We start from the raw sequence: 288358 nt of genomic DNA on the forward strand, positions 1-288358 counted from the left end.
GCTCCCGCTGCTTATCAATTGGATTTCCCATTGAAGCCTCTCCATGCTGACGGGAAACATGCAGACAGGGGTACGCTGCCAGTGTAAACAGAGACTCCCAACAGCCGGAGAACTCCAGCCAAAGTCTGCTTAGGCTGAAAATTTAGGCCATTTAATCTTGCATTCCCGGTCACTTTTTCCAGACTCTTCACCACTGGGAGCAATTTGCTTCTACCTATTCTGTTCCATACCTACTAACCTTAAACACCTCCATCATATTAAGAGGACGCCGGAAACAACTCAGCAGGTCTGTGAGCATCTGTTAGGAGAGAAACAGAGTTAATGTTTCAAGTCCGCAGACTCTTCATCAGAACTGAAAGGAGAGGGAATGTAGAAACTGCAACAAAAACTGGTAACTTTAAGAACAAAAGACAGATGGCCTGGTTGGGGTGGGGTTGAGTGGGTGGGGGGTGGGGGTGGGGGTGGTTGGTGTGAGAGTTGCATTGAGGCAATACATTTATGGGATATTAAAATAAAGGGGTTTAAGATGGGGGAGGAAGGTCACAATCTAAAGTTGCCAAACTCAACATTAAGTCCCAAGGGCTGCAATCTGCCCAGCTGGAAGATGAGCTTTACTGGAACATTGCAGCGGCCAAGGATGAACATGTGGGCATGACAGCAGGATGCGGAGATAAAAGGGAAAGCAATGGGGAGGTTGGGGGTCATGTTTGCAGACTGAGCGAAGGTGTTCTACAAAACGGTCATCTAGTCTGCATTTAGTCTCCCCAATGTAGAGGAGACCAAATCCTTCAATTTGAGGAGCGGTGGCAAATCGTGCTGGGTGCCATATTTGTGCAATTGTTAGCAGATACATGGTGGCTGTGAAGGTGATTAACTCTTATGCTTCTAGCTCCAGTGTGTCAGGAATGGGAGGGTCTATCTTGCTGAGAGGGGACAACAGGTTTTTCGCTCCGTAGGGCCATTGTCACCTTCTCCAGCTGATACCTCAGGAACCTTGGTAATTTGTTGGAAGATAAACTGCAGAGAAGCAGGCTGACCATGATGGCCGCATAGAGTCAGAGAGGTCTACAGCACAGAAAAGGCCCTTCGGCCCATCGCGTCTGCACCGCTCAAAAACAGCCATCCAACTGTCCTAATCACATTTTCCAGAACTTGGTCCATAGCCCTGTATCCCTTGGCAGCACAAGTGCACATTTAAATACGTCTTAAATGTTATGAGGGTCCCTGCCTCCACCACTCTTTCAGACAGAGAGTTCCAGACTCCCATCACCCTCTGGATGAAAAGGTTTTTCTCACACCCTTCTAAACCTCCTGCCCCTTACCTTAAATCTATATCCCTGGCCATTGATCCCTCCACCAAGGGGAAATGTTTCTTCCTGTCTACCCTAACTATGCCCCTCATCATTATATATCATGTCCCTCCTCAGTCTCGTCTAAATGATCATCCACAACAGCACTCAAACCTTAGGCGGCTGCTGCTGGTGCTGAAGTGGAAGCTGTGATACCAACCATCAGATGTTGCATCATACTTGAATCCACAAGTGTTCATTTGGAGTTAGCTATTACTTCCATGCTGAAAAAGGATGGGCTCCAATCTCTGTGGAGAGCTTTGTGCCAAGTTGATGCTGGACTCCTCCACACTCCTCTTCATTGACCATAACCCTTATGGCATGCTCCCCAACGTACCAAGGATTGTGGATATAATCAGTATTCTTCTGTAAGTTGCCACATCGTCTGAGTGCTGTTCAGTGGAACTCATATGTAGCCTTGTCCTCTGGCGAGCTGGCACCTATGCTGGTCTTGTCCCCTGCCTTGGCTCCAGGCCACTTGTACCCATCACATTCAGCTCAAATCTATCGTCTGAGATTGTGAAATCAAGTGACAATGCTGGATGTTCATCATTACTCCCATTTTGATGTTCCTCCAATGCTTGATCGGGTTGCTAGTTTTGGGTATCTGAAAGGGAAAGTGCACAAGGGTAAGATTGTGGTGTGGGTAGGTTGGGGGTGGGGTGGAAGGGTGAGAAAGAGGTGTGTTTGAACGATTTGGAGTTTGTAAACCAAAAGAGTGTAGGATGGAGGGGAAAGTGGGATGTGAAAAGCATGGTTAGGTATAAGAACATCGGGCAGCACGGTGGCACAGTGGTTAGCATTGCTGCCTACGGCGCTGAGGACCCGGGTTCGAATCCCGGCCTTGGGTCACTGTCCGTATGGAGTTTGCACATTCTCCCCGTGTCTGTGTGGGTTTTACCCCCACAACCCAAAGATGTGCAGGTTAGGCGGATGGGCCACGTTAATTTGCCCCTTAAGTGGAAAAAATAATTGGGTACTCTTAGGTATGAGAATATCATCACCTTCAATGATTGCAGCCACTCCACTAGGCCTGACTAGATAAGGGCGGCTCACCATTAAAACATTGTTAAAAACCAACTTCGCGATCAAAATCAAATATTTTAAATCTGGAAATCAATTTAATCACTTAACATAGATAGTCATTCATGCCTTTTGGAGAAAACAAATAATCAGAAACATTCTTCTCACATGAACTTTACTGTGCTTCCTCTTGACGTAGAGAGTGAGAAAGCTGTAACAAACAGCTAACAAGCAGGGTGACACGGTGGCAAAGTGGTTCGCACTGCCGCCTTACAGCGTCAAGGACCCAGGTTAAATTCTGGCCTTGGGTGACTGTGGATTTTGCACGTTCACCCGTGTCTGCGTGGGTTTCCTCCGGGTGCTCCGGTTTCCTCCCACAGTCTATAGATGTCCAGGTTAGGTGGACTGGCCATGCTAAATTGCCCATTAGTCTCCAAAGGTTAGATGGGGTTACGGGGATAGGACGATGAAGTGGGCCAAGGTTAGGGTACTCTTTTAAAGGATCGGTGCAGTCCCGATCGGCCAAATAGCCTCCTTCTGCACTGTAGGGATTCAATGATTCTGTGAAACATGTGGTGCATATAATTCGGCACTTGCGTATGGCTGGGAATGTAGTAAACTGCTGTTTGGAATATCACATTTCTTAACACACTGAATGGATTATGTTTAAGCTAAACTCAATCAAGGCAGCTATAATAAGTCTATGGTTGAATACCTGCTTCCTACAAATGCCATCTCTATGGTTTTGAAGGTGTAACCAGCCAATGTTTGTGTTGGATACCTGGAGACGACGGTAACCTTTGAGTTCCTGACAAATGTATCAACCTTGCTTCCACTTCAGAAAGAAATTAAAAACTCCATGATCAAAAGCCATACGCTGCTCTACCCCCTGGAATTACTCTGCAGAAAATGTGGAAAACTTTGTCTGTCTTCTTTTTATTCAAATCATTATCAGGTTCGCATTTATAACTAACTAAGGTTAAATATTACACCCATTTTTAAAAATGAAGACATTTAACACAGCGTATAGCAATAGTCACTTTAAAATGATTAATTCCTATGAAGATTTTAAAGTATCTTTGCTGATAATATTTGTGTACGTCATTATATTTCAAACCAACAGGAATAGACAGTCGTATCACATAATTTATAAATGCTTAATAACAAGCTGATTCTCTTTTTTTAATTTTGGCTGTTGCATGCAATCATTTTAACAATTTCAATTCTTCTCCTGTTGAATGCTGCTAATTGTTTACTGTAATAATATGCTTATGAAATGATTCAAAATATATTATTAGGAAATTAGTAATGTTTGTTTAAAAAAGGAAACCGGTCTTCATGAGCAATGGTTTGACAAAGTCTTTTTCTAATTTGTCAAAAATCTAATAATTGTGAAAATTACTGAATACTGAGAGGCCTGGATAGAGTGTACGTGGAGACGATGTTTCCACTGGGAGGAGAAACTAGAACCTCATGAAGCAGCCTCAGACTGAAGGAACGATCCTTTAAAACAGAGAGGAGGAATTTCTTCAGCTGGAGGGTGGTGAATCTGTGGAACGCATTGCCACAGAGGGCTGTGGAGTCCATGTCACTGAGTGTCTTTAAGACAGAGATAGATAAGTTCTTGATTAATAAGGGAATCAGGGATTAAGGGCAGAAGACAGGAGAATGGGGATGGGAAATATGAGAATGGCGGAGCGGACTTGATGGGCCGAATTCTGCTCCTATGTCTTATGGTCTTAAAATGTCATATCGCTTGAGTATGACGAATACGAGGCACAGTTCTAGTTGTTTTCTCTTTGCAGCAAGCAAGACAGTGCCTTTTAAATGATGTGTCAACTGTAAAGATTTAACATTTAATTGCGCCACAGTTATGAATTAGTTAATGGCTACTTCTATTGTTGTGATGACAGCAAGGATTAACAATGTTATTTTTATAAATGTGTATGGGGAAACAACACAATAAATTGTCCATACAGGTTGAGGTTGTGAGACACATGGGCCAGCCTTAATCCAGACTGAGTGTGGAGTTGAGGGATGTGACCGATGAGGGAAATGCAAAAAGATATTGTGCATAGGGACTTTCAGTGGGCCTGTGTACATTGCATACAGGAGACTACTGAATAAGAAGGGAAGGGATTGGATTAAAAACAGACTTGAAGGAACGTAAATGAAAATAGATGTTAAGAGCAATTTCTCAGTGGTTAACATTGCCCCACAGGCACTGTTTATGTTCACTATTTACATCAATGATATGAATATAGGACCAGTGGGTGTGGTGCCCAAGTTTGCAGATGTTGCAGGGAATAATTCTGAAAATCAAGGGTATATTGAAGAGATTGTGGAATGAGTAAAATAGTGTCCAACAGAATTCCAATATCTGCAGGTGAGAGGTGGTACAATTGGTTAACAATAAGTGTATATGTGTATGTTTTGTAACTTCACCCATTTCATCCAACCTTTATCTTAAACTCACCTTTTTCTATAACCTACATGAGATCTTGCAATTTATATATTTTGAACCTAACACCCAGATCTCTCTGTTGTTTCTCCTCATCCAACCTTCCCTATTTAAAATAGATATACTTATTGTTGCCCAAATATACCGCCTGACACCTGCTGATGGAGCATGTGATTATAATTTTCCCTTTAAGGGTGGTGTTTGGGGGCTGGCGAGTGACAATATGGAAAGAGATGGTTCAACCCAAATCTGTCCATGTGAGTGTTTATTCACCACACGAACAATAATCCTAATTCCACGATCATGAAATCTGTGAAAAGAAGAAAAAGGTGTTTTTTTCTTTAATGGGACTGCTTAAATACTGTACCCAGTTAGAAACCTGTCTTATCCACTGTTTCCTCCATCCAGGTATTCACAGTGCACCAACTATCTCTGGTGTGAACCCATTAAATATTGACCTTCCAGAAGATGCAGGAATCCATCATCTACTCACTACAATTACAGCTGCTGTGCCTGCAGGCGATACCTTAGTTGGTGGTCCAGTAATCATTAATGCTGATCCTGCTAAATATCCATTTGATATAATTCCAAATGTAACAAATACATGGGATGTAAGTTTTAGAACACAGTTTGCAGACTTGCTGTGTTGGTTGTCTTATAAGAATGCAGAATCAATTGTGTAGCCTTCAACAAGCAAAATTTTAAATACATAAAATCGGTTCAGTATCTTTTCAGTAACTGGTCAAGACTATGAATACCTACAGATCTGCATTTTGAAGAAACTAAGTTATGTTTTGAATTTTTTTTAGTTCAGTAGAGATACCTTGCACAGAGACTAAAAGACCGATAATGTTTCTAATTTTCATAGTCTTTTCACTCTCAGTTTGGTTCTCAGTCACATTCTCAGTTTGATTCTCACTCTGTTCACTCAGTCTGGAACACTATTCACTCTCGGTCTGGTTCTCAGTCTGATTCTTACTCTATTCACTCGTTCTGGTTCTCACTCTGATCACACTCAGTCTGGCTCGCATTCTGATCACACTCAGTCTGGTTCTCACTCTGATCACACTCAGTCTGGTTCTCACTCTGATCACACTCAGTCTGGTTCTCACTCTGATCACACTCAGTGTGGTTCTCACTCTGATCACAATCACTCTGGTTCTCACTCTGGTCACTCTCAGTCTGGTTCTCACTCTGGTCACTCTCAGTCTGGTTCTCAATCTGATCACACTCACTCTGGTTCTCACTCTGATCACACTCAGTCTGGTTCTCACTCTGATCACACTCAGTGTGGTTCTCACTCTGATCACACTCAGTCTGGTTCTCATTCTGGTCACTGTCAGTCTGGTTCTCAATCTGATTTCTCTCAGTCTGGTTCTCACTCTAATCACTCAGTCTGGTTCTCAATCTGATTTCTCTCAGTCTGGTTCTCAATCTGATCACTGTAGCCATCTGGGATGGCCCCGTCCCGATTACAAAATGGACATCCGCAAAGAATGCAGGGAAAATTGGACAATGCTAAGAAACAAGCAGGTGCAAGCTCTGTCTGTTGATTAGAACCTTAAACGTTCAGACAGGACAGAAACTAACAAACGATTTACATATTATTGAGCCATCTCCGGGGACAAAAGGGAAACATTTAGATACACAATGTTAGGACAGACTCCCCGGCGCCAGAAGAAGCTAAGACAAAGCAGACTGACAGTCACCAGGACACGCCCAGCAATCAGGGAACCACCCCTCTATTGGAGGAAAATTGTTACAGCTGATTGGGAAAGACCCAATTAGTTGAGGCCAAGTTCAAGGCCCGCCCAAAAGAGCGCGAAGCCCTTTGCAGTATAAGAGGTATCACCCAAGGCAGAATCTTCCTCCTTTGGCTTTGGCTCTCACTGAAGAGAGAGACTTGCCTAGCAGCTACATCAGACCAAGTAAGTCCCAAGTCAACGCACGCTATGAGATAGACGCTCCTAGTTGCTACCCTGTAAACAGCTCAACTCAGCAGCCTCAGAACCGAGCAACGGCCATTGTTCCTCTGACTGAGTGGGCGCCCAAAGCTAAGTATAGGCTTTAGTAATAGTGGTTGTTTAGTTTGTAGAGTTTATGCATGAGTAGATTTGACTGTGTGTAAATAAATGAGTATTGCTTTTGAACTTACTAACTGGTGTATCGAGTCATTGATCAGTATTCGGTTCTGATCCTTGTGGCGGTGTCGAAAGATACCTGGCGACTCTTGAGCAAACGTGATTAAACAGAGCCAAATTAAGAACCAACCAAAAGTTAGCAACATTTACTGGCGACATCTGACGGAACCCGACTTAGAAGTGGCCTAACCACTCTGAGAGAACCCAAAATTTGAATTGAGAATCCAATTGGGAACAGAAAACCACAAGCTTCAAAACAGTACTGATCAAGCCTCTGAGATTTGGAAGTGTGTTAATGCATGCGTACTAACAGGGATGTAAGGTAAACCTGAGAGATTTTGTTGCGAAAAACTGTTGGGAGTTTTGTAGGCCGGAAATTAGCGTAAGCCGTACCCGTGTTTACGTCACTGCTTTATCATGCCCTGTTCCAAATTCGGTAGAGATCCTAGTAGAGAAAATGGCAATGAAGGCAATGGAACACCTTATGAACCCCCAGGAATTTGAGGTCGCAGCGACCAGCAGTAGAGTAGGACAGTGTCCCGTTTGGGAAGAAGAGATCAGAAAATATCTCAAAGGGAAAGGATGACCCCTTTGGAGTGAATTCTGTGATAATGAGGAAACAGGGCCCGGGAGTATAGGACATACTTTGTGGGAGACCTGTCAGAGATCCACAAGAAGAGCTTGGGAAAAGCTCGCAAGCCGATGGCAATCATCTCCTGTTTGGCACAATTGCGAGACACAGAGGAGGTCGTTAGGACGCTCCGTAGAGAGATAGAGGAAAGAGACAGAACCAGTGAGGTAGACGTGAGTGAGGTAGGGAAAGAGAATTGAGATCTGAAAGAGCAGTTAGCAGCAAGGGACAGAGAGGTGGATGATGCCAAGTGGTCACATCAGTCTTGTCTCACGCATTTGAACAGTTTTCAGACACAATACGATAAGGCCTACCAGGACACGCAACGTGCGGTCTTGGTAAGACAAGAAACAGAACAGCAAGTTGAGAAATTGCAGAAACAGTGCAATGATTTAAAAGCAGCTCTACAAGCACTCCATACTTCCACAACGGAACAAAGGCAGAGCTCAGTAGACCATGCAAAGTGCCGGAAGCAAATTGCAGAATTGCAATCTCTGCTGTCCGTGCAAAATGGATTTCAGAGTACATTCGGACTCCAATTATATCAAAAAGACGGCCCCGATTGGCAGGAATTGAACGAGACTGCCCATAGATATGTACATGGGACATGTACGCAGGAAAAAAACCAGAAAAGGAAAGCGCCCCAACCCCCAACCGAACAGGCAGAACACACCCCCATGAATCCTGTGACCACACACCTTGTGGAAGCAGACTTCCTTTACAGAACCCCGTTAACCGTGACCCAATTACGGGACGCGTGTGGGAAAATTACACCGTTCCTTCCCACTTCAGACCCCCACCAATTTTTCACGAAGCTCAGACAACAGGCAACCATGTACGGCCTGGACGAAAAGGAGCAAGTGTAGCTTACAGTTTTAAGCCTCGACCCTTCAGTCGTAGCAGCCCTTCCCGACCCACAGAATGTAGGTGGAGGCACACTACAAGAGATGCACACAGCGATCCTTGATGCGATCAGCTATAATAGAGGAGACCCCATAGAAGGCCTAAATAAGTGTAGGCAAAAGAAGACAGAGCACCCCACAGTGTTTGCTGGACGTTTGTGGATTCACTTTACTGCAGTTTTTGGAGACTTAGCCCGTGCCCATTTGCCCCAGATAATATGGCCAAATGGACCCGAATTCTAGTCTCCCACGCCACAGAAGCAGGACGAAAGGCTTGCGCAAATTATGACCCCTCAGATGAGGCCCACAATGAAAAATGGGTTTTGAAGAGATTGTCCCGCGCTTGGGAGCAATCAATTGCAGGCAAAACCACATTTATAACACCCGATGAAGAGCAGGCAGAAATGAACCCAGTTAAGGCACACCAGAACCCCAGTTAAGGCACACCAGAACCCCGCATGGGTAAATGAGGGCAGGAACAGCCAACCCCAGCCAAAAGCTCAGGAATGTTATAATTGTGGACAGCTAGGACACTTTGCACGAGAGTGCAACGCGCCCCAAAAGCAGCAGAGAAACCAACCGACAGGCACCCTAAACAGGAATAGGGCAAAGCCGATCCATAGCGTTAGCGCCCGTTCAGAGAATGCAGACATGAACGGCACCGACTGACGGTGTTCGGGCTCCCCAACTTGGGTCTGTGACACCTTTTGGGACAAGTCCGGTAGACCGGTAGTAGCAGGCAAAGTTCAGGGACAACTCGTGGAATTTCTTTGGGACACAGGAGGGTCCCGCACCACACTCAATTCCTCCACGATGTTCCAGCGAGACACGTGGCCCACAACAGACACCATTACACTCAGCGGCTTTGCAGGCCATTTACAGCAGGGCACATCACAGTAGCAATACAGATAGGGAACATCGCAACCAAGCACCCCGTAGTTTTAGTTGATCTGCCCCAGACAGCAGAACATATCCTTGGGATCGATTTCATGAGCTCCCATAACCGTTCTTTTGATCCAGTTAACAAGTGTGTATGGAGAATGGCAAAGGTAGCACGAGCCCCCGCCACGCTCACAGTAGGAGAATACGTAAATAGGATTAGCTCAGTAGGAGACTTCTGGTTCGACCCTCGAGCCATTAGTGCAGACAAACAGGTTAGGGCAGTCCTGCAGGAACATAAAGCAGCATTTGCACAGCACAAGCATGACTGTGGCAGTTTGGCTGGCTTTATGAACATTACAGATCCCGACCCTAAACCCCAGAAGCAGTACGGATTTCCCCAGGAATCAGAGGGAGAAATCTCCAAAGTAATAGAGAGTTTGTTGGATTAAGGCGTACTCAGATCAGTAGCCTCCACAAACAACGCACCGATTTGGCACGTCAGGAAACCGGATGCATCATGGTGCCTGACCATTGATGACCGGGAACTGAACAAAGTAACCCCAGCAGCAGCCCCCACCGTAGCCATGAGTCCCGAGACCATGCTCAAATAGGGACTCCAGTCAAAAACTTTTTCGGTTTTGGACATTAGTAATGGCTTCTGGTCCATTCCATTGGCTAAAGCATGCCAGGACAAATTCGCCTTTATATTCCAAGGGCAACAGTACATGTGGACTTGCCTTCCACAAGGCTCCCACAACTCCCCCTCCATTTTCCACCGACAGCTGGCAAATAGTTTAGCAAAATTTTCCCGCCCCGATTGTCTGGTCCAGTATGTAGACGACTTGTTACTACAGACAGACACAAAGGGAGACCACATATTGCTTCTCGCTGAACTCCTAGCACTCCTAAAAGAAATTGGTTGTAAAGTCAACCCCAAGAACGCCCAGATTCTGAAAGAAAAAGGGAACAGTGATCACTCATGGTAAACGCGAGATCGAGCACAAGAGAATTCAATCGTCAAATTGCCCCTTCCCCACAATGTCTCAGCCCTCCGGTCATTTTTAGGGCTTGTTGGTTACTGCTGAAACCATATTGACGGTTTCGCCACTAAGGCAGCGCCCCTTTCCGAACTTCTCAAGAAGCAGGCACCTTGGGAATGGCTTCCACAGCATACAGATGCCGTGGACGCTTTATAAAGAGCACTCAGCACAGCCCCCGCACTACAGGTCCCAGATCCACATTCCCCGTACGCTATAGAGGTAGCAACCGACACAGCTATTGTTCGATGGCCGACTTAAAGATGGCACAGTCAGCCAAATCCGCGCAGCCCGTTGGACCCTTCTTATACAGGGACGGGACATCACGGCAAAAAGAACCAAGACCCACACATTCCTTGCCGATAATCTGCAGTATGCAGGCACCCCTCACGAATGTGAGATCATCACCACTAAACACAACACAGGCCCATTTATTCCCAAAACACCCCCCAGGAAAACAGGTAGTACACCCCAGAGACCCCAGCCCACAGATACGGGCGCACCCCTGAAGATATATGTGGATGGCCCATCCAGAGTGTTAAACGGAAAGAGAATTACCGGTTGCGGTATATATGTAGAGGACGCGCAGGGACGCGCCCTAGATGAAATTTCCTTGAAGTTGCCAGAACACTTAGGCTCGCAGGCAGCAGAGCTGGCAGCAATTGTGTATATTGTAGACCACCCAGACTCGTTCCCAACCCCAGCAGACATCTACTCAGACAGCTTGTATGTCTGCAATAGTTTGACAGAGTTCTTACCACTCGGGAAACAAGAGGATTTGTTTCCGCCGACGGTAAACCCCTACCCCCAGCCCCATTACTCCGCCGTATCTTAGACACAGCGAAGGACAGGAAATACGGCATAATTAAGGTTCGCAGTCATCACCGTTCTTCCCCCCCTGGTAACGTTAAAGCAGACGCCCTAGTGAAGGCAGGCTCCAGGCATGGTTATTTTTGGAACCCCCCCGAAAGCACCCCAGTACACACAGTTCAGGTCTCACAGACCAACATTCAGGATTTAGCGAAGGCCCAGAAAGAGGACAGGAAACACAAGGAAGTTTTAAAGGGAACCTTCCCAGCGCCGTACGACAAGTTTAAAAACTCAATCACCACACATGATGGTGTGATTTTAAAGGATGGCATTTATATAGTTCCCAGCCAGGACAGGAACCAGATCATTTGTCAGTTCCATGACAATCATGGACACCAAGGAACTGAACCCACACTAGCCCACCTCAGACCGCTCTGCTGGTGGCCTGATTTAAAAACCGATGTCACACACTACGTAGAGAATTGTTTAATCTGTGCCCAGAACAATCCGGACAGATATGCTAAAAAGGCTCAACTTAGCCATACCTGCCCCGTTAATGGACCCTGGACAAATCTCCAGATAGATTATATCGGACCCCTACCCCCGTGCAGAAATGGTTATAAGTATGTGTTGGTGGTCACAGACACCTTCACAAAATGGGTGGAAGCATTTCCGTCAAGAACTAATACGGCCAAGACAACGGCTAAAATATTAACACACTACATGTTTACAAGATGGGGCCTCCCACGCAGTATAGAGTCCGATCAAGGCTCCCATTTCACAGGACGTGTAATGAAAAACGTCCTCACGATTTTTGGCATTAGACAAAAGTTCCATATCGCATACCGCCCCAAGTCAAGTGGTATTGTAGAACGAATGAATAGGACATTGAAAGCCACCCTCAGGAAAATGGTACAGCAGAACAGCACCTGGGATTCAGTTCTCCCATTCACTTTGATGTTTTTATGAAACACAGTATCTACATTCACAGGATACACCCCTCACACCCTCATGGCCGGACGCCCCATGAAAGACAGAGTATTTACTAGGACTGGATTTGGCCAGCCCCGCAGTTACAGCCCTCACGCATGAAAATGCAGTTACACAACTAGTACAGAACATAAAGGCAGCCCAACTCGCCGCAGCAGTGAGACTTGGAACCAGGAAGAAACAGAGCAAGGCCTGTTTCGACAAAACAGTACACGCCACTGAGTTTACAATAGGACAACAAGTTATGCTTCCCCTTTACTTTTAAAAAATGATATATATTTATTCAAATTTTTCAACAGATTTTCAACAAACCCCCCCCCCCAACAAAAAGAAAGAAACAAGAACACAACAATCAAAAATTATACAAAAATTATACATTGGATTTCCCCCATATACAATAACCCCCCATATGACATTTTAAAACACCAATAGGGACCCCCCCCCTCCCCCCCCCCCCCCCCCCCCCACACCCAAACGCCCCTCCAAAAGAGCGAAATCCTCCGCCGGGCTACCAGGGACGCAAAGGCCAGAATACCGGCCTCTTTCGCCTCCTGCACTCACGGCTCGTCCGTTACCCCAATAATCCCAATCCCCCAGCTCGGCTTGACCCGGGCTTTCAGCCCCTTGGACATAGTCCTCGCAAAACCCCTCCAAAACCTATCCAGTGTCGGGCACGACCAGAACATATGGACGTGATTTGCCGGGCTTCCCGAGCACCTCCCACATCTGTCCTCCACCCCAAAGAACCTACACAACCTCGCCCCTGTCATATACGCTCTGTGAGTAACTTTGAACTGTATTAGGCTGAGCCTGGCGCAAGAGGAGGAAGAATTAACCCTACTCAGGGCATCAGCCCACAGACCCACATCTATCTCCTCCCCCAGCTCCTCCTCCCACTTGCCCTTTAACTCCTCCACCGAGGCCTCCTCCTCTTACTTCAGCTCCTGGTAAATCGCCGAAACTTTGCCTTCTCCAACCGATACACCCGAAATCACCCTGTCCTGAATCCCCTGTGCCGGGAGCAGTGGGAATTCCCTCACCTGCCACCTCACAAACGCCCTCACTTGCATGTACCTGAAAGCGTTTCTCGGGGGTAGCCCAAACCTCTCCTCCAGCGCCCCTAGGCTCGCAAACGTCCCATTGATGAACAGGTCCCCCATTCTTCTAATCCCTGCCCGATGCCAGCTCCGAAACCCCCCATCCATCCTTCCCGGGACGAACCGATGATTCTCCCGAATCGGGGACCAAACCGAGGCTCCCACCTCACCCCTGTGTCGCCTCCACTGCCCCCAGATCTTCAGCGTCGCCGCCACCACCGGACTCGTGGTGTACCTTGTCGGCGAGAGCGGCAGCGGTGCCGTCACCAACGCCCTCAGGCTCGTGCCCACACAGGATGCCATCTCTAACCTCTTCCACACCGCCCCCTCTCCCTCCATTACCCACTTACGGATCATCGCTACATTGGCTGCCCAATAATAGCCGCACAAATTTGGCAGCACCAGCCCCCCCCTGTCCCTGCTACGCTCCAGATACACTCTCTTCACCCTCGGGGTCTTATTCGCCCACACAAAACCCATGATGCTCACACTTACCCGTTTGAAAAAGGCTTTGGGGATCATAATGGGAAGGCACTGGAACACAAAGAGAAACCTCGGGAGGACCGTCATTTTGACCGACTGCACCCTACCCGCTAGCGAGAGTGGCAGCATATCCCATCTTTTAAAACCCTCCTCCATCTGCTCCACCAACTGCGTCAAATTGAGCCTGTGCAGGGCCCCCCAACTCCTAGCTACTTGGATCCCTCGATACCGAAAGCTCCTTTCCGCTCTCTTCAGCGGTGGCTCATCTATCCCACTTCCCTGGTCTCCTGAATGCACCACAAAGAGCTCACTCTTCCCTACGTTGAGTTTATACCCCGAAAAGTCCCCAAACTCCCTTAGGATCCGCATGACCTCCACCATCCCCTCCACTGGATCTGCCACATACAGCAACAGGTTGTCAACATAGAACAACACCCGGTGTTCCTCTCCCTGCCGGACCAGTCCCCTCCATTTCCTGGACTCCCTCAGTGCCATGGCCAGAGGCTCAATTGCCAGTGCAAATAACAAGGGGGATAGGGGGCACCCCTGCCTCATCCCCCGGCACAGCCGAAAGTACTCCGACGTCCGCCGGTTCATAGCCACACTCGCCACCGGGTCTCTATGTAGCAGCCTGACCCAACTGATGAACCCCTCCCCGAACCCAAACCTCCGCAACACTTCCCAAAGATACTCCCACTCCACCCGGTAAAAGGCCTTCTCCGCGTTCATAGCTGCCACTACCTCTGCTTCCCCCTCCACCGAGGGCGTCATAATCACATTGAGGAGCCTCCGCACATTTGTATTTAATTGCCTACCCTTCAGAAATCCCGTCTGGTCCTCATGAATCACCCCCGGGACATAGTCCTCAATTCTCGTAGCCAGCACCTTCACCAGCAACTTAGCATCAACATTGAGGAGCGAGATTGGTCTATACGACCCACATTGCAGCGGATCCTTGTCCCGCTTCAGGATCAAAGAAATCAGCGCCCTAGACATTGTCGGGGGCAAGGTCCCCCCATCCCTCGCCTTATTGAAAGTCCTCACTAGCAACGGGCCCAGCAGGTTCACGTATTGCCTGTAAAATTCAACCGGGAACCCATCCGGTCCCAGGGCCTTCCCCGCCTGCATGCTCCCCAATCCTTTAACCAGCTCCTCCAGCCCAATCGGCACCCCCAAACCAGCCACCTCCTCCTCCTCCACCCTCGGGAACCTCAGGTGATCCAGGAATTGTCGCATCCCCTCCCCCCCCGCTGGGGGCTCAGACCTGTACAGATCCCCTGAGAAATCCCTAAATACCTTGTTTATTCTCACCGCACTCCGCACCGTATTCCCTCCTCTATCCTTAACTCCACCAATCTCCCTCGCTGCCTCCCTCTTACGAAGCTGATGTGCCAGCATCCGACTCGCCTTCTCCCCATACTCATACGTCGCCCCCTGCGCTTTCCTCCACTGTGCCTCTGCTTTCCCCGTGGTCAACAGGTCGAACTCCGTCTGGAGGTTCCGGCGCTCCCTGAGTATCCTCTCCTCTGCAAACCTCCTGTCCACCCTTAAAATCTCTCCCACCAACCTCTCCCTCTCCCTCCCCTCCCTCTTGTCCCTGTGGGCCCTAATGGAGATTAGCTCTCCCCTGACCACTGCCTTCAGCGCCTCCTAGACTACCCCCACCTGCACCTCCCCATTGTCGTTGGCCTCCAAATATCTTTCAATGCACACCCGCACCCACCCACACAACCCCTCATCCGCCAATAGTCCCACATCAAGGCGCCACAGCGGGCGCTGGTCCCTCTCCTCCCCCAACTCCAGCTCCACCCAATTATCAGCCGGATTGGGGGGCTACTTTCCTCCCTCCCTCCCCCCCCTGCCGACTAGCCATCTCCTTTTCTAGGCCAGCCACGTGCCCGCGCCTCCCGCACCCTCCAGTCCCCCAGGCAGTGGACCCCCGCCTCGACTACCTCTCCTACTTCCAGCACCCCTTTGGCCAATGCAGCAGCAACCCTGTTCCCCCCTCCCACCTCCCGCCGCCACATCCACATCTAGCCATTTTGCTCCCCCATGACACCCCCGTAAGTCAGCTGACTCCTGCTGACCCCGGCCTCTCCCACCATTCCATCGACCCCCCCAGTGTGAGAATCCCCCCCTCCCCATGGCAGTCAGTGTGCGCTCCTCTACAGCACCGCCCTTCCCCCCCAGCCCCACACCCATCCTTCCCTAACGCGGGAAAAAGCCCACGCTTTCCTGAGCCGGTCCCGCCCCCTCTGGCGCAGCTCCTTTTTGCGGCCTTACCCCAACTCCCCATCCCCGGGCCTCCACTCCCCCTCCTCCTCCGTGGGGGCCTGCCCCTCCAACACCAACGCCCACACTCTCCCACAGCCCCCACATCAAATCCATTCACCCATCCCCACCCAGCACTCAAACCAAAAGAACATTCCCCAAACGTAATAAACACAGTGAACACAGTAAACATCCCCCCACGACAAACCCTCAATTTGAGTCCAACTTTTCAGTCTGTATAATGTTGCATGCCTCATCGGGCGTTTCAAAATAGTGGTGCCGATCTTGGAACGTGACCCACAATCGCGCTGGCTGCAGCATACCGAACTTCACCCCCTTCCGATGGAGCACCGCCTTAGCCTGATTGAAACCAGCTCTCTTCTTAACCACCTCCGCACTCCAGTCCTGGTAAATTCGGATCTCCGTGTTCTCCCACCTGCTGCTCCGCTCTTTTTTGGCCCATCTCAGGACAAACTCTCTGTCCATAAAGCGGTGGAACCTCACCACTACAGCCCTTGGCGGCTCGTTGGCTTTGAGTCTCTTTGCCAGGACCCGATGAGCCCCATCCAGCTCTAGGGGCCTCGGGAAAGCTCCCGCACCCATCAGCGAATTGAGTATCGTGCTCATATATGCCCCGGAATCAGGCCACTCCGCTCCTTCAGGGAGACCCAGAATCCGAAGATTCTTCCTCCTCGACCTATTCTCCAGGTCCTCGAATTTTTCCGCCCACCTCTTGTGCAGCGCCTCGTGCACGTCCACCTTCACCGCCAGGCTCAAGATCTCATCCTCGTTCTCCGAGGCTTTTTGCCGCACCTCCCGGATCGCCGCCCCTTGGGCCTTCTGGGTCTTCACAAGCTTCTCAATCGCCGCCTTCATTGGTGCCAGCATTTCTGTCTTCAGCTCCTCAGAGCAGCGTTTAAGAAACTCCTGCTGCTCCTGCGACCACTGCGCCCACGCTGCTTGGTCTCCACCTGCCGCCATCTTGCTTTTCCTCCCTCGCACTTTTCGCTGCCCCAGGATCACTTTTTTAACCGCTCCACTCCTGGTCCAATCCATATAATGTCGGGGGGACCTTGCTGTCACCTTCCCACACTGGAAGCCGTCAAACAATTGCCATCGGGGCCCCGCTGGAGAGCCCAAAAGTCCGTTCCCGGCGGGAGCTGCCAAATGTGCGACCTACCTAGGCATAGCCGCAACCGGAAGTCTGCTTTCCCTTGAGAACCCCAGTTCATTCCTCTCCCCCAAATTTTCAGGACCATACTCCATTTCAGACAAAGTCAGCCCCTCAGTATACAAAATAACCTATCCAAATGGTAAGTCTGTGTGGTTTCATATAAACCAGCTCACGGCTTACGGCTCACAGAATAACCACACACACCACATCCTGCTCGCAGCAGCAGACGAGCACGCCCCGCCCACAGATGACGTATTCCTACCCTCACCCAACCACTCCAGCCTGTCCTCAGACATGACTTCAACTCTGCCCCCAGAGACACGACTCCGCCTCTCCCTTCCCTCAACTAGCAGCGACAGTGACAATGATAGCGATCACGATGACGACAGCCACATCACACCACGTAACGACTACACCCCTGCACCAGGCCCCACTCCCAGCGATTCTGAGCATGATTCTATCGACCTATTTGAGATCACTTACATCAAAGCCCCTGACCCAGAACCACCGCCCGACGATCACGGATTGAAGCATAGTAGCTCCAACCTCGACACACGATTCTGGCACCGAGACAATTCGTTCAGGCTCATCCGGAATGATGAGATGGACCCCAATTCACTCCAAGCAGCTTCAGCACGGTTACTACAGACAAGAGTTTGGCAGCCGGGAGAAGATGATGACTTAGAGTCTGACTCCCACCAAACAAATCCCTTTGCGACCCTGTTCGCTATTGAGCAATGAGGTGTCCAGATGATGGAGAAAAAAGGAACCGATGGAGAGATACGGTGTCCTTTCTGATGGAACCTGCACCATGTTTGTTGAATGTTTGTTCGTTAGTGTTATCGTTAAGTGTTGTGTGTAAACTCGGAAAGTTTTTCACGGCCCCACGTCACCACTCCTTTAACGCCCCCCGGCTGTTAATGGAAGAAGTTTGTCCCAGACAATAGTTCAGAGGAACTGGTTTGTCGACAGAACCCGACTCATAGTTGCTCTCCTAATTCGAGAGGCAACCCCCCACGACGACCAACTTCTTACCCGTTCTTGCCGGTTGCTCAGGCAGTGGAGAAACGGCATTGGTCCCCGCCCTGCCAGAGGACCCCCCCTCTGGTCAACTACGCTCGCGTAGAGCACATACGGCATTGATCACCGTCCTACCTGGGGATTCCACCCATTTCTTACCTGTCGCAGCCCATACGCACCCCATTTTGGCTCGTTATGTTCAAAATTCTTTTGTTTGGTTTTGGCAACCCTTAGGTTGCTTCCCTATGCTATTTACATCCTCAAACACTGGGATGGTAAATCACACAGGCTGCGAGATGGCTCGCAGTATGGCAGTATTTTTCTTAGATGTCTACTCCAAATTTTCGGTTTAAAAAAAAAATGAAATGTCACAGATGGTGACCAATTATAAAGGGAAATTGGCAATAAAGGACAGATAGACAGACATACGAGATCTTAAGCAAGATAATAACAGAAATTATGCTTGTGTTCACAGAACTCCAGAAACCCTGGAACCCCAGAGGAAGACAAAGAAGTCCAACAAAGATGAAGACAGCCTTCGTGTTCACATGGATCTTAGCGGGATCCCTTCAGTTGCTTGCGGACGCTACCCCCCTGACCCCTACTACACAAACCGTAAATGACTCTCAACCCTGTAATACATGGAACCCCGAGATAACTAGCCCAGCGACAGCAAGCAATACCCCGACCTGGTGTGATAAGTTTATCACCTGGTACTCACTCTCATATGTAGTCGAAGCACTCTTAGTGCTGGCGATACTTTGCGGTGTTGTGCAAACGCTTAGAGTTAGGAAATGGCAAAACAGAGTATATCGCTCTCGCACCCCAGTATATAGATTTAGGCCTCCCATTTTCGAATTTTACCAGACCCCTGAACCCATTGGGATGGATTAAAGAGTATCCATTTTGTTTAATGTATTCTATGGAATAAAGAGATGTAAACCTCTGTGTCTGACTGCCAAGATAAATTTGTGTGCTGCTATTTTGTACAGTTTAAGATGTATAGATTATTTTTGGATTGTTTGTATTTTTGGATTGTTTAAATGAGGATAGTTTATTGAGAATAGTTAGTGGTTCCTGTTTTTTATTTTTCTGTAATGCATGTATTGATGTCACAGCGCACCGTAGAATTTTATGATAATGAATGTATTTAAAATGGTTTTGGTAAAATTGTGTTGCATAGGATAGGACAGTGTAGAGCCTAAGCATGGGTGCCCCGGGGATCAGAGGATGAAGACGCCATAGTAATGTGATCCTTCACGCTTCGCGTTGAGGATCACAAGGAGCGAGTGTAGCCATCTGGGATGGCCACGTCCAAATTACGAATTGGACACCAACAAAGAATGCAGGGAAAATTGGACAATGCTAAGAAACAAGCAGGTGCAAGCTCTGTCGGTTGATTAGAACCTTAAACGATCAGACAGGACAGAAACTACCAAATGATTTACATACTCATGAGCCATCTCCTGGGACAAAAGGGAAACATTTAGAGGCACAATGTTAGGACAGACTCCCCGGCGCCAGAAGAAGCTAAGACAAAGCAGACTGACAGTCACCAGGACACGCCCAGCAATCAGGGAACCACCCCTCTATTGGAGGAAAATCGATACAGCTGATTGGGAAAGACCCAATTAGTTGAGGCCAAGTTCAAGGCCCGCCCAAAAGAATGCCAAGCCCGTTGCAGTATAAGAGGTATCACCCAAGGGAGAATTTTCCTCCTTTGGCTTTAGCTCTCACCGAAGAAAGAGACCAGCCTAGCAGCTACATCAGACCAAGTAAGTCCCAAGTCAACGCACGCTACGAGATAGACGCTCCTAGTTGCTACCCTGTAAACAGCTCAACCCAGCAGCCACAGAACCGAGCAACGACCATTGTTCCTCTGACTAAGTGGGTGCCCAAAGCTAAGTATAGGCTTTAGTAATAGTGGTAGTTTAGTTTGTAGAGTTTACGCATGAGTAGATTTGACTGTGCAAATAAATGAGCATTGCTTTTGAACTTACTAACTGGTGTATCGAGACATTGATCAGTATTCAGTTCTGAACCTTGTGGCGGTGTCGAAAGATACCTGGCGACTCTTGAGCAAACGTGATTAAATAGAGCCAAATTAAGAACCAAGCAAAAGTTAGCAACATCACTCAGTCTGGTTCTCACTCTGATCACTCTCAGTCTGGTTCTCACTCTGATCACTCTCAGTCTGGTTCTCACTCTGATCACGCTCAGTCTGGTTCTCACTCTGATCACACTCAGTCTGGTTCTCACTCTGATCATGCTCAGTCTGGTTCTCACTCTGATCACACTCAGTATGGTTCTCACTCTGATCACACTCAGTATGGTTCTCACTCTGATCACATTCAGTCTGGTTCTCAATCTGATCACACATAGTCTGGTACTCAATCTCATCACACTCAGTCTGGTTCTCACTCTGATCACTCTCAGTCTGGTTCTCACTCTGATCATGCTCAGTCTGGTTCTCACTCTGATCACACTCAGTCTGGTTCTCACTCTGACCACTCTCAGTCTGCTCCTCAATCTGATCTCTCTCAGTCTGCTCCTCAATCTGATTTCTCTCAGTCTGGTTCTCACTCTGATCGCTCTCAGTCTGGTTCTCAATCTGATCATACTCAGTCTGGTTCTCATTCTGATCACACTCAATCTGGGTCTCAATCTGATCATACTCAGTCTGGTTCTCACTCTGATCACACTCAGTCTGGTTCTCAATCTGATCACACTCAGTCTGGTTCTCACTCTGATCACACTCAGTCTGATTCTCAATCTGATCACACTCAGTCTGGTTCTCAATCTGATCACACTCAGTAGGGTTCTCAATCTGATCACACTCAGTCTGGTACTCAATCTGATCACACTCAGTCTGGTTCTCACTCTGATCACACTCAGTCTGGTTCTCGATCTGATAACACTCAGTCTGGTTCTCACTCTGATCACACTCAGTTTGGCTCTCAATCTGGCACTCAATCTCATCACACTCAGTCTGGTTCTCACTCTGATCACACTCAGTCTGGTTCTCGCTCTGTTCGCTCTCAGTCTGTTTCTCACTCTGATCACACTCAGCCTGGTTCTCACTCTGACCACACTCAGTCTGGTTCTCACTCTGATCACTCTCAGTCTGGTTCTCACTCTGATCACTCTCAGCCTGGTTCTCACTCTGTTCGCTCACAGTCTGGTTCTCACTCTGTTCGCTCTCAGTCTGGTTCTCACTCTGATCACGCTCAGTCTGGTTCTCACTCTGATCACACTCAGTCTGGTTCTCACTCTGATCACGCTCAGTCTGGTTCTCATGCTGTTGGCTCTCAGTCTGGTTCTCACTCTGATCACACTCAGTCTGGTTCTCACTCTGACCACACTCAGTCTGGTTCTCACTCTGACCACTCTCAGTCTGCTCCTCAATCTGATCTCTCTCAGTCTGCTCCTCAATCTGATTTCTCTCAGTCTGGTTCCGACTCTGATCGCTCTCAGTCTGGTTCTCAATCTGATCATACTCAGTCTGGTTCTCATTCTGATCACACTCAATCTGGGTCTCAATCTGATCATACTCAGTCTGGTTCTCACTCTGATCACACTCAGTCTGGTTCTCAATCTGATCACACTCAGTCTGGTTCTCACTCTGATCACACTCAGTCTGATTCTCAATCTGATCACACTCAGTCTGGTTCTCAATCTGATCACACTCAGTAGGGTTCTCAATCTGATCACACTCAGTCTGGTACTCAATCTGATCACACTCAGTCTGGTTCTCACCCTGATCACACTCAGTCTGGTTCTCGATCTGATAACACTCAGTCTGGTTCTCACTCTGATCACACTCAGTTTGGCTCTCAATCTGGCACTCAATCTCATCACACTCAGTCTGGTTCTCACTCTGATCAAACTCAGTCTGGTTCTCAATCTGATCACACTCAGTCTGGTTCTCGCTCTGTTCGCTCTCAGTCTGTTTCTCACTCTGATCACACTCAGTCTGGTTCTCACTCTGACCACACTCAGTCTGGTTCTCACTCTGATCACTCTCAGTCTGGTTCTCACTCTGATCACTCTCAGCCTGGTTCTCACTCTGTTCGCTCACAGTCTGGTTCTCATGCTGTTGGCTCTCAGTCTGGTTCTCACTCTGATCACACTCAGTCTGGTTCTCACTCTGACCACACTCAGTCTGGTTCTCACTCTGATCACACTCAGTCTGGTTCTCACTCTGATCACACTCAATCTGGTTCTCACTCTGATCACGCTCAGTCTGGTTCTCATGCTGTTGGCTCTCAGTCTGGTTCTCACTCTGATCACACTCAGTCTGGTTCTCACTCTGACCACACTCAGTCTGGTTCTCACTCTGATCACACTCAATCTGGTTCTCACTCTGATCACGCTCAGTCTGGTTCTCATTCTGTTGGCTCTCAGTCTGGTTCTCACTCTGATCACACTCAGTCTGGTTCTCACTCTGACCACACTCAGTCTGGTTCTCACTCTGATCACTCTCAGCCTGGTTCTCACTCTGTTCGCTCACAGTTTGGTTCTCACTCTGTTTGCTCTCAGTCTGGTTCTCACTCTGATCACGCTCAGTCTGGTTCTCACTTTGATCACACTCAGTCTGGTTCTCAATCTGATCTCTCTCTGTCTGGTTCTCACTCTGATCACATTCAGTCTGGTTCTCACTCTGATCACACTCAGTCTGGTTCTCACTCTGGTCACTCTCAGCCTGGTTCTCACTCTGTTCGCTCTCAGTCTGGTTCTCACTCTGATCGCGCTCAGTCTGGTTCTCACTCTGATCACGCTCAGTCTCGTTCTAACTCTGCTAACACTCAGTCTGGTTCTCACCCTGTTCACTTTCAGTCTGGTTCTCACTCTGATCACACTCAGCCTGGTTCTCATTCTGATCACACTCAATCTGGGTCTCAATATGATCATACTCAGTCTGGTTCTCACTCTGATCACACTCAGTCTGGTTCTCAATCTGATCACACTCAGTCTGGTTCTCACTCTGATTAAACTCAGTCTGATTCTCAATCTGATCACACTCAGTCTGGCTCTCAATCTGATCACACTCAGTAGGGTTCTCAATCTGATCACACTCAGTCTGGTACTCAATCTGATCACACTCAGTCTGGTTCTCACTCTGATCACACTCAGTCTGGTTCTCGATCTGATCACACTCAGTCTGGTTCTCACTCTGATCACACTCAGTTTGGCTCTCAATCTGGCACTCAATCTCATCACACTCCGTCTGGTTCTCACTCTGATCAAACTCAGTCTGGTTCTCACTCTGATCACACTCAGTCTGGTTCTCGCTCTGTTCGCTCTCAGTCTGTTTCTCACTCTGATCACACTCAGTCTGGTTCTTACACTGACCACACTCAGTCTGGTTCTCACTCTGATCACTCTCAGTCTGGTTCTCACTCTGATCACTCTCAGCCTGGTTCTCACTCTGTTCGCTCACAGTCTGGTTCTCACTCTGTTCGCTCTCAGTCTGGTTCTCACTCTGATCACACTCAGTCTGGTTCTCACTCTGATCACGCTCAGTCTGGTTCTCATGCTGTTGGCTCTCAGTCTAGTTCTCACTCTGATCACACTCAGTCTGGTTCTCACTCTGACCACACTCAGTCTGGTTCTCACTCTGATCACTCTCAGTCTGGTTCTCACTCTGATCACTCTCAGCCTGGTTCTCACTCTGTTCGCTCACAGTCTGGTTCTCACTCTGTTCGCTCTCAGTCTGGTTCTCACTCTGATCACGCTCAGTCTGGTTCTCACTCTGATCACACTCAGTCTGGTTCTCACTCTGATCACGCTCAGTCTGGTTCTCATGCTGTTGGCTCTCAGTCTGGTTCTCACTCTGATCACACTCAGTCTGGTTCTCACTCTGACCACACTCAGTCTGGTTCTCACTCTGACCACTCTCAGTCTGCTCCTCAATCTGATCTCTCTCAGTCTGCTCCTCAATCTGATTTCTCTCAGTCTGGTTCTGACTCTGATCGCTCTCAGTCTGGTTCTCAATCTGATCATACTCAGTCTGGTTCTCATTCTGATCACACTCAATCTGGGTCTCAATCTGATCATACTCAGTCTGGTTCTCACTCTGATCACACTCAGTCTGGTTCTCAATCTGATCACACTCAGTCTGGTTCTCACTCTGATCACACTCAGTCTGATTCTCAATCTGATCACACTCAGTCTGGTTCTCAATCTGATCACACTCAGTAGGGTTCTCAATCTGATCACACTCAGTCTGGTACTCAATCTGATCACACTCAGTCTGGTTCTCACCCTGATCACACTCAGTCTGGTTCTCGATCTGATAACACTCAGTCTGGTTCTCACTCTGATCACACTCAGTTTGGCTCTCAATCTGGCACTCAATCTCATCACACTCAGTCTGGTTCTCACTCTGATCAAACTCAGTCTGGTTCTCAATCTGATCACACTCAGTCTGGTTCTCGCTCTGTTCGCTCTCAGTCTGTTTCTCACTCTGATCACACTCAGTCTGGTTCTCACTCTGACCACACTCAGTCTGGTTCTCACTCTGATCACTCTCAGTCTGGTTCTCACTCTGATCACTCTCAGCCTGGTTCTCACTCTGTTCGCTCACAGTCTGGTTCTCATGCTGTTGGCTCTCAGTCTGGTTCTCACTCTGATCACACTCAGTCTGGTTCTCACTCTGACCACACTCAGTCTGGTTCTCACTCTGATCACACTCAGTCTGGTTCTCACTCTGATCACACTCAATCTGGTTCTCACTCTGATCACGCTCAGTCTGGTTCTCATGCTGTTGGCTCTCAGTCTGGTTCTCACTCTGATCACACTCAGTCTGGTTCTCACTCTGACCACACTCAGTCTGGTTCTCACTCTGATCACACTCAATCTGGTTCTCACTCTGATCACGCTCAGTCTGGTTCTCATTCTGTTGGCTCTCAGTCTGGTTCTCACTCTGATCACACTCAGTCTGGTTCTCACTCTGACCACACTCAGTCTGGTTCTCACTCTGATCACTCTCAGCCTGGTTCTCACTCTGTTCGCTCACAGTTTGGTTCTCACTCTGTTTGCTCTCAGTCTGGTTCTCACTCTGATCACGCTCAGTCTGGTTCTCACTTTGATCACACTCAGTCTGGTTCTCAATCTGATCTCTCTCTGTCTGGTTCTCACTCTGATCACATTCAGTCTGGTTCTCACTCTGATCACACTCAGTCTGGTTCTCACTCTGGTCACTCTCAGCCTGGTTCTCACTCTGTTCGCTCTCAGTCTGGTTCTCACTCTGATCGCGCTCAGTCTGGTTCTCACTCTGATCACGCTCAGTCTCGTTCTAACTCTGCTAACACTCAGTCTGGTTCTCACCCTGTTCACTTTCAGTCTGGTTCTCACTCTGATCACACTCAGCCTGGTTCTAATTCTGATCACACTCAATCTGGGTCTCAATATGATCATACTCAGTCTGGTTCTCACTCTGATCACACTCAGTCTGGTTCTCAATCTGATCACACTCAGTCTGGTTCTCACTCTGATTAAACTCAGTCTGATTCTCAATCTGATCACACTCAGTCTGGCTCTCAATCTGATCACACTCAGTAGGGTTCTCAATCTGATCACACTCAGTCTGGTACTCAATCTGATCACACTCAGCCTGGTTCTCATTCTGATCACACTCAATCTGGGTCTCAATATGATCATACTCAGTCTGGTTCTCACTCTGATCACACTCAGTCTGGTTCTCAATCTGATCACACTCAGTCTGGTTCTCACTCTGATTAAACTCAGTCTGATTCTCAATCTGATCACACTCAGTCTGGCTCTCAATCTGATCACACTCAGTAGGGTTCTCAATCTGATCACACTCAGTCTGGTACTCAATCTGATCACACTCAGTCTGGTTCTCACTCTGATCACACTCAGTCTGGTTCTCGATCTGATCACACTCAGTCTGGTTCTCACTCTGATCACACTCAGTTTGGCTCTCAATCTGGCACTCAATCTCATCACACTCCGTCTGGTTCTCACTCTGATCAAACTCAGTCTGGTTCTCACTCTGATCACACTCAGTCTGGTTCTCGCTCTGTTCGCTCTCAGTCTGTTTCTCACTCTGATCACACTCAGTCTGGTTCTTACACTGACCACACTCAGTCTGGTTCTCACTCTGATCACTCTCAGTCTGGTTCTCACTCTGATCACTCTCAGCCTGGTTCTCACTCTGTTCGCTCACAGTCTGGTTCTCACTCTGTTCGCTCTCAGTCTGGTTCTCACTCTGATCACACTCAGTCTGGTTCTCACTCTGATCACGCTCAGTCTGGTTCTCATGCTGTTGGCTCTCAGTCTAGTTCTCACTCTGATCACACTCAGTCTGGTTCTCACTCTGACCACACTCAGTCTGGTTCTCACTCTGATCACTCTCAGTCTGGTTCTCACTCTGTTCGCTCACAGTCTGGTTCTCACTCTGTTCGCTCTCAGTCTGGTTCTCACTCTGATCACGCTCAGTCTGGTTCTCACTTTGATCACACTCAGTCTGGTTCTCAATCTGATCTCTCTCTGTCTGGTTCTCACTCTGATCACATTCAGTCTGGTTCTCACTCTGATCACACTCAGTCTGGTTCTCAATCTGATCACACTCAGTCTGGTTCTCACTCTGATCACACTCAGTCTGATTCTCAATCTGATCACACTCAGTCTGCTTCTCAATCTGATCACACTCAGTAGGGTTCTCAATCTGATCACACTCAGTCTGGTACTCAATCTGATCACACTCAGTCTGGTTCTCACTCTGATCACACTCAGTCTGGTTCTCGATCTGATCACACTCAGTCTGGTTCTCACTCTGATCACACTCAGTTTGGCTCTCAATCTGGCACTCAATCTCATCACACTCAGTGTGGTTCTCACTCTGATCAAACTCAGTCTGGTTCACACTCTGATCACACTCAGTCTGGTTCTCGGTCTGTTCGCTCTCAGTCTGTTTCTCACTCTGATCACTCTCAGTCTGGTTCTCACTCTGATCACTCTCAGCCTGGTTCTCACTCTGTTCGCTCACAGTCTGGTTCTCACTCTGTTCGCTCTCAGTCTGGTTCTCACTCTGATCACACTCAGTCTGGTTCTCACTCTGATCACGCTCAGTCTGGTTCTCATGCTGTTGGCTCTCAGTCTGGTTCTCACTCTGATCACACTCAGTCTGGTTCTCACTCTGACCACACTCAGTCTGGTGCTCACTCTGTTCGCTCACAGTCTGGTTCTCACTCTGTTCGCTCTCAGTCTGGTTCTCACTCTGATCACGCTCAGTCTGGTTCTCACTTTGATCACACTCAGTCTGGTTCTCAATTTGATCTCTCTCTGTCTGGTTCTCACTCTGCTCACACTCAGTCTGGTTCTCACTCTGATCACTCTCAGCCTGGTTCTCACTCTGTTCGCTCTCAGTCTGGTTCTCACTCTGATCGCGTTCAGTCTGGTTCTCACTCTGATCACGCTCAGTCTGGTTCTCACTCTGATCACACGCAGTCTGGTTCACACTCTGATCACGCTCAGTCTGGTTCTCACTCTCATCACTCTCAGTCTGGTTCTCACTCTGATCACACTCAGTCTGGTTCTCACTCTGAAGACTCTCAGTCTGGTTCTCACTCTTATCATACTCAGTGTGATTCTCAAACTGTTCGCTCTCAGTCTGGTTCTCACCCTGTTCACTCTCAGTCAAGTTCTCACTCTGATCACACTCAGTCTGGTTCTCACTCTGATCACACTCAGTCTGGTTCTCACTCTGATAACACTCAGCCTGGGTCTCACTCTGATCACACTCAGTCTGGTTCTCAATCTGATCACACTCAGTCTGGTTCTCAATCTGATCACACTCAGTCTGGTACTCAATCTCATCACACACAGTCTGGTTCTCACTCTGATCACACACAGTCTGGTACTCACTCTGATCACACTCAGTCTGGTTCTCACTCTGATCACACTCAGTCTGGTTCTCGATCTGATCACACTCAGTCTGGTTCTCACTCTGATCACACTCAGTTTGGTTCTCAATCTGATCACACTCAGACTGGTTCTCACTCTGATCAAACTCAGTCTGGTTCTCACTCTGATCACACTCAGTCTGGTTCTCACTCTGATCACACTCAGTCTGGTTCTCAATCTGATCACACTCAGTCTGGTTCTCACTCTGATCACACTCAGTCTGGTTCTCAATCTGATCAAACTCAGTCTGGTTCTCACTTTGATCACACTCAGCGTGGTTATCACTCTGTTCGCTCTCAGTCTGTTTCTCACTCTGATCACACTCAGTCTGGTTCTCACTCTGACCACACTCAGTCTGGTTCTCACTCTGAACACACTCAGTCTGGTTCTCACTCTGACCACTGTCAGCCTGGTTCTCACTCTGTTCGTTCACAGTCTGGTTCTCACTCTGTTCGCTCTCAGTCTGGTTCTCACTCTGATCATGCTCAGTCTGGTTCTCACTCTGATCACACTCAGTCTGGTTCTCACTCTGATCACGCTCAGTCTGGTTCTCATGCTGTTCGCTCTCAGTCTGGTTCTCACTCTGATCACACGCAATCTGGTTCACACTCTGATCACGCTCAGTCTGGTTCTCACTCTGATCACTCTCAGTCTGGTTCTCACTCTGATCACACTCAGTCTGGTTCTCACTCTGTTTGCTCTCAGTCTGGTTCTCACTCTGTCGCTCTCAGTCTGGTTCTCACGCTGATCACACTCAGTCTGGTTCTCACTCTGTTAGCTCAAAGTCTGGTTTTCACTCTGATCACACTCAGTCTGGTACTCAATCTGATCACACTCAGTCTGGTTCTCACTCTGATCACTCTCAGTCTGTTTCTCACTCTGATCACACTCAGTCTCGTTCTCACTCTGATCACTCTCAGTCTGGTTCTCACTCTGATCACACTCAGTCTGGTTCTCACCCTATTCACTCTCAGTCTTGTTCTCACTCTGATCACACTGAGTCTGGTTCTCACTCTGATCACACTCAGTCTGGTTCTCACTCTGAAGACTCTCAGTCTGGTTCTCACTCTGATCATACTCAGTGTGGTTCTCAAACTGTTCGCTCTCAGTCTGGGTCTCAATCTGATCACACTTAGTCTGGTTCTCACTCTGATCACACTCAGTCTGGTTCTCAATCTGATCACACTCAGTCTGGCTCTCAATCTGATCACACTCAGTCTGGCACTCAATCTCATCACACTCAGTCTGGTTCTCACTCTGATCACTCTCAGTCTCGTTCTCACTCTGCTCACACTCAGTCTGGTTCTCACCCTGTTCACTCTCAGTCTGGTTCTCACTCTGATCACACTCAGTCTGGTTCTCAATCTGATCACACTCAGTCTGGTTCTCATTCTTATCACACTCAGTCTGGTTCTCACTCTGATCACACTCAGTCTTGTTCTCACTCTGATCACTCTCAGTCTCGTTCTCACTCTGCTCACACTCAGTCTGGTTCTCACTCTAATCACACTCAGTCTGGTTCTCACTCTGATCACACTCAGTCTGGTTCTCACTCTGATAACACTCAGTCTGTGTCTCACTCTGATCACACTCAATCTGGGTCTCAATCTGATCACACTCAGTCTGGTTCTCACTCTGAACACACTCAGTCTGGTTCTCAATCTGATCACACTCAGTCTGGTTCTCCATCTGATCACACTCAGTCTGGTACTCAATCTCATCACACTCAGACTGGTTCTCACTCTGATCACTCTCAGTCTCGTTCTCACTCTGCTCACACTCAGTCTGGTTCTCACCCTGTTCACTCTCAGTCTGGTTCTCACTCTGATCACACTCAGTCTGGTTCTCACTCTGATCACACTCAGTCTGGTTCTCACTCTGATCACACTCTGTCTGGTTCTCACTCTGATCACACTCTGTCTGGTTCTCACTCTGATAACACTCAGTCTGGGTCTCACTCTGATCAGACTCAATCTGGGTCCCAATCTGATCAAACTCAGTCTGGTTCTCACTCTGATCACACTCAGTCTGGTTCTCAATCTGATCACACTCTGTCTGGTTCTCAATCTGATCACACACAGTCTGGTACTCAATCTCATCACACTCAGTCTGGTTCTCACTTTGATCACACTCAGTCTGATTCTCAATCTGATCACACACAGTCTGGTACTCAATCTCATCACACTCAGTCTGGTTCTCACTCTGATCAAACTCAGTCCGGTTCTCACTCTGATCACCCTCAGTCTGGTTCTCACTCTGTTCGTTCTCAGTCTGGTTCTCATTCTTATCACACTGAGTCTGGTTCTCACTCTGATCACACTCAGTCTGGTTCTCACTCTGAAGACTCTCAGTCTGGTTCTCACTCTGATCATACTCAGTGTGGTTCTCAAACTGTTCGCTCTCAGTCTGGGTCTCAATCTGATCACACTTAGTCTGGTTCTCACTCTGATCACACTCAGTCTGGTTCTCAATCTGATCACACTCAGTCTGGCTCTCAATCTGATCACACTCAGTCTGGCACTCAATCTCATCACACTCAGTCTGGTTCTCACTCTGATCACTCTCAGTCTCGTTCTCACTCTGCTCACACTCAGTCTGGTTCTCACCCTGTTCACTCTCAGTCTGGTTCTCACTCTGATCACACTCAGTCTGGTTCTCAATCTGATCACACTCAGTCTGGTTCTCATTCTTATCACACTCAGTCTGGTTCTCACTCTGATCACACTCAGTCTTGTTCTCACTCTGATCACTCTCAGTCTCGTTCTCACTCTGCTCACACTCAGTCTGGTTCTCACTCTAATCACACTCAGTCTGGTTCTCACTCTGATCACACTCAGTCTGGTTCTCAATCTGATCACACTCAGTCTGGTTCTCACTCTGATCACACTCAGTCTGATTCTCAATCTGATCACACTCAGTCTGCTTCTCAATCTGATCACACTCAGTAGGGTTCTCAATCTGATCACACTCAGTCTGGTACTCAATCTGATCACACTCAGTCTGGTTCTCACTCTGATCACACTCAGTCTGGTTCTCGATCTGATCACACTCAGTCTGGTTCTCACTCTGATCACACTCAGTTTGGCTCTCAATCTGGCACTCAATCTCATCACACTCAGTCTGGTTCTCACTCTGATCAAACTCAGTCTGGTTCACACTCTGATCACACTCAGTCTGGTTCTCGGTCTGTTCGCTCTCAGTCTGTTTCTCACTCTGATCACTCTCAGTCTGGTTCTCACTCTGATCACTCTCAGCCTGGTTCTCACTCTGTTCGCTCACAGTCTGGTTCTCACTCTGTTCGCTCTCAGTCTGGTTCTCACTCTGATCACACTCAGTCTGGTTCTCACTCTGATCACGCTCAGTCTGGTTCTCATGCTGTTGGCTCTCAGTCTGGTTCTCACTCTGATCACACTCAGTCTGGTTCTCACTCTGACCACACTCAGTCTGGTGCTCACTCTGTTCGCTCACAGTCTGGTTCTCACTCTGTTCGCTCTCAGTCTGGTTCTCACTCTGATCACGCTCAGTCTGGTTCTCACTTTGATCACACTCAGTCTGATTCTCAATTTGATCTCTCTCTGTCTGGTTCTCACTCTGCTCACACTCAGTCTGGTTCTCACTCTGATCACTCTCAGCCTGGTTCTCACTCTGTTCGCTCTCAGTCTGGTTCTCACTCTGATCGCGTTCAGTCTGGTTCTCACTCTGATCACGCTCAGTCTGGTTCTCACTCTGATCACACGCAGTCTGGTTCACACTCTGATCACGCTCAGTCTGGTTCTCACTCTCATCACTCTCAGTCTGGTTCTCACTCTGATCACACTCAGTCTGGTTCTCACTCTGAAGACTCTCAGTCTGGTTCTCACTCTTATCATACTCAGTGTGATTCTCAAACTGTTCGCTCTCAGTCTGGTTCTCACCCTGTTCACTCTCAGTCAAGTTCTCACTCTGATCACACTCAGTCTGGTTCTCACTCTGATCACACTCAGTCTGGTTCTCACTCTGATAACACTCAGCCTGGGTCTCACTCTGATCACACTCAGTCTGGTTCTCAATCTGATCACACTCAGTCTGGTTCTCAATCTGATCACACTCAGTCTGGTACTCAATCTCATCACACACAGTCTGGTTCTCACTCTGATCACACACAGTCTGGTACTCACTCTGATCACACTCAGTCTGGTTCTCACTCTGATCACACTCAGTCTGGTTCTCGATCTGATCACACTCAGTCTGGTTCTCACTCTGATCACACTCAGTTTGGTTCTCAATCTGATCACACTCAGACTGGTTCTCACTCTGATCAAACTCAGTCTGGTTCTCACTCTGATCACACTCAGTCTGGTTCTCACTCTGATCACACTCAGTCTGGTTCTCAATCTGATCACACTCAGTCTGGTTCTCACTCTGATCACACTCAGTCTGGTTCTCAATCTGATCAAACTCAGTCTGGTTCTCACTTTGATCACACTCAGCGTGGTTATCACTCTGTTCGCTCTCAGTCTGTTTCTCACTCTGATCACACTCAGTCTGGTTCTCACTCTGACCACACTCAGTCTGGTTCTCACTCTGAACACACTCAGTCTGGTTCTCACTCTGACCACTGTCAGCCTGGTTCTCACTCTGTTCGTTCACAGTCTGGTTCTCACTCTGTTCGCTCTCAGTCTGGTTCTCACTCTGATCATGCTCAGTCTGGTTCTCACTCTGATCACACTCAGTCTGGTTCTCACTCTGATCACGCTCAGTCTGGTTCTCATGCTGTTCGCTCTCAGTCTGGTTCTCACTCTGATCACACGCAATCTGGTTCACACTCTGATCACGCTCAGTCTGGTTCTCACTCTGATCACTCTCAGTCTGGTTCTCACTCTGATCACACTCAGTCTGGTTCTCACTCTGTTTGCTCTCAGTCTGGTTCTCACTCTGTCGCTCTCAGTCTGGTTCTCACGCTGATCACACTCAGTCTGGTTCTCACTCTGTTAGCTCAAAGTCTGGTTTTCACTCTGATCACACTCAGTCTGGTACTCAATCTGATCACACTCAGTCTGGTTCTCACTCTGATCACTCTCAGTCTGTTTCTCACTCTGATCACACTCAGTCTCGTTCTCACTCTGATCACTCTCAGTCTGGTTCTCACTCTGATCACACTCAGTCTGGTTCTCACCCTATTCACTCTCAGTCTTGTTCTCACTCTGATCACACTGAGTCTGGTTCTCACTCTGATCACACTCAGTCTGGTTCTCACTCTGAAGACTCTCAGTCTGGTTCTCACTCTGATCATACTCAGTGTGGTTCTCAAACTGTTCGCTCTCAGTCTGGGTCTCAATCTGATCACACTTAGTCTGGTTCTCACTCTGATCACACTCAGTCTGGTTCTCAATCTGATCACACTCAGTCTGGCTCTCAATCTGATCACACTCAGTCTGGCACTCAATCTCATCACACTCAGTCTGGTTCTCACTCTGATCACTCTCAGTCTCGTTCTCACTCTGCTCACACTCAGTCTGGTTCTCACCCTGTTCACTCTCAGTCTGGTTCTCACTCTGATCACACTCAGTCTGGTTCTCAATCTGATCACACTCAGTCTGGTTCTCATTCTTATCACACTCAGTCTGGTTCTCACTCTGATCACACTCAGTCTTGTTCTCACTCTGATCACTCTCAGTCTCGTTCTCACTCTGCTCACACTCAGTCTGGTTCTCACTCTAATCACACTCAGTCTGGTTCTCACTCTGATCAAACTCAGTCCGGTTCTCACTCTGATCACCCTCAGTCTGGTTCTCACTCTGTTCGTTCTCAGTCTGGTTCTCATTCTTATCACACTGAGTCTGGTTCTCACTCTGATCACACTCAGTCTGGTTCTCACTCTGAAGACTCTCAGTCTGGTTCTCACTCTGATCATACTCAGTGTGGTTCTCAAACTGTTCGCTCTCAGTCTGGGTCTCAATCTGATCACACTTAGTCTGGTTCTCACTCTGATCACACTCAGTCTGGTTCTCAATCTGATCACACTCAGTCTGGCTCTCAATCTGATCACACTCAGTCTGGCACTCAATCTCATCACACTCAGTCTGGTTCTCACTCTGATCACTCTCAGTCTCGTTCTCACTCTGCTCACACTCAGTCTGGTTCTCACCCTGTTCACTCTCAGTCTGGTTCTCACTCTGATCACACTCAGTCTGGTTCTCAATCTGATCACACTCAGTCTGGTTCTCATTCTTATCACACTCAGTCTGGTTCTCACTCTGATCACACTCAGTCTTGTTCTCACTCTGATCACTCTCAGTCTCGTTCTCACTCTGCTCACACTCAGTCTGGTTCTCACTCTAATCACACTCAGTCTGGTTCTCACTCTGATCACACTCAGTCTGGTTCTCACTCTGATAACACTCAGTCTGGGTCTCACTCTGATCACACTCAATCTGGGTCTCAATCTGATCACACTCAGTCTGGTTCTCACTCTGAACACACTCAGTCTGGTTCTCAATCTGATCACACTCAGTCTGGTTCTCCATCTGATCACACTCAGTCTGGTACTCAATCTCATCACACTCAGTCTGGTTCTCACTCTGATCACTCTCAGTCTCGTTCTCACTCTGCTCACACTCAGTCTGGTTCTCACCCTGTTCACTCTCAGTCTGGTTCTCACTCTGATCACACTCAGTCTGGTTCTCACTCTGATCACACTCAGTCTGGTTCTCACTCTGATCACACTCTGTCTGGTTCTCACTCTGATCACACTCTGTCTGGTTCTCACTCTGATAACACTCAGTCTGGGTCTCACTCTGATCAGACTCAATCTGGGTCCCAATCTGATCACACTCAGTCTGGTTCTCACTCTGATCACACTCAGTCTGGTTCTCAATCTGATCACACTCTGTCTGGTTCTCAATCTGATCACACACAGTCTGGTACTCAATCTCATCACACTCAGTCTGGTTCTCACTTTGATCACACTCAGTCTGATTCTCAATCTGATCACACACAGTCTGGTACTCAATCTCATCACACTCAGTCTGGTTCTCACTCTGATCAAACTCAGTCCGGTTCTCACTCTGATCACCCTCAGTCTGGTTCTCACTCTGTTCGTTCTCAGTCTGGTTCTCATTCTTATCACACTGAGTCTGGTTCTCACTCTGATCACACTCAGTCTGGTTCTCACTCTGAAGACTCTCAGTCTGGTTCTCACTCTGATCATACTCAGTGTGGTTCTCAAACTGTTCGCTCTCAGTCTGGGTCTCAATCTGATCACACTTAGTCTGGTTCTCACTCTGATCACACTCAGTCTGGTTCTCAATCTGATCACACTCAGTCTGGCTCTCAATCTGATCACACTCAGTCTGGCACTCAATCTCATCACACTCAGTCTGGTTCTCACTCTGATCACTCTCAGTCTCGTTCTCACTCTGCTCACACTCAGTCTGGTTCTCACCCTGTTCACTCTCAGTCTGGTTCTCACTCTGATCACACTCAGTCTGGTTCTCAATCTGATCACACTCAGTCTGGTTCTCATTCTTATCACACTCAGTCTGGTTCTCACTCTGATCACACTCAGTCTTGTTCTCACTCTGATCACTCTCAGTCTCGTTCTCACTCTGCTCACACTCAGTCTGGTTCTCACTCTAATCACACTCAGTCTGGTTCTCACTCTGATCACACTCAGTCTGGTTCTCACTCTGATAACACTCAGTCTGGGTCTCACTCTGATCACACTCAATCTGGGTCTCAATCTGATCACACTCAGTCTGGTTCTCACTCTGAACACACTCAGTCTGGTTCTCAATCTGATCACACTCAGTCTGGTTCTCCATCTGATCACACTCAGTCTGGTACTCAATCTCATCACACTCAGTCTGGTTCTCACTCTGATCACTCTCAGTCTCGTTCTCACTCTGCTCACACTCAGTCTGGTTCTCACCCTGTTCACTCTCAGTCTGGTTCTCACTCTGATCACACTCAGTCTGGTTCTCACTCTGATCACACTCAGTCTGGTTCTCACTCTGATCACACTCAGTCTGCTCCTCAATCTGATCTCTCTCAGTCTGCTCCTCAATCTGATTTCTCTCAGTCTGGTTCTCATTCTTATCACACTGAGTCTGGTTCTCACTCTGATCACACTCAGTCTGGTTCTCACTCTGAAGACTCTCAGTCTGGTTCTCACTCTGATCATACTCAGTGTGGTTCTCAAACTGTTCGCTCTCAGTCTGGGTCTCAATCTGATCACACTTAGTCTTGTTCTCACTCTGATCACACTCAGTCTGGTTCTCAATCTGATCACACTCAGTCTGGCTCTCAATCTGATCACACTCAGTCTGGCACTCAATCTCATCACACTCAGTCTGGTTCTCACTCTGATCACTCTCAGTCTCGTTCTCACTCTGCTCACACTCAGTCTGGGTCTCACCCTGTTCACTCTCAGTCTGGTTCTCATTCTTATCACACTCAGTCCGGTACTCACTCTGATCACACTCAGTCTGGTTCTCACTCTGATCACACTCAGTCTGGTTCTCACTCTGGTCACTCTCAGTTTGGTTCTCACTCTGATCACTCTCAGTCTGGTTCTCACTCTGTTCGCTCTCAGTCTGTTTCTCACTCTGATCACACTCAGTCTGGTACTCAATCTCATCGCACTCAGTCCGGTTCTCACTCTGATCAAACTCAGTCTGGTTCTCACTCTGATCACCCTCAGTCTGGTTCTCACTCTGTTCGCTCTCAGTCTGATCACACTCAGTCTGGTTCTCACTCTGATCACACTCTGTCTGGTTCTCATTCTGATCACACTCAGTCTGGTTCTCACTCTGATCACACTCTGTCTGGTTCTCATTCTGATCACACTCAGTCTGGTTCTCACCCTGATTACACTCAGTCTGGTTCTCACTCTGTTCGTTCTCAGTCTGGTTCTCATTCTTATCACACTCAGTCTGGTACTCACTCTGATCACACTCAGTCTGGTTCTCACTCTGATCACACTCAGTCTGGTTCTCACTCTGGTCACTCTCTGTTTGGTTCTCACTCTGATCACTCTCAGTCTGGTTCTCACTCTGTTCGCTCTCAGTCTGTTTCTCACTCTGATCACACTCAGTCTGGTTCTCACTCTGATCACACTCAGTCTGGTTCTCACTCTGTTCGCTCTCACTCTGGTTCCCACTCTGATCACACGCAGTCTGGTTCTCACTCTGATCACACTCAGTCTGGTTCTCACTCTGTTCGCTCTCAGTCTGTTTCTCACTCTGATCACACTCAGTCTGGTTCTCACTCTGATCACACTCAGTCCGTTTCCAGCTCTGATCACACTCAGTCTGGTTCTCACTCTGTTCGCTCTCAGTCTGGTTCTCACTCTGTTCGCTCTCAGTCTGGTTCTCACTCTGATCACACTCAGTCTGGTTCTCATTCTGATCACACTCAGTCTGGTTCTCACTCTGATCACACTCAGTCTGGTTCTCACTCTGTTCGTTCTCAGTCTGGTTCTCATTCTTATCACACTCAGTCTGGTTCTCACTCTGATCACACTCAGTCTGGTTCTCACCCTGTTCACTCTCAGTCTGGTTCTCACTCTGATCACACTCAGTCTGGTTCTCACTCTGATCACTCTCAGCCTGGTTCTCACTCTGTTCGCTCTCAGCCTGGTTCTCACTCTGATCACTCTCAGCCTGGTTCTCACTCTGTTCGCTCTCAGTCTGGTTCTCACTCTGATCACGCTCAGTCTGGTTCTCACTCTGTTCACTCTCAGTCTGGTTCTCACTCTGATCACACTCAGTCTGGTTCTCACTCTGATCACTCTCAGCCTGGTTCTCACTCTGTTCGCTCTCAGTCTGGTTCTCACTCTGATCACGCTCAGTCTGGTTCTCACTCTGATCACACTCAGTCTGGTTCTCACTCTGTTCGCTCTCAGCCTGGTTCTCACTCTGATCACACTCAGTCTGGTTCTCACTCTGATCACTCTCAGTCTGGTTCTCACTCTGATCACTCTCAGTCTGGTTCTCACTCTGTTCGCTCTCAGTCTGGTTCTCACTCTGATCTCTCTCAGTCTGGTTCATACTCTATTCGCTTTCAGTCTGATTCTCAGTCTGTTCACACTCAGTCTGGCTCTCACTCTGATCACACTCAGTCTGGTTCTCACTCTGTTCGCTCTCAGCCTGGTTCTCACTCTGATCACACTCAGTCTGGTTCTCACTCTGATCACTCTCAGTCTGGTTCTCACTCTGTTCGCTCTCAGTCTGGTTCTCACTCTGATCTCTCTCAGTCTGGTTCATACTCTATTCGCTTTCAGTCTGATTCTCAGTCTGTTCACACTCAGTCTGGCTCTCACTCTGATCACACTCAGTCTGGTTCTCACTCTCAGTCTGGTTCACACTCTGTCCACTTTCAGTCTGATTCTCAGTCTGTTCACTCTCAGTCTGGTTCTCACTCTGATCTCTCTCAGTCTGGTTCATACTCTATTCGCTTTCAGTCTGATTCTCAGTCTGTTCACACTCAGTCTGGCTCTCACTCTGATCACACTCAGTCTGGTTCTCACTCTGTTCACTCTCAATCTGGTTCTCACTCTGTTCGCTCTCAGTCTGGTTCTCACTCTGATCACTCTCAGTCTGGTTCTCACTCTGTTCACTCTCAATCTGGTTCTCACTCTGTTCGCTCTCAGTCTGGTTCTCACTCTGATCACTCTCAGTCTGGTTCTCACTCTGTTCGCTCTCAGTCTGTTTCTCACTCTGTTCGTTCTCAGTCTGGTTCTCATTCTTATCACACTCAGTCTGGTTCTCACTCCGATCACACTCAGTCTGGTTCTCACTCTGTTCGCTCTCAGTCTGGTTCTCACTCTGATCACACTCAGTCTGGTTCTCACTCTGATCACACTCAGTCTGGTTCTCATTCTGATCACACTCAGTCTGGTTCTCACTCTGATTACACTCAGTCTGCTTATCTCTCTGTTCGCTCTCAGTCTGGTTCTCACTCTGATCTCTCTCAGTCTGGTTCATACTCTATTCGCTTTCAGTCTGATTCTCAGTCTGTTCACACTCAGTCTGGCTCTCACTCTGATCACACTCAGTCTGGTTCTCACTCTCAGTCTGGTTCACACTCTGTCCACTTTCAGTCTGATTCTCAGTCTGTTCACTCTCAGTCTGGTTCTCACTCTGATCTCTCTCAGTCTGGTTCATACTCTATTCGCTCTCAGTCTGGTTCTCACTCTGTTCGCTCTCAGTCTGGTTCTCACTCTGATCACACTCAGTCTGGTTCTCATTCTGATCACACTCAGTCTGGTTCTCACTCTGATCACACTCAGTCTGGTTCTCACTCTGTTCGTTCTCAGTCTGGTTCTCATTCTTATCACACTCAGTCTGGTTCTCACTCTGATCACACTCAGTCTGGTTCTCACCCTGTTCACTCTCAGTCTGGTTCTCACTCTGATCACACTCAGTCTGGTTCTCACTCTGATCACTCTCAGCCTGGTTCTCACTCTGTTCGCTCTCAGCCTGGTTCTCACTCTGATCACTCTCAGCCTGGTTCTCACTCTGTTCGCTCTCAGTCTGGTTCTCACTCTGATCACGCTCAGTCTGGTTCTCACTCTGTTCACTCTCAGTCTGGTTCTCACTCTGATCACACTCAGTCTGGTTCTCACTCTGATCACTCTCAGCCTGGTTCTCACTCTGTTCGCTCTCAGTCTGGTTCTCACTCTGATCACGCTCAGTCTGGTTCTCACTCTGATCACACTCAGTCTGGTTCTCACTCTGTTCGCTCTCAGCCTGGTTCTCACTCTGATCACACTCAGTCTGGTTCTCACTCTGATCACTCTCAGTCTGGTTCTCACTCTGATCACTCTCAGTCTGGTTCTCACTCTGTTCGCTCTCAGTCTGGTTCTCACTCTGATCTCTCTCAGTCTGGTTCATACTCTATTCGCTTTCAGTCTGATTCTCAGTCTGTTCACACTCAGTCTGGCTCTCACTCTGATCACACTCAGTCTGGTTCTCACTCTGTTCGCTCTCAGCCTGGTTCTCACTCTGATCACACTCAGTCTGGTTCTCACTCTGATCACTCTCAGTCTGGTTCTCACTCTGTTCGCTCTCAGTCTGGTTCTCACTCTGATCTCTCTCAGTCTGGTTCATACTCTATTCGCTTTCAGTCTGATTCTCAGTCTGTTCACACTCAGTCTGGCTCTCACTCTGATCACACTCAGTCTGGTTCTCACTCTCAGTCTGGTTCACACTCTGTCCACTTTCAGTCTGATTCTCAGTCTGTTCACTCTCAGTCTGGTTCTCACTCTGATCTCTCTCAGTCTGGTTCATACTCTATTCGCTTTCAGTCTGATTCTCAGTCTGTTCACACTCAGTCTGGCTCTCACTCTGATCACACTCAGTCTGGTTCTCACTCTGTTCACTCTCAATCTGGTTCTCACTCTGTTCGCTCTCAGTCTGGTTCTCACTCTGATCACTCTCAGTCTGGTTCTCACTCTGTTCACTCTCAATCTGGTTCTCACTCTGTTCGCTCTCAGTCTGGTTCTCACTCTGATCACTCTCAGTCTGGTTCTCACTCTGTTCGCTCTCAGTCTGTTTCTCACTCTGTTCGTTCTCAGTCTGGTTCTCATTCTTATCACACTCAGTCTGGTTCTCACTCCGATCACACTCAGTCTGGTTCTCACTCTGTTCGCTCTCAGTCTGGTTCTCACTCTGATCACACTCAGTCTGGTTCTCACTCTGATCACACTCAGTCTGGTTCTCATTCTGATCACACTCAGTCTGGTTCTCACTCTGATTACACTCAGTCTGCTTATCTCTCTGTTCGCTCTCAGTCTGGTTCTCACTCTGATCTCTCTCAGTCTGGTTCATACTCTATTCGCTTTCAGTCTGATTCTCAGTCTGTTCACACTCAGTCTGGCTCTCACTCTGATCACACTCAGTCTGGTTCTCACTCTCAGTCTGGTTCACACTCTGTCCACTTTCAGTCTGATTCTCAGTCTGTTCACTCTCAGTCTGGTTCTCACTCTGATCTCTCTCAGTCTGGTTCATACTCTATTCGCTTTCAGTCTGATTCTCAGTCTGTTCACACTCAGTCTGGCTCTCACTCTGATCACACTCAGTCTGGTTCTCACTCTCAGTCTGGTTCTCACTCTGTTCGCTTTCAGTCTGATTCTCAGGCTGTTCACACACAGTCTGTTTATCATTCTGTTCACTCTCACTCTGGTTCTCAGCCTGTTCACTTTGAGCCTTGTTCTCAATTTGTTCATTCTCAGTCTGGGTTTCACTCAGTTCGCTCTCATTCTGGCTCTCAATCTGTTTGCTCTCACTCCAGTTCTCAGTCTGGTTCTAACCCTGTTCGCTCTCTGTCTGTTTCTCAATCTGCTAGCTCTCAGTGTGTGTCTAACACTTCTCACTCTGCGCCTGGTTCTCAGTCTGTTTGCTCTCAGTTTAGCTCTCAATCTATGCAGTGAGTCTGTGAGGAAGAATAGACAGTTAATAGGGCAAAGTTTCAATCAGTGGAATGGGTTAAAGTGTATGTTTCAATGCAAGGAGTGTTCGGAATAAGACATGGATTTCACAGGGCCAGGAATGGTTGTTAGATGTTCCGAGGTTTAGATGTTTTTAGAAGAATTGGGAGGGAAGTAAAAGAGGAGGGGGAGTGGCACTGTTAATTAGAGAGTGCACCACAGCTGCAGAAAAGGAGGTAGTCGAGCAGGGTTTGTCTACTAAGTCAGTATGGGTGGAAGTCAGAAACAAGAAACAAGCAGTCACTTTATTGGGAGTTTCCTATAGACCCCCCATTGGCAGCAGAGAGATGGAGGAACAGATTGGGCGGCAGATCTTGGAAAGGTGCAGAAGTAACAGAGTTGTTATCATGAGTGACTTCAACTTCCCTAATATTGACTGGAACCTCCTTCGTGCAAATGGTTTGGATGGAGCAGATTTTGTAAAGTGTGTCCAGGAAGGATTCCTGACTCAATATGTAGATAGGCCGACTAGGGGGGGGGGTGGGGAGGCCATATTGGATTTGGTGCTTGACAACGAACCAGGCCAGGTGTCAGATGTCTTGGTGGGAGAACATTTCGGTGACAGTGACAACAACTCCTTGACCTTTACCATAGTAATGGAGAGGGATAGGAACAGACAGTATGGGAAGATATTTAATTGGGAGAGGTGAAATTATACTGCTATTAGATAGGAGCTGAGGAGCATAAATTGGGAACAGATATTCTCAGGGAAATGCACAACAATGAAAATGAAATGAAAATGAAAATCGCTTATTGTCACAAGTAGGCTTCAAATGAAGTTACTGTGAAAAGCCCCGAGTCGCCACATTCCGGCGCCTGTTCAGGGAGGCTGGTACGGGAATAATATGGGGGCTGTTTAAGGAGCACTTGCTGCGAGTGCTGGATAGTTTTGTCCCACTGAGACGAGGAAGGAATGGTAAGGTGAAGGAGCCTTGGATGACAAGGGAAGTGGAACTTCTAGTCACGTGGAAGAAGGAAGCTTACATAAGGTTGAGGAAGCAAGGACCTGGCACAGCTCTAGAGGGTTACAAGGTAGCCAGGAAGGAACTCAAAAATGGATTTAGGAGAGCTAAAAGGGGCATGAAAAAGCCCTGGCAGAAAGGATTAGGGAAAACTCCAAGGCGTTCGACACTTCGTGAGAAATAAAAGGATGATCAGAATGAGAGTAGGACCGATCAGGGATAGTGGAGGGAACTTGTGCCTAGTGTCTGAGGAGGTTGGTGAGGCCCTAAATGAATATTTTGCTTCAGTATTCACTAGAGAGAGGGACCTTGTTGCTCGTGAGAACAGCATGAATCAGGTTAATAGGTTCAAACAGGTTGATATTAAGAAGGAGATGTGCTGGAAATTTTGATAAGCATCAGGATAGATAAGTCGCCTGGGCCAGATGGGATATACCCAAGGTTACTACGGGAAGCGAGGGAGGAGACTGCTGCGCCGTTGGCGATGATCTTTGCGTCCTCACTCTCCACTAGAGTAGTACCAGATGATTGGAGGGAGGCGAATGTTGTTCCCCTGTTCAAGAAAGGGAATAGGGAAATCCCTGGGAATTACAGACCAGTCAGTCTTACGTCTGTGGTGAGCAAAATACTGGAAAGGATTCTGTGGGATAGGATTTATGATTATTTAGAAAAACATAGTTTCATTAAAGATAGTCAGCATAGGTTTGTGAGGGACAGGTTATGCCTCACAAGCCTCTGAGGATGTGACGAAACACATTTATGAAGGTTGGGCAGTGGATGTGGTGTAAATGGATTTCAGTAAGGCATTTGATAAGGTTCCCCATGGTAGGCTCATTCAGAAAGTCAGGGGGAATGGGATACAGGGAAATGTGGCTGCCTGGATACAGAATTAGATGGCCGAAAGCGAGTGGTAGCGGATGGAAAGTATTCCGCCTGGAGGTCGGTGACCAGTGGTGTCCCTCAGGGATCTGTTCTGGGACCTCTGTTCTTTGTGGTTTTTATAAATGACTTGGATGAGGAAGTGGAAGGGTGGGTTAGTAAGTTTGCCGATGACACAAAGGTTGGTGGAGTTGTAGATAGTGTCGAGGGCTGTTGCAGGGTGCAACAGGACATTGACAGGATGCAAAGCCGGGCTGAGAAGTGGCAGGTGGAATTCAACCTCGATGAATGTGAAGTGATTCATTTTGGAACGTCAAATTTAAATGATGAATACAGGGTAAAAGACAGGATTCTTGGAAGTGTGGAGGAACAGTGGGATCTTGTGGTCCACGTACATAGATCCCTCAAAGTTGCCACCCAGGTTGATAGGGTTGTTAAGAAGGTATATGGTGTGTTGGCTTTCATTAACAGGGGGATTGAGTTTAAGAGCCGCGAGGTTTTGCTGCAGCTTTATAAAATCCTGGTTAGACCACACTTGGAATATTGTGTTCAGTTCTGGTCGCCTCATTATCGGAAGGATGTGGATGCTTTGGAGAGAGTGCAGAGGAGATTTACTAGGATTCTGCCTGGACTGGAGGGCATATCTTATGAAGAAAGGCTAAGGGAGCTCGGCCTTTTCTCACCAGAGCGAAGAAGGCAGAGAGGTGACTTGATAGAGGTGTACAAGGTGATGAGAGGCATGGATAGAGTGGGTAGTCAGAGACCTTTCCCCAGGGTGGAAATGGCTGTCACGAGGGAACATAATTTTAAGGTGATTGGAGGAAGGTATAGGGGAGATGTCAGAGGTAGGTTCTTTACATAGAGAGTGGTGGGTGTGTGGAATGCACTGCCAGCGGAGGTGGTGGCGTCAGAGTCATTAGGAACATTTAAGCGACTCTTAGACAAGCACATGGGCAGTAGTAAATTGAAGGGGTGTAGGTTAGGTTGACCTTTGAAAAGGATAAATGGTCGGCGCAACATTGTGGGCCAAAGGGCCTGTACTGTTCTACGTTCTATATTCTAATCTGGCCTGGTTCTCAGTCCTTTCACTCAGTCTGGTTCTCACTCTGCTCAGTTTCAGTCTGGTACTCAGTCTGTTCACTCTCAGTTTGGTTCTTAGTCTGTTCACTCTCAGTCTCGTTCTCAATCTGTTTACTCTCAGCCATCCTCTGGCTTTCTTAACCTCAGTCTGATATCCAGGATTTTGTGTCTCGTGAACTCTGGTTTAATGTGTTGTAGGAAATGTAATTACATGTTATTTATTCAGTTTCCCAATGATATTGTATTTACCTTAGTTGGTATATTAGTATCACCAAAATCCTAATAAGCTGCATGACTCTTCGTTTTATCGTGAAGAAAATAACATAACTTAAAAATCAAAGAATTAACACAAAAGAATATATAAGTATTTAACCACAGATTGGTGCTTAGACCTACCTGCTCACTTTGCCTCTTCATCAGCATTACCTGGCTTACCCGATGCCAAGCCTATCTAAAAGGCTTATTTCTGGTGGTTTGGGCGGGGGGGGGGGGGGGGGGGGGTGCTGTCGGTGTTGTCAGTTGGACAATGTGGATTAAACCTACAGGGTGTGGGGGAAACCCTGACCTCTGGGTTTTCTGTGCACTACCTGGCCCTTGCCAACTTTTAAAAGTTAAAATCCTTTCCTGATGGTCAGATAATGGTGGAATTTATATCAGGCATCACAGAATATGTAGATTAACACTGAGAGTCACTAAACTGAGACTGAGAGCCCAGCTTTCCCTTCGGAGGTGAGAAATGGGAGTCAGGATTGAACCTGGTTCACATTCCTGCTGGGGGTCCCTAGACAGCTGGGCTGTGCACCTTTACAGACTGGTCAGGAGGCAGGCCTGCCACCCAATTAGGCAGATCCAAGGTGGGAGTTGAGGTAGGCCAATTCTGGAGCAGGCAGGTTAAAAGGCCCGTCTCTGTGCCCCTCCATTCCCATATACATCAGCCTGGATCTTTATGTGGATATACGGAAAGCTTTGAGCTGTGTCTGGAAGGAATGTTTTGAAATTATTTTTTTAAATTCTGAAAATATTTCAAAAGCCTGTCAAAATGTAGATCTGTTTTCCAAGCCCCTCTCATCCACTCAGATCCCCTCACCCTACCTAACCCTCAACCATCCAAACCCCCCTCATTTACCCTCCTCTCCCCATCCTTCACTCACCCTCACTCATTATCCACTTTATAAACATGTGAACTCACAAGCCACATAAAAACTCGATAACACACACCCGAGCCCATAAATACCCAAATAAACAATTTAACCTCAAAACTGCTAATCTTAGCAGATCTCTAAACTGGAAAGCATAAAAGCAATCAAAAGTGCTTAATACGTTATTTACCTTTTAAAATATTTCCCACTTCCATCCAGCTGTTGTAAAATCTGACAGCTGCTGGACCCTGCTGTCTTGCAGATAATCATAAAACCTTCAAGTGACGGACGGCCTCTTAATGAGCCCGGCGCAAAAAGTATTGAGCATGGTAACAGGAGTGGAACTGTTTTCAGCCCGTTTACAATGGCAGAGGGTGGGAACAGAGCCATGATTTCTGGTCACAACGAGCAGGAGCCAATTTGTTTGCTGTCACACCTCCATTCCCATCCGATCTGGGATGAAAATATTCTGGCCTGAGGGTCAGCGAACAAAGGAATTGGGATTGAGGGTCAGAGAGTAGGCAAACTGACAACGTGGCCTGGATTTTCGATCCTGGGTTGGGTGTGCAGAGATGGGGCAGAGTGAAAACCTGCAGCTTTATGTACTGATTTATTTTCATTGCTGTGCTTTTACTTTTATATAGCTAGTAACGACTAACAGTCCGAAGTTGGATTTTGAAAGCACTCCACGCTACTCACTTCAACTGTTTGTGAAAGATCAGAAAGGTAGCTCTGCTTCCCAGACCATCATAGTAAAGATCCTCGATGTAAATGAGCCGCCCATCTTTCTGGGAACTTTAGCTAAACAAGGTATATATTTACATCTAAGTATTTTTGCCAAATCAATCTAACCAACAAAGGTCACCAGTTTTAAAAAGGTATATGGAACAATGGTGGTGTCAGTGAGGAGCACACAGGTTAAATGGAATTGAGGAGCCCAAATTCCAATGGCGGAATTACACCACGAGTAGTTAAAATGCAGCACAGCGACCGATCGGGAATGAAATGGCTACTGTCTAATATGCATTCAAAGATATCATGGCCTGACATCGAATGGAACAGCAGGTTATTTAACAGGGATGCGTTTAGGAACTATCCTCTGATCTGATAACACGAGGATGAGTTGCAGTCTGTACGAATCAAACAGTTAGGCTGGATTAATCTGATTGATGAGTTTGTATAAATATATAAATCACATTAAGAAGGAACTCATCTGCAGAGGGTTATATTCTGAACTGTGTGCAATCCCTAGCTATATTTCCTTACCGGTTGCAATCCAGCAAGCCACATTAGCACACAAATTCAATAAATAGTACCATAAAATGATCTTAGTTGGCAGAAAACCAGATCATGCGTGGCTGTCAAAATGCTTATTTTATTGCCCTACTGAGGTTTAAGATTCCAATTAAGTTCCTAAAACAAGTTTAACCCTCAGGCAACATGCTGAGTGATTGAATTCAGGGCCAATTCTTTAATGATCTAAGTGGTATGCTGATTACAGGGATGTTATTTCAGTAAATTCAATCTTGCCATTTGATTTTAAAGGGATGGAGTTATGATAATTAGTTGTTCAACTTTTTTGGCAGGGGTCTCTGTGAAGCAATGTGCAAGCCCCAGGAAATCATGATGTTGTGTTAGTAATGACATAAATGACTCACGCCATAATTCCTTGGAATGCCTTTGTCATATTAATGACATGTACCATAGATGCAAGATTTCTTTTCTCAAATTCAGACCAGATATTTTGTTGTAAGAGCTTAATTGATATATCAACCCAAAATTATAATTGGGAACAATAAGTGTTCTACTCGCTATTGATGTACATTAATCCTTAGACTCCATGCTATTAAAAAAACCTAACATTACTGTTAAGTTTTCTTAATTTGAGTCAAAGGACCAGTGTTTCCAATCCAGCTCTGCTTAATTCACTAGCCACTTCAAATGTTCCATTCCTAAGGTTTGTGGTAATAATAGTAGTTGCCAGGAGAGTTCAATGGGCAGTTCATTGAGAGGATCCATCTCTGCTTCTTCCAGGATGATTTGTGGAAAGATTGATTGAGCAGGGCTGTCTGAGATTCTATATTTACTGTATTTGCTAATTGCAGTGAAGTCATAACTCATTCTTTACACTTTCCATTTTTAATGACCGGTAAGAATTGTTTTTTTATTTGTCCGTGGGACGTGGGCGTCGCAGGCTGTGCCAGCATTTATTGTCCATCCCTAGTTACCCTTGAGGGGGCAGTTAAGAGTCAACCACATTGCTGTGGGTCTGGAGTCCACATCGGCCAGACCAGATAAGGATGGCAGATTTCCTTCCCTAAAGGACTTTAGTAAACCAATTGGGTTTTTACAACAATTGTTTCATGGTCATCATTAGACTCTTAATCCCAGATATTTTATTGAGCTTAAATGCCATCACCTGCTGTGGTGGGATATGAAGCCGTGTCCCCTGGGTTTCTGGATTACCAGTCCAGTGACAGTACCACTGCCTCCAGAATGTTTTACTTTGACAACAATCTGAAAGATGAATGTTGGAGTTGTGTTCAAAGTAGGATTTAATACTTTTATGTGTGAGAGCAGAACTGTAGTTTACACAATGTCTGCACTCTAAATACACACACATACAACTGTTTGAAGGAAATGCTAATTCAGAATTGAAACAGATTAAAAATAATCTTCAGTCAGATCTTCACAAATGTCTCACATTTGAATGAGTTCCCACAACAGGCTTAGGTCATTTATCCCCTCAAGCTTCTTCCTCCATTTCATCACATCACGATTTTGCTCGAGATCCCTTAATACCCTTACCTAAAGGTAACACCAACTAAATCAGCTATTTATCATTTTGCCAAAACAGAGATGAAGCCAATAGAACTGCTCAAGAAGCCTCATGTAGCTAAGATGAATTTACATGCAGTGGATCCGCTGCACTATTCATTTATATTAACTAAAGAAAACAAAAATTAAATGAGCCGTGTAAAAGGTTTCACCCAAAATACTTGAACACACATGTAAGGGAGTAATTGTTGGACTTTGATCTTTGAATAGGGTATTTACTCAGTGGAAATGCAGTCTAGAGAGTGAGAGTGGGCCGTAACAGTATCTGATACCTGGAGACCAAGCTTCCACTTATCAAAGCTTTACACCATGATCATAAATTTGCAAAATATTAACCCTGTAAAATTCCTATTGGAAAAGCATGAAGATAGATATAAGTATCTCAGTCAGGTTATTAGGCAAATTATCAAGTGAAAGCCATGTAACACCCACATAGGACAGTGATTTACATCAGGTGGCTTTTGTGTGTCTCCTAGCAACATTTTACAAACTGGCGTTGACAGCAGTTCACCCACTCATCAGCTCAGCTAGAGACTAAGAGGAGGAATACCTGTTAGGGGAAATGAGGAATGGGCAAAAAAAAATAAACGATTTGATCTCAGTCTGTTATATAAATATTACATAACATCATTTATATGAAATCAGAAATACATTTTGAGACCAAAGTATTAAATTACAGGTAACACCACATTAAACAGTTGTCAATGCAGCAACAGAATCTGGATATTGATCAACTCATCCTATTCAATGCTTCAGCCTTCCATATCAAATTCCTTTGCCCATTATTTTAATGGAAGTAGTAACATGTTTAATGTAATTGGGTTAACACCTCTGAAATGGCAGACAAAAGATCAGACACTAGCATGTTAAGCATTTGCCTTTCAGTATCTCACAGGCTAATTTCCAACTACTTTTTGCAGACTAGAGAGCCATAACTGACAGTCAAAGAGACTGTCAAAGAGATTCACTCGAAGTATAAACATAATTTGTAAAGAATCTATTTATGATTTTGTTGCACCGAAGATGTCGGCCCCTTGTTATTAAAAAGAGGGGCTGTGTGTTTCTGAGCTTTGAAACTTAATCTATTTTGCAGATGCTGAAGTTTATATTGCCGAAAACACTGCTGTCAATACTCTAATATATAAAGTTGCGGCAAAGGATCCAGACAAAAATGATGTGCTAAAGGTAAGTCAGCATACTGTTCATGAAGAAATGCCTTTCTTATCAAGGAAATGGTTGCTAGCACTGAAGAACTTTCCTAAGTTAAATGTCAGTATCAAATACTTGCAGATCCATGTCATCGCGCCTTAACTTCAACCATAGAAGAGAAGTTCCTATTGCACCAGTGTTACATTTTCACCTCAGCTATTCCTGTGGTCTGAGCGAGTGGGGCTGCTAAATTATTGCCACGTTCAGAATAGTTTTGTGCTAGGAACCTATATGTCTGCCAGGAAATAGACTGATACCATCCAAATATATTTCATGTGGGACGTATTTAAAAAGAATTTGGAGTACCTAATTCTATTTTTTTCCAATTAAGGGGCAATTCAGCATGGCCAATCCACCTAACCTGCACATCTTTTGGGTTGTGGGGGTGAGACCCACGCAGGCAATGTGCAATCTCCACACGGACAGTGACCTGGGGTCGGGATCGAACCTGGGTCCTCAGTGCCCCGAGGCAGCAGTGCTAACCACTGTGCCACTGTGCCGCTCCTTGTGGGATCTTTACATTGAGCAGTGAGCAGAAAGAGAAGATTTTCTGGACAGCTGACCAGGCTTGATTCAAGCCAAAAGTCACTGAGGGCCTAATATCTCAATTTCAATCCAACCAACAAAGGCAAACAACAGCACTTTATTTTATCAATTTCTCCTCTCTTCCCGAATTAAACACAAAAGTTTAAAAGGCCATATGAGCAGCTTAGTTTAATCCTTTATATTTGTAAAATTAGGCAGCTGACCAAGTAACATGAATATGGAGACAAGATAGTTTATTTTAAAAGAGCTATGACTCGGATAATAATGCAACCTAGTACAGCACTTGCAGGCAAAATATCTAATTGCAAGAGCAAATTTACAAAGAAATGTTGAGTATTTCATCCTACATTAGATTGTGATGTTTATGGAAGTCACTTTTTAGATTTTGACCGAACTGTAATTGTTTTAAAGCAGGTTTTCCAGTAAATGGCAAAATGACAGTTGGTCTCAAGATTCTGGAGGTACTGCCTCTGTAGATGGTGCTCTAACATAACATTACCTCAGTGCTGCCAATAGGAATAAATACCAACTCACTTTTGGATTGAAGCAACAGGAAAAAATATATAAGTTATTTAAGAAACAAAAGAATTCAGACAAAAACATAATATAAGTTGGGAATGAGGTTTGCACACAAGGTAAAAGGTACTGGTTGTCAACTGCAACCATGGTTAATATGAACCATAGAAATACAGTCCTGTAAAGCGTATGTGTAAAAATAGAGCATGCAAGTGAAGGTTTGCGAAAAATAACTGATTGACAGGAATGAAAAAGTAATCGTGATCAAACTCTACTCGGAAGCAAACTTCTTCCGCACCTTTCTAGCAGGAGAAAAGTCAAATGCAGGTCCAGAAGTGAGAATGTTTTAGCCAACACTGGGAAAGAGCAGCTGGGGACATGAAAACTCAAGAAATATCAGAAAATGAAAATCAGATAGGTAACTGAAGTCAGATGCTGCCCTCATATTGAAAGAAGAATGCTGACCCCACCTCCCTCACCCCATTGCTCACCCCCAGGTTAAATGTTAATCCATCTCAACCCCCTCTGAAGCACCAAGGTCCCATGTGGAAAGGACAGCACACATTCCTCGCAACTAATGCCAAACTCCCGCCCTCCATTGAAGAATGAGACGAGCACAGACAGCCCAGCTGCTGAGACAGGAATGAAGACTCTACCCACTGCTGAAAAACAGCAACATACCATGGAAATATCTCTTCACTTAACATTTGTGCTGAACCCCTCCAAGAGAATGTTTAATTTTCCCACGTTCCCTCTTCCACCCTCATTTTCATCCCTGTGCTTCTTCTCTGGTCATCTCCTCTATACTCCTTCCCTCTCCCGTAATGTCCAGTCTCTTGTTGTCCCTCTCCTCTCTTCTTCCCCTTCCCTCCTAATCACCTCCAATTCCTAGAACCACATTTCTCCCTGATTACTCATCTCCCACTTTTCTTTCTAATTCCATATAAATTATACAAAATTCTGGATGGCATATGTCGCATTCTGAATCCTGTTTAATGTACAGCACAATGTTCCAGATAAAAGGCGGGACATTTTTGTTCCTTTGAATACTCTAATGTTTTCTTAACAAAGGAATGTTGCAGATTATTGCACTTTCAATTAAGTGTGCCAATTATTTTTGAAATATAAGTGCTCATCCGTTATCCCCTCCTCTCCTCTTTCCTCCCACTTCAATTGGTTCCTCACTTCCCCTCTTGTAAGTAGTGCTTGCCAACCGTGTGGAAGAGATGCACTAAGAAATGTATTGATGTAGTCATTATCTTGATAGTGTATTTTATTTGTAAAGGGAAACACTGCTTCCATAATGACTGAGCATCAGCTCTGTTGGTAACTGCAAATTGACATCCAGGGAAATGAAAGACTGAAGGTTAAAATGACAAAATTCCATCAATAGGCTGGCTTTTCTGGCTCCATCCACAGTGGGCCACGGGGCAGGAGGAAGCAGAAAATATTGTGAGATCGGAAAAATCAGTTTCCCGTCATTGTAAAAACAGTCCAGGCCAATGGCAGGCCGTGTTTCTCACTATACATTTGCAGCTCATTAGGAGGATTACTTGACGGAATCATCTCCTCCCCCCACGTTGGATCAAGAGGGCATGGTGGCACCCTGTTAGACCAACGTAATTCACAACGCTAAAAAACATGACATGACCCTGCCGAGCATGTGAATGAGCTTCGTGCCAACAGCACACTGAACACTAAAGCTGAGGCATCACTGATGTTGAGAATGTTCTGGAAAAGGGATACCCACTGTGGTGATATGGAAGTTCACTACACAACAAGAGGCCCGTAGTAGGGGCTGGTTTAGTGGAGTGGGCTAAACAGCTGGCTTGTACTGCAGAACAAGGCTAGCAGCGCGGGTTCAATTCCCGTACCGGCCTCCCCGAACAGGCGCCGGAATATGGCAACTAGGGGCTTTTCACAGTAACTTCATTGAAGCCTACTTGTGACAATAAGCAATTATTATTATTATTAGTAGCGATATTTACATTAAGTGGGGGGAAGGAACACGGTATCATACCTGATCAACAGCAAGACAGCTCATCATAAAAAGGAGGCATACACAAGAGGAGATGTGAAATAGATGCGATTCTACTTTATATACATTATAGAAATGCTGTGAACTCTCATGCCACCGTTGTGCTCCTAAATTTGTTTTAGTTTCCTAACCTTACCACTGCATATGGGAGCACCCACAGCAGAGGTGGAGGCAAACTGCTGGCTGTTCCACCCTGTTGTCTGTGGAGACTTTAGTGGACAACCTCTGGAGAGCCGAGACCTGGAGAGCCCCAGCCTGCTTTGGGTGTCCTGCTGTGGGTCAGGTGCACCCTCCAGGGATTGGCTGGATGTTCCTGAGTCACTTGGGTGGATGGCCCTGGGTTGCCCAACAGCAGGTTCACCTCCCTATGTGTAACTCCTTTATGAGGAGGGGCAGCAGGAGTGAGATCAAGATGCCCCACTTCCCTTTCACATGGACATTGATGGATGCCTCCAATGATAGAATGCAGATCCTGCACCAGTACAGCACCCATGTTCTGGACCAATGTCTCCGAGGTGGCCATTATTCTTCTGATGTTGACCTCAGTGCATTGGTATGCTGGTGCTATCAACTCAGACTCAAGGCGGACCTGGCTCCTCCCTTGTCTGTTATAACCGCAGCATGGTAGCACAGTGGTCAGCATAGTTTCTTCACAGCTCCAGGGTCCCAGGTTCGATTCCCGGTGTGGGTCACTGCCTGTGCGGATTCTGCATGTTCTCCCCGTGTCTGCATGGGTTTCTTCTGGGTGCTCCGGTTTCCCCCCACAGTCCAAAGATGTGCAGGTTAGGTGGATTGGCCATGCTAAATTGCCCTTAGTGCCCAAAAAGGTTAAGTGGGGTTACTGGGTTACCGGTGTGGGCTTAAGTGGGGTGCTAATTCCAAGGGCAAGGTGCAGACTTGTTGGGACGAATGGCCTCCTTCTGCAAATACTGTAAATACTATGAATTCTATGAATGATAATCTGAGGGTGCAGCTAACATCACTTCCTGATGCTCCTGTGATTGTCGCTGCAGCTCCAGCAACTGATTTGGGACCCAGTCTGGAGGCTCGTACCTGACTTGGACTCAGCAGATTCTTGGCCTCCAGCAGGCCTCTGAGGGCCGGTGACCTTGGATACCCTTCCTCCACATGCTGTGGACCACACTGTGTGCTGTGCTCACTAGAGTATGACCCGAGTCTGTTCTAGAACTGAGTCCCACCGTGGTGGTGTGTGTTTTTGCGCTTAGTGGAAGGTGTGGGTGAGCGCTGACGGTTCTTCGGCTATGCTGTGCTTCGCATCCTCCCCTGAGCTGTGTCGGGGCTAGAGCTAAGGGCTTGGCTGGTTGAGGCCATCGGGTGCTTGGCTGAGGTTCCGATGAAAGAAAGTAGATAATTTTTAATTCGTTCTTGAGATGTGGGTGTTGCTGGCTCAGCCAGCATTTGTTGCCCATCCCTAATTACCCTTGAACTGAGTGGCTTGCTCAGCCATTTCAGTGGAGGCAGTTAAGAGTCAACGGCATCTGTGTGGGGCTGGAGTCACATGTGGGCAGAATTCCTTCCCTAAAGGACATTAGTGAACCAGATGGGTTTTAAGACAATTGGCAATGGTTTCATCATCACCTTTAGGCTTTTAATTCCATAATTTCTTTGTTTAATTCAAATTTCACCATCTGCTTTGGCGGATTCGAACTGGGACCCCAGCATATCATCCTGGGTCTCTGGGTTACTAGTCCAGTGATAATACCATTACGCCACCACCTCCCCTGTGCATGGTGCATGGTAAATGACTCTAAAACTGGACAAAGCACTCACAGTCAGGTTTCCTGAGGGATGAGCTGGTGCAGGATCCTCAAGTGAGTGTTTGGTGCCAACCTCACTGTCGCCGCAGGCACAGTCCAAGTCCTCTCCGGCCAGCGCAATGGCTTGATTTTCAAACGTTGCTAGGACCCTGAGTTCCGGCACTCCACCCGTCATCTGCAACCTTCCCCTGCACTTGTGTGCGATCTTGTCCTGAACAAAGACAGATGGAGAGATTGTGAGCAAGATGCATGCCAGGGCAGATGATAAGGTGCATAGGGTAAGTAGGTGGTAAGGGGAGCCACGGAAGGGATGAGGATGTGATCCCCAGAGGAGTTGAGCCCAGATGGAGATGGGAAAATGTGAAAGAATGAATGGTAATGTCACTTGAGCCGGCAGTGAATATGATGCCGGAGAATGTGTGGTGGGCTTGTGAGTATGTGAGTTCTGAATGATGAGATGGTTGACTTACCCTGGTGGCACAAATCAGGGGCGAAATTCTCCCCCAACGGCGCGATGTCTGCCGACTGGCGCCAAAAACGGCACCAATTAGACGGGCATCGCGCCGGCCCAAAGGTGCGGAATGCTCCGTATCTTTGGGAGCCGAGCCCCAACATTGAGGGGCTAGGCCGGCGCCGGCGGGATTTCCGCCCCGCCAGCTGGCGGAAATGGTGTTTGGTGCCCCGCCAGCTGGCGCGGAAATGCGGCGCATGCGCGGGAGCGTCAGCGGCCGCCGACAGTTTCCCGCGCATGCGCAGTGGGGAGAGTCTCTTCCACCTCCGCCATGGTGGAGGCCGTGGCGGAGGCGGAAGGGAAAGAGTGCCCCCAAGGCACAGGCCCGCCCGCGGATCGGTGGGTCCCGATCGTGGGCCAGGCCACCGTGGGGGCACCCCCCGGGGTCAGATCGCCCCGCGCCCCCCCCAGGACCCCGGAGCCCGCCCACGCCGACTGGTCCCGCCGGTAAATACCAGCTTTGATTTACGCCGGCGGGACAGGCAATTTCTGGGCGGGACTTCGGCCCATCCGGGCCGGAGAATTGAGTGGGGGGTCCCGCCAACCGGCGCGGCCCGATTCCCGCCCCCGCCCAATCTCCGGTACCGGAGACTTCGGCGGGGGCGGCGGCGGGATTCACGGCGGCCAACGGCCATTCTCCGACCCGGCGGGGGGTCGGAGAATGACGCCCCAGATCATTAATTCTCTTTCTGCACTGGGTGCCTCTTCTGTGCAGTGTTGGCACTGACCATTGCTGCCAATAACTTTCAAATTAGATTGGTGAACTTGCTGACATTCCTGTAGTCAGCGTGGAGCAGAGGACATCGCAGCTGGCCTTGGATGTATCCAAAAGTTGTTCCATTGAGGCATCATTTGGGGGCTGCCGTCTTCTTGGCTTTCGGGGCAATATCTTCAATGGAGCAGTCTTGGGCTGCAGACATTGAAAACATTACGCATGGCTGCATTTTAAATATGACGCCCAGAGTGAGGAAGAGGCAAACTCATGGTTGGATGGCCAAATCAGACGTTGCCCGCCAGCAATCCGGCATGTTTCCTGTTTGTGCATATTTAATGAGGTGGGAAGCAGGGCACAACCCAGACATTGCAGCCCACCGATTTTCTTGCCTGCCACTGCACTTAATGCACTGGGGGGTAAATTCCACTCATTTATACTGGGTTAAAGGAATGTTCTGCATTAGGTTTTGTTTCAAACTGATTGGGAGATTGTAAACAAGCTGGATACGTTTAGAGTGAAATGTTCAGAGAGACATTGTAGCCTGTTACTCCAAGTAAAGAATGTAGATAAAGAATGGATGCTAAACAAACTGATGTTCAACATAGCTTTTCTTCATCAGTAAATGTGTTGTGCAGCTTAATTATTGTCATTGAGAAATAATAGGCATCACTTGTCTCATTTGAGGAGAAATAGGATGGAAATTCTTCTTGTTGCTAGTTTGAGTTAAGCCAGACTGAGTACATAATGAAACATCATAATTTGTATTTTTTCTTATTTCTCTTGATAACATTGCAAAATATCAGCACTTGAGGGTAAGCATGTACAGGTAATCATTGTAGTAACAATCCTTCAGCGCCTTGTGCACAACAAGGAAACCTTGACAGTAGCTAAATAGTATTATATCTATGTGTTAGAAACATTAAAATGCATTTAGATTTAATTTTATGAAAGACATTTAATGAATGTAATTTGAATTTCTTTCTTTCAGAAATTTTAATGGATTTTTTTTCCAACAGTACTCACTATCAGGCACCACAGACTTTCAGATAGATGCTACTGGTTCAATATCTGTCGCAAATACACTTGATTATGAAAATGCAACAAAGAGGTAAACTGTGCATGGCTTAGTACGATTTACTTTGATTTGGTCTTCGAAAGGGAAAAAAAGAAGAGATTTATATTCATAAACATCTTATCATGTCCTTGTCAGGACACCCTACAGTGCTTCAAAGCCAATTTTTTACTTTTGAAAATTAGGGTGGAATTTTCCTATATTTTTTCAGTGTCAGGCTTGGATTGAAAACCAGCGTGTAGCTCTCCAGCTGCACAGCTGAGTTTTTAGACCAGATTTTCTGGCACTTTTGAAAAAAAATGGAGTGGGCATGGTTTATGCCATCAGTCATAGAGTCATACAGAACAGAAGAGGCCTTTTGGCCTATCGAGTCTGCACCAACAAAACTATGTTAGTCTACACTAATCCCACTTTCCAGAACTTGGCCCATAGCCTCGAATGTTGTCACATTTCAAGTGCCCATCTATGTACTTTTGCTTGTGAGGTTTCCCGCCTCCACGACCCACCTAGGCAGTGTATTCCAGACTCCCACCACCATCTGGGTGAAAACATTTTTCCTCAAATACACATTAAACCTTCTGCCCCTCACCTTAAAATTATGCCACCACATTATTGACCCTTCAACTAAGGGGAACAACATCATACCCCTCATAATCTTATACACCTCATTCTGGTCCTCCCTCAGCCTTCTCTGCTCTAGAGAAACCAACCCAGGCATATCCAGCCTCTCTTCATAGCTCAAATGCCCCATCCCAGGCAACATCCTGGTGAATCTCCTCTGCATCCTCTCCAGTGCAATCACATCCTTCCTATAGTGCGGTGACCAGAACAGAACAGTACTCCAGCTGTGGTCTAACCAAAGTCCTGAACGGCTCCAACATTACCTCCCTGCTCTTATAATCTATCCCACGACTAATAAAGGCAAGTGTCCTAATGCCGCCTTAACTACCCTTTAACCTGTCCTGCCGCCTTCAGGGATCTGTGGACAAGCATGCCAAGATCCCTCTGTTCCTCTGAGCTTCCTAGTGTCCTGCATTCATTGAGTACTCCCTTGTTGTGTTACTCCTTCCAAAGTGCATTGCCTCACACTTTTCAGGGTTAAATTCCATCTGCCAATGAACTGTCCATCTAACGAGCATGTCTACATCTTCCTGCATCCTAAGACCATCTTCCTCACTACTAACCATCCTGCAACTCTTCCTGTCATCCGTATATTTACTGATCACCCCATCTACATAAAGTCTATATCGTTTATATAAATTGCTAACAATAAGGGATCTAGCACTGATCCCTGTGGTACCCGACTGGACGCCGGCCTCCAGTCACGCACACAGCCTTCTACTATCACCCTCTGTCTCCTACCTTTAAGACCGTTTTGGATCCAACTTACCAAGTTACCCAGAATTTCATGTGCTTTTGCCTTCTTTATCAGTTTCATATATGGGACCTTCTCAAAATGCCCCCAGCCACCCGCCCATTGTCACGGATGACCCCTCCCCCCCTCACAATAGAGCACTCCCCCCACACCTCCCCTTCCCACCACCACACAGTACAAGCAGCAGGCTGTACCTCCACCCTCCCACAAGCAATAGGGCTACCCCCCAACCACCGCAGCACCAACATTGCCACCCACAACCACAATGCCAACATCGCTCCACTATCCCCCTTTTGCAGGCTGTGATCAGTTCTCAGGGGCGCTCTTCCTTCCTCTGCCCCCCCCCCCCCCCACAACCACAGTCTTGGGGGCATTCTTCCCCCACTTCCCCACCCCCTCACCCCGCCATCACAATCTCATGGGCACTTACACCCCCTCACAGGCATCAGCCCTCCCTAATATACATAAGGGGAACCCCTCTCATAGGGCACCCTAGTGGGCCTACCCCTGCCACTGCTCCCTGGCACATGTTAGCAGTGCCAACTTGACAGTGTGAACCTGTACCATCGGCCTGGGCAATTCCCTCTCCACCCACGGGCTATACTGGTGTAGCACGGTAGCACAGTAGTTAGCACTGTTGCTTCACAGCACCAGAGTCACAGGTTCGATTCCCGGCTTGGGTCACTGTCTGTACGGAGTCTGCCCTTCTCCCCGTGTCTGCATGGGTTTCCTCCGGGTGCTCCGATTTCCTCCCACAAGTCCTGAAAATGTGCTGTTAAGTAATTTGGACATTCTGAATTCTCCCTTAGTGTACCCGAACAGGCGCAAGAGTGCGCCGCCTAGGGGGATTTTCACAGTAACTTTATTGCAGTGTTAATGTAACAATAATAAAGATTATTATTCCTTATCTTGGTGGCTCCTTGGTGGCTCCAGCAGGATTCCCTCCTGTCTTCACGAACACGTTGTGAATCTTGCCGCAGTGGTGTCATGCTGGCGAGGTTTCAATATTCTTGAACATATGCATTAAAGTGTAATTAAATGGGATTCACGCTTTTGCCCCTTCAGCTACATGAGGGTGCCCACCATCTTTAATTGGATGGTGAGTGCACCCTCTGATCACGTATGGGAAAATTACTGCCAGTTGACCCCCATTTGACTCCAGCATTGGGGCCCTGATCTAAAGTCCAAAGTCTTGCCTGATGTGTTCATTTTCCAACTGAACTTTAATGTAGGGTCGCACCTGAAACATGGCATCGGGAGCAGTTTGAGTGCTATAGATCACAACACAAAATTTGTAACTCATTATTGAGGTTCTGCCAGCATAATGATCAGACCCAAATTGAGTTTCTCCCCTATGTTATTGTGAGAAACATAAATGCACTCTATGGCCATTGCTATGTTGAATATATACATTATATACATTTATATATAGATTATTAACAGTGTTCCTGTTTAACTAATACAAATGATTATCATTTGAAGCTATTCGTTGTCAGTGAAGGTGGAGGATGCAAATGGTCTGTTTGTTACTGGAATTGTGAAAGTGTTTATCACCAACGTCAATGACAATAGTCCAGTATTATCTTGCACGTAAGTGTTTGTAATTCTTTTATGAACTATAGTGTGTATTGTTTTACTGGACTGTGTGGCTGGCAGCTCCCCACCCCAAAACCTCGCACGGAACACCTCCTAGTACTGCCCAGGGGCACTGACTAGGCAGTGCCAGGGGTCCAGTGCTTGTGAAGTTCCAGGGGGCAGTGCTTGGGTATGACCCTCTTTTCCCCTGAGGACTGCACTGAACTGTGCACCTCTGGTGGGTTCTGCTCACCAGCTGCACCTTGTTAGGAACCTATCATGATTCATGTTGCGTGAGGGCATGCCAATAATTTAATGGACAATTTAACATGGAAGGGCTATCAGGCATTAACGTCTGAAAATCATATTTAAATTGATGTACATTAAAAGTCAGGATTCCCGTTACGTCACTGGTGGGAGAGCGGGGATAATGGATCGGTGAAACCCTGCCAGCGTAAAACCATTTGGGACTGCCCCCTCTGCCATTCCTGCACCCCCCCTCCCCCCGTCACCCCAGAAAACAGAAGCAAAGAATACCCCCCCCCCCCACTCCTATATATTTAGTAATGGGTTTAAAAATGAACAGGGGTTTCCTCTGTTTCATTCTAACCACATTTATTTTGTATAGTTTTAAAAATAGAACTAATGGCCAAGAAACTGATGTCGGAGAAACCTCGGACTCAGGGACGACAGCAATTATAAGCCTAGATGAAGAGCTTGCAGTTGGAACGGTTATTGCAATTTGCACAGCTACTGATGCTGATCAGATGGGTGATATCATTTACCAGCTTGATCCTGCAAATAATTATTTTGCCATTGATAGAGGTGAGCTCATCATTAATTATACATTTGTAGATGTTTTGATAATTGCTCTGCTAATTGCAGGTGTATTGCCTGTAAATACTGTTAAAACTTCTCAGACATAAGTTGAGCATGACATGCAAAATGAACTGTGCGACGTGACTTTTGAAGAACACATACGTTTGTAACTTAAAATTTAATTTTGGTGGTACAACACCGCCTTGAACATGTATCAGGTTTACCTATTATGTTGTTTCTTCTTAATCCCCTTACCTCCTCCTCTCTTTGAATGTGATCAACATTAATTATGGGGATGGTCACACTTAATAGGTAGAATTGAATGCCCCCTCCCCCAAGGTACATTTTGGAGGTGGGAGGTATTTCATTAGGTCAGAAAGTGAAGGCGCAGGGCAGTCAAGATGTGGGAAGCTCAAAACGTGTCCCTGGGGTGGGGTGGAGGAAAGAGGGTGGTGGTTGGTTGGGGGGGGGGGCTGCCCTCATTGTCAGACACAGTGCCAGATCAAGAGACCCTTCATTAAGGGGAGGGGCTGCTCTTTCGTCTGATGAGCAGCCCCTGCTCTTCCTTCCGATGTTCCTCCTCGCTTTTGGGACTTCCACCCTCAACCCATATCCCGCCTGACGCCCGTCCACCCACCCGCACTCATCTGTGGGCGTGGGTCCCCTGACAACCCTTTGCCTCTCCCTAGATGCTTGCCAACAGCTACCACCATTCCGTCTGGAGCTGCCAGCAACGGACAGCTGCCGACCTCTGATTGGCTGGCAGCTCATGGGAGCTGGATCTCCGCTCTCGAGTTCCTTAATCCTGAGACTGTCATGCTGCTCACTAATTACGTGTTTGTTCAGCACTTCATTCAGCAAGCCTTCCCCAAAGGAGGCGCCATTCCCCAAGTCGGCAGGCGTACCCCTGTTGCCTCTCTCAATTCCCACCCATTATCAGCGTGACTAACCAGTTAGTGTTCTGTTTTCTGAAGAGTTCTACCAGTCATCTTCTGGATCAGTGCATCACAGTCCGCCCTCACCCTCTCTTCATTTGATGTTTACTTCTCTTCGCCATCAATGATTGACGAGAGAATACTGTGAATGTTTTATGTTATAATCACATGATTTGAGTGATATATAATTTGAAAGTTTACATTAACATGATTTGAATAGTTACAAGTGCGCAGCAGTAAACCATATTTAAAAGATAACCAACCAGCAATGTTTTAGGGCTGAAAAGATGACTTGAATAAACAACAACTTGCAATAATAAAGAACCTTAAATTACCTAAAACATCCTAAGGCATTTCACATGAGCATGGTCAGACATAATTTGACATTGAGGGAAATAAAAAGATATTAGGAACGGTGATAAAATGTTTAGTCAGAGGAAGTTGTTAAGGAGCAACTTAAAGAAGAAGAGGAATGTAGGCAGGGATGTTTAAGAAGGGAATTCGAGGCCCAGATCAAGCATTTTCAAAGTGGGGGTCGCGACCCACAGGTGGGTCACTTGCGGGTGTCGGGAGGGTCGCCGAGCCAGCCACTGCAGCGTTCCTGATCGTGGGAATTCACGCTTGAAAGCCGCAGCAGCCGTATTTAACAATGCCGGCTGCGAGCGGCATCAAAAAGGCCAACCGCGACCAGCTAAAAAAATGCAGGCACACTGCACATGCGTGTCCGCTCATCAGTGCGCATGCGGCCCGTGAGTGTTGGGACCTGAACCCGGGGTCAAAAGTGCGATTGCGGCATGGCGGGGGCTGACTGCGTGGTGATCACCGATGATGAACAAGGCTATGATCTCGATCTGTTTGCATCCCTAAACATTACTGTAATGATCTGGAGAGAGTATATAGTCCTCATGGTTTAATCATGGACAGAACTGAATGTTTGGCAAAGGAGATATTGAAATCCATGGGAAATCATCAAATCGTCGCCGTCTGTGTACTGAAGGGTGGCTATAAGTTTTTTACTGACATTTTAGACTACTTTAAAACATTGAATCAAACCAGTGACCAGTCAATCCCAATGATGGTGGACGTCACCTGCTTGAAGAATTACTGTAATGATCGGGCAACAGGGGAGCTACTCAGAGTTTACGAACTGAGGTACGAAATCCATGCTCTCCTCCTGTGAACCTAATTGGAGTGAGATCATGAGAACCAAGTAGGCTCAGCTCTCGCATTAAAGGTAAGAGATAATGGTGGGTCGCGAATGTCTGCCGATGTGGGTCATGAAGGTCGGCGGGCGTGGGTCATGAAAGTTGGCCGACGTGGGTCGTGAATGTTGACCAGCATGGGTCGCAAAGTTCGGCCGGTGTGGGTTACGAAGGTCAACCGGCGTGGGTCGCAAAGTTTAGCCAGCGTGGGTCGCGAAGTTCAGCCGGTGTGGGTCCCAAATGTTGGCCGGTTTGTAAAAATGGGTCCCCGAAACAAAAATTTGAAAAACACTATCCTAGATAGCCAAAAACATGGGCCTGGATTCTCCGAGCCTCCGCGCCGAAATCACGCTCGGTGCGGGGGCGGAGAATGGGGTCTCAGACCCACGATCGGCGTCCGATGGCGGGACGCGATTCTCCAGCGACCAGAGAATCGGCGGCAGTCGCGCGTGGTTGACCCGGCGTCGGGAGCTGTTGAAAGAGGCACCCACGGCGATTCTCCGCGGTCGACCGGCTGAGTTCCGGCTGAGTTCCGCCGGTGTGGTTCCCATATGGCTTCACCCGGCGGGAGCTCCGACTTGCGGTGGCCGTCCTGGTGAGGGGGGGTGTGGGGGGTGGGGGGGGGGGGGGTTTGGGGGTGGGGATCAGACTCCGGGGGGCGCCCTCCATGACGGCAAGGCCCATGATCGGGGGTTACCTATCGGTGGGTGCGTGCGATCCGGGGGGGGGGGGGGGGGGGTTCCTATCTTCTTCTGTGGCTGCTGTGTGGCTCCGCCATGTTGCGCGGGGCCGGCGCGAAAACGGCTGCCGTGCGCATGCGCGGACCCGCGGCCAGAAGTGCAGGGTCCCGTATCGGCAGCAGGAGCTGCGTGGCGCACGCCGGGGCCCTGCTATCCCTTTTCAAGTCGGAGAACCACTCCGGACTTTTTGAAAAAAGTCTGGAGTGATTCGCGCCCGTTTTCTGGCGGGCGTGGGGATATAGCCCCATTTTCGGAGAATCCCGGCCATGGTCACCAATGATGGAGTGAAGGAAATCAAAGTTGCGCAAGAGAGCAGAATTGCCCAGAGATCTTGGATGGCTGCATGGCTGGAACACGGTTACAGAACTCAGGAGGGGCAAGGCCATTGACAGATTTAAGTGCTGATTCGAGAACATTTAAAGTTGAAGTATTGTCAGGCTGACAGCCAATGTACAATGTACAGCAAGCACAGAGGAAAGCTGCACGAACTGCAATTTGACTTTTGAGTTAAACCTTTGAAAACGATAGCTTTATAGATTAATAATAAATTAGCTGCAGGTTAGATTGATGTTCCTACTTTCTCTGCCTGACTGAAGGGTTTTGGCCTTTCACAATAAAGGAAATCCGTAAAAACTGACACTCAATCATTACTTAATTAGACACAACAGAGAAAAAAAACCTATGGTTGCAATATATTTGTTAACTCTTGCTTCTAATTACTTATTATATCTTATTAATTGCAATCACAGAACATTTATTTCACTGTAGTATTTTCACAGTCTTGGCCAAATTAGCCTTTTGTTAGCCTTTATACATATAATAAATTTTGTGGTCATCGACGTGCTGGATGATAAGCTTAGGAGCACTAATTTGTGCATCGATCTGTTAATGAAACAGTTCTTCCTATTTTTAAAATAAATTTTAGAGTACTCAACTTTTTTTTTCCAATTAAGGGGCAATTTAGTGTGGCCAATTCACCTACTCTGCACATCTTTTTGGGTTGTGGGGGTGAGACCCGCGTAGACATGGGCAGAATGTGCAGACTCCATACGGACAGTGACTCGGAGCCGGGATCGAACCCGGGCCCTCGGCGCCGTGAGGCAGCAGTACTAACCACTTCACGACCGTGCCACCCTCAAACATTTCTTCCTAGCCTGATAACTGAAATATTTGATTTGCGTTCATGTTTTCCATTACATTTTGAACATTTTGAATCCAAGTGTAACAGTGTTTTTCATTATGCCATGAACACGACAGGTATGGAGCAATAAGGGAGGAGCAATCCCATCTGCAGAGTTAAGGCCACAGTTGAACAGTTCTGTTAGTGGCTGTGCCAGCTCTATGTTAGCAACGGGAATCTAGATGGAAGAACTCTGCAGCTGTGGATCTGGTGGTCACAGCCTGGTAAAGACACTTGCCAGCAAGCATATGGAGGTATAGTTTGGTGTGTTCGGCCATTCAAGCTTTGCAGGATGATCACCCTGAGTTACCACGTACATAGCATCTGCTGCAGATGCAGGTGAACATAAAAAAAGGCATAGGAACCTATTCTGCCATTCAATTAGATCATCGATGCTCTGTATCTTAGCACCATCAAGCTTACTTATATCTTTCCCAAACAAAAATATATCAATCCCTGTTTTGAAATTTTTGTTTGACCTCTTTTAAAAAAATAGTTTCCTGTTGCAGGTTGACTTGCCCAGAGTCCCTTCGGTAAGCCACTTCCTCAGTCAAGGACACAAATGGGGTGGGGGAAATTCCCATGAGTTAAGCCGATTGATGACAATAAGAGTACTAGGATCAACTGGGATTAAAAACTAAAGTTAGCACCATGGTTGACAATTGCCCAGGAGAGAAAATAGTGACTAAAATTCAAATGGACGAAAACCTTTCAGAAATTGTCTCAGAACTGCTGAATTACTCTTCTTTCTGGTGCTGTATAATGATGCTAATTTTATAAGACACACATTCACAGCCCAAAGGTTGAGTTGCAGTGTGACTTACATTAAAAAATTAATATATAGACTAAGTAATCAAATTAAAAAACATGCAAACATGTAAAAATAGACAAACAAATTTAGCAGTGCAGGTTATTAAAAGTAGGATAATGTTGCATTGAAATTACATTAAAATTATAACCATTACTTCATTCCTGCATTACAGGCATTGAAGTACACATTAATTTTATAATTTAAGTAAAAAGCAAGTTATTACAAATGCTGGAATCAGAAACAAGAGGAGAAAATGATGGACAATCTCAGCAACTGTAGAGAGAGAACGGAACTAATGGAGCTCACATCCAGACTCAAAATGTTCGCTCTGTTTTCTCTCCACAGATGCTGTCAGATCTGCTGGGATTGTCCAGCATTTTCTGCTTTTGCTTCATAATTTAAGTACTTCATTGAGTTCCCAAAGCATGGCTGGGATAGGGCTACATTGGTCCCTTTCCATCCTGCATCACACAGGGTTGGATTTAGCCCAACTTCTAATTACCTTGATTGCTTGGGGCGCAGTGGTAGTAACCAGTCCTAAAATTGGGTCGATTGCAAAAGTGATTTTCCGAACTTGGGATAGATCTTGTTTGTAAAGTTATTATGTTGGTTTTGATATACTGTTCACTCCTTAGCAACCCTGGATCATCATCGGTATGCCCTTCTTCTCAACATAGTGGAAGTTTGGCATGTAGCCATAATAAAACTCAAGGGAGGCATAAGAGCATTCATAGGCCATTAACATTTGATGAGGAAGCTTCTGTTTATGGAAGCTTCCTCCACACCCCCAAATTGATGTTAGGATAATTGAAGAGACTTGTTGCAGTTCCTGGTCCTTTTCAGTAGCACACTTTGCAAAAGTGAGGATGTTACAGATGGAAGATTAGTCCTCAAGGCAACACTCATCCATATATTGTTGTATTTTTCTTTTACTTACCGATTGTAATATCTAATCTAACAATTTAATAATGGTCTGGGGGAAATGTTTACCGAGCGTCACTTTCATATCGATTTTCTACGACTACAGATAACTAATGAAAGATCACAGCAGACGTGTTGCATCGCGGAGAATGCCAATTTCTATTTAGCAAGTCACAGCTTCTGGAATGTAAATAAAATCAGTGATGATAATTCCCCTTTAACTGGTTGTGTTTGATTGGACAGAAAACTGGTCTACACTTTGCCTTTGTCTTGGATGGTGGGAACCCGTGTGGCATTACTGCCTCATTGATCACATTTGGCATGCCCGACAAAAGAAACCACAGATTCAACTCTGCTTACCTTTCAGATACTGGAAATGTAGTGGTTTTCTCCCGAATGAATAGGGACCAAAATGGATTTCAACCAATTCAGACATTCTCTGTTGAAGCATGTGACGAGAATTTGAAATGTGTAGATATTCCTGTCAGGACAAATATTATCCCAATTAATGACAATGCCCCATTTTGCAATCCATCAGTTTACAGGTAAGTTGTTTATGAGTCTTTAATATTCTATTATAGCCGAGCAATAAACTTAAGACGATCTATTCGAACTGCTTAAATAAACTATACAAGATTTCACACAACATTCTTCTGTACTGCATATATGGCGGGCGCGAGCTTGTTATTTATTTTGAAGGCACCGGAGTTGAATTTCATTCCTCTTCTTTGCATTACAAAGTTTCCTTTAATCTCATCAACCTGTTTATAATATTATTTTTCTGTTATCTTCTTGTCAATATCTGAAAGACAAAAATAAGCGGGTTTTTCCTGAGAATGAGTGATCCATCTAGCTCTCTATCTTTTTGATATACTGAATATTGTTTTCCCCTGACTTTGAAATAACTCTTTCCAAATAAATACTTTACCTTACTAAAATTCATGGATCTCCATCTCCAATGCTTGTGGTGACTGTTTTTAAAAGGGGCAATAAAATATTTTTTCTGTCTCGTTAGTTTTCCTGTCCTGTGATGCAAAGTGGCTAAAAAAATCATTTTTAAAAAGCGAGACTATGGTAGGTGATGGAGTGACACAACACTCACGCTTCAGTTTGATGGCTGGTGAACTGAAAGTGCTGCAGGAGGAGTTGGCAGTGAGCAGGATCACCAGAGCATCCTCCTCATAGGGCAATATTGCAGCAAGCTGGTATAAAGAGAGGAGCTTGATTTATTGGGGGTAGTGTTAGGAACAGCTTTATCTAAGATTCTAGTGCAAAACCATTAATACAGTCAGAGTGAACATTTGTGAAACAACTGAATAAACTACACGGAAAATACCAAAAACAGCAGGCAAGACTAAGAGCCAAAGCAGCACTACAAACAATGGATCAGAATACTATTTTAGAGCCATATGAATAGATACAGGTCATAAAAGTGGGTACCTGAAGTACCCTTATTGTCAGCACTATGGCTGCCATTTTTGGTCCAGTATGGCTGCCACACACACTTCAAATTTAGCCTGATTTAGTGAGGGTGTTAGAAGCAAGGGCTGAAAGACTGCAGACTAGTTACACAAGTCGGCGTGTAATACTGATTTGGCACCAGTGGTGCCTATTTTCGATCTCAGCGCTCCACTCTCTTTTAACCTTGTGTGGCTGAACACCTGTTCAGCAGCTGGAAGGGTCCCCCAGCACAGCTAACTAAAGGGAGCATCATCTTCTTTCAGGTTAGATGCCGCTTGATTTCTATGGTTGTGATTGAGTTTGTGCAAATGAGTGTTTTTACTATTGTTTACAGTTGATGAGGTTTACAGGGAGTGCTGTTGCATGTGGTGAAGGCCATGGTCCTGACTTTAATGGCTCTGGTCACACTATTTTTTTCTAGCCATTGTTAAGTAATGGGTTAAGAGACATTCCATTTAGTTGTCTCATTTATGTTAAGTATCCAATAATTGCCACTGATATGTAAAGGGGCTTCAGGTGGCCTTTGTGTCAGGTGATGTGATGATAGAGCTTTGTGCAGAGTCTGTTAAAGTAAAATAAAGGTGTTTGTGGAAAAGGAGCAGAATCTTTGACTCTTTATACAACAGCAGCTAAATGGGAGCAGAGGATGGTTGCTGTGCAAATGTGAAGGGTTGAAAGATACAACTTTTCCAGATCAAACCAAGGAGTGAGTGAGAAGAAACAAAAAAAGATATATGGCTGAACCTAGGATAAAGATGGCCAGATATGACTACCCCCCCCCCCCCCCTTATTTTCTGAAACGGGATCGTACGACCAATGGAGAAGTGCAGCAGTTATGTGGACTAAGGTAACTGCCTTGGGAAAGAGAAAACAAGGTATGGCATTGGCTCTTTCTCTATCTTATGACAGTAAAATCTGAAGCAAAGTGTTTTCTGAGTTGGAATTGGAAGAGTTAGACTCAGAAGAAGGTCTGGAGATTCTATTACATTATATGGATAAGATTTATAAAAAGGATGACTTGTTAAGTGCGTATGAAGCATGGTCGGATTTTGATAGGTTCTGGAAAATAAGAGATTTCTCCATTGAAGACGAGATAATGGAATTTGACAGACTATATAAAAGACTGCCGAAACACAACTTGGAATTTCCACAGTCTGTGTTGGTCTTTAAATTACTTGACTGTACTAGAGTGAGCAACATGGATAGACTCCTGGTTTTGACAGGAGTTCAGTTTGCGGATAAGGATACTGTTATGGATCAGGGTTTAGAGAACCCCAAGGTGTATCATGGAGTTCACCTGACCCACAACTTTTAATAGATTGTGGTATGGGGAGCACACGGCCCATTCTGCAGGTATGGTACAGCAGAAATTTAAAAGTAATTTTTAAAGCAAAACAATGTTTATTCCATGAACTCAGTTAACCTTTTTAAAACATACAGTGAACATTTTAGCAACTATCAATTCAAATACACTCCCCAAATAATACAACATTCTAAGTAATACTTAAACTTTCCTTTTAACATCCATAAGACAAACTTTTTAAGCCACCTGAAGCCCCTTTACATATCAGTGGCAATTATTGGATACTTAACATAAATGAGACAACTAAATGGAATGTCTCTTAACCCATTACTTTTTAACAGTAGCACATCAGGTTTAAATTCTCTAGTGAAGGCAGTTATCATTCTGAATTCACCAAATGATCTAGAGATAGTCTTTAGATTGCAGAGATCAAAATTACACCTTCTTTGACTGGCTTCAGCTCCAACACTAAAACAAAACCAAAAACATACATACGCCCAAGCTTTTCTCAAAGCGAAACTAAAAGCTGACAGACAGCCCAGCTCCACCCGCAGTCTGATACCACTGCAGTAAACACCCATTTCATAAAGACCCAGTTCTTAAAGGTACTCTCACATGACACCTCCCTCCAAGAAAAAAAAACCATCAACTTCAAGATGGTTTCATTTTTCACCTTTTCACTTTCCTTTAAGAAATATGGACAGTGAATATACATTTCTTTTTTTTTAACAAAACAAACCACGCAAATATTTATAATAACATAGTCCACCTTAGCTCTTCTTCCTTCAACAGGAATCCCTCTCGATTGACAGTCTCTTTGAACAAGAAGGTCTCTGCATGATCCATCCATTTCTCTACACCTCCGCATGTCTCTTTAAAGTCAGATACTTTAGTTCAATCTGATCACAGAGTCCCTTGTAATTCTCCGACACAGGTAAATTGGTTATCACAGCTTTCGGGCAGTCAAATGCCTGTTGAACTCTGCCGCCCACTGAAATTTTTGGCGTTTCTTTAGCAAGTCCATCAGTGGAGCAACCACCTTCAAACATTTGGCACAAATGTTCGATCAAATCCACTCATGCCAAGAAATCACATTATTACCCTTTGTGTCGAGGGTATTGGAAACTCCCCAATAACTTTTTCTTTTCACATCCCGTGGGACCATTCGATCCTGTCCAATTGTATGGCCAAGGAAAGTGACTTGGGCTTTTCCAAATTCACTTTTGGCTAGGTTTATCACCAGACCCGCCTCCTGAAGTCGATTAAATAACTCCATCAGCTGTTTTAAATGTTCTTTCCATGTCTGGCTGAAAATTACCAGATCGCCAATGTATACCGCACAATTGGGTAATTCTGAAACGACTGTGTTAGTTAACCGTTGAAATGCGGCTGGGGCATTTTTCATGCTAAATGGCATAACTTTGAATTGGTATATACCATCTGGAGTCACAAAAGCTGAAATCTCCTTCGACCTGTCGGATAAAGGTACCTGCCAGTACCCTTTCAGTAAATCCAGTTTGGAAATAAAAGCTGATTGTCCCACTTTCTCAACGCAATCCTCCAAACGTGGGATAGGATAAGAGTCCGTTCTTGTAACTGCATTAACCTTTCTATAGTCCATACACAACCGTTGGGTACCATCCGGTTTTGGTACCATCATGATGGGTGAGCTCCATTGGCTGCAACCCACTTCAATTATGCAATTTCTAAGCATACTTTCAATCTCCTTGTTAACCTGTGCCAATTTTAAAGGGTTAAGTCTATATAGATGTTGTTTGATTGGAACAGCATTTCCCACATCTACATCATGTATAGCCATTTTAGTGCTTCCCAACTTATGTCCACAAACTTGTCCAAGTAATATCAATAACTCTTTCATGTCAGTTTGTTTTTCCTCTGGAAGGTAACTCAACAATTTATCCCAATGTTTAAGAACATCCTCATTTTCCAATTTAATTTGAGGTATGTCAAATTCCAAGTCATCTGGATTTGGTTCATCACTTTGAGTTAAAATTATTAAAACCTCCTCCTTTTGCTCTCCTTCCCTTTCAAAGTGCCGTTTAAGCATATTCACATGACACACTCGGTGAGTTTTCCTTCAATCTGGCGTTCCTACCACATAATTCACCTCACTTAATTTCCTTTCAATCTGATAAGGTCCACAAAACCTTGCTTTTAAAGCTTCACCTACCATTGGTAACAATACTAAAACTTTATCTCCACTGGCAAAACTATGAACTTTGGATTTCTTGTCCGCTACCCGTTTCATCACATTTTGTTCACCTTTTAAATGCTGTCTAGCCAATTCACCTGCTCTATTTAATCATTCCCTAAAGTTTAACACATAATCCAATAATGTAAGTTCTGATTTCTCACTCACCAATTAGTTAAAAAGTACTGAATTTGGTTAACTCATTAGGTGCATCCCTATTGCAAACAGTATGAACGGAATTCCTTTATCCCAATCCTCTGGATAATCTTGACAATACGCCCTCATCATTGTCTTTAATGTCTGATGCCACCTTTCTAACACTACCTGCGATTCTAGATGGTACACAGTTGATTTAAATTGTTTTATTCCTAAGCTATCCATAACTTCTTTGAATAACCTTGAGGTAAAATTTGATCCTTGATCCGATTGTATTTCTGTGGGTAGTCTATATCCAGTAAAGAATTTAAGTAACTCCTCCACAATCTTTTTAGCTGTAATATTACATACTGGAATGGCCTCTGGAAACCTAGTAGACACATCCATTAGTGTCAAAAGATATTGATTCCCACTTTTTGTTTTAGGAAGCAGTCCTACGCAATCAATTAGGACCCTTATAAGAGGTTCCTCAAATGCTGGAATGGGTATTAAGGGCGCTGGTTTTATCACTGTTTGAGGTTTCCCTATCACTTGACATGTGTGACATGATCAACAAAATTTAACTACATCTTTATGTAGTCCAGGCCAATAAAAATGTTTTCTATTTTAGCTTGCGTTTTCCTTACTCCCAAATGATCTCCCACTGGAACCTCATGTGCAACTTGCAACATCTCCTTTCTATACCCTACCAGCAATACTATTTGATGAACGTCTGCCCACTTTTCATCTGCCTGCATATGTAAAGGTCTCCATTTTCTCATCAAGAAATCTTTTTAACGGTAATAACACTCCGGTATACACTCAGATTCCTCTTCTGTGTATGATTTCTGATACTTCCGTTTTATTTTTATATCCTTCTGTTGTAACTCCGCCAATTTTCCTGAACTAAAAATATTTGCCTCATCCTCCACCTGTTCTTGTTCTTTTTCAACCATCTGATCAAAAATCGTTTTTGATAATTGAACTTCAACTTCATCTTCACTCTCTGATTTCGCCTCTTGTCTTAACCTGTGACTTTGCGACCTTGTTATTCCACAATCTGGAAAAATCCCAGGATACTCGTCCTTCAACACTTCAGTTGTCTGATTTTCCACTGGCTTATCAACCACAGTAGGCATCACTCCCACCTGCGATCCAGCAATATCATTACCCAAGATAAACTGTATTCCTGGACAAGATAGTTTCACTATTACTCCTACTACCACTTCACCACTCTTCACTGGACTTTCCAACCTTACCTTATATAATGGAACACTACTCTTCTCACCCTGAATTCCACATATTACCACCTTTTCTGGTAATATTATTCCCAAACTACACAACTCCTCATCTCTTACCATTAAAGATTGACTAGCTCCTGTATCTCTTAAAATTGTGACTTCTTTCCCTGCTCCTCCTGATACACATGAGTAAACTTTACCCACACAAGTAAATTCTTTAAAGAGATCTGGCACCTTCTTATCAATCACCTCTTGATCAGGCTGTACAATCCTTTGCACCTCCTTCGCTTCACTTGGGCTTTCCTTTACCACTTTCACAAACCCCACTGTCTTATCATGTTTTACCACATCAGCCTTCCCAGCGCTTTTCTTCAACCACCAACTCTGTGAATTTATATGGCCTAGTTTATTACCGTGAAAACATTTGAAACTTTTCATTTCTTTTCCACCCTCCTGGATTTATTTTTTAATCTGAGGTACACTCTTCTTATTATCTCCCATCAGATCACCTTTATCTTTACCACTTGAGTATTTTTCATGGTCCCAGTTTCTAAACCTCACAAGCTGAAACTGATGTCGGAAACCAAACTTTGATTTATGAACTGATTCATAATCATCTGCCATTTCTGCTGCTAACCTCGCAGTTTTAACCCTCTGCTCTTCCACATGAGTTCTCACTACATCAGGAATTGAATTTTTAAACTCCTCCAAAAGTATAATTTCTCTGAGAGCTTCATATGTTTGGTCTATTTTCAAAGCCCTTATCCACCTATCAAAATGACTCTGTTTGATCCTTTCAAACTCCATGTATGTTTGACCAGGTTCTTGCCTTAAATTTCTAAACCTTTGTCTGTAGGCTTCAGGCACTAGTTCATATGCACCTAAGATGGATGTTTTCACTTCTTCATGCATTCCAGATACGTCCTCCGGTAGTGATGCAAACACTTCACTAGCCCTACCTACCAGCTTTGTTTGAATCAGTAACACCCACATGTCCTGTGGTCATTTCATTTGTTTAGCTACCTTCTCAAATGAAATGAAAAAGGCTTCCACCTCCTTCTCATCAAACCTTGGCAATGCTTGGACTATTTAAATAGATCCCCACCAAGCCTTCGACTATGACCCTTTTTCTCTTTATCCTCATCACTATCCTCAACTTGTACGTTTCCCTTTACGTCCACCAATTTTAACTGACTGTCATGTTTCATGGCCATTTTCCAAAGTTCAAACTTTCTCTCTCTTTCTTTTTCCTCTCTCTCTCTTTATTTTTCCCTGAACTGTATCTCCCTTTCTCTTTCTTTTTGTTCTGCTAGGGCTATTCTTTCTGTTTTCCTTTCTTCTCTCTCTTTTTTTTCCCTCTCTATCTCTTTCGTATTCAAGCTGCTTTAATTCTTTCTCATGTTCCATTTGTTTAATCTTTAACTGAATTTTTGCCATTTGCAATGAGTCAGACTGTATCTCAGACAACTTTAAATGCTTAGCCACCACTATAATTAACTCATCTTTTCACATTTTGTCAGGTAATGTTAACTGCAATGTTTTTGCCAAATCTAACAGTTTGTTTTTAGTCTCTGTCCAGAAGGTACTGCGTGTGACCGTCTCCACCCCCAAAAACATCAGCGCCTCTGAAAGAACCATTGTCCACAACACATTCCCTACTTAAACTGGAATACCACACCTGAAAATCAACCACATTATGCTCACCCCTCAGTGTCTTTGAGTTCACAAAGCCAATCCAATAGATAGACTTTATCCAGGACGAGCCCCCAATTTGTTATGGACCGGGGTTTAGAGAACCTGAAAGTGTATCATGGAGTTCACCTGACCCACAACTTTTAATAGATTGTGGTATGGGGAGCACACGGCCCACTCTGCAGGTATGGTACAGCAGAAATTTGAAAGTAATTTTTAAAGAAAAACAATGTTTATTCTATGAACTCAGTTAACCTTTTTAAAACATACAGTGAACATCTTAGCAACCATCAATTCAAATACACTCCTCAAAGAATACAACATTCTAAGTAATACTTAAACTTTCCTTTTAACATCCATAAGACAAACAAAACCTTTTTAACAGTAGCACACCAGGTTTAAATTCTCTACTGAAAGCAGTTATCACTCTGAATTCGCCAAATGATCTAGAGATAGTCTTTAGGTTGCAGAGAGATCGAAATTACTTCTTCTTTGGCTGGCTTCAGCTCCAACACTAAAACAAAACCAAAAACACAGACACACCCAAGCTTTTCTCAAAGCGAAACTAAAAGCTGACAGACAGCCCAGCTCCACCCACACTCTGACACCACTGCAGTAAACACCCATTTCTTAAAGACCCATTTCTTAAAGGTACTCTCACGTGACAATACCTTATTCGATCAGTGGACAGAAGCTTTAAAAAAGTTTTCTGGGGAAACATTCGATTCCGATGGCTCTGGTGACCCAAATAGATCAGTGTGCAATAAAGCAGAATATGGAAGATACACTACGAACAGGATGGCAAAATCGTACGGCTACGAACAGGTTCCAAGACTATAGAAGGAGGTTGGGACCTGGAAATTATGAAGACAGAAACCAGTTAGAACCTACAATAGGAAGATGAACCCCAAAAATGCACGGGGCATGATAAATCGATGTTTTTGATGTGACTCTCAATACCATTATGTTTTCAACTGTCCAACACATTATAATAGTGTTTGAAGCAACATATGACACGGAAGAGTCAGAAGAGGAAAAAGATAGTGACCAGAAAGAAGGCATTGTCCTATTAACAAGCAGTTTCACGCCGGCAATGAGGGTGTTGGTTGCAGAATCCTTCAATTGTGCTGTATTGGACAGTGGCTGCACATCTACTGGGTGTGGAATTGACTGGTTAAAATGTTACCTGGACTCTTTGAATGCTGAAAATCGTAACAAGGTTAAGAAATTTGAAAGTTCCACAAGTTTCAGGTTTGGGGATGATAATACTCTGAAGTCGCTGAAAAGAGTGGTGATCCCTTGCAATATTGCTGGAGTGAATCATTTCATTAGCACGGATGTTGTATCAAGTGAGATACCTTTGCTTCTGAGCAGACCATCGATGAAGAAAGCACACATGAAACTGGATATGGAACAGGATAAGGCAACAGTTTTTGGAAAGACTTACAATTTACACAGTCGGGACACTATTGTATTCCATTACTGACAAGTAATATTTCAAGTACAGTTGTTAAGGATGTGTTAATGGCAGTTGAAAATGGGACTTTAGCTGATAAAAAGCTTGTTGTATTAAAACAGCATAGGCAATTAGCGCATCCGTCTCCTTGGAGGCTGAAAAAATGTATTAAAGGATGCAGGGGTAACGGATGAAGACTATACTAAACTGATAGAGCAGGTTAGTGATCGCTGTGAAGTTTGTAGGAAGTACAGAAGGTTATCAGCACGACCGATAGTAACTCTACCTTTGGCCAGGGATTTTAACGACATTGTGGCCATAGACCTTAAGATCAGGGATAAAGCCAACAATATATTTATTTTGCATTTTGTAGATTTAGCAACCAAATTTAGCCAATCAATGATTGTATGAAGTAAAGAAAAGAGAGTAATTCTGGATCAAATCGTGGAAAAATGGATAGGGACAGGAATCGGCCCACCGGCAAAATTCCGTACGGCCAATGGGGGAGAATTTGCTAATGATGAGTTTAGGGATAATTGTGAAAACATGAATGTACACAGTTATGAATACGGCTGCGGAAAGCCCATTTAGCCATGGTTTGTGTGAAAGAAACCATGCTGCAATTGATGACACGCTCCGGAAAATTTGGGCAGGTCGACCGAATTGCATGCTAAATTCAGCTTTAGCATGGGCAGTACATGTAAGGAATTCATTGCATGTGGTTGGGGGCTGTAGTCCCTATCAATTAGTGTTTGGTAGAAATCCTAAATTTCCATCCATTTTGGATGACCAGCCTCCAGCTTGGGAAGGGACTACAATTAGCTCTGCCTTTGCTGAGCATTTAAATGCATTACATAGCAGTAGAAAAGCTTTTTTGGAAGCAGAAGTCTCTGAAAGAATTCGCAGAGCTTTAAGCCATAATGTACGGCCATCAAATACCGTTTTTCATCAAGGAGACATAGTACACTGTAAGAAAGACAATTTTAATGAATGGAAAGGCCCAGGGAAGATCATAGCCATAGATGGCAAAACAATTATTTTGCAACATGGCAATCAAACTGTTAGGGTACATTCATCAATGATAATGGGTACAGATTACAAATTTTCAAATTTAGACAGAGTAGGCAGACATGATGAGGAACCAGGGTCATCTGGTATGCACGTGTTACAGAACTGTGAGGACCAGTTTTACTGATATAGACAGGGTTTCTGTAGAGGAACACAACACCTCTGATGAATTAGAACAGGCCATTTTTCCGAAAGGCCAACTGCCAAAAGTTGGTACAAAAGTGACATACTTGCATGAAGGGCCTAGTCAATGGAAGGATGCAACTGTTATTAGTAGAGCAGGGAAGGCCACTGGAAAGTATAAATATTGGTTGAATGTACAGCATTCAGGGGAGGGAGTCAAGACAATGGATTGGGAACACAAAGTTCAAAAATGGAGGGCACAGAAACGCAGTGCCAGTTCAGATAGTACATCGGATAGTGAACACGTCCGCAGCAAAACATCGAGGACTATTGAATGGACATCCCACAGCAGAGGGAAAGATCAAGCAGAAGCAGTACAGAACGAGATACCAGGCGGGAGAGGGGACGTAACATATCAAGGTTTCGGAATATGAGTAAGACTATGAATACTAATGGGAGTAGAAGCCCATATGCAGGTGAGATTTTGTGGCTTCCAATAAATTAGATGAAAAAGTTATCAAAGATGCCAAGCAGCAAGAACTGTATAGTTAGAGTGAATTTGGGGTATACACGGAAGTACCGGATAGGGGACAAATAGCTCTATCCCACAGATGGATTTGTACGGAAAAAGTTCTTCCGGATGAAACTTATAAGGCAAAGGCTAAGCTTGTGGCGAGGGGATTTGAAGAAAGCTTCGAAGATCAGGATTTAAGGGTAGATTCATCTATGGCAGGAAAGGTTGTTTTAAAGACCTTCTTGGCTCTATTAGCCACAAAGGCATGGGAATGCAAATCTAAAAATATAAAAGCTGCCTTTTTGCAGGGGCATCAGCTCCAGAGAGACATTTTTCTCCGTCCTCCTAAAGTGGCAGCTAACACAGAAGGGGTACTCTGGAAGTTGAACAAATGTGTATATGGATTAATTGATGCGTCTAGAGTCTGGTATTTTTCGGTAAGGTCAGTTTTGTTAAAGTTAGGCTGTTGCCAGTTGAAAGCAGATCCAGCAATATTTTACTGGCACTATAAAGGAAATCTTTCTGGCATCTTTATGATGCATGTTGATGATTTTTTGTGTGGTGGGACTAGTGATTTCAAAGCTTTTGTAATCTCTGGTTTGAGGAAAGAATTCAGGGTTGGAAGCCAGACTTCCGGTGCATTTAAATATATTGGACTGGAAATTGGACAGACTAAGTTAGGGGCAACTTTACGTCAGCAATCTTATTTGGAAAGCATCAGCCCAATAGCAATTAGCCGTCTCCGGGTTTCACAAAAAGATGCAATGTTTTGAAAGATGGAAAAGGAGCAACTGCGAAGTTTAATTGGGCAACTGAATTGGTTAGGTAGACAGACTAGACCGGACGTGAGTTTTGATGTCTTAGAGTTGAGTACAAAAATGAATTATCCCAAAGTGGAAGACGTTGGCCAAACTAAAAATGCAGGAGTGTGTTTTGAGGCTCCCGGTTTTAGGTGAGCTTAGGCACTTAAAACTCATAGTTTATAGTGATGCGTCCTATGCAAATTTATGTGATGGGGTTTCAAGCGCAGGAGGTTTTAGAATTTTCCTTTGGGGGAACAATGGTAAACGTTGCCCTCTTGTGTGGGAAACAAAGAAAATAAGGAGAGTGGTCAAAAGCACTTTGGCTGCTGAGACGTTAAGCTTTGTAGAGGCAGTGGATATGGCCTTTTATATATCTCACATATTGACAGAAATTTGGGGATTAGGGGATTTGGGTAATATACCTACTGACTGTCACATTGACAATAAATCCTGTGGGAAAATGTGCACTCTACGAAAAGTGTCAATGAAAAAAGGTTAAGGATAGACATTGCAAGTTTGAAGCAGATGTTGGACAGAGGGGAAATAGCAAAACTTAAAAGGGTCGACAGTAGCTATCAATTTGTCTTTACAAAAAGAGGGGCTATTCACACAAACTTTTGGATATTGTTAATGAAGGGCGCCTGTTTCTGTGACTTTTTTTTTCTTCCAAAAATGAAAATAAAAGAAGGGGGGAAATTGCGTGTGTGTTTTTGAGTTTCTTGAAATTTTGTTTTCACCTGATTATTATTTTTTTCTCCAAGGAAGGGGAGACTGTTAAATAATGGGTTAAGAGACATTCCAATTGGTTGTCTCATTTATGTTAAGTATCCAATAATTGACACTGATATGTAAAGGGGCTTCAGGTGGCCTTTGTGTCAGGTGATGTGACGATAGAGTTTTGTGCAGAATCTGTTGAAGTAAATTAAAGGTGTTTGTGGAAAAGGAGCAGAACCGTTGACTCTTTATACAACAGCAGCTAAATGTCTACAGCCATGAGTGCTTTGTTATCAGCCCCCATGGCCTGCAGAATAAGCAGAGACAGCACAGAGGAGAACAAGTTGCTCACAGACTGAGGAGAGGAAATAAGGCTCTTAGCTGGACATTCTATTCACCCAGGAGCATCAGATTGCACTGAGGCGAGGCAACCTCAGCAAGGAACAATGTGTGTGAGGATTTTGTGAAGAAGGTGCTCACTAAAATCTGTCGACTCTTGCAGAAAGACCTGAAACAACTGAGGACTCAATCATGGTCATGAACATTTTTACATAGGGATCCTTCCAGGCTGGAGCAGATGATGCCTCTGACATCTCCCAGTTCAAAATTCATTACTGTACAAGGGAGACCACTGATGTCTTTAAACTGGGTAGGGAGACAATGTTGCACTCACTAGAAGCAGGCAAAGTGTGCATATGGCTTTGCTATGTTAGCAGGTGTGCCGGGTGCCAACAACTCCACACATGTGGCTTTTCAGGTATCATATCCATTCCCTGAATGTACATTTGGTTTGGGCCCAGGCTAATGCTCACTAACCTGGTAACTGTCATGTTTCCTTTAATCTGCGACAGTCCGCTGTTTCATCAGTACATGATCCAACACATCAACCGTAGGGTAACTACTGGGAAACAAGAGCCATTCACTGATCATCGATAGCTCATGACTCCAATGTGCAACCCAATCACATGTGGACAGCATGCAAATAATGAGAACCATGCTGTCACACAAAATATTATCAAGCAAACCATTGGTGTGCTTTTTCAAAAATTAATTCATGGGACTTGGGCATCGCAGGCTGTCCCAGTGTTTATTGCACATCCCTAATTGCCCTTGAGGGGGCAGTGAAGAGTCAACCACACTGCTGTGGGTCTGGAGTCACATGTAGGCCAGACCAGGCAAGGAATGCAGATTTCATTCCCTTAAGGACATTAGCAAACCAGATGGATTTTTACGACAATTGACAATGATTTTCTTTTTCAGGTCCAATTCACTTCTGCAAATAGGCTCAGCAGCTGGGTCAGTCAAAATGCAGCTGGTCTGCATCTCTTTAAGAGGTGCAGCCTTGCTTCACGTAGCACAGGCTAGCCTGAACTCTCAAAGTTTTGCACTTCCTACTCCGCCCTGCATTCAGCGTGCTGGTACTTGCTGCAGGCTACAATCTTGCATTTAAGCAGGTTTGCTTGCTGCCCGTATTGGAACAAAATAGTCTTGGTTCATCCTGCCTCATGGTCCCTCTGCCAGCTTCAGGCCTTATCCAAATATTTCCTCACAATATATTGAAACAGAATGTAATCTTAGGTGTGAATTTTTGCTTCCGGTCCAGGAGTGCAGATTTCAAACAATTTCCCGCTCCATAAACCCAATCCAGGAGAAAGTGCCTGTTGAATTTTTGTTTGTGTTTGGGCGGGGATAAGGGGGAATGGGAGTCATGCTGGCCAATCCCAGAAAGAGGTGGAGGCTGCTGAGTTTGGAGGCTAGTTGGGTGGAAGGCCTTCCTTTGTGCACCAGCACTATGTCAAAATTATTAAAAAAACATAAACCTGGCCCTTCAGTCCTCACAGTCACTCAGCCTCCCCCCCCCCCAACACACACTCCCCATGTCCCATCCATGCCACCTCATGCCTCCACCCACCCTAGGGTCCCTCATACCCCCATGCCAACTTTTGACCCCACACACCCCATGACCCGTTATAGCCCCATGCCAGCTTGGTGCCAATCCTTGCTCTCCTGCTCACCACCCTTTGCCTTACACCTACCATGCCACTTCACTCAGTATTGTGAGTGTTTATGGAAGAATTGACTATTCTTCATTTCAATTAATAAAAACCTATTCACTACATTTAACTTTGTTTATTTCCTAACAAAAACTAGCATTGGAATTTATAGTCACACTTCAAAGAGTTTACAATCACTTGGAGCTGTCTATCAAACTGTAAAATGACAGGCACCCCACTGTGATATTGAAAGGTTGTTAAATTAATCATGCAGCACTAATCCTGTAATGATAACCCTCAAGCTTATCTCAACAAATGGAGTGAAATAGCAAGCAATGTGTTTCGAACACTGCAGATACATTCTCAAATCTTTAAAAAGCAGGAGTTTTAAATCTCATAACAGATTGACAGCTCCTTTTGGTAGCTCCAGTGATAGCTTCGATGACAGCTCTGTAAACATATTTGTCGACAGTTCCTTTTGACAGCTTCTTTTGACAGTTCCAATGAGTTTGACAGCTTCAATGAGCTTGAACACTACAGGTGTTCATGTCAACTTTTAACAATCCCAACGGGCACCTGACCTCCCGCAAGATGCCGCAAGGCCATATCCAATATCGTACCCTTACCTTTCAAAGCACTTTGCCAGTTTTATACCTTCTCCTACCAGTCTAAAGTGCACAATTCGTGCTTTGGACATCTCACTAGCGAAAATCAGAGCTTGAGGTATCTGTACTTTAACACGTGTAGCTGTCTCTGTGAACCATGATGTGCAATTTAGAACCTTCTCCATTCCACTCCTATTATGCAAAATATTAGTTGGGTTAAACTTCAAAATATTTTTGGATTACTGTGTTGTTTAGGCTGAACTCTGATGCAAAATTGACCTAATAACTGCTTTTTGAATACTTTTCTTTTAGAGCTACAATTCCTGAACCACTCCTTCATGACACAATAGTTGCTACTTTAATCTGTATGGACTCTGATGTCCCAAGTGATACATTAAAATATGTTCCTGAAAGTGGCCCCCTTGGGCCTGGATTGATATTTGAACAAAGCGTGGGTGCAGATAACGTTATACAGGTAGGGGTTATTTTTACAGTTCGCTATAGCTTACAATTAATTATATCTTCCTCCTGGAGTAGATTGTGTTTTTAAGTTTAGCATGAAATAATATGAAGTATATCAATTTAGGATTGCCAAACCAATGGTAATGGTTTTCATAAAATCCCCACAGTGCAGAAGGAGGCCATTCAGCTCATTGAGGCTGTGCCGACCTTCTGAAAGAGCACTTTATTCAGGCCCTCGCCCTATCGCTACCACCCCATCTAACCCGCACATCTTCGGACAGAAATGGTAATTTAGCATAGTAGTCCACCTACCCTGCACTTCTTTGGACTGTGAGAGGAAACTGGAGCACCCAAAGGAGACCCACACAGACACAGGGAGAGCGTGCAAACTCCATACAATCACCCAAAGTTGAAAATGAATCTGGGTCCATGACTCTCTGATGCAGCAGCACTATGCCATATGGAAGATTAGTTGAAAAATGCCAGGAACCCTAGGGAAAAGGTTTTTTTAATATGCCTTTCATATTCTGGGCAAGAGATCCAGATTGAGTGATGCCACAATCATCCCATTAGATTTGAATGTCGATTAGAATCTGATTGTTTCTAATATGATCTTAATGGATACTGTGATGAACGGTTACTGCCTTATCATCATGTAAGGTGATGTCCCCTTTAAGACCGGGCTTGGAACCCTGGGGACTCCGCCTCTGGCTCCGCCCATCTGGGAGCCATACATAAAGGCCTGCCTCATGGTCTGTGTAACAGTCAGCTCTCGTCTCTAGCTGTAGTATAGTTATTAGTCTAATAAAGCCTTCTTTACAGTTTAATCTCAAAGCATCATTATTGAGGGTACCTCAATTTATTAGACTAAACTAGATTCAGGATGGACGCAGGCCTAAAACCAGAGGAGCTCAATCTGGAAGCACGAACGCCGGAGGCAAAGGAAATATTAAATACTGGCTGCGGTGCTTCGAGGCCTACCTGGACTCCGCAGAGATTCCCATCCTAGGGCCACGCAAGCTGCGTCTACTCCACGCCCGGGTGAGTCACAGAATCTCCGCCACACTCGAAAAGGCGACGACTTATGAGGAAGCGATTGAGTTGCTCCGCAAGCGGTTTGTCAAACCCGTCAATGAGGTGCACGCCCGGCATCTGCTCTCTACCTGCCGGCAGCGCTCGGGGGAATCGCTCGACGAGTTTGTTGAAAAACTCACCGCGCTTGCCAGGGACTGTGACCATCAGGATGTGACAGGGGAAGTCCATATGAACCTGCACATCAGGGATGCTTTCGTGTCCGGCATCCGCTCGACCTACATCCGGCAGCGGCTGCTCGAAAACGGGGCAAAAGACCTCCAGGAGACGCTAACGCTCGCCTCCTCACTGGAAGTGGCCCGATATAACTTGGGTACGTACCCCACGGACTCTGCCAGCCCCCCCCGGACTTCCTCAGACTCAACCGTATTACAGGCCTGCGCCACGCGGCGACCCGCTCACCATGGGGGCACACCATGCTACTTCTGCGGGCAGGGCCAGCACTCACGCCCATGCTGCCCAGCCCGCTCCGCGATCTGCAGCGACTGCGGGAAGAAAGGGCACTTTGCGAGGGTCTGCCTGGCCAGACCCAGGGGCCAGAAAAACAAAGAACAGCCGGCCCGAAAATCAGGCTCTCGGGCCTGCAGGCCTCGCAATGCTGCTGCGCACCGACCCGACACGCCCTCTTCTGACGCGTCATCAGCCTCGTGCGAATCATGGGAACGGCCATCTGGTCGGTGGCCATCTTCTCGACTCGACACATGCGACCGACGGCAGCGGTCATTTTACGAGTCCGACTCGGCTGACGACTCCGACTACCCGCGACTGGGTGCGATCACCCTCGATCAAACTCGGCCAAAACACCTGCAGAACTCCATGATGCAGGTCCAGGTCAACGGGCACGACACTGCATGCCTCTTCGACTCCGGGAGCACGGAGAGCTTTATCCACCCTGAAACGGTAAGGCGCTGCTCCCTACGCACCCATCCCGCATCCCAAACCATAGCCCTCGCATCTGGGTCCCACTCGGTACAAATAACGGGGTACTGTATTGCGGATCTCTCGATCCAGGGTGCCAAATACACCCGTTTCAAATTTTATATCCTCCCTCACCTCTGTGCCCCCCTGCTGCTCGGACTGGATTTCCAGTGCAGCCACCGAAGCCTGACACTGAAGTTCGGCGGACCCTTGCCCCCCCTCACGGTGTGCTGCCTTGCGACACTGAAAGTCGCACCCCCCTCGCTATTCGCTAACCTCACTCCTGACTGTAAGCCCGTCGCCACCAGGAGCCGGCGCTTCAGTGCCCAAGATATGGCTTTTATCAAGTCAGAGGTCCAGCGTTTACTGGGAGAGGGGGTAGCAACAGCCCTTGGAGAGCGCAAGTGGTGGTAGTCCGGTCCGGGGAGAAGAAACGGATGGTCGTGGATTATAGCCAGACCATAAACCGATTCACGCAGCTTGATGCGTACCCACTTCCTCGCATCGCGGAAATGGTAAATCGGATCGCCCAATACCGAGTCTTTTCCACGGTCGACCTCAAATCTGCCTACCACCAGCTCCCCAGCCGACCAAAAGACCGCCCCTATACTGCCTTCGAAGCAGCCGGCCGGCTCTTCCACTTCCTCAGGGTCCCCTTTGGTGTCACAAATGGGGTCTCCATCTTTCAAAGGGCGATGGACCAAATGGTGGACCAGTACGGTTTGCGGGCTACATACCCGTACTTGGACAATGTCACCATCTGCGGCCATGATCAGCAGGACCATGATGTTAACCTCAAAAAGTTCCTCCAGGCCGCCTGAGCCCTTAACCTGACCTATAACGAGGGCAAATGCGTTTTCCACACCACCCGGCTGGCCATCCTCGACTATGTCGTGGAAGACGGGGTCCTAGGTCCCGACCCCGACTGCATGCGCCCCCTTAAGGAACTCCCTCTCCCCCGCAGCCTCAAGGCCCTCAAACGGTGCTTGGGGCTTTCCTCCTATTACGCCCAGTGGGTCCCCAAGTATGCGGACAAAGCCCGCCCACTCCTAAAGACCACCACTTTTCCCCTCTCGGCTGAGGCTCAATTGGCCTTCAACCGCATCAAGGCTGACATCATCAATGCCGCCATGCACGCGGTGGACGAAACCATCCCTTTCCAGGTAGAGAGCGATGCATCAGACATCGCCCTGGCTGCTACCCTCAATCAAGGAGGCAGACCAGTAGCGTTCTTCTCCCGAACCCTCACCGCCTCCGAGATTCGACACTCTGCAGTCGAAAAGGAGGCACAAGCCATTGTGGAGGCTGTGCGGTGCTGGAGACACTACCTCGCCGGTAGGAGGTTTACCCTCGTCACCGACCAACGGTCGGTCGCCTATATGTTCGATAACACGCAACGGGGCAAAATAAAAAACGATAGAATTTTGAGGTGGAGGATCGAACTCTCCACCTACTTGTACCATATCAAGTATCGTCCAGGGGAGCTCAACGAGCCCCCAGATGCCCTGTCCCGCGGCACATGCGCCAACGCGCAGGAGGACCGCCTGCAAGCCATCCACAAAGACCTCTGCCACCCGGGGGTTACCCGGCTCATCCATTTCATCAAGTCCCGCAACCTACCTTACTCAACCAAGGAGGTCAAGGCCATGGTCAGGACCTGCCAAGTCTGTGCGGAGTGCAAACCGCACTTCTATCGGCCAGACAAGGTTCGGCTCGTGAAGGCCTCGGGCCCCTTTGAGCGACTGAGCGTGGACTTCAAGGGGCCCCTCCCATCCACCAACCGTTATGCATATTTCCTCACCGTGATCGATGAGTTCTCCCGTTTCCCATTCGCCATTCCCTGCACCGACATGACCTCAGCCACGGTGATTAAGGCACTGCACAGCATCTTCACCCTGTTCGGTTTCCCTGCTTATATCCACAGCGACCGGGGTACATCGTTCATGAGCGATGAACTGCGTCAGTATCTGCTCAGCAAAGGCATCGCCTCGAGCAGAACGACCAGTTATAACCCACGGGGAAACGGGCAGGTGGAGAGGGAGAAAGCGACCGTGTGGAAGGCTGTCCTTCTGGCCCTGCAGTCGAGAAATCTCCCAACCACCCGCTGGCAGGAGGTCCTACCCGATGCCCTACACTCCATTAGGTCACTCCTCTGCACGGCCACGAATGAGACCCCTCACGACCGATTGTTTCTCTTCCCCAGGAAGTCTACCTCTGGGGACTCGCTTCCACCTTGGCTGATGGCTCCAGGACCTGTTCTTCTCCGGAGGCACGCGAGGAGCCATAAAACGGACCCCCTAGTTGAACAGGTCCGACTGCTCCACGCCAACCCCAGTTACGCCTACGTGGAGTACTCCGACGGCAGGCAAGATACGGTTTCCCTCCGAGATCTGGCACCCGCTGGATCCTCCACCACAGACACCCCTTCCCGCGCCGCTCCCCTGCAGGACCCGGCACCCCCTACAACACACACCCTTCCGGCCCTACCACCCATTGGTGAGCTCCTACCGTGCGCCCCCCCTTTACACACCCCGCCGGCGCCGGCTCCGCTACCCCTGGCCCTGCCTAGTTCCTCTGCCCCACCCGGACCGAAGCTCCGACCGCTGTGCTCCCGGATGTGCCCTCAACCGGGGCGTCCGTGCCCGCCGCACCACCGCCCAAATTGAGGAGGTCGAGGAGGACGATCCGGCCACCGAGACGGATGGACCTATGATGGCACTTCACCCCCGCCGGACTCCTTTTTAAACAGGAGGTGAATGTGATGAACGGTTACTGCCTTATCATCATGTAAGTTGATGTCCCCTTTAAGACCGGGCTTGGAACCCTGGGGACTCCGCCTCTGGCTCCGCCCATCTGGGAGCCATACATAAAGGCCTGCCTCATGGTCTGTGTAACAGTCAGCTCTCGTCTCTAGCTGTAGTATAGTTATTAGTCTAATAAAGCCTTCTTTACAGTTTAATCTCTAAGCATCATTATTGAGGGTACGTCAGATACATTGCATTGTGTTCTGCAGTCATACTGCTATTCCTTTTAACACATTGCACACCTATCTTTTTGCTCTGTCTCTCTCCTACTATTTCCTAGTTAGATACAGAAGTCATCTCAGAAAGATTAAAAATACACTAATTATTCTCAGACATGGTTTAGATTATACCATGACACACAACAAATATTATACTGTCAGATTTTTCCATCTGACTATGGGATTGTATGGTAAGGGTCAAAAGCTCAAAAAATACTAAAGAAACTTACACTTTCATTCTTTACGAAGCATATATGCATTAGTACTTGCTGTTCTCAAATAATCCCTGTTCATACACTAGAGGGCAGGAATACAGCCTCTGGAAATGAGGAAAGGCAGAATTCCTGTGTAGTTGTAGCAAATGCAGGATTCACAATTTGCATCCAGAATCTGTTGAAATAGCAGTGGGCGGGTGGATGCACTTCTGCTCATAGATCCCACCTCCCCACTTATACAGGCAGCATTTTGATTGGAGGTGCAGTGTGATGGGGAGAGTATCTACAATCATTCATGGGCTATTCTGGGATTTCTGCCTGGTTCAAAACCGTTCGACTGCTTACCTGTACTTGATGAGGGTAGATTCTCAGGATTCCATTCTATACCACCTGAAGACGTCATATAAGTATTAAAAAAAAACCTAAAAGGGCCATCCCTCTGTTCCCTTCAGGGATTAAAATTTTTTTTTTTAGAGCGTCCAATTCTTTTTTATTTTTTTAAAAGTTTAGCGTGCCCAATTCATTTTTTCCAATTAAAAGGGAATTTAGCGTGGCCAATCCACCTACCCTGCACATCTTTGGGTTGTGGGGGCGAAACCCACACAAACATGGGGAGAATGTGCAAACTCCACACGGACAGAGACCCAGAGCCGGGATCGAACCTGGGACCTCGGTGCCGTGAGGCAGCATGCTAACTCCCTTCAGGGAATTAAGATATTTTTCATTGATTTAATCTTGACTAGATAAGGACTTTTGGCTCAGCTTAGAGTGACAGAATGAACACTGGATGGTGAGGCCAGTGTCTATGCAAACAGCCTGGAGTTTTAAATAATTGCACTCTCAAGTTTTGGGATAGAATCATGCAGTGGCCTCTCCATATCTCTCTCTGGTGTCCATCAAAGTTTCAGGTTCATGTTTCATTCAGAACTTTTAAAATTGCGAAATCCCTTCCTTCCTCAATTGATGGTACAGGCCTTCCAGGAGTTTTCTTCCTTTAACATTATTTTCCGGTGTCCTTGTTTTTCGGTTTCTGTCACGTTCACACTCAGGGGATACAGGAAAAGAAATGAGAAATGCAAAATTTTAAAAAGCAGGATGTTATTGCTTTATCTCCCTTGCATATGTATTACTGCCACCTGTGATGTTACTTCTTAGGTGGGAATCAAAGATCTGGATTATGAAGATGTAGCGGTTGCTGCTGTGGGTCATACATATAAAATGACAATTGCAGTGTCTGATTCAACAACTTCTGCACACACGGGTGAGTGAACCATTTTGTTATATTCTATTGACACTGTGAATAAATAATTGGTTGCTAATTATTTAACTGAATTTGTTACTAGATGGCAAACCGTGAAATAAGCAAAGTCACATGCCTGAAGACCACAAGACCGAGGGCCTGATTTCCAGGACTGAGGTGGTTAGCTCGAGATGGGAAATCTCCCAATTCAGCAGACCCGTCTCAGTTTAAAGGATCCTGTTAGATGCAATTTTTGCTTTGGAGAGGCTGGGACAAGATTGAGTCAGCCTTGTCAATCCCAGAGCAGATCATAGACGCTTTGAGATATAGGAGGTGGGGGTGGCAGACAAATGTTGGCTTTGTTTCTCTGACTCTTCTTCCCACCTGTTTTAAATGCTGTCCAGCCCTCTAGCCCTCATTCTTCAAACTCCCTCATCCACCTCCCATGACCACTCATACCCCAATGCCACCTCCATGCAAACTGATGTTCCCCACCCACTCACCCAGTATGCACAATGTGCAGACCTCAGGAGCCATGTGGAGATGAAAAAGTAAATGTTGAATAATTTAATACAGCTCTCTCTCATACACACTTGATAGTGAATGAAATCCCCCACCTCCAAGAAACCCTTTCAAACCTTTTAAATCTTCTCAAGTGGTTAATCATTTATAAAAATTAATACATTTCTTTTTAATAGCCACATCAATGACAGCTAATCATTTAGTAGCCTCTTTAAACTGTCAAACAAATTGTGAACCCAAAACCCTATTCATCTGTAATTAACCATATTGCCCTGTAATTACGCTGCATTCATCCCATCCCCTTTATGTACACACTGTTCCTATCTCCCTGTATTTATACCCATCCTCCTTTAGTTACCCAACTCCTGTATCTACCCACACCCCTTTCCCCCATATTCATCCCATTCCCTGTTTTGTCCACTAGATCTGGGAAAAGGGGGTAAATACAGGGAGAATACAGGATGAAAGGCCAAAAAGGGGGAGGGGTAGAAGGATACACTGCCTCCAGCTGCAGGTCAATGTAGGGAGAAAAACAGGGGCTAGTCAGTGAATATGGGGGGAGGTGGTGAGAGAGGTAAATATAGGTGAAGAAGACGATAATTATAGTTTTTTGAAACTCAGCCAAGCATTCACAATGATTCCCAGTGAAACTATGGAACAGTTGACAGTGTTTTTTCTAACCTACACAAGATGGCCTGTCAATCGAAGCAGTCCAGCAAATGCTTTTTTTTAAATAAATATTTTTGGTCAACCAACACAGTACATTGTGCATCCTTTACACAATATTATAATAACACAAATAACAATGACCTATTTTATAAACAAAAAATGAATAAATAATAAAATAATAAATAACAAAAATGAAAACTAACCCTAATTGGCAACTGCCTTATCACAAGTAACACTCTCCAAAAATATAATTTAACAGTCCAATATATAATTATCTGTCGCAACGACCTATACATATTATACAGTATATATTAACAACCCTGAGAGTCCTTCTGGTTCCTCCTCCCCCCCCCCCCCCCGATCCTGGGCTGCTGCTGCTGCCTCCTTTTTTCCATTCCATCTATCTTTCTGCGAGGTATTCGACGAACGGTTGCCACCGCCTGGTGACCCCTTTAGAATAAACTTAATCCGCTCTAGCTTTATAAACCCTGCCATGTCATTTATCCAGGTCTCCACCCCCGGGGGCTTGGCTTCTTTCCACATTAACAATATCCTGCGCCGGGCTACTAGGGACGCAAAGGCCAAAACATTGGCCTCTCTCGCCTCCTGCACTCCCGGCTCTTGTGCAACCCCAAATATAGCCAACCCCCAGCTTGGTTCGACCCGGACCCCCACTACTTTTGAAAGCACCTTTGTCACCCCCATCCAAAACCCCTGTAGTGCCGGGCATGACCAAAACATATGGGTATGATTCGCTGGGCTTCTCGAGCACCTCGCACACCTATCCTCCACCCCAAAAAATTTACTGAGCCGTGCTCCAGTCATATGCGCCCTGTGTAATACCTTAAACTGAATCAGGCTTAGCCTGGCACACGAGGACGACGAGTTTACCCTGCTTAGGGCATCTGCCCACAGCCCCTCCTCGATCTCCTCCCCCAGCTCTTCTTCCCATTTCCCTTTTAGTTCATCTACCATAGTCTCCCCTTCGTCCCTCATTTCCCTATATATATCTGACACCTTACCATCCCCCACCCATGTCTTTGAGATCACTCTGTCCTGCACCTCTTGTGTCGGGAGCTGCGGGAATTCCCTCACCTGTTGCCTCGCAAAAGCCCTCAGTTGCATATACCTGAATGCATTCCCTTGGGGCAACCCATATTTCTCGGTCAGCACTCCCAGACTCGCGAACTTCCCATCCACAAACAGATCTTTCAGTTGCGTTATTCCTGCTCTTTGCCACATTCCATATCCCCCATCCATTCCCCCCGGGGCAAACCTATGGTTGTTTCTTATCGGGGACCCCCCCAAGTCTCCAGTCTTTCCCCTATGCCGTCTCCACTGTCCCCAAATCTTCAGTGTAGCCACCACCACCGGGCTTGTGGTGTAGTTCCTCGGTGAGAACGGCAATGGGGCTGTCACCATAGCCTGTAGGCTAGTCCCCCTACAGGACGCCCTCTCTAATCTCTTTCACGCCGCTCCCTCCTCCTCTCCCATCCACTTACTTACCATTGAAATATTAGCGGCCCAATAATACTCACTTAGGCTCGGTAGTGCCAGCCCCCCCCTAACCCTGCTACGCTGTAAGAATCCCTTCCTCACTCTCGGGGTCTTCCCGGCCCACACAAAACCCATGATGCTCTTTTCAATCCTTTTAAAAAAGCCTTCGTGATCACCACCGGGAGGCACTGAAACACAAAGAGGAATCTCGGAAGGACCACCATCTTAACCGCCTGCACCCTCCCTGCCAGTGACAGGGATACCATATCCCATCTCTTGAAATCCTCCTCCATTTGTTCCACCAACCGCGTTAAATTTAACCTATGCAATGTGCCCCAGTTCTTGGCTATCTGGATCCCCAGGTAACGAAAGTCCCTTGTTACCTTCCTCAACGGTAGGTCCTCTATTTCTCTACTCTGCTCCCCAGGATGCACCACAAACAACAACTCACTTTTCCCCATGTTCAATTTATACCCTGAAAAATCCCCAAACTCCCGAAGTATCCGCATTATTTCTGGCATCCCCTCCGCCGGGTCTGCCACGTATAGTAGCAAATCGTCCGCATACAAAGATACCCGGTGTTTTCTCCTCCTCTAAGTACTCCCCTCCACTTCTTGGAACCCCTCAACGCTATCGCCAGGGGCTCAATCGCCAGTGCAAACAATAATGGGGACAGAGGGCATCCCTGCCTTGTCCCTCTATGGAGCCGAAAATATGCAGATCCCCGTCCATTCGTGACCACGCTCGCCATCGGGGCCCTATACAACAGCTGCACCCATCTAACATACCCCTCTCCAAAACCAAATCTCCTCAACACCTCCCACAAATAATCTCACTCCACTCTATCAAATGCTTTCTCGGCATCCATCGCCACTACTATCTCCGTTTCCCCCTCTGGTGGGGCCATCATCATTACCCCTAACAGCCTCCGTATATTCGTGTTCAGCTGTCGCCCCTTCACAAACCCAGTTTGGTCCTCGTGGACCACCCCCGGGACACATTCCTCTATTCTCATTGCCATTACCTTGGCCAGGCATCTACATTTAAGAGGAAAATAGGTCTATAGGACCCGCATTGTAGCGGGTCCTTTTCCTTCTTTAAGAGAAGCGATATCGTTGCTTCAGACATAGTCGGGGGCAGTTGTCCCCTTTCCTTTGCCTCATTAAAGGTCCTCGTCAATACCGGGGCGAGCAAGTCCACATATTTTCTATAGAATTCGACTGGGAATCCATCCGGTCCCGGGGCCTTTCCCGCCTGCATGCTCCTAATTCCTTTCACCACTTCTTCTACCTCGATCTGTGCTCCCAGTCCCACCCTTTCCTGCTCTTCCACCTTGGGAAATTCCAGCCGATCCAAGAAGCCCATCATTCTCTCCCTCCCATCCGGGGGTTGAGCTTCATATAATTTTTTATAAAATGTCTTGAACACTCCATTTACTCTCTCCGCTCCCCGCTCCATCTCTCCTTCCTCATCCCTCACTCCCCCTATTTCCCTCGCTGCTCCCCTTTTCCTCAATTGGTGTGCCAGCAACCTGCTCGCCTTCTCCCCATATTCGTACTGTACACCCTGTGCCTTCCTCCATTGTGCCTCTGCAGTGCCCGTAGTCAGCAAGTCAAATTCTACATGTAGCCTTTGCCTTTCCCTGTACAGTCCCTCCTCCGGTGCTTCCGCATATTGTCTGTCCACCCTCAAAAGTTCTTGCAGCAACCGCTCCCGTTCCTTACTCTCCTGCTTCCCTTTATGTGCCCTTATTGATATCAGCTCCCCTCTAACCACCGCCTTCAGCGCCTCCCAGACCACTCCCACCTGGACCTCCCCATTATCATTGAGTTCCAAGTACTTTTCAATGCACCCCCTCACCCTTAGACACCCCCCCTCATCTGCCATTAGTCCCATGTCCATTCTCCAGAGTGGGCGCCCTCCTGTTTCCTCCCCTATCTCCAAGTCTACCCAGTGTGGAGCGTGATCCGAAATGGCTATAGCCGTGTATTCCGTTCCCCTCACCTTCGGGATCAACGCCCTTCCCAGCACAAAAAAGTCTATTCGCGAGTAGACTTTATGGACATAGGAGAAAAACGAGAACTCCTTACTCCTAGGTCTGCTAAATCTCCACGGGTCTACACCTCCCATCTGCTCCATAAAATCTTTAAGTACCTTGGCTGCTGCCGGCCTCCTTCCAGTCCTGGACTTCGACCTATCCAGCCCTGGTTCCAACACCGTATTAAAATCTCCCCCCATTATCAGCTTTCCCATCTCTAGGTCCGGAATGCGTCCGAGCATCCGCCTCATAAAATTGGCATCATCACAGTTCGGGGCATATACGTTTACCAAAACCACCGTCTCCCCCTGTAGTTTGCCACTCACCATCACGTACCTGCCCCCGTTATCCGCCACTATAGTCTTTGCCTCGAACATTAACCGCTTCCCCACTAATATAGCCACCCCCCTGTTTTTCGCATCTAGCCCCGAATGGAACACCTGCCCCACCCATCCTTTGCGTAGCCTAACCTGGTCAATCAGTTTCAGGTGCGTTTCCTGTAACATAACCACATCTGCCTTAAGTTTCTTAAGGTGTGCGAGTACCCGTGCCCTCTTTATCGGCCCGTTCAGCCCTCTCACGTTCCACGTGATCAGCCGGGTTGGGGGGCTTCCTACCCCCCCCCCCCCCCTTTGCCGATTAGCCATCCCCTTTTTCCAGCTCCTCACCAGGTTCCCACGCAGCTGTATCTCCCCCAGGCGGTGCCCCCCCGCCCATCCCCCCCCATACCAGTTCCCCCCTCTCCCCAGCAGCAGCAACCCAGTAATTCCCCCCTCCCACCCCCCCCGCTAGATCCCCCGCTAGCGTAATTACTCCCCCCATGTTGCTCCCAGAAGTCAGCAAACTCTGGCCGACCTCGGCTTCCCCCCGTGACCTCGGCTCGCACCGTGCGACGCCCCCTCCTTCCTGCTTCTCTATTCCCGCCATGATTATCATAGCGCGGGAACCAAGCCCGCGCTGCACCCTTGGCCCCGCCCCCAATGGCCAACGCCCCATCTCCTCCACCTCCCCTCCTCCCCCATCACCACCTGTGGAAGAGAGAAAAGTTACCACATCGCAGGATTAGTACATAAAACTCCTCTTTCCCCCCTTTTTAACCCCCCTCTTCGCCCCCCCACATTCGCCCCACCACTTTGTTCAAATGTTCTTTTTAATAACCCGCTCATTCCAGTTTTTCGTCCACAATAAAAGTCCACGCTTCATCCGCCGTCTCAAAGTAGTGGTGCCTCCCTCGATATGTGACCCACAGTCTTGCCGGTTGCAGCATTCCAAATTTTATCTTCTTTTTATGAAGCACCGCCTTGGCCCGATTAAAGCTCGCCCTCCTTCTCGCCACCTCCGCACTCCAGTCTTGATAAACGCGGATCACCGCGTTCTCCCATTTACTGCTCCGAGTTTTCTTTGCCCATCTAAGGACCATTTCTCTATCCTTAAAACGGAGGAATCTCACCACTATGGCTCTGGGAATTTCTCCTGCTCTCGGTCCTCGCGCCATCACTCGGTATGCTCCCTCCACCTCCAACGGACCCGCCGGGGCCTCCGCTCCCATTAACGAGTGCAGCATCGTGCTCACATATGCCCCGACGTCCGCTCCCTCCGCACCTTCAGGAAGACCAAGAATCCTCAGGTTGTTCCTCCTTGCATTGTTCTCCAGTGCCTCCAACCTTTCCACACATCGTTTCTGATGTGCCTCATGCGTCTCCGTCTTCACCACCAGGCCCTGTATGTCGTCCTCATTCTCGGCTGCCTTTGCCTTCACGACCCGAAGCTCCCGCTCCTGGGTCTTTTGTTCCTCCTTTAGCCCTTCGATCGCCTGTAGTATCGGGGCCAACAGCTCTTTCTTCATTTCCTTTTTGAGCTCTTCCACACAGCATTTCAAGAACTCTTGTTGTTCAGGGCCCCATGTTAAACTGCCACCTTCCGACGCCATCTTGGTTTTTGCTTGCCTTCCTTGCCGCTGTTCTAAAGGATCCACTGCAATCCGGCCACTTTCTCCTCCTTTTTTCATCCGTATCCAGGGGGGATTCCCTTCTGATTTACCGCACAGTGTTTTTAGCCGTCAAAATTGCCGTTGGGGCTCCTATCAAGAGCCCAAAAGTCCGTTTCACCGGGAGCTGCCGAAACGTGCGACTCAGCTGGTCATCGCCGCACCTGGAAGTCCAGCAAATGCTTTTTAAAGAACTCTCATTGACAGCTGGGGGTGAAGTTTACTGTCCTACCCATGCATGTTTAAAGGTGGAGAACTCATAAAATACAATGGATTTCCTGCCTCCTACCTTCCCACCCACCCTGGTGACCTGTCTCCCACATTGCATCGAGTGGCCAATGCCCACATTTGTCACTGCATTGGCTTCTGTCAGGCAGAAAGCAGGGCACATCCTTTGAGGGATCCCCTGTGTCTATTGGGGAATCCCCCCAAGATGATTCCCCTTTTATTTCTTCTTCCTGGCCTCTAAAGCCCAACCTGCCACACCTTCCCCTGCACCCCCCCCCCCCCCCCCACCCCCCTTTGGGATCTGCTAGGGAGGCCCGATCAAAATCCCTGACTTACCTGAAGTTGGGATCCACCACTTCTTCATCGTGGACTGCCTGCAGTACCAGCAGTTGCCACTTCTTGATTCTGGCACTGCTGGATCTACAGAGATGCCGGCCAGGTAGCTCTCTATGGTAGGACTTCCTTCCAGAGTAGGCCGCAAGTCCCATTTAGATTCAATTAAGGCTGTCCCCATCATATTATTGCCAGAGGCAGTTAGATATCTGGTCAGCGTGATGCCGATGGACTTCTCAGGCGGGGGAATAGATAATCTATCATCCCATAAAATCTATGCCCTTAAGCCTGTTCTTTTAATGTTTATAGAGTGGGGGATTTAAAAACTTCAGATCATGACACTTTAAAAGCATTTATACCTAGTCCATCAATTTGTTCACACTGCTGCTTAACTCTTGTAACAGTCACATTGGGGTCTGTTTGAACTCAGCACTCAGTTCAAATTGCTTGGTGAGTTTGAGTTTTCCTCCTGTGTGAACTATGCTCTTCCCCTTTCTCTTTGTCATGGAAAATTGGATCAACTGGAAATGAATCCGGAACTTCTTCATCCTGCTCCCACCCACTTTTTTGGGGGGTCTGAGGAGACTTCCTGACTTTGTGAAAATCCCGTGTATGTTGCTCATATTTGCACATCTCACAGTCTTTCTCCTTCAGCAGCTTGTGGGAGCCTCCTATTTTCAATTTTAAGTCGTCGAACATCATCATTCTCTTTTTCCCTCTTGATCTACAATTATACAGGATTGTGATATAAATGGGGCATCCATGGTTATTAATCCATTTGAAATGAGGTCCTGCAAACAAAATGTTTGAGAATCACGGCCAAATCTATGTAATCAATGAATTATTACCTCAATGCTCTTTTACTCTTTCCCCTTATTTTTAAAAGGCAAAATACTATTGGCCTTTTTATGGCTTTATCTACCTACACTCCCACTGTCAGAGAATTATGTCTTTGAACCCTATGTTTATCCACACCCGTCATCCTCTTTCCATTAATTATAAACTACCGTTCCTTGTTTTAACTCCCACACATCTGCATCCAATCTGCCCATGCCATTAACATATTGCCGGCCTCCTGAAGTTTTTTTTGTGTTGTTTGCCAAACCTCCTACAAAGCCTTCACAGTCAGCAGTTTCATACACTTTCTTATACCATACAATTATGTCTCTTATTAATAGCACACCCAGTAGGCTCTTTACTGCTAAATGTTGCAGTTGCTATTGAACAAAATGCCTACAGTTTAGTAAACAAAAATGAGAGAGCATACCATACCTGCTTCATCATGTGAATTATGAAGAATGACTTTGGTTATTGTGCAGTGGCCTCCATTTGTTTGTCTAAAAACTCAGCCTTGAACATGTTGATTGTCAAACAATTGATTATAATGTGTTGGAGACAAGTGTGTACCTTTTTGTGAAAGTAAATGATTTAGACTTTCAGCCATTCTCCTTGGAATTCTTCACAGTGTGATTCACTTCATGGAGGAGTAAAGCTGTCAAAAATAAAATCTGGAATTTCTCAAATTCAGTGTTTGGGCTGGATGTTCTTTCACTTCTTTCCTGCCATCTGTGTTTACAGTTTCATGGCTATCTACTGACCAAAATGTAATGTTCGGATAATGGACTTTCCACTGTGGCTTGAAAGAGGCTGTTCTGGTTGCTATTTAGTGCTTACAGTGGTATCGTTATCATTCAGCAATTCAAAATGTCAACCATCTATTGCTTCAAGCAGTAACAATCCTTTAGCTTGTGCACAGCATCAAATGCATAAAGAAGAAATGATGTTCACCATTGTATTGTGTGTTTTTGCAGATTACAGGTGAGACCAGAAAATGACACATGTAAAAGAATAACCTACTTTAATTGTTATTGACAGCAACTGCTACAGTGATCGTAGAAATTACACCTGTAAATGACTTTAGTCCCAAATTTGAGAAGGATCCCTACATCTTTGATGTCCTTGAAACAGAGGCAGGTGAGTCATTATATTTTATTTCATGAGAAGTAATTTTAATGATTAATATGCAATCGTGCATCTATATATTATTATAAAGTAAAGATATTACATAGTGTACAAACACTCACACAAGCACATGTAGAATGGTGAATCCAGCTGGAAAAGTAATGGCACAGTAAAATATTTGTTATCTGGTATGCTCGGGAAGCAGCTGTTGCCAGTTAATCAAAAATGTTGCTTAACAGCAGGAGGACAGTGGAATAGCAGTGATGGGAGCAGAAATGTTGTCATCCTGCTCAGCAGGCTCACCTGGCCACTGCCACACCCAGAGGGCAGTACCTCAGCAATCTTAGAAATCTATTGGAGGACAGATCAAAGACCAAAGGAAATAGGAGCAGACTTAGGCCATTTGGCCCATTGGGTCTGCTCCGCCATGATTGAGTAGTGGAGCAGATGGCTTATCCCCATTCTCCTCTCTCTCCCCATAACCCCTGGTGCCCTTATTAATCAAGATATGCCCTTCTTAATCAAGAACACCAGATTTGTGCTTGAGGTGCTGTTACCTACAGGGCTACAGACCAAGAGCTGGAAGGTGGAGTTAGACAGAATAGTTATTTCATAGAACATAAGAACATCAGAACTAGGAGCAGGAGTAGGCAATTTAGCATCTCAAGCCTGCTCCACCATTCAATACGATCATGGCTGATCTCATCATGGCCTCAACTCCACCGCCTTACCCGTTCTCTATAACCCTGCAACCCATTACTGATTAAAAATCTGCCGAACACCTCTTTAAATTTACTCACTGTCCCACCATCCATTGCACTCGGGGTAATGAATTCCACAGTGTCATGACCCTTTGGGAGAAGTATTTCTCCTCATCTCTTTTTCAAATTTTCTATCCCTTATCCTGAGACTATGATCTCGTGTTAGAATGCACCACAAGAGGAAGCGTCTGCTCCACGTTTACTTTATCCATACCTTTATCATCTTGTATACCTCAATTTGATCTCCCCTCATTCTTCTAAACTCTAGAGAATATAGGCCTAACCTGCTCAATCTCTCTTCAAAAGAGAAACCCCTTATCTCTGGAATTAATCTAGTGAACCTCCTCTGAACTCCCCCAAAGCCACAACATCTTTCCTCAAATAAGGGGACCAAAACTGTGTGCAATACTCCAAGTGTGGTCTCACCAATGCCTTGTACAATTGCAACAACTCTTGCTTTCCTTTATACTCTATTCCTTTAGTTAGAATTGCCAACACTCCATTCGCTTTCTTTATTACCTGCTGCACCTGCATGCTCGTTTCTGCATCTGATGCACGAGGACACCCAGATTCCTCTGCACCAGAGTACCTTGAAGTCTCTCCCCATTTAGACAATAAGTTGCCTTTCCATTTTTCCAACCAAAATGGATGACCTCACACTTATCCATGTTAAACTCCAACTGCCACATTTTGGCCCACTCACCTAACCTTTCTATAGGGCTGCAGTGAGAGCCTCCAGGCCACTTTGGATACTCACGTCCATGATCACAACAGCAGTCGTCTGAGCTGACATGGCAACAAGCATAGATGTCTGAGCTGCAGATGTAGAGCTGAGATATGTTCTGGTTTCTACCTGTGTTGTAATTGAAGCTGAGACATTGGTGTCTGCAAGTGATGTCATGTCCTTTGTCACCATGTCCATATCGGAAAGAATGTCCTTGAAGCTCTGCATGCAGTTTTGTGTCAAGTTGGTGCTGGATTTCTTGACAACAGGCTGTTTGACAGGCCTGCCAATCTAACACTCATTCTGGTATAGACACACATTCCCATTCTCCATGCTGCCCCATCAAGGTCCTCATCCGTGCTCCTACCAGTGAACCACTTTTGCTTTTCCTCAGCCTTGCTGCAGCCCACTCCTGCTTGCTGACTCAACACAAGAGATCCTAATTCTGTCCTACCTTTATAAACTAGACACAATCCCACTATCTGAACTAGTGACTGTGAGCATTGGATCAAGTTCTCCTTCATCCGAGGTGTGGCTCTTGTTCTTCCTCATGAGGGTGCAGTGCAGCATGGTGAGGCAGCAGGTCTTTGGTATCAGATAGCAGAAATGCATAAGGCAAAGGTCGTGATGCGGGAAGAGGGGTGGGGTGGAAAGCTAAAAGTTCATGCTCGTACTATCTGCAATTTGCTCTTCATGTCAGGGGCGAAATTCTCCTACCCGCCCCGCCACATTTCTGCCCTGACCGGCCGGCGGGAGTCTCCGTAACACCGGCCGGTCAATGGGGTTTCCCATTGTGGGGCAGCCCCACGCCGTCGGGAAACCCCCGGGCGCCGGCAAAACGGAGACTCCCGCCGGCGGAGAATGACGCCCCAGTAGTGGGTGAGGTGGATTTGAGAAGGGAATTAAGACAGAAACAAACCATCATTCTGAATGTTCTCAGCAATGCTAGATACAATGGACTTTATCACAGTTGTCCCTATAATGTGGAGAACCATTTCCTCCAAAGGGTCTAGGTAATGCAGGTGTGTCTGTCCCCCACTCTAGTCCCCCCTGCTCAGTAGTAGAGGAAGAAGAATGTCAGCAATTGTGTTGGGTGATACGAGTCCCATGGCCAAAGGGTAGCTGGCCAGGCGTCAAGGCCAGCCTCCGGAAATTGACCTCTCCGACTATCTGCACCAATTCCCTTATCATGCAGAGTCATGGGGGTCTCCTGGGCCCCTGTACAAACTTTGGGTGCATCATGCTGCTTAGTGGCAAGTTTTGTGATCGAGGCCAAAAGAGGGAAGCAGCCTCACTTTAAAAGGTGGCAGAACCCAGTGAACTATATTGCCAATGGCGATCAATTAAGAATTGTCTACTGGATTTCTTAATGACTATCTTATATTGTTGGCCTTTAATTATGCTCTTTCCCACAAGTGGAAACATTACTGTCTCTGAATCCACGCTTCAAAGGCCTCTACTGCATCAGCCCATTGAAAGGGCCATGCTCAGGCACTATCCCCTAGCGCTGGCCCAGTTCTGCCAGGATGCTGTGCCGGGGGATTCCATAAGAATCTTTGTGCACTGGGGTGGCCTTTTAAAAATGCCACCCTGCTATTTAAAAACAAAGTTTCTGCAGTCCACCCTGCCAGCATGGGACCAGCCCCCTGAAGGTTTTTTTGTTGATTGTCCCAATGCCCGTGGCAGAGAAAGCCACCGTTGCTGCCGGTGGCTTCAATGCCGCTTCATCCGTCCACTGTCACACTCTGCCCAAATACAGGTAAAATCCTGCCCAATATGCCTGCCATGCCTTCCTTCCTCTACAGCTTCATGCCAGGTGTGTGTATTTGCAAAATTATTCCACCATTTACAGCTCTATTTATTTGTTATAGATTCCAGCATACATCTCAAAAATTAGATTTGTTTAATTTCCTTGTCTAAGCAGCAAAACACAAGATTGGAAAAGTTACTGCCACAGATGATGATTTTCCACTGAATGCGGTGACCTACAAAATAATTTCTGGAGACTCACAGGTTATAAAACGATTCTGGATAGATCCAAAAGAAGGAACCATCGAGTTGATTACCCAACCGGACTATGAATCTGTCCAACAGTATAACCTCAGTGTGGAAGCTATTGACAGTGATCCTAATCAGCCTAAAACTGCAGTGACCACGGTGAGAATATGTAACTCACAGAAAAGTTAGGAGCCGGTTCAAAATTCGAAGCAGTATTTCAAGAATGTTTATGTACTACATTCGTTATATATTGCATTTATTCCTTCTACAATGTCACAGTGACTCTGACATTGCCTGTGGTATAAATGCAATGCAAAGGCAAATTTTTGGTGTTGATCACAGGGTATTAAGAATTGCTTACTAAATAATCTTACAAGACAGAAACTTCACCAGGCTATTTCAGGGATATATCAGTTGTCAGTCCTTATAGACTCTGTTGTGACTTTGGAATAATAATGTTTTCGAACAGCTTGAAAATTATGATCAACGTTGAATTTGTCTCATATTTGGAAAAGAGAACCAGCCACAATTGATGGAAGGAGAATATTGTTTTTATAATTTAACATTTTTTTTAACAGCTACTCCATTATATTAGTGGCAATAATTTTAGTTATCTATTTAGTTTTAAATGCAAAAATGTATTTCTCAACCCAAAAGGGTAACATTTCATAAGAAAACGATTTATTCTGCTTGAATGCTCTCCTCACCGCCTTTGGGCATTTTGAATATACTTGGAGCTGAAAATGCTGCACTTGCTATGATGGTGCACCAGAAGGTACATTGTGTGTGTAATTAAACATGAGACCGTGGACTAAACTTTATGCTGGCCATATTTTTAAAATCTGCTAGGTTTGGACAGAGCTAGGACATTAGCATCTATCCAGGCTGGGGAGAAAAATCAAACGTGGCTCCATGGTGTCCATTGTAAATTTTATAATGAGCTGCAGAGACAAGACCTCCACTGCTGTGGTCTGAAATGCAAGTACAATTGGTTGCTTCAGCAGGGGGGATATTGTGCTGGAATTTCTAACTTGCCTTCCTAGCGGGTGAGGAATCCTATAGGGAGGACAAACTCAGAAAAATGTTTTGTTATCAAGCAAGCTGGTGTTAAACAGAAATATATGTAACAGATCACGGGGGCTTATGGAGGTTATCTGAGCTATATAGGTCCAGGTTTAATCCATCTAAAAATACCAAAAAATATATATGTCATATTTTGTGAGTTCTTGAGAAACTCTGCAATCGTTTGGCACTCAAGCAGCAGGAAAGACTTATCGATATAAGTTTCCATTCCTTGGGTAGTTCTTTGATTGAGTGGATGAGAGCTCAAAATTTTGAAAGAGATTTGGAGAGGGTGTGGCGCAGCTGTTAAATGATTGATCTCAGACAGTGAGTAAGGAACCAACAGTAACTCAAAGTGAGAGGAAAAGGGAGAGCACTGGAGACCATTTCCCAGGAATTCTCTCTGGAATTTTCCATCTGAACCTGATTTTTAGAGGCTAGGGGAAGAAGGAGAAAAGGTAGAGATCTCAAACATTCTGCAGGTGAAATTGTGTCTATTTTTCAGGTGGCCAACAGGGACAGAGAGGCCTAATTTAAGAGGCCAACTTTCCATATCAAAACAGTGTGTAATACATGTCCAATGCCATATTGATTTGGGGCTGGTTACCCAGTCTACATGTGGCGGGACCAGTTGAGCATGATTTAATGGCCATGCTGCGCTTAAGTGAGAGCACAATGAGGCTGGAAAATGGCGGGAGAGGCCAAAAATGAGAACTGTGCCAGGTGCCGATCTGTTCCCGATCTAACCGGTCCGTTCCCCTTGGCGAAATCCGGATTTCACCTTAGCATGATGAGAAACCAATAATCACTACGTAAGTCCAATAACCTTACAAATAACAGCAGCGATACCCTATCTAACGGTCCCCCATGATCTAACAGCCTCTCCAGCAAGTGATCAACCTGGCGCTGGTTAGTACTACTTTTTAAAACTGTGAAGGTGGCGGAGGAGTTGCTGTGGGGACCCGAGGAGGTCCACTGATGTTGCTGCAAAGTGCTCGGAGCGGGTGGGGAGCCACCGGGGGTGGGGGCAGCCTCGGTCAGGGTGGGTTGCCAAGGGGGTTGGGGGTGTGAAGCAGGGGGGCGGCCGTCCATGGTCTCGGCTGGATGGGGAGGTCTAGCCGTCCGCAGGTCCACCTTGCCAACCCCTGGAACATGTGTACCAGGGGAAACCCTAGCCCCAGCCCGCCTGCCCCACTGACCACCCATAACGTCCACTGACTGCGGAGGCCTCTGCCCACGCGGCTGAAGGCTATTGCTAATAGGAATTGGCAATCATAGTTAAGTGAGCACCTCACATTTCCCAAGTGGATTCCGTGGGTAGACGTGCCATGTAGCATGTGGGAGTTATCACCACGCATCCCAACCAGACCGTGATGCCTGGACACTGCAGAAAGCAACACCGGGCAGCGGGGGGACCATCCTAGATCGGCCAACGCCATTGGCTGCAAGTCCTGCAGGAGAATGGACATGTGGTCAGTGGGAGAAGTAGGTCCATCTGCGTGCCAATAACAACTCACGTTTGACAGTTCATCTGGATGGGGGCCAGTAGAATCACACATCTGCGCCATGCGCTGACCTCCACGTTGGTGACCGATCTGTCCTCTGCCCCCCCTGTAACCTCCAGGGCCCATTCCTCGTAGGGGGCAAGGACTCTGATGTCCGGCACCCCACCGCCTGTCTGCGCCTTCTCCTGTCAGTTATGGGTCAACTTCTCCTCCGGGGACTCAGAGACGGCATCATTAGCCGCACATGTGGTTACTCGCGGGCATGTTGGCTTGGGGGATGTGGGAGGGGGCTTGGGGTATGGGATATATGTGGGGGACATGGGGAGTATGGGGGGAGGGTATGTGGGGGGGGGTTTGGGGGGTGGGGGGGGCGGTGTCGGGTGTCCGGTGCAAACTCACCCAAGTGGCCCGGTGCAGGTCGTTGACATTCTTGCGACACTGGGTGCCGGTCCTCCTGGTCACACTCCTCGAGCTGATGACCGCTGCCACTTCCTCGCAGGCAGTGGTGGCTGTTCTGTGGCTAACCCTCCTGGATCCCCGGGAGAACAGGGTATTTAATCTGGCCTCCACCGCGTCAAACAGTTGTCCCAGGTGGGCATCACCAAAGCATGGGGCTGGTCTCCGTGGCGGCAAGGCTGCGAGTGGAGTGGGGTTGGACTGATTTAAATGCTGCTGTCACTCGTTAGCGGGGGGCTGGCGAGTGCCGTCCTAGGCATGAATCCCGGGGGCCTCGTTAAGTGGGCCAACCAATGATTCATAGTGGCTATGGCCTTGCCGGACCGAGCGTTGGGAATCTAGTGGTGTTTCCCGCTCGCTACCACACTTAGAAACTTTTCCATTAAATCGTGCCCAATAACTATCCCTCAGCACGTTAAAAGAACAATAAAATTGTTGTGGTTGAAGTTTCGCAATGTAGAGTATTTAGTGAGAGTGAAACTCTTGTCTGTAGCACAAGATTGATTGGCCTGCAGTTTCAACTCATTGAGGGAAAGCTGCTTTTTTATTGTGTATGATCATGAATTTTCTTTAAGATTGTTTGTGCCATATATTTGTGTTGCCATTTATCGTTCATAATACTATGTAACAGAGGACTAAAAAGATTATTGATTTTATGATTTAAGGCCCGTAGGATTTTTGGATTTGCGATATTAGACTTGCAATATTACCTGGGTTTTTTTTACAGAAAATCTTATATTGCACAGCGTGAAGCTTTACAATACCCCTTGGAAAGAGTTTTAAATGTTGGCCAAAACGCCTCACGTGATATAGAACAGATTTCACTGTGGACTTGTTGGATAGCCTTTGGTAGCTGGCATTGCAGAGTAACAGCAAGAGGTGTAGGAACAAGTTCCCAATCAAAAGAACAAAGGCTTCTGGCATCGTGTTGTTCCTTTGCTCACTGTGGGATTCATGTGGGATTGTTAGCCAGTTATCCTGCAACATCGATCAAAGTGGGAATTCCAAACACAATGCGCTAAAATATTTATCCTTAGGCTGGGTATTAACATGAGAAAACAGCTTATAATCCTTTTACATAGTTCTTCCAAACCATTTTCTGGGATAGGATTTGTGTACATATTCACCAAAAACCGCTGTAACTACATTGCTGTGTTCCATTCAAATTGCTTATTAATCTTTGCATTTCTTTTCTATTTTGATTATGTCCTCGATTAGGTCATTATCAATGTAATAGAGGAAAATGATGAAAAACCTGTTTGTATTCCACTTACATATAAAGCAATTATTCTTGATAATATTGCTGTTGGAACCAATATCAATGGTTTCAGATTAAGCTGTCAAGACAGAGATTCCCTGAACAATGAGATGCGGTTTGAGATTGTATCAGGTAAGTTTCTTGCATCGCATATACGATGAAATATAAACTTGTATAGCAGGATGACATGCAGAATTATTTAATGTCAAACATTCAGACAATTAAGGGAAATTTGCAACAATGTTTGCTGTTGTGTTTCCAGTTTTACATATAAATAGGGCTAAAACTAGCATTTTTCTTGTTCATAGTTAGAAAATGTTACAATATTACTTTTCCTGTTTTTGTCTACAGTATTGCATCTCACACCAATTAGGGTTTCAACAGGCTTATGTTTTGTCATTCTGAAACTGGAATTCACTGCAACAACATCAACATCAACTGAGTGAAATGTCCCAAGACCCTCCCACGGACTGTTACCAAACAAGATGGGACACCAAGTCTTATAAGGGGATATTAGGGCAGGTGATCAGAAAGGTCTTAAGGATCGTGAGATTGAGAGGTGGAGAGGTTTAGGGAGGGAATTCCCGAGGTCTAAGCTGGAAATGAGTGGAATAGTTAGGTGCAGAGGAGAAGATGTCCCACATCGATGTAACTTTAGCACTTGACTTGGCAATAAGATACATGGAGCAGCATGATGAAGGGGACACAGTGCCATAGTAGTATTCTGATTGTGGTGGGCAAGCCCGGACGCAGATGTGGGGCGAAATTCTCCCCAACGGCGCGATGTCCGCCGACTGGCGCCCAAAACGGCGCCAATCAGACGGGCATCGCGCCGCCCCAAAGGTGTGGAATGCTCCGCATCTTTGGGGGCCGAGCCCCAACATTGAGGGGCTAGGCCGACGCCGGAGGGATTTCCACCCTGCCAGCTGGCGGAAATGGCGTTTGTTGCCCCGCCAGCTGGCGCGGAAATGACATCTCCGGGCGGCGCATGCGCGGGAGCGTCAGCGGCCGCTGACAGTTTCCCGCGCATGCGCGGCGGGGAGAGTCACTTCTGCCTCCGCCATGGTGGAGGCCGTTGCGGAGGCGGAAGGGAAAGAGTGCCCCCACGGCACAGGCCCGCCCGCGGATCGGTGGGCCCCGATCGCGGGCCAGGCCACCGTGGGGGCACCCCCCGGGGTCAGATCGCCCCGCGGCCCCCCCAGGACCCCGGAGCCCACCCACGCCGCCTGGTCCCGCCGGTAAATACCTACTTTAATTTACGCCGGCGGGACAGGCAATTTCTTGGCGGGACTTCGGCCCATCCGGGCCGGAGAATTGAGCGGAGGGGCCCGCCAACCGGCGCGGCCCGATTCCCGCCCCCGCCGAATATCCGGTACCGGAGACTTCGGCGGGGGCGGGATTCATGGTGGCCAACGGCCATTCTCCGACCCGGCGGGGGGCCGGAGACTTCGGCAACCGGCGGGGGCGGGATTCACGCCAGCCCCTGGCGATTCTCCGACCCGGCGGGGGGTCGGAGAATGTCGTCCCTGATCTTTCATCCTCAGATGGGTCTCCTGCAGCATCACCACATCGGCTTTTAAACTCTTAAAATGCGCAAAAACCCTTGTCCCCTTCTTGTCCCCTAACCCTCTCATGTTCCCCATCACCATTCTCACTGGGGGTCTCTCACCCCCCCGGCCCCTCCCCCCCCCCTGCCCCTCCTATCCACCATCACCATTACCTCAGGCCCTGCCCATCTGGCTGACCTCCTCACCCCCCTCTCAGAAGACCCCCAGCCACTCCCTCTTGCAAACACCTCAGCCAGTATTGATCCCCTCCCCCCACCACTCCCACCTTCCAGGTTCATCAAAACCTGTTCGACCAGGCTCCAACGACCGTGGCCCCTCCCCCCACCTGACTCCCGTTCACTAGCCAACCGACATTTGCTAGTGTGGTGACCCCTTTGGGCATCTGTCTGCGTGGAGTTTGCACATTCTCCCCCTATCCCAGTGTGTCTCTTCGAGGTGTTCCAGTTTCCTCCCACAGTCTAAATCATGTGCAGATTAGGTGGATTGGCCGTGCTAAATTATTCCTCAGTGTCTAAAGGTGAGGTGGGGTTATGGTGTTAGGGTGCAAGAGTGAGCCGATGCAGCATGCTCTTTCAGAGGGTCAGTGCAGACTCGATAGGCTGAATGGCCTCCTTCTGCACTGTAGGGAATCTGTATCTATGTTCATTTTGAGTAGGTTGCAGCTCACAAATATTTTCAGGGGGCCACACAGGGTTCAAGGCTGGCTGCTTGGTGACAGGGTATCTGATAAGTGGGTGGAGGGCCTACAGTTTCATACCTGATCAATAGCAACACAGCTCATCATAAAAAACAGCCATACACAAGAGGAGATGTGAAACGGGTGTGATTCTATACACATTTAATAATAATTATAATAATCTTTATTGTCACAAGTAGACTTACATTAACATTGCAACAAAGTTACTGTGAAAAGCCCCTAGTCAGCACATTCCGACGCCTGTTCGGGTACACAGAGAGAAATTCAGAATGTTCAAATTACCTAACAGCACGTCTTTGTGAACATTATAGACATGTTGTGAACACATGCGCCACTGTTGTACTCTTTATTGTTTTTTACCGCTATGTCCGAGTGCATCCCTGACATCCAGAGTGGAAGTGGCGACAGCCTGCTGAATGCTACACCTTGTTGACTGTGATGACTTTGGCAGATGTCCCCTGGGGTGCCAAGACCTGGGTGATCCTGGCCTGCTGCGGGTCTCCTGTTGTAGGGCATATGGGCCCTCCTCGATCTGTGGAGCTGTATGTAATGGGGTCACAGGTAGAAGGGATAAGCATTGGCCAGTCAGTCCTGGTGTCACCTGGGGTGTCATCTAGATACCTGGCCTCCTTCTCGCATAGCCACTGCTGGATGCCACAAATGATTACAGCGATGAAGTGCAGGGCAGATATCCTGGATGAAGGTCTCCTTGGTGGATGCCATCCTTCCAGTGTTCACCTCAATGCATTGGCTTGCTGGCTTATCACCTCAGGCTGAATGCAGATGGGCTCCTCCACCACATGTTGCAACCTGAGAAGTGCAGTTGACATCCCTTCCTAGTGTTCTCGTCATTGGCCCTGCGGCTCCACAGACTGATACAGGACTGACTCCGGAGGCTCGACATCTCGAGGTCTCTGCAGATTCCTGGCTTCCAACAGTCGTCCGAGGACCGGCATCCATCTGCTGCAGACCAGACTGTGTGCTATGCATCCCAGATGGTGACCCCGAGCTTACTCTAGAACTAAGTGCCACTGAGGTGTGTATTTGTGCAATGCTGGAGGGTGTGGGTGAGCGCTGTGATGGATCTCCTCTGGTTCGTCATATGAGGTGTTGTCGGAGCTGGAACTGAGGGCCTAGCTTGTGGATGCCCCTGAGCACGTTCCGAGGTGCCCATGAAAGACAGCAATGACCATTAGTGCCTGGCAGGGTGATTCTTAGACAGGACAATGCTCTCACAGTATGGCTGCCTGAGGAATGAGCTGGTGCAGGATGCTCACTTGGATGTGCGTCGCCCACTTCACCATCGCCACAGGCATGGTCCACGTCCTACCAGCCAGCTCAATGGCTCAATTCTTGTAACGATGTGGAGAATCTGGGATGGGCACAGTACGAAGTCTTACAACACCAGGTTAAAGTCCAACAGGTAAAGTCCAACAGTTCTTGTAGGGAGTGAAGGTCTTGATTTTGGCCATTCCTCTCCAGGGCTGAGATCTCTCCCTTCGATTGTATGCAAGCTTGCCTTGCATAAAGACAGATGGAGAGTGTGAGCAGGACACATGCCAGGCAGATGATAAGGAGCTGGCAGCGTGTGACATGCCAGTGAATATCTGATGGACTGGTTAGCGTGTGAGTTGAGAGTGATGAAATGATTGACTTATCCTGGCAGCACAGATGAGATCATTCATTCTCTGTCTGCACTAACTATTACTGCCACAGCCTCCCAAGCCAGAGTGGTGAGGTTGGTGGACCTCCTCTGGTCATCACGGGGATAGAGGACATCGCAGCCTCAACTGCGCCAAGCAGGCATTCTGGGAGCATCGCTGAATTTGGGTGCAGCTGTCATCTTCCCTTTTGGGGCCACCTCTCTCATCTGTGGCAGTCCTGGGCTGCAGGCGTTGAAAAAGCTGTGCATGTTTAAACAAGGCATCCAGAGTGAGGAAGAGGTGAGCCGATGGCAGGATGGGTGAATCAGAGGCTGCCCGCTTGCCATCTGGCATGTTTCCCATGCATAATTAATGCGATGGGAAGCAGACAAAACGGCACATCAACTGCCCATTGCGGCCGACATGTAGGACAATGTTTTCCCAACCCGTCCTCGTACTTAGTGCATCGGGGGAAAATGCTGCCCTATGTAAATCATTAAATGACATGAAATAGAAGCACTAAAATTAATAATATTTGCAGTTTAGCAAAAAGGCCTGAATAACACCTTTTTCTTTGGGTGTAAAAACAAAGCCAGTCAAGACAATAAGATTGATTTCCAACTTCTGCATAAATAGCATCTTAACATATCCAAGTGCTAGAACTAGTTAATGTTTATCACCAGAGTAATGGGAAATGACACAATCAAATCAGGATCATCCTAACATAGACAGCAGTTGTCAAGCACAAATGATGGCCATTGGCATTGCATGCTTTGTATGTATGATGGAATTTTCCATTCATTGTTCAAATAATGTGTCTTGCTGGCTGGATTCTCAAATGTAAGGATGTGTTTTAAAGGGTTTCATGGACACTAGGAGGGAACACTTTTGACAAGAGGCAAGCTGCAACTTCATAGGAACGTAAAAGCTCTGAAGAAGTCATCTGCAGGCTCGAAATGTTGGCTCCATTTCCTCACTCCACAGATGTTGCCAGACCTGCTGAGCTTTTCCAACATTTTCTGTTTTCTTTCATAGGGACATGAATGGGCCATTCATTCCCTTGAGGCTTTTGCCATTCTGTGAGATGGTAACTGATCTGTAACTTCATCGACTCAAAAGAGCCATATAGGAATCAAACCAAATCTTTCTCTCTTCACAGCTGCCGCCAGACCTGCTGAGGTTTTCCAGAAGTTTTGGTTTCTATTTCATCTACTCGCTTTGGTTTCATACTTTTAACTACCAAAAACCCATTGATCTCTGATTTAAATGATAAATTATTAAAAAATTTTTTTTTTAGAGTACTCAATTATTTTTTTCCAATTAAGGGGCAATTCAGCGTGCGCAATAAATCTACCCTGCACATCTTTGGGTTGTGGGGTTGAGACCCACGCAGTCACGGAGAGAATGTGCAAACTCCACACAGACAGTGACCTGGGGCCAGAATCGAACCCGAGTCCTCGGCATCGTGGGGAAGCGGTGCTAACCACTGCGTCGCCATGTCTCCCTTAAATTATAAATTCAGCTAGCAGCTATTGCTTTCTGTAGGGGAGAGTTCCACACTCTGCAACATTTTGCCGGCTTCCTTTCTTCTTTTCTGACAGGCCTGGTTTTAATTTTTAATAAGGTTCATCCTGGATTCTCTCCCTATCTAACCCATCATTCCTTTTTAAATCCTAAATTACCCTTTAACTGCTGAATTCCAGAGAATATACCTAGTGTTAATGACATCTGCCTTCATAATCTAACTCTTGGAGCCCTGGTAACAATCTGGTGAATCTGGGCTACAAAACTTCCAACACCGATATACCCTGGGCGTCATTCTCCGACCCCCCACCGGGTCGGAGAATGGCCGTTGGCCGCCGTGAATCCCGCCCCCGCCCCCGCCGAAGTCTCCGGTACCGGAGATTGGGTGGGGGCGGGAATCGGGCCGCGCCGTTTGGCGGGACCCCCCGCTCAATTCTCCGGCCCGAATGGGCCCAAGTCCCGCCCAGAAATTGCCTGTCCTGCCGGCGTAAATCAAAGCTGGTATTTGCCGGCGGGACCAGGCGGCGTGGGCGGGCTCCGGGGTCCTGGGGGAGGCGCGGGGCGATCTGACCCCGGGGGGTGCCCCCACGGTGGCCTGGCCCGCGATCGGGGCCCACCGATCCGCGGGCGGGCCTGTGCCGTGGGGGCACTCTTTCCCTTCCGCCTCCGCCACGGCCTCCACCATGGCGGAGGTGGAAGAGACTCTCCCCACTGCGCATGCGTGGGGAACTGTCGGCGGCCGCTGACGCTCCCGCGCATGCGCCGCATTTCCGCGCCAGCTGGCGGGGCACCAAACGCCGTTTCCGCCAGCTGGCGGGGCAACAAACGCCATTTCCGCCAGCTGGCCTGGCGGAAATCCCTCCGGCGCCGGCCTAGCCCCTCAATGTTGGGGCTCGGCCCCCAAAGATGCGGAGCATTCCGCACCTTTGGGCCGGCGCGATGCTCGTCTGATTGGCGCCGTTTGTGGCGCCAGTCGGCGGACATCGCGCCGTTGGAGGAGAATTTTGCCCCCTTTCTGAGATATGGTGCCCAGAACTGTACGTGATTCTCTAGATGTGGGCTAAATAGAACTTACCGCTGTAGCTAAACTACCCCCTCTTTGTATTCTAGCCCTCTGGTTATCCCGTAACAGCCTCCCCGTACAGGCGCCGGAATGTGGCGACTAGGGGCTTTTCACAGTAACTTCAGTTGAAGCCTACTTGTGACAATAAGCGATTTTCATTTCAGAAAAGCTAATGGATTTTTGATTATTTTTTTTGTAGCTGAACACAACATCTTAGCGATCTTCGTATGTGGGATGTTTACATTATTCTCAGAGGTAATGGTATTTGGCAAGAATTGGGCAATAAATCCAATTCTCTGAAGCATTCATCTACCTTATTTTTGAAAGATTTGCCAGGAAATACGATTAAAATAGCTCAGCTGAGGAGTTTAGACAATGTCAGTTAAAGAGAAGACAGCTTTACTTGTATAACGCCCATCAGAACTTATAGCGGGTTACACGCCTGAAGTTATGTTAGTTTTCTCTCTCCAGGTGTCGACTGATCCGCTGTCTATTCCCAGCATTTTCTGTTTGTATTTCGGATTCCCAGCTCCGCAGTTTGTTCTCTTTTATTTCAATTGATGAATTTGTCCATGCGATTTCATCTGAGGGCACGGCCTCCCAGTTAAGTTCTATACACTTCAGGTCATTGGATTAATTTTGCATTGGAAGTGCGTAAAAACCTGACTCATAACAGTTGAGGGCACCTTTCTAACCCAATAGTTTGGTTGGCTCACCACGAGAGAATGTGGACTGCACCAGAGTGAGCCCCTAATAATATAATAATCTTTAGTGTCACAAGTAGGCTTACATTAACACTGCAATGAAGTTACTGTGAAAAGCCCCGAGTCGTCACATTCCGGTGCCTGTTCGGGTACACGGAGGGAAAATTCAGAATGTCCAAATTACCTAACAGCACGTCTTTCGGGAATTGTGGGAGGAAACCGGAGCACCCGGAGGAAACCCATGCAGACACGGGGAGAATGTGCAGACTCCGCACAGAGAGTGACCCAAGCCGGGAATCGAACCTGGAACCCTGGCGCTGTGAAGCCATAGTGCTAACCACAATGATACCGTGCTGCCCACCATGAAAATGATGTAAGCCCTCAGCTGACACTCGGCTGTGAGATTGCTGATCCTTCAAATAAGTCCTCATTTTTCTGAATAAGGCAAGAGGGAATTTGTCCCAGCCAAACCTCAAGGATAATTGCCAAATGCTTCTAACTTGACCAAACAACCTGTGATTCTAATATGTGGACATTATTAATTGCCACAGCATTTCCATTTCTAAGCATAATGTGATAAATTATACAAGAATTTTGTTACTTACTTTGTAAGAACTGAGAGCACAGTAAATCCAAAGTTCTTTTTAATGCATTTTTCAGAATATGAATATTTTTTTCACTATTTATTCCCTCAGAGGTAGTGGGCCTTGCTTGCTGAGCCAACAGTAATTGCCCTTGAAAAGGTGGTGGTGAGCCGCCTTTTTAAACACTGCAGTTCACGTGGTGTAGGTACACCCACAGTGCTGTTAGGGAGGGAGTTCCAGGATTTTGGCCGTTGACAGTGAAAAAACGGCAATATATTTCCAAGTCAGGATGGTATTTGGGTTGGAGTGAAAATTGCAAGTGGTGGTGTTCCCATCCATCTGCTGCCCTTGTCCTTCTTGGTGATAGTGGTTGTGGGTTTGGAAGGTGCTGTCGAAGGAGTCTCGATGAGTTTCTGCAGTGCATATTGTAGATGATATGCACTGCTACCACTGTGCACCGGTAATGGAGGGAGTGAATGTTGAAGGTGGTGGATGGAGTATAATGAAACGGGGCTGCTTTGCTTTGGATGATGTTGATGCTGTTGAGTTGTTGGTGCTGCACCCATCCAGCCTGTGAAGAATATTCTATCACCCTTGTCACCCTCAGTGCTTCTTCCAATTGGTGTTCAAAATGAAGTACTGATTCATTAGTTGAGCAGGGGAGATAGGGTGCAGTAGGTTGTAATCTGCAGGAAGTTTCCATGTTTGGCTGATGCCATAAGATTTCATTGAGTGCGAAGTCAAAGTTGTGGAATGCCAAGGCAATTCCCTCTGAACTGCATACCGCTGTGCCACCACACTGGCAGGTCTCTCTTGCTGATGATGTTGGTGTCTGGGGCATCATCTGTAAAGTATGATTCCATGAGTATGACTTTGTCAGGCTGTTGCTTAACTAGTCTGTGGGATAGCTCTTGCAATTTTGACACAAGTCTGCAGGTGTTAGCAAGGAGGAGTTCGCAGGATCAACAGGGCTGAGTTTGCCGTTCTTGTTTCCAGTGCCAAGATCAATGTTGGGTGGTCTGTCCAATTTCATTCCTGTTTGCAAAACTTGTAGCAGCTTTATAGAACTGAGTGGCTTGCTAGGCCATTTCAAAGGGCATTTAACAGCCAACCACATTGCTGTGGGTCCGGAGTCACATGTAAACAAGACCAGGTAAGGACTTCCTTCCCTCAAGGACATTAGTGAACCAGATGGGTTTTACGACAATCGACAATGGTCACCATTACTAAGACTAGCTTTAAATTTCAGATTTATTTACTTTTTTAAATTTAACAGTACCCAATTCATTTTTTCCAATTAACGTGGCCAATCCACCTACCCTGCACATCTTTGGATTATGGGGGCGAAACCCACGCAAACACAGGGAGAATGTACAAGCTCCACACGGACAGTGACCCAGAGCCAGGATCTAACCTGGGAACCCAGCGCCGGAGGCAGCAGTGCTAACCACTGCACCACCATGCTGCCCAAATTTCAGATTTATTAATTGAATTTAAATTTCAGCTGTCGTGGAGGGATTTTAATACCCCCTCACCAACCACCCCCCTCCTAATTTTGAGAGCCCGTCCACCATCCTTATCTTTCCAGCAAACTTGCCCTCTGGCCAAATGTGGAAAAATCACAATTGAGTGTTTCCTGCACCACATAGGTTTCTGATGCCCATTTGAGCTCATGGTGGGGACCTGACAGGTAGGCCCTGATGGTGGGGTCCTGATGGTAGGGCCCTGATGGTGAGGCGCTGACGTTCAGGTCCAGTTGGGGGTGGGGTCTTGACGGTGGGATCCTCTCGTTGAGGCCCTGCCGATGGGGCCCTGATGCTGGGGCCCTGACAGTGGGGTCCTGACAGTGGGGATCCGAAGATGAGGCTCCAACAGAGGTGGCTCAATGGTGGGGCCCCAATGATGGGGACCTGACTTTGGGGCCCTGACGGTGGGGACCTGACAGGTTAGCCCTGACGGTAGGGTCCTGACGTGGGGCCCTGACGGTGAGGCCCTAATGGTGAAGTCCAGCTGGTGGGGTCCTGACGGCGATGCCCTGATGATGGCGCCCTGATGGTGGGATCCTGATTGTGGGGTCCTGATTGTAGGGTCCTGAAACACATGGGAAGAATCCTGCCCTTAGTTTCGTTTGCTATCGTTCCATTACGATGAAAATTAGAATAATTTGTCAATTGAATTTGCACCATGTAACTTCATTCCAATTAATTTTATTTACAGGGAATGTGAACAATCATTTTGGTTTTGACCCTATCCGTGGATCTTATTCTCCTAAACTAATAATTAAAGCTCCCTTTGATTTTGTGAGAAAAGAAGATGTTCAGCAGCAATATCATCTCATTGTCAACATCATTGATGACAATATTAAGAAGGGCAAGCCAAGGACAGGAACTGTAGTGATTGACATTACTGTGGTTCAGACAAGAACAACTGCTCCAACTACAACGTCCTTTTATGTGAGTGCTTCATGCAATGATGCAGCATATTATCAATGAATCTTCAAATTAGTATTACAAACCATTCCAGCAGACATTTAAAATGTGACTGAAAGAGATCAATTAGGAACAGTCAGACTTTTATTTAACCTTTGCTACAGCTGGTAACCGCTAATTTAAATGCGAATTAAAATGTTCCGCGTATAGCTTCCTGAACAGCAAAAATGCACAGCTCATTATACTGTGGAGTCATATGGACGAGGAATATCGGTCGATTGACGGGGTTTGTGCTGAGTTGGCTACTCTCGGTTAATGACGACTACTGCTAGCTTCATCCTCTCAGCAACGAAGGGCAAAAATCAGACAGAGATACCAGTCTCCTACCTCAATCCTTTGCTTGCATCGTGATGTTGATGAAGTGCATTGGGTGAAAGTCCTGTCTGCTGCAAGGATCCCCACTGTTAGGACCGCACTGTCAGGGCCCCAGCATCAGAGCCCCATCGGCAGGGCCTCAACGAGAGGATCCTACCGTCAAGTCTCTACCAACTGCCTAGTCTTGGAAGAGTTTCTAAGATCAGGGTTATTTGAGTAATTTCAGTGGGCTCTCCAGCCACTGCTAAGGAGTCCATTTGAAGGCAGGAGCCAGTTAGGGTGGAGTTTATATTGTGGCTGCTTGCAAGATGGAATGGGCAGAATCCCTCGTGCAACGTTTTAAAAAGGTTTGCAACATTTTAAAAAAGCCACCTCTACAATTCAAGGCCCCCACTTCCCCATCGGCCTCCACCCACCTGAAACCTGACCAGCGAGGCAGCTCTGCATGTGAGCAAGGCAATTTCCCTTCCTCCCTGACCAGCAATAGCTGTGTTGCTGTATTTGGCTCAGGTTTCATGCTGGCACAGACTGGAATGGCCCAGTCTGTGCCAATTCCATGCACAGAAACAAATTTCTGTTCATCCAAGTCAGTTTGACCTAAGTACTGGCCTACACTACTGCTTTGATGCTTCACCTAGGATCTTAATTAAAAACTGCAGAACCTTGCAATTAAAATCAACATTCATCAATTAATTTGATCTCATCCCAATATCAAGGTAATGGATTTTCTGTCTTGTTTAAACAGAAGAGAAAAGGACTAACCATTATTAACACTGCTGTGAATACTTACAATCAAGCTGACTGGTATGTCCCCTTCATTGTTACACTGCTGGCAATCCTATTGGCTCTCCTCTGTGCCTTGGGTCTGTACATTATTTTGAAATACACTAAATGTATGGAAACCTGTCATAAGGCATGCAGCAGAAAACCAAAACCACAACCACCTAAAAAGTAAGTCCTTTATAATTAAATATGATGAAGATATTTGATTTGAGATATTGTAAATTAGAAGATTTGTGTTCCTACTAATTTTAGAAAAGGTACGAGGGAAACTAATGGGGCTAAAGGGGGATGAGTCCCCTGGACCTTATGGGTTTCATCTGCGGATATTAAAGGACGTAGTTACAGAGATAGTGGATACAACAGATGTAATCTTCCAAGAATCCTTAAATGCTAGAAAAGTCCCAGAGGGTTATGGGCAGCATGGTGGCACAGTGGTTAGCACTGCTGCCTCACACGGCCAGGGACCCAGGTTCCATTCCGGCATTGGGTGACTGTGTGGAGTTTGCACATTCTCCCCATGTCTCTATGGGTTTCCTCCGAGCGCTCCAGTTTCCTCCCACAGTCCAAAGGTGTGAAGATTAGGTGCATTGATCATGATATAAATTGCCCCTTAGTGTCCAGGGATGTGCAGGTTGGGTGGGCTTACGGGGATGGGACAGGGGAGTTAGTCTAGGTGGGGTGTATTTTCAGAGGGTCGATGCAGACCCAAAAGGCCAAATTACCTCCTATTGCATTATGGGAATTCTATGTGAAGTCTGTGAATTTAACACCCTTTTTCAATAAGGAAGGGAGACAATAAAAGGTAACAATAGGCCTGTTAGCTTAACATCTGTCATTGGAAAAATGTTAAGTGTCCATTATAAAGGATGTAAGCACTTATAAAGCACTTATTTCATGGCTTCATGAAGGTGAAATCATGGCTGACAAATGTATTAGAATTCACTTTTTTTATTCTTTGGGCGTCGCAGGCTGTGCCAGCATTTATTGCCCATCCCTAATTGCTCTTGAGGGGGCAAACAAACAACAAAGAACAAAGAAAAGTACAGCACAGGAACAGGCCCTTCGGCCCTCCAAGCCCGTGCCGACCATGCTGCCCGACTAAACTACAATCTTCTACACTTCCTGGGTCCGTATCCCTCTATTCCCATCCTATTCATGTATTTGTCAAGATGCCCCTTAAATGTCACTATCATCCCTGCTTCCACCACCTCCTCCGGTAGCGAGTTCCAGGCACCCACTACCCTCTGTGTAAAAAACTTGTCTCGTACATCTACTCTAAACCTTGTCCCTCTCACCTTAAACCTATGCCCCCTAGTAATTAACCTCTCTACCCCGGGGAAAAGCCTCTGACTATCCACTCTGTCTATGCCCCTCATAATTTTGTAGACCTCTATCAGGTCGCCCCTCAACCTCCTTCGTTCCAGTGAGAACAAACCGAGTTTATTCAACCGCTCCTCATAGCTAATGCCCTCCATACCAGGCAACATTGTGGTAAATCTCTTCTGCACCCTCTCTAAAGCCTCCACATCCTTCTGGTAGTGTGCCGACCAGAATTGAACACTATACTCCAAGTGTGGCCTAACTAAGGTTCTATACAGCTGCAATATGACTTGCCAATTCTTATACTCAATGCCCCGGCCAATGAAGGCAAGCATGCCGTATGCCTTCTTGACTACCTTCTCCACCTGTGTTGCCCCTTTCAGTGACCTTGGCAGTTAAGAGTTAACCACAATGCTGTGGATCTGGAGTCACATGTAGGCCAGACCAGTTAAGGACAATAGATTTCCTTCCCTAAAGGACATTAGTGAACCAAATGGGTTTTACACGACAATAATTTCATGGTCATCATTAGACTTTTAATTTATATTGAATTCAAATTTCACCATCTGCGTGGTAGGATTTGAAACTGAGACCCCAGATCATTACTCTGGGCCTTTGGTTTATTAGCCCAGTGACAATACTACCAAGCCACCATGCCCCCCAGGTGGTAACGAGCAGGATAGATAAAGGGGAACTAGTAGATGTAATATACTTGGATTTACAATAGGCATTTGATAAGGTACCACACAAAAAGCTGCTTTGTAAGATAAGAGCCCATGTTGTTTGGGGGTGTGATATTAGCAGGGATAGAGGATTAACTGCCGAATAGAAGACAGAGAGTTACGATAAGAGGGGCATTTTCAGGATGGCACCCTGTAACTCGTGGAGTGCCACATGGATCAGCGCTGCAACCACAAGTATTTACAATATATATTAATGACTTAGATGAGGGAAATGGATGTAGAATTGCCAAGTCTGCAGATGATGCAAAAATAAGCGTGAATGCAAGTAGTGAGGATGACATATGATAATCTACAGAGGGATATAAACAGGTTAAGTGAATGGGCAGAAACTTGGCCCATTGAATATAATGCAGGAAAATGTGCAGTGCACTTTGGTAGGAAGAATAAAGGAGCTGAATGTTATTTAAATGGAGAAAGACTGCAGAAAGCTGCAGCACAGAGGGAATTGGGGGTCCTCATGCATAAACCACAATGAGCTAGCATGCAAGTTCAGCAGGTAGTAGGGAAGGCAATTGCAATGTTGGCTTTTATTTCAAAGGGAATGGAGTATAAAAATCAGGAAGTCTTGCTAAAACTATACAAGGAAGTAATTAGATCACACCTAGAATATTGTGAACAGTTTTGGTCCCCTTATCTAAGGAAAGATATACTCGCATTGGAGGCAGTTCAGAGAAGGTTCACTCGGCTGATCGCGGGTGTATAGGGATTTTCTTATGAGAAGATGTTAAGTAGGTTGAACCTGTACTCAGTGGAATTTAGAAGAAAGAAATACAACCTTATTGAGAGATATAGGGTTCTCAGGGAGCTTAACAGGGTAGATGCTGAGAGATTGTTTCCCTTTGTGGGAGAGTCTAGGACCAGAGGGCATAATCTCAGAGTAAGGGCTTGTCCATTTAAAACAGAGATGAGGAGGAATCTTATCTCAGTGGATAGTGATTCTGGGGAATCCTTTATTGCAGAGGGCTATAGAGGCTGAATCGTTAAGCAAATACAGTTTTAAGCTGAGATAGACAGATTTTTGATCAGTAAGAGAACCAAGGGTTATGGGGATAAAGCAGGAATGTGAAGCTGATGATCATATCAGGTCAATCATGATTTCACTGAGTGAGGAGCAGACTCAATGCGCCCAATGGCCTATTTCGACTCCTACATCTTATGGTCTTATTCAGCAATTTGTTTAATTTGGAATTAGCTTTGTGGGAATAGTAAAGCTATTGGGACCTAAATCCGATAATTTCTGAAAATGGGGCCAGTATCGGGAAGGGTGATTAACCAACATATTTCTGCCTGCTCGTTTGAATGATTTCTGCATCCAGCCAGCACTTACCATGCTGTTCATTGGCTGGATTCACAGCAGAGGGCCAATACAGTGGCCAGCACCACAGCAGTAAAAACATAATACTGTGGATGACTGAAATCTGAAATAACAATAGAAAATACTGGAAAATCACAGCAGGCCTGACAGCATCTGTGCAGAGTGAAGGGAGCTCACGTTTCGAGCGTGGATGACTCTTTTTCAAAGCAGTTAGGCATATGGTATACTTGCTTTATTAGCCAAGGCATAGAGATTAAGAGTAAGGAAGTTATGCTCAAACTATATAAAATGTTGATCAGGCCACAATTAGAGTATTGTGTGCAGTTCTGGAATCCACATTATATGAGGGATGTGATAGCACTGGAAAAGTTGCAGAGGAGATTTACCAGGGTGTTGCCTGGGCTGGAGAGTTTTAGTTATGAAGAGAAATTAGATAGTCTTGGATTGTTTTCCTTGGAGCAGAGGAGACTAATGAGGGGGGACAAGTTTGAGATGTATAAAATTATGAGCTGCATAGATAGAGTAGACAGAAATAAACTTTTCCCCTTGGTGGAGGGACCAAGGGGACATAGGTTTAAGGTAAGGGGCAGGAGGTGTAGAGGGGATGTCATAACATCGAAGAAGTATTTAGATGTGCACTTGCAATCTCATGATATACAAGGCTATGGGCCAAATGCTGGGAAATGGGATTAGAATAGTTAGGTGGTTGTTTTTGAATGGGGCAAACTCGATGGGCCAAAGGGCCAGTTTTGTGCCGTATGACTCTATGACTTTATAACTTAGTGAAGCACAGACATCACACACATTGTAGCTTAGCAAGCTTCAGGTAGGAGAACTGTTACATGAACAAACCAAGAGAATATACTCTCCTCTTCCTCCTCTGCTTTCTGTTTTTCTTTTGTGGGACATCGACATTGCTGGCTCAGCCAGCAATTATTTCCCATACCTAATTGCCCTTGAGTAGCTGGTGGTGAGCCACCTTCTTGAACCACTGCAGTCCATGTGGTATAGGTACACCCACAGTGCTGTAAAGGATGGAGTTCTCGGATTTGACCCAGTGCCAGTGAAGGAACGGCCATATGGTTTCAAGCCAGGATGGTGAGTGACTTGGAAGAGAACTTGGAGGCGGTGGTGTTCCCATGCATCTGCTGATATGCCCTTCTAGGTGGTAGAGTTCACAGATTTGGAAGGTCCGGTCGAAGGAACCTTGGTGAGTTGTTGCATACTATATAGTAGACACTGCTGCTGCAGTGTGTCAGTGGTAGATGGCATAAAAGTGCAAGTGTATACATGGGGTGCCAATCAAGCAAGCTACTATGTTCTGGATGGCATCAAATTTATTGAGTGCAGTTGGAGCTGCAGTACAGTATTCCATCACAGTCTTGACTTTTGTCTTGTAGATGGTGGACAGGCTTTGGGGAATCAGGAGGTGAGTTACTCACTGCAGAATTCCCAACCTCTGACCTGCTCTTGTAGTCGCAGTATTTATATGGCTAGTCCAGTTCAGCTTCTGGTCAATGATAATCCCCAGCATGTTGTTAGTGTGGAATTCAGCAATGGTAATGCCATTGAATGTCATGATGATTAGATTCTCTCTTATTGGAGATGGTCATTGCCTGGCATTTGTGCGGCACAAATGTCACTTGCCACTTATCAGCTCAGGCCTGAATATTGTCCAGGTCTTGCTGCATTTAGAGATGGACTGCTTTAGTATCTGAGGAGTCGCAAATGCTGCTGAACATTGTGCAGTCATCAGCGAACAACCTCAATTCTGATCTTATGATGGAAGCAAGGCAATTGCTGAAGCAGCTGAAGATGGTGTCATCTATAAAGGAGCTCCTGCAGCGACATCCTGGGATTAAGATGATTGACCTTCGAATAACTGCAACCATCTTCCTTTGTGTTAGGTATGACTCTGATTATGGGAGAGTTTTTGCCCGAACCCAATTAACTTCAATTTTGCCTGGGCTCCTTGATGCCACACTCGGTCAAATGCTGCCTTAATGTCAAGGGCAACCACTCTGAACTCTGGAAATGAGCTATTGTTTCCACGATTGGACCACAGCTCTAATGAGGTCAGTTGCTGAGTGACCCTGGCAGAGCTCAAACATCAGCGAGCAGGTATTATGACAGTCCTACTGCTCGATAGCACTGTCAACAATATTTTTCAGCTTATCCTGCCATTTACTCATCTTATGTCATATTGTATTCCAAAGGGAATGGCAATTAATACACCCATGTCTGACAGCAACTGATATGAAAGCCTTGAAGTTTGCAAAAGCCTTTCAGCACCTGTCACACTATTCCCTGTAGACTTGTGCAATTTGGAGCAACTTTAGAAAGTTTAGAAGCCCCAAAGCAACAGCATGAGGCTAAAAAAAAATGTCTAGTCCAGTCTAGTGTTGCACTCTATGGATGTTAGAGTCGAACTCTGAGAAAGGGGATGAGAGGAGTGGAAGTGCTTTTAAAATATGGGTATGGCAGAGGATGCTCAGAATCAGCTGGATGGACAGAAGGACAATTGAGTGGGTTAGATCGAGAGTAAAAATTCAGAAATCAAAAGGGTGGTTAAGTAAAGTTAGAGAGGGAAAGATAGCCAAGTACAGACATAGGAAACAAAGACCCAACACCCCTGCCCTGGCAACAACTGAAGGAGGAATTGAGGGTAAAAACTGAAGAGCAAGGCAAAGTATCAATGGGTGGATAACATTGAGACGTGGTCTGAGGGAGGTTTGAAGAAAACCAGAGAAGAAGCAAGCCAATGTCATTGGCCCCAGTAAGGCTATGGGAACAACAAATTCACCCCCTTACCCTCCCCATAACCTTTTATACCCTTATCGACCAAAAATCTACCCAGCCCAACATTGAATGTATTCAATGACCCAGCCTTCTCTATTCTCTGGGGAAGAGAATTCCACAGACTAAGGGCCCTCTGAGAGAAAGAAAAAATCCTTACCTCAGTCTTAAATGGGAGACCTTGGTCTGAATCCTCCCATCCCTTGCCGTGTGTCTCTCAGCAGCGCGCAATTCACTGGCGACGGGATTCTATACTTCCACCGCTCGTCAATGGGATTTCCCAATGAAGCCAACCCACGGCATCGGGAAACCCACAGGTGGGGGTGCACTGCCGGCGTGAAAAGTGACTCACAACGACCGGAGAATTCCAGCCCTTGTTTTTAAACAATGTCCCATGGTTCTAGACTCCCACACAAGGGAAACACCTTCCCAGCATTCACCCTGTCAAGTCCCCTCAGCATCTTTAGACTTCTAATTTTTCTAAACTCCAATGGGAATACTGGGGCTGTTTAGCACAGGGCTAAATCGCTGGCTTTGAAAGCAAACCGAGGCAGGCCAGCAGCATGGTTCGATTCCTGTAACAGCCTCCCCGAACAGGCGGCGGAATGTGGCAACTAGGGACTTTTCACAGTAACTTCATTTGAAGCCTACTTGTGACAATAAGCGATTTTCATTCATTCAATAGGCCCAACCTCAACCTTCTCAAACATTTCTCGTAAGATTACTCCTTCATCCCAGGAATCAGTTGAGTGAACCTTTTCTGACCTGCTTCCAATGCAATGAAATCTTTTCTTAAGTAAGAAGACCAAAACTGTACACAACGCTCCAGATGTGGGCTGGAATTTTCCCGCTCCCTGCTGCGGGTTTCCTGTGGCGAGCCATTGAAATCTCCATTCACACCGGTGGGACTGGAAAATATCACTGGTGTGAATGGCTTGCAAATTCTGGCTGTGGTCTCCCGTTATGTACAATTTAAAAAAAGAATCCTTATTAGTGTCACAAGTTGGATTACATTAACTCTGCAATGAAGTCATTGTGAAAATCCCCGAGTCATTCCGGAGCCCCTAGACATTCCGGAGCCTGTTCGGGCATACTGAGGGAAAATTCAGAATGTCCAATTCACCTAACAAGTGTGTCTTTCGGGACTTTGTGGGAGGAAACCGGAGCACCCGGAGGAAACCCACGCAGACACGGGGAGTACGTGCAGACTCCGCACACACAGTGACCCAAGTCGGGAATCGAACCTGGGACCCTGGTACAGCACAATATCCCTGCTTTTATATTCCAGTCCCCTTGCAATAAACGGCAACATGCTATTTTCCTTCCAAACCAATTGTTGCCCCTGCTTACTAACATTTGTGATTCATATACCAGGACACCCAGATCCCTCTGTACTCAGAGTTCTGCAGTGTTTCTCCATTTAAATGATACACTGCTCTTCTATTCTTTCTGCTGGAAATGTATAAAAAAACAAGAGAAAAGAACAGTATTGTTTTGTGATATTTCCCTTATAATTAACTTTTTATTGTCTTGCTACTCGTGTAGGGTGAAGATTTACTTACCAGGTAGGTTTAATTAAAGTAAACCTCAAAATCACAATATCAAACTAAACCTAATTTATAATGTATCTTTTTGATAAACTTGTTTTCTTTTTCAAAACAGAACCTAAGAAAGAAAAGTTAGAAGTTGTGACGGTAAGCATTAATATTTCCAGCTGAGGATTTTTTTTTTAACAATGGGTTGATTTTACAAAATTGTGTGGCTGGCATGATTTCTGGTCTATGGCGAATCCATTTCCAGGAATTGCAGAAATACTTCTCCCAAATTTCCCTCCATTGTACATGATGATGCCTGGTAAACCTTCACGACAGGCAAGGGACCTCGCTGGGAGTGTGAATTCAGAAACTAATTAATAGATGGCAGATATTGTAGTGAAATGTCCTGGAACATACTAAATCACACAAAAAAGGTTATATGATGCAAAGCTCAAAATGGGAATGCAGAGTTATTCCTCTCGGTCCTTTCACCTCAGGAAACTGGATTTGAGTCCAGCAAACCTCCTCTCACTACTTGTGAAATGTCTCTTCGAAACTACGAATCAGTCAGCAATCTTCCTCAGAAAGAGCACAAGGGAGGGATGGGGAGGAGTCGGGGGGTGCGTGGGGGTTGTGAAAATGTTATATTGGTGCAGTGAATAACATCCTGAGGTTGAGGCATACTATTAGCACAGATTAGAGGGAACTTTACCTGGAGTCTAATATTATTTTATAACCAATCACATCTGCTGTTAATGTTAAAGTGCAAAAATACAAAGTTTGCAGTTTAATAAATTTGTGGTGCAGGAGATTAAATATTTGGTGAAGGGTGATCTTTTCCAGTAATCAAAACACTCCCAACAGCCACCGTGGTGCGGTTGAACTGGAGTTTATTCCCGTTAGGCTGCATACTTGACACTGATGCAGCAGTTGAATCTTTCACATTGCACAATACCAAATTATTTCTCAGCAATTAGCAATGGGTGTTGACAGGAAGACTACCTGGCAGAGTTGGCTTCACAGCGCTAAAATGCGGAAATGACTTTTTAAACTACTGCCTTTGCATTCCTAATGTAGAAAAGAGATCGTTATCTTGTCAACGCTGTTCTAACATTAGAAATTTCTACAGCAGCTGGAAGCTGGTGATCACCACTCTGCATATATTTAATCAGCACATGTGGAACTCTGATTTATATTTTTATTACAAAGATTGAATGGGACTGCATAATAAAAGCTTATACAAGCAAGCAAATTTTGCCAATATTTTAATCTGACTAAATGGAATTGGACTTACATGTCATTGGCCTTTCTCCACAGGAGGTAACTAAATATGATACTGTTTTCAATGGACAAGCAGTCGATCCAGGTAATGCATGATGACATATTTTCCAATGGAGAGAGATATGTGTGCTTCTTTATTCACACAGGTAATCTTAAGTTAAAAGCTCTGGAGGCAATGGCCTGGTAGCTACAGCCTCACTGTTATATTCACAAAATCCAAATCTGAACTTTCTAACATCTCCAAGAGAGATTTCTGAGGAAAAGGAAGAAAACTGCCTTAGGATATGGTTCCTACCCACATTACCTGAAGTATGCTTTGTGGCAGTGGCAGTAACAGTATCAGTGCATATATCTGCAGATTGTCTTTCACTCTTGCACTAATGAGGAAAGAATAGATATGGGGCTGGGAAAGACAATAATTGGAGAGGAGAGACCTTCAATGGTCTGGACAACTGAGAGTTACAATTTAACATATCTCCTAAAGTGGCACCCTATTAGCATGGTTCCAAATCTATTCTGTAAACGGGATCTCCAGGAAATATTGACACATTCCCAGGTATGCCTGAAAATGTTGACATACTCTCAAGGACTCCCAGATCAACTAGAAAACATTGTCAGCTATCCAAAACAAAAGGAGGAAATAATTTCAGAAAATTACATGTTCAGAGCTGAAGTAACAAGTTAATATATCATTACGGTCAAACTATCACACACATTTTAGATCTTAATCACCACTCCCATTTTCACTTGGACCTCCTCTATTAAGGACGGAGGTTGGCATTCGGAAGTGTCAGACCAACTGAGTTGTGAGCTGACAATAAACAGCCAGATCTATGCTGGTAGTTGGCTCTATGTAAATATGACCTGACTATCAATATATCCCAAGGCTCCCAATGCTCTTGGGCACTCTCATTGCTCCATTTACTTGATGTGTACCTGTCATTGTGACTGTGCTACTGGACTAGTAATCCAGGTGCCTGGACTAATGATCCAGAGACATAAATACAGATCCCACCATTGCAGCTGGGGAATTTGAAAATTCAATTAATTAAATAAAAACAGAAGTTACAAAAAACTAATATCAACACAGGTGACAAGGAAACTACTGGATTATTGTAAAAGCCCACCTGGTCCATTGATGTCATTCAGGAATAAAATCTGCTCTCCTTATCTGTCTGACCTTTATGTGACTCCAGACCCTATGTGGTTGACTTTTAACTGCCCTTTGAAATGGACCAGCTGTATCCAAGGTTAGCACTGCTGCCTCACAGCGGCAGGGACCCGGTTCGATTTGATATTAGGAGCGTCATTCTCAGACCCCCCGCCGGGTCGGAGAATGGCCGTTGGCCGCAGTGAATCCCGCCCCCGCCCCCGCCAAAGTCTCCGGTACTGGAGATTGGGCGGGGGCGGGAATCGGGCTGCGCCGGTTGGCGGGACCCCCCGCTCAATTCTCCGGCCCAGATGGGCCAAAGTCCCGCCCAGAAATTGCCTGTCCCGCCGGCGTAAATTAAACCTGGTATTTACCGGTGGGACCAGGCGGTGTGGGCGGGCTCCGGGGTCCTGGGGGGGGGGGGGCGCGGGGCGATCTAACCCCGGGGGGTGCCCCCACGGTGGCCTGGCCCGTGATCGGGGCCCACAGATCCGCGGGCGGGCCTGTGCCGTGGGGGCACTCTTTCCCTTCCGCCTCCGCCACGGCCTCCACCATGGCGGAGGCGGAAGTGTCTCTCCCCACTGCGCATGCGCGGGAAACTGTCAGCGGCCGCTGACGCTCCCGCGCATGCGCCGCATTTCCGCGCCAGCTGGCGGGGCAACAAACGCCATTTCCGCCAGCTGGCGGGGCGGAAATCCCTCCGGCGTCGGCCTAGCCCCTCAATGTTGGGGCTCGGCCCCCAAAGATGCGGAGCATTCCGCACCTTTGGGGCGGCGCGATGCCCGTCTGATTGGCGCCGATTTGGGCGCCAGTCAGCGGACATCACGCCGTTGGGGGAGAATTTCGCCCCAGGTGACTGTCTGTGTGGAATTTGCACATTCTCCCTGTATCTACGTGGGTTTCCTCCGGGTCCTCCCACAGGCCAAAGGTATGCAGCTTTAAGTCATGTTAAAATTGCCCCTTTGTGTCCAAAGCTTAGGAGGAGTTACGGGGTTGTGGGACAGTGGGGCTAGTTAGGGTGCTCTTTCAGAGGGTTGGTGCAGGCTCGAAATGGCCTCCCTCTGCACTGTAGGGATTCTATGACTCGAAGAAGGTTGCTCACCACCACCTCCTTAAGGGCAATTAAGGACGGACAATCAGTGCTGACATTTCCAAAAATACCCACATCCTGTGAATGAATCAATAATAGACAAGCCAAAATCACAGTCGACAATTGAACAGTAATTCCTCAGGATTAAGCGCTTTGGGATGTCCGAAGGATGTTAAAAGCTGCAGTATAAATGCAAATTTATTTTACCTTGATGCAGCAACATGCCAGAGCTATGCCTGACACAGCCTGAAATTTCAAATTGAAGTATGGTGACCTGGAACGTGCTGGCATGAAAGATGCTAGGGTTTCTGCCACTTCCTACCATGTTACACAGCTGATGCTGAACCTTGTTTCGGACAAGGCGCTTATGGCTTATGCACTGTGGATGTGGGCTTAATATGACGTGTCAAACTTAGGCAGCTTTAGCTTTGTAATCATCCTAAGATATGACCATTTTGTATAAATCTGCTTCCCATCATTTTGGATATTTTACTTGATCGACGACATCCAGCCCACTGGCTGTACATTCAGCTTCAAATATGATCACCATCCTCAAGAGCACCACTTCCAGCAAAATATTCAAACTATAATCAGCAATGGGGTAGTTTGGCTCATGTTCCTTTTCCATCCTTTTAAATGTCGCTAAAAGAAGCAACTATGTTTAAATGTAGCATCCCTTTATGAATAACCACTCTCATGATTCTCCACACCCTTCCAATCATTATCGCCTATGGGGAAAATGTAGCAATCAGATTCGAATTACTGTTATAAGCTGATGCAATTTAACCCAGCTAGATCAATTGCAAGAGCACAGCAATCCTGGTTCCATTTCTCCTGTGATTACTGAATTGGGCTTCATTTTTCTTTGGTAGGCTCAAATTTTGACTTTTTCCTCATTCCCAATGCTGTTATGATCTCAGTTGTTGTAATAACTGGAAGATCCCAGAATAGAACCTGAGTTCAAAAGATGGTAACTTTTACTTCTGTTTTAATAAAACGCAGAGGAACAGAGTCACAGGGCACTAGTTATTTTTAGCAACAAGAATTTTTTTTTTTTATTAAACATTGAAACATTGGGTTATTATACAATACTCCTTTACTTCCCCCAAAGCTTAACAACTACAGACAGGTTTTAATATTAACACGGATTACAAAGTACATCTGAAGTTACAATGGTTTAATAAAGACAACATCCCTCTTAAACACACAAGATGAATGTGGTATGACACACTCCTCTCTGAACCCAAGTGAATATTTATGGATTTCTCCTCAAAATCCTCCCAGATGATTCTTGTGCCATAGCCACCTTGTCTCACTGAACACCAGCTTCAACACAAGTGACTTTAATTTCCGCTTTCAAAATCACACTTTCAGATCTTCTTATAAATTATGCAATTATAAATATTGCTGCCCTAACAAGGTTTTGCTTTCGGGTTTTACACCTCTCCCTCAGGTTTCCTTTGTCGGGAAGGCTTTTACACAAACTCAGAGGTCCAGCCATACGTTTCCACATTTATTCAAATAATAGTAATTTTTATTGTCACAAGTAGGCTTACATTGCAATAGAGTTACTGGGAAAAGCCCCTAGTCGCCACACTCCGGTGCCTGTTCAGGTACACAGAGGGAGAATACAGAATGTCCAAATTACCTAACAGCACATCTTTCAGAACTAGTGGGAGGAAATCAGAGCACCCAACGGAAACTCACGCAGACACGGGGAGAGCATGCAAACTCCGCACAGACAGTGTCCCAAAGCCGGGAATCGAACCTGGGACCCTGCTGATGTGAAGCCACAGTGCTAACCACTGTGCTACCATGCTGCCCTTGATGCCTCCTAAACTGTGTGTCTCCTAATTATGTCTCCTAAACTGTAATAATTTCTCACAAACCTCAATTCGACTGAAGATAATTTTCTGGTCTCTCATGATCCAATGCCTTTTCAACTCTCGTGAATCTGTAATCTGCTCTGGTTCCCAGTTTCCTCGATTCCGTTAACTCCAGACTTCTTGGAAACTTCTCTTTATTTCTCTAGCTTCCTTAACTAATTGAACTTTAGATTTCTAGCATTTGTTTCCTTAACCATTACTCCAGAGTATGGATTTTCTTCAAGCAAGGCTGAGAGAGATATTCCCTCTTTAGCCTTCTAAAACCAACAGTTTCTAGCAGTGCTGTGATAGCTGTCTTCTCTCTCACTAAATATCTCCAATTACAATCAAATTAGCTGAGCTAAAATGTAAAAGCTTCTCTACCTTCCAAGGCCCAGTTGCTAAGCAACCGCTGCTGGTTTATTTACCTTTCACACCATAGCCCTCTCTAAGCACAATCAAATCCCAGTTGGAATTGAAACCGACCCACACACATACAAACACCATTGTCCAGCATGACTCTAAGTAGAGGTTTTACCCTTCCAGGCACGTCAAATTAAACCCATTCAAAACTATACCTCAACTCTCATGTTTACCAATACAAATATAAATTCCTTAAAACTATCTTTGTTTTCCAAACAATGTGCAATTCACAGAACTACTGAGTATTAATTCAGGTTTTGTTTTCTATTCCTACTATTATATCTGAGTAATGATGTCCCCATTGAAAATAATAAATGTGTTTAATTCAGTTACAGGGAGGTTGTATGAATACAACAGTGCAACAGGAGCAAGGAAGTGGAAGGAAGCTAATGAGTCAAATGAGACAAGTGTGAACAATGTACCAGGGAAAGCCGAGTCCGAGAAAACGCAGGCACCAGAAAATAATGAATTATTTCAAGGAATAAGAAAGGAAAATGCTAAATAGATATATGCCCTCTTTTAATCAATAATTCGCTCATTTGTATAATCTGCACAATTCTGTTGAACAATTTACAATTTTAATTAATAAGTACATATAGCATTTTGTTCAGTGATATAGTTTTAATTATAAAACAGAAACGGATTTTGAAATGTGATTAATATTGCTGATTTGAGTGTGATTTATTTTCAGCCAGTGAATGCATAGAATGCATAAAACATTAATCTTCAGCCCACAAATATATTTTATTATTATATTCTAAGTACATTAGAACTTTGCAGGGATGTAAAAGAGCTCTTTGCAATCAATCACAACTTAATATTTAAAATGTTTTAAGGAGCAATGAATATAATGAAAGTTTAATGAATAATAAAAACAATTTCCTTGTCATTATCACAATTTAACTAACTTACTGGCCCATTTGTTAAGCCTGTGCTTTTGTTGGATCAACTGTTAACCATGTGGGTTGCTTTCCTTTTTGCAAGTGATCACAGTAGAGATTTTGTTTAAATGTGTTGATTGTATTTGTGCCTTTGGAGTTAATTATCTCAAATACCCCGAAAATCAATTCTATTAGACTGCTTTATTCCCAGATGATGTTCTTTTTAAAAAATATATATTTATTCAAATGTTTTCAACAAATTTTCAACAAACCCCCCCCCCCCCCCCCCCCCCCGCCCCCCAACATAAAGAAAGAAACAAGAACACAACAATCAGAAGTTATACATTGGATTTCCCCCATATACAATAACCCCACATATAACATTTAAAAACACCAGTAGGGAAACCCCCCCCACCTTCACCCAAACGCCACCAGATGATGTTCTGTTCTTGAGATATTCATGAATCGCTGGGAGGAAAACACAAATAAACTGGGCTAATTCTCAGCAGAGGGAAACAATCACATCTGGATCACATTTGGGGTAGAAGCCGCAATGTGTCCTGCACATTATCCAGTCTGAAGTTGGAGCCATGGGGCTGCAGTCAGTAGACCATAAGACAGAGGAGCAAAAGTAGCCTATTCAGCCTATCCAGTCTACTTTGCCATGCAATCAGATCACAACTGATCTGATATGAAAATTCTCAACTCCATTTTATGCACTGTAAAAGCATTATGCGACACCCGCCTGACCCAGATACTGGAATGGGCATGCTTTAAATATCATCGCAGCCATGAACCAAATCCTTTATGATTGACCTTCTGTGTATTTCCAGCATCTTTTATTACATTTTAGATTTCCAGTATTTGCCATTTTATTTTTATCTTACAACATGGAGGACTTGTGCTGCAGCTGATACTTCAGTTCGCACCTACATATTGTTTTAGTATAATTCAGTGGGAAAATGTACCTTTTTTGCCAGCAAAATTAGGCAAAGGGTTTCCTACTGGTTTTTCACCCAAATCAACGCCCCCCCCCCCCCCCACCCCCATTCCATTGTGCTTTTTGGCACTGCCTGTGATCCAGTTACCAAGTTTTAAGTGACCTCATTTGTAAAATTAGAACGAGGATCGTGAGCTTTGTCCTTTTGAATCTGAAAATTTCCCAGATGGGTTAGACTGTGCATTCTTAGTTACAACTGAGATGTGTGCAGGTGAGGAGTTTGGGAGCCTGTTATTAAAACACATACCTTCATGGGTGCTGGGCATCACTGGATAGGGCAGCATTTGTTGCCCATTCCCAATTGCCCTTGAGAAGGTGATGGTGGACCAAGTTCTTGAACCACTGCAGCCCATGGGGTGCAGATGCACAGTAAATGCTGAAGGGAGTTCCAGGATTTTGATTCAGTGACAGTGAAGGAACGGCGATATGGTTCCAATCAGGATGGTGATGGTGTGTGACTTGGAGGGGAACCTACAGGTGCTCTTGTGTTCCCATGTGTCTGCTGTCCTTATTCCAGGCCGTGGGAGTCACGGGTTTGTGAAATATTGTGGAGCTTTGGTGAGTTTCTGGAGTGTATCCTCTATATAGCACACACTGCTGCCATTGTGCATTGGTATTGGGGGAGTGAATGTTTAGGTTTGCAATGGCTATTTATTGAATGTCGTCGGGTAATGGTTAGACTCTCTCTTGTTGGAGATGGTCATTGATGGCACTTGTGTGGCTGAATTTCACATGCCACATTTTCCATTGATCCTTAACGACTCCAGTCTTGCCAGGGCTCCTTAATGTCAGTCGGTCAAATGCTGTCTTGTCAAGGGGATTACATTCGGTGCTTACTGAGCTGACAACCATTCTTTGCAGCAATTCACAGGTGTACAAACCATCATTCTATTCATCCATGGGTTATGGCCATTTCTGGCTAGGCCAGCATTTATAGCCCATCTCTAATTGCCCATAAGAAGGCGGTGGTGAGCTGCCTTCTTGAAGCGCTCAAGTTCATGTGTTGTAGGTGCACCCAGAGTGGTTTTAGGGAGGTAATTCCAGGATATGGACCCAGCAATAGTGAAGGGAATGGTGAAGGGCAACTAGGGATGGACAATAAATGCTGGCCTAACCAGCGACATCCACTTCCTGTAAAATGAATTAATAAAAGTATACATTTCCAGTCAGGATGGTGAGTGACTTGGAGAGGAACTTCGCAGTGGTAATGTTCCCATGTGTCTGTTACCCTCGCCCTTCTATATGGTAGTGCTTGTGGGTTTGGAAGTTGCTAATGCACCATGGGGAGATCCTGCAGTGCACCTTCTAGATGGTACACACAGCTGCCACTGTCCACCGGTGGTGGAGGGAGTAGATATTTGTGAATGGGTTGCCAATCAAGCTCGCTGCTTTGTTCTGGATGGTATTAAGCTTCTTGAAGGTTGTTGGAGCTGCACCTATCCAGGCAGATGGATAGTATTACAGTTCTCTCCTGATTTGTGTCTTATAGATGGTGGACTTTTAGACTTCAGTCGGTGATGTACTTGCTGCAGCAATCCCAGCCACTGACCTGCTCTTGTAGCCACAGTATTTATACGGCTAATTCAGTTAAATCTCTGGTCAATGGTAAACTCTAGGTTGTTGATAATGGTGGATTCAGTGATGGTAATGCCATTGAATATCAAGGGGCAATGGTTAGATTATCTTTTGCTGGAGATGGTCATTGCCTGGCGCTTGTGTGGCACAAATCAAATTGGCTGAAGACTGGCATCTGTGAAGCTGGGGACCTCCGAGGAGGCCGAAAGGGGTCACCCACTTGGCAGTTCTGGCTGAAGATTGTTGCAAATGCTTCAGCTTTATCTTTTGCACAGATGCGTTGGGCTTCTCTATAATTGAGGATGGAGATATTTATGGAGTCTCCTCCAGTGAGTTGTCCACCACCATTCCCGACAGGATGCTGCAGGACTGTAGAGCTTAGATCTGGTTTGTTAGTTGTGGAATTGCTTGGCTCTGTCTATTACTTGCTGCTTATGCTATTTGACACACAAGTAGTGCTGTGTTGTAGCTTCACCAGGTTGATACCTCATTTTTAGGTATGCCTGGTGTTGTTCCTGGCATGCTCTCCTGTGCTTATCATTGAACCAGGGTTCATCTCCTGGCTTGGTGGTAATGGTGGAGTGGGGGATATGATGGGCCATGAGGTTGCAGATTGTGATTGATTATAGTCCTGCTGCTGCTGATGGCCCACAGCGCCTCATTGATGCCCAGTCTTGAGTTGCTAGATCTGTTTGACGTCTATCCCATTTAGCACATTGGTAGTGTGTCAGGTGGATGTACGTTTAAGAAATGGGTGTTTATCAAATAGCTGCAGTGATGTCAGTGTGTGGGTGGAGCTGGTCTGTCTGTCTTTCACTTTCATTTTTGAGCTGGCAGATGCAGTGTGTTTTTGGTTTTGTTTTCAGAGGTGGAGAGTTGCATTCAAAGCAAGCAGCTGTATATTGATCTCTCTCTCTACAAGCTAAAGCATACCTCCAGATCACTGATGATTTCAAAGTAATTTCTGTAGAGCATTTAAACCTGCTGTCTTTATTTTAAAAAGGATTTAACTTATGGATGTTGTTTGGGAAGTTATTGAGGGTTACCTTTGGAATACTGTATTTGGGAAAGTATCAGTGTTTGTAGTTGATAATCTGTTCACTGTGTGTTTATAAAATGTTAACTGGATTCATATAATAAATATTGTTTTGTTTTAAACATACTTTAGCTCTCTGTTGCATCACACCTGTAAAGTGGGCCCTTGTGCTCCCCATAACCAAAATCTATTTAAAGTTGTGGGTCAGGTGAACTCCATGATATACGTTGGTGTTCTCTAAACCCTGGCCCATAAGAGGTGTCACACAACATGATGGAAAGTATCCTTAATGTGAAAATGGGACTTGGTCTCCACAAGGACTGTGCGGTGGTCTTTCCGACTGATATTGTCATGGCCAGATGCATCTGCGGCAGGCAGGTTGGTGAGTATAAGGCAAAGTATGTTTTTCCTTATTGGTTTCCTCACCGCCTCCCACAGACACAGTCTAGAACCTGGCCAGCTCGGCCTGTGGTGGTGCTACCGAGCCACCCTTGGTGATGGATATTGAAGTCTCCAGAGTACATTCTGTGCCCTTGCCACCCTCACTGCTTCCTCCAAGTGTGTTCAACATGATTAAACAGCTGAGGGGTGGGCATGCAATATTTGATACCCTTGTTTGACTTAATGCCACAAGAATTAATTGGGTTTGGAGCCGATGTTGAGGAGTTGTCCCAGGGGTAACTTCCTCCAGATTGTACACCACTGTGCCGCTGCTACCCCTGCTGGGTGTGTCATGCCAGTGGATCAGAACGTACCCAGGGTTGGTGATGGTGGTGTTTGGGACATTATCTATAATGTATGATTCTGTGAGTAGGGCTACACCAGGGTGTTGCTTGACTACTCTGTGGGACCGCACTCCCAAATTTGACACTAGCTACCAGATGTTAGTAAGGAGGACTTTGCAGGATCGACAGAGCATAGTTTGTCATTGTTGTTTCTGGTGCCTAAGTCAATGCCGGGTGGATGTCTCAGTCTTTTGAGACTTTTTCACAGTTTGATACAACTGAGTGGTTTATTAGGTTATTTTAGGGGGCATTTAAGAGTCAACCACATTGCAATAGGTCCGGCGTCACATGTAAACGGACCAGGTAAGGATTTCCTTCCCTAAATCCCAATCCCACCCTCATAGAAAACCCAGCAAACAGGTATAGAATCCAGAGAATCCCTACAGTGCCGAAGGGGGCCATTCAGCCCCTTGAGTCTGCACCGACCCTCTGATAGAGCACCCTACCTACCCCACCCCCCCGCTCGATCCATGTTACCCCACCTAACATTTGGATACAAAGGGGCAATTTAGCAAAAGGAGACCATTCAGCCCATCGGGTCTGCACCGACCCTCCGAAAGAGCACCCCACTTAGACTAACTAACCCCACCCAACCTGCACATCCCTGGACACTAAGAGATCATTTATATCATGGCCAGTCCACCTAACCTGCACATCTTTGGGCTGTGGGAGGAAACTGGAGCACCATGGGAAACCAGGAGCAGACCAGGGGAGAACGTGCAAACTCCACACAGAGGATTGCCCAAGGTTGCCGAACCACCTCTCTGCATTCCGACTGTCCCGCTCCCTGACTCATCATTTCTCCCACTCTTCATCTAACCAGCTTCCCGACTCACCACCTCTCCTGCTTCCCACTTCTCTTACTCTCTGCTCCTGCTACTCCCGACTCTCTGGCTCACCGACTCTCCCACTTCCTGAATCTCCGGCACACCGACTATCCAGCTTCCTGACTCTCTGGCTCACCGACTTTCCCGCTTCCTGACTCTCTGGCACACCGACTTTCCCGCTTCCTGACTCTCCGGCACACCATCTCTTCTGCTCTCCGATTATCCAGCTCACCACCTCTCTGACTCTTCGATTCTCTACCTCTCTTGCTCCATGACACTCCGGCTCATAAGCTCTCCCTCTCCCCAACTCAGTACCTCTCCTGCTAGTCAACTCTCTGGTTCATCAACTCTCCCATTCCCTGACCCTCCGACTCACGCCTCTCCCATTCCCTGACTCTACGCCCCTCCCATTCCCTAAATTTCCCGCTTATCACCACTCACACTCACCGAATCGCCTGCTTACCTGCCCTTCCCCCACTCTAAATCTCCGACTCACCGCCTCTCCCATTCCCTGACTCTCCGACTCACCTCCTTGCTCAGTTTCCAAACCTCCAGCCTTTTCCGCTGCCTTCCCCTCTGATGTGAGGTTGGTGAGAGGAAATGTCAGTAAGCTGGAATGTTGGTGCAAGGTTGCTGAGGAGGAGGGGGGAGGGTTGGTGAAAGGGAACGTCAGCAATGACCGCGAGGGAAGGTCAATGAGATGGAAGTTCAGTAGAATCTGTGACGGTCAGGGAGCCAGAAAGACTGCTCCAAAATGGCACCAATAGTGTCCAGAGGAGGTTTATAAGAATGATCCCCGGAATGAAGGACTTGTCATATGAGGAGCGTGTGACATTATAGAAATGTGCAGCATGTGAAAAGTTAATGTCATGTTACAATTAGCCACTAGATGGAGCTAGAGACAGTACTATAAAAGGCACTGACTCTTTGGCTTCTGGGAGTGAGTGGAGTAGAGGAGAGGAGACTGGAGAGGATAGAATATAGTTACAGTTAGTGGATGCACGGGCAGCACGGTAGCATTGTGGATAGCACAAATGCTTCACAGCTCCAGGGTCCCAGGTTCGATTCCGGCTTGGGTCACTGTCTGTGCGGAGTCTACACATCCTCCCCGTGTGTGCGTGGGTTTCCTCCGGGTGCTCCGGTTTCCTCCCACAGTCCAAAGATGTGCGGGTTAGGTGGATTGGCCATGCTAAATTGCCCATAGTGTCCAAAATTGCCCTTAGTGTTGGGTGGGGTTACTGGGTTATGGGGATAGGGTGGAGGTGTAGACCTTGGGTAGGGTGCTCTTTCCAAGAGCCGGTGCAGACTCGATGGGCCGAATGGCCTCCTTCTGCACTGTAAATTCTATGATTCTATCTATGATTCTATGAGTGTAGTTTAATATAATCTATTTGTTTACTATAGGAATAAGTGTCTAACTTTAATTTAAGTTGTGTAAATAAATTTAGCTTTGTTGATGAACCTAGCTTCAAGTGTCTTTGTGAACACTATGTTTCCCATTCTGAAAACAACCTTACAAACATCACCATAGAGCGGTTGAGGAATCTTGGTCTGTACTCGATGGAGTTTAGAAGGATGAGGGGGATCTCATTGAAACTTGCAGAATACTTAGAGGTCTATATAGAGTGGATGTAGAGAGGATGTTTCCACTAGTAGGAGAAACTAGAACCTGAGGGCAAAGCCTCAGACTGAAGGGATGATCCATTAAAACATGGATGAGGAGGAATTTCTTCAGCCAGAGGGTGGTGAATCTGTGAAACTCATTGCCGCAGAAGGCTGTGGAGGCCAAATCACTGAGTGACTTTGAGACAGGGATAGATAGGTTTTTGATTAATAAGGGGACCAGGGGTTATGAGGAGAAGGCAGGAGAATGGGGTGAGAAACATATCAGCCATGATTGAACGGCAGAGCAGACTCGATGGGCCGAATGGCCCAGTTCTGCTCCTATGTCTTATTGTCTTATACATGTCCCTACATCAGATTTAGCGCCAAATGACATTGAAACAAAACTCTCAGCATTGAGCGCAAATACAAGCCCTTTAAATGACTGTTGTTAAAGTGAAACAGCTTAAAATGGGGAATTACCTGCATGAGGATCTGTCATCTGCCTGCAGTAATTTTTTGACGTGTATGTGACACATGTTCAGTTGAAGGACAGATGGTGTATCTCTGTAATGTGCAGTATGGGAACATAACTTTCAGGAATTCGTCATCCATGGCATAACAACAAGATAACAGGCAGATAGGACCATCCCGACGTATTACAGACTCTATATATATATCGATCACTAAGGTGTAGATATAATGAAAACAATTCTGGATAAAATGTGTGAAAATCTAACAACAAATGGCATGATACATACCCTGAGGCGTAAGCGATCAGGTTTTATTGTGCAGTGCCATCTCTGGTAATAAAAATGTTTCATTTATGCCAAATCATTATCGATCTTCAGTTTTGCAAATGGGTGCTTTGGAAAGCAACACGGCATATTCTATATTTAATTTAGTATGCTTAATTCCTATCAACAATTCAAATTGTTCAGCTATCTTAAAGGAAGCTATATTGAACCATACCTTAATTAAAAATACAAAATACATACTGTAACATTGAACAGTAAATTATCATTTGTTCATACAATTGTTTTAATAAAGATTACTTGGAACAAGAATTTGTTTTAGTTGTCACACAAGAACATAATTTAAAATAATAGAATCAACAGCATGCTGGCACAGTGGTTAGCACTGCTGCCTCCCAGCACCAGGGACCCAGGTTCAATTCCCACCTTGGATGCTGTGTTGATTTGCACATTCTCTCCGTGTGGGTTTCCTCCTGGTGCTCCGGATTCCACACTCCAGTCCAAAGATATGCAGGTCAGGTTGATTGGCAACGCTAAATTTCCCCTTAATGTCCAAAAGGGTTAGTTGGGGTGACAGGGTTAGGGTGGGGAGGTGGGCCTGGGTAGAGTGCTCCTTCGGAAGGGCGGTACAGACTTGATGGGCTGAATGGCCTCCTTCTGCACTGTAAGGATTCTATGACTTCTAAGTGTTAATTTTGTCACAAATGCCATAAATTCCTTCAACTGAAACTCCCCGTTTCCCCCTGCTTGTGGTATCTTCAAGAATATTGCTCACTTGGACACTTGCGCTTGTAAAATGGGCACCAATTAATTTCTAGGCCATGCAGTCTTAAATTTAAGGCAGGAATATATGAGGGAACATTTTGTGTTTTCATTACACTCAGGTGGTGGGCATTTATTGGTGACTCACCTATGCTCTTATATATAGGTGCAGGTGTTAATTTTCCCCTTGTCATAGCTCGCATGAGGCCCACGAGGAAACCATTAATCAATATCCCCGTGGGGCTCATGGAGTACTAGCTTCCCAGATAGATGCGGAGGCCCACACAGCTGGGGCCTATTAGAACCAAGCATAAAATGTAAAGGGAAACTGACCAGCTTCTGGACAACACTGTTTGAGATGTTTCAAGATGAATCATTATGCTTCTCAATGCCAATCATCAGCAAAGTATCTCCCTCCTACACACAAGAAGAATTACAACGTGAGAGCAGTTGAAACAGATGAAAAAGTCAATTCACCACAAGATTTTCCCAAGATGATGACATTTTCTCCTTGGAAAATACCTTCTTTGTCAGAGTGATTGAAGCATCAGCGAAGACAGATCTTCACGCAAAAAGGACAGATCTTCAAGCAACAAAGAAAGTTCTTCACGCAACTAAGAAAACTCTTCAAGCACCAAAAAAATTAACAAGTCAACATCGTTAGCAATGAGTGGATGATTATAGTATGTATCAATAATTGTCCTACAACTTTCAAATTAGATACAGGCACTTCAGCAAATCTTCTCAATTCCAAAGACTTGTCTACTATCAGAGGTGACTACGACATAGTTCCTGCAGAACGCTCATTGAAAGATTACAATGGCAATCAAATTATTTTGCATGGCTCGTGTTATCTCAATGTCAGTAACGGACATTCACAAAAAGTTAAGGTTTGAAATAGTGGGTGATAACCGATCTTCAACCATTGGGTGCTCAGGCATGGAAAGATTTACAGCTCATTCAGAGAATCTTCTTGAATACTTCTGAGGCATCTTCAATACAAGATGACATCCAGCAACTATTAAAAGAATACCCTGATGTTTTGCATAGCATCAGCAACACGGTTGAAAAACTCAATACGACTCTACTCATGGTAGATCAATCCAATACCATGATGCAATGGCAGATCATTGATACATTGGATGACAGCAACCTGTCAAATAACCAAGAAGAAAATGTTGCCACACAGAGAGAACAGAACGACTCCGTTGAGAGAGCGCTGATCATCTCCACAGAGTGAACACTGCACGACTCCACAAAGAGAGGGTTGAAAGGCTCCACAGAGAGAACGATGGAAGCAATTCAAGACTCCAGAGCGACAACCATGCATGAAGAGGACTATGAAGGTCTATCCACCTTATTTGAGCAACCAGAAGCAGACTATGAAAGTCTACCCAGCTCATTTAAACAACTGCAAGAAGACAATGAAAGTCTACCCACTGTCTGTAAGAATAGTGACACAGAATTCACACCAACAGAATCAATAAATGACATTGATGCTCATCTACAATTGTTTAAAGAATTACTTCCTGCATCTGATCACAAACTTCAATAAATATGTGAGGAGACACAGAAGAATGCCACTTTGACCAGAGTAATGCATCACTTGCAAAATGAATGGCCAAAAGGTCACAGTCCACAATACCAGAGTATACAGTCTGAACTGACGATGTATTGTACTGCAACGTGACAGAATCCTCATTCCAGAGAGTATGAGGTCAGAAATGCTAACTAGACTTCACGAAGGTCATCTAGGCATAGAGAAATATAAATGCACAGCCAGGCAATCGATTTATTGGCCAGGTATTAATCAGGACATCACAGACATCATTACTTCCTGTTCCACCTGCCACAGTCCGAAGATGTGCAGGTTAGGTGGATTGGTGGATTGCTAAATTGTCCTTAGTGTCCAAAAAGATTAGGTGGGGTTACTGGGTTACGGGGATAGGGTGGCGGCATGGGCTGAAGTAGGGTGCTCTTTCCAAGAGCCGGTGCAGACTCGATGGGCCAAATTGCCTCCTTCTGCACTGTAAATTCTATGATCTATGAACAACATTCTATTTCATCACTGAGCAAGAACATTAAACTTCTTCCTCACCATTGAAATTAAGAAGATCTACACGAAGGAGAAGAATGCCAAATCGACTTACTCCATGAACTTTAACATAATTCTAGTGTTTGCTCTGCTGTGTAAACCACTGCATTTCTCATGTAAATTTTCTTATGTATACACAAGAAAATGTAAAACAAAAAAGGGATGGAGTGATCTCTGTATGTACTAATACATGCTCAGACTATGTTAAGCTAATACAGGCAACTGCACACTAAACGGCCACACTATCAAGACCTATATAAATGTTTTCTCGCTCTTTCCTCGAGGAGTGTGTGTCTGGAGGGCAGAGAGTACAATAGATATCAGTAATTATCTTTATCTTATTTAATAGTTTGATCAGTTATTTGTTTGTTACTAGTTTAGTATTAAGTAAAAAGAACTCACGAGATTACTTTATATTACTCATTAAATTACTTTATCATAACTGGAAGACTACAGCGATATTTCAACAATAAAAAGATCGTAATATAACAAAACCTTCTGTTATAATGCAACATTATTGGTTCAACATGGCTGTGCGGTCTCTCGGTGAGTTGGTATCTGACTATTCGGCCCATCAAAAGTGGTTGGTAGAGCACTACGAGAGATGTCCCTCTCAGATATGTTGAGGGATATGCTCAGTTGTGGAATATATAACAAGGCCACACAAAAGAAGCTGTTAACGGAGCCCCTGTTATACTTGAAACAGGACTTTTAGTTGTCACTATTCCAAGAAAATGCAGAGAAAGGGGTAGTCTGTCTGGCTCTGTGGAGATTACAAACTCACGGTGAACAGGACTTTGTGCCTGGACTGTTACCCGATGCCCAGTGTAGAAGATTTAGACGCAAAAGTGGCTGGTGGGTGCTTTTTTACAAACCTCGATATGAGCCATGCCTATTTTCAGGATGGAATTGGATTCCGTATCCAGGAAATATGCAATTATAAGCACCCAGAGATGGTTATTGGAGTACACCTGCCTCCCACTTGGGCTCTCGTCAGCTTTGGCAATCTTCCAGTGAGTGACGAAAGGTATTCTTCAAGGTCTGCCGAAGATGGTTGTATACTTAGATGATGTATTCATCACAGGTGCCACTGATAAGGAACACATGGACAACCTGGAGGAAGGGCTCAGTTGGCACTCCCAAGTGGATGCCCAGCTGAAGAGGAGCAAGGCCGTGTTCAGAGCAAAGATAGTAACATACCTAAGGTACAGGATTGACAGGCATGGCCTACATCCTGTGGAGGAGAAAGTTTCAGGCCATAAAAGGGATCCAATTCTGAGGACCGCCACTGAACTCCAGTCATTTTTGGGCCTGTTGAATTATTTCTCCACATACTGCTAAAGAACATAGATAGAACATTACAGCGCAGTACAGGCCCTTCGGGCCACGATGTTGCGCCGACCTGTGAAACCACTCTAAAGCCCATCTACACTATTTCCTTATCGTCCATATGTCTATCCAATGATCATTTGAATGCCCTTAGTGTTGGCGAGTCCACTACTGTTGCTGACAGGGCATTCCATGCCCTTACTACTCTCTGAGTAAAGAACCTACCTCTGACATCTGTCTTATATCTATCTCCCCTCAATTTAAAGGTATGTCCCCTCGTGCTAGACATTACCATCCGAGGAAAAAAGCTCTCACTGTCCACCCTATCCAATCCTCTGATCATCTTGTATGCCTCAATTAAGTCACCTCTTAACCTTCTCTCTAACGAAAACAGCGTCAAGTCCCTCAGCCTTTCCTCATAAGATCTTCCCTCCATACCAGGCAACATTCTGGTAAATCTCCTCTGCACCCTTTCCAATGCTTCCACATCCTTCCTATAATGCGGCGACCAGAATTGCACGCAATACTCCAAATGCGGCCGCACCAGAGTTTTGTACAGCTGCAACATGACCTCATGGCTCCGAAACTCAATCCCTCTACCAATAAAAGCTAACACACCGTATGCCTCCTTAACAACCCTCTCAACCTGGGTGGCAACTTTCAGGGATCTATGTACATGGACACCGAGATCTCTCTGCTCATCCACACTGCCAAGAATCTTGCCAAAAGCCCAGTACTCTGTCTCCCTGTTATTCCTTCCAAAATGAATCACCTCACACTTTTCTGCATTAAACTCCATTTGCCCCCTCTCAGCCCAGCTCTGCAGCTTATCTATGTCCCTCTGTAACTTGTAACATCCTTCTGCACTGTCCACAACTCTACCGACTTTAGTGTCATCTGCAAATTTACTCACCCATCCTTCTACATTCTCCTCCAGGTCATTTATAAAAATGACAAACATCAGCGGCCCGAAAACAGATTCTTGTGGTACACCACTAGTAACTGGACTCCAGTCTGAACATTTCCCATCAACCACCACCCTTTGTCTTCTTCCAGCTAGCCAATTTCTTATCCAAACTGCTAAATGACCCTGAATCCCATGCCTCCGTATTTTCTGCAGTAGCCTACCATGGGGAACCTTATCAAATGCTTTACTGAAATCCATATACGCCACATCAACTGCTTTACCCTCATCCACCTGTTTGGTCACCTTCTCAAAGAACTCAATAAGGTTTGTGAGGCACGACCTACCCTTCACAAAACCGTGTTGACTATCTCTAATCAAATTATTCCTTTCCAGATGATTATACATCCTATCTCTTATAAACCTTTCCAAGGTTTTGCCCACAACAGAAGTAAGGCTCACTGGTCTATAGTTACCGGGGTTGTCTCTACTTCCCTTCTTGAACAAGGGGACAACATTTGCTATCCTCCAGTCTTCTGGCACTATTCCTGTAGACAAAGGTGACTTAAAGATCAAAGCCAAAGGCTCAGCAATTTCCTCCCTCGCTTCCCAAAGAATACTAGGATAAATCCCATCCGGCCCAGGGGACTTATCTATTTTCACACTTTCCAGAATTGCTAACACCTCCTCCTTATGAACCTCAAGTCCTTCTAGTCTAGTAGACTGAATCTCAGTATTCTCCTCGACCACATTGTCTTTTTCCTGTGTGAAAACTGATGAAAAATATTCATTTAGCACCTCTCCTATCTCCTCGGACTCCAAGCACAACTTCCCGCTACTGTCCTTGACTGGCCCTACTCTTACCCTAGTCATTCATATATTACTGACATATCTATAGAAAGCTTTAGGGTTATCCTTGATCCTACCTGCCAAAGACTTCTCATGTCCCCCCCTGGCTCTTCTTAGCTCTCTCTTTAGGTCCTTCCCAGCTAACTTGTAACTCTCGAGCGCCCTAACTGAACCTTCATGTCTCATCTTTACATAAGGCTCCTTCTTCCTCTTGACAAGTGTTTCGACTGCTTTAGTAAACCACGGTTCCCTTGCTCGACTACTTCCTCCCTGCCAGACAGGTACATACTTATCAAGGACACACAGTAGCTGTTCCTTGAACAAGCTCCACATTTCCATTGTGCCCATCCCCTGCAGTTTTCCTCTCCATCCGATGCATCCTAAGTCTTGCCTCATCGCATCATAATTGCCTTTCCCCCAGATATAACTCTTGCCCTGCGGTATATACCTATCCCTTTCCATCACTAAAGTAAACACAATGGAATTGTGGTCACTATCACCAAAATGCTCACGTACCTCCAAATCTAACACCTGTCCTGGTTCATTACCCAGTACCAAATCCAATATGGCCTCGCCTCTCGTTGGCCTATCTGCACACACTGGACAAAAAGTACTCGAACTATAGCGTTTCCAGTCAATATTTGAGAAGTTAAAGTCCCCCATAACAACTACCCTGTTGCTTTCGTTCCTATCCAGAATCATCCTTGCAATCCTTTCCCCTACATCGCTGGAACTTTTCGCAGGCCTATAGAAAACCCCTAACAGGGTGACCTCTCCTTTCCTGTTTCTAACCTCAGCCCATACTACCTCAGTACACGAGTCCTCATCAAACGTCCTTTCTGCCACCGTAATGCTGTCCTTGACTAACAATGCCACCCCTCCCCCTCTTTTACCACCTTCCCTGAGCTTACTGAAATATCTAAACCCCGGCACCTGCAACAACCATTCCTGTCCCTGCTCTATCCATGTCTCCGAAATGGCCACAACATTGAAGTCCCAGGTACCAACCCATGCTGCATGTTCACCCATCTTATTCCGGATGCTCCTGGCATTGAAGAAGACACACTTTAAACCTTCCTGCCTGCCGGTACACGCCTGCAACTTTGAAACCTTACTCATGATCTCACTACTCTCAACCGCCTGTATACTGGAGCTACAATTCAGGTTCCTATGCCCCTGCTGAACTAGTTTAAACCCTCCCGAAGAGCATTAGCAAATTTCCCCCCCAGGATATTGGTACCCCTTTGGTCCAGGTGTAGACCATCCCGTTTGTAGAGGTCCCACCGACCCCAGAATGAGCCCCAATTATCCAGAAATCTGAAACCCTCCCTCCTGCACCATCCCTGTAGCCACATGTTCAACTCCTCTCTTTCCCTATTCCTCCTCTCGCTATCACGTGGCACGGGTAACAACCCAAAGATAATAACTCTGTTTGTCCTAGATCTAAGTTTCCACCCTAACTACCTGAATTCCTGCATTACATCCCTTTCCTTTTTCCTACCTATGTCCTTGGTACCTATGTGAACCACAACTTGGGGCTGCTCCCACTCCCCCTTAAGGATCCCGAAAACACGATCCGAGACATCACGCACCCTGGCACCTGGGAGGCAACACACCAACCACGAGTCTCTCTCGTTCCCACAGAATCTCCTATCTATCCCCCTAACTGTGGAGTCTCCAATGTCTAATGCTCTACTCCTCTCCCCCCTTCCCTTCTGAGCAACAGGGACAGACTCCTTGCCAGAGACCTGTACCCCATGGCTTACCCCTGGCAAGCCCCCCCCCCCACCCCAACAGTATCCAAAGCGGTATACTTGTTACTAAGGGGAACGATCACAGGGGATCCCTGTACTGACTGCTTCCTCCCAGCCCCTCTCACCGTCACCCATCTATCTTTATTCTTCGGAGTAACTACATCCCTGAAGCTTCTATCTATGACCACCTCTACCTCCCGAATGATCCAAAGTTCATCCAACTCCAGTTCCCTAACGTGGTTTCTGAAGAGCTGGAGATGGGTGCACTTCCCACGGATTAAATCAGCAGGGACACTGACGGCGTCCCACACCTCAAACATTCACCAGGAGGAACATTGCACTACCTTCCCTGCTAACCCCTCTAGATAAAAAAAGAAAAAGAAAGAAAGAGCTTACCTGTTATTCGCTACCCTTCTCAGCAAGCACTCACTCAGCAACCTCTGCGCCCTGCACGATAACACCAGCCAATGAACTTATTGTTTTGCTGTGATGTCACTCCTGAATGTTTTTTAATTTCAGCCTGCTGTCCAGAGGTGTCCCTCTCAGCTCCCACTCTTTTTAAATCTCCGCGACTCTCAGCACCCGCTCTTTTTAAATCTCCGCTCTGACTCTCAGCTCCGGCTCTTTTTAAATCTCCGCTCCGACTCTCAGTTCCCGCTCTTTTTAAATCTCCATTCTGACTCTCAGCTCCCGCTCTTTTTAAATCTCCGCTCCGACTCTCAGTTCCCGCTCTTTTTAAATCTCCGCGACTCTCAGCTCCCGCTCTTTTTAAATCTCCGCTGTGACTCTCAGCTCCGGCTCTTTTAAAATCTCCACTCTGATTCTCAGCTCCGGCTCTTTTTAAATCTCCGCGACTCTCAGCTCCCGCTCTTTTGAAATCTCAGCGACTCTCAGCTCCCGCTCTTTTTAAATCTCCGCTCTGACTCTCAGCTCCCACTCTTTTTAAATCTCCGCGACTCTCAGCTCCGGCTCTTTTTAAATCTCCGCTCCGACTCTCAGCTCCCGCTCTTTTTAAATCTCTGCGACTCTCAGCTCCGGCTCTTTTTAAATCTCCGCTCCGACTCTCAGCTCCCGCTCTTTTTAAATCTCCGCGACTCTCAGCTCCGGCTCTTTTTAAATCTCCGCGACTCTCAGCTCCCGCTCTTTTTAAATCCTCGCGACTCTCAGCTCCCGCTCTTTTTAAATCTCCGCTCTGATTCTCAGCTCCCACTCTTTTTAAATCTCCGCGACTCTCAGCTCCGGCTCTTTTTAAATCTCCGCTCCGACTCGCAGCTCCTGCTCTTTTTAAATCTCCGCGACTCTCAGCTCCCGCGCTTACCAAATCTCCGCTCTGACTCTCAGCTCCCGCTCTTTTAAATCTCCGCGACTCTCAGCTCCCGCTCTTTTTAAATCTCCGTGACTCTCAGCTCCCGCTCTTTTTAAATCTCCGCTCTGACTCTCAGCTCCCTCTCTTTTTAAATCTCCGTGACTCTCAGCTCCCGCTCTTTTTAAATCTCCGCTCTGACTCTCAGCTCCCACTCTTTTTAAACCTGCCTGACTCTCAGCTCCGGCTCTTTTTAAATCTCCGCTCCGACTCGCAGTTCCTGCTCTTTTTAAATCTCCGCGACTCTCAGCTCCCGCGCTTTTCAAATCTCCGCTCTGACTCTCAGCTCCCGCTCTTTTCAAATCTCCGCTTGACTCTCAGTTCCCGCTCTTTTCAAATCTCCGCGACTCTCAGCTCCCGCTCTTTTCAAATCTCCGCTCCCACTCGCAGCTCCCGCTCTTTTTTAAATCTCCGCTCCGACTCTCAGCTCCCGCTCTTTTTAAATCTCCGCAACTCTCAGCTCCCGCGCTTTTTAAATCTCTGCTCCGACTAGCAGTTCCCGCTCTTTGTAAATCTCTGTTCCGACTCTCAGCTCCTGCTCTTTTTAAATCTCCGCTCTGACTCTCAGCTCCCGCTCTTTTCAAATCTCCGCTTGACTCTCAGTTCCCGCTCTTTTCAAATCTCCGCGACTCTCAGCTCCCGCTCTTTTCAAATCTCCGCTCCCACTCGCAGCTCCCGCTCTTTTTTAAATCTCCGCTCCGACTCTCAGCTCCCGCTCTTTTTAAATCTCCGCAACTCTCAGCTCCCGCGCTTTTTAAATCTCTGCTCCGACTAGCAGTTCCCGCTCTTTGTAAATCTCTGCTCCGACTCTCAGCTCCTGCTCTTTTTAAATCTCCGCTCTGACTCTCAGCTCCTGCTCTTTTAAAATCTCCACTCTGGCTCTCAGCTCCTGCTCTTATTAAATCTCCGTGACTCTCAGCTCCCGCTCTTTTTAAATCTCCACTCTGACTCTAGCTCCCGCTCTTTTTAAATCTCTGCTCCGACTCGCAGCTCCGGCTCTTTTTAAATCTCTGCGACTCTCAGCTCCCGCTCTTTTCAAATCTCCGCTCCGACTCGCAGCTCCTGCTCTTTTTAAATCTCCGCTCTGACTCTCAGCTCCGGCTCTTTTTAAATATCCGCGACTCTCAGCTCCCGCTCTTTTTAAATCTCTACGACTCTCAGCTCCCGCTCTTTTCAAATCTCCGCTCCGACTCGCAGCTCCCGCTCTTTTTAAATCTCTGCTCCGACTCTCAGCTCCCGCTCTTTTTAAATCTCCACGACTCTCAGCTCCTGCTCTTTTTAAATCTCCGCTCTGATCTCAGCTCCCGCTCTTTTTAAATCTCCGCGACTCTCAGCACCCGCTCTTTTTAAATCTCCACTCTGACTCTCAGCTCCCGCTCTTTTTAAATCTCCGCTCTGATTCTCAGTTCCCGCTCTTTTTAAATCTCCAATCTGACTCTCAGCTCCCGCTCTTTTTAAATCTCCACTCTGACTCTAGCTCCCGCTCTTTTTAAATCTCTGCTCCGACTCGCAGCTCCGGCTCTTTTTAAATCTCTGCGACTCTCAGCTCCCGCTCTTTTCAAATCTCCGCTCTGATTCTCAGTTCCCGCTCTTTTTAAATCTCCAATCTGACTCTCAGCTCCCGCTCTTTTTAAATCTCCACTCTGACTCTAGCTCCCGCTCTTTTTAAATCTCTGCTCCGACTCGCAGCTCCGGCTCTTTTTAAATCTCTGCGACTCTCAGCTCCCGCTCTTTTCAAATCTCCGCTCCGACTCGCAGCTCCTGCTCTTTTTAAATCTCCGCTCTGACTCTCAGCTCCGGCTCTTTTTAAATATCCGCGACTCTCAGCTCCCGCTCTTTTTAAATCTCTACGACTCTCAGCTCCCGCTCTTTTCAAATCTCCGCTCCGACTCGCAGCTCCCGCTCTTTTTAAATCTCTGCTCTGACTCTCAGCTCCCGCTCTTTTTAAATCTCCACGACTCTCAGCTCCTGCTCTTTTTAAATCTCCGCTCTGATCTCAGCTCCCGCTCTTTTTAAATCTCCGCGACTCTCAGCACCCGCTCTTTTTAAATCTCCACTCTGACTCTCAGCTCCCGCTCTTTTTAAATCTCCGCTCTGATTCTCAGTTCCCGCTCTTTTTAAATCTCCAATCTGACTCTCAGCTCCCGCTCTTTTTAAATCTCCGCTCCGACTCGCAGGTCCCGCTCTTTTTAAATCTCCACTCTGACTCTCAGCTCCCGCTCTTTTGAAATCTCCGCGACTCTCAGCTCCCTCTCTTTTTAAATCTCTGCTCCAACTCTCAGCTCGCGCGCTTTTTAAATCTCCGTGACTCTCAGCTCCCGTGCTTTTTAAATCTCCGCTCTGACTCTCAGTTCCCGTGCTTTTTAAATCTCTGCCCCGACTCGCAGCTCCTGCTCTTTTTAAATCTCCGCTCTGACTCTCAGCTCCCGCGCTTTTTAAATCTCCCAGAGTGGCTTTGGGGTGGAAGAAGCTTTCGCCGGGGTGATATGCAATGCCTCCCCCAATGTCATTGGGGCGGTGCTGACCCACAGATGGGACGATGGCTTGGAGTGCCCTATTGCTTTTACTTCGAGGACCCTTGCAGATGTGGAACAACGCTATGCCCAAACAGAGAAGGAAGGTGATATTTGGAGTCAAGAAGTTCCATCAATACGTCTCCGGTGGCACTTCTCCATTGTAATGGATCACAAGCTGCTGTTGGGCCACTTTAAAGAGGACAAGGCAATTCCTCGCATTGCATCGGCCTGGATTCAGCATTGGGGCTTCTGCTTGCTGCAAATGAGTACACATTCCAACACCATCCCGACACGCTGTGTGGATCACCTCAAGTAGCGGGAGCTCACGCAACACGACATCTAATCAACGGCATTGATGCCTCTACTGTGCCAAGAACCACCCCTCAGCCAAGGAACCAACCCAACTATGCCCCATGGAGCAGACCAGCAGGAGGGAGATGACTCTGGTTCAGATATGTACATGGAGGCATTCACGGACAATGTTGTATCCGGAGCCGAACGTCTGCCAATGGCGTCTGGATGTCGGCTGGATAAAGGCGGTCCACCATCTGGTACACACCAGCCGACCCAGACCTGCCACAGGCAGAAACCCAGCCTCGTGTGAAGCGGCACAGGAGACCCCCGCTAATGATGGCAGAGGGGGAGTTTTCAGATTTTGGCGGAGAGGGTTGCCATGACCCATCTGAGGCTCATGGCGAAACGATTTTCACGTGGGGGTCCTGGAGTATGAGATTCTCAGGTAGGGGGCAGAGGCCCACCCAGCTGGGGCTAGTTAGAACTGAGCATTAAAGCCGGCCCGAGCAGGGACCTGCATGTTGGATGTCCTAATAGGGACTGTGATTGTCGATGGTTACTGCTGTGGGCAGATTGTTGTTAAAAGTAAAAAATCTTTTCCTTCCTACCACTGGTTTCCTTGGTCATTAAACGCCCTTTATTTATTCATTTGTTTTTGTTCAAAAGTGTATGTAGGATCAGACTGGAAGACTGGTAGTTGGATTGAAGGTGTGCGATATAGAAACAGAGAAGCAGGAGGAGGCCATTTGGCCCTTCAAGCCTGTTCTGCTATTCATTATGATCATGGCTGATCATCAAGTTCAATATCCTGATCCCGCTTCCCCCATATCCCGTAACAGCCTCCCCGAACAGGCGCCGGAATGTGGCGACTAGGGGCTTTTCACAGTAACTTCATTTGAAGCCTACTTGTGCCAATAAGCGATTTTCATTTCATTTTTCATTTCATATCCCTTGATCCCTTTAGCCCCAATACCTATATCTCATTGCTTCTTGAAATTACACCACACTTTGACCTCAACTACTTTCTGTGGTAGTGAATTTCACAGATTCACCACTCCCTGGGTAAAGACATTTCTCCTCATCTCAGTCCTAGTAGGTTTGAGCCCAAGTTCTGGAAACCCCCACCATCAGGAACATTCTTTCTGAATCTACCCAGTCTAATTCTGTGAGAATTTTATAAGCTTCTATGAGATCGCCTCTCACTCTTCTAATGAATATAATCCTCACCGATTTAGTCTCTCCTCATATGACAGTCCCGCCATCCCAGGAATCAGCCTGGTAAACCTCCGCTGCACTCCCTCCATAACAGGAACATCCTTCCTCAGATGAGGACACCAAAACTGCACACAATGCTGTATCCCAGGTTGCTGGATATGTATGATCTGGGTGCCCGCAGTCGGAAATAGAGGGGGGAAGAAAAAGCGCAAAGCACCCAGCACCAGGTGGTGTGTCAGTACGTTGTTTCCTGGCACCTACAATGTTAACAAGGACTGGGGGAGGACGGAACAGAGATTCCACTCTCCTCCCCATTGACACAAATTAAGATATTTTAAAACCTTGGTAACGGCTTGTTGTTGGATTGGATTGGATTGGATTTGTTTATTGTCACGTGTACCGAGGTACAGTGAAAAGTATTTTTCTGCGAGCAGCTCAACAGATCATTAAGTACATGAGAAAAAAATGGAATAAAAGAAAATACATAATAGGGCAACACAACATATACAATGTAACTACATAAGCACTGGCATCGGATGAAGCATACAGGTAGGAGAATCACTCTGGACTTTCTTCAGGAAAGTCCAGAGTAATTCGCCCGCATTTTTCCGCGGGCGTGAGGACATAGCCCCATTATTGGAGAATCCCGCCCCCCCCACTTCTGTGTTAGCTGCCTTTTTAGGAGGACGGAGAAAAATGTCTCTCTGAAGCTGATGCCCCTGAAAAAAGGCAGCTTTTATATCTATAGATTTGCATTCCCATGCCTTTGTGGCTAATGGAACCAAGAAGATCTTTAAAATAACCTTTCCTGCCATAGGTGAATCTACCCTTATATCCTGATCTTCTAAGCTTTCTTCAATTCCCCTCGCCACAAGCCTGGCGTTTGCCTGATAAGTTCCATCCGGAAGAACCTTTTTCATACAAATCCATCTGTGGGATAGAGCGCCACGTCGGACTCAGACCACGGAGACAGACTGAAAAATTAGACACCCCCGATCGGCCGCGTGCCCGAGGATCTGACCACGCAGATCTTAACCCCAGCCACCTATAAGCCCCCCCCCTCCCCCCCCCCCCCCCCCCCCCCCCCCCCGGTGTCCAGTCCCCCCACCAGGGCGGCTGCGGACACACCAGCAACCCGACCGGCAATACCAGGTTAGTTCCATGCCGTCGGGAACTCGGCTGGTTGGGAGCGGAGGATCCCTGGGCTGGCCTCTGTCAATGGGCCCCAGCTGCACAGCGTACTCCGCGATCATGCCGATTCACGTGTCCCGGAGAATCGTCGGAACGGCGTGGGGCCTGATTTCGGCGTGAAATTTGATTCTCTGCCCCCACGCCGAATGCAATTTCGGCGTGGGTCTGCGGAGAATCCAGCCCCCTGTCTGTATCAGTTAACCGGTCCTCATAGCTCTGTAACGCGTGTGTTGCAGATGACCCTGGTTCCTCCCCATGTTCGTCTGCTCTGACTAAATTTGAAAGTTTGTAATCTGTACCTATTATTCTTGCTGAATGTATCCAAATAGTCTGATTGCCATGTTGCAAAACAATTGTTTTGCCTTCTATGCCTATGACCTTCCCTGGGCCTTTCCATTCATTAGAATTGTCTCACTTAGCATACTATGTCTCCTTGATGAAAAATGGTAATTGATGGATGTACATTATGCCTTAAAGCTCTGCGAATTCTTTCAGAGACTTCTGCTTCCAAAAAAGCTTTTCTACTATCATGTAATACATTTAAATGCTCAGCAAAGGCAGAGTTAATTGTAGCCCCTTCCCAAGCTGGAGGCTGGTCATCCAAAATGGACAGAATTTTAGGATTTCTGCCAAACACTAATTGATAGGGACTATAGCCCCCAACCATCTGCAACAAACGCTTTATATGCACCGCCCATGCTAAGGCTGAATTTAACTTGCAATTTGGTCGATCTGCCAAAATATTCTGGAGCATTTAATCTATTGCAGCATGGTTTCTTTCACACACACCATTACTAAATGGGCTTTCCACAGCGCATTCATAACTGCGATATTCACGTTTTCATACATATCCCTAAACTCATCATTAGCAAATTCTCCCCTGTTGTCTGTAAGGAATTTTGCTGGTTGGCCCATTCCTGTCCCTATCCATTTTTCCATGATCTGATCCAGGATTACTCTCTTTCCTTTACTACGTACAATGGTTGATTGACTAAATCTGGTCGCTAAATCTACAAATTGCAAAATAAATATATTGTTAGCTTTATCCCAGGTCTTAAGGTCCATGGCTACAATGTCGTTAAAATCCCTGGCCAAAGGTAGGATTACTATCGGTCGTGATGGCGTCCTTCTGTACTTCCTACAAACCTCACTCACAGCAGTCACTAACCTGTTCTATCAGCTTAGTGTAGTCTTCATCCCTTACCCCTGCATCCCTTAATAAATTTTTCAGCCTCCGAGGAGATGGATGCCCAAATTGCATATGCAGTTTTAATGCAACAAGCTTTTTATCAGCTAAAGTCCCATTTCCAGCTGCTAATAACTGTCTTTCTAAAAACTGTTGCCTTATCTTGTTCCATATCCAGTTTCATGTGTGCTTTCTTCATCGATGGTCTGCTCAGAAGCAAATGTATCTCATTTGATACAACATCTGTGCTAATGAAATGATTCACTCCGGCAATATTGCAAAGGATCACCACTCTTTTCAGCGACTTCAGAGTATTATCATCCCCAAACCTGAAACTTGTGGAACTTTCAAATTCCTTAACCTGGTTACGATTTTCAGCATTCAAAGAGTCCAGGTAACATTTTAACCAGTCAATTCCACACCCAGTAGATGTGCAGCCACTGTCCAATACAGCACAGTTGAAGGACTATGCAACCAACACTCTCAATTCTGGAGTAAAACTACTCGTTAATAGGACAATGCCTTCTTTCTGGTCACGATCTTTTTCCTCTTCCGACTCTTCCGTTTCATGTGTAGCTTCAAACGCTCTATTATAATGTGTTGAACATTTGAAAGCATAATGAAATTGAGAGTCACATCGAAAACATCGATTTATCACACCCCAGGCATTTCTGGGGTTCATTTTCCAATTACCATTCACTATGTCCATTCACTCGTAAGGGGCTGGTTTAGCACACTGGGCTAAATCGCTGGCTTTTAAAGCAGACCGAGGCAGGCCAGCCTCAATTCCCGTACCAGCCTCCCCGAACAGGTGCCGGAATGTGGCGACTAGGGGCTTTTCACAGTAACTTCATTTGAAGCCTACTTGTGACAATAAGTGATTTTCATTTTCATTTCATTTCAATTTGATATTCCGAGAAATGCGATTTTCATTTCATTTCATTTCATGTCCCTCCTCCTGTTATAGGTTTTAAATGGGTTTCTGTCCTCATAACTTCCGGGTCCCAATCTCCTTCCGTACTCTTGTAACCTGTTTGTAATCGTATGATCTCGCCATCCTGTCAGTAGTGTGTCTTCCACAGTCTGCTTTATTGCTGACTGACCCATTTGTGTCATAAGAACCATAGGAATTGAATGTTTCCCCAGAAACCTTTTTAAGGCGTCTATCATCTGATCGAATAAGGTATCATTATCTATAAACTTATCTCCTGTCAAAACCAGGAGCCTATCCATATTTGTCACTCTAGCACAGTCCAGTAACTTAAATGCCAACATGGACTGTGGAAATTCCAGGTGGCGTTTGTGCAGCCTTTTGTATAGTCTGCTAAATTCCATTATATAGTCCTCAACAGAGATATACTCTGTTTTCCGAAATCTATCAAATTCTGACCAGGCTTTATATGCACTTAATAAGCCATCCTTTTGATAAATCTTATCCACAAAACGCAATAGAGTCTCCAGACCTTCTTCTGAGTCTAACTCTTCCAATTCCAGTTCAGAAAATACTTTGCTTCGGATTTTACTCTCGTAAGGTAGAGAAAGAGCCAATACCTTGTTTCCTCTTTCCCAAGGCAGTTACCTTAGTCCACATAACAACGGCACTTCTCCATTGGTCGTACGATCCCCTTTCAGAAAATAATGGCGGATAGTCATATCTTTATTCTAGGTTCAGCCATGTATTTTGTTTTCGTCTCACTCACTCCGAGGTTGATGCAGAATTTTCTTTTTCTTCTTCTGGAATGGTGTATCTTTCAACCGTTTACTCTTGCACAGCAACCATCCTCTGCTACCACTGTTAACTTCTGGCTGCGGTTGAGTAAAGAGTCAACAGTTCTGCTCCTTTCCCAAACACCTTTATTTTCCTTGAACACACTCCATACAAAACTCTATCACCACCCCACAAGTGCCACCTGCAACCCCTTTATATATTAGGGCTGGACAGCATATTCATTTAACAACAGACATGGTCTTGCAGGTAATGAGGATATTATGTTTTTTTTGCCATCCCTGGATCCTTCATGTATAGGGCATCCTCAATTGCTCCCACATGACCATCAAAAGGAAGGGTCCCACCTCCTCAATGTTCAACAAGTCTGCAACCATAATACCAGCTTCATTGATGTGTGTGTGAGATTTGATTTACTTTATTGATTGTCACGAGTACAAGAGGTACAGTGAAATGTATTGTGCTCTCTTTCCTGGCAGCTGTCATGACTCTTTCACCCTCTGGCAGCCCAGGTTGCCTTAGATCATCACTCCGACCCCAAATTCCATGGATGGTTCCTATGGGACAAGGGTCCCTTGATGAGATGGCTGTTGAATTCGTAAGGGGAGATCCAGACAGAGGCACAGGGGTAATACAAATAATTCAACCTGTTCAGCAGGACAATCGCTGAGCTTCTGAAGGCTTCATCAAGGCTTCTGAAGATGAGATTCCGGTGTCTGGACCAATTGGGTGATGTCCTACAATAGTCTCTTGCCATGGTCTCAGACATTGTGATATTCTGCTGTGCTATCCATAGCATGGCCCTCCAAAGAGGTGTGGACTTTGACGATGGTGAGGCCATGGGAGGAGGCCGCTTGCCCAGGGATGAGGAGCACGAGGTGAAAAGGTGGGAGGTATTGGAGGTGGAGGGAGACAACTCTGAGCAGAGAGGAGGCCCCACTGCATGTCACGGTGGCCACTTCCTGCCACCCTGCCGGAAGAGCACCTCCCTCCTCTCCCCCACAGCCTCCAGCTTTAGGCATCGATGAGGTACTGCCTTGCCCTGGTTGCCGGATTTTAGGCTTTCCTGTGGCATTCCACTTTCCGCTGGTGCTGTGGAAGACGTTTTTGGCATACTCAGCAGATTTTCCGCTTCGGCCAAGGCAATAGGATAGAGCAGAGGAGTGGGCCTAGATACCTTTTCACAGGGTCATTGAGGCTGCCAGCAACCGCCCCCCCACCCCACCCCCTCCCCTCCTCCCGGGCTTCATGCGACAGATTACCTCACACTGCCGTTTTCTGTTCCTCCCCCTCCCCCTCCCAGGAGAAGACTGCGCACAACCACTGGGAGCATGAGAAGACAGGAGGGGGACCGCCAGACCTGCGGCCCCTCACTATGGCCGAGCAGAGAGTCCTGGATGTGGAAGAAAGGGAGATCGCTGTGGTGGAGCTCAGCCGCAGGCAAGGAGTGAGACCCCGCTTAGTTGTGGTTCCCCATGACTTGTGTGCCAACTCCCTCCCCAACACCAACCCCACACCACCTTCACCCTATACCACCCCCACACCACCAACCCCCATCCTCACCCCCACCACCCCCACACCCCATCCCCGGCCTGCGGTCTAATCATACATCTTGCCTTGTGTCTTACAGGACCTGCTGGAGATGAGGCAGGTCCAGCAGGCGTTCCCGCCCCCAGCCACTGCCAAAGATGGAGGCCCCCCATCAGCCGGCACGAATGGTGAGAGCAACTCAGACACCAGCCCTCCGCCTGAGACTCCGGCGACCCGGGAGCTTGGGTCGGAGGATGACAGTGATATTCCGTCACAGCTACTTCCAACACCCTCCACCTCCCAAAGGCACTCACCTCGGTTGGGCATGTTAGTGAAGAGGCTCCTGAGACACTATCTGGTGCTCAGCACACAGTTGAACCAATACTGAAGGTGGAGGTTGGAACACCTGTGGTGTTCTTTGTGTTGCTAAATTCAGGATGGTTGGTGTAGTGTTCACAAAGACCACAAAATTGCTTTAACTTGAACAAAGCTATAAATTCATTAACAGTACTAATTTGGATTCGGCACGTACACCTAAATAATACAGTTGATAATTAACATATAATCTACACTCAGCGACAACTAATCTCTACACTATTATAAACTATTATCTGCTCTTACTCACACTATCTTTCCTTCAATCTGTACACTAGCTAACTCCTTCACTTCTCTCCCCACAAGGCTTTGCATCAATGTCTTATATACTTGTAACTCTAGCTCCCTCTAGTGGCTGATCTAGACATTTTATTAACCCTTCCAGTTCTTACATTTATGATAATACCACACATACCCTTGCCCTCCCCTGCATCCTCCTCATCAGACGAGGCCTGGTGTTCCACCTCCTCCTCCAGCAGAGCGTCCGTCTGCTGCGCGATGTTGTGGAAGACGTGGCAGATCACCACAATGTGGATGACCTTCTCAGCATCACACTGGCGAACACCTCCAGAGTGGCCCAGGCAGCTGAACCGCATCTTTAGGAGGCCGACGCGCCGCTAGATCACGGACCTGGTCGTTGTATGGCTGTCGCTGTAGCGGGACTCCGCGTTGGTCGGTGGCCCCCGGATAGGTGTCATCAGCCACGACCACAGCGGATAACCCCTGTCACGCAGGAGCCAGCCTCCCAGCTGTGTGTGGGGGTGAGGGGGGGACGGGGGGACGGGGGGACGGGGGGGGACATCTCAAACATGTCAGAAGTCGTCCAGTGTGCAAAGATGAAGGAGTCCTCACACTGTCTGGGTATTGGATGAAGATGTGCATGATGCACAGCTGATGGTCACAGATCAGCTGCACTTCCATCAAGCGGAACGCCTTTCGATGGCGGGAAACCCTGCTCCCCGGCATCCTCTGTGGGCTCAGTCCATATTGAAGTGGATGTATTGAGCCGCCTGGGCATTTAGGGCCTCCATGGTACACGGATGCACCTGTGCACCGAGGTCTGTGAGATAATGGAAAGGTCCCCACTCGGACCTTGAAGGACCCTGTGGCATAGAAGTTCAGGGCAACTGTCATCTTGATGGCCACCGGGAGGGGGTCTCCTCCCCCATACTCCCACCGTGCCAGGTGTGCCATCATCTGGCAGATATGTCGCACTGTTTCTCTGCTCAGCCGGAGACTTCAACGGCATGCCCGGTCCGGCAGAGCCTCGAATGACAGGCGATGCCGGTACACCCGAGGCCTCATGCGGCACCCCCTTGGCACCTCCTCGGCCTCTTGGGCGGCTGCTCTCCATCCTGGGTGGCTGCCACCGGTTCCTCTGCAGCACACTCCGCTGGTGCAGCTCTGCTGCTGCACACTCCACATGGGGCACCCATACAGCCAGTGGCACTCTGCAGAACCAGGAACTGAGGTGGTCAGTGGAGTACGCAACAGGATGGGCGTAGTAAAGGCGGCCCATGCCTGGGCACTGCCCCAGTCCCATGGGGGATCGCCCCAGCCTGTGCCCCTGGCCATGGCAGGGCCCGCCCACCCCAGCCAGCCCGGCCAGTGTCCGGCCTGGCAGCCCGCAGCCGCTCCTTTCTGTGTCCTACCTCCTCTCTCTCCTTCATCCGGTTTCACGATTTTTAAAAGCACAAGTGAACCGCGCCACCGGGAACTCGGCCCTTCGGAGGAGGAGAATCGCAGATGCCCCGGGGAATACCATGTCAGGCCGCGAATGATATGCAAATGGTGTTTATTGTACTTGCATTCCGGTACGCATTGATGCCGCTGTTGAGGTGATGGAGAATCGCGATTTGATGTCAAATCTGCGCCCGCTGTGATTTTGGCATCGGAATCAATTCACCGCCCAATCACGTTTTGCGATTTTGGTATTGGTAAACGGAGAATCCCACCCATTGTTGGTCGAGCTTGCCATTTGAATTTTCCACCTCGCTTCCACCCTGGCCTCTCCGTGCTCAGCCTCCATCGCTGATCCAAAGAAGCTCAATGTTAACTCTATTTCTCTCTCCACAGATACCACCTGACCTGCTGTTTAATTGCAGTATTTTCTGTTTGTATTTCAGATTTCCAGCATTTAGAGTGCATTGCTTTTGGCTTATTCAATATGCTGTTGGAGCAATCAAATGAACGTCCCTGAGGGATGAGCTTCAGTGGGTTGAATGGCATTTAATCATCTCTGGTCTTGCGAATTTGGGTTATTTGAATAACCACCTTATTAAACAATTATGAACTATTTTGACAATGTTGCCCAGTCTGTGATACTGTGGTCCATTTCAATTAATCCATCAGGGAATGAAACAATTTTCTTTTCCATTGGTTTGTGCCGCCCATTTCCAGCCGTGTGGGAACCATCAAACTTGACCCCATTATTTTGGTTGGAATTTTAATTTAACCATAATTACTACTTCCCTAATGAATTAAACAGGAACATAATGCACTGTCACTGAATAATTAAATTATCAATGGAAACATTTATTAGCGATACAGTAAATCAGCCCAAACTACAGCAGGCAGCAGTTTCTTGATTGATTTCCCATTGTACTCAAGAGCAATTGCATTGTAGATTTAAGTAGTGCGAGCAAACATGAACCTATTTGTCTTTGTTGTTCAGTCGTTGCAACGTTTCAGGTGATTGGAGTATTTGTTTTCTCACAGTGACAGTTGTACTGGAACATAGGAAGGAAGAGCAGATGCTAAGTTGCCTGTTGCAGAGAATTTACGGTCAAAGGAATGACTATTTGACATTGATAGAGTAGCAGTGCATTGTTTTCACCTCCGCAGAGATTTGCAAGCAGATACAACCCTCAGTTACATAGCAACCTGGAATTTGCCTTTTCTGCACAGCCCCAAAGATTGCTGCTGTCAAGGTTACAAAAGCTGAGGTTAATTTTAATTGTTGCCACTGGGCGAGAGGTGAACTGTCTGTTTTACACCCCATTTGATTCTTCTCTCCATTGACTTAAACAGAAAGGATGATCAAGCAAATTCAGAAATTGACAGCACACCCAACCTGCCCATCTTCATTTCTTAGCTCTATGCCTACCGACACTGTCAACATTTCACTTTCTACAGCTATTGTGCTCATCCCTTTATCACACCTGCTTCCTAAAATAACTCAACTGCAGCACTGTTTTCTCATCAAACGCTGCTTATGCTAACCAGCACTTTCTCTCCCAATTCTTTGAAAGCACTCCCTGCTTCATTTCACTCCCTCCCAATCCGACAAACTCACTGTATTACGGCTGTCATCGTTAAAGTCACTAATGATATTCTGTGCGACTACCATTGTGACTGCACATCCCTGTGTCTCTGCCACCTTCTGTACATCACTAATTCTCTTCCTTGGCCACATTCATGGCACCACATTCTTCTGATTCCAGCACCCCTCTTCATCTTCAGTCATTTCATTTGTAAGCAGTATCATGTACAATTCATCATCTACATTCAACAACATATTCCCAAGCATGAAGTTAGCTTATGCATATGTGCAGATAACATCAATTCTATCTTCCTGTTGTTGCAACTGACAATAGGATGGTTGTTGTGAGAACTTATTATCTGTTTGACATGAATTCCTAAATGAGCTACCACTTCCTATAGCTCAATGATAAAGAAAACAGAGGTCATCCATTGACTTTCGTCGACGTCTACCTAACTTTGCAGTTGACTCCTTCCTGGCCGGTTGCTTAGGCTTCGTCCTGCAGTACATACCCTTAGCATTCTATTCAATGCTGAGTTCAGCTGTACTGTGCCATGATAATTTATTTCCACCTCTGGAACCATATCTGATGAGTTACCTGCTCTTTCTCATCATTGTGGCTATCATTTTTCTAAGCAGAAACCTTGGTAAGTAACTTTAGGTAGAAACTTCAGTTCAACAACTCCCCCCTTGGCCGTTCAGTGGGGTGGGCCTCCTGACTATCCTTCTGCTCCAATAACAATAAATTCTGTCAACACCCATTTGCATATAAGAGACAAATACCACCAGCATTATCATATATCTGTTTCGACAAGTTTTAATTTGATCTATGTAGATTATAACTCCACATCATACAGGTATAACTTTGTGCTGTGAAGATCTGCAAAAGGCTCATTCACCCAAAAATAATTTATCCAGCTGTCTAAAAAATATACTCTTAAAAAATATTTTAACCTCGGATGTGTTCATTTCATCTTGATTGGTTAATATTGTCTTTTAAGTAACTTGCTAGCAGTCAGGGTTTTCTATTTGTGGCATTGCCAGCCTGTGATTTTATTCCCTATTCATTTGAATGGTCAGGAAAATGGGAACTGCTAAGTGCAATACAGAACACCAGTCACTGTATCTTACTACTAATACTATTGTTACTGTGTAATAAAGTAATACTCTGTTTAAATAGATTTGCTTGTGCATAATATTTTCACTTTTTAATATGGTCGGCATTCTACTTGATGTCCAATGGCTAAATGTATAATACAATGACAATTTTATAATCCTGCGCATGCTATCGCAGACACTCAACATATAACAATGGAGGTTTTGGATTCCTGGCAGACTCTATCTGCTTTTGAAAACTGTAAAATGAGATAAACATGTTGGGGGAAGCCAGAATTGTAGCACGCATCTTTTAATTCCCTTTCCTTCCTTCTTGTTCACTTCTCCTTCTTGAGTCACTCTGACACATACTTTTGCATGAGGATATATAATTGTAAGTTGTTGATGGGCGGCACAGTAGCATAGTGGTTGGTACTGTTGCTTCACAGCGCCGGGGTCCCAGGTTCGATTCCCGGCTTGACTCATTATCTGTGCGGAGTCTGCACGTTCTCCCCGTGTCTGCATGGGTTTCCTCCAGGTGCTCCAGTTTCCACCCACAACTCCCGAAAGACGTGCTGTTAGGTAATTTGGACATTCTGAATTCTCCCTCAGTGTACCCGAACAGGTGCCGGAGTGTGGCGACAAGGGGCTTTTCACAGTAACTTCATTGCAATGTTAATGTAAGCCTACTGGTGACAATAGAGAGTATCGTTAAAACTTTGTTTACTCTAGCTTCTGAGAAACCAGCAAGTATTAGTGCCAAATTTGATTAACAATATTTCAGTTGTGTGTTTTTGATCATTTTTGTTAGACCATAAGGCAAAAGTAAACAACAAAAATAAAGGATAATATTGAAAGCCATTGTGTACTTAGTGTCATTTATCATCTAGAAACAGAATAACCTTTCATCAAAGTGTACTTGGGTTCTTTGTTTTTCTCTTGATAATTATGGGGAACTGCTGGAAGCTTTTGTTATAGTTACATGTTGCAATCTTGAACCATAGAAGACAACTCCTGTTTTAACAGTGTTGTAAGTTAATCAAGGTCCAATGTGAGGATGCATTTCTCTCTGGCAGAATTCCTATAGAAGACACAAAGTAGGTGATAAGCTGAGAGTTCAATTACGGCGATCTGAAATGAAAACAGACACAGAAAATTAATCAACATTAAATTCTTGCTTCTTGATTTGAAGGAAGGCTATGGAGGCTTGTTTAGCACCTTGTGCAGTAATGAGATAACCAATAAGTATGCAAGATATAGCAACCTTTGGGAAGCTTTCAGGAACATTGTTTACAATCGCACAGTTGCTGTGTTGCCAGAGTAATTCCATCACTGGACAGCTTGTCCACAGTATTTCCATACTTTGCACAGGAGGTGAAGACTTACAGCTTACGTACATAGTTATTGGGCTATTTAGGGATAACCTGCCCTAAGGACAGAGAGCTGAAGCATAAGCACTAAAATGCAACCGTTACCCATAAAGGTGGCAGTTACCAAATTTTTCTCTTCTACTTTGCAACTTAAATTGTTTTTAGGGCCAACTGTGAAGTATTGGAGAAAATGGTCATTTGGCAGTAAAACAAATCAGAATTAATACGGACATTTCACAAATGCATTAATCAAATTTAAAATTATGTTGGAAGACTACTTCTCATTTTCTATTTGACTACTTCAGCTGCCAAGCTGGACTTTTGATCATTATTTTGCAGGAGTCCCCCAGGAGACATGGAGGTCGGGTTTCTATAGTTTGACAGCTAATTATAAAATTCTTTCACCAAGGTATGGATTATGAGCATAATAGAAAGCTGTGAACTTTTGAGAATGTGACATATTTTCCTAAAGTGATGCCCTGTATCAGTCACAGCAAGTCTACCCTATAGCTATTATTGATAGTAACATTCTGAGTTACTTGTTTCTAGCATCAAGGTCAAAAACATGTTTATCAAATAGAATACCTAGTCAAGTGGTTGTCAGAGATAAAGGGCTAGATTCTCCGTTTCTGCGGCTAAGTGCCAGGAGAATTCGCAAGCGTTTTACGATGCCATAATCGGCACCGAACCTTCACCGATTCCAGGACCTGTGAGGGCCGAGCAGCAGTGCCGGGTGAAACTACCGGCTCCCATGCCAAAAACGGCCGGGGAATGGCCGGGTCCACGGCCACGCATGCGCACAGCGACGACCTGCAGCAGTCGCACCCTACAACATGACGCCGGCCATGCATAGACCCAACCCTCCAAATGTGACTGCACAGGCCACCCCCTGGCCACCCGCCCACCAGTCCCCCTAGCCCTTGTGGAAGCACCCTCACCACCCCCGGCCAGCGGCATGGAACCCGGCCGAGTATGGCGGTGATGGACAAAGTTCGCAGCCGCCAAGCCAAGATCCTGACTGCCGAGATCACACGTCAGCCTCGCGCTCTGGAACTCGGCCCATCGGGGGCGGAGCACCGCGGGAGGGTTTTCCGATGACGTGCCAATCTCGTTTTAACGGTGTTCTGCGCGCAACGCGATGACGCCATTTCGGAGGGTGCGGAGAATCGAAAACCGGTGTCAAACCACCGCCGGCGATGCCCCCGATTTGGGCGCCGGAAGTGTTTCTCCACCCGATTGCAAATTACGATTTCGGCATCAGACAACGATGAATCCCGCCAAATGGCTAGCTCAGGAAAGAAGAAAGTAAGTAGAAATAAAACTTTCATAGTCTCCTGTGTTGTAATTTTAGTTATCCACGAGTCCCCATCATCATATTTCACTTTGTGCAATTATCTCAATAAGTGGAACAGAAGCCTTTCAAGTTACCAATCTATCAGACAATTCTCCATTGAAAAGCTGCTGTTATTGTGGAAGTCTGACAATTCTTTCAGAAACTTAAACAAAAATTCCAAAGTAAAATTCATATAAGATATAACATTGCATATGTGTTAAAACCTTGATTGCAGATTTTGCAGGCAATTTCTGTCCATTTGCCCATCCACAGAATGAGTTTCCTAGATCTCCAGTGTGTTACTTGTAAAGTGCATCACGATAGCAAATGTTGCTCCTGCTTTTGTGGGAAAAATTGTTGATCCTGTTGATTAATCCCAGTTCAATGTTGACGATAGATATTAATAGTGACACCTAAATTTATCCTTCCAGAAACATTGAAGAAGCAGCATTATTTATCTACTGATCCATTAGAGAATTAAATGGAATTAACTTGGGGCCAGTATTGTGCAGCCAGTTACTATGTTGTTCTTTCAACCCTGGGGCGGGATTCTCTGTCAGCCGACGCCAGAGTCGGGAAACACGATTGGGCGGAGAATTGGTTTTGACGGCAACATCATAGCAGGTGTCGGCTCACGCCAAATCATAATTCTCCGGTGCCTTGACAGCGGCATCAATGTGTTCCACTCCGCATGTACAGTAAAGGCTGTTTGCATGTGAAGTGGGAAATGGTTCAGAAGGGCACTTGGCACAGAAGATGGCTGCCTGACACACAAGATGGAGACACAGAGAATAAAGCAGACATAACTGATGCCTGGAGTCCAGCGGGGTGCCAGTGGGACAGATAGGAACAGATCCAGGACAAAGGGAGACAGACAGGAAGAATAAGAAATACATAAATGCAGCACACCACTTCAATAAAGCTGACTTCAGCCAAGGTGTATACAATGATATGCTGATACGAATGTCTTGGGCCATTTCCTAAAACAAAGGGACAATCGATACTGCTTTCCTGCTGCTGCCTGTAACCTGTAAAACCTCTTTGACTGTGGCCATGTGTAAATGGCAAAACGCTTACAAATAGGGATGTACAACCTATAAAATGTTTAAAGATAACAAGGTGATAATTGTTTTGTATCTGGGCTCATTGTGAACCCGAAGTGGCTGTTTAAAGATAGCAAGGTGATAATTGTTTTGTATCTGGGCTCACTGTGAACCCAAAGTATAAAACGAATGACTGCCATTCAAACCGGGGGAAAGGCTGGCTACCGTACCGCGGGGTACGTACGCTTTCTCCCAAAGCTTCGTGTAACAATAAAACTGCACTGATTTTAACACAGCAAGTCTGACTCCTGAAGTGGTTGATTTTTCCCACAATATATTGGCGTAGTTTGGCAGGGTCTTACTTCTGGTGAGTTCCGATCGAAGGCCTCGATCAGAAAGCCGGGGTAAAGATCGTTTCGAATCTGCAGGAGACTGACAGGTCAAAACGTGCAGTTTAAAATAAGGTACCTATAGTGATAAGCATAGTGATATAAGTCTTGACTGTATAGTGACATGATAATAGATCAGGTTTGGTACTAACTGCTGATAATATTAAGGATTTGTGGCTTGTGCTGATCAACAAATGGACACGGTAGTGCTGCCCCAAACGCCCAGCCTTAGACTGGCTGTCAAGAGGAGGAATTTCCCACGTGAAGGTCAGGATTTGAAGTGGGTATTGAGGCACCAAAGGCACTAATGATTGTGAAGCACAAGTGGCAGAAATCGACTAACCCCAAACTCTGTAGTGGCAAACAAACGCAGAGTTCTTGTATGAAAGTAGAGCATAAGTTGGGTACTGGGCTGTCCAATGTCTTATTAGCGATGCGGAAAAGGAGCTGATCAACTCTGACCTAGAGCCGAACTCGGGTGGAGAAGCACGTTGCCGAGGTGGTAATAGTGGACACTGTGAGTATAAGTCAAACCCTGAGAGACGGTAGCGGTAGCGCGGCGCTGGAACAGTAACAGTGGCTGGGTGGTAGTGAAGTCCCTTCCGTAGAGACAACACTTTGCTAGGAGGCAGCTGCGGCCGTACAGATGGTGCAAGGGTAGTAATAGTGGCTGGGGGGTAGTGAAGTCCCTCCAGTAGTGAGCACACTTTACTCATAGTAACCGGGGGTATTGAAGTCTGCGAGATGGCAGGCAATGTTATAAAAAGGGGATCTGCAGGTTCTCTTATCGAGACATATATGACAGACAGACAAGCGTTGATAAAAAAAGATGAAGAAGGACGGCTGGGACCGTAATCCCTAGATGGGGAATGCCCCTACAAATTGATTCGGACCAGGGGACACACTTCACTGGGAAAGTGATGAAAACAGTATGTAAACTGATGGGGATAAAACAAAAATTCCATATCCCCTATCATCCACAGAGTTCTGGGATGGTGGAACGTAAAAATAGAACACTTAAGAATACATTAGCTAAAGTCATGCAAACATCGGGAAAAATGTGGTCAGAGGTATTGCCCACTACACTAATGAGGCTAAGAGCTACGACAAACCGGACAACCGGATTAACCCCTCATGAGCTAATGACAGGACGGGCGATGCAATTACCAGAAAGCATCAATACAGGTGGGACCGATGTAGGTCCGCTAAAAGACAGAATCAGGAGATATGTTTCGGAACTGAGCACCCAGCTAGAAGGGATGCGCAAATTCGTAAAAGACAATCAGGAACAAAAAGACACACAAAGGGGAGCTTGAAATATTCCCTGATGTCCCAGCAGCGGGAAGTCGCGTCCTAATAAATACACTACCTGTTAAGCCAGGATTTGCCCCAAAATGGAATGGGCCATATGAAGTGATAATTAGTGGAGACGCCTGTGCCTGTATTGACATAAGAGGGAAGGGAACATGGAAACACTGGACCCAGATAAAATTGTATAAGCCTGAACATGAATGAACTAATCCGATTGCTTTCCCCCAAACACAGGAGGAGACCGCGAGCGAAGGACCAGTGTACTCGGAAAGTGTAGAACAGTTCTGCAACCAAGCTAAGCATACAGACAGATTATAAACTATAGTGTTAGAATTGATACTTGCTCGTTGTAAAAATGTGTGTAACCACGGGTGTGATTATGATACTTTGCGTTGTCGCGACTGTAAATTTGACTGGGCTAGACGATAATCTATTTTACAAAGCCCACATAAACTTACACGGGAATCGAACTGTATGCTACCCATTAGCACAGTCGGTAGAAGCCCTATTTGTAGCCACCATTGGGTGAATCCCGAGCAATTTATATACAGTTGACACATCAGGTGCACCCTGTAAGGGAGAAATCAGAAAGAATAAAAAGGGGATACAGGGGAGGTGTGTGAAACTTGTAAATCCCACCGACTCTGGGGGCGGGGAGCTCCAAAAGGAGGAGGGAAAGCTGGTCACGATACAGCAAGCTATCCGTTTTGTTTCACAGGGCAGGGATGGGGATGTGCCCATGTCCTGGTCCCCACAAATAATTCCTGCATACAGATGCAGTGCATCCGCCAGCATTGTCGGGTTAATTAAGGGCAGTATACTTGCACCTGCAATGAACTAAAATGCATGAACATAACCGCAGGAAGACAGCTCATGTGTGGGCAGTGCAATGGGACTCACATAAGCTCAGCCACATGGACATACCCGTTTGATACTCACCACGTGGTGGAATCAAACGGGGAGTCAGGGGAACCGAGAGATTGGGAATACAGGCAGACTCTTAATCAGGACACTACATGCTACCGGGCAAAGGAGGGATACGTCTTCCTCCTCAATGGAACGTACGCGACAGAAACACTAGGGGCGACATTCTCCGACCCCCCGCCGGGTCGGAGAATCGCCGGGGGCTGCCGTGGATCCCGCCCCTGCCGGTTGCCGAAGTCTCCGGCACCGGATATTCGGCGGGGGCGGGAATCGCGCCGCGTCGGTTGGCGGGCCCCCCCCCCCGCTCGATTCTCCGGCCCAGATGGGCCGAAGTCCCGCCGATAAATTGCCTGTCCCGCCGGCGTAAATTAAATCACCTACCTTACCGGCGGGACAAGGCGGCGTGGGTGGGCTCCGGGGTCCTGGAAGGGGGCGCGGGGCGATCTGACCCCGGGGGGTGCACCCACGGTGGCCTGGCCCGCGATCGGGGCCCACCGATCCGCGGGCGGGCCTGTGCCGTGGGGGCACTCTTTCCCTTCCGCCTCCGCAACGGCTTCCACCATGGCGGAGGCGGAAGAGACTCCCTCCACTGCGCATGCGTGGGAAACTGTCAGCGGCCGCTGACGCTCCCGCGCATGCGCCGCCCGGAGATGTTATTTCCGCGCCAGCTGGCGGGGCAACAAAGGGCGGAAATTCCTCTGGCGTCGGCCTAGCCCCTCAATGTTGGGGCTCGGCCCCCAAAGATGCGGAGCATTCCGCACCTTTGGGACGGCGCGATGCCCGTCTGATTGGCGCCGTTTTGGGCGCCAGTCGGCGGTCATCGCGCCGTTTCCGGAGAATTTCGCCCTAGATCTCCCAGGCCTTTTTGCTGTGGGAACTATAGGACCACTCACCGTACCATGCCCTCAGAAGGGACATATTCAGAGAAGAATAGTGACCCGAGCTATCAGCAAGGAATTCTGCGCTGATTGGGAAACCCCGGGCACATTAGGATCATCCCTGGGGTACGGGTTCCTCGGGACTCTATCTCTGGGGGGAGCAGCAGGAGTGATTAGTGCGAAGAACAGAAATGTAATTGTTTGTGGATAAACAATCTTGGGAAACAGTACCTCAAAAGCGCTAGAGGCTGTCAACCAAGAAATGGCTGAACTCTGATTATATGCACAACAGACACGGTATGCAGTAGATTACCAGTTAGCCCAACAAGGGGGAGTGTGTAAAATCATAGGAGGTAAATGTATAACCCATGTCATAGACGAATCCTATAATATTACAGAGGCCATTCACAATATCAGGGAACAACTGGATAACTTCCACAAAAGGAAGTAGCTGGCTAGAGTGGCTAGTGGGAAATACCTGGGGACCCTATTTAATACACGGACTGGTCATGTTCATATCGGTCGCACTGGTGTGCTGCCTTAGTTTTGGGTGTCTAAAAATCTGCTGTAGTACCGTAACAAAGGTTGTGTCAGGAACCAGTGTCACCCTTAACGAAACCACAATATTCCCCGAAGACTCCAGGAGATGCGGAGAAAGACGGGAAGTTGCGGACCTGCACCTATGAGAGCGGACCAAAAGGAGGGGTTGAAGTGGGAAATGGTTCAGAAGGGCACTTGGCACAGAAGATGGCTCCCTGACACACAAGATGGAGACACAGAGAATAAAGCAGACATAACTGATGCCTGGAGCCCAGCGGGGTGCCAGTGGGACAGATAGGAACAGATCCAGGACAAAGGGAGGCAGACAGGAAGATTAAGAAATACATAAATGCGGGACACACTTGAATAAAGCTGACTTCAGCCAATGTGTACACAATGATATGCTAATACGAATGTCTTGGGCCATTTCCTAAAACAAAGGGACAATCGATACTGCTTTCCTGCTGCTACCTGTAACCTGTAAAACCTCTTTAACTATAACCATGTGTAAATGGCAAAACGCTTAAAAATAGGGATGTACAATCTATAAAATGTTTAATGATAACAAGGTGATAATTGTTTTGTATCTGGGCCCATTGTGAACCCAAAGTATAAAATGAATGACTGCCATTCAAACCGGGAGAAAGGCTGGCTACCGTACCGCGGGGTACGTACGCTTTCTCCCGAAGCTTCGTGTAACAATAAAACTGCACTGATTTGAACACAGCAAGTCTGACTCTTGAAGTGGTTGATTTTTCCCACAACACATGTCATTAGCGGGTGACAACAGCACCGTTGACAGAGTGTTATGGGCCAGGGTTTAGAGAACCCCAGAGTGTATCATGGAGTTCATCTGACCCACACCTTTTACCAGATTGTGGTATGGGGAGCACACGGCCCACTCTACAGGTGTGGTACAGCAGAAATGGAAAAGTATTTTTAAAAACAAAACAATGTTTATTCTACGGACTCAATTTAACCTTTTTAAAACATACAGTGAACATCTTAGCAACCATCAATTCAAATAGAACCCCCAAAGACCACAAAACTAAGTAAACCTTTAAACTTTCCTTTTTAACATCCATACGACGTAAAAACAAAACCTTTATCAAAAGCACATCAGGTTAAAGTCACTACTGAAAACATTTATAATTCTGAATTCACCAAATGATCAAGAGATAGTCTTTTGATGGCAGAGAGAACAGCAGTACACATGCTTGGTCTGGCTTCAGCTCCAACACTGAAAACAAAACTAAAACACACCCTGCAGCCTGCTCAAAAACGAAAGTAAAAAGCTGACAGACAGCCCAGCTCCACCCACTCTCTGACATCACTGCAGTAAGAAATACCCATTTCGCAAAGGTACTCTCGCTACAGATATTTATATACACACCCCTTTATAAACACCCATTTCTTAAAGGTACTCCCACATGACAAGAGGCCCGAGGCGGGGCCCATGTGCAGGGCTCCGCTCCACACCTTGAGGACCCGGCCGCCGATCAGGCCAGGGAGGGAGCCAGAGGGAGAGGCCCAAGGATTACAGGCGTCGCTAGCCTTTCAAACAGATGACGGGCAGCTTGTGCCGCAGGAGGCGCCACCTCAACAAGGAGATTGTGTGGCATCAGTGCCATGTCCTTGTGGACATGGCACCACATGGAGGAGGAGGATACCCGCTCCTTGTGGCTGTCAAGGTCACCGCAGCCCTGAACGTTTACTCCTCAAGATCATTCCAGGGCTCCAGCGGGGACTTGTGTAGCGTGACAGCCCACAAGTGCATCTGTGAAGTCACGGATGCACAGTTTGCCCGGGCAGCTGACTATATAAACTTTGACATGGAGCAAGTCCGACAAGATGCCTGAACAGCAGGATTCGCCACCATTGCCATGATGCCCCAGATCCAGGGGGTAATAGATGGCACGCATGTCGTCTTGCACAGATTGGGGCATCAACAGGAAGAGGTTCCATTCCCTTAATGTCAAACTTTTGTGCGACCATCACATGAAAGGAGCATGCATAACAACTATATCCTGCGGCAGTCGGAGATCCTGGCACCCCGGAGGATGACCGGTTGGTTCTCGGGGGGGTAAGGGGTACCGCCGAAGACCTGGCTAATGATGCCAATGAGGAAGCCGGAGACTGAGGCAGAGATACAATATAATGAGGCTCATGTGGCCACTGGGCTGTCATTACGTGGTGCATGGGACTGCTGAATATGCGGTTCCAATGCTTTGACCGCTCTGGTGGTGCCCTGAAGTACACCCCCAGAGGGGTGTCTGCTTTGTGGTGATCTGCTGTGTTCTCCCCAACCTGGCACAGCAGCGGGGTAATGTGCTGGAGGAGGAGAAACATATGGCCATCTCCAAGGAGGAGGATGGGGAGGCGCTGGAGCAGGAGGGGCTGGAGGATGAGCCCGGGAAATACCGGAGGCAAGCTAGATGATGAAGGACAGGTAGCAGTGGCGAGGGTCTGGAATGCCCAGAGGCCCATGGAGGTCCTCATCTTTGCCCGCTTCACATAAGATGTGGTTAAGTCCACCATTTCTCAACCCCCCTTCCCACTCACCATCCCACCACACGTACCCCCATCCCCCACCTGGCCTGCCTCACCTCCCTCTCCATTCCCCCCACCCCCACATATTCCCACCCTGTTCCACCATCCTACAGTCTGTGTTACATCACTCCTGGGTGTTGGGCCTGTGTCGACACTGTCAGCAGTTCCATGTCAAAGGCCCGCTGTGAGCTGAGCACTGCTGCTCCTCAGTCTATGCCATAGTCTGACTCCAGTCTGTGTGCTAAGTGTGCCCTCACATCCATCTCCTGCACATGGTATGCCTTGGGTGGGAGGGGGGGGAAGGGGGGGGGGGTGGGGCGGGGGGGCAATTCCAGGACTTGGAATTGGAGGGGCTTGAAGGACAGCCTGCATTGCGGAATAACGTGCCAGAGGCTTCACATGTCTCTGGTGCAACGTGTTTTCTTGTTGTTCAATTGTGACTCCAACTGCACCTAGCCCCCGATGGTGCTGCCCCACCATCGCCCCCCTCCCCAAACTCCCCTCCCCACCCCCCCCTCCCATCCCCCCCTCTCGGACGTTCGACCAAGATGTTCAGTAATGGCCGTCACAGGCTGAGCCACACCTTGGACACCACCACTCATGGTGCTAAGGTTGTGCTCCAGGCTTTCCACTGCGGTCACCACCCGAGCAGCCTTGGCCTCGGTTCTACTTTGCCAATGCCATCTCCTGTGCCCGAAGCCTTTGGGGCTCCCCCAATTGGCTGAGGACCTGCTGGAGTGCCTCTGACATGCCCCTCTGAATCTCACGACCGCACCGTATTGACTGCATCAGCTCCGGGTAAACCTGTTCCAGATGCTCAGCATCTCACTGGAACTCAGCTGGGTCCTGGGATCCAGCAAACCTCCGGCTGGACATTCTTGCCTCCACCTGATGTCCATCAGCAACTATGTGGTGGTCACTTGAATGTGCCCCAGAAGCCTGTCCACTGCTTTCACCCACCAAGATGTGTAACTCTGCACTGGTGGGGGGTGGGGATGACAACCGTGATGCGATGGTGGCATCCGCGGAGCCCTCCTCCGAGGTGTTCTCATGGGAGGCAGGGGGGGACCCCGGATGGGCTGGCACCATCGGATGGCGATCCTGTGGAAGAATGGACATGTGGTCAGTGAGAAGGAAGGGTCATCATGCTGGCATGAACAACACACATGTGGCAGGTTATCTGGGTGGGGGGCCGGTGAATACGCACCACTGTGGCACAGGCCAATCTCAACGGCGATGACCGATCTGTCCTCGGCCACCCCCTCGACCTCCAGGGCCCGTTCCTCGTAGGGAGTGAGGACTCTGATGTCTGGCACCCTGTCGCCTGCCTGGACCCCTCTCCTGTCTGTTGTGGACCAACTTCTCTTGCAGGGACATAGAGAGGGCATTATGAGCCGCACAAGTCATGCATTGTGCGTGGGGCATGGTGGGGTGACAGGCGTGGGCACCACTGCTGGGCATGGGTGGGCTGAGGCGCGGTATGGTGCTGGGGATTGGTTGGATGTTAGTGTGGGTTGGGGTGACAGGTGGGAACGATGCCAGGGGTCAGTGCCTACCCAAGCGGCCTGGTGGAGGTTATTTAGCTTCTGGCTGCACTGGGTGGCAGTCCTCCTGGTGACACTCACCGCACTGCCACTTCCTTCCCGATGGCATTGGCTGCCCTATGGTTGACCCTCTGAGCCATTCGGGAAACAGGGTCTCTCATCCGGATTCCATGGTGTCCAACAATCTGGCCAGGTAGGCATCCCGTATCTTGGAGCTGGTCTGCGCAGTGGCATGGCTGCGTGCTGTCTAGGTTTGTTCTGTGGGATCGGTTTAAATGCTGCTCCCCCTCGTTATTGGGGAGCAGCTGTGAGTGTTCCCGGTGAATCAGCCGGTGGGACAGTCATTTGTAGCGTGAAGCCTTTGGGGCCTTGTTAAATGGACCAATTACGTTAGATACCGGTGACAGCCTCCCTGGATCGGATGTCGAGAAGTACCCGACATTTGGGCGGCATGGCAGCACAGTGGCTAGCACAGTTGCTTCACCGCTCCAGGGTCCCAGGTTCAATTCCCTGCTGGGTCACTGTCTGTGCGGAGTCTGCACGTTCTCCCCGTGTGTGCGTGGGTTTCCTCCGGGTGCGCAGATTCCTCCCACAGCCCAAATGGATTGACCATGTTAAATTGCCCTTCAAGTCCAAAAAGGATAGGAGGGGATATTGGGTTACAGGGATAGGGTGGAAGTGAGGGCTTAAGTGAGTCAGTGGAGACTCGATGGGCCGAATGGTCTCCTTCTGCACTATATGTTCTGTATGTTCTATGTTCCTGTTGAATTGGAGGTCGGTACGCCGCCGGGGGTGGTGGCCTGGCTGGGGGACTTGTATGATTTTCTCCGGTTGGAGAAGATTAAGTTTGGGGTCAGAATAGGGCTTTGAGGTGTGGTGGAGACCGTTCATGATTTTATTTGAGGAGCTGTTCATCGCGGCGGGGGGGGGGGGGGGGGGGGGGGGGGTGGGGTTCAAAGGGGAAAACCTTCACAAACTGGTGACTATGCTTTGATGTACTGTGTATTTTGTTGATGTTATGTATGCTTGGAATAAAATACAAAGCTTTCCCAATAACTTGCTCTCACTGCATTCTAGCCTTTTGTGATTCGAGCACTGGGACACCCAGGACCCTCTGCACCTCAGAACCTTTATTTTCCACAATAATCTTGATGCCACTTTATCAAATGCCTTTTGGAAACCTAAGTACATCCACTGGTTCCCCTTTAACCATAGCACACGTTGCTACCTCAAATAACACCAATAAGCTGCTTAAACATGATGTCCTCTTCACAAAACCATGCTGACTCCGCTCGATTAACTTGAGCTTACAAGTACCCTACGATAACTTCTTTAAGAGACCTTTGAGCATCTTCCCTACAACAGATCTTAGGTGAACTGGCCTACAGTTTCCCACTTTCTGGGTGCGATCTAATGGTTACGTCGTGCTGGGTGCGGAAATGAGGGGCCGGTTAGATCAGGGGTGAGGCTGAAATCAGGAAACACATTGGGCGGCCATCGGTTTCCGATCTAACCGGCCCGTTCCCATTGGTGAGATCCGGACCTGCCGCATCATGGCAAGAAACCAATAATCACCAGCGGGTGCCATCGTTGGAGGAGGGTTCGCTCCTGGTACAGGGGACGACGGGGCGTAACACTCGCTGGTTCACCATGACACTCCCGGGGGGTGTACACCCATAATGCGGGCAGCTCCAGCTACTGTCTATCCATCTCGCTGAACACCCCATGACAGAGCCCCTGTTGTAATATGCTGATGGTCACTTTAATTCCCATTGACCGTGGCGGCCGTTGGCTGCACAGCTGAAGGCTATTGCTAATGGGGAATTGGCAATTCTAGTAATGTGAACATCTCACAGCTCCCAGGTGGCTGCAGGTTGTGGGTGTTCTGTGTTCCTTGTTTTTGGCTGCAAAATTGCTTGAAGACTGTTATCACCTGCCTGCTTACCATTGGCTGGGGACAAATGACAATCCCACAATCCTGTGGGAGTATGAGCTCCCCCAATGAGGGGGGCGGAGAAATCATAAGCAGACTCCCTGTATAAACAAAGCTGGCCAGTTTGGAACCAGCCAGGAAGGAGTGAGCAGCAAGCGAAGTTGCTGTTGTATATATATATATATATATATATATATATATATATATAAGTTATTGTAAATAAATGTTATTTCTTTGTATCCTTAAAACTTGTGCTGGATTCTTCATGGCCCTCACAAAAAAGACCTAATGTGTTGTTTGCTACTGCTTTTTTGCTTCTGAAGCCTGGAATGAGGCTAAGAAAGGCTGTGAACAAGCTTGTTACCAGTCTGAAGAAGGGGAAGAGGTGCTACCTGACTTCTCTGTTATGCTTTGTGTTAGTGTGGCTTTCAGCTAATGACTGTTTCTGCTTTGGGAGCCTGCTACTGGAAGCTGCCAGAGGGGGAGAGAGAAAAGGAGGCCTGCCTGCTGCTGTGATGCCTGGGGCTGTGTTTCTGCTTGCAGCTGCCCCTTCTGCTTCTTTGGCCTGGAGTGAGCCAATGATTTTGGCTGACCTGATATTGGGCTGAAGACGGAGGAGGAATTGCTCTTGCAGTTTGTTGATATCTTCGTTGGAATATTTTGTTTATTAACTTTTGACTGTTTATTGACTTCTGTCTGGAACTGTGTATCAATTGCCCCCTGTGTTCCTGTGGCCTGGTCCTAGAACTGGGTGGTGTCGGGAGACCAGATGCCGGTACTGCAGGAGAGGAGTGGCGGCAGCCCAGTTCAACTGAGCAACTTGAAGGTTCTATCAGGATGCCTTCCTGCACTACTGACATTTTGTGTTTGTGGCTGCCTGCTACTCCCGGTTTGGGAGCCGTGCAGGTTGCTGGTGAATGTTTGTTTTCCTTTTGTACAGTTTTTGGTTTATGTTTAACTGGTGAGGAATTGTCTGCTTGACATTGTGTTCTTGTTGTTGATTGTTTCTTGCCTAGCGGCTGTGTGCGCACCAGTTACAGCCCCTCCTGCTTCTGTGGCCTATGTTTGGCAAGTTACCAATGCTAGTGAAGGGGTTGGGTGTTCTCTCTTTCTCTCGCTTCCCTATGCTGTGTGTCAACATGACCTTTCGATGGTTAGCTAAGGAAGGGGATCTCCACTGATGCAGGCCTACTGGGGGGGGGGGGGGGGGCGTTGCGATGTTGGCTGTGTAATGTTTGTTGTTTGAAGACTGTGGCCTGGAACTCTCCCAAAATAGGGCTATGCCCCTCTCGCCGGCGTAAAATTGCTGGTGTTGCACTCCCCAGTTTCCTCAAAAAAAGATAGACCGATTCACTTACCTTCAGGGGGACCAGGAGTGCTTTACGCAGCTTTGGCTGCGGATACGGGCCTTCGCACTTCGGGTTTTGAGTCTGCGCACGGCAGCGGCCGCGCCAAGCGCCATGGCGGACTCGGACCGCGGGGGCAGCTCCGTAATGTAGGCCCCCTGGATCGGCCGCACGCCCCTGCATCAGACCACCCCGATCTGTGCACCGGCTGCCCCCCCGCCCCCGCTGCCCGATACTCCTGCCCCCACCAGGGTGGCCGCGGACTGAGTCCGCAGCTGCCACGCGAGAGTCCCGACTGGCTATAGCATGTTAGTTCCACGCCGTCGGGACCTCGGCCGGTCGGGAGCGGAGGTTCGCTTGACAGGCCTCTGGCAATGGCCCCTCAGCTGCACGGCATAATTTGCGGATGCATGGATATTCGGGGCCTGGAGAATGGCCGGACCGGTTGATATGGTTGATTCCTGAGGATGGGGAATAAATGCTGGTCCAGCCAGCAACGCCCACATCCGGAAACAAATACTTTTTTTTACCACACTAAGCTCCCAGTTAACATTTTCTCTAAATAGTCTTATCTTCAAATAAAGAACCTCCATTATTGTTTCACCAATCCTTGTACATGTTTGGCATGTAAACATTGAAGAGAAGGATAATGTAGCTGTGCTATATCTAGTGACATTTTGTTTTTTATAATAGTATTTTCTCTGTTATATTTGGCATTAACTAAAGTTTAAATCACGTTTTCTTATGGTCATTAAAACAATTGCATCATTGCTGAAGAAATACATCTCCAGATAATACCCACAAGGACAACATGTATACCCACAAGGACAACATGTCAGAAAGTATGAGATTTTGTGCAGTCCTGGACCCCATGGGTCCTCCATCCCCTCTGGCCAGTCCAAAATCCCCCACCCCCCTCCTCGCCTAGTGAGGGCGAGACCCAGATCGCGTCGGGTAGAGTGACTCATGATTGGCCCGGCGCAGAAACTGATTAGGATCTCGCGCATCATTCGCCCATTGTGTCCAGATCCGTGCCAGGCTCAGCGGGGCCACTGAACCGCGCCCTCTGTCTTTACGTCAAACCTCATCATCCTCAGTATGAATTGCTGTGTTCGTGGACGCATCATTGCAAACTCTTCCGAATTTGAGAGTGTCACTAGGATTTGTGATCTGTTTCTATCTTGAAGTGGAGACCAAGAACATAATCTGTGAACTTTTCACAAGCCCATGCTGCGCGAATACTTCTTTTTCCATTTCTGAATATCTGTGTTCAGTCCCTGTCAGTGAACAGGGTGTGGAGTAATCTGGTCCACATTATCCATTCGTCTGTATCTGAAAGGGTACAGTCCTCAAACCTGCAGAAAATGTATCTGCTGCAATGAGAGTGGGTTGCTCTGCTAAAATATCAGATGATAGCAGAATTTCAGATTTTCTCAAAAGACCTCCATCGTGCTTCCTCCCAGCACAATGTATTGTCTTGCCCTAACAGCTGACATTGTGGCTCATTGACAATCTCTGGGTAGGGCACGAGCTCTCCGACTTGGTTTACCACACCCATGGATTTCTGGAGCTCAGCCACATTCCAAGAAGCAGGAAATGTCTTGATTGCACTTGCCTTCTGTGGATTAGCTCTGACACCGGATGCATCCACAATATGCCCAAGGAACTTGACAGGCAGCTGTGAGAATTGGCATTTGTTATTGAGTGTAAGTCCTGTTTCCTCTGGACGTCGCAGCAACTCACACTCTCATCTTGGTTCCTGTCTGAGTGGATCCATGGATTAGGATATCATCCATGTGATATCCATCCAACCCTTCTAGGATATTTGACATTGTCCTCTGGAGATGGCGGCACAGTGGTTAGTACTGTTGCTTCACAGCGCCAGGGTCCCAGGTTCGATTCCCAGCTTGGGTCACTGTCTTTGCGGAGTCTGCACGTTCTCCCATGTCTGCGTGCGTTTCCTCCGGGTGCTCCGTTTTCCTCCCACAAGTCCTGAACGACAAAATTAGGTAATTTGGACATTCTGAATTCTCCCTCAGTGTACCCGAACAGGTGCCGGAATGTGGCGACTAGGGGATTTTCACAGTAACTTCATTGCAGTGTTAATGTGTTGAGTTGCGCCCTGACTGGATATGTTATGCATTAACATCACCTCCTTTGCAGATATTTATTACAGAATTATCAAAATGAAACCGGAATAAATGTGTTAAGATCTTATGGTAATGAGTAATGCTGCCGTTGGTAGATTAGAGCTCAAAACTAAGTACAACTCTCATAACATAATAGCTGTTAAAAATAAACCGCCCAAAACACCAATAAAAGGAAAATTGGGAAAGGACAAAGAATTAGATGGAGACATGGAAGAAACGTGTCTCTCGTGCCTTCAGTAACCAGCCCAGCGAAAGCTGACAATGTGTGGATTCTTTGACTCACTGTGAGAGTCTTTTGGATTTCCCGGAGGATGAGGAACAGGGCACTGCATTGATCTCGGAGACATTTTCCCTGTGTAAGTCGTTGCTGAGCTGTCGCTCCAGGGGCATGGAGCCTCAGGCAAGAATTTCAGAAGCCAGGGTACTGGGCCCAAATTTGAAAGAGGCTTCGCATGACTGAGGTGACAAGAGGCCATCCCTTAAAAAACCCTCACAGATCTGAATCCCTCAGGGGAGGTCATTTAGAAGGCTGCCTGCAAAGAAGGGGGATGTGGTAGCAGCACGGAAACCATCCACCCTGTCCTTCCTCATCCTCAAACATCAGAGGGGACATGTCAGCTGGACTGGTTGAACCCATTGATAACACCGAGTGAGTTTGTGTGACGGCAGAGGAATCTTTTCCCTGGACTGAGGAATGTATTTTTGTGTTGGAGCAACAGACATTCAGATCCTGGAGATTTAAGCTGCAGAGCTTTCGTTGAAAAAAAATCCCCAACAGGGCGGCATGGTGGCACAGTGGTTACCACCCTGCTTCACAATGCCAGAGACCCGGGTTTGATTCCAGCCTTGGGTGACTGTCTGAGTGGAGTTCGCAAGTTCTCCCCGTGTTTCCTCCTGGTGCTCCGGTTTCCTCCCACAGTCCAAAGATGTGCTGGTTGGGTGGATTGGCCGTGCTAAACTGGTCCGTTAGTGTCCAGGGATGTTCAGGTTAGGTGGGGTTAAGTCGGGGGTGTGGGCCTGGGTGGGGTGTTCTTCAGGAGGGTCAGTGTGGACTTAATGGACCGAATGGCCTCCTTCTGCAGTGTCGGGATTCTTTGCCTCTAACACAAGACTGGCTACTCTTAAAAATGCCAGCAGCTCCTGCATGACCCACATGATGCGGGCTTCCCAACATCAGAGCCCCCTCCCATCCAAACCACCATGCAATTCGGCAGCAGGCCCACATCACCCACACACTGCCACACCTGACTGCCACCAACGCACAACAGATTCGGGAAGTGCTGTGATGGTTGGACTTAACCCAGTCCTGTTAATATTTTTTAAACCATACAGCTAATTAACAATGAAAAAGAATAATTATGACTTCAAAGATGAGTGCGATTTGACCTGGGAAGTGCTGCCGGTCAACCCAATTGTGGCAAAGAATAGCAAGTTCCTTCAGGTTGTTCTGTGACTTTTCTCAGCTGTGACAGGAGGCAGGCAAATAATACTCCCACTGATCTATATATTGAGCTTTGGTAATTGTTCTTGTCAGTCAGGGAAGGAAAGAATAGGGAATGTTGGATGTTCATAATGTGGCAAATCAAATCAGCTTACCTTAATTGCCAATTACTCTTCGGCTTGTCATTTGCTGTGTAGTTTTCTCACACTTATTCTCTTCTTCATTTACCTCATGTACAACTACCTGTAAGGATATTTTTAATTTAAAAAAAAATAACGTGGCCAATCCACCTGCCCTGCGCATCTTTGGGTTGTGGGGGTGAGACCCACGCAAACACGGAGAGAATATGCAAACACCACACGGCCAGTGATCCGGGGTCAGGATCGAACCCGGGTCTTCGGCGCCGTGGGCAGCAGTGCTAACCACTGCGGCACCGTGATGGCTACTTTATTTTTGCTTTTATCTTAATCTTCTTGCTCCCTTCTCTAGCCCTCTTTCTGCTCTTCTGATTCATGCCTATTCTCTTTTTTTTTCTTCCCAAGCTCTTCTTTTCTTCTTTTTTCTCCTTTTATTCTATTCACACCCTCATTCTCTTGTTATTTCTCTACGTTTCACACCCCCCCCTCTCTCTCTCTCCTTCTAGCTGTCTCTGTTATGATTCTGCTCAATGTTATACTCACTTGACAGCTTACATTTGGTAAAGGCCAATCCTGAATCCTAAAATACCAAGGCTAGAAATTTTAAACGGCTCAAAACGTTGAAGCTAGTTTCATGCACAGTGCAGAAAGGAAAGGAACCAAAAGAAATATAATGGGCTGGACCCAGCAGCTTGTGAACTGTATTCAGCCCATGGATCACATTTTGATCAGCACTGCATTACTAGACCAGTAATAACCAAAAGTGTGTCTATCTAGTTAAACTTGTTCACCAAAAATTGATCTGTTGTATTTGGCCTTCTTAACATCCCACCTTCATTATTAATTAAAAGATTTGATGCTGGTGTGAGCAATTTTGGTACCTCTCACCAGGTCTGAAAGTGCTCACAGATATGTACTGGAGATGGAAAAGGCTCATTCCTAGCATAGATTTCCAACATGGCTTGCTCATCTATTGTGAAATTAAGCTTATTAAGTGGAGAGAGGATCCAATTATATGATATGAAAGCACTCAGAGACTGACCTATCAGACAGATCCGGACTATGCGTGACAAATTTATACCGTACCCTTTTACATGCTTACATGTTCTTGAATTTTTATCATGCGCCTAGTATCTTAGACACAATGCCTTGCCGTTTTGGTTAGGGCTGGTGAGATTATAGACTTCTACAAAACCAGTAGCAATGTCATTCAGTGATTGGATGACAAGAATTACGTATGTCTTTGCACACAGGACAATGCCATTATGTTCCTTTCCACGAAGAAAAGAGGCAATGTAAATTGCTTTGAGGGGGCGGCACGGTGGCACAGTAGTTAGCACAGCTGCCTCACAGCACCAGGGACCCGGGTTCAATTCCGGCCTTGGGTGAATGTGTGGAGTTTGCATATTCTCCCTGTGTCTGCGTGGCGTTCCTCCGGGTTCTCTGGTTTTCCCCCACAGTCCAAAGATGTGCAGGTTAGGTAAATTGGCCATGCTATATTGCTTCTTAATGTCCAAAAAGGTTAGTTGGGGTTACTGGGATAGGATGGGGGTGTGAACCTAGGTAGGGTGTTCTTTCGGAGGGTCGGTACAGACTCGATTGGCCAAATGATCTCCTTCTGCACTGTAGGGATTCTATGTTTCTAAATCAAAAAGTACAATGTTACTTTGTAATGTTGAGAAGTTTAAAAAAATGTGATGGAATTGTCCCTCAACCCTGTGAACTTAGTGTAAAATCAACATTTGTACGAGGCTGTGATGCTGCAGAGTTCTTGAGATTCTAATTCTACAGTACATTTTTCGGAGGGTGGTTGATACTCCGTTACATTCTTTGGTTGAGCCAATGGAACTTGCATTGTCATCCAACCATTAGACTTTTATTCCCTCAAAGAAGCATAATTTTCCTCTGTTACCTCTTCTCATATAATATAATTATCTTTATTAGTGTCACAAATAGGCTTACATTAACATTGCAATGAATTTACTTTGAAAATTCCCTAGTCGCCACAAACTTCGCCACTCCACACTTGGGTACACAGAGGGAGAATTCAGAATGTCCAATTCACCTATCAAGCACGTCTTTCGGGACTGTTGTGGGAGGAAACCGGAGCACCCGGAGGAAATCCAATCGAACAAGCGTCCCTGGAGCTGTGAAGCAGCAGCAGTGCGAACCACTATGCCACCCTAATGGCTATGATAGATTGCTAACTAACTTTTAATACTCTTTGTGTATAGTGTCATGATTATTTATGTGTACTAATATATATACACAATATGCATATTACATTTTTAAAATAAAAAATCTACGGACAACAACACATGAATAAATAATGTTACATTTATTCAACACAAAATTGTTCATTATTTAGTCTCATAATTTTAGGGACGATTCTGTGCCATGCAGAATAATGCAGAAATCCTTAGTTACCACATTGTGATCTAATTGACTCTTTTAGCTGCGAAAAGTCATTTTTTACATATGTAACCAAATATCATTTGAATTACGATTGTACTGTTCAAATTAAAATGTAATTATATTTTAACTGTTATACATTGTAGTTCATGCATAAGGTCTGACATTATTGTCAGGCTCGTCAACATTATCATAAAATCTTCAAAGTCTATTTTTCTGTCCTTATCTTCATCAAGGTCAGAAATAATTTCTTTGTATTTTGGCTTCAGCTCTTGTCCCTGGAAAAAAGTAGAATCAGACAACATATAGATATGCGGACTTTCTTTTTTGCAATTAACTTTTAAGTTTTTTTTATTCATTCAGGGGACTTGGGCATTGCAGGCTGTGCCTGCATTTATTGCACATCCCTAATTGAGTTAAGTGTCAACCACGTTGCTGTGGGTCTGGAGTCACATGTAGGCCAGGCCAGGTAAGGATGGCAGATTTCCTTCCCGAAAGGACATTAGTGAACCAGATGGGGTTTTATGACAATCGGCAATGGTTTCATGGGCATCATTAGACTTTTAATTGCAGATTTTTATTGAATAATAATTTCACCAACTGCAGTGGCAAGATGCAAACCCAGGTCCCCAGAACATTGCCCTGGTTTCTGGTTTACTAGTCCAGTCAAAATACCACTATGCCACCTTTTGTTCCCTTTTATCATCCCTTCTCAGAACTATGCATTTCATGTTTAAGAAGGTTGGGCAAGCAGATTTGCACTTTCTGGTTCTTTGAATATTATTCTTGTTTGAGGCAACAAGAAGACATTTCTTTCCTCCATTTGGTCACCATTGCGCCTCCAAATGGCATCGCATCATCAGATTCACCTCAAATGATGAATGTCAGCAGGAAGGGCTGTGACTTAACCTGCATCATGCAGAATATTAGCATTGTGTCCAATGGCCTCCCCCTTGCTTCACTTATCAGGTCACACAGATTTACTTCGAATGGTACAGAAGTCGGCAAGCACAAAATATTGCAGATGGTGAAAATAATAAAAAACAGAAAAAGCTGGAAATACACAGCAGGTTAGGCAATATCTTTCTTCTTTAAAAAACAAAACAAATTTAGAGTACCCAATTCATTTTTTCCAATTAAGGGGCAATTTAGCACTGCCAGTCCACCTACGCTGCACATCTTTGGGTCGTGGGGTCGAAACCCACGCAGGCACGGGGAAGAATGTGCAAACTCCACATGGACAATGACCTAGAGCCGGGATCGAACCTGGGACCTCAGCACCGTGAGGCAGCTGTGCTAACCACTGGGCTACCATGCTGTCCACGGTCAGGCAATATCTTGAGAGAGAAACATAGAGTTAACATTTCAGGTTTGTGACCTTTCCACAGATGCTGCCTGGCCTGCTGAATATTTCCAGCATTTTTGATTCTTTTATTTAGTCCACTCTCCTCTCAGGTCCGGAGCCTCTCAGAAAATGATTTTAGGTGCCATTGAATAACACCTGAGCAGTTCCCCCAGTGCCGGCGGGAAATAATCCCGATTCCCCACTGGCAGGAGAACTTGGAACCAAAATGAGAGAATCGCACCTGGATAGTGACATAGTTGATTCTGAGACTAAGGTCCTGGATCTAAATGAAGGGAATTACATGGTATATGGGGCGGGTTGAGGCAAGGGTTGGCTATGATGGATTGGGAAATGTTTCTTAAAGGGATGATGGTGGCTAGGCAATGGCAAACATTCAAAGAGCAAATGGGTGAACTGCAACAACTATTTATTCCTGTCTGGCACAAAAATAAAATGAGAAAGGTGGCCAAACCATAGCTTACAAGGAAAATCAGAGATGGTTCCAGATCCAAGGAAAAGGCATACAATCTGGCCAGAAAAAAACAGCAGGCACAAGGACTGGGAGCATTAAAAAATTCAACAAAGGAGGACAAAGAGATTGATTTGGAAGGGGAAAATGAATACATGAGTAAGCTCGCGAGGAACGTAAAAACTTCTATTGGTAATATGAAGAGAAAAAGATTTCTGAAGACAAATGTAGGTCCCTCACAGTCAGAGAGAGGAATTTCTAATGGGGAACAATGAAATGGCTGATCAAATGAAGACACAAATTACATGCCAGAAATGTTGGGGTTTAGTGAGAGGGAGGAACTGATGGAAATCAGTATTAGTGGGGAAATGGTGTTGGGGAAATTGATGTGATTGAAAGATTCCAGAGCACTAAAGAAAGGGGTCCTAGAAATATTGGATGTATTGGTGGTCATCTTCCGAGATTACAAAGACTCTAGAACAGTTTCTACGGATTGGAGGGTAACTAATGTAACCCCATTATTTAAAAAGGGAGGTCGAGAGAAAACAGGGAATTATAGACCAGTCAGCCTGATGTCGGGAGTGGGGAAAATGCTAGAGGCCATTATAAAATATTTCATGGCAGCGAACTTAGAAAACAGCGTCTGGATCGGCTAGAGTCAGCATAGACTTATGAAAAGAAAATCTTGCTTGACAAATACTGGATTTCTTTGAGGATGTAACAAGTAGAATTGATGAGGTTTACTTGGGCTTACAGAAGACTTTCGACAAGGTCCCACATAAGAGATTAGCATATAAAATTAAAATGCATGGAATTAAGGGTAATGTATTGAGATGGACTGAAGACTGGTTGGCAGATAAAGAAGCAAAGAGTAGAAATTGAAGTTTTTTTTAAAGTGTCAGGCAGTGATTAGTGGGGTACCGCAGGGATCAATGCCAGGACTACAGCTATTCACAATTAATATTAATGATTTAGAATGAGGGACCTAAATGTAATATCTCCAATTTATAGATGACACAAAGCTGGGTGGGAGGGTAAGCTGTGAGGAGAATGCAGAGATGCTTCAGTGTGATTTGGACAAGTTGAGTGAGTGGGCAAATGCATGGCAGATGTGATATAATGTAGATAAATATGAGGTTATCCACTTTGGTACAAAAAAGAGGGAAGCAGATTATTATCTGAATGGCTATAGATTGGGAGAGGGGAATGTGCAATGAGACCTGGGTGCTCTCATACACCAGTACCTAAAAGTAAGTATGCAGAAGGCAAATGGTATGTTGGCCTTCATAGCGAGAGGATTCGAGTACAGGAGGAGGGATGTCTTGCCAAAATTATACAGGGCCTTGATGAGGCCACACCTGGAACATTGTGTGCAGTTTTGGTCCCCTTACCTAAGGAAGGATGTTCTTTCTATGGAAGGAGTTCAATGCAGTTTTACCAGGTTGTTTCCTGGGTGGTTAGGATTATATTTGCTGGAGTTTAGAAAAATGAGGGGAGATCTCATAGAAACCTTAAAAATTCTAACAGGACCAGACAGGCTAGGTGCAGAAAGGATGTTCCCGAGGGCGGGTGAGTCCATACATTTCTTCACCCAGAGAGTGGTGAGTCTGTGGAAGTCTCGACAACAGAAAGTAGTTGAAGCCAAAACATTGTGGGCGGGATTCTCCGACCAGCGATGCTGGAATCACGAAATGCAATTGGACGGAGAATCATGCATGAGCCGAAAATCATGGCCTGGTCGGGCCCAATGGAATGCCATGCTCCAGTGCCTTGACAGCGGCATCTATGCAATCTACTCCACACGTACAGTGAACACCACTGGCACATCATTATTATTAAGTAATGGGTTAAGAGACATTGCAATTAGTTGTCTCATTTATGTTAAGTATCCATTAATTGACACTGATATGTAAAGGGGCTTCAGGAGACCTCTGTCAGGTGATGTACAGTGAGAGATTTGTGCAAAGGCTGTTGGAATGAAATAAATGTGTGTTTGTGAGAAAGGAACAGAACTTTAGACTCTTCATATCACAGCAACTAAAATGTCTAGCAATTATATGGCCCGACCAGGTATTCTCTGGGTCTCCCGCGATGCCCTGCCTCCACTAGGGGGACTTACCGGTGGCAAGGTTCACGTGTTGTTTTAAAAATTGGGAAGCAGGCCCTTGGCTGCGCACCTCGCTGACTGCCCGCTGTGACCCCTGGTTGCACAGAGTGGCACTGGTCTTATGGGTGCACCCACCCCACCACACCCCGCGCCGACGGTGTCAGGGATGCGCAGCGGAGGGCAAGGCAGTGGGGGAATGGCTGTGCATAGGTGTGGAGAAGGGGGACATGCGGGGCAGGGGCCACCGTGTAGCCCGTTGCACCTGGTTAGACACGGGGGTATGCACCATGCTAACATGTCTGCCTTTCACCCCCTGAAGACAATGGACTTCGGAATTCAACCAGGAATGGTGGCCTTCATCCTAGACCCCACAGTCTTGGGGAATGCACTGAGGCTGTACGGGCAGGAGCTGCTCGGGAGGACCTTGCAGTGAACCTTGACACAGAGGAACAGGAGGAGTCCGGTGAGGATGGGGAGCCGGCCGCCCAACAGGCTGAGGAGGTGGGAAGGACCTGGCATGTGGGGCCCATGGCATGTGAGGCCCATGGCTCTCTCGGCCTTTGCCACCTGAGTCCAGGCCTAGTGTACGACAGCGGGTGGCAGCTTCCTTCCCATCTCGGGGTCTCAAGCTCTGCGTCCGCAAAGCAGGGTGCCGCTCTCTGTGCTGCCATCTTGTTGGCTGGGATGAGTCTGTTTGGGGAGTGGAGTGCGAATATGCAGCTGCAGCTTGTCAGCCCCTCGAGTGGCAATCCCGACCCCGGCGAATCGGACACCGTTTTTCATTGGAATAAATCATAATGAATTGCGGAGCAGGCTCACAGGGCCCAAAGCCTACTATTTCTATGTGAAAGTATTTCAACTGGGCACAATCAGAACCACTTCCCAGTTCCAGTGCACAATTTTGCGATGGCGCTGTACAAACAAAAAATGCAATCATAGAATTTACAGTGCAGAAGGAGGCCATTTGGCCAATCGAGTCTGCACCAGCCCTTGGAAAGAGCACCCTACTTAAAACCCCACCTCCACCCTATCCCCTAAACCCAGTAACCCCAGCTAACCTTTTTGGACACTAAGGGCAATTTAGCATGGCCAATCCACCTAACCTGCACATTTTTGGACTGTGGGAGGAAACCAGAGCACCCGGAGGAAACCCACGCAGACACGGGGAGAACGTGCAGCCTCCGCCCAGACAGTGACCCAAGCCGGGAATCGAACATGTGTACACTGGAGCTGTGAAGCAACAGTGCTAACCACTGGGCTACCATGCCACCCATTGTGCTACCATACCGCCCACAATAATGTCAGAATGTGACTTCAACACCAAGTTAAACAATATGGAGGATGAAAGCCAAGCTCCTAAAGAATGAGGTATATTGCAGTAATTGTAGTGCAGGTTCACAGACCTTTGCTGAAATCCTATATTCTGTGCACCATTGCATCAAAAGTTTTAGTTGCCGACACAGCATTTGTATTGATAAAGGTCTCTCTGCATCCTCCTTCATTTAGATGTGTAACAAAGTGAACAAAGCCAAATACTTGGAACACAATTTTAAAGCTCGGGTTAAAATTTAATTACTTTTTGGCATTTCTATGATGAAACTCCTAGTTCATACCTGACATTATTATACTCATCAATAAGACCAAACATTCTTAACAATCTATTCTTGTTTGTCAAGGTCAGAAATATTTTCTTACACACATGGAATCATGGCTTTTGTGCAATATAAAAATTGTTCTTGCGAGTGCAAGTTTATACTCAAGTCAATGTTGAAGCTGGGAACACAGGTCTCGGAAAATATCATTGTGTTGGTTGAGCTGACAGAAAATATAATGAATTTTGAAAGAACGCCTTTGGATTGTTAAAAAGTAAAATAACTTTACAAAACTAAAGTTAACTTTTGAGAAAGTTGCATTGGAGCCATTCAATTATCCACTGTCTGAATTAATATTATTTTCATTTGTGTAGATGTTGGGTAAATGCAATTAACTGTACCACCAGCGATATGGATAATAACCTGATTTCTACAGAGGTTTTAACAAAATGCTTGAAAAAATGTATAATTGGATCCATTCCTGATTTTGAATCATTTAATTGTTTTGAAGAGCTTTTGACTAAATCGCAAGTGTGGGCTATAGTGCTATAGTCCTTCCCAACTTAACTGCAGACTAGCAACTGTACTAATTGTTCCTCTTTGGTTATTTGGTTTTTGAATTGACACCTAACAATAATTAGAATGACATCCAGAATTCCATTATAGACTGAGGGATAAGCTAATTGCAGGCTAAGATCATGTTGTAAAGCAAAGATGAAGCTACACAAATGATGTGAGCCTCAATCGCTGGGTTATCGATGTTACACACAATTTCTAAACAGAATATATATTCAGTTTTGAATCATGGAACTTTAATATTATGGGTGACAGGATAGTTTAAGATGTGTTTTATTTTAATAGATTCAAATCAGCGAATATATACAAAGACCACAGACTTAACATTATGATGTCACAAATATTACATTAAAATTATTGATAGTGACATTTTTAGCTGTGCATTGCTTTGCAGTGACATTTTTAGCGATGCATTGTTTTGCATCTATTAGAAATCTAATTCTTAATAAGTGTTTGTATGACTTGGCTTTTATTCCACATATGAGCCTAATCATTATTCATCTTGTGAGCTATTTAGCGATTTTATTTGGAGAAAACAAAATGATATCGCAGAGGCCTCAATGGATAGAGTGCTAAATTTGGCTGAAGAAGACATCCAGCCGCAATTTAATTGTGGAAATTTGAGGATGGATTAATACTCTGTGGTTTTTGCACAGAAATGTATAAGCAGATTGATGCTCGATCAATAACTTCAGAAGCAAGATTGGATGACAATTGAAGGCTTTATTGGACGAGATGTTTCCCCCAGCAGCGCAGGTACAGAATGCAGCTGCTAGGGAGACCCAGACTCTTATACTCCGCCTTACTGGGCGGAACCAGCAGGCAGGCTTCACCAATGTCTCAGGTACCTCCCACACCAATGATCTTACAGCCTCAACCTAGATACCGTAATACCCCTAATACAGACTACCACATTCACCCCCTGTTAAAAAGAAAAGTCCGGCAGGGGTGGTGGTCTCGCGTCATACAGTGGTAGAGGTTATGGTGGTACCCATCGAGTGTTTTGCCTTATTACATGTCGCAACTATTTACAGTATTCAGTTTACATGTACATATCAGGGTTTTGCCTTATTACATGTCACAACTATTTACAGTATTCAGTTTACATGTACATATCAGGGTTTTGCCTTATTACATGTCACAACTATTTACAGTATTCATTTTACATGTACATATCAGGATGAAGCAATTAGTCGATCGGGGGCCCTGGTCGTCCTCTGTGATCGTCGCAGTTTCGGCGGTGATGCAGGCGCCGGCTCGGGCATCCGTGACTCCGGGAGCGTGACTTTGGCTTCTTCAGTGGCTTCATCACCCCTGGGTGGGACCAGTGGAAGAACCGATCCACCTGGAAAGGGGGCAGCTGTTGCCAGTGGGAGGGAGGGCGGGTTGGTGAGGGCGTGGGTGGGGATCCAGCGGGCGGCAGGTCCCCTAGGGAGACCGTTTACTGCAGGCTGTCGGGGTACGCCACGTAGGCGTACTGAGGGCTAGCGTGAAGGAGGTGGGCCCTCTCTACCAATGGGTCCGACTTGTGTGCCCGCACGTGTTTGCGGAGCAGAATGGGTCCAGGAGCTGCCAGCCAGGTTGGGAGTGACGTCCCAGAGGAGGACTTCCTAGGGAAGACAAGGAGACGTTCATGTGGTGTTTCTTTTGTCGTGGTACACAGCAGTGGTCAGATGGAGTGTAGTGCATCGGGAAGGACCTCCTGCCAGCGGGAGACTGGGAGATTCCTGGACCGTAGGGCCAGTAGGACGGTCTTCCAGACCGTTCTGTTCTCCCTCTCCACCTGTCCGTTTCCCCGGGGGTTATAACTGGTTGAATTGCTCGAGGCAATGCCCTTGCTGAGCAGGCATTGAAGCAGTTTGTCGCTCATGAAGGAGGACCCCCTATCGCTGTGTATGTAGGCGGGGAAACCGAACAGCGTAAAGATACTGTGGAGGGCTTTTATGATGGTGGCTGTGGTCATGTCGGGGAAGGGGATGGCGAATGGGAACCGGGAGTACTCGTCAATCACGTTCAGGAAGTACGTGTTGCGGTGGAGGGGAGGGGTCCTTTGAAGTCCATACTGAGGCGTTCAAAGGGACGGGAAGCCTTTATCAGGTGCACTTTCACTGGCCTGTAGAAGTGCGGCTTGCACTCCGCGCAGATTTGGCAGTTCCTGGTGGCGGTCCTGACCTCCTCGAGGGAGTAGGGCAGGTTGCGGGTCTTGATAAAATGGAAGAATCGAATGACCCCCGGATGGCAGAGGTCCTCATGGAGGGCCCGGAGTCGCTCCACTTGTGCGTTGGCACATGTGCCACGGGATAGGGCATCAGGAGGTTCATTTAGCTTCCCGGGATGATACAAGATCTCATAGTTGTAGGTGGAGAGCTCGGTCCTCCACCATAAGATCTTATCGTTCTTTATCTTGCCCCGCTGTCCAATATCGAACATGAAAGCTACCGACCATTGGTCAGTGAGGAGCGTGAATCTTCCGCCGGCCAGGTAATGCCTCCAGTGCCGCACAGCTTCTAATATGCCCTGGGCCTCCTTGTCAACGGAGGAATGACGGATTTCTGAAGCATGGAGGGTGCGTGAGAAGAAGGCCACAGGCCTGCCCGCTTGGTTGAGTGTGGCCACGCTCTCGACTTGGAAGGGAAGGGAATTAATCGATTGCGTGCATTGTGGCCTTTGCGATGTCCGCCTTAATGCGGCTGCTAGGCCTGGCGGGCCTCTGCTGACAGGGGGAAAACTGAGGATTGGATTAGTGGGCGGGCCTTGTCCACATCATTGGGGACCCACTAGGCGTAATATGAAAAAAATCCCAGGCAGCGTTTCAGGGCCTTGGGGAAGGGGAAACTCCATGAGGAGGCGCATGCGTTTGGGATCTGGGCCTATGACTCCATCATGCACTATGTAGCCGAGGTTGGCTAGACGGTCGGTGCTGAACACGCATTTGTCCTTGTTGTAGGTTAAGTTAAGGGTTTTTGCAGTATGGAGGAATTTGCGGAGGTTGGTGTTGTGGTCCTGCTGGTCGTGGCCGCAGATGGTGACGTTGTCGAGGTACGGAAACGTGGCCTGCAAACCGTACCGGTCAACCATTTGGTCCATCTCCCGTTGGAAGACCGAGACTCCATTTGTGACACCGAAGGGAACCCTGAGGAAGTGGTAGAGCCGCCCATCTGCTTCGAATGCAGTGTACTTGCGGTCGTCCGGGCGGATGGGGAGCTGGTGTTAGGCAGATTTGAGGTCCACTGTGGAAAAGACCTTGTATTGTGAAATCTGATTGACTAAATCAGATATGCGAGGGAGAGGGTACGCGTCAAGCTGCGTATACCTCTTGATGACCTGACTATAATCGATGACCATCCTGTGCTTCTCCCCGGTCTTTACAACCACTACTTGAGCTCTCCAGGGGCTGTTGCTAGCCTCGATAACACCTTCCTTCAGTAGCCGCTGGACATCCGACCTAATGAAGTTCCGGTCCTGGGCACTGTACCGTCTGCTCCTCGTGGTGACGGGTTTGCAATCCGGGGTGAAGTTCGCAAAAAGGGAAGACGGGTCGACCTTGAAGGTCGCGAGGCTGCAGACAGTGAGGGGGGGAGACAGTGAGGGGGGTTATAGGACCGCCAAATTTAAAGGTTAAGCTCTGGAGGTTGCATTGGAAGTCCAATCCCAGGAGCGTGGCAATGCAGAGGTGAGGGAGGACGTAGAGTCGGAAATTTTTTAATTCTCTTCCCTGGACCGTGAGGTTCGCTCCGCAAAACTCCTTGATCTCTATAGAGTGAGACCCGGAAGCCAGGGAGATTTTTTGGTTCACTGGGTGTATGGGAAGAGAACAGCGCCTTACCGTGTTGGGGTGTATGAAACTCTCTGTGCTCCCGGAGTTGATCAGGCAGGATGTTTTGCGCCCGTTGATGAGCACGGTCGTCGTCGCGGTAGAGAGCATTCGGGGCCGAACCTGGTCCAGGGTCACCGAGGCGACTCGTGGTAAAAGTTGAAGATTTTCCTCGGGCGATGTGTGGTCATCCGAATCGGGGTCCTCAGACTCCAGCCAAGATGGCGGCACCCACGGGTCGCACATGGCTGAGGGTGGGCAAGATGGCGGCACCCACGCATCGCACGTGGTCCCTGGGGAACAAGATGGCGGCGCCCGGGGCCCGCACATGGCTGGGGAAAAAGAAGATGGCGGCGCCCGCGGCCTGCACATGGCCCGTGGAGAGAGTTGTGGTGGTGGCCCCAGTTCGCCCCTGGAGACAGCGGCGACTGCCCAGGCCTGGCATACCGCCATGAAATGGCCCTTTTTGCCACAACCTTTGCAGGTGGAGGAACGGGCCGGGCAGCGCTGCCAGGGGTGCTTGGCTTGCCCGCAAAAATAACAGCGGGGCCCCCCGGGTTGCCTGGTAGTCGCGCGGCTCAAGCTTGTGGGGGGATGGGGGATGAAATTAAAATGAAAATAAAAATCACTTATTGTCACAAGTAGGCTTCAAATGAAGTTACTGTGTTTCCCCCAGCAGCGCAGGTACAGAATGCAGCTGCTAGGGAGACCCAGACTCTTATACTCCGCCATACTGGGCGGAACCAGCAGGCGGGCTTCACCAATGTCTCAGGTACCTCCCACACCAATGATCTTACAGCCTCAACCTAGATACCGTAATACCCCTAATACAGACTACCACACAGATTTAATTTTTCTCAGGTGATACAGTCCGCTGTAAATTGCCTGTGATTTGTGAAAGGAAGGTTAAATTTGTTGAATGGTCATATCTCATTTCATGCCTTCATAATGTTCCTATCTATCCAGTATCAATATATTATACTGAACATGACCATGGTTTTGCATTTTAAAAGCATGATTAATTCAAAGGTCTGAATTAAGTGAACGTCTGGCTCATGTCTCAAATTGAATTAAATAAGTATTTCTTTCAGTAGAAGGGATCGTTTAGGATTGTCGAATCTGATATGGGAGCAATGAGTGAGATACAAAACCAGGAGGATGAGAATGTTTTTTGTGCTCTCGGTGTACGAAAGTCATAAACGTTTAAAAACAGGTTTAGAATTTCACGACACTGGAGGAAATCTTCCTGTGGGGAGATAATGTGAAAACTCAAGGGGTTAACAGCTTTAGAAACCTCAAGGGATGATTTAAAGGGGCATTTACCTTGGGTCTTTAGGATCTGAATAATAGTTCAAGCAATTAATTTCTAAAGCAATTTGGAGCCTCTGGCTTGTTTTTTAAAAACTCTTAATTCCCTTGCCTGCCCCATTATACACTCATTGCTCACCATGGGTGTTTAGATGGGTCAATGGTTGGAGGAAGAGGATGTTGTGCAGCATCATCAATAGCCAAGACAGGCACCTTGGGGGCCTGTTAGAAGACAACGGGTGAGGGAAGCAGTTTGTGGAAGACCTTACCCAGCCCCCAACTCGATAGGCCAAGTTACTTTCTTTGATATACCTGAAGAGCAGTCCATGTGGATTATGCACTTCACCAGGAAGAATGCTGCCATAGGTTTGCTACAATGGGACATGCTGGTCATTGGACCAGGAAGCAGCGGTGTAACTCACCAGTACTCATAACTCTTTTGCCAGAGGTTGCTTCCAAGCTGCTACAGGGGACATTTGGTGCACACCTGTAACAAACAGTCACTATTGATCCCTCTCCCACAGCAAACGAGCACATTACTTTCCCGATGGTGTAAGATGTTCTTCACTTCTGGTTGCAGCCATGAGCTGAGCGGTCACATAAAAGGTGGCTCTCGTCCATCGACTGAGGCCTTTTAACCCCTACAAACAGGCACCAAAAGAACTCAAGATCCCCCAGACTAAGCCCCACCGACCGCACTGCCAAGCAGGGTGGGAAAGAATCTGCCACCCAGCCGAAAAGGCAGCACAGACGAGAGGAGGGGAAACTCAGCCTCGGAGCAGGGAACTGCATGTGGAGGCACAGAACTGGTGAGTGTCGATCCCGCAGAGCTCCCAGCACAGACGCAGCGCGGATGGACAAATCAATGTGCTTCATCACCTCCAAGCTCCAGAGACCTGGGAGGAGATGAAAAAAGCTATCCTGGCAGCTGTCGAGGTAGCAATGGAGGCCACGGCGGCCTCCATGAGTGAGGCCATGGACAATATGGAGCGGAGGCTAGAAGCCCAGGTAACAACGACATGGGACCTCGAAGAAGCCGCCATGGACCAAGGGGGCTGGGTCGAGGCACTTGAGGCTGAGCTGCCGAATCTGATCAAGCCACAGAAGGGGTTGAACGATAAAGTCGATGACCACTTCCGGGTGCGGCTATGCAGAGCTAGGTCACATATTCGGTAGCTCCCGCTTGGAACGGACTTTTGGGCTCTTTTACAGGGCCCCCACGGCATTTGTTTGACATTTCCCGGTGTGGCAGGAAGACTGCAACATTCCCCTGGCAGTGTCGCCCAGGAATTCTATGTCTTTTGGCTACCAAACCCGGCAGAAACAGTAACTGCAGGATTAACAGAGCCTCTTCCAGCATGCAGGCGGGGGAAGGGCAAGCTTAAAGCTGCAAACTGACCTGAGGGCCTTTATCAAAGTTGAATTCTAACAGCAGAGGGAACAACTGTGAAAAGATCTCACCAAGGCCGCTGAAGAAGCGGGGACGAGGCTTCCGGTGGCGGCCATGGAGGAGTAGGTCGCGCATTCGGCAGCTCCCGTCTGGAATGGACACTTAGACCTTTTCAGGAGTTTCCACAGACATTTTGGGGTAGATTGGTGAAGCGAATACTGCCAAAAGGTTTCCCTCTCGAGACTTCCGGTTGCGGCTATGCGGAGCTAAGTCGCACATTCGGCGGCTCCCGCAAAAACGGACTTTTGGGCTCTTTTCTGGCCCCCAAGGGCACTTTTTCGACGTTTCCCGGTGTGGGAAGGAGTTAATAATAGCTCCCCGTCAGTATATGGCTTTAACTAGGAGCGGGGTGACAAAAAAGGTGGTGGTGGATCAGAAGAAGGGAGGGAAGAAGGACAAAATGGCGGCGGGCGGAGACCAGGCACCATGGAGGCAGTGGGCAGAGGAGCAACAGGAGGGTATCCAGCGCTGCCTCAGAGAGATTAAAACGGACCTGCTAGAGCCGATGAAGGTTTCTATTGATAAGCTGCTGGAGACACAGACGGCCCAGGAGGTGGCGATCTGAGCGGGACAACAAAAGATCTCTGACAATGAGGATGAGATCTTAGTCCTGGCGGTAAAGGTGGAGGCGCACGAGGCGCTCCACAAGAAATGGCAGGAGCGGTTCGAGGAGATGGAGAATCGATCGAGGCGGAAGAATCTGCGGATTCTGGGCATCCCGGAGGCGCTGGAGGGGCCGGACGTGGGGGCCTATGTGGTCACCATGTTAAACTCGCTGATGGGAGCGGGGTCCTTCCAGGGGCCCCTGGAGCTGGAAGGGGCCCATAGAGTGTTGGCGAGGAGGCCCAAGGCTAACGAGCCTCCGCGGGCGGTGCTGGTGCGGTTCCATCGGTTCATCGATTGGGAGTGTGTGCTCAGGTGGGCCAAGAAGGAGAGGAGCAGCAGGTGGGAGAATACGGTGGTTTGGATATATCAAGACTGGAGTGCGGAGGTGGCGAAGAGGAGGGCTGGGTACAATCGAGCGAAGGCGGTGCTGCACAGGAAGGGGGTGAAGTTTGGCATGTTGCAACCGGCGCGACTGTGGGTTACCTACAAGGACCGGCACCATTATTTTGAGTCTCCGGAGGAGGCGTGGGCCTTTGTTCAGGCCGAGAAGCTGGACACAGACTGAGGGTCGGGATGGGCGATTGGGGACTGTGGTGGATATGTTATGCCTATTTTTGGTTCGGGGGGGGGGGCCTCTGCATTGTTTTGCGTTTCCTTTTCTCTGTGTTTTTCTCTTTCGGGTTGGGGAGGGTGGATGGGGCGGGTTGGGCACTGTTTTGGTTGGTGGCGGGGTCTGGTAGGTGGAGAGCGCGGGATATTTTTCCCGCGCCGAAGACTGGGGGGGGTGGGACCGGGGCGGGGAAGCGAGGATTGTTTCCCGCGCTTAGAACGGAGGGGGGAGGGGGAGAGCCTGTGTATGGGGAGCGGGAGAGGAGGGTGTGCCACACAATGGGAGGAGTCGAAGGGGAGGCGGGAGTGGCCGGGGTCAGCAGGAGTCAGCTGACTTGCGGAAGTGCAATGGGGGGAGTAAACCAGCTAGGATGGGTCCTAGCCGGGGGGGAGGGGGGGGGGGGGGGGGGGGGATCGAGTTGCAGCTGCTAAGATCAAGGAGGATCTGGAACGAGTGGGGTGGATCGAGACGGGGGTATGCCGCTGTGGGGAACGGGCTGGGTGTGGGGTGCGGGCGCGTGGCTGGCCGAGGAGGGGTCATGGCTAGTCGGCGGGGGAGGGGGGCTGGTAGCCCCCTGATCCGGCTGATAACCTGGAATGTAAGGGGACTGAATGGGCCGGTTAAGCGGGCCCGCTTGTTCGCGCACCTGAAGGGGCTCAAGGCGGATGTGGTTATGCTCCAGGAGACACACCTGAAGGTGGCAGACCAGGTAAGACTGAGGAAAGGGTGGGTAGGTCAGGTGTTTCACTCGGGGATAGATGCCAAAAATCGAGGGGTGGCGATCTTGGTGGGAAAGAAGGTGTTATTCGAGGCGTCGAGCATTGTGGCAGATAATGGCGGTAGGTACATAATGGTAAGTGGTAAGTTGCAGGGAGAGAGGGTGGTACTGGTCAATGTGTGTGCTCCGAACTGGGACGATGCGGGTTTTATGCGGCGTATGTTGGGTCAGATCCCAGACTTGGAAGTGGGGGGCCTGATAATGGGGGGAGACTTTAACACGGTGTTGGATCCGGCACTGAATCGCTCCAGGTCTAGGACGGGTAGGAAGCCGGCGGCAGCTAGAGTGTTGAGGGGATTTATGGACCAAATGGGAGGGGTGGACCCTTGGAGATTTGCAAGGCCGGGGGCTAGGGAATTTTCATTCTTCTCACATGTCCGTAAGGCTTATTCTCGAATCGACTTTTTCATTTTGAGTAGGGCGCTGATAGCGAGAGTAGAGGATACCGAGTATTCGGCAATAGCCATTTCGGACCACGCCCCGTATTGGGTGGACTTGGAGATGGGGGAGGAGAGGGACCAGCGCCCGCTGTGGCGCTTGGAGGTGGGGCTGCTGGCAGTGAGGTGAGCGAGCGGGTCCGAGGAAGTATAGAGAGGTACTTGGAGACCAACAACAACGGGGAGGTCCGAGTGGGGATGGTGTGGGAGGCACTGAAGGCGGTGGTGAGGGGAGAGCTGATCTCCATCAGGGCCCACAAGGAGCGGAGGGAGCGGGGGAGAGAGGGAGAGGCTGGTGGGGGAGATGGTGAGGGTAGACAGGAGGTATGCGGAAGAACCTGAGGAAGGATTGTTGAGAAAGAGGCGCAGCCTCCAGGCCGAATTCGACCTGGTGACCACCAAGAAGGCGGAGGTGGAGTGGAGGAAGGCCCAGGGGGTGGTCTACGAGTATGGGGAAAAGGCAAGCTGGATGCTGGCGCATCAGCTTCGGAAGCGGGACGCAGCTAGGGAGATCGGGGGAGTTAAGGACAGGGGAGGGAGCGTGGTGCGGAGTGGGGTTGGCATCAATGGGGTCTTCAGGGACTTCTATGAGGAATTGTACCGATCCGAGCCCCCACGGGAGGAGGGAGCGATGGGCCGTTTCCTGGACCAATTGAGGATTCCAAAGGTGGAAGAAGGACTGGTGGCGGGACTGGGGGCCCCGATTGGGCTGGAGGAGCTGATCAAAGGGATAGGAAGCATGCAGGCGGGGAAAGCACCGGGGCCAGACGGTTTCCCGGTCGAGTTCTATAAAAAATATATGGACCTGTTGGGCCCGCTGTTAGTTAGGACCTTCAATGAGGCAAGGGAGGGAGGGGCTTTACCCCCAACACTGTCCCGGGCACTGATCTCCTTGATCCTGAAGCGGGACAAGGGTCCCCTGCAATGTGGGTCTTACAGACCGATTTCCTTGCTAAATGTAGATGCCAAGGTGCTGGCGAAGGTCTTAGCCACGAGGATTGAGGATTGTGTGCCGCAGATCATCCATGAAGACCAGACGGGGTTTGTGAAGGGGAGACAGTTGAACGCGAATGTGCGGAGGCTTTTGAACGTTATCATGATGCCGGTGAGGGAGGGGGAGGCGGAGATAGTGGTGGCGATGGACGCTGAGAAAGCCTTCGATAGGGTAGAGTGGGGGTACCTGTGGGAGGTGCTGAAGAGGTTTGGGTTTGGGGAGGGGTTTGTCAGGTGGGTTAGGCTGTTGTATGAGGTCCCGATGGCGAGTGTGGCCACAAATAGGAGGAGGTCCGAGTACTTTCAGTTGCACCGAGGGACGAGACAGGGGTGTCCCCTGTCCCCCCTGCTCTTCGCACTGGCGATTGAACCCCTGGCTATGGCACTGAGAGAGTCGAGGAACTGGAGGGGGTTGGTGCGGGGTGGGGAGGAGCATAGGGTGTTGCTTTATGCGGACGACCTGCTGCTGTATGTGGCGGACCCAGTGGGAGGAATGCCAGAGGTAATGAGGATCCTTAGGGAATTCGGGGACTATTCGGGGTACAAGCTCAATATGGGGAAGAGCGAGCTGTTCGTAGTTCAGCTAGGGGACCAGGAGAGGGGGATTGGCGAGCTCCCACTAAAAAGGGCGGAGAGGAGCTTCAGGTATTTGGGGGTCCAGGTGGCCAGGAGAGGGGGGCCCTGCATAGGCTTAACTTTACAAGGCTGGTGGAGCAAATGGAGGAGGAGTTCAAGAAGTGGGACGCGTTGCCGCTGTCCCTGGCGGGTAGGGTGCAGTCAATCAAAATGACGGTGCTCCCAAGGTTTTTGTTCCTGTTCCAGTGCCTCCCCGTGTTTATCCCAAAGGCTTTTTTCAGGCAGGTTAACAGGAGTATAATGGGGTTTGTGTGGGCGCGAGGGACTCCGAGGGTGAGAAGGGTGTTCCTGGAGCGGAGTAGAGATAGGGGGGGGCTGGCGCTGCTCAACCTCTGTGGGTACTACTGGGCCGCCAATGCGACAATGGTGCGCAAGTGGGTGATGGAGGGGGAGGGGGCTGCATGGAAGAGGCTGGAGACGGTGTACTGTGTGGGTACGAGTCTGGGGGCGCTGGCCACGGCGCCGCTGCCGCTCCCTCCAAGGAGGTATACCACGAGCCCGGTGGTGGTGGCGGCCCTCAAAATTTGGGGGCAGTGGAGGCGGCATAGGGGGGAAGTTAGGGCCTCGGCGTGGATCCCATTACGGGGGAACCACCAGATCGCCCCAGGAAGAACAGGTGGAGGGTTTTCGGGGTGGCACAGAGCAGGGATACGAAAGTTGGGGGACCTGTTTGTGGACGGGAAGTTCGCGAGCTTGGGTGAGCTGGAGGAGAAGTACGGGCTCCCCCCGGGGAACACCTTCAGGTACTTACAGGTAAGGGCGTTTGCCAGACGGCAGGTGGTGGAATTCCCACGGCTACTGCCACACATAGTACAGGACAGGGTGCTCTCGGGGGGGTGGGTGGGAGTGGGGAAGATCTCGGAAACTTACCAGGTGATGCAGGAGGAGGAGGAGGCCTCGGTGGTGGAGTTGAAAGGTAAGTGGGAGGAGGAGTTGGGAGAGGAGATCGAAGAGGGGACGTGGGCAGATGCCCTAGGGAGGGTGAACTCTTCCTCTTTGTGCGCGAGGCTCAGCCTCATACAGTTTAAGGTGCTGCACAGGGCACACATGACCGGGACAAGGATGAGCAGGTTCTTTGGGGGTGAGGACAGGTGTGTTAGGTGCTCAGGGAGCCCAGCAAATCACACCCATATGTTCTGGGCATGCCCAGCGCTGGAGGAATTTTGGAAGGGCGTAGCGAGGACGGTGTCGAGAGTGGTAGGATCCAGGGTCAAACCGGGCTGGGGGCTCGCAATATTTGGGGTGGCAGAGGAGCCGGGAGTGCAGGTGGCGAAAGAGGCTGGAATTCTGGCCTTTGTGTCCCTGGTAGCCCGGCGAAGGATTCTCCTTGAGTGGAAAGATACGAGGCCCCCAAGCGTGGAATCCTGGATCAGTGATATGGCAGTGTTCATTAAATTGGAGAGGGTGAAATTCGCCTAGAGAGGGTCGGTACAAGGGTTATTTAGGCGGTGGCAACCGTTCTTAGACTTCCTGGCAGAACGATAGACATTGGTCAATGGCAGCAGCAGCTCGGGGGGTGGTGGGGGGGGGGTTACTTTATTTTTGTTTATGTTATTTACACTGGAGGGTCTGAGGGGGTGTATACACCTGTTGTGTTAAGTCGGGGTGTTAATGTTAATTTATTATTTAGGTACGGGGGGGGGGAGGGGTTTGGGGGGTTGCTTTTTTAGATTGTGATTTGTACTTAACCCTGTTGGGTTCTTTTTTCTTTCTCATTTTGTTATTGATATTTTATGAAAACCTTTAATAAAAAATTATTTTAAAAAAAAGATAAAGTCGATGACCAGGCGAACCGATCGCGTGGTAAAAAACTGAGAATCGTGGGGCTGCTGGAGGGGGGGGAAAGCTGATCGAATACAGAGCAGCAATGCTCGGGAAGCTGGTCTGCTGGTCACTCAGCCCACAGAGGTAGACCGCGCTCACAAGTCACTTTGGCAGTGGCCCAGGGCTGGGGAACCACCGCGAGGGATAATTGAGAGGATGCACAAATACCAGGGCAAAGAGCAGATACCGAGGTGGGCAAAAAGTGCGAGAGGATGCAAGAGGGAAGGACATTCCATCCGTCTGTGCCCGAACATTGGTGCTGACCTGGCCAAACACCAGGCAAAATTCAACAGTGCAAATCCACGCTGTACAAAAGTGGGGTGCAGTTTGGCATGTTCTACCCTGCTAAGTTTTGGGTCACGTACCAGGGTAAAGAACATTATTTTGACACCCCGGAGGAGGCCGCCAAGTATTGTTCAGAAAAATGGACTGGACAACAAATGATAGAGGGCAGAGGCCAGAATGTGGGCTGCAAGAATTCGAGGGGGGCAGGGACGACCACGAGCAGAGGCACGAAAGGAGGGGGGCAAGGGGGGAAGAAAGGTAGTCGGATGTTAAAAGGGAAATCCGACTGTTAGGGGAGCCGCTACGCTGGTGAGCAGGCTTGTGTATGGGAGTAGAGTGAAGGAGGAGGCCGCGGCGCTCTTCCCGGGAGGGAGGGATTGCCTGGCAGAGGGGAAGGGAAAAGCACAATTTCAGGGGAAACAAAACGCGAAAGTGGGGTGAGGGGGTGGGGGAGGTAGAGAAGGGGGTAATGGCAAGGGGAAAGGGGGGGGGGAACTAGGAGGGGGAGCACAAGGGTAAGGGGAGGAACAGGAGGGGGTAAGGGAAGGGGAGAGGGTAGAGCACTGGTTGCAGCAGACAACACGTGGAGGTGGCAGAAATGAGGACGTAATCGGTGGCCATCTTGAATGGCCTTGAGCAAGGGCAGGCCTGGACGAACAGGGCCATGCCCATAGGATGGGTATAGTTGACTTCAAAGGAAGGGGGGGGGGAAATGAGCCCCACCCTCCCCAGCTGGATAGTAACATGGAATGTGAGGGGTCTCAAAGGGCTGGTGAAGAGATCCAGAGTCCTTGACCATCTCAAGAGTCTTAGGGTGGACGTAGCCTTCCTATAGGAGACATACACAAGAGAGAGTGACCGACTGCAAGTAAGGAAGGGCTAGGTGGGATAAATGTTTCTTTCATGTTATGACGTCAGGGCAACGGGGTGACCATACTAATTAACCGGACAGTTTCATTCATTGTGATTAGCACAGTGACAGACCCAGGAGGATGATTCGTTATGGTCAGCGGGACCCTGGAAGGGGCCTTGGTAGTCTTGGTAAATATATACGCCCCATACTGGGATGATGCAGAATTTACTAAAAAACGATGGCTGAAATTCCGGACCTAAACACCCACCGACTTATCATGGCGTTGGGGGGGGGGGGGGGGGGGGGGGGGGGGGGGGGGAGAGCTTTAACTGCATGCAGGATGTGACAATGGACAGATCCAACCCCAGGATAGGTACAGTGTCAGGTATGGCACGAGAAAAGGGCCGTACGGTGGTGCAGCGGTTAGCACTGCTGCCTCATAGCGCCAAGAACCCGGGTTTGATCCTGGTCCTGAGTCACTGTCCGTGTGAAGTTTGCACATTCTCCCCGTGTCTGCTGGGTCTCACCCCCACAACCCAAAAAGATGTGCAGGGTAGGTGGACTGGCCACGCTAAATTGCCCCTTCATTGGGAAAAAGCTAATTGGGTACTCTAAATTTATAAATGAAAAGGATATGGCATGAGAATTGAACGCCTTTATGGAGCTGGGGGAGGGGGGTGGGAGGTGGGGGGTAGACCCGTGGAGGTTCAATCACCTGAGAGAAAAATAATTCTCCTTCTCCCACCTGCACAAGGCCTACTCACGGATAGACATTTATGTCGCAGGGAAAAGGTTGCTTCCAGGGGTAACAAAGGCAGACTGTGCGATTGTAATCCCCGACCACGTGCCTCATTACATGGATGTGAGATTGGAGAAGGGCTGGGCCTAATGCCCCCCACGGAGGTTGGATGCAGTTCTCCTCATCGATAAGGAATTCTGTACAAAGATATCCCAGGCCATCGACGGTTATGTAACCTGTCACCAGAACGGGGCGGTCTCCCCCTCCACATTCTGGGAGGCTCTGAAGGCAGTGATTGGGGGCGAAAATGGGCGGGATTCTCCGACGCCCCGCCGGGTCGGAGAATCGTCGGGGGCTGGCGTGAATCCCGCCCCTGCCGGTTGCCAAATTCTCCGGCACCGGAGATTCGGCGGGGGCGGGAATCGCGCCGCACCGGTTGGCGCCCCCCCCCACTCCCCCCCCCCCCCCCCGTGATTCTCCGGCCCAAATGGGCCGAAGTCCCGCTGCTAGAATGCCTGTCCCGCCGGCGTGGATTAAACCACCTCTCTTACCGGTGGGACAAGGCAGCGCGGGCGGGCTCCGGGGTCCTGGGGGGGGGCGCGGGGCGATCTGGCCCCGGGGGGGTGCCCCCACGGTGGCCTGGCCCGTGATCGGGGCCCACCGATCCGTGGGTGGGCCTGTGCCGTGGGGGCACTCTTTTCCTTCTGCCTTCGCCACGGTCTCCACCATGGCGGAGGCAGAAGAGACTCCCTCCACAGCGCCTGCGCGGGGATGCCGTGAGCGGCCGCTAACGCACCCGCGCATACGCCGTCCGGCATTGTCATTTCCGCTCCAGCTGGCGGGGCAACAAAGTCCTTTTCCACCAGCTGGCGGGGTGGAAATCAGTCCGGCTCGGGCCTAGCACGGCAAGGTTAGGGCTCGGCCCCCCATGATGCGGAGGATTACGCACCTTTGGGGCGGCGCGATACCGGACTGATTAGTGCCGTTTTTGGCGCCGGTCGGCAGACATCGCGCCGATACCGGAGAATTTTGCCCCATAGCTTATAGAGCCCTTAGGGACAGGAAAGAAAGGGCAGCCAAGTGACATGGCATTATGGGCTTTCTCGTCCTGGACATCCCATGCATGATCTTTTGCAGTGGGTGTTTGCTTTATGCATCGATTACACATGTCTCTTGGTGCGAAAGCATAGCATGTTCTATCCATCATATATATTTGCACCAGTTTCAAATTTTGCACACTCCTCATTCAGGTTGGTGTCACAGCCAGATAAGATCCATTGGCCATCCAGGCCTGGAAGCATCTTATCCAATGGCTACCACTCACTTACAGTGTAAGTGCCCTCCCATCTCCATTGCAGGACTGGCCTGGTCTATGCCCTCGTCAGTTAGAGTCAGCATGGCGGCAGGACCCTCAACCTCATGAGGTAAGGGCAGGGGTAGTGACTTGCTATCTGCCCCGTTGCAAGCTCCACCGTACTCCTCACACCTGCATGTGTAATGAGCTGACCAGCGCATGATCGGAGGAGGTCAGACATCCCGTCCCTGAGTGGAAATCACTCGCATTCCCCGTCCCACCACTCAACTTAGATTCTGCCCTTTACTTTTCTCAGCATACATTTGCAATTACCTGATCACTGAATTGTTATTAAAGTGAACAATCAGCTGAAAGACTTGTAGTGAACCTGTTCAACAAAATCAGTTAGTTACTATTAAAAATCCCCGAAAAGCATTACATAATATAATATTCTGGAATAATTTCTTACCTTAATGAATTTCTGAAATTGGGCCAAAAGTAAGTCTTTAGCCTGAGCTTTACTGAGTTTTCCATCTGGGCCTGTGTGATTGTTAAATATTACAGCTATTGTTGCAACAGATTTCTCCAGATCTGTGCATTTTCTTAGTGCTGCAAATAATTAAAACTAATTAGAATTTTAAGTCTTTTTGCAAGTAACTATCTGCAATAAGTAAGTTACAGACTATGCTTTCTACTGATAATGTTTAGGTACAATGACTTTTGATTATATCAACCCGATGAGTTGATAATTTCCACTCCGTAAACATAACTGTTTTCTAATACGCGCAGCTAGCCTCTCTTGGTCGATGGTACTTGGGCAACAATTGCAGGAAAGTAAACATAATTCATGCCATGACATGAAAAAGTGCTGAAAATAAAAAGGATGTCATGCCAAACAAAAGCAGCCAATCATGGTTTACTAACTTTCTTTTTGTAAATGCATTCTTGCATAATGATTGTTTTAATCTCCCCTTACAATGGGTGCAACATTACATACACTGTATTGTGCAACTTCCATTCCCTGATCCAAGTCCTACCTTTGTTGAAACCCTGATCACTCCAAGTACCAACTTCACTTCAGCCCATTGTATTTTCCATTCTTTCGTTGACTCACTTTGATTATTCTTGGATTTATGCCCTGCAGTTACTGCCTATTCGAGGCGTTATCTCCTTTTGCCACATCAATGTCCTACAGCAGAGATTCAACATCCTTCCAATTTCCTGGTATATATTGTCATTTGTACCACCATCTCTATTAGGTTCTGAAGGATATGATCCAATCCTGTTTTTGTATCTTTCCTCGTCTATGCTGCATTCTTGGACTTTGCTGTTAATGTCCTTGCTGTCTGCTGTCTTGAAACTGAACATCAGACAGTCTGGAATTTCATATCGGAATGAGGAAGTGGGGCACTCATTACTCTCCTGGTGATATATTCAGATGGGCCTTTAGATAGGTGAGAAAACCACTCGCATGAAGGAGGCATAAGGATGTTTTGCTATGAAAACAGGGATTGCAGGACTTTGGTGCAAAGTTTGGATGCAACTGGACCGAGCTTGAGCTCTGCCTAGTTGTACCAGATCTCATGTGGTCTATCCAACAATCCTGAAAGTAATTGTTGGTGAGTATTCAAAATAAAACAAACTACCTTTCAAACTAACTTTTGTCTGCTGCCAAGAGGAGCAGGTGTGTACTATCTGCAAACCTGGTTTCAGCGCTCTCATACTGCAACATACTCAGACCTACTCCAACAAGACCGCTGTAAATGTCAGCAAAGTGAATACTTGTACAGCTCTTTACAAATGAAAACACAATGGGCGGGATTTCCCGTTTCAGAGACTAAGTGCTGATGCCGGGACTGAATCACGAGTGTTCTACCCATTTCCCGCCTCCCCCCCCATAAGGCCCCATCAGGCAGACCAGTAGGCAGCACTGGGCGAGATGGGCAACTTCCCAGGCCAGCCAGGGTGAGGCACCAACCCACATCCCACACACTCGTAACCACCCTCCCCCCCCACCCCCCCAAAGCTAGAGGGCGATCAAACCCCACACACTGGCAGGCCACTTGCACCCCATCTTGCACCACATACCAACACCCCATAACGGCCGCCATGGCCAGGTGAACTGCACACACAGGCCACTGGCTGACACCCTGTGCTGCCCCTGCCCTAGTGTCTCACACTGTATACTATATGTCCCCCCCAGGAGAAGGCGGCCCACGACCACAGGGAGAGAGATGACCGGACCTGCGGCCAGCCGGACCTGCGGCCCCTCACCGTAGCAGAGCAGAAGACGTTGAACTTGGTCGGCCGGGTTAGAGAGCAAGCAGGTCGCCGAGGCGGAAGTCAGCAATGGATATGCAAGTGGGCCCCCAATTAAATGCAATGTCCCTATGGCACGTGTGACACATCTCCTTCCCACACCATGCCTACCCGCGATCCAACAATGCGTCTTGTCTTATTTCTTGCAGGATCATCTGGTGACAAGGTGGGTCCATCTGGGGTACCTCACCCCCCCACTGCAATCCCGAGACTCTCCTGAAGAGGCGGGACCTGCTGTTGACCCACCCCCCCGTTGACACCCCGCGACACCCCGAAGCACATGTCCAGGGACAACATTGACTTCTCGTCACTGCTATCACCAACACCGTCCACCATCCGAGAGATATTCATCTCAGCTGGGCACTTTTGTGAAGAGGCTCGGGCATACTATCTGGTATCTACCACACACATGCAGTGGTGCATCTGGTGGAGGTAGGAACCCCAGAGAGGGCGGACGGTCGGACGGAAGCCCAACCCCAGGGACTAGCTGCCGTCCAGACAGGTCTTGGGCTTCTGGAAAGGGCCAACAATGATGGAGACGCAGTTGCAGAGCCGGGGACTACATGAGGGGATGTCAGCACCATCCAGCACCTGCAGGTATGGTTGGAGGAGTCCAACAGCATGCAGGGGCAGGAGGCGGTGCTGATCATATGTCCCATCCAGGCCAACACCGCATGGGTGACGTCGGCGATGGAGGCCCTGGGTGTGAAGGTATCGGCCTTGGATCAAGATGTCCCAGGCCTGGACACTCAGTGTGTGCGGTGAGCGAGACACAGGACAGGGCCACCAGGTCACAAGCAGCCATGTACCAGAGCAACATGGCACACCACCCCAGCGGTTCGATCGGACCGTGAGATGCAATAGCCAATACGCATGCAGGGATCACCCGGGTGGATGGTGGAAAGTGCGACCGAGGGCGGGTGACAGGCATCGTCAAATGATATGGAGCACCAGAGCTCATCGCGGAGCAGATCATCATCAACCTCATCCCATGGACCAGACCGGCTGATACTGCTAACCCAGGGCCAGCAACCTGTAGTGAAGCAGGTGGGAAGCATGGAGGGGGGCGCACATACTGGTGAGGGGAGGGGTGTGCGTTGGTATGTGGGGGTGGGATGGGAGGTTCGAGCTGCTGGCTAACAGGCCTTCTAAATCGGCGAACCTGGATGCGGTCAGATTGTCTAATGTGGGCCGGCCCTGGTGCACATGTTGTAAGGCCTCCTGTGGCTGCCCGGGCCCCATGTCAGGTCACCACTATGAGAGAGAGCCTGATGCGACTCCTCCGTCCCACCTCCTCCTCGGCCTGTTGGGCGACCTGCTCTTTATCACCCGCTGGCTCCTGCTCTGGGGCACGCTTGTGTACTGCATGGCCCCGCAGTGGTTCAGGAAGCATGTTTAGCACATCGATTCACAGCTCGATCACGCGCCTGCTTACAGCATGGGCATCATTGTCATGGGTCCCCACGGCAGTCTGTGGCTTCCAGATCGGCATCATCAGGCACGACTGCAGAGGATAACCCCTGTCGCCGAGGAGACAACCCCTCACCAGGGTGCGCACCTTAAAGACGCCATGCCCACTGCCCGGGTTTTGGACACAGACATGCATGATGTACAGCCGGTGGTCATACACCAACACACGTTGAGGGAATGGAATCCCTTTCGGTTTGTGAAGGGCACCCCCTCATGCGGCGGTGCTCGTAGGGGGACATGCATCTCGCCGATCACACCCTGGACCTGGGGCATCCCGGCGATGGTGGCTAATCCTGCTGCCTGGGCAACCTGGTGAGCATGGTCCATATCCAGGTGGATGTATTGTGCTGCTCAGGCATACAGGGCCTCTGCAATGGCACAGATGCACCTGTGCACGAAGGTCTGGGAGATCCCGGACAGGTCCCCACTCAGCGTTCCTAGCCACGTGATCGCGAGGCTAAGAATAGGGAGAGAGTGCTGCTGAACACGTGGCTGCAGGAATGGTGTAGGAGGGAGGGCTTCAGGTATTTGGATAATTGGAGCGCATTCTGGGGAAGGTGGGACCTGTACAGGACGGGTTGCATCTGAACCAGAGGGGCACCAATATCCTGGGGGGGAGATTTTCTAGTACTCTTCGGGAGGGTTTAAACTAATTTGGCAGGGGAATGGGAACTGGATTTGTAGTCCAGCAACTAAGCTAGCCGATATTCAGGACGCCAAAGCGTGTAATGAGGCAGTGGGGAAGGGAACACTGACAAAGGAGAGTACTTGCAGGCACGGAGATGGGTTGAAGTGTGTATACTTCAATGCAAGCAGCATCAGGAATAAGGTGGGTGAACATAAGGCATGGATCGGTACTTGGGACTACGATGTGGTGGCCATCACGGAAACTTGGATAGAAGAGGGGCAGAAATGGTTGTTGGAGGTCCCTGGTTGTCCCTGGATGTTTCAATAAGATTAGGGAGGGTGGTAAAAGAGGTGGGGGGGGGGGGGTGGCATTGTTAATTAGAGATAGTATAACAGCTGCAGAAAGGCAGTTCGAGGAGTATCAGCCTACTGAGGTAGTATGGGTTGAAGTCAGAAATGGGAAAGGAGCAGTCACCTTGTTAGGAGTTTTCAACAGGCCCCCCAATAGTAGCAGAGATGTGGAGGAACAGATTGGGAAACAGATTTTGGAAAGGTGCAGAAGTCACAGAGTAGTAGTCATGGGTGACTTTAACTTCCCAAATATTGAGTGGAAACTCTTTAGATCAAATAGCTTGGATGGGGTGGTGTTTGTGCATTGTGTCCAGGAAGCTTTTCTAACACAGTATGTAGATTGTCCGACCAGAGGAGGGGCAATGCTGGATTTAGTACTTGGTAATGAACCAGGGCAAGTGATAGATTTTTTAGTGGGGGAGCATTTTGGAGATAGTGACCACAATTCTGTGACTTTCACTTTAGTAATGGAGAGGGATTGGTGCGTGCAACAGGGCAAGGTTTACAATTGGGGGAAGTGTAAATACGATGTTGTCAGACAAGAATTGAAGTGCATAAGTTGGGAACATAGGCTGTCAGGGAAGGACACAAGTGAAATGTGGAACTTGTTCAAGGAACAGGTACTACGTGTCCTTGATATGTATGTCCCTGTCAGGCAGGGAAGAAATGGTCGAGTGAGGGAACCATGGTTGACAAGAAAGGTTGAATGTCTTGTTAAGAGGAAAAGGGAGACTTATGTAAGGCTGAGGAAACAAGGTTCAGACAGGGCGTTGGAGGGATACAAGATAGCCAGGAGGGAACTGAAGAAAGGGATTAGGAGAGCTAAGAGAGGGCATGAACAATCTTTGGCGGGTAGGATCAAGGAAAACCCCAAGGCCTTTTACACATATGTGAGAAATATGAGAATGACTAGAGCGAGGGTAGGTCCGATCAAGGACAGTAGCGGGAGATTGTGTATTGAGTCTGAAGAGATAGGAGAGGTCTTGAACGAGTACTTTTCTTCTGTATTTACAAATGAGAGGGGCCATATTGTTGAAGAGGACAGTGTGAAACAGACTGGTAAGCTCGAGGAAATACTTGTTAGGAAGGAAGAAGTATTGGGCATTTTGAAAAACTTGAGGATAGACAAGTCCCCCGGGCCTGACGAGATATATCCAAGGATTCTATGGGAAGCAAGAGATGAAATTTCAGAGCCGTTGGCAATGATCTTTTCGTCCTCACTGTCAACAGGGGTGGTACCAGGGGATTGGAGAGTGGCGAATGTCGTGCCCCTGTTCAAAAAAGGGAATAGGGATAACCCTGGGAATTACAGGCCAGTTAGTCTTACTTCGGTGGTAGGCAAAGTCATGGAAAGGGTACTGAAGGATAGGATTTCTGAGCATCTGGAAAGACACTGCTTGATTAGGGATAGTCAGCACGGATTTGTGAGGGGTAGGTCTTGCCTTACAAGTCTTATTGAATTCTTTGAGGAGGTGACTAAGCATGTGGATGAAGGTAAAGCAGTGGATGTAGTGTACATGGATTTTAGTAAGGCATTTGATAAGGTTCCCCATGGTAGGCTTCTGCAAAAAGTAAGGAGGCATGGGATAGTGGGACATTTGGCCAGTTGGATAACGAACTGGCTAACCGATAGAAGTCAGAGAGTGGCGGTGGATGGCAAATATTCAGCCTGGATCCCAGTTACCAGTGGCGCACCGCAGGGATCAGTTCTGGGTCCTCTGCTGTTTGTGATTTTCATGAATGACTTGGATGAGGGAGTTGAAGGGTGGGTCAGTAAATTTGCAGACGATACGAAGATTGGTGGAGTTGTGGATATTGAGGAGGGCTGTTGTCGGCTGCAAAGTGACATAGATAGGATGCAGAGCTGGGCTGAGAAGTGGCAGATGGAGTTTAACCCTGAAAAGTGTGAGGTTGTACATTTTGGAAGGACAAATATGAATGCGGAATACAGGGTTAACGGTAGAGTTCTTGGCACTGTGGAGGAGCAGAGAGATCTTGGGGTCTATGTTCATACATCTTTGAAAGTTGCCACTCAAGTGGATAGAGCTGTGAAGAAGGCCTATGGTGTGCTAGCGTTCATTAGCAGAGGGATTGAATTTAAGAGCCTTGAGGTGATGATGCAGCTGTACAAAACTTTGGTAAGGCCACATTTGGAGTACTGTGTACAGTTCTGGTCGCCTCATTTTAGGAAGGATGTGGAAGCTTTGGAAAAGGTGCAAAGGAGATTTACCAGGATGTTGCCTGGAATGGAGAGTAGGTCTTACGAGGAAAGGTTGAGGGTGCTAGGCCTTTTCTCATTAGAACGGAGAAGGATGAGGGGCGACTTGATAGAGGTTTATAAGATGATCAGGGGAATAGATAGAGTAGACAGTCAGAGACTTTTCCCCCGGGTGGAACAAACCATTACAACGGGGCATAAATTTAAGGTGAATGGTGGAAGATATAGGGGGGATGTCAGAGGTAGGTTCTTTACCCAGAGAGTAGTGGGGGCATGGAATGCACTGCCTGTGGAAGTAGTTGAGTCGGAAACATTAGGGACCTTCAAGCAGCTATTGGATAGGTACATGGAGTACGGTAAAATTATATAGTGTAGATTTATTTGTTCTCAATGGCAGCACGGTAGCATTGTGGATAGCACAATTGCTTCACAGCTCCAGGGTCCCAGGTTCGATTCCGGCTTGGGTTACTGTCTGTGCGGAGTCTGCACATCCTCCCCGTGTCTGTGTGGGTTTCCTCCGGGTGCTCCGGTTTCCTCCCACAGTCCAAAGATGTGCAGGTTAGGTGGATTGGCCATGATAAATTGCCCTTAGTGTCCAAAATTGCCCTTAGTGTTGGGTGGAGGTGTTGACTTTGGGTAGGGTGCTCTTTCCAAGAGCCGGTGCAGACTCAATGGGCTGAATGGCCTCCTTCTGCACTGTAAATTCAATGATAATCTACGATTAATCTAGGACAAAGGTTCAGCACAACATCGTGGGCCGAAGGGCCTGTTCTGTGTTGTATTTTCTATTTTCTATTTTCAGCGCCTGGAAGGGCTCCGTTGCAAAGAAGCTCAGGACGACCATCACCTTGACAACCACCGGGAGTGGGTGTGCTATCCCATACCCCCGTGGTTCCAGATGCGCCATGATGCCTCATGTTCTCCCTATTCAGGCGGAGTTGGCATCAGCACGCTCGGCAAAGTCCTCATATGACAGGCGTTGTCGATACACACAAGGCCTGATGGGACTCCTCCGTCCCACCTCCACCTCGGCCTGTTGGCTCCTGCTCCTCTGGGGCATGCTTGTGTTCTGCAGGGTCCTCCCCGAGCAGCTCCAGCTCATGCAGCCTCAGTGCATTCGCTAGGGCTCCAGCAGCTAGGAAGGTGCCAACCACTCCTGGCTCGATACCAAACTACTTTCTCTGCCGAGGTTAAAGGAAAAACATGTTAGCATGATGAGCACTCCCATACCCAACCACGTCCAATGGGCTGCACGGTGGCCCTGGCTTGAACTGCAGCCCCTGCACCTGCATCTTTCTACCACCACTGCAACCCCACCCCACTTATTCCCCTGCCACTTTGCCCTCTGTATCGCACCGCACCCCTGGCCCTGTCAGGGGCCTGTGACCCCGCTACGCATCCCTGCCAGCGGGAGTACCAGTGGCTGGTGCTACCCATGCCAGCGGTATATTCTGCGGCCAATGTCTGGTGCCCCCCCTGTGGGTGTCCTCCGTGAATGGGCCTCCTTGTGTGATACCCTGCCAGGAGGGTGGTGCCAGGTTCTGGGGGTGGGGGAGGGGAGGGGCGTGGGAGGCGGGTGGAAGCAGTGCACCACCAACCTGCGCCATACTTAGTGGCATGCGTGCAGGCAGGGCCCATGGGTGGGACTTGACCAGGATGGTGGACACCTGTTGGGTCTGTAGCTGTGGTGTGTTGTTTGTCCTTTGTGCTGTGGGCCCTTTGTGTCCATTTGTCTGGGGTCAGGGGTGCAGTGGACAAGCGAGGCTTGGTGGCAGCTGGTGGTCCTGTGGGGTGGGCATGCTGAGGGTGACACCCTGCAAGGGACAGTGTGCCAGGGTGGGAACCGATGCCCACGGTACGAGTCTGCCGGTCAAGCTGCCCAATGGAGCACCCCTGCTGCCCCTGGATGGGGGCACTGGGGTGTGCCAACACCTAGTGTGCCATAGGCTGTGCTGGAGCCCGCCCATCCCGTTGATGGGTCGGCTGGTGTCTGTGGGCTCCGAGGGGGTGGTCTGGGGGGTGGGGGGCGGTGGGGGTTTGACACCCATATGGTTGGTGGCGCTCTGCACATTTATGGGACACCGTGGGCAGTCAGTGGGATGCGCAGCCAGATTGCCGCCTTGTAGGCCGCGGCAATGGCGATCCGTGCCTGGATTCCCCAGTGCCGGTGGGGCACCCTGACCCCACGGCCCGTCTCCTGCTCGCCCCACACCACTCCGTTTGGCCCTGGCAGCGCCCCTGGCCAGCTGCACAAATGGCAGTCCCCCATTGCGCTTTTGGTAATTTGGCTTACCTCCTCTCTCTCCTTCATTGGCCATAGCGCCTGTTTTCCGAACTTAAATCCCACAAGTGAACCACGCTCTTGTCACTTCTGTGTGGCTGAGATAGAGCATCGCGGGAGGCCGGAGAATATCAGGTCAGGCCATTTAATGATATGCTAACGGCCGTTACTGTACAATTTGCATGTCCACTCCGGCTCGCAGTCTGGAACGCATTCACGCTGCTATTGGGCACTGGAGCATGGTGTTCCGTTGGACGTCCAGCGCGATCTGGATTGTTGGCTGGCGCACAATTCTCCACCCGATCGCATTTCACGATTCCGTCATCGCTGGATGGAGAATCCTGCCCAATGAGTTTTATGGAAGATTTGTAGTAAGCAATGAGATTTACAATGGAGGGATTTACAATGGATATCACTTAAACTTATTTCTTTTGTCTTACCGAAGGAATTTCTGTGGCAAGAATGTACAATTTCTCAATGATTAACATCTCAGAAGATTCAAAGATTCAATAACATTTAAGAAGTGCTTTCCATTAATTGTTACCCATTATACTTCAACAAAAGTGAGATACTGTGGATTCTGGAAACTTTAAATAAAAGTAGAGTGTTGGAAACCCTCAGCCGGTCAGGCAGTGTCTATGGAGGGAAGCAGAGTTCATGTTTTATGCCAATGACCTTCTCTCAGAACTGGAGAAGGTTCGAGATGGCAAAGGTTTTCTTCACATTAGTTCAGCACCAGGGGCATCACTTCCTTGCTAAACACGGCTCATGTTAAAATAGAACCTAATTGAATAGACTTAGAAAAGGCACTAATACAGTGCGCTCAAACAGCAAACTGTCTTTATTATTGTTTGTTTATTTTAAAATGTCAGAATTCTACCTTAAGGCACTACATTTTTGGAAATCTTTCCTCTATTTCAGTTCACATGCAATTCCTTTTAGTTTAATATCAAAGATCGTGGAGACATGTCCCTGAATGTTATGTTCTGGATGCTGGAAGGTACATTTTCTGGAAATTGCCATGCGTTTTTAGTGCCACTATTGAATATCCCATCTGAACTCTGAGTTATAAAGAATGCATTCTACAAGTCTCGGGATTTCAATATATAACACAAATGGGCTGATCCGACATCACACATTCAAGGATGAAGTCTTATACGATGGCTATACAATATTATGATTGCAGATTAATTAGTTAGAGAATTAAAGTGAATTGGATGGTTTAAAAATATCCAAATAAAATGGCTTCAGCTGTACACAAATCTCTGATCTTTTATGATTCTAGTGCAACTGGAGGCACCGACAGTGCTGATTAATCCACGGTTGAATGATATGGGTTTGGAATGTTATTTTTTGAGCAGGTTAAACATTTTAGAATGTGTTTAGAAGAAAGCCTGTTTGCCTGAAGTGATTCCGAATGTATTACCACATACTCACCCTTCACAGGAGACAGTTGCTTCTCAACTGATGGTCTGGAACTGCAAACATGAAAGAAAATTGAGTTTTAGTGACCAGCCACTTGTCACTCTGAGCAGGAAAAGTACAAGTTAATAATCAATGTAAATGTCAGTGTCATAACCTGGGTGGGGCATTATGAGACTGGGGGACTCATGGGGAATACATACTCCCCCACTGAAGGATGGGGCACCCCCTTCTACATCCTGAATAAAACCGGAGGGCCATGAACAGTGAGCTGCCTCCTGTAGTAGAGTAACTGCTCTGTACTCTTGTTCTGTTGCATTAAACCTTTTTCCTTTGACTCAACCTGTTCAACTCGGTGTGGACTCCTTTCCGGAACTTACAATAGTCAGAATGATTGATTGTGATAAAATCCAAAGCCTTAACTAGCTGTGGCTCAGTAGAAAGGGTCAGAAGCAAACAGGGCAAGCCCCGACTTGTTTCCTTTTTGAAAAATAGAACATGGCTTTCCAATCATACCGTTAACAATTGAAGACATTAGATCAAATTTTCTCTTCCTTATTTGCTAGCACATATTTGGGAATAGTAAAAAGCATGTCTGCACAGAACTGGAATTCAATGGTACTAAATCCAGACGTGTAGCAACCTGTTTTTTTGGTGCTATCTGTATCCTTAGAGGTCCAAACTGGTGTCCGCGCTGTGCTGTGTTTGCACATTCCTGCAAGAAGTGCTGACTATCACATTAGGAAAGGAGTCAGCTAACGCTTAGTGAGTATTCATTGGAATCTGCAGAATAGTAGATCATGATGCCAAACATCTTCTAACGCTGATTTGACACCAGCACTGCCATTTTGAAGCTCAATACTCCATCCACTGCTGCCTCTTAAACACATACAATTTAACACATGTTCACCAGCAGGAAGAACAGTCCCCCCTTCCCACCCATCAATTTAAAGGGATCAGCAACCTCTTTCAAGATAGTTGCTGATTGATTTCTACTGGATGTCACTATGATTGTGGAAGTATTTGATGCTTTCTGTCATAATATGCACCCATGCACATCATGAGGTAAAAGCCGGCAGTGACAGACACCCAGGTGAGCCAATCAACATACAGAACACAACACGACCAATCACCAGACAGAACACCAGAGGGGGGCTTCCAACTATAAAACACACGAGGCATCAGCACTCTGCCTCTTTCCACTGGTGACAACCGTAGTGACAGTCAGGTGTACAAATCATTCAACACCTTCTACACGTGGATCAGAGCTGGCCTGGTCTAGATAGCTAATGTTTGTTTACTTAGAGTAGTAGAGAGTCAACCCACAGGCAGCTGTGTGCTTCGTTACTGAAGTTCAATAAATCTTATTGAACCAACGCCTACGTTTGGTGTATGCTTGATCATTTAACTGCATTGTGTTGCAGTCAGGGTTACCCCAGGATGAATAACATGACATGATACCTGGAGTGGCTACTGCTCCTAAGTAATTTACCTTTGAAAACAACCAGCAACTGCCTTCCAATGGCATGGAAAAGATCCAGGCACCTCCACAGCTCCGGATCTCCGGGAACCTTGGCGCCAACTGGCGGGTCTTCAATTCAGTCTATACCTTGAGGCCTCGGGCCTCAAAAGTGCGTCCGATGCCTGAAAAATCACGTTGCTACTGTCGACTGTGGGGGACCAGGCCATCCAAATCTTCAATTCGCTCACTTTTGCCGACGGTGAGGACAAGACCAAGTTCCAGACCGTGTTAGCCAAATTCAACAGTCACTGTGAGGTTGAGACGAACGAAAGCTTCGAGCATTATGTCTTCCAGCAGCGCCTTCAGGGTAAGGATGAGCCTTTCCAGTCTTTTCTCACTCATCTTTGCATTCTAGCGCAATCCTACAACTACTCCCTCATCAGGGATCAGATCGTGTTTGGTGTCCACTCCTACGCCTGCCAAATACAACCCTGCCAAGTGGCCATTGAGACGTGCAAAGACCACGAACAGGCGAAAAGTCGCTATTCCCGCCTTAAGTCAGCAGAGCAGGACCAACTTGACTCCCACGAGGCTGAGAGTGTACAGGCCATCGCCCGAATGCGGCACCTGAGCATCGATGAAGGCGGCCATTTCACACGCTTTTCCAGGGGTCCCACGCATGTGCACCACGGTCGGGAGAACGAAGCGGCCGAAAGCTACACTGCGCAGGTGCGAGCGGCGGCTGACCGCACTGCGCATGTGCGACGACACACCGAGCGTCACAACGTCGACGTGATGACGTGCCCCAACTGCGGCACCGCCCATTTAAAGCGGCAATACCCTGCAAGAGGCAGGTGATGTCTCAACTGCAAGAAGCTTGGCCATTATGCAGCTTTGTGCAGGTCTGCACCTCCGATAGGGGGCCAGCGATCCCAGTTCGAAGTGTGCAGCAAAGGCTGCTGGATTTGGAACCTGATCCCGTCACGGATCCAGAGGACGACTGTTCCGGCCATTCATGTACCTGACCTGGATCACCTTCCAGTGATGCAAAAGATGCAGCAGATCAGAACCCAGCAAAAACTGGCATATGATGCTCATGCTACTGCTCTGCCCATGCTCTTTCCGAAGGACGCTGTTCGCGTCAAGTTGCCTGGTGGAGGCTGGTCAGCTCCAGCTGTTGTTGTTCGACAGGCTGCTCCCAGGTCGTTTGTGGTTCGCATGGCTGATGGATCTATTGTCTGGCGCAACAGAATGGCACTGCGCAAACCTGCCTGCCCACCACCGGATCTCATGCTCCCTGATGTCGTTCTGCCTTATCTGGACACCTCGCTCCACGAGGCCACCAATCTGGCTGCATGCCAACCTGTCAAGACACCAGCATCCCCACCTCCACCTCTCAGGCGGTCCACAAGGATCCGACGACAGCCCCAACAGCTGGACTTATAAATAGTTCCCTTGTATATATACTGTTATGTTTCTGCACGCTAGACACCTTACATGTACATATCCATTCACTCACCAATTGCTGTATATAGTTACTTTTGTAAATATGTCGTATATGCTCGAAGCAGCTGACAAATTTTTTTAAAAAGGGGGATGTCATAATATGCACCAATGCACATCATGAGGTAAAAGCAGGCAGTGACAGACAACCAGGTGAGCCAATCAACATACAGAACAGAACACGACCAATCACCAGACAGAACACCAGAGGAGGGCTTCCAACAATAAAACACACGAGGCATCAGCACTCTGCCTCTTTCCACTGGTGACAACCGTAGTGACAGTCAGGGTGTACAAATCATTCAACACCTTCTACACGTGAATCAGAGCTAGCCTGGTCTAGATAGTTAATGTTAGTTTACTTTGAGTAGTAGAGAGTCAACCCACAGGCAGCTGTGTGCTTCTTTACTGAAGTTCAATAAATCTTATTGAACCAACGCCTATGTTTGTTGTATGCTTGATCATTTAACTGCATCGTGTTGCAGTCCGTGTTACCCCAGGGTGAATAACACAACATTTTCCAGAGTTTCTTAAAGTTGTTTACATCCACAGCAGGTGATATAATAATCTTTATTAGTGTCACAAGTAGGCTTACATTAACACTGCAATGAAGTTACTGTGTAAAGCCCCGAGTCGCCACACAGCGCCTGTTCGGGTACACGGAGGGAGTATTCAGAATGTCCAATTCACCGAACAAGCACGTCTTTCGTGACTTGTGGGTGGAAACCGGAGCACCCGGAGGAAACCCACACAGACACAGGGAGAACGTGCAGGCTCCACACAGTGACCAAGCCGGGAATCAAACCCAGGTCCCTGGTGCTATGAAGCAGCAGTGCTAACCACTGCTACTGCGTCAGTTGCTGAAGGCCTTTGTGCTGACAGCAAAGCTTCTGCAAAAAACAGTGACTTCCAGACACGGGTGTAGTTGTAGGCATTCCCCTACAGCATGACTAGGAGAATGAACAGACGGCACTCTGATACGTTGGATCACAAGTTGTCACTGACTGCACTCATATTGCTTTGTGGGTGCCATATTTCAATTCTGAGATGTGTTACGACAAGGTTTTATTCAATTCAAATTTCACCATTTGACGTAGTGGGATTTAAATCCAGGCTCCCCAGATCCTGCCCCGGGTTACTGATCCAGTGACAATACTACTGCACCACTGCCTCCCTGTGGATGGTGGCTAATGAGCAACAAGAGCTAGTCACTGAGAACATGGCTGATGACAACCAGAGCTGCCACATTCAATAGCATGCTGAAACAATGCGTGGAATCTAATGTTGCTCCTGGGAGATGGTACTTAATTGTGCGGGAGGCTGATGTCAGCTTCCTGAAGGTGGGATTCGGGTTAGGAATTGAATTGTTAATGGATCGTTGCTCCTGATGACAAGCAGTGGAAATGTGCTTTTGATGCATTATGGAATCTTGCATTCTCATTAAAACAAAGGCCACCAGCTTATATTGTACTATTGCAATTCAGTATGCAACAAACTAGAAACACACAGCTTTAGATTCACAACTTGTTAAAGCTGGTGTGCAGCAAGCAAGGTAGTTTTCCTACAGTGCTAGCTGCTTTCCTTGTATGGAAAACCTTTCTGTACCGGGCACAGATGCTGAGCTGCTGTATTGAGCTCATATGTCGGCAATCCAGGGTGGGGTCGAGGCCCAGTTGTCCACGGAATGGAGATTGGATCATGGTGGACCTAAGAAGGGTTGCAGCGGACAGAGGGAGAGAGCTGGACAATACAGTGAATGTCAATCTGTGCGGGAGGCATATCAAGCATAATACAGGGGAGGTCAAGGGTGATTGAGGGCTAGTCAATGGTGAGACTGGGATAGGCAAAGATAACCAAAGGCATTCAGGAATGATAAAGGGAGGGTCGAGGATGACGGTTGGAACACTGAAGATGATTGGGGGTGGGGGGGGGGTCAGGTCCAGGGGAAAGTGGGAAGCTTTGGTTGGCAGATGATTGATCTAGTTGATGGTGGGTGCGTCAAGGAAAACCAAAGGAAGGACATGGGTGAGGTGGGCAGGGTCAAGGGTGATGTGGGAAAAGTCAAGTGTGACTGAGAGAGGGTGCAGGATGATGGCTTGCAACTCCATTGTCAGAGTGGGAATGTCCAGGGACATAGCTGCAACAGCAGGAAGAAGTGGACGGTGACCAGGTAGAGGAGGAAGAGGGCAAGATAGGGGAGGCGGTGGCATAGTGGTATTCGCTAGACCTAGGGTAATGCTCCAAGCTGGAGCTGGCGATATTTGCAACATCTCACAATTTGCCACCCACTGCTGCTAAGGGAGGTCACTAATGCTTTATGTTCAAGGACAGCTGAATACATTTCCCTGACAGAGAGTAGCAAGCAGCACAAGCACACACTTAAGTGAGAATTGCAGGCTTTCCCATAGCTGCAAGGTGTCACTAACTGCACTCGGATATGGTGGAATTCGAATTCAATTAAAAGAAAATCTGTAATTAAAAGAGATTGTCAGTTGCCATTAAAGCCCAACTGCTTTGCTGATGTATTTAGGAAGGAAGTCTACAGCCCTTACTTGGTCTACCCTACATGTATTTAGAAAGGAAGTCTACAGCCCTTACTTGGTCTACCCTACATGCGAGTCCAGATCCACAGCAATATGGTTGACACTTAAATGCGCTCTGAAATGGCCGAGCAAGCCAACCAATTGCATTAAACTGCCAAAAAGGTCTAATAGGCAATAGCACTATGGGTACATACACCACATGGACTGCAGTAGTCCAAGAAGGCAGCTCAACACCACCTTCTCATGGGCAATTAGGGATGGGCAATAAATGCTGACCTTGCCAGCAACGCCAACATCCCATTCACCAAAAACTAATGTTGGGCTCCCATGGAACCACCTGTTTTGCTTAGTCTTAATTGTCCTTCACCACTCATCACTGGATGCTTTGATCTGATCTGTTGGTAGTGGGATCGCTTACGGCAACAATGTAAATCATGTAGATTTGCTTCATTCCATCACTTTGGCCCATGTTCTTGTGACAAAAAGTGAAAAATAAGCCATCAGCTTTTCTCTTCCCCCAGAAAGGCCAAAGATTTGCAAATAACAACATTTACATTGCCTCTAATAAGAAAATCTGTGATTCATTTTTCCCACTCAAAATCTATCATTCATGCAATATGCATTGACATTGTGTAAACTGATCTAAATGCCAAAATGCAGTGTTGCATTTTGAACGACAGGTATCGTTAACTGTGATTGCATACAAATACATCTTCAGGATGCAACCTCCTAATTATTTTAGTTTTAAATAGTCTTATCTTTGTAAACTAGGAGAACAAGATTCGATTGAGTGAAAGAAATCTGAATTCATACCATTTGGGCATCTTGATTGTCGTTGAAGCTCTCCTGCTCTACAGACTACAGAGCACAAACTGTTTTACTGTATCACAACCTTCCCTGTGACTCTGCATTAGAGACCATAGTCCACAGCAGCTCAAGTTTCAACCGTCATTTGCAAACTACTCCAATCAATTTTATAAGGCTTTCTCTCAGCAAAGAAATGTTTGTACAGTAGTTTGCAAACAGACTTTGAAAGATGTCACATCTTGATTAACCTCAGTGAAGTTGCTGCTGTGCAGTAATATAGGTCAGTGTTGCCTGACACATCATTCAGCATAAATCAGCATTTTAACAATCTGGCAGATGCTCCAAATCTGGAAATTCCATTCTTTATGGATCTGCATACAGTGAAACATCTTAGTGCAGTTCGATTTTTTGGGACCAAATCTTCCGGTCTCCGGATTGTTGGAGACCCGATATACGACTGAGATGCACATTGGGACTTGTGGAAGTTCTGACATGCTGACTTCTGTGGGAATTGTTTAGAAAGTTTCAACTTCTGATGGACAATTCCCATTCTTCCCTGGTCCCTCTGTGAATGACTCTGTCTCTGAGTTAGAGTCAGAGACTTTGGACGGTTTAGATGCACCTACCTGGAAATGTTAGACAAAGAAATCCTAGCCTAGCTCCCGAGTAGCTCAAGAATTAAAAGTTAAGAATTAAAAGGCAGATTGTGGTATCTGATGGCAAGCAGCGGAGACCTATTTTTGATGCATTAGGAAGCCCTGCATTCTCATTAAATCACCTTTGCAATTAAGTCTGCAACAAACTAGAAACATGTACCTCCAGATTCATAATGTGTTAAAGCTGGGGTGCATTGGGCAAGGTAGTCTTCCTACTGGATTTGGAATGAGTGACAGCTGCTTTCCTTGTCAGGGAACCTTATTTGAACTGGGGACAGGAGGCTGAGCTCAGGGGAATACAGTGACGTAGTGGTATTGTAACCACTGGGCTAGTAACGCAGAGACCCAGGGTAATGCTCTGGGGACCTGGGTTCCAATCCCACCATCGCAGATGGTAAAATTTGAATTCAATAAAAATCTGGATTTAAGTCTAATAGTGACCTTGGGGCAGCATGGTGGCACAATGGTTAGCCCTGCTGCCTCACCGTCCCGGGGATCCTGAAATAGGGTGGGGGATAAGGCCTTGGTGCGCTTTCGAAGGTGCAGACCCGATGGGTTGAATGGCCTCTTTCTGCACTGTATGGATTTTATGATCATGAAACCATTGTCGATTGTTGTAAAAACACATCTGGTTCACTATGTCCTTTAGGGAAGGAAGTCAATTGTCGTTACCTGGTCTGACCTACATGTGGTTGACTCTTAATTGTCCTCTGGGGTGGGCAATAAGTGCAACACCCATATCCTGTGAACGGATATTAAAAAAACTTGATTCCACCCCTCCACCCATCAATCATTCACACTGACCACCCTACTATTCCCTCCTACCCATCGGGTTACTCCACAACCAGCCAACTACCCTCCTACCCCTCTAACTATTCCCCTGACCACCCAAATATCCTCCCAAACTGACCCAGTCATCCTGCAACCTGATTATCCACCTGTCGACCTATCCATGTGCACACATATCCACCTCATCCATCTAACCCCCCCTATCCACTTATTTACCCACCTCACCAAGTTACCCACCTCACCCAACTACCCACTCACCCATCCATTCACTTACCCATTCACTGATATTCAAATTGAACCTTTATACTTACCAAAGAGCAGCTGGTTCTATTGTAGTGTCTTGTCTTCTCCTGACTCTATTACAATCCAGTGGAGTTCTCTGAATGACGCTGAATTTCATATTTCTTGGAAAGCCAGCTTTGGGAGACCCTGGTTGAGATATGGAGCAGTGCGGGTTGGACAGATCCAACGGCAAACTGACAATAAATTCCCACTCCGTGAAAGGTTTGGCCCAATGTTAAATTTTGAGGGGGTGATTTTTACATATGCTTTCGGAGCTAAATGATGTAAGGTCTTCAGCTGAAATGTTGGTTTAGCCAGCATTTAATGCCATCTTGGTAAAGGAGTTGGAGCCAGTTACTCGGAATGAGCACTTTGAGGCTTGTTCAGCTGATTGCCGCTTAATACGGGCCTGTTGTCTCTCATTAAAGAGGCTGCAGGGCATTTGGATGGTGAGTACTTCAACTAATTTCCTCTCCGAATAACAACTACCTAATTGCACTGAATGCCGTTTTAAACACTATTCAACTTTATTCAATGTTTATTGCTGCTGGATGTTAAGATTTTAAGCTCGCCAATTTGTTGATACTTTAGTTGTCATTAACAATGATCTGACCAATCAGGATGAAAGTGCAGCCAATATGGTGGGTGTGTTGAGTTGAATCAGAGCCCACCCTCCCCACCACCCCCCTTCCTTTCCCTTCTGTTGGTACAGAGGCGAGGGTATCTGGTCTCTCCAGCGCAAAGTTTAGTGCTTGTACCATTTGTTTTTTGTAGATATGTGTTGTGAACTGTTTTAATAATCAGAGTATCCACCCCCCGCCTCCCCGTACATTGGTACTGAGGGGAAGGTACCCTGTTTCTCCAACACAAAATTAATGTTTGTACCGTTTGGCCTTGTATATATATTTTTTACTGTTTTAATAAAAAGATATGGGATATAACATATTAGCTATTCAAAAAATGCATACAACTGTGACAAGTAATGTGTACCATCCAGGTCAGGTAGCACAGCTGACCTGTGCAAAGAGCTCTTTCTTTCTTCATCTTTCACTTTTGTTCTTAGCACCTGATGTTTTCATTACTTTTCAAACTACCCAAGAGTGTTAACATGGTTCCACGCTTAGGTGTTTTGTTGCACTGCCTACTGCAATAGCTTCCTTCAAAAATGTATCCTTTATAGCCTTTCTCAGGGATGGACCTGGGCATTATATAGAGTTTAATTATCCTGTAAAAGTTCTTTGCATATAAAGTGTCCAATGGTGTGTTTGTTTAAACCGTGAAGAAATGTTGGCAGCAAATGAGAGGAAGGAGTGATTCAGCAGAAGGAAGAGCGAGCAGGAGGGAGAGAATGGGTGGGGAGAGGGAAATGTTGAGCGGGAGGGGGAAGCGTCGAGTGGGAGGTTCGGGAGAGGGAAGGGTCGAGTGAGAAGGTCGGGAAGGGGGGGGGGGGTTGAATGGGGGGGGCAGGAGCATCAGGAGGGGGGAAGCAGGAGGGTTGGGGAGGGGAGTGGGAGGGTTGGGAGGGGTGGGAGCAGGAGGTTCTGGGAGAGATGTAGGGGGAGCAGGAGGGTTGGGGAGGGGAGTAGGAGGGTCGGGGGGAGCAGGAGGAATGGGAGGGTTGGGAGCAGGAGGGCCGAGCGGGAGGGTTGGGTGGAGGAAGCATTGAGTGCAAGGGTCGGGAGGGGGAAGCAGAAGGGGGCAGGGAGGGAGATTAGATACGAGAGGAAGGCGGGAAGTGATGAGCGGGAGGTAAATGCAACAGTAAGATGGTAAGAGTAGTAAGTGGCAAATTTTGAGTCAGTTAGGTTCAAGGCAACCAATTGATTGTAATATCAAATTTACAAGTCAGGGACATAACGCCCCCTTATTACATGCTTTCTAATGGCAAAGTGATTTTAGTTTAGCATGCCATTATTTAGGAATACATTTGTAGGGCTAAATGAGGACAGCTGTATCTGGTCAGCTGCTCCCCCCTATTGCAGAGATCTCTTGTGACCGTAACAGCCTTCCAGGCCAGTCTCAGCTACAATTATGGTGATATGCCTGTAAGCAATATTGTAGATGGCCGGTGGTGCGACCTCCAACCAGCAGGTGGCTGTACAGACCCACCATGCGGTCTCCAGACAGGGGTCATGACAAGGCACTCAGATATAAGTGCAGGCAGATCTGGTGCTCGGCAGATGGTTATAAGACGCACAGGTGGACAGTCGTAGCTAGGTGTAGTTCCAGGGGAGTACAAAGAAACTACATGATAACTTGCTCTGTAACAGATCGCTATCTTACCACGTATGATTGAATAAAGATCCTGGTTTGGACAAGTCACAAGGCATTTGGTAGATTCTTTGCTAGACATTGAACACCAAACACAACATGGTACCAGAGTGCTGAAGATTTGAAGATAATGACAGCAGTGACAAAGTTAAAATTCGGGAGAAGGGCTGACCTGGTAAACTGCAGTCTTTGGCGACTCGGCACAATAGAAGGATGGAGCTAGAGATGGATGGTATAAAGAGAGTCCACCAGCTTCAGTTCACGGGCAACGCAGAAAAATATTGGCGTGCTTTTAAGCAGCAATTCGGATTCTATATTGTAGCCCTGGGCCTGCAGGCACAGCCTGACGCCAGGCTTATTGCTTGACTGTGCTCATGGCACCAGGTCCTTAAGCAGCAGAACTATATAATACCTTCGCCTGTAGTCGCAAAGGGCAGAATAAGAGCTACGATGAAACGTTAAACTACTTTGATCGGTATTGCTCTATGGAAAATAACAAAGCATGTGAACATGACATAGTTAGCACGCGTACCCAGAAAGAAGGGCTTCAATAAAAAAGCCACATTAAGATGTGTCTTGTGATGAGGTGGCTGCGCAGCAAAACAGCGCACTCAGCTCAAAAACTTTTGGCGCCAACTCAGAGGAAGACAGCAGCGCCATTAGGGCTGTGACGCACATCATGAAGAAACGTGGTCTTAGTGCAGGTGGCCATTTTGAGCACACTGATACACAACATCAAAAGAAACGTGGTCTCGATGCGGGTGGCCATTTTGGGCAACAAGCCCCATCCGCCATCTTGTGCCAGAAGTGTGGCAATCGACATGGCCCACGAAAATGTCTGGCCTTTGAAAGAGTTTTTTTCAAGTGTGGCCATGTTGGCCATTTTGTGAAACAGTGTTCTGTGCGTCATACAAGGGACCAATGTAAATCACTGGACCAGATGTGGTCGATAAATGCAGTTAATGAGGTCACCTTTGATGATTTATTCTTCATGGATTCAATCTCGACAAAAGACACGGTGTGTGTGACAATGGATAAGACAGGACATTTTGATGACCGATTGGAACGATAGTTGCAGCCCAGTTGATATCATCAAAAGCAGATGGACCATTCCAATGGCGTTAAACGATATGATTGTACAGTGCAAACTTGACACGGGAGCGAAGATAAATCTCCTCAGTTTGGGTGATCTGCACGGTTTGCGAGTGACGGCGAAAGCTGTAACTCGGCCAAGGACGCTGCTCGACTACAATGGAAATGAGTTTAAGACGATGGGGGAATGTGTCCTAGAAGCTTGGGTGCACAATAAAAGACATATCGTGCCATTCTCCATCGTGTGGAGATGCCAGAATTGGACTGGGGTGAGCACAGTAAGAAGTCTTACAACACCAGGTTAAAGTCCAACAGGTTTGTTTCGAATCTTTAGCTTTCGGAGCACTGCTCCTTCCTCAGGTCCATCCTAGGAGCAGATGCATGTAAGGCCCTGAACTTAATTGAGCGACTGTGTGTCCCAGAAGACAGCTGGCCAGCTGAATACTACAGATGCTTACAGGATATCAGAGTGTGCACGGTTGATGAGGATTCAGAAGAAATCCAGGTGAAGGACGACAAATCAGACAAGGAAACGGAACAGCCAGCGAGCATTCCGCAATCCTGGCTAGCAATCTTCAAGAACGTGCATGTGCACAGTGGAATGATTCAGGAGCACGTATTAAAGCATCTACGAGATGGAAATGTTAAATTGGCAGAGCATGAGAAGCCGTGGAGCTTCTCTCTGGAGTTTAAATTCCAGCCTAATGAGTATTTCACAAACAAGGTGATCACGAAAGTATAGCACTTGGATTCACAATGGAGAATGGCACGATATGTCTTTTATTGTGCACCCAAGCTTCTAGGACACATCGCGGCTTGAATCATTCTTTGATAAGCCAGAAATCATAGGGTGCACAGGCTACAAGATCGACTGGAGGGAGGGCAAAAAATGTCACGTTGAAAACTGTGGTAGTCGGTATTAGAGGTATTACGGTACCCTGTAATGCTGTAAGACCATTGGTGTAGGAGGTACTGTTTTCATTGGTTAAGCCTGCCTGCTGGTTCCGCCCAGTAAGGGGGAGTATAAGAGCCCGTGTCTCCCCAGCAGCTGCCTTCTGTACCTGCGCTGCTGGGGGAAACATCTAGTGTAATAAAGCCTTCAATTGTCATCCAATCTCGCTTCTGGAGTTATTGATCGAGCATCAATTTATTACACTAGATTTTAAAGAATGGAGCTCCTAATCAAGCCGGAGTGTCTGCAACTCAGCCCCCACGCGGCAAACTCAGCGGTAACCTTCAAGCACTGGCTGGCGTGGTTCAATGGATATCTCAGGATTGCCACAATTACACCCACGGAGGACCAGAAAATGCAAGTTCTGCACTCGAGGGTGAGCCCAAAGATCTACACTCTCATCGAGGACGCGGACGATTTTGAGGCCGCATTGAATCTGCTGAAAGGACACTATATTCGCCCTGTCAACCAGGTCAACGCCCGACATCTACTAGCGACGAGGCAACAAATCCCTGGGGAATCTCTGGAGGAGTTCTACCGTGCGCTCCTGGTGTTGGGGAGGAACCGTAATTACCCGCAAATTTCGGCCAGCGACCACACAGAACTTTTGATCCGGGACGCATTTGTTGCAGGTATGCTGACCTCCCAAATCGGCCAGCGATTGCTGGAGAAAGAGGACACTAGGCCTCAAGGAGGCACGGGCCCTTGCTAGCTCCCTGGATGTGGCCTCCCGAAACGCCTGCGCTTATGTCCCCGACCGCGCGGCAGCCCCTTGGGTAGCGTGGAACCCCCCCGCCACCGACTCCGATGAATCCCTCATCCCCCCACAAGCTTGTGCTGCGAAATTGCCAGGCAACCCCGGGGGGCCCCGCTGCAATTTTGCGGGCAAACCAAGCACCCCCGACAGCGCTGCCCGGCCCGCTCATCCCTCTGCAAAGGATGCGGCAAGAAGGGCCACTTTGTGGCGGTATGCCAGGCCCGGGCTGTCGCAGCGGTCTCCGGAGGCGAATCGGGACCGCCACCACAACCCTCTCCACGGGCCATGTGCGGCCAGCGGGCGCTGCCATCTTCCTCCTTCAGAGCCACGTGTGGCCTCCGGGCATCGCCATCTTGTCTCTTGGACACCACGTGTGATGGATGGGCGCCGCCATCTTGTGCACCCCCAGCCATGTGCGACCAGTGGGCGCCGCCATCTTGGCTGGACTCTCAGGACCCCGACTCGGATGACCACACACTGCCCGAGGAGAACATCCAACTTCTGCCAAGACTAGCCTCGGTGACCCTGGACCAGTCTCAGCCCCGAACACTCGCGACTGCAATGACGACCGTGCTTATCAATGGGCATGAAACATCCTGTCTGATCGACTCTGGGAGCACGGAAAGCTTCATTCACCCCAACACGCTGAGGCGCTGTTCTCTCCCCGTTCACCCAGTTAATCAAAAAATCTCCCTGGCCTCCGGGTCTCATTCAGTGGAGATCAAGGGGTTCTGCATAGCGAACCTCACGGTCCAGGGAAGGGAGTTTAAAAATTACCGGCTCTACGTCCTTCCCCATCTCTGCGCTGCCACACTCCTAGGGTTAGATTTTCAAAGCAACCTCCAAAGCTTAACCTTTAAATTTGGCGGCCCTATACCCCCCTCACTGTCTGCAGCCTCGCGACCCTCAAGATCGATCCGTGTTCCCTGTTTGCGAACCTCACCCCGGATTGCAAACCCATCGCCACCAGGAGCAGACGGTACAGTGCCCAGGACGGGACCTTTATTAGGTCGGAGGTGCAGCGATTACTGAGGGAAGGTGTCATTGAGGCTAGCAACAGTCCCTGGAGAGCTCAAGTAGTAAAGACCGGGGAGAAGCATAGGATGGTCATCGATTATAGCCAGACCATCAACAGGTATACGCACGTTGACGCGTACCCTCTCCCCCGCATATCCGATCTGGTCAACAGGATCGCACAAGACAAGGTCATTTCCATGGTGGATCTAAAGTCCGCCTACCACCAGCTCCCCATCCACCCTAGCGACCGCAAATACACTGCTTTCGAAGCAGATGGGCGGCTCTGCCACTTCCTAAGGGTTCCCTTCGGTGTCACTAATGGAGTCTCGGTCTTCTAACGAGAGATGGACCGAATGGTTGACTGGTACGGTTTGCGGGCCACGTTTCCGTACCTCGATAATGTCACCATCTGCGGCCACCACCAACAGGACCACGACACCAACCTCCGAAAATTCCTCCATAACGCAAAAATCCTTAATCTCACATATAACAAGGATAAATGCGTGTTCAGCACCGGCCATCTAGCCATCCTCGGCTACGAGGTACATGATGGAGTTATAGGCCCAGACCTTGAACGCGTGTGCCCCCTCATGGAGTTCCCCCTCCCTCACTGCTCCAAGGCCCTGAAACGCTGCCTGGGATTTTTCTCTTATTATGCCCAGTGGGGCCCCAACTATGTGGACAAGGCCCGCCCGCTATTCCAATCCACGGGTTTTCCCCTGTCGACAGAGTCCCGCCAGGCCTTCAGCCGCATCAAAGCGGACACCGCAAAGGCCACGATGCGCGCCATCGACGAGTCCCTCCCCTTCCAAGTCGAGAGCGACGCGTCCGACGTAGCTCTGGCGGCCACCCTCAACTAAGCGGGTGGACCCGTGGCCTTCATCTCACGCACCCACCACACTTCAGAAATCCACCATTCCTCAGTTGAAAAAGAGGCCCAGGCCATAGTAGAAGCTGTGCGGCATTGGAGGCATTACCTGGCCGGAAGGAGATTTTCTTCTCACTGACCAATGGTCGATGGCCTTCATGTTCGATAATGCACAGCGGGGCAAGATAAAGAACGACAAGATCTTACGGTGGAGGATCGAACTCTCCACCTACAACTATGAGATCTTATATCGTCCCGGGAAGCTAGACGGGCCTCCTGATGCCCTATCCCGCGGCACATGTGCCAACGCACAAGTGGACCGCCTCCGAGCCCTCCATGAGGACCTCTGCCACCCGGGGGTCACTTGATTCTTCCATTTCATTAAAACCCGCAACCTGCCCTACTCCACCAGGAACTGCCAAATCTGCGCGGAGTGCAAGCTGCACTTCTACAGGTCAGAGCACGCGCACCTCATAAAGGCTTCCCATCCCTTTGAACGCCTCAGTATGGACTTCAAAGGGCCCCTCCCCTCCACCGACCGCAACACGTACTTCCTGAACATGATTGACGAGTACTCCCGGTTCCCATTCGCCATCCCCTGCCCCGACATGACCACAGCCACCGTCATAAAAGCCCTCCACAGTATCTTTACGCTGTTCGGTTTCCCCGCCTACATACACAGCGATAGGGGGTCCTCCTTCATGAGCGACAAACTGCGTCAATTCATGCTCAGCAAGGGCATTGCCTCGAGCAGGACGACCAGTTACAACCCCCGGGGAAACGGACCGGTAGAGAGGGAGAACGGAACGGTCTGGAAGACCGTCCTACTGGCCCTACGGTCCAGGGATCTCCCAGTCTCCCGCTGGCAGGAGGTCCTCCCGGATGCCCTCCACTCCATCCAGTCACTGCTGTGTACCACGACCAACCAAACACCTCGGGCCCCCCGATCGACTAATTGCTTCATTCTGAACTGTAAATAAATTTTGTAAATAGTTGACATGTAACGAGGCAAAACCACTATACTGATGTATACCGGGTACGTCCATAACCTTAACCTCTACCACTGTGTAATGCGAGGCCACCACCCCCGCCGGACTCTTTTTCTAACAGGGGGTGAATGTAGTAGTCAGTATTAGAGATATTACGGTACCCTGTAATGCTGTAAGACCATTGGTGTAGGAGGTACTGTTTTCATTGGTTAAGCCTGCCTGCTAGTTCCGCCCAGTAAGGCAGAGTATCAGGGCCCGTGTCTCCCCAGCAGCTGCCTTCTATACCTGCGCTGCTGGGGGAAACATCTAGTGTAATAAAGCCTTCAGTTGTCTCTAATCTCGCTTCTAGAGTTATTGATCGAGCATCAAAAACAATTAAAACTACACCAAAGCACAAAGGTCGAAGCACTCGCAGAAGATACGAAATCTGCACCAAATGAATCGTTCTTTCATTTCTTCAGTCTCGCTGAAGTTCCACAGCGTGGAATGTTAAGCAAACGTTTAGCAGCCAAACTCAATGCTGACTTTGAACTTGGAGTCCTCCTTTCTGAACACATAATGTTGTATTTTACAAGTGAAATCATTGCAGACGATGCTGAATCCAATGATGAGTACTATGAATATATGTTTGAAGACTTCGAAGAGGATGCCGAACGTAACGGCATGGAAGGCGAGACAGATGAAGACTAGTATGAACTGCTTGTTGATCTTTTGCGCAGGAGCAAGGCAGGCTTAATGAAAAGGCCCAAGAAGAGCTACTCCGGTGGTTTGGAAGGAATGACGAGGTGGTCACAGGGATACCCAGGCTGTGCTGAACACCGAGAAGAGCGGAGGCTCTGAGATGGCGCACTCTAAGATAAAAACTGAAATCGAGTTTGCTGCTATCAGAGAGGACCAGCTACTGTGCAGGCTAGAACCAGATGCCGTAGTGCCAATCTTAGAGAAGCTTGCTCCAGATGTACTTGGTGAATTATTTCAGGCCTCTGAAATGATTCCGGTAGTTGACTCCCTTATCCTCGAGGATACTCAGGATGGATGGGAAGGCATCGATGATGTATACGATGACAGCATCATGATGTTGAAGAGATTGGCAATTCCAAGAGTGAAATAGCAGAGGACCTGATGACTATCTTGCTAGGCAGCTCAACAGATCAGTCATATATTATCGAACAAGACCATGATGACCCAACACCTGGATCATCATGACCAGAGAGCAGGCCTTCCAAAGGCACAGAGTAAAGAGGAGACAAAGTAAGAGGCCGGCACGTAAGCCAGTCTTCGGAAAGGCTGGCAGCTGCCCAAATGATCACAGGGGTGATCCTGTGAGGGAGGCACAGTGACCTGCAGAAAGAAATGGACACTGACCATGCATATCATGTTTATGGCCACTCTAGTTAAACTCATTCACATTGTTTAAGCATATCACAAATGTATAAAGTTAAAAAAGCAATATTAATATGAACAAACATTAATGTTTTCTAAGGAAGAGGGATGTGGTGATATGCCTGTCAGCAATGTTGTAGATGGCTGGTGGTGTGACCTCCAAACATCAAGTGGTGATACAGACCCACCAAGCGGTCTCCAGACAGGGACCATGTGACAAGGTACTCAGATATAAGTGCAGGCACATCTGGTGATCAGCAGATGGTTGTAAGAAGTACAAGTGGACAGTCGTGCTGAGTAGTAGTTCCAGGGAGTAAAAAGAAACTCCATGATAACTTGCTCTTTAACAGATTGCTATCTTACCACGTGTGATTGAATAAAGATCTTGGTTTGGACAAGTCACAAGTCGTTTGGCACATTCCGTGCTAATCAGCAAACACCGAACACAACAACAATCACCTAAGAATTCCATCAGCTTTATTTCTAGAGAAACAAAACCTGAAATAGTTCCTAGTAAATCAAAATTTGTAGAACTAACCAGTATAGGTAACCCTTTAAGTGGGTATGCAGCGGAAGGGTCATGTGACCCGATCATCCAATGGGGAATGAGCAAGGATCTTGGTGCAGAGCGTGGGCTTTTGCAGCCAGTTGTGATCTTAATGCTGAGAATGAAGACGTGGATTATAGTGCTCTGTATATTGTTTGTTTTGATAATAAACCCATCGCTGTTAGTTAGCTAATTTGTAGTTGCCAATTATTGCTTTTACTACATTGGCAACGAGGAATTGCAATGAAGAGGAATTTTGAAGGAACGTTCAGGCACAAGAATTCAGAACAAGTCCAGCTTGCAAGAGCAAAAAGTAGTCATACTTCCTTCAGAAAATTAGAAGCTTTCGATGCTGCTACAGAAGACTGTGTACAGTGTGTGGAGTGTTTGGAATATTTTTTTCGTGCTAATGAATTGGAGGGGGAAGATAAGAAGGAAGTTATATTGTTAACTGCATACGGGACCCAAACATAACTTGGTCCGAAGTTTAACGTCTCCGCATGCTCCCAAAATTAATACATTTGCAGAGCTTGTTAAGCCAGCAAAGGGCATTGCCACCCTAAACCCTCAGTAATATTACAAAGGTACAAACTTAACTCCATAGGGAGAAGCCCAGGGGAGACCATTGCAGCCTTTGTAGCAAGGCTAACACAGATCGTAGAGCATTGTGATATTGGGTCCGCGTTGAATGACATGTTAAGGGACCGATTGGTATGTGGTGTAAATCATACAGCACTACAGAGAAAATTGTTAGCTGAACCAGTTAACTTCCAAAAGACGCCGGAAATGTAATCAGCGAGAGAGAGCTCCGAGAAGGGTGCCCAGAAGCTCCAAAGTGCACAGAATGATGAGGCCCACCAATTAGGATGAGAAACTGTGAGTAGCAATGGCACCAGGAGTTAATTGCGTTGGTTGAAGTAAAGAGAATAATACAGGAGCCGGAAGAGCCACGAATTATCAAAGATTTAAACAACAGCCTATGAATTATGGAATGCTATTGCGCGGGGAAACCAGTCCCCAGCAATGTGTAGATTTAGAGAAGCAGAGTGCTTCATGTTATGAGAGAAAAGAACATTTGAGGCCTGTAAAAACAAGCAGGGTTTGTCCAGTACCAGCAGAGTAAATAATCCAGCCCCAGTGCACAGTCTGGAGGATTGGCCAGCAGGTGAACGGGGTGTTTTGTTGCTGAATAAGGTAGCCCCCATCACAGTGGCGTTGTTAGTGAATGGCAAGCCATTGAACATGAAAGTAGACTTGGGGGCGCCAGCAACTGTCTTGAGTGAACAGACCAACTGAAATCTCCAAGAAGGGGTTCAATCCCTGAGGTTTAAGGATACTGCAGCTGGACTGGCTACTTACAAAAGCCAAAAGGCCATAAAAAAATAGGGGTGACCATTGCTGCAGTGGGCTTGAGGGTCACCCACACTCCCTACCCACGGGCAATGTCACCCCCCCATACATATGGGCATTCCCCCACACTCCACAAGTGATCGCACACTGCTATGGGGTCGCTAAGGGCCCTCCCTTTTCAGGCCTTCCCATGCCCCTTTTGGACTTCCCCCTTCCGGGACCCTCACCCTTCATCCTCCCTAACCTTCTGGAGGCCCCTCGATTTCCACTCTCCACCCCCCACCCTTCATAACCCCTCCACCCTCCTTTCAAGGACATGGCCCCCATCAGGCCCTGGCCTCTGGTGTTGCTAACTTTCTGGTTGGTTCAATTGCTCTGTTTTATTACCTTTGCTCTCGAGCCTCCAGGTATCTTTATGATACCGCCACGAGGTTCAAGTCCAAGTAATGATCAATAACTCAATACACCGATTAGTAAGATTTAAATCAAAGCACATTTATTATACACAGTAATCGCTACTCATGCACAAATTCTACGTCTAAGCTACTTCTACAACCAACAGGCCTATACTTAGCTTCTGACTGGCCCACCAGGTCAGGGGAACAAATGGCCTTTCGCTTGGGTTCTGAGTCTGCGGGATTTGAAGTTGGCACGGATTGGTAGCTAGGAGCGCCTATCTTGTAGTGAGCGTTGAATTAAGACTTACTTCTGTCAGCGGTCACTGCACCGGTCACGGTCAAAGTTGGTTTGTGTTGCTGGGTGACCTGGGCAGGACGAAGAGAGAGAGAGAGACTGAATTGAACTTGGGGCTTAACTCTTATAGTCCCCAGGGGCTTCCCGCCTTTCGGGGCGGACACTGTACCTGGTCCCAAGTGATTGGACTTTGTCCCAATTGCTTGGTTTGATTTCTCCAATACCGGAGCGGTTCCCTGATCGATGGGCGGTCTTGAGGTGTTCGTTCACCTCCTTTGTGTTGGCTCCTGCTGGCGCCGGGGAGTCTGGCTCTGCTTCGTGTGTCCCAAATGTTACTTATTGTTCCCGGGGATTGCTCATCAGTATGTAGATGGCTGCTACATTGTTATGCTGATGGTCACTGGTATCGATGTTGTCTGGCCTTTTGCAGAGTTAAATACACAGCAAACTTGCACCTGCTGGTTTCTGTCTGTGTTGGCTGACTTTCCCATCAGCCTTTGCCGTTCGCCATTTTAAATCGAGAGTTGGCCAATTTAGGTGGCGACACACTCTCCTTGTGATCCTAACGCGAAGCGTGAAGGATCACATAACTACGTTGCTTTCATTCCCTGACCCGGTGAGCACTTCTTTCATGGCCTCTACACTGACCATAACTATGCAAAAAATTTTTAACTGACAATTCTAAGGGGCGCTATGTCAAACAGGGACATGCATTACAAAACAAAAAAATGGGAACCTCTAACTATCCTTAATACAGTACACTCACTTAAACATTTCATCACTCTAACTTCCTCAACCATACAAAAAAAATCATAGCAGTTTATGCACATTTTTCCTGGCTTGGCAGTCAAGCTCAGGATCGTACAATTGCTCATGAACATTTCTTTATTTACAACAATAAAAGGCAAATGAATGCTCTTTATTATAGATCGCGGGGGTTGGGGGTCTGGTCGTATCCGAAAATAGGGGATCTAATCCTATATACCGGGGTGCGAGCGCGGTAGGCTCTCCTTCTCCATTTTCTCAGACGCATAGTCTGCACGATGCAGCAGAGTATCGCCAATACCAGTAAGGTTTCTCTTACGTAGGACAGGGAATACCAGGTTATAAACCTGTCACACCAAGATGGTGTGGTATCGCTTGTGACTGGGCTCTGGGTACAGTGGAGAAGTGAATCATTAACGGCTGGGGGGTCTTGAGCTCATGGGGTTCGGGTTCACGCGCATTATCACGATGAACAATCCGGAGGATGTCCTCGTGGTTCTTCTTTCACTTTTCTTCTCTTCTCTTCTCCGGTCCTGGAGCTTCTGGAGTTCTGTGGAATCAAGCATAGTGTCTGTAACTATCTTGGTTTAACATCTCGTACGATAGTCTGTCTGTCCTTTAGTGCCAATTACTCCCTTTATAATTGGTCACTATGTGTGACTCCCTCATTTTTTTTCAAAAACCGAATTTTAGGACAAAACACACTTTCAAATAATGAACCAGTGCGAGCCGTCTCGCAGACTGTGCGGTTTACCATCCAAATGTTTCAGGATGTAAATAGCATATGGTAGGCAACCTAAGGGTTACCTGAAACAGAACAAAACTTTTGAACTAAAACTTTCCAAAATGAGGTGCGGGTAAGAGTTGGATGGAGTCCCTGGGTAGGACGGCGACCAATGCCGTGTCTCCCCTACCCGAGCATAGTTGACCAGAGGGGGGGTTCCCAGGCAGGGCGGGTCCCAAGCCGTTTCTCCACTGCCTGAGCAACCGACAAGAACGGGCAAGAAATGTAGTCATTGTGGGGGGCTGCCGTAGTGGTTCTTCCCTCAAACCAGAAGGGCAGTTACGAACGGGCGTGTGGTATCTGTCGATAGACGAGTTCCGCTGAACTGGCATCTGGGACCTTAACAAGTCTCTGCAGACAAACTAGTTCCTCTGAACTAGCGTCTGGCGAATAGCAAGTCTCTGTGGGCAAGTCCTCAGAGGTTTCTGCTGAAAGGGCGTGGGGCCATGGAAATTTTTTTTCCGGTCTGACATACAACATTTAACAAACACTACAAACAACATAAAACATGATGCGGGTTCCATCAGAAAGGACACCGTTTCTCCCAAGCGGTTCCTTTAAAACATCATCTGGACACCTCAGTTATTGGTTGCGAACAGGGCCGCGAAGGGGTTCTCGTTTTGGGAGTCAGACTCAAGGTCGTCATCTACTCCCGGTTGCCAAACACTTGAATGTATCAGGGCTGAAAGGGCTGCTTGGTATGATTTCGGATCGCTCTCGTCATTCCGGACGAGTCTGAACGAGTTGTCTCTGTGCCAATAGGTGGTGTATAGTTGTGTGGGGACGGAATCGGGGTAGTCATTGTGTGTCTTTGTCCGTTTCACAGTGATATCCCGTCCCTGCAAGAGAAGGGTCCATCTGGCTGTTCTTATTTGACTGACTGTACCGTCCTTGAGTCGTCCGTCCAATAAAAGTTGGGTGGGGGTGTGTTCTGTGAGGATTGTGATGGGGTTCAGTCCGGTAATGTACGAAAAATACTGAACTGCCCAAAATACTGCGAGCAGCTGTCTCTCACAGGCTGAAAATCCCTGCTCCACAGCATCTAAAATTCTGGAAGCGTAAGCTACCGGCCTTAACTGGTCGTGCCGTTCCTGGAGGAGCACGGCCGAAAGGGTGCGGTCTGTGGCCGCTACCTCTATAGCGTAAGGGGAAAGCGGGTCTGGAACTTGTAGTGCGAGGGCTGCGATGAGTGATTGCTTCAACGCATCCACAGCATCCGTATGCTGCGGAAGCCATTCCCAGGGGGCTCCTTTCTTTAGGAGGTCTGAGAGGGGTGCTGCCTTGCTGGCGAAACCGTCAATGTGGTTTTGGCAGTAGCCAACCAGTCCTAAAAACGACCGGAGGGCTGAAACGTTCTGGGGAAGGGGCAATTTAGCAATCGAGTCAATCCTTTTATGCTCGATCTCGCGTTTACCATGTGTGATAATTGTTCCCAAATATATCACCTTGTCTTCCAAAATCTGGGCCTTTTTGGGGTTAACTTTACAACCAATTGAGTGTAAGAGTTCCAGGAGTTCAGACAGAAGCTCAACGTGCTCTTCCTTGGTGTCTGTCTGCAATGGTAGGTCATCTACGTACTGGACCAGACATTCGGGGCGAGTTTTGGCTGAACCTTTGCCAGCTGTCGAAGGAAAATGGAGGGGGAGTTGTGGAGTCCTTGTGGCGGGCATGTCCACGTGTACTGCTGATTTTAAAAAGTGAAGACAAATTTGTACTGGCACGCCTTTGTCAATGGAATGGACCAGAATCCATTACTGATGTCCAAAACCGTAAAGAATCGGGAATTGAGTCCCTGCTTGAGCATGGTCTCGGGACTTTGTTTGTTGAGTTCCCGGTAATCGATGGTCAGTCGCCATGATCCATCGGGCTTTCTCACTGGCCAAATCGGGGTGTTATTAGTGGAGGCTACTGATCTGAGTACGCCCTGCTCTAATAAGCTTTCGATTACTTTTGCGATTTCGCCCTCTGCCTCTTGGGGAAATACATATTGTTTTTGGGGTCTCAGGTCAGGTCCTGTGATCGGTACGGAGCCAGTCATCCGGCCACAGTCGTGTTTGTGGGTCGCGAATGCTGTCCTGTTCTTTTGCAGAACTGCCCTAACCTGCTTGTCCGTGCTAAGCGTGGTCGGGTTGAACCAAAATTCGCCGACTGCGCTGATTTTGTTGGCGTATTCTCCTATGTTGAGCGTTGCGGGGGCTCTTGCAGACTTTGCCATTTGCCAGACACACTGGTTGACTGGATCAAATGAAAGATTGTGGGAATTCATGAAGTCTATTCCTAGAATGTGTTCTGCAGGTCAACTAAAACTAAGGGGTGCTTGGTGGTGATGTTGCCGATTTGAATGGGTGCAGGGGCTGTGATGTGTCCCTGCTGTGAGTGGCCTATAAAGCCGCTGAGGGTGATAGTGGCTGTAGTGGGCCACGTGTCTTTTTGAAAGAGGGTGGGGGAATTTATTGTGGTGAAACTCGATGGCTGTCCCCGAATTTTCGCTGCAACTACCGGTCGTCCGGACCTATCCCAAAGGGTGTTGCAGACCCAACTGGGGGAGCACAAACACCGTCAGTCCGTTCCGGTCAGGTCCGCCTGATCTGAACGGGCGCTAACACTATGAATTGGCTCTGTCTTCTTCTTACTCAGAGTGCCCGTCTGCTGGGCTCTCTGTGGCTTTCTAGGGGCATTGCATTGCCTTGCAAAGTGTCCCAACTGTCCACAGTTGTGACACTCCTGTGACTTGGATGGGGGGCTGTTCTTTTCTTCATTTACCCATGGCGTGTTGTAACTGCCTGTATATCTGCGTCGGCCTGCTTTTCTTCGCAGAATTTTAACTGCGGGTTTGTTTTGTACAGATTGTTCCCAGGTGCGGGACAATCCTTTTACTACCCATTTTTCATTATGAGCCTCCTCTGAGGGATCATAATTGGTGCACGCTTTTTGTCCTGTTTCTGTGGCATGGGAGATAAGGGTGCGGGTCCATTTGGCCATGTTGTCTGGGGACAAATGGGCACGGTCTACGTCTCCAAAGACTGCTGCAAAGTGGATCCACAGGCATCCAGCAAACGCTGTGGGGTGCTCGGCTTTCTTTTGCCTGCATTTGTTAAAGCCATCTACGGGGTCACCCCGGTTATACCCGATCGCATCCAGGATCGCGGTATGCATTTCTGCAAGGGTGCCTCCTCCTACAATCTGTGGCCCGGGAAGGGCTTCTGCGACTGAAGGATCTAAACTTAAAACTGTGAGCTTTACATGCTCTTGCTCATCCAGGCCGTACATGGTCGCCTGCTGCTTTACTCTGGCAAAGAAATAGTGGGGGTCTGAGGTGGGAGGAACGGTGTGATCTTATCGCACGCGTCCCGTAATTGGGTCACTGTTAAGGGGGTGGAGTATAGAAATTCCGCATCGTCCGATGTGGCTGTGCGGTGGGTGGTGACTGGGTTCATTGGAGCTTGAACTATCTGCTCTGTGGGGGGTTGGGGCGCTTTCCTCTTTTGTGGCTTTCCCTGCGCACATGTTCCCTGAACATATCTCTGCGCTGTCTCATTTAATTCTTCCCACTCAGGGCCGTCTTCCTCATCTAACTTTGCCCCAAAGGTTTCTTGGAATCCTTTCTGGACTGAAAGCAGCGATTGCAGCTCTGCAATCTGCTTCCGGCACTTTGCGTGGTCTAGTGAGCTTTGCCTTTGCTCTGTGGTGGCAGCATGGAGTGCTCTTAACGCTGCCTTCAGGTCACCACACTGTCTCTGCAATGCTTCTACCTGCTTCTCTGTTTCTTCACACACCAGGACTGCACGTTGCGTGTCCTGATAGGCCTTTTCATATTGGGACTGGAAGCTGCTTAAGTGCGCCAGACAAGACTGGTGTGCCCTTTTGGCATCCTCCACCTCTCCATCTTTTGCTGCCAACATCCTTCTCAATTCTAAGTTCTCTCTTTCTACCTCGCTTACATCGACCTTCCTCATTCGATGTATGCCTTCTACTTCTTTCCGGAGCATCCTAACGACCTCCTCTGTGCCTCGCAACTGTGCCAAGCAGGACACGATTGCTATTGGCTTGCGAGCTTTCCCTAAGCTCTTTTTGTGGATCTCGCTCAGGGTCTCCCACCAAGTATGTCCTATACTCCCGGGGCCTGATTCCTCGTTGTCACAGAATTAACTCCAAAGGGGCCACTTTTCCCTTTGAGGTACTTCCTGATTTCTTCCTCCCAAATGGGACACTGTCCCACTCTACTGCTGCTGGTCGCTGCGACCGCAAATTCCTCGGGGTTCATGAGGCGTTGCATTGCTGCATTGCCATCTTTCCTATCCGAATGCTGCTCTTCAAATTTGGGACAGGGGTATTAAGGCGGTGCTGTAAATACGGGTCAGGCTTTCGCTACTTTCCGAAATACAAACTCCCGACAGTTTTGTCGCAACAAAAAATCTATCAGTTTTACCTTATCGTCCTATTAGTTACGCATACACACACTTCCGAATTGGCCAATTTAGGTGGCTACACTGGCCATCCCACCCTGGCACTTCCATTCCGACACCTGGCAGTTGTAAGGTGCCATGTTGAGGGAGAGGGCCAGGGGGGAAACCAGCCCTCTTCCTGACCACCCAGCAGCCCCTGGTGTCCGCCTCGTTCATGTTTGTATGGACCAGTACTGAATGCATCCGCTGGCGTTTCACTGGGGAGACTGGTAGATGCAGGGAGCCCGATAGATCCCGAGCCAGGATGCCTAAGCGGGTTTTTAAACCTACTTCGGCGAACGAGGCTTGGTCCCCCACATTGTGGGTGGGATCCTGATCGAGACACCTCGCGAGGTAGATCTCACGAGGGGTACTGGCTGTCGGGAAGCCCGCGGGAGGCCTCTCCCAGCATCTACCGGCTGCGCGCACTCCAGTTCGACTGCAACATATCCGGTAGATTGCGCCCCCTATCTTGAAGGGGGAAACTTCATTCGACCTCTCACTCATGACCTTTTAGTCACCGTGCCAGTTCTATGTTATTAGTCTGATGGTTCAGTTGGTGTGTGGAAGCCTCAAATAACACAACATTGCAATTAGGCCTATCTGAACTAGACACTGAGCAATTGCTATTACAATCTGATTGTGATTGCCACCCAATGGAAGTTCTGGCCCAATTGACTTGTTCTATCCTTCCCCACTAACATAGGGCTGCTGCGAGGCCAGCATTGCCCTGATCCTCAGCCCTGATTTGCCAGTAGCTGTGCACAGCTTGTTAGCTTCATTCCAATGAGGCCTGGCCCGTAAATTGATTGTGCCTTAGGCCTCACCATTCAGCCACAGGTACAGTCCGTGCACATTTAACATGTACAAAAACATGCACAGCCCAATTTCTAGGCCACTGAGTTTGAAAATCCTATTTTAGAAAAGCACTCATTGTGAAAACAATAGCACTGGATGTTTTTAATGAGTAATAAATCAAAGCTTTATATTGCAAATGTACTAAACACAGGTTCTATTGTTTCATGATACTTTAACCTTTTACAGTCACATAAAGCACCTGTTCAGGCACGTTGAGCGGTAAGTGCTGAAAATCCGATCACGGCTGGCATGTTAGTGCATGTATTTTGGCAACTCTCCCATCAAAAGTCTTTTTTGACAATATTTTGATTAGTAGAATTTGAACCACATGTTCATCTGATATACATAGAATTATAAATGCAGTTTTTTAAAGGCACACCATCAGGAGGCTGCTAATATTGCTTTTGATCAAGGGAGAACGTGTCAGTTAATTATATAAGCTTATAACACAAAGGAGATTTTAAACTGGACTTTAAACCTTGACTTTATAATCTTTCCATATCGGAGGCGGAGACCAATGATGCCAACCTTATTTTAATTTATATTGGCATTGCCAATGATCTATTCTCTTTTCACTTATCCATCATTGCATTTTTCAGTATGTTCACCACATGTTCTATTATGATTTTTTAAAATGCTTTTATTTCAATTTTCAATATTTAGAACATTAAATAGTTGTGCGTAATGATTGCTGATTTATTTCGATTACTGAAAATGCTTTCCAAAAAATTCATTTGACACTTTTTTTTGGTAATTGAAATTCATCTTGTCCAGAATAAGAGGTTTCAGACAAAATGTTAAATTTTAAAACTACATATTTCACAATAATATGAATAACGTTATCCTTTACAATGCATTTAGCATGTAAAATGAGGCACGTCTACAAGATGCACTGCAACAACTTGCCAAGCCTCCTTCAACAGCACTCTACCAACTAGAAGAATTATATCTGTTCAGTTACAGTATTGTTCCTTGCAGCCAGCAGGAAATGTTTTATTGAGCAGCTGAACTTATCAGCAAGGGGCTGATGCTTGTGAGTAAACTTAAAGCAATGCTTCCCAAATTATCTTCCATTGTGACCCCATTTTAGCACTTGAAAATTAATCTGACCTAGGTGCCAGCAAAAATAAAACAGCAATAAAGCAACATGGTAGCATTCAGTTTATATAATTATTATAGATCAACAGATAATAATAAGTCATATAAATATGAAAATTTGAGTGTTTATAGTACTTTGTAAAAATGTAATGATTTTTTGCATAGGTGCAATATTCAGCAAGCTCACCACATTGCCTGGTGACAGAGGACTCAGTGAAGCCCCTCAACCCCATCATACACACAGACAACTCTTTCCAATCAAACACTTCCCCCCCCCCCCCCCAAGTCACTCACTCAGTAGCCCCTCTTCTCAACCACCTTCCGCTCAGTCACGCACTCAACAACACCTCTCCCCTTCATTAGTTGTGAAGGAGAACTACCAGCTTGGGGTAAGGCACCTGTGCAACATGAGGAGAAACAGTGAAATTTGAAGCTGTGTTAGGAAATAAAGATAGTTATACAATTTATACTTGTTGCAGGTATTAGGGGCAAGGTGCAAGTTTTCATTTAAGCTTAATTAATGTTTCTGCATTTGTGTGCCGAGAGAGGATTCAAACTTTAACCTAGCTTCATGTTTAATTCAGATGCATATAGGTCTATAGTTTAGCTTCATTTTAAACTTTGCCTTTGCAATTGAGGTTTATTAAAGGCTTTAAAAAATAAGCTGTTTTTTAATATTTTATTTATGGGATATACGCATTGCTGGTTAGGCCAGCATTTATTACCCATCTCTAGTTGTCCATCAGAAGGTAGTGTTGAGTTGCATTCTTGAACCGCTGCAGCCTCTGAGGTGCAGGTACATCCATAGTGCTGTTAGGGAGGGAATGCCAGGATTTTGACACAGGCACAGTGAAGGAACTGTGATATATTTCCAAGTCAGGGTGGTGAATGACTCGGAGGGAACCTCCAGGTAATAGTGTTTCCTGGTATCTGCTGCTCTTGTCCTTCTAGATGGTAGTGGTCATGGGTTTGGAAGGTAATGCCTAAGGAACCTTGGTGAGTTCCTGCAACCTGGCTTGATAGATCCTGACTTTTTTTAGAAACCATGGAGGGCAGTTAGTGAACAGATCTACAGGAGTCTGCTGGTGAACTTTTAACAAAAGAATAAAACATTTATTAAACCAGAAAAATAAACAATATTACACTAGACAAAAGGGTCAGAAAGATTTGAATACAATTATAAATGTAAACATCTAGCTATGCTTAACAGGTCATCACCACATCAAAAGCAGTTAAGTGCTGTCTGCTGAGGAAAAAGAGGAAGTGAAAACACTTATCTCCTAGATGTTCATAAACATTGTGGTTAGCTTCACAGCAGGGGACTTGAGATGCATTAAAGCATGATGGGAGATTAAAATAAACAATCAAAACATCTGGCTGCCTGGAAGCTATTACCCTGTCATTTACAGCCTACTGGAAATTATTTCTCTTTGAAAGTGAATAGAATCCTCGCAAATCAAAGGATCTGAGGGGCGTCAAAGCATTGTGATGTGTTTTGACTTCTGTCTAAGGCAGCAGGCACAAGGGACAGGTAAGTGAAAAAGAAGTGATTTTTCACTGTTTCCGCTTGGACCTCTCTTTAGCTTCAAGACAGGGGTGACTGATGTGGAGGGTTCTTTGATATGGGGGGGATTCTCTGATATGGGAGATCTCTGATATGGAGGGTCTGATGAGGGATGGGGTGGACAGGATTTGTGTTGTGGGGGTGGGGGCCCTCCGATGGATTTGGGGGAACCTACATTAAATACATACCTCCTTGACCCATCATGAGGTCCACTGTGTGCCAGGGTCACGTTTGAAAATACTTGCACCAATCCACGCCCGTGTGAATCCTGGCCGAGATAGCTGGAGCATTAAAGAGGTGTGAAGAATCAGGTTTCCAGTCCATTAATCGGATGCAAGTGGGTTCAAATGGCCCATTTGCATCCTGCCGCTGGCATGGGGTATGTAGCTCGTTGCCAGTGTGGGATCACAACATTGGAACGGGATTGGTGCCCAGCACAATTCTCTGCCCCGTCGGGAACTCCGCTACTGGCAGATGTTCGCTTCGATAAAGATTTTCATGACAAGTGTTTTTTTTGGTGGCTCTTATGGTGACCAAGGGGATGTTTTGATGGAGCTTCAGATGGATGTGATGATGGGGAATTAAGGATCCATTAATTGCAACCGGAGTCTGGTAATGTGCTCTCTAGCAGCTTGTCTGGCCAGAAGGCACATGCAGCGATGTCCCCATGAGCACTCTTTCCAACATGGGTCCATTTCAAAAACGGTTGGAGGTGTGTGGCATTCCCCACTTGAAGGGTCACTGGCATTCTTTGTGTCATCCCCAGTGGTGCGACAGATCAGAATTTCATGACCTTTTAATTATTTTTGTAAAAATGAAATAATTCAGTATAGATTTTAAAGGTTATGATTACTAAAGTTGGGGCAGCAAGGTGGCGCAGTGGTTAGCACTGCTGCCTCACAGTGCCGAGGACCCGGGTTAGATCCTGGCCCCAGGTCACTGTCGGTGTAGAGTTTGCACATTCTCCCCATGTCCACGTGGGTCTCACCACCACAACCCAAAAAGATATGCAGGGTAGGTAGATTGGCCACACTAAATTACCCATTATTTGGAAAACAATAATTGGGTACTCTAAAGTTATTTTTTAAAAGTACTCAAGGCAATTATTTGCGATAATGTAGCATTTTTTTGAATTTTATTCATGGTCATCTTTATACCGAGCTCATTCATAATAAATTGTAATATACTAAAATATTCAACAGATTCTACAGAGATTGGTATTCCTCAAAGATTTGAACATAGACGTCAGCCATTCTTGTTATTTTAGTGATCTTTCTAGCTTCAAATGATGGGTAATTCTTTATGCCTTTGATCAAAACGTGAACACTTTCAAATAGAAAGTTGATTTCCTACTTAATGATCAAAGTCTTTCAGTTTCGGTCAGACATCTTTGTTTCAGGTTTTTGGTGCTTATATCCCCACAAACAGGGACCAGATGGAAAGGTACTTGTGGGGGTTTCCCGGGAGATAAGAGGCCCCCGCTGCATGCCCTTTGTGAAGGGTGGTGCCCTGGCACTACTGGTGTCACCAGGGTACCCTGGCAGTGCCAACCCGGCACACTAGCAGTGCCTGCCTGGCACCCTAGCAGTGTGACCTGGCTGCCACCTGGCATGGGCACTGCTACCAGGCCAGGTTGACACTGCCAAGGTGCCAAGCTGGCATTTTCTGTGTGCGATAGGGCTGCGGTTGCCTGGCGTGGGTGTTGAGGGGGTGCGGACCCCTCCTATATTGTTTTGTGGCTGGGGGGGGGGAAGGTCGGGATTGCTTCGGGGGCCTCGGTGATCGGGACGCCATTTAAAAATGAATCCCAAAAGAGCGGAGCTCCCCACTGTACAAAATGTGGCTATGTGCGGCCTCAGCCGCGCTTACCCCATTCAGGCACCTTATTCAACGCGAGTCACGTTGAATAGCCATGTGTTTCTTGGCACTGCAAGTGTTGGGAAGCATGCAACTAAAGTGCTCACTATGGGATTTTGTCCCCTTTTGTGAGAATTGTGCCCTTGGAACATTTTGGGCTCATGGGATTAGGACTGATGCGCACCTAATGGCTATACACCAAATTAACTGTTCGTAATGCTTTCTCTGTAATCTGGGTTGTGCATGTTTTTTCTTTATTCTCCAAATGACAGAAAACACCATAATATTGGACCAAAACATTCAGGTTAAATTAATAGACAGATTTATCTATAAATAGAATATTATGCAAAAGCAGTACCGCATATTAAGACACTAAAAATGTAATATTTCAGACAGAATCATTCCACAAGTGTCTGATATGTGTTTTTTAGGACACATTTCTTAGACCACTTAATGAATGAGATGACTCATGGATAAAAAGTAATTTGCAAATTTGTACATCTTCATGACACAAAATTGTATGTGAGATGGCAATATGGGCCAGGATTTTTTCCATAGTGGGGTTTCCTGTCCCACCACCTGGAGAGTGACTCCACCTCCTCTGCAGCTATTTAATCCTCGAATGAGTGCCAGTTAGCTGCAGGTGAGACTTCCGCCCCTCATTCAGGAGGATGCCTAGCCCACGCGGCCCTTTGTAAGGCCTGCGGGAAGAAGGGCCAGGCTCTGGAGGTTGCACTGGATGTCCAGGCAGAGGATAAGTGCAGCGCAGAGGTTAGGGAGGACGTACACCCGAAGGGCCACTTCGCTGCGGTGTGCCAGGCCCGCTCAGCGGCCGCGGTCGCCCCAACACCCCCCGGTCTCGGACAATGGGAGCCGTCATCCTCGTCTCCTCCCCAGGCCATGTGCGACCAATGGGCGCCGTCATCTTCTCCCCCGCACAACACGCACGTTTCATGGGCTCCACCCCAGCAACGTGCGTTCCATGGACTCCGCCATTTTGTAATCCCCAGGATCTCCGGGCGCCGCCATCTTGTCCACCCCGCAGCACATGGACACCAACGGCGTTCCAGGACCTCAACTCAATGGCCTCCTCACTACCCGACGATCAACCACGGCTCACCTCCATGGCAATTGACCAGTCCCAACCACATAATCTGACCAACGCATCCCCCAGCTTGAAAGTCAACGGCCATGTGATGTCCTGCCTACTGGACTCCGGGAGCACCGAGAGTTTTGTACACCCAAATACGGTAAGGCACTGCTCCCTTAAGGTACACCCTACCATTCAAAGTATCTGCTTGTCCTCCGGATCCCATCGCGTAGCGATCCGGGGGTACTGCACGGTCACACTCACAGTCCAAGGCGTAGAGTTCCTCGGCGTTCGGGTGTACGTCCTCCCTAACCTCTGCGCTGCACTTATCCTCTGCCTGTACTTCCAGTGCAACCTCCAGAGCCTGACCCTTAAATTCGGCGGACCCTTACCACCCTCACGGTGTGCGGCCTCGCGACCCTAAAGGTCGATCCCCGTTCCCTCTTTGCCAATCTAACTCCAGATTGCAAACCCGTCGCCACCAGGAGCAGATGGTACAGCACCCAGGATAAGGCCTTCATCTGGTCCGAGGTCCAGCGGTTGCTTCGGGAGGGCATCATCGAGGCCAGCAACAGCCCCTGGAGAGCTCAAGTGGTAGTGGTTAAGTCTGGGGAGAAAAACCGAATGGTCGTGGACGACAGCCAGACCATCAACAGGTACACGCAGCTCGATGCGTACCCCCTCCCACGCATATCTGACATGGTTAACCAGATTGCACAGTCCCGGGTCTTCTCAGCGGTGGACCTGAAATCCGCTTACCACCAGCTCCCCATCCGTAAATCGGACCGGCCATACACCGCCTTCGAGTCAGACGACCGGCTATATCACTTAGGGTCCTCTTCGGCGTCACCAACGGGGTTTCGGCCTTCCAAAGGGAGATGGACCGAATGGTCGACCGGTACAGCTTGTGGGCCACGTTTCCGTACCTAGACAATGTGACCATCATGATCAGCAGGACCACGACGCCAACCTCACTAAATTTCTCCGCACCGCCTCTCTCCTCAACCTCAGGTATAACAAAGAGAAGTGTGTGTTCCGCACAAATCGCTTCGCCATCCTCGGCTACGTGGTCCAGAACGGAGTTCTGGGACCCGATCCCGACCATGTGCGCCCCCTCATGGAGCTCCCCCTTCCCCCACTGCCCCAAGGCCCTCAAACGCTGCCTGGGGTTCTTCTCGTATTACGCTCAGTAGGTCCCAAACTATGCGGACCAGGCCCGCCCACTCATACAGTCCACTCATTTCCCCCTGACGGCCGAGGCCCAACAGGCTTTCGCCCGGATCAGAGCTGATATTGCCAAAGCTGGAATGCATGCTGTAGACGAAACACTTCCTTTCCAAGTAGAAAGCGACGTATCGGACGTCGCCCTTGCCGCCACCCTCAACCAGGCAGGCAGGCCCGTGGCATTCTTTTCCTGCACCCTCCATGCCTCTGAAATATGGCACTCATCCGTCGAAAAAGAGGCCAGGCTATCGTTGAGACTGTGCAACATTGGAGGCATTACCTGGCCGGCAGGAGATTCACTCTCCTCACTGACCAACGGTCGGTAGCCTTCATGTTCAACACACCGTGGGGCAAGATCAAAAATGATAAAATCTCGCGGTGGAGAATCGAGCTCTCCACCTATAATTACGAGATTAAGTATCACCCTGGCAAACTCAACGAGCCCCCAGACGCCCTATCCCGAGGTACATGTGCCAGCGCACAGGTAGACCGACTCCGGACCCTGCACGACAGCCTTTGTCACCCAGGGGCCACTCGGTTGAACCATTTCATTAAGGCATGAATTTTGCCCTACTCTGTCGAGGAAGTAAGGACAATCACTAAGGACTGCCAGGTCTGTGCGGAGTGCAAGCCGCACTTCTACCAGCCGGACCGTGCGCGCCTGGTGAAGGCCTCCCGCCCCTTTGAACGCCTCAGCGTGGATTTCAAAGGCCCCCTCCCCTCCTCCGATCGACACACATATTTCCTCAGTGTGATCGATGAATACTCCCGGTTTCCCTTCGCCATGCCATGCCCCGACATGACGTCTGCCACCGTCATTAAAGCCCTTAATTCTATCTTCACTCTGTTCGGCTTCCCCACCTACTTCCACAGTGACAGGGGATCCTCATCCATAAGTGATGAGCTACATCAGTTCCTGTTCAGCAGGGGCATCGCCTCCAGCAGAACGACAAGCTACAACCCCCGGGGAAACGGACAGGTAGAAAGGGAGAATGGGACGGTATGGTGGGCAGTCCAGCTGGCCCTGCGGTCCAGAAATCTCCCGGCCTCCCGCTGGCAAGAGGTCCTCCCTGATGCACTACATTCCATTCATTCATTACTTGGCACTGCTATTAACAGTACACCACATGAAGTCCAAATCCGGGGTATCGCTTCCAACTTGGCTCACAGCTCCGGAAACTGTGCTTCTCCGTAAACATGTGCGGCTCCACAAGGCGGATCCGTTGGTGGAAAGGGTGCACCTGCTCCACGCAAACCCACAGTATGCCTACGTGGCGTTCCCCGACGGCCGCCAGGATCCCGTCCTCCTCCCCGCCTCCCCGGACAGGCGCCGGAATGTGGCGACTAGGGGCTTTTCACAGTAACTTCATTTGAAGCCTACTTGTGACAATAAGCGATTTTCATTTTCATTTCATTTTTCCCTCAGGGACCTGGCACCAGCAGGTTCCACCCCCACACCACCCCCGTCGCTCCCGGCGCCACCCTCCCCTCTCCCGCCGCCCCCATCAGCTCCCCTAGGACTGTCCGTCCTCCCCCCTGCCCACCCCCGTTGATGAAGAGGATTTTGGCAAGCACCCTGAGTCAACTTCGACCACGACAGTGCCACCATCGCCGTCACCGCTTCGTTGATCTTAAAGGACCATCAAGGCACCGGACCGGCTGAACCTCTGACCGGCCCGCCGGATGACCAGAGACATTTTTTTTACTGCTCTGTAAATATTAAAAATTGCTAATTGTATATAGTTATCCACCACCCCCGCCGGACTCATTTTTAACAGGGGGTGAATGTGGTAAACCACTGTGTTCTGATATTAGAGGTTGTACGGTAGAACCTGCACTACAGGTACACCTGTGGTCCCTGCATGCTCGCTCTGCCCAGGAGGCGGGTTATAAATATGCGTGGCCTCCAGCTCACAGCCATTTCACCAGCTGCTGTGGGAGGCCACACATCTGACACTAATAAAGCCTCAGTTTGGATTCAACTTCATCTCCAGTCAAATTGATCGTGCCTCAGCGACTTCAACTGTGTACAGGACCCACTGACCGATCGATCAAACCCCAGAGCAGGGAAAAAGACTGGCATGGCCAGGGAACTAGGAGCATTTATGGAGCAGACTGTGGACCCATGGAGGTTCCTGCACCTGGGAGAGAAGGAATTTTCATACTTCTCAAAAGTACACAAGGTACACACCCGTATCGACTTCTTTGCAGTGGGGAAATCGGTGCTTCCAGGGATCACGGGAACGGATTACTCCACGATCATTATCTCTGACCACGCTCCACACTATATGGATGTGAGGTTGGAGACAGGCCGGGCCCAGCGCCCCACGTGGAGGCTGGACACGGACCTCCTGGCCGACAAGGCCTTATGTCAAAATACATTGCGAGCCATAGGCGATTATGTTAGTAACAACCAAAATGGGGAGGTCTCACCCTCCACGTTCTGGGAGGCACTGAAGGCCGTGATTAGAGGAGAGATCATAGCCTACAAGGCAAGCAGAGATAGGGAAGAGAGGGTGGCCAGGCAACAACTGGTGGACTCCGTCCTGGAAGTCGACAGAAAATACTCCGAGGCCCCGACTGTAAAGCTGCTGGCGGAGAGAAAAAAGCTGCAAATGGACTTTAACCTGCTATCCACTAGGAAAGCAGTGTACCAACTCCGCCAGACACAGGGGACCTTCTAAGAGCACGGAGACAAGGCTGGCCGCCAATTGGCTCACCAGCTGAGAAAGCAGGCAGCCATGAGGGAAATAGAGCAGGTTAAGGAGAGCAGAGGCAGACTGGTACCAGAACCAAAGGAGGTCAGTCGGGCATTTGAGACCTTCTACCGGGGACTGTACGCCTCTGAGCCCCCCAACGGGGGCGCGGGGATGGAACAGTTCCTAGACAGACTGGAACTACCAGTTGTGGGGGAAGACAGACAGGGTGAGCTGGAAGCAGCAATAGACCTGGGAGAAATCATGGAGAGCATCAGCTCCATGCAGGCGGGGAAGGCACCGGGACCCGACGGGTTGCCGGTGGACGTCTACAAAACATTTGCACCAGTCCTGGCCCCACGCTTAAGGGACCTGTTTGCGGACTCACTGGCAAGGGGCACCCTGCCCCCTTTGCTAGCGCAGGCCACAATTTCACTGCTGAACGTGGATGAGAAAATACTCGCAAAGGTCCTGACCAAAAGGCTGGAGAGCTGCGTACCAGAGGTGGTCGCAGAGGACCAAACGGGCTTTGTTAAGGGTAGGCAGCTCACAGCGAACATCAGGCGGCTGCTGAACATAATAATGACCCCCTCCGGGGAGAGAACACCAGAGGTTATCGTCTCACTGGATGCAGAAAAGGCCTTCGACAGAGTCGAATGGAAATACCTCCTCGAGGTACTGGAACGGTTTGGGCTAGGAGCGGGGTTCACCGCCTGGGTGAGGTTCCTGTACAACGCTCCCAAAGCGAGCATCCAAACTAACACCACCAGCTCTGAATACTCCCAGCTGCAGAGAGGAACAAGACAGGGGGATCCAGATAGCCAGAGACTGGACACAGATCCACAAGTGGAACCTGACCAGCCTGTTGGAGGAAGTAAGAAGAGACCTTCAAAGGTGGGGCTCACTCCCACTCTCCCTGGCGGGGAGAGTGCAGACGATCAAGATGAACGTACTGCCAAGGTTCCTCTTCCTGTTTAGATCCATCCTGATCTTCATCCCCAAGGCCTTTTTCCAAAACGTAGACAGTCTAATCATGGCGTTTGTGTGTGTGTGTGTGTGGGGGGGGGGGGGGGGGGGGGGGGGGGAGGGGGGGGGGGGGGTAATAACCCGAGAATTCCCAAACAGACACTGCAAAGAAGGAAAATCAAAGGGGGCTTGGCCTTACCAAAACTACAATACTACCACTGGGCAGCAACGGCAGGAAGAGTGAGGGGGTGGGTACAAGAACCCGACACAGATTGTGTACAAATGGAGGAGGCATCCTGTAAAGGAACGACCCTCCGGACCCTGGCCACAGCAGCACTCCCATCCCCCTCAACAAGATACACAACAAGCCCAGTGGTAGCGGCCACGCTGAGAACATGGACCCAGCTCAGACAACACTTCGGGATAACTAAAATGTCCCTTATGGTCCCCATCTGCGGCAATCACAGATTCCCCCCAGCCATGCTGGATACCACCTTCAAAAGATGGAGGAGGGACGGGGTCACATTGACAGTCGAGGACTTCTACGTAGGTCACAGACTGGCGACACCAGATGAACTGACAAAGAAGTAGAGGCTAGCAAAAGGACAGGAAATGAGACACCTCCAAATAAAACACTTCCTCCGCAAAGAGACGGTAGAGTACCCCGGGGCCCCAGAAACCACACTACTAGAGGACCTGATAGGTACAAGCAACGAGAACTATGTGGGAAAATATAGGGACAGCTACTGGACAGAGCCCGGACTCCACTGGACGAGACCAGACAAAAATGGGAGGACGAACTGGGGTCAGAGGTAGGATGGGGACTCTGGAGCGAAGCACTGAGCAGGGTGAACTCCACCTCCTCCTGCGCCAGGCGAAGCCTAATGCAGCTCAAAGTGGTGCACAGAGCGCACCTGACCAGATCCCGAATGAGCAGGTTCTTCCCGGAGGTGGAGGACAAATGTGAGCGGTGCCAGAGGGGCCCGGCCAACCACACCCACATGTTTTGGGCTTTCCCCAAGCTTGCTGGGATCTGGACAGCCTTCTCCGAGGCAATGTCCAAGGTTGTGGGGGTGAGTGTGAAGCCATGCCCAATAGTGGCAATCTTTGGGGTATCGGAGCAGCCAGAGTTACACATGGAAGGTGGGGAAACCACGAGAGATGAGGGGAGGGGGGCTACTCCCCCATTTTTTTTTTTTTCTTTCCACTCTGTCCGGTAAATAAAAGAAAAGCACAGCTGAAGCCAGGGGGCGGGGGGCGGGGGGGGGGGGGGGGGGGGGGGGGCAACGGGGAAGGGCGAGGAACCATAGACTGATCCAAAGGGCAACGAAATGCACATAGGGTCAGTTAAACGAAGAACAAACTAAACCTCCCTGTTTAATAAAGGAAATTAGCGCGGGTGAGAAAAATGTGATGTGTATATATACAACTGCTTATAAGTATGGGAAATGCCAATAAAAAGATTTATTTTTTAAAAATGAAGTGCTTCAAAAGGTTAGTCATGGCACGATTCAACTCCAGCCTCCCGGATTGCCTTGGTCCACTGCAGTTCGCCTACCGCTGCAACAGGTCCACAGCAGATGCCATCTCCATGGCCCTGCACTCTATCCTGGAACACCTAGATAACAAAGACACCTATGTCAGACTCCTATTTATTGACTACAGCTCAGCCTTCAACACCATCATTCCTATGAAACTCATCTCCAAACTCCGTGGCCTTGGCCTCGGCTCCTCCCTCTGCGGCTGGATCCTGAACTTTCTAACCAACAGGCCTCAATCAGTAAAGATAGGCAACAACATTTCCTCCACAATCATCCTCAACACCGGTGCCCCACAAGGTTGTGTCCTCAGCCCCCTACTATACTCCTTATACACCTATGACTGTGTGGCTAAATTCCCCTCCAACTCGATTTTCAAATTTGCTGATGACACCATCGTAGTGGGTCGGATTTCAAACAATGACGAGACAGAGTACAGGAATGAGATAGAGAATCTGGTGCGACGACAATAATCTCTCCCTCAATGTCAACAAAACAAAGGAGATTGTCATCGACTTCAGGAAGCGTAGTGGAGAACATGCCCCTGTCTATATCAATGGGAACGAAGTAGAAAGGGTCGAGAGCTTCAAGTTTTTAGGTGTACAGATAACCAACAACCTGTCCTGGTCCCCCCATGCCAATACTATAGTTAAGAAAGCCCACCAACGACTCTACTTTCTCAGAAGTCTAAGGAGATTTGGCATGTCAGCTACGACCCTCACCACCTTCTACAGATGCACCATAGAAAGCATTATTTCTGGTTGTATCACAGCTTGGTATGGAGCCTGCTCTGCCCAAGACCGCAGAAAACTACAAAAGGTTGTGAATGTAGCCCAGTCCATCAGGCAAACCAGCCTCCCATCCATTGACTCTATCTATAATTCCCGCTGCCTCAGAAAGACAGCCAGCATAATTAAGGACCCCACGCACCCCGGACATACTCTTTTCCACCTTATTCCGTCAGGAAAAAGATACCAAAGTTTGAGGTCATGTACCAACTCACTCAAGAACAGCTTCTTCCCCATTGCCACCAGACTTTTGAATGGACCTACCTCGTATTAAGTTGATCTTTTCTCTACACATTTGCTATAACTGTAACATTATATTCTGCAGTCTCTCCTTCCTTCCCTATGGTACGGTATGCATTGTTTGTACAGCATGCAAGAAACAATACTTTTCACTGTATACTAATACATGTGACAATAATAAATCAAATCAAATCAAATGTAGTTTCTCTGCCATTTCTTTATTCCTCATTCTGAATTCTCCTGATTCTGCCTCTAATGGACTCCCAGTTGCCTTAGCCCAATGCTTCCTTTTTACATACCCATAGAAGCTTTTGCAGTTCATTTTTATGTGTTTTGCAATCATATTCTGTTCGCCTTTCCTTATCAGTTTCTTGGATCCCCTTTACTATATTCTAAAATCCTCCCAATCCTCTGGTTTATTGCCATTTCTGGTAACTTTATGCACTGGGGGCGGGATTGTCCGTCCCACCGCATCCATTTTCTGGAGCTGCGCCTCCCCCCACCCCTGGAAGCGGGGTTCTCTGTCCCGACAGCCGGCCAATGGTGTTTCCCATTGTGGGCATCCCCACGCCGTCGGGAAATCCGCGGGCGTGAGTGCGCTGCCGGCGGAACGGAGGATCCCGCCAATGGAGAATTCAGCCCCTTTTCTTTAAATCTTATACAATAACTTCCTGTGCCAGTCACGGTTCACTGGCTTTTGGGGGTTTTTTGCACCTTGAGGCCTATCCATTACCTATACACAGTCATGTCTTTTAATGTATTTTCCCATGCAAGTGGCTATCTTCAACAAAAGGGAGCCTAACCACCTCTCCTTTGGCACTTCATTTACAAATCCACCACTATCAACATCCAAGGAATCGCATTTGACAGAATGGCAACTGGATCAGCCTTGGCAACTCGAGCAGGTGAAAGGCTGGGGATTCCGCAAGTGGCTCATGTTATAGTTCCACAAAGACTTTCCACCATCTACTAGGCACAAGTCAAGAGTGCAATGAAGTCGTCCTCATTTGCTTACGAGGGTGCAGCTGGAAAAACACTCAGGAAACTTGACCCGTTGCAGAAAGCCATAGTTTACTTGATCTGCATCTTATGCGTGACTTGAAGCATCCATCTCCAAGACTACTGTACTGTAGCTGCTATACTTGCAGGATGTACTGTAATGTACTTTAATGTACTGTAGCTGCTATACTTGCAGGATGCTCAGCAGTCACTCTTCAATATTTCTCCAACAGTAATTTTCAAGCCTGTAACCTCCACTATTGAGAAGAACAAGAGCAGCAGATGCACAGGAGCACCACCACCAACAAATTCCGCTCCAAATCACACGCCATTCTGATTTAGGCTTAGATTGTCATTCCTTCAACATTGCAGGATCAAATATCTGGTACTCCATTCCTAACAGCATTGTGCGAGTACCCTCACCACATGGACATGGTGCTTTAAGATGGATCACCTCGGACTTCGGCGGTCATGGAGTGAGTGGTCAGACACAGAGCAGCTCCGGTTCAAAGGCATTGGTTTTGGAATGTTTTACCCGTTAGCGGGGTAGTTTTGGCAGAAAGGTGGTGTGGAAGGTGGAAGAGAAGAGGTTCTCCCCTGGATTGGCATGTCTCCTGGCTATCAGACCCAGCAGAAGACAGTGAAAGAGCTGGCTAAGGAATTGGAGGAGGCTTGTGGCATAGCACCAATTGTGAGAATGGCGGAGGGGGAAGGGTCACCGTCGGTGGGAAAGCCTCAGATGGAGCAAATGATGAGCTTCATCTAGGAGGAATTGCGACAGTGGAGGAAAGAGATGCACAGTGACTGGTCGAGAGTGATTGAGGGAGCAGTGGAACCTCTTCAAGGGTCAGGTGGAAAAGTGCCTCAAAGCGCAAGAGGCGCCGATCCGTGAGGTGGAAAAGGTGGTGTCCGACCAGAGTGGCCATATTGTGTCTTTTGAGGCAGAGGTGGGGATCCTGGGGGATCTATGCAAGTCGCTGTGATCGAAGGCAGAGGAGCAGGAGTACAGGTTCAGACGACAGGATTTGCGGATTGTGGGTCTGCCGGAGGGTGAGGAGGGAACCAGCGCTATGAAGTATGATTCGAGGATGCTGGCCGGGTTGGTGGAGGAGAAGGTGTCGGACAAGACCCAGAGGTGGAGCGGGCCCATAGGACCTTGAGGCAGAAGCCGATAGCAGGGAAGTCACTGTGGGCAGTTGCATAAGTTCTTGGACAAGGAGAAGACCCTGAAGTGGGCCAGGGCGAAGTGAGTCTATGAATGGGAGAGTAATTGAGTCTGAACTTACCAGGACATTGGCATGGAGCTGGCAAAAAGGCGAGCAGGATTCAACAAGGCCTTGGCAGTGTTGGACAGATGACCGATTTGGTTCAGGGTGCTGAACCCGGCCAGACTCTGGGCATGACGACAGGGAGGATTACTTTGAGACGTCGGAGGAGCCAAATGATTTTATAAGGGACCATAAGTTGGGAGAGAACTGAAGTGCAGTGTGGGATGGAGGAATTAAGTCTGCGAAAGTTGGGAGTTACTGCTGTTTTGTGTTGCTGAAGTGGGGGTGATTTTTAGAAGCTGTAAGTTTCGAAGGGGATGGCGATCCCTCCCTTCCCCAACCCCACACACCTTTTGCTTTTGGGAGGAGGTTCTTTGCGAATTTTGGTGTTTTCCCATGCAATGGTTATGTTGGATGGGGCCCTTTGGGCAGTTTGATGGTATTGCTGTTATTCAGGGGGTTTAGGGGCCAGTTGCACAGGCAAAAGAGGGACTGGTGGGGGAGGAGTGGGAGGTATGCAAGGGGGCCTTCGGGCAGGACTTGTCACGCTAGCAAGCAATGCTAATGAACGGAAGTGAGATGGGGGAGGAGATCACGAGGGATTGCCAGGTTGGGGGGGGGGGGGAAAGGGGGCAGGGGGTGGGGGGAAGTGGGGATGCATTGTGGCAGTTTTGAGGTAGAGTGTGGTCATGAGCAGAGACGGGGCCATCTTGGATGGGCCCGGTTCAGGGTGGGATTGGGTGAGGCAGAACTGATGGGGGACAATGGCGGACAATAGAGGGGGGTGCAGGCGTAAGCCCATCATAAGAGTCATGACATGGAACGTCCGTGGGCTAAATGGACAGGGCAAGAGGTCCCGGGTTTTTGCACACCTGAGGGCTTTGAGAGCGGAGGTGATTTTCTTGCAGATGACACATCTCCGGGTGATGGATCAGGTTAAGCTGAGGAAGGGATGGCTGGGGAAAGTATTTCAATTGGGGGGGGGGTGGCCATTTTGTTGAGCAAGAAAATGGGGTTTGTGGGGGCCAGGGAAGTGCGAGACCTGGGGGGGTGGTGTAAGGTTTGTGATAGTGAATGGGGTGTTATAGAGGATGCTGGTAGTGTTAGTCAATGTATATGTGCCTAATTGGGTTGATGAGGGGCTTGTAAAGAGGTTACTAGGGGCGATTTCAGACTTGGATATACACCAGCTGATCATGAGAGTGTGTAATGGAGCCGAAGATGGACAGGTCGATCCCCAAGTCGATGGGAAGGTCGAGGCTGGCGAAGGAGCTGGAAGGGTTTATGGAGCATATGGGGATGGCCATGGAGGTTTTCGAACCCTGGAGAGGCGGATTACTCCTTCCTCTTGCAAGTGCATAAGGTGTATCCTGGAATTTATTTTTTTGAGGTGAGTCCGTCTGTGCTGATGGGGGTGGTAGGGGTGGAATATGTGGGAATTGTGATTTCGCACCACGCACGCATTGTCTAGGCTTAGTTCGGGGAAGGTGGAGGTTGCATTCGGGACTTCTGGCGGATAAGGCATTTTGTGAGAAGGTGAGACTGGCGACTATTAATTATGTGGAGCTCAATCAGAATGGGGAGGTTTCGGCAGCCACGTTCTGCGAGGCATTGAAGGTGGTGGTTTGAGGTGAGATTATTTGTTTAAAGGCTCATGGGGATCGGAAGAGGAGGGAGAAGCACAGGTGGCTGTTGGGAGAGATAGTCGAGGTGGACAGGAGATACTCGGGGGCCCCGACAAAGGGGGCTCTTCGGAAACGAAGAGGCTGCAGGGGCAGTTTGACAGGTTAATGATGGGCAAGATAGTGGGGCAGCTGCAGAGGGTGAGTGGGGTACAATATGAGTATGGAAAGAAGGTGAGTAGATCAGGCTGGGGGAGAAGTCCTGTAGGGGATCTAGTCTTAGGGCCCTGATGATGGTCCCATTGTCCTTAGCTCTCGGGTAGTAAATGGGCAGTCTGGTGGTGCAGATCAAGCTGGAAAGATTGTCGGTGTGGATGTCACTGTGTGGGAACCACAGGGTTAAGCTTGGGTGGGGGCGGGGGAATGGACGGAATGTATGGGAAGTGGAGGAAAACAGGGCTGGAGCAGGTATGGGATATGTTCTTGGAGGGGAAGTTGGTGGGACTGGACGAGCGGCGAGAGAGGTTTAAGCTGCTGAGGGGCAGTGAGTTTAGGTACATGTAGGTGCGGGACTTTGCGCAAAAGGAGTGGCGGACATTCCCCGAGCTGCTGGAGTACATGTTGTTGGAGCAGCTGCTGCTTCCTGGCGACTTGGGGGAGGGCTGGATTGGTGATATATGTACGGTGGGGGTGCAGGGTTGGATACAGGTGATGAAGATAAAGTCTAAGTGGGAGGTGGAGTTGGGGAGGATAATAGGTTGGGGACTCTGGAGTGAGGCGATGCAGCGGGTGAACTCAACTTCCTCCTGTGCGAGGATGAGCTCGATTCAGTTTAAGCTGGTGCACAGGGTGCACATGACACGGGCGACGATGAGTGGGTTCTTCCAGGGGGTGACCGATGGGTGTGACAGGTTTGATGGTGCGGGGGCCAGCGAATCATGCTCACATGTTCTGGGGCTGCGGGAAGCTGGAGAGCTTTTGGGAGGCGGTGTTTGGGACACTATCCAGGATAGTGAGGGTGCAGATCGCCCGATGGTGACGATCTTTGGAGTCTCGGTGGAGCTGGAGCTGAGGTTGTGGCCTTTGCCTCTCTGATTGCCCTGTGAAGGATCCTGTTGAATTGGAGGCTGATACGCCGCTGGAGGTTGCAACCTGGGAAGGGGACCTGTATGACTTTCTCCGGCTGGAGAAGATCAGGTTTGAGTTGAGGGAGTCAGAAGAGTGTTTTGAGGTGCAACGGAGGCCATTAATGATGTTATTTGAGGAGCTGTTCGTCGTGGGGAGGGAGGAGAGGAGGGGAGGGAATAAAAGGGAAAAACTGCACAAACCTTTGATTACGCTTTGATGGATTGTGTATTTTGTTGATGTGCATGTTTGAAATAAAATATCTTTAAAGAAAAAGATGGAATACCTCCACTTCATTTCCTGGCAAGGTCAGCAATTATTGACCACCTCCAGTTGTCCTGTGATATTAACTTTGCAAGAATGAAAAATAATTACTGTTGTCCTGCAAACATTTGCCTTTAATGGTTTAATCATCAGAATAATTGAATTTGAATATCTCACAGTACGTTAGTAGATGTATCTTAACATTCTAATTAGGTTGCTGCAATCACCTGATTATTCTTAGCTTAATTAATTTAGTTAGCATCGAGGAAAATGTGTCCTTATTCACAAAACAAAAAACCTATTCTGAGTCATATAAACAGATGGGCTCCAGCAACCGAAGGTTATGAGCACAGGATTTAGGAGCAGGAGTAGACCATTCGGCCCTTCAATCCTGTTCTGCCATTGGATAAGATAATAACTCATCTGGTTGTTGCCTCAACTCCACTTCCCTGTCCGCACCCCCATTCCCCTGGACCCCTTTTTCTATCAAAAATCTTTGTAATGCTGCCTTGAATAAATCAATGACCCAGCCCCCACTGCTTTCTGAGGAAGATAATTCCATACACTAACCAGAAACAATTTCTCCTCCTCTTCACCTCAAAAGAGAGACCTCTTATGGTATCCACCCTGCCAAGTCCCCTCAGGATCTTATACGTTTCAATAAGATCGCCTCTCATCCTTCTGAACTCCAATGGAAACAAGCCCAACCTGATCAACCTTTCTCCAAAAGACAAGCCCTTCATCCTAGAAATGAGTCAAGTAAGCCTTCTCTGAATTGCTTCTAAGACAATTATATCCTTTTTTCAAATAAGGATGCACAACTGTAGACAGTTTTTCAGATGTGGTCTCACCTGCAGTAAAACCTCACTATTTTATATTCCTCTCTGTACCTGCATACCAGCTTTATGCAATTCACATACCAGGACACCCAGGACTCTCTGGACCACCGAATTCTGCAATCTCCCCCCATTTAAATTGGATGCTGCTTTTCTATTCTTCCTGCCAACGTGGACAATTTCCCATTTTCTCACCTTATGCAGTATCTGCCAATTTTTTCTCCACTCAGTGAACCTATCCATATCCTTATTGTTATAACGACAAATTTATCTTAATGTCAAGAGTTGAGGGTGAGAACTTCAACTCCTCATGGGCCTCAGAGGTTTTGTACACAGCACAGAATGGGAGCAAGCGGTAAATGTGCAGATCGGTTTTGACATTCTTTGCGCCCTGCGCACCTGTGCTTGAAGAAAAAAAGGCATTAAAAACAGGTCAGGTGACTGTTCTAACCTGCCTGCTTACCACTGGCTGGGGACTAATGGAAAACCCACAATCCTTAGGGAGTATGAGCTTCCCCAATGAGGGGGGGGGGGCGGGGGGGAGAGTGGGGGGGGAGCGAATAAATCATTAGCAGAGTCCCTGCATAAATAGAGCTGGCCAGTATGGAACCAGCTAGAGAGGAGTGAGCAGCAAGCGAGTACTGCTGCTGCTGCTGCTGTATATATATGTAATTGTAAATAAATGTTATTTCTTTCTATTCTACAAACTTGTGCTGGATTCTTCGTGGCCCTCACAAAACTGGCGCCGAGGGTTAAAGTGGACAGCTGTCTACGCTGCTGAAGGCACCTCCCTGGATTTTTGTTGGATACAGCATGCCTCTGTATAGACGTTTGGATGTTTTTGATGCTGTGCTGGAAAGTTGGAACCAGTATGCACAACGGATGCGTTACTATTTCCGGGCAAACAACATCACCGAAAACGAGTGCCAGGTTGTCATTTTGCTCACCGCCTGTGGCCCGCATACGTGTGGGGTGATTAGGAGCCTTACGTACCCAGCTATGCCGGATATCAAGACGTTTGATGAACTTGTGACCTTAGTGGGGCAACATTATAACCCAACCCCGTCCATGATAGTCCAGCATTACCGGTTTAATACCGCTGAGAGGACCCCAGGAGAATCCCTTGCAGAGTTTCTATCTAGGCTACGCAGGATTGCGGAGTACTGTGACTATGGTGAGACCTTGTCAGAAATATTACGCGACCATTTGGTTTGGTGTATTAACAACGCGGCCACCCAGAGAAAGTTGTTAGCTGAGCCAACATTGACTTTTCAACAGGCCATTCAAATCGTATTGTCCCGAGAGAGCGCAGAATGGGGAGTGCAGGAGCTATAGGGAATGGAGGTGCACGCCTTGGGGCGCAACCCCTTCTGTCCAAAAGCGTCTCCCCGCACCCCTCCGGTACCTTGGGCGGGGCAGCGTCCGGATTGGCGCCAGTGGTTGCCGGACGTTCCTCCCCGAAGGGAGCCTTCTCCAAAACCAATGGATGAGAAGCCATGTCCGTGTCAGACTTGTAGGCGCCGACCCCGTCGCGGACGCCGGTCCTGGGGGCGCTAGAGGCGCCGTTGTTCCGACAGAAACTGGGGCCAGCCCAGGGACCGTACCTTCCATTTGGATGAACCTGCGGCGACTACTCCTGAGGACGTGGAGACGGAGGACAACTGCCTGCAGCTGCATTGTGTGGCAGCTCCCCGTGTGGCCCCCATTAAGGTGACAGTACGGGTCAATGGTCACCCGCTTGAGATGGAGTTGGACCTGGTGCAGGGGTCTCCGTGATCGCCCCAGAGGACATTCGACCGCATCAAGCAGGGTATATAGACCCTTACATTAACCGATACACAGGCCAGGTTGGCCACCTACACGGGGGAACCATTGGACATTTTAGGAACTACGATGACCCCTGTTGTTTATGGACGCCAGGAGGGGCGTTTCCCACTTATCGTGGTGCGCGGCCACATGCCCAGCCTGTTGGGTCGGGACTGGTTGCTCCATTTGTGGCTGCAGTGGCAGCACATCCTCCAAACTGGTTCTGGAGGGTTGACTGAGGTACTAGGACGGTACCCAGATGTATTCCAGCCCGGTTTGGGGAAAATAAAAGCTGCTGTAGCCCATATCCAAATGGAACCAGGAGCCACGCCACACTATTTCCGGGCGCGCCCGGTGCCTTATGCTTTGCTCGAGAAGGTAGAAGGGGAGCTCACTCGTTTGGAGTCCTTGGGTATTATCAGGCCCGTCTGTTTCACTGACTGGGCAGTGCCAATTGTACCTGTAATGAAGCCAGATGCCACAGTTCACTTGTGTGGCGACTATAAACTAGTGAATACTGCTTCCCGACTCGACCGATATCCAATGCCCCGCGTAGAAGATCCTACTCGAAGCTTGCAGGCGGACTCTCGTTCACGAAATTAGATATGAGTCACGCCTACCTACAATTCGAGCTGGACCCTGCCTCCCGGCCACATGTAACTATTAATACACACCAGGGCCTGTATGAATATACACGGCTGCCCTTTCTTCATGGAGGGCATCTTGAGAGGTTTACCGTGTGTCGCTGTCTACTTGCATGACGTTTTGATTACAGGGACATCGGAGCAGGAACATTTGGAGGCTGTCCTTAGGCACTTTTCAGAGGCTGGAGTCCGTTTGCATCGTACAAAGTGAGTCTTTCAGGCGAAGGGGTTATCGGCAATTCAACAGGCCCCCGCCTCGACTGACACTTCGCACCTTAGTTCTTTTCTCGGCCTCATAAACTATGACACAAAGTTCCTCCCCAATCTGGCAACTACACTGGCCCCGTTGCACCTTCTGCTAAAGAAGAATCACGCCTAGGTTTGGGGGTCAGCTGCAAGAAACCGCTTTCCAGCGGGTAAAACAGCAATTGTCGTTGTCTGGGTTACCAACCCTCCGTGATCCTGGAAAGCCTTTGCTCATCGTGTATCGAATTGGGGCCGTCCTGTCCCACAAGATGGAGAACGGGGCCGAGCGGCCGATAGCTTTCACCTCCCGCACATTGACTGCAGCGGAAAAGATATACGTGCAGATCGAGAAGGAGGGCCTGGCGGTGGTCTTTGAAGTGAAATGCTTCCACCAGTATGTGTATGGCCGCCACTTCACTATCGTGACTGATCATAAGCCTCTGCTGGGACTTTTCAGAGAGGATAAGCCAATACCGCCATTGCTTCCGCACGGATCCAGCGCTGGGCTTTGTTGCTCGCTGCCTACGAGTATTCTCTGGAGCATAAACCAGGGACCCAGATAGCGAATGCCGACGCACTGAGCCGATTGCCTTTATCAACCGGCCCCATATCGACCCCATGACCGGTGAGGTGGTTGCAACCCTAAATTTTATGGACTCCTTGCCTGTCACGGCATCACAGATCCGTGAGTGGACCCAGACGGAGCCAGCCCTGTCAAAGGTTCGGCACAGAGTCCTGTATGGTGGGCAGCATAGACAGCTCCCAGGCGGGCATTTTCCTCCAAGCTGTCAGAATTTAGCGTGGAAGGCGGTATCCTCTTGTGGGGGACGCGTGTGATTGTACCGGAAAAAGGACAGGAGCAGATACTAACAGACTTGCACAATGGGCATCCAGGTGTGACCAAAATGAAAATGTTGGCCCGGAGTTATGTTTGGTGCCCAGGCCTCGACACTGACATTTGAGAAGGTGGCCCAAAATTGCTCCATTTGCCAGGAGCATCAGAGGCTTCCGCTGGCCGTGCCTCTACATCAATGGGAATGGCCAGGGCAGCCTTGGGCGCGCTTGCATGCGGATTTCGCCGGCCCTTTTCAAGATCCATGTTTCTTCTATTAATCGATGCCCAGTCTAAATGGTTAGAGGTGCATAAGATGGTAGGCACAACATCCTGCGCAACAATCGAGAAGATGCCTTTGTCGTTCAGTACGCATGGCCTCCCTGAGGTGCTGGTCACGGATAACGGCACTCCGTTCACAAGTGAGGAGTTTGCGAGGTTCATGAAGATGAACGGCATACGCCATATCCGCACCGCCCCTTACCACCCGTCTTCCGATGGGTTGGCAGATTGTGCAGTGCAGACGTTCAAACGGGGCCTAAAGAAGCAGTCTTCTGGGTCTATGGACACGAGACTGGCTTGTTTTTTGTTTTCATACAAGACCACTCCACATGTGGTGACTGGGGCAGCTCCCGCGGAACTCCTAATGGGCCGGAGACTTCGCACCCGCCTTAGCATGGTTTTCCCGGACATTGGCGCACAAGTACGCTGCACACAAGAACAGCAGGGACATGGTCTTTCTCGGCATCGGCCGATTCGGCAGTTTGCGCCCGGTGACCCAGTGTTCGTTCGAAATTTTGCTGGTGGTCCCTACCGTTATCTTTCGCCGAAAGGGCCCTATCTCTTACCAAGTGCAAGCCCAGGGTCGACTCCAGCACAAGCATGTAGACCACGTTCGGTCCAGAAGACCATTTCTTCCAAAGATTCCCCGCCCCCTGAGCTAATTTCTACAGCCACAGAGACCAGACACAGTGGAGAGTATTCCTCTCAATCTTCCCCTGATGCCGCACTCAAAGCCTGCGCAGGTCATTGCAGAACCGCGTGGAGATCGAGATGCCGAGATGACGGAGGCAGCGGACTCTGACTCCGAGATGGAGACACAGGACGCCTCAGCGCATGAGTCCTCGGGCCCACGGGCCGTGGATGTACAATCATTACGGCATTCTCCGTCTCGTTACGCGCCGCCTGATCCAGCACCTCGTGCAAATGGTGTCTGGCCTGCGGCAAAACGAGTCCGACGCCCTCCTTCGCCAGGATCTTCGGTGAATTCCTTGGACTTTGGGGGTGAGGGATGTTATAACCTGCCTGCTTACCATTGGCTGGGGACTAATGGCAATCCCACAATCCTTACGGAGTATGAGCTTCCCCAATGAGGGGGGCGGAGAAATCATTAGCAGAGTCCCTGCATAAATAGAGCTGGCCAGTATGGAACCAGCTAGAGAGAGGAGAGAGCAACAAGAGAGTACTGCTGCTGCTGCTGCTGCTGCTGCTGTTATATATATATAATTGTAAATAAATGTTATTTCTTTCTATTCTACAAACCCGTGCTGGATTCTTTGTGGCCCTCACAAAAGTGACCAAAGCAGGCAAGTGTCCCAGGCAGAGGACAGGGAGAAAGGACAAGAAAAGGTTTCAAAGGGTGAAGAGACAGGGAGTCCAAAAAGAGGAGTTCCAGAGAGAGGACAGGGACAGAAAAATGTCCCAGTTCAGTTAAAAGGGAGGAGTGGAGAAACAAACTCCAAATAGGAAAAGGACAGAAGGGAGCAGACTTTAAGTGAAGAACTCTACTAAAGATTAGTGACTCAGTGCTGAGGGCCGTTGGGGCAAAGGTCCCTTTGGAGTAATAGTGCAGCCAAAGTGCTGAAGTTTTGCTTGTGAATTGGTGCTTGAGTTTGGGAATCCAGTGGAACAGCATCTTGGGAGATGTGATAGAAACCCTGTGAGGTGGCAATCATTGAAATCATCTGAGTAGGAATGATGTTTGGAGAGAATTCCAAAGCGAGACCTTCAAATGTGAGCATTCCCTTGTGAGAGAGATCGATTTTCAGTGAGATTTGTTGACTCAGTGTTTACTAACATCTTGGTGGATTGTTGAGAAATCCTTGGATTCTGTCTTGGTCGCACCTGCCATTTATTGTTAAAGTATAAGATCGATATTATAAACTGTTTTATCTTTCTGACCTTATATAATAAAGCTTATATTTGTTTGTTCAAACCTCATTTATCTTGTGGCTTTCTTCACTGAGCCAGTATCTTAAATCTTAAACTTTCTCAACTTTAAACAAAACATTTATTTTTCCCCAACCAGATCTTACCAAAGATGTGGGGGCCAGGCCTAGGATCATAAAAATGTATACACACTTTTTTTTTTTCCCTCTCGACAATTTACTTTCTTACTTATTTTGGTGCCATCGGCAAATGTAGCTATCATACATTTGGTCCCTCCATCGAACCATTGATATAGATTGTAAATAGTGGAGGCCCCAATACTTATCCCTATGGCACTCCACTAGTTACAGCTTGCCAATCCGAAAAGGCCCATATATCCTTACTCTGCTTCCTGCTAGCTAACCTAATTCTCTATCTATGCTAATGTATGTACACAATGTGGTCTTGTCTTCTGTAATAACTTAATGTGTCACCACATCAAATGCCTTTTGGAAATCCAAGTACACCACATCTACAGGTTCTCTTTTTATCCATTTTTCTTGTTACTTTCTCATAGACCTCTCAGAAATTAATTAAACACGGTTTCCCTTTCACAAAAACATATTGATTCTGCCTGATCCCATGTTTTTTGAAGTATCCTGCCATACCCTCCTTAATAATGGAACCTAGCAATTTCCCCAATGACAGGTGTTAAGCTAAATGGCCTATAGTTTTCTGCTTTCTGCCTCCCCCTTCTTTCGATAAAGATGTTATATTAGCTATTTTCAAGTCCACTGGGACCCTTGCAGAATCTGAGGAATTTTGGAGGATTATACCCAACGCCTCAATATCTCTGAAGCCAAGTCATCTGGTCCTGGGGACTTGTCTCGGTTGAATATTTAGGTCTAACAATTTTCCCTGCTGATTGTGAGTGTCTTTAAGTTACTCCCTTCCTTTCACCTCTTGTTTTTCAAATATCTGCTAAGTTTTCTAAGTCTTCTACACTGAACGCAGACATAAAATACCTGTTCAATGCCTCCACCGTTTCCTTGTTTTCCATTATCAATTCCCCAGACTGTTGCTCTCTTTGGTTGGCTCTTAATTTGGCTCTGTTTAATTACATTTGCTCAAGAGTCGCCAGGTATCTTTCGACACCGCCACAAGGTTCCGAACTGAATACTGATCAATGACTCGATACACCAGTTAGTAAGTTCAAAAGCAATGCTCATTTATTTACACACAGTCAAATCTACTCATGCATAAACTCTACAAGCTAAACTACCACTATTACTAAAGCCTATACTTAGCTTAGGGTGCCCACTCAGTCAGAGGAACAATGGCAGTTGCTCGGTTCTGAGGCTGCTGGGTTGAGCTGTTTACAGGGTAGCAACTAGGAGCGTCTATCTCGTAGCGTGCATTGACTTGGAACTTACTTGGTCTGATGTAGCTGCTAGGCTGGTCTCTCTCTTCAGTGAGAGCCAAAGCCAAAGGAGAAAGATTCTCCCTCGGGGAATACCTTTTATACTAAAAAGGGCTTTTCGCACTTTTGGGCGGGCCTTGAACTTGGCCTCAACTAATTGGGTCTTTCCCCAATCAGTCGTATCGATCTTCCTCCAATAGAGGGGTGGGTTCCCTGATCACTGGGCGTGTCCTAGTGACCGTTGGTCTGCTTTGTTTTTAGTCTCTTCTGGCGCCGGGGTGTCTGCCTTAACATTGTGTATCTAAATGTTTCTCTTTTGTCCCCGGAGATGGCTCATTAGTATGTAGATTGCTTGGCAGTTTCTGTCCTGTCTGAGAGCTTAAGGTTCTAATCAACAGACAGACCTTGCACCTGCTTGTTTCTTAGTATTGTCCAATTTTCCCTGCATTCTTTGCAAGTGTCCATTTTGTAATCGGAACGTGGCCATCCCAGATGGCTACAAGACCTACTCTCTAGAGGACCAACATTGGCTTTAGTTACTCTTTTCCTATTTAAATAGATGTAGAAACTGTGTTTTATCTTAGTCGCTAACTTTATATCAGACTCTACTTTCCCCCTCTATTTGTTTAGTCATTCTTTTGCTGGTTCTTAAAATCTGTCAAATCTTCTGACCTAAAGCCAATCTTTGCAGATTTGTACAGTATTCCTTTCAATCTGACACTATCCTTAACTTCCTAATTAAAAAAAATATTTAAATACCTAATTCATTTTTTTCAATTACGGGGCAATTTAGTGTGGCCAATCCACCTACCCTGTACATCTTTGGGTTGTGGAGGTGAGACCCACGCAGACACGGGGAGAATGTGCTTAACTTCATAATTTAGTCACAAATGATGCATCCTTCTTACTTGCATAAATCTTTGCTGAGTTATTAAATAGCTCCTAAGTGTGTTACTGTCCTACAGTTTAATATGGTTTCCCAGTTCACTTTAGCTAAGCTCTGCCTTCATAACCATTAAATTAAAATTACTTTTATTTAAGTTTAAACTGTTGATCTTAAACTCACACCTCTCTCCTTCAAACTGAATGTGATCACTTTATGATCGCTGTCACCTAGAGTCTCCTTTACCATGAAGTAACTGATTAATTCTGCCTCATTGCCCAGTAACAGGTCCAGAATAGCCTACTTCCAGGTTGGTTTGAGAAAGTGCTCTTCCAAGAAATTGTCCCAAATACACTGTATGAACTCATTTTCCAGGCTACCTTTTGTGAGTTTAAATCCCAAATTTCAGCAAGCTGGTGGTTTTTCTGGGCCACCACCAGAACACTACCATTGCATATGCTGAATTATAGTTATAAGCAAACTTGTTCACTAGTCTCCTTTGTAATTAATAATATGCAAAGATGTGTCATTTGAAACATGGAAGTCTGGCAATATCTGGTCTGAGAGAAACATGAGAGGATACAGAGAAAGATCCCACAAAGGGTTAATAGCAGCTGCCAGGGAAGGATTGTAAAATGCAGATAGCCTTGGTCAAGCAGGCTTAGCAAACAAGACAAACAGGATTTTGAATGAAGCCAAAAACAATGGTTCACACCTTCATTGAAATTAACTATCTTAGTAAGCAGCTGGAAAGGAAAGGATAAGGTTCAGTTGAATTTGGTGACAATTCTAGGTGTGAAATTTTGCTAATACCAGGTAAATTAAAGAAAACTGGAGACTATCAGTCTACAAGAAACATAATTCAAAGCTAAAATCAAAGTCAAAATTATGAGCTGAGGACACAATTGGAAAATAAAACTATAGAAATGACAGGAACCAAACCAAAATTCACACCTCTTGAAATCAAAGCATTTTTGAATATCACAAAGGAACTTTGAAAATCACAAAGGAAACAATGTAATCAGAGACCTGAGAGGTAAAGTTATGTCAAAATGAATACCTAGTTGGATTAGAATGTTTAGATCAAAGATACTTTTTACAATCAAAGTGATAAAAGTTACTTCACAATAAAGTCATAAAAACTAGATAACTGATAGAAAAATATATAAACCCGAAGAAAGGGGACAGCAGCCAGAACCAGAACTCAGAAGCAGAGAGGCGGAGAAGCAGAGAAGGAACAAGCAGCTCAGAGTCAGATTACAGTCAGCTCGGCCATGGGAAAGGGACAGGGCATAGCAGCCGAGCTAAAATAGCTAATACATCTAAGGAAGACTAGAATTTAAAGAGTAGGCAGAGTCAGCTCAGAGATAGACAGCTCTCACAGCTCGGTTCATGAGAAAGATAGGACATAACAACCGAGCTAACCAGCGAATACATCTAAAGAAGACCAGTCTTTAAAGAAGATTGATTGTCAAGGTGGGCCTAAAGGCCCTTCAACCAACCAGAATGATCCAGAAGCAAGATCTTTTTCCTTTCAGTAAAGAAAGTAATTGCAGCTTTTAAAAGAAAAAATATATTAATAAAATAACTTAATTTAACCTGAAATAGTGGTTATTCCAAAGTCTACTTTACTTACTTAGCAATGCGGGACCCCAGGATCGATGCTACTAAATGGTAAGTAGATTAAATCTTTGGTGAAGGTATGGATTATACCGGGGGATAACTTGAAAACATAGTTTGACCTGAATAGCACCCACTGAAGCCTGCATCGGAGTCAGGGGGTGAGAATCCTTGTTCACCATTTAGAATGTCGGCCCTTTTTGGTATAGGGGGACTTCTAAGAATAGTGGTGAGTTTTCAACAACACCTTGCATCCTTCCATCCCCATCTGGTTTGGACGATGGGTTGGCAGTCACTGGACTAGTAATCCAGAGACCCATAGTAATGATCTGGGGACTGGGTTCAAATCACGCCCTGGCAGATGGTGAAATTTGAGTTCAATAAAAATCTGGAATGAAAAGTCTGATGATGATTGATGATTGCTGTAAAGACCCACTTGGCTCACTAATGCCCTTTAGGGAAGGAAATCTGCCATCCTTACCTGGTTTGGCCTACATGTGACTCCAGACCCACATTGATGTGGTTGATTCTTAAATGCCCTCTGAAACTGCCTAGCGAGCCACTCAGTTCTAGAATTTGGGATGTACAATAAGTTCTGGCCCAGCCAGCGACACGCACATCACATGAATGAATGAAAACAACATGTGAGTCCAATCCCAACCTGCATGGATGATTCGTAAATGTCCTCAGACCAATCAAGAATGGCAATCAACAATGTGGTACCAGTGACACCCACATCCCAGACAAGGCAGACTAATAAAAGAAATGCACACACTTGTAATTTTATTCTAATTTTAAAACAGCATTTTAAATAAAGATCAGCATTTCCCAAATTGTCAGAGTATGAAAAATCTGCTTTCATCACTTTTACTTCATGTGTAATAATGTGATAAATTATCCTTTGCCTTATCATATTTATTTTCATCTGTGGGACAAAATGATCCCACAGTGTGAAATCTGATTGCATGGTGTAACTCTGAAATCACAATAATGAAAAGCTGCTCTTCGAAATAGTTACACATTGGTTTTATCACATCTCAAAACGTGGAACAGACTAAGCTAAGAGAGGTCATAAATGGTCTGAGATTAAATAGATTTAAAGAACGCAAGTGCAAAATGATGGTTAACATTAAAGTAAAAGGAACTGCTTTTAATTTTTTTTTAGTATTACGGGAAAAAAAGACATACTATCAAAGTTTTTTTGTCTTGCATTCATCAGGTCAGTTACACATGATAAACCGACAATAAAGGAAACAACTATTTATACTGCCTGGGAAAAGATTGCTGATTGGTGGGCAAGTGGAACCTGATTTGTAGAGACATTGCCATGGAGAATGCACCAGAGAACAGTGTTTTTAAAAATGTCTTCATTCTTAGACGTGAGCATCACTGACAAAGCCAGCATTTATTGCCCATTCCTTATTGCTACTGAGGAGTTAGTGGTCAGCAGCCTTATCGAATCCCTACAGCCCATCTGTGTAAGTACACACGTGGTGCTGCCAGAGAGGGAGTTCCAGAATTTTGGCCCAGTGATAATGAAGGTACGATGATATAATCGCAATTCAGGATGGTGAGTACTTGGTGGTGGTGTCCATATGACTCTTCTACCCGTGTTCTTCTCGAAGGCACCTTGTTGAATTGCTGCACTGCTGCCACTGTGGTCCAGTAATGGAGGAAGTGAATGTTTAAAGTGGTAGATAGCATACCAGGTGAGAACCAGGCTGAATAGAGAAAGTTCAGAGGGAAAGTGATAAAATAAATAAAAGCAACGAAAATAGAATTTGAGATGAGACTGGCAGTCAACATAAAAGAGAATCTCTTGTGGTCAATGAGGAGTCCCAAAAAGGTGAGTCAAAAGTAGTTTATTTCTTACTCACAACGAGTAAATGCAGCAACTAATAATAATGATAACCTTTTATTGTCACAAGTACGAAGTTACTGTGAAAAGCCCCAAGTCATCATATTGCAGCACCTGCTCAGGTAAGCTGGTACGGAAATTCATCCCGCGCTGCTGGCCTTGTTCTGCATCACAAACCAGCTGTGTAGCCCACTGAGATAAACCAGCCCTGCTAAATATGTGGTGAGTGGAGTGCTTAAAAGCAGCTCCAGCTTGTCAGGCCTTTAGGGCTAATTCCTGCCCAGCAGTGACACCGCCCGCTGGGCCGGTAATTGCTTCCAAATCACGGCAGCAGAGTGCTAGCCCATTTGCATGCCCTGAATTGTGGAACGAATAGTTCCCCCAACAGAAATGCTATTCAGTTCCACAGGAACACATAGGGCACAATTTACTGGGCCACACCCGATTTGATGACATGATGAGGCCGAAGAATCTCATGTGAGGCCTCTCACGAGATTCATGACGCTCGAAACATCCCGCGAGATTCAGCAAAATCTCACGAGACATCGCGATCTTATCTCGCCCTCACTGGGCGTGATCCAGATTAATCTATGTAAATGAGCCATTGAGCTCATTTAATAATGTCTGCGCCAGATTCTCGTGGCACCCGGGACCTAGTGACTGCACCTGGGACACCTTGTCAGTGCATCGTTTCTTACTGGTCCACACAAATGGGGGCCAGGCGTAATGGCACCAGGGTGATTTCTCAGCCCATTAGAGACTCCTGGGTGGTCAGGCTCTGGACATGATGGTATCCTGATCCTCCTGGTCTGGCACCTTGGCACTGCCACCAGGGCACTGCCAGGATGCCTGGGTAGCACTGCCAGGGTGCCAGGTTTCCCGTGCCAGGGTCGGGCACAGGGTTTCTTACCCATAATAAGTGGGGTGAGGGGGTGACTCAAGGACCCAGTAAAAGGTCAATTGGGTGCAGTGGGGGTAGGGGTCAGGTGTATTCATGAGACTCCTGAGGGGGTCGAAAGAGCGAGGTTGCTTTTAAAAATGGTGTCCCGATCCAGGAGTCATCATCCTGCTGTCAGTGCAGGAAATTATGCAAGTGCGGCCTTGACCCGCTAAATTGAAGGACGGGGTGTATCTGGTGGATTGTTCTCAACAGTATAGCTCTGTTACAATACCGTTGTAATTTTAGCTATGTTAATATTCGGCCATGTTAAAAGTTGCTTTCTCAAAGACATTGTAATGCTGTTGTTCAGTCTTTTAAAACTCAAGCATTGGTTTCAGTCCAGGAAATGCAGAAAGCCATTTTCAATATGAAGTATGGCTTTATAACATGATCGACTTGTCAGCAACAATGGAGCCCATGGAATGAAAGGGGCAATAGCAGTATGGCCACAAGGATGGCTGAGTGACTGGAAGCAAGAGTAGAGGTGAATAAATAGGGGCATAGAGTACAAAATCAAGGAGGTTATGTTGAGCCTTTATAAAACACTGATTAGGCCACAATTCTGGGCACCACCCTTTAGGAAAGATGTGAAGGCCTCGGAGAGAATGCAGTGAAGATTCACAAGAATGGGTTTCAGGGATGAACTTCAGTTATGTGGCTAGATTGGCAAATCAAGGGCTGATCTCCTTGGATGAAGGAAAGTTGAGAGCAAATTGGATAGAGGCGTGCAAAACCATGAGAGGGCTGGACATAGAAGATGGGGGAAAATCTGTTCCTATTGGCAGAAGGATCAGGAACCAAAGTAGCAATTTAAAGAGATCGGCAAAAGAACAAAAGGGCGACATGTGGAAAAGCTTTTTTAACAGCAAGAGGTGAGGATCTGGAATATACTGCCTAAGAATGTTGTGGAGGCGGTCTCAATCATGGCTTTCAAAACAGAATTGAATAACTCTCTGAAAAGGGCGACAGGGAAAAGACAAATGGGTGGGATTGGTTGAGTTGCTCTCTGCAGAGAGCCAGCATGGACATGATGGACTCGATGGCCTCATTCCATGCTATAACCATTCTATATCTATTCTATAAAATTACGCAACATAACTTTGCTCGATGCAATATGTGGAACTAATTTCTACTTGTTCGAAAGGAAATTTGATGGCATTTGTGTTACTAATGGCCTTGGTAAGCTATGCCACAGTAACTGAAATGGCAGACTTACATAAAAGCAAATTACTGCAGGTGCTGGAATCTGAAACAAAAACAGAACATGCTGGACAATCTCAACAGATCTGACAACATTGGGAAGAGAGAAAGCTGCTAACACATCAAGTCAGGATGTCTCATTGTTAAAGTTAGGGTACTTTGACAGAGAGTCTCCCTGACTCAAAACATGAGGCGCGATTCAGCAATCTTGTCGCGCCTGACTTGGTGTCGGAACGATGCTGGAACAATACTGTTGGATCTCGCGAGAGGCCTTTCGTGAGATTTGCAATGCTTGAAACGATTTAACAAAATCTCGCATGATGTTGTGATCTGATTGTCGCTTCACTGGGCGTGACCCAGATCTACATATTTAAATGAACAATTCGGCTCCTGGGGGGAATCTCCTAGGCCATTAGAGATCTCTGGGTGGTCAGGGACAGGGCAGGGTGGTACCCTGGCACTCCCTCTGGCATCTGGGTACCTTAACACTGACAGCCTGGCACCCTGCCAAATGCCATTCAGACACCTAGCAGTGCCAGGCAGGCAGGGAAACTGCCAAGGTGCCAGGCTTGCAGTGCCAAAGTGCCTTGGTGCCAGGTTGGCACTGCCAGGGATCGGGCCCGGGGGTGCCTTACCAGGTAAAGGGGAGATGAGGGGTGTGTGCCCAGGGGCTGTCCCAAGGTTGAAGGGGGGGTCAAAAATGGGGGGGGGGCCAGATAGCCGGGGTGGGGGGGGGGGGGTGGAGAAGATCAGGGCAGCAGACAAAAAGGTGCCCTGATCTCTGAGGATCCATTCCTGCTGAGCTCGCCAGCAGGAAATGACTCTAAGTGTGGCCTGGGCGGAGACAAACTCGCCAATGTCAAATAAAGCAGCAAAGTGCCTTTGAATGGCGTGGTGTTTCGTGGTGCTGCAGCCACTGAGAAACAACTCGCTAAACGTGCCCAAAACCGGGTGACGATTTGTTCCGGTTGAATCACGTCCCTTAGCTCCACAGAAGCCATCAGACCAGCTGAGATGGTCCAGTATTTCTGTTTTTGTGGCTGACTTCCATATTGTAGGAGTTGCGCTTTATAGACTGTGCTGGGAAATATTCGAATGTCCCTTCCTTGCAATGTAGATTGTTACGACACCCTGGGCTCGTGCACAGTCAATTGCAACCCCACGTGCCCTGGCGTCACAACACATGGGAATTAACCAATAATTCTTATATAAATACCCGAAGTCGTCTTTTAAAAAAACTTTAGAGTACCCAATTCATTTTTTCCATTAAGGGGCAATTTAGCGTGGCCAATTCACCTACTCTGCACATCTTTTGGGTTGTGGGAGCGAAACCCATGCAAACACGGGGAGAATGGGCTAACTCCACACGGATAGTGACCCAGAGCCTGGATCGGACCTGGGACTTTGGCGTTGTGAGGCAGCAGCACTAACCACTGCGCCACCGTGCTGTCCTAAATACTCGAAGTCTTTGGTCCTTGGCTGCCCAAAAATTACAGTCACCAGGTTTGTAAGTTTAAGCACAATTACTGTTTATTTATAACAAGGACTATCATGAAATATGCAGTAAATACAACTGGTTAATGACAAGCTAACACCCAACTCCTACTTTAACTTTCCTAACCCCCTTCTACATACACACACAAGACAGACAAACACGAAGGGGTGGAAAAGGGGGAAAACATAGACGAAAAATAAAATAGTCTTTGCTTCAGTTGAGGGCTCTCAGCATTCTTTCTTCACAGTAGGTTTGTAGATTACAGTCTTTGCTTTGCAGCATGCACTCACAATTTTCCTGGAGAGGCAGAGCAGAGCACCTGTTTCATCAAAACTTAGTTCAGTTTGTGGCTTGCTTTCAGGCCCTGTTTCATCAAACTTTGCTTTTGGTTCGTAGCCTGCTTTCGGACCCTGTAGTTTTAGGAATGCAACACCCACAGGCTTATTGGAGAGAGGGTTAGCTGGTTTCTTCTGGAGGGAGCTACAGACTGCACAGCAGGCTTCCTGGAAAGAATTTAGCTAGATCTTTTTGAAAAGGCTTAGCAATAGCTTTCTGGAGAGGGTTTTTTCTGTTTCTTTTACCTCCATGTTGCCAAAATCGAAACTGAAAGCTCCTTAGGTCTCTGAACCATTTCAGTGCGACAAGATCCAATCACCACCCATTACCGTGCTGAGCACAGTCTTTTGGGCCAGGTCATTGACCACCAGCCAAATCAATCTAACCAAATCCCAGACAACCTCTGGATTGGTGCAAGTCAGTCCACAACTCCAGTTTAAACCAGCACAGCCCAGCACAGTGATCTCACGTTTCGAGTCTGGATGACTCTTTGTCAAAGCTGACAAGACTTTGACAAAGAATCATCCAGACTCAAAATGTTAGCTCCCTTTTTTCTCCACGGATGCTGTCAGACCTGCTGAGATTGTCCAGTATTTTCAGTTTTTGTTTCAGATTCCAGCATCTACAATAATTTGCTTTTAGTTTAGCACAATTATCTCTTCTGCTGCTGAAATCCTCCTCTTGAATTAAAGGCACGGGCCACTTGTCTTAAAGACACATGTAAATAATCATCCGTGAATCAAAATTGTAACGGCAAAATAAAAGAAAGGGGAAATAAGAGAATAAACAAGAGGACCCTGACCAGCTGTAAAAGTCACTCAACATCAGTCTGCAACACTGACCATATAGTCCAGTATTGAATGCAGTCAATTTATCTTGTGCCGGGGCAGCACGGTGGCGCAGTGGGTTAGCACTGCTGCCTCTCGGCGCCGAGGTCCCAGGTTCGATCCCGGCTCTGGGTCACTGTCCATGTGGAGTTTGCACATTCTCCCCGTGTTTGCGTGAGTTTCGCCCCCACAACCCAAAGATGTGCAGGCTAGGTGGATTGGCCACGCTAAATTGCCCCTTAATTGGAAAACAAAAATGAATTGGGTACTCTAAATTTATTTTAAAAATAAATTATCTTGTGCCTTTGTCAGTGGAAAATAGGCGTGCTATGTAATTTTCTACTGCAAGACATGCAGGCAAATATTTTTTACATTTATCACTTAGGCAACTAATACTCCTCAAAGTCCCAGGATTAAGGGTTTCGGTTTTGTATGGTAGCCAGCAGGTGGATCCCATAAAATAATTGAAGCCAATGTTGTTAACACACGGGTTCCTTTCTCATGTACTTGAATTGAGCTGTTTAGCTCATTTCTCATTCTAACTGATGATTGCAACCTTCATTAAGCTGCTGATGAAATGACACTCGGAGATTGTAACATGGTTTCTAATGTACAGTGTTCCTAATTGATTCTAATGCAAATTTGCATCTGTATTCAGTCCCCTGTATTGTAGATGTCATGCTGCACATTAGTGATACAGGAAAAGTGGAATCATTATTTTTGTTTCTCATGACGATGACATTTGGATGAAAATGAATCTCTCTCGTATCATCGCAATGCATTTTTAAAAGTATATTTTTCAAAAGCGAAGTATACTTAAATGTCAAACTATTTTTGTGCTGCTTCAGCGCATAATCAGGGTAAGAAATATTTTTGGGCAGCAAAATTGGGCAGAAAGTGTGTTCATTGCGAGTCGGCCCGGAAATCATTTCATCTCACTCTTCGTGTCCCTTCCCATGATGTCTCCACCAAACCTCACGGGAGCTAAATTAAATAAATTAGAATGAGGGCCAATTGAATTGCAGCCCTGGATTTTCATTACAATAAACTGTTTTTAATGTAAACCTTTCAACATAACTAGCTGTTTCAGCATCCTATCTAAAATGTAATGAGGGAAAAGTTCAAGTGTCATAAGATCAGAACAACTTTGCCTAGGTTTTTGTTATTGATGTTCATCTTCATTTCCTTCAGATGAAATTTTGCTGTCATTTTGTGCCTTTGGCATAGAGAGAGAGAGCTGACTCCAAAGGCTGGAGCTCTCTGGTCAATTAGAAGTCTGTAAAGGTAAAATTTGAAACCAATTGTATAAATTGCTCATCATTTAATGTATAATTTCAGCAGTCACATAATGTTCTGAATGGTGGCGGTATGTTACAGGTCATTCAGACAATCCAAGTTACTGTGGCAACATGCACTTTAACATGCATGCTGTAGCTATTTAGATGCTCCAACGTTCTTTCCATCACAGTTCTGACCAAGTCACTCCATGTCTCTCTCACTCTTACTACCTGTCGTTCTTGTGTGTTGGAAGGATTTACGAGCAAACAATCCATCTGTTTGGCCAAGTCATGCACACATCTTCTTTGGCCATCATGTCAGGGGTGGGACTCAAACTCAGAGCTTTTGGAGACACTATCTACCACACCTCGAGATGCTTCAATGCTCTCGGTGGTCCACGTATACCAAGTCTATTGTTTAAGACCAGTCAGGTCAGAATCACATGGAAGTATTAGATAGAAGTGTACAAGATGATGACACATTGAGAAAAGATTGACAAAGAAGAGCTGTTTCCATTAACTGATGGTAGAAGGACTCGGGTCAGGGATTTAAGGCTTCAGGAAAGAGATGCAGGGTAATGTGAGGGCGAATTTTGACCTGGATCTTACTGCTGACAAAGAGTGAGAGACGATGATGATTTCGAAAGGAAATTGGATGGGCACTTTTGGGAAATCAACTTACAAGGCTATGGAGATGGGGTGGAGGAATGGGAGTGATTTTGGAGTGCACAACAGAGAGATAGCATGGACTTGATGGGCTGAATGTTCTCCTTCTGTTCTGTAATGATTCTATGGACGCGCTTCTCCGGAAAGATTTCTAAGTGTGGTAGCGAGCGGAACCGCTGCGAGCTTCCCGGTGCTCGGCCCAGCAAGGGCAGGACACTATTCAACGTTAATTGGTCCACTTAACGAGGCCCCCACAGGCTTCACGCCATAAATGAAGGCTCGCCAGCTGATTCGCCAGGACCGCATTCGCCAGCCCCCCGCTAACAAGGTCAAGCAGCACTTCAACAACACATGCACAGCCAACCCCCCACTCAGCTCGCCGCCACAGTGCCAAGACCCACTGTTTGGAGATGTGGACCTGGGGAGGCTCCTAGATGTGGTGGAGGCCAGGAGGGATGTCCTGTTCCCCCAAGGGTCCCGTAGGGTGAGCTAAAGGGCGCCGTCTGGGCCGAAGTGGCAGTGATCGTCAGCTTGGGCCGTGTGACCAGCAGGACTGGCATCCAGTGTCGCAAGAAGGTCAATGACTTACACCGGGGCAGCATGGGTGAGTTGACACCAACGCCCCCCACCCCCCCACCGCCCCCCCCGCCCCCGAGACCTGGTTGCTGCCATGCAAACATCCACACCCCCAACCCTCCATGCGACCCCCAACCCTCCATTTACCTCCCTCCCTTCAGTCCCCCCCCCCTTCCTTCACAACCTCCCCCCACCACGGTGAACCATGCGTGAGACTAACAATGATCCCTCTGTGTCTCCACAGGAGGAGGTCTCCCACAATCGCCAGGGGAAGGGCCAGACTGGCGGAGAGGTGCCGGACTTAAGAATCCTCATGACCTTAAAGGAACGGGCCCTGGAGGTGATGGGGGTGGCCAAGGACAGAGCGGTCACCACTGCGGAGATCGGCGCAAGCACTGGGCCCCACCCGCATTGCCACACAAGCTATTATTGCCGTTCACACTGACCCATCCCTCCCACTGACCACATATCCATCCTCCCGCAGATCCTTCAGCGAACGGCGCCGTCCCATCCTGGTTGGCCCCGCCCTGCTAATGGAGATGATAGGGAGCGGGCTGGACATTCAGAGGGAGATGTCAGCAACACTCAGCAAGTCCATAGCCCATTGGAAGAGTCCCAGAGGCCACGCGTGCAGGAGATGTCGGCATCAATTCGTGGCATTGAAGCCAACACTGCTAGGGTGGCGATCGCAGTGGAAAGCCTGGTGCACAACGTCCGCAGCATGAGTGAAGGTGTCCAAGGCATCGCGCAGTCGGTGACGGCCATGGCTGAGGGCCTCTGCAGACAGTGCAACTCACTGGGGGATGTGTCCTAGTACTAGGCTGACCTTGAGGCTCTGCGGGACATTTCCCGTTCTGAGATAGAAATGGCCGAGGTGCTGCAGAACATGGCCCAATCACTGAGGAGCATCACCGAGGGCGTCGACGTCTTGGTGCAGACATCAGGGAGCCATCAGGACTGGCTGAGCCAGATCATGCAGGGGCACCCGGGGCTCAAACCTGCTGCCCCTCCATCCCGAGGTGGGCCCCAGGGCCCTTTGGTACCGGGTGGGAGGAGAGGGTGCTGGGTGCCAACCTGGACCTGTCCCATGGAGTTGGGATGGTGGCCACCAACTCCCCCTCCACCCCTCTGATGAGGCCGCGTCTTGAAGTCAGCACACGGGACAGGGTGGCAAGGCTGTGCATGTACCGTCGACAAGTGCACTTGGGCCCTCTGGCCTCAGAGAAGCCAGAGGACAGCCACCTCGAAGGCCATGGGGCAAGATAATCAGATGGCTGCTTCCACCTCAGATGTGCATCCTGGGGACAGACCTAGACATAGCAGTAGAGCTAGGAAGGCAAAGCACATTGAGGATCACTGAGGGCACCAGGGGAGAGGGGAGGATGGGGGGGAGGTAGGGGGTGAGGGGGATGAAGGGCTGGTGGGTAAAGTGGGGCGTTACCATTGGGAGAGTGGGCATTGTTAGACACCTGTGACACATTAAGAACCCTTCATCACAACCAGTATGACGCCTCTGCCACTTCCTTCTGCAACCCCGGTTGACCTCCGAACCCTTGGCCCATGTCTCCAAGCTTGCCCCCCTCCCCAGGCACAGTGCGTGCAGGTGATGGGTGTGAAAGAGCACTTAGCAGACAGGCAGGGGTCAGACTATGGCATAGATTGAGGAGCACTGAGCTCAGCTCTCTGCGGGTATCATCACTCCCCTGCCCTCGATAGTGACCATCTGATTGTGCCCTCACAGTCCCAGAACCCTGGAGTGATGTGACTCATACCCTGGGAGGGTAATAAGGTGATAAGACAGCGATGACGGACCAGGCCTTGTCCCATGTGAGTGGGCGGGTATGAGGGCCTCCCTGGCCCTCTGGGCTTGCCAGACCCCCACCACTGCCACCTGTCCTGCAGCCTCCAGCTCATCCTCTGGTTCATCCCCAAGCTCGTCCTCCAGTCCCTGCTGGTCCGGCACCTCCTCATCATCCTTGTCCTCCTCCTCCTCGGAGGTAGACACATGTTCCTCATCCCCAACCTCCAGCTTGTCACCCCACTGCTGTGCCAGGTTGTGGAGGACAGAGCAGACTACAACAAGACGGGCGGCCCTCGGCCGATGTACTGCAGGGCACTACTGGAGCAGTCGAGGCATCGGACAACATTTTGAGAAGTCCGATGCACCGCTCAGTGACAGCCCGAGTGGCCACATGGGCCTCGTTGTATCGAGTCTCCCCTTCAGTCTCCAGCCTCTTACAGGCGTCATTAGCCAGGTCCTCAGCAGGTACCCCTTATCCCTGAAGAGCCATCCACCCATCCTGGGGTGCTCCTCAAGGAGGCTGGGGATGTCTGACTGCCCCAGGATGTAGCTGTCGTGGACACTCCCCGAGAAGCGTGCACACACGTGCATGATGTTCATGTGGTGGTCACACACGAGCTGTATGTTCAGGGAGTGGACCCCTTTCTGTTAACGTTGGGCACTCCCAGACCAAGGTGACAGGGGCAGTCTATCAGCCCCTGGACCTGAGGCATTTCGGCGATGGCAGAGAAACCTGCTGCTCGGGCAACCTGTTGGGCTTGTTCCATGTCAAAGTTTATAAAGTTCTCCGCCCGGGCAAATAGGGCATCCGGCCTTGTCGGATGGGCCTGTGGGCTGCGGCCTGTGAGATGCCACATATTCTCTAGTTCACATGTCATTCTTATCTTTTGTTTCTGGGTTTGGCTACATTAAGAACTCAGTCATGACCAATATCCTCTGGTCAAAAGCAGCCAATCTCTTAATATTGGCTGATTTAAACCTTTAACTCAGGCCCACTCAATGAACCAAGGAAGCAGATTTCCGCTCCTTACGGTTGCAACAAAGCATTTTTAGTCCTGCAATAATAACTTAAAGCCATAGGGCGTGATTCTCTAACCTCGTTGCGCTCTCGCTCGAGCGGAACGAGGCCGGTGAATAGCGGAAGAGACCAAAAACAAGAACCGCGGCAGGCGCCAAATAGTTTGCGATGCAATCGGCCCGCTCCCATGGTGGAATTGGGATCTCGCCGCAGTTTGGCAAGAAATCAAATATCACCACTTAATTTGCCACCTCCGCAGGGGTGGGAGGGGGGCAACCACGCACGGCTCCACAATGCCAACCCCTGGATAGTGTGTACCCATTCCGGGGGCATCCCTAGCCCCTGCTTATCGAACCCACCGACCACCAATAACCCCCACAGACTGCCAAGGCCTTTGGCCATGCGGCTGAAGGCTAATAGTGAATTGGCGATTCTGATTAAGTGAGTACTTCACACAACCCAAGTGGTAATAACCTGCATGGGCCTCATCCAGCTGTGGATGTTTGTTTCCCCATGCTCATTGGACTGTGAATTAACCCAGCATTAGTATAAAAGGTTGGTTTCTGTTGAGACGGTTAGAAATGAGGGAGGACCCGGTGAGGTGTTACCGGGCCCTGCGTAAATAATGCTGTTGTTAAATAAACGTCTTTCTTTGAACTTGTTGGACTCCCCTCGCCCTTTACTAAAAAGAGCACAGGTTCTTCAGGTGGCAGCAAGGAGTACTCATTTGCATGGCAAATATACATCGGTGCTCAAGCATATACAATCTAAATAATTGTTGTAAGTATGTTTTCATGGGCCAAATTTCTGTCTGCAAAGCGCACATTTTAATTATTATTATGAGTTACCAGTTTTCATTCTTACTGCATTGCGGCTTTTATGATTTAACATTATACAGCAATTCTATTCCTTTGCAACAGGCATCATTACTGTTAGTAACTCACCCCAAGGGACGGACTATTCAGTTAGCTGCGCAGCATTAAAACAGTGCAAGTTCTGACAGTGAGGAATCTGGCTGGCTTTCAAAACCCATTTAAGATTTGAGATTTGCACAGTGTGACACAAGAAATTAGAAATATCACTGGCTTTCCCGCAAACACCTGCTTTGTGTGGATTTTAATGTTGTGCGCATGATGAAGTTTTCACCCATTAATTTTGTGCACTTGTACGAAACAAGTGACAGTGAACTCCTAGCCTATGTTATCAACACTTTCAACTATCAAACAAACCTTCTTAACCTGAAACACTTTTTGTGTAAATATAGCAATTTAGTACTTGTGGAGATAAACAATCAATTCTTATAAAGCTACAGAGATGTCAAACTTACACATTAATGCATTACGGCATTTGCTTATTTCCAGAAAACTAGGTAGAGGTAATAAAATTGGAGGGGAATAATGTTGGGATCCAAATCGCTAATGAAAGATCCATGAAGGAGTTTGAAAGAGACCTCCCCAGCTTGATTGCATTTGGTATTTTATGATTTGTTCCCAGGAGATATGTAGCCACACATCTCCTCCAATATTGCACCAGAACTCCTAATGCAACTCTAGTAAGAGTCGAGCAGAAAACACTTGATACCTGGAATGAGCATTGTGGTTGTCTTATGAGGAAAGGTTAGACACTCCACTGGAGTTTAGAAGAGTGAGGGGTCACTTGATTGAAATGTGTAAGATCCTGAATGGTCTTGACAAGTCGGATGTAGAAAGGATGTTTCCTCTTGTGGGTGAATCCAGAACTAGGGAGCACTGTTCTAAAATTAGGGGTTGCCCTTTTAGGACAGAGATGCGTCTCCATGAGACTCAGCCAATCGCCAACAGTCACAATGTGCGTGTCCTCTTCAGCACAATGAAAGGCATCTGCAGTCCGAATACCCAGAGACCTAACTCACCGAGAGCCAAATACGGAGAGGCGCTCATCAAGGAGAGAGGCAGTTAATGCCAGCTGGAGAGAAGAGTTTGAGGACCTTGATAACTAAGACATAGCCCTCGATGTACGTGCTCTCAAAGCCATCCCGCAACACACTACACGCCGCCATCTCAGCACAATCCCAGCCCATCACGAGGTCAAAAAACCCATTCAACAGCCGAAAAACCTCAAAGCCTCCAGCGCAAATGGAATCCCCACTGAAGTACAAAACTACGGCGAGAGGCACTCTTGACACAAATGCATGACCTCATCACCTTTGTCTGGAAGGTAGAGAGCATGCGGGAGGTCTCAGAGATGCTGTAATTGCAACCAGGAAAGGAGCCAAAAATTGCAGAGGGATTTTCCTACTCACCACGGGAAAGATCATCGTCAGAATCCTCCTCAACTGCCTGCTCCCAGTGGCTGAAGAGCTCCTCCCTGACTCTCAATGCAACTTATGCCTGTCAAAAGGCACACTGGACATGATCTTCAGCGTGCTGCAAATCCAGGAAAAGTGCAGGGAGCAGCACAAATCCCTATACATGGTCTTCTTTGATCTCGCAAAGACCTCCAACCCTATCAACCACAAGGAATTGTGGAACATCCTCCTCATATTCAGCTGCCCACTGAAATTTGTCACCATTCTCATCCTGCTCCACGATAACATGCAGACTGCGATCATCATCAACGGATCCCTCAACGACCCAATATGAGTGCAATTAGGTCAAGCAGGGCTGCGTCATTGTACCAATGCTCTTCTCCATCATCCTCGCTCCACTCCATTGTTAAGTAATGGGTTAAGAGACATTGCAATTAGTTGTCTCATTTGTGTTAAGTATCCATTAATTGACACTGATATGTAAAGGGGCTTCAGGTGGCCTCTGTCAGGTGATGGATGGTTAGAGTTTTGTGCAAAAGCTGTTGGAATGAAATAAATGTGTGTTTGTGAAAAAAGGAACAGAACTTTAGACTCTTCATATCACAGCCACTAAAATGTCTAACAATTGGTAGCAGAGGATGGTTGCTGTGTAAATGTGAAGGGTTGAAAGATACAACTTTTCCAGATCAAACCAAGGTGTGAGTGAGAAAAAAAAAAGGATATATGGCTGAACCAAGGATAAAGATGGCTGGATATGACTATCCTCCCTTATTTTCTGAAAGGGAATCGTACGACCAATGAAGAAGTGCAGTAGTTGTGTGGGCTAAGGTAACTGCTTTGGGAAAGAGAAAACAAGGTATGGCATTGGCTCTTTCTCTACCATATGGCAGTAAAATCCGAAACAAAGTGCTTTCTGAGCTGGAATTGGAAGAGTTAGACTCAGAAGAAGGCCTGGAGACTTTATTACATTATATGGATAAGATTTATAAGAAAGATGACTTGTTAAGTGCGTATGAAGCATAGTCGGATTTTGATAAGTTCTGGAAAATGGAGGATATCTCCATGGAAGACTATATAATGGAATTTGGCAGACTATATAAAAGGCTGCAGAAACACAACCTGGAATTTCCACAGTCTGTGTTAGCCTTTAAATTACTTGACTGTACTGGAGTGAGCAACATGGATAGGCTCCTGGTTTTGACAGGAGTTCAGTTTACTGATAAGGATACCTTATTCGAACAGATGACAAAAGCTTTACGAAAGTTTCTGGGGAAACATTCGATTCCGGTGGCTCTGATGACCCAAATAGGTCAGCCTGCAATAAGGCAGAATATGGAAGATACACTACTAACAGGATGGCAAAATCGTATGGCTATGAACAGGGCTCAAGACTATAGAAGGAGACCGAGACAAGGAAATTATGAAGACAGAAACCCAGTTAGAACCTACAATAGGAAGATGAACCCCAGAAATGCACGGGGCATGATAAATCGATGTTTTCGATGTGACTCTCAATACCATTATGCTTTGAACTGTCCAATTTGTTATGATAGAGTGTTTGAAGCGACACATGACATGGAAGAGTCAGAAGAGGAAAAAGATAGTGACCAGAAAGAAGGCATTGTCCTATTAACAAGCAGTTTTACGCTGGTAATGAAGGTGTTGGTTGCAGAATCCTTCAACTGTGCTGTACTGGACAGTGGCTGCACATCTACTGTATGTGGAATTGACTGGTTAAAATGTTACCTGGACTCCTTGAATGCTGAAAATCGTAACAAGGTTAAGGAATTTGAAAGTTCCACAAGTTTCAGGTTTGGGGATGATAATACTCTGAAGTCGCTGAAAAGAGAGGAGATCCCTTGCAATATTAGAACATAGAACATTACAGCGCAGTACAGGCCCTTCAGCCCTCGATGTTGCACCGACCTGTGAAACCACTCTAAAGCCCATTCACACTATTCCCTTATCGTCCATATGTCTATCCAATGACCATTTGAATACCCTTAGTGTTGGCGAGTCCACTACTGTTGCAGGTAGGGCATTCCACACCCTTACTACTCTCTGAGTAAAGAACCTACCTCTGACGTCTGTCTTATATCTATCTCCCCTCAATTTAAAGCTATGTCTCCTCGTGCTAGACATCATCATCCGAGGAAAAAGGCTCCCACTGTTCACCCTATCCAATCCTCTGATCATCTTGTATGCCTCAA

At 47.4% G+C, this 288358-nt stretch overlaps 2 protein-coding genes across 4 annotated transcripts; one reads left to right on the plus strand and one right to left on the minus strand.

The window, feature by feature from the left end:
- The first annotated feature begins 3192 nt into the window (after positions 1-3192).
- On the plus strand, positions 3193-135286 carry LOC140388340 (cadherin-related family member 3-like). 2 transcript variants are annotated; one of them, XM_072472341.1, is made up of 19 exons: positions 3202-3327; positions 5242-5444; positions 46374-46539; positions 49661-49752; positions 56897-56988; positions 59810-59917; positions 60531-60727; positions 66878-67055; positions 82144-82306; positions 88696-88801; positions 97930-98028; positions 101426-101658; positions 105741-105912; positions 115781-116016; positions 117113-117318; positions 124870-124889; positions 124987-125018; positions 126177-126225; positions 130998-135286. In XM_072472341.1, exons 1-19 carry the CDS (start codon positions 3282-3284, stop codon positions 131171-131173), a joined length of 2574 nt encoding a protein of 857 aa, XP_072328442.1. In that variant the 5' UTR covers positions 3202-3281; the 3' UTR covers positions 131174-135286. The 2 variants fall into 2 exon arrangements, with proteins under 2 accessions (XP_072328443.1, XP_072328442.1); XM_072472342.1 differs by lacking the exon at positions 5242-5444 and having other exon boundaries at positions 3193-3327.
- Positions 135287-160845: 25559 nt separating this feature from the next.
- On the minus strand, positions 160846-222739 carry LOC140388342 (sentan-like). Of its 2 annotated transcripts, none has more exons than XM_072472347.1 (4): positions 222602-222739; positions 216296-216336; positions 206062-206201; positions 160846-163706 (listed from the first exon to the last, which is right to left on the minus strand). In XM_072472347.1, exons 1-4 carry the CDS (start codon positions 222610-222612, stop codon positions 163611-163613), a joined length of 288 nt encoding a protein of 95 aa, XP_072328448.1. In that variant the 5' UTR covers positions 222613-222739; the 3' UTR covers positions 160846-163610. The 2 variants fall into 2 exon arrangements, with proteins under 2 accessions (XP_072328448.1, XP_072328447.1); XM_072472346.1 differs by lacking the exon at positions 160846-163706 and adding an exon at positions 183782-184154.
- Between the last annotated feature and the right edge of the window lie 65619 nt (positions 222740-288358).

Source organism: Scyliorhinus torazame, chromosome 13 (genome assembly GCF_047496885.1).
Source record: "Scyliorhinus torazame isolate Kashiwa2021f chromosome 13, sScyTor2.1, whole genome shotgun sequence".
Taxonomy (NCBI): domain Eukaryota; kingdom Metazoa; phylum Chordata; class Chondrichthyes; order Carcharhiniformes; family Scyliorhinidae; genus Scyliorhinus; species Scyliorhinus torazame.

Bases quoted from the DNA above. Each gene is read 5' to 3' on its own strand.
- LOC140388340 (XM_072472341.1), top strand. From the start codon at position 3,282: ATGTGGAAAACTTTGTCTGTCTTCTTTTTATTCAAATCATTATCAG. The intron at 46,540-49,660 runs GTATATATTTAC...TCTATTTTGCAG, and splicing joins GGGAACTTTAGCTAAACAAG to ATGCTGAAGTTTATATTGCC. The intron at 59,918-60,530 runs GTAAGTGTTTGT...TATTTTGTATAG, and splicing joins AGTCCAGTATTATCTTGCAC to TTTTAAAAATAGAACTAATG.
- LOC140388342 (XM_072472346.1), bottom strand. The intron at 206,202-216,295 runs GTGAGTATGTGG...AATTATTTGCAG, and splicing joins GCAACTGTCTCCTGTGAAGG to CACTAAGAAAATGCACAGAT. The intron at 184,155-206,061 runs GTAAGAAATTAT...ACTTTTTTCCAG, and splicing joins AATTTCAGAAATTCATTAAG to GGACAAGAGCTGAAGCCAAA.